The sequence below is a fragment of the Mastacembelus armatus genome, chromosome 19, assembly GCF_900324485.2.
Source record: "Mastacembelus armatus chromosome 19, fMasArm1.2, whole genome shotgun sequence".
NCBI lineage: Eukaryota > Metazoa > Chordata > Actinopteri > Synbranchiformes > Mastacembelidae > Mastacembelus > Mastacembelus armatus.
This window is the reverse complement of record NC_046651.1, coordinates 14,959,205-15,241,907: the sequence shown is the minus strand read 5'-3', so window position 1 is coordinate 15,241,907 and position 282,703 is coordinate 14,959,205. Positions and strand designations below refer to the sequence as shown.

At 41.3% G+C, this 282,703-nt stretch overlaps 20 protein-coding genes, 1 long non-coding RNA gene and 2 other non-coding genes across 70 annotated transcripts; 15 read left to right on the top strand and 8 right to left on the bottom strand.

Moving 5' to 3' along the window:
- Positions 1-2,899: 2,899 nt before the first annotated feature.
- Positions 2,900-7,060, bottom strand: arl3b (ADP ribosylation factor like GTPase 3b). The gene is made up of 7 exons (XM_026316097.1): positions 7,004-7,060; positions 6,167-6,247; positions 5,536-5,679; positions 4,925-5,041; positions 4,640-4,690; positions 4,076-4,261; positions 2,900-3,982 (listed from the first exon to the last, which is right to left on the bottom strand). Exons 1-7 carry the CDS (start codon positions 7,058-7,060, stop codon positions 3,935-3,937), a joined length of 684 nt encoding a protein of 227 aa, XP_026171882.1. The 3' UTR covers positions 2,900-3,934.
- On the top strand, positions 6,733-12,720 carry sfxn2 (sideroflexin 2). The gene is made up of 12 exons (XM_026315466.1): positions 6,733-6,880; positions 8,282-8,543; positions 8,726-8,896; positions 8,976-9,074; positions 9,377-9,452; positions 9,875-9,960; positions 10,746-10,806; positions 10,905-10,971; positions 11,059-11,108; positions 11,189-11,238; positions 11,324-11,371; positions 11,616-12,720. Exons 2-12 carry the CDS (start codon positions 8,389-8,391, stop codon positions 11,713-11,715), a joined length of 963 nt encoding a protein of 320 aa, XP_026171251.1. The 5' UTR covers positions 6,733-6,880; positions 8,282-8,388; the 3' UTR covers positions 11,716-12,720.
- An 846-nt stretch (positions 12,721-13,566) lies between these two features.
- timp2a (TIMP metallopeptidase inhibitor 2a) lies at positions 13,567-23,999 on the top strand. The gene is made up of 5 exons (XM_026315297.2): positions 13,567-13,956; positions 18,879-18,979; positions 19,062-19,170; positions 21,321-21,445; positions 21,945-23,999. Exons 1-5 carry the CDS (start codon positions 13,827-13,829, stop codon positions 22,140-22,142), a joined length of 663 nt encoding a protein of 220 aa, XP_026171082.1. The 5' UTR covers positions 13,567-13,826; the 3' UTR covers positions 22,143-23,999.
- A 3,030-nt stretch (positions 24,000-27,029) lies between these two features.
- On the top strand, positions 27,030-44,671 carry LOC113135222 (cytohesin-1-like). Of its 5 annotated transcripts, none has more exons than XM_026315029.2 (12): positions 27,030-27,274; positions 34,708-34,790; positions 38,092-38,156; positions 38,773-38,839; positions 39,288-39,406; positions 39,854-40,047; positions 40,547-40,695; positions 40,967-41,079; positions 41,673-41,751; positions 41,877-41,948; positions 43,594-43,748; positions 43,839-44,671. In XM_026315029.2, exons 1-12 carry the CDS (start codon positions 27,187-27,189, stop codon positions 43,915-43,917), a joined length of 1,263 nt encoding a protein of 420 aa, XP_026170814.1. In that variant the 5' UTR covers positions 27,030-27,186; the 3' UTR covers positions 43,918-44,671. The 5 variants fall into 5 exon arrangements, with proteins under 5 accessions (XP_026170814.1, XP_026170815.1, XP_026170817.1 ...); XM_026315030.2 differs by lacking the exon at positions 27,030-27,274 and adding an exon at positions 29,776-29,948; XM_026315032.2 differs by lacking the exon at positions 27,030-27,274 and adding an exon at positions 31,272-31,460.
- Positions 44,672-45,742: 1,071 nt separating this feature from the next.
- pgs1 (phosphatidylglycerophosphate synthase 1) lies at positions 45,743-65,678 on the bottom strand. Its single transcript, XM_026315028.1, has 11 exons — positions 65,549-65,678; positions 62,174-62,384; positions 60,638-60,715; positions 58,035-58,134; positions 57,746-57,935; positions 56,759-56,937; positions 55,024-55,220; positions 53,793-54,084; positions 52,570-52,718; positions 52,332-52,462; positions 45,743-46,292 (listed from the first exon to the last, which is right to left on the bottom strand). The coding sequence occupies exons 1-10, from the start codon at positions 65,662-65,664 to the stop codon at positions 52,343-52,345; spliced, it is 1,632 nt and encodes a 543-aa protein (XP_026170813.1). The 5' UTR covers positions 65,665-65,678; the 3' UTR covers positions 45,743-46,292; positions 52,332-52,342.
- A 2,499-nt stretch (positions 65,679-68,177) lies between these two features.
- Positions 68,178-71,335, top strand: socs3b (suppressor of cytokine signaling 3b). The gene is made up of 3 exons (XM_026315342.1): positions 68,178-68,395; positions 69,171-69,516; positions 69,601-71,335. Exons 2-3 carry the CDS (start codon positions 69,421-69,423, stop codon positions 70,156-70,158), a joined length of 654 nt encoding a protein of 217 aa, XP_026171127.1. The 5' UTR covers positions 68,178-68,395; positions 69,171-69,420; the 3' UTR covers positions 70,159-71,335.
- Positions 71,336-72,105: 770 nt separating this feature from the next.
- Positions 72,106-84,711, bottom strand: LOC113135364 (uncharacterized). 2 transcript variants are annotated; one of them, XR_003296161.2, is made up of 5 exons: positions 84,646-84,711; positions 82,443-82,626; positions 80,374-80,425; positions 78,800-79,188; positions 72,106-74,751 (listed from the first exon to the last, which is right to left on the bottom strand). It is a non-coding gene; the product is annotated as an uncharacterized LOC113135364 (long non-coding RNA). The 2 variants fall into 2 exon arrangements; XR_003296162.1 differs by lacking the exons at positions 72,106-74,751; positions 78,800-79,188; positions 80,374-80,425 and adding an exon at positions 81,440-81,545.
- Positions 81,255-83,490, top strand: tha1 (threonine aldolase 1). The gene is made up of 7 exons (XM_026315339.2): positions 81,255-81,557; positions 81,772-81,855; positions 81,934-82,022; positions 82,107-82,292; positions 82,483-82,620; positions 82,771-82,963; positions 83,067-83,490. Exons 1-7 carry the CDS (start codon positions 81,275-81,277, stop codon positions 83,363-83,365), a joined length of 1,272 nt encoding a protein of 423 aa, XP_026171124.1. The 5' UTR covers positions 81,255-81,274; the 3' UTR covers positions 83,366-83,490.
- On the bottom strand, positions 84,102-84,183 carry trnal-uag (transfer RNA leucine (anticodon UAG)). The gene has a single exon. It is a non-coding gene; the product is annotated as a tRNA-Leu (tRNA).
- Positions 84,712-85,318: 607 nt separating the features above from the next.
- Positions 85,319-96,074, top strand: eef2k (eukaryotic elongation factor 2 kinase). Of its 9 annotated transcripts, none has more exons than XM_026315429.2 (20): positions 85,319-85,556; positions 86,148-86,377; positions 86,911-86,964; positions 88,225-88,325; positions 89,937-89,997; positions 90,115-90,152; positions 90,853-91,024; positions 91,114-91,263; positions 91,352-91,484; positions 91,569-91,696; positions 92,126-92,345; positions 92,456-92,520; positions 92,924-93,001; positions 93,366-93,422; positions 93,605-93,670; positions 94,209-94,340; positions 94,524-94,712; positions 94,810-94,934; positions 95,131-95,309; positions 95,543-96,074. In XM_026315429.2, the coding sequence occupies exons 2-20, from the start codon at positions 86,153-86,155 to the stop codon at positions 95,650-95,652; spliced, it is 2,283 nt and encodes a 760-aa protein (XP_026171214.1). In that variant the 5' UTR covers positions 85,319-85,556; positions 86,148-86,152; the 3' UTR covers positions 95,653-96,074. The 9 variants fall into 9 exon arrangements, with proteins under 9 accessions (XP_026171214.1, XP_026171212.1, XP_026171216.1 ...); XM_026315427.2 differs by having other exon boundaries at positions 86,145-86,377; XM_026315431.2 differs by having other exon boundaries at positions 85,319-85,581.
- Positions 96,075-96,533: 459 nt separating this feature from the next.
- trnal-aag (transfer RNA leucine (anticodon AAG)) lies at positions 96,534-96,615 on the top strand. Its single transcript has one exon. It is a non-coding gene; the product is annotated as a tRNA-Leu (tRNA).
- A 174-nt stretch (positions 96,616-96,789) lies between these two features.
- On the top strand, positions 96,790-105,618 carry polr3e (polymerase (RNA) III (DNA directed) polypeptide E). 2 transcript variants are annotated; one of them, XM_026316143.1, is made up of 21 exons: positions 96,790-96,937; positions 97,782-97,885; positions 98,061-98,111; positions 98,258-98,335; positions 98,431-98,546; positions 98,678-98,760; positions 98,913-99,020; positions 99,319-99,368; positions 99,464-99,583; positions 99,684-99,769; positions 99,882-99,926; positions 100,022-100,113; positions 100,404-100,524; positions 100,709-100,790; positions 100,878-100,937; positions 101,124-101,281; positions 101,426-101,487; positions 101,590-102,056; positions 103,141-103,218; positions 103,958-104,080; positions 104,174-105,618. In XM_026316143.1, exons 2-21 carry the CDS (start codon positions 97,847-97,849, stop codon positions 104,228-104,230), a joined length of 2,076 nt encoding a protein of 691 aa, XP_026171928.1. In that variant the 5' UTR covers positions 96,790-96,937; positions 97,782-97,846; the 3' UTR covers positions 104,231-105,618. The 2 variants fall into 2 exon arrangements, with proteins under 2 accessions (XP_026171928.1, XP_026171926.1); XM_026316141.1 differs by having other exon boundaries at positions 97,777-97,885.
- A 1,137-nt stretch (positions 105,619-106,755) lies between these two features.
- LOC113135840 (cerebellar degeneration-related protein 2-like) lies at positions 106,756-117,852 on the bottom strand. Of its 6 annotated transcripts, none has more exons than XM_026316146.1 (8): positions 117,575-117,852; positions 111,779-111,900; positions 111,455-111,556; positions 110,924-111,036; positions 110,090-110,238; positions 109,796-109,966; positions 108,196-108,415; positions 106,756-107,679 (listed from the first exon to the last, which is right to left on the bottom strand). In XM_026316146.1, exons 1-8 carry the CDS (start codon positions 117,580-117,582, stop codon positions 107,068-107,070), a joined length of 1,497 nt encoding a protein of 498 aa, XP_026171931.1. In that variant the 5' UTR covers positions 117,583-117,852; the 3' UTR covers positions 106,756-107,067. The 6 variants fall into 6 exon arrangements, with proteins under 6 accessions (XP_026171931.1, XP_026171932.1, XP_026171933.1 ...); XM_026316147.1 differs by lacking the exon at positions 117,575-117,852 and adding an exon at positions 116,010-116,032; XM_026316148.1 differs by lacking the exon at positions 111,455-111,556 and having other exon boundaries at positions 110,924-111,039.
- LOC113135842 (neurotrypsin-like) lies at positions 116,885-135,647 on the top strand. Its single transcript, XM_026316152.1, has 14 exons — positions 116,885-117,182; positions 121,026-121,068; positions 127,402-127,644; positions 128,266-128,404; positions 128,572-128,750; positions 128,999-129,146; positions 130,202-130,380; positions 130,778-130,919; positions 131,536-131,756; positions 132,499-132,640; positions 132,732-133,010; positions 133,262-133,384; positions 133,524-133,792; positions 134,195-135,647. Exons 1-14 carry the CDS (start codon positions 117,084-117,086, stop codon positions 134,764-134,766), a joined length of 2,778 nt encoding a protein of 925 aa, XP_026171937.1. The 5' UTR covers positions 116,885-117,083; the 3' UTR covers positions 134,767-135,647.
- Positions 120,880-126,093, bottom strand: LOC113135839 (E3 ubiquitin/ISG15 ligase TRIM25-like). Of its 2 annotated transcripts, XM_026316145.1 has the most exons (3): positions 126,008-126,093; positions 123,973-125,180; positions 120,880-121,433 (listed from the first exon to the last, which is right to left on the bottom strand). In XM_026316145.1, exons 1-3 carry the CDS (start codon positions 126,012-126,014, stop codon positions 121,305-121,307), a joined length of 1,344 nt encoding a protein of 447 aa, XP_026171930.1. In that variant the 5' UTR covers positions 126,015-126,093; the 3' UTR covers positions 120,880-121,304. The 2 variants fall into 2 exon arrangements, with proteins under 2 accessions (XP_026171930.1, XP_026171929.1); XM_026316144.1 differs by lacking the exon at positions 120,880-121,433 and having other exon boundaries at positions 122,129-125,180.
- Positions 135,648-139,833: 4,186 nt separating the features above from the next.
- LOC113135776 (calcium/calmodulin-dependent protein kinase type II subunit gamma) lies at positions 139,834-168,951 on the bottom strand. Of its 23 annotated transcripts, none has more exons than XM_026316037.1 (23): positions 168,748-168,951; positions 166,667-166,761; positions 162,103-162,162; positions 159,399-159,453; positions 159,204-159,269; positions 157,657-157,729; positions 156,376-156,478; positions 155,828-155,911; positions 155,378-155,472; positions 154,745-154,867; positions 154,520-154,603; positions 153,838-153,880; positions 152,971-153,033; positions 150,273-150,313; positions 149,571-149,654; positions 148,346-148,390; positions 148,198-148,252; positions 147,930-148,010; positions 145,741-145,881; positions 144,382-144,457; positions 144,112-144,206; positions 143,450-143,706; positions 139,834-142,403 (listed from the first exon to the last, which is right to left on the bottom strand). In XM_026316037.1, exons 1-22 carry the CDS (start codon positions 168,810-168,812, stop codon positions 143,474-143,476), a joined length of 1,860 nt encoding a protein of 619 aa, XP_026171822.1. In that variant the 5' UTR covers positions 168,813-168,951; the 3' UTR covers positions 139,834-142,403; positions 143,450-143,473. The 23 variants fall into 23 exon arrangements, with proteins under 23 accessions (XP_026171822.1, XP_026171821.1, XP_026171823.1 ...); XM_026316036.1 differs by having other exon boundaries at positions 143,470-143,706; XM_026316038.1 differs by having other exon boundaries at positions 143,470-143,706; positions 147,930-148,007.
- A 3,860-nt stretch (positions 168,952-172,811) lies between these two features.
- On the top strand, positions 172,812-177,780 carry LOC113135172 (NACHT, LRR and PYD domains-containing protein 3-like). 3 transcript variants are annotated; one of them, XM_026314886.1, is made up of 10 exons: positions 172,812-172,913; positions 173,027-173,135; positions 173,315-173,443; positions 173,522-173,593; positions 173,699-175,463; positions 175,594-175,755; positions 175,855-176,028; positions 176,130-176,297; positions 176,665-176,711; positions 176,785-177,780. In XM_026314886.1, exons 2-10 carry the CDS (start codon positions 173,099-173,101, stop codon positions 177,303-177,305), a joined length of 3,075 nt encoding a protein of 1,024 aa, XP_026170671.1. In that variant the 5' UTR covers positions 172,812-172,913; positions 173,027-173,098; the 3' UTR covers positions 177,306-177,780. The 3 variants fall into 3 exon arrangements, with proteins under 3 accessions (XP_026170671.1, XP_026170672.1, XP_026170673.1); XM_026314887.1 differs by having other exon boundaries at positions 173,014-173,135; XM_026314888.1 differs by lacking the exons at positions 172,812-172,913; positions 173,027-173,135; positions 173,315-173,443; positions 173,522-173,593 and having other exon boundaries at positions 173,730-173,871; positions 173,976-175,463.
- A 7-nt stretch (positions 177,781-177,787) lies between these two features.
- On the bottom strand, positions 177,788-192,879 carry sec24c (SEC24 homolog C, COPII coat complex component). Of its 2 annotated transcripts, XM_026314884.1 has the most exons (24): positions 192,710-192,879; positions 191,035-191,213; positions 190,703-190,783; positions 189,980-190,106; positions 189,339-189,505; positions 188,485-189,201; positions 188,266-188,402; positions 185,943-186,051; positions 185,647-185,774; positions 184,797-184,935; positions 184,586-184,701; positions 184,315-184,439; positions 183,936-184,127; positions 183,740-183,833; positions 183,414-183,530; positions 183,094-183,264; positions 182,793-182,889; positions 182,537-182,682; positions 181,700-181,838; positions 181,228-181,346; positions 180,896-181,075; positions 180,575-180,760; positions 180,053-180,142; positions 177,788-179,685 (listed from the first exon to the last, which is right to left on the bottom strand). In XM_026314884.1, the coding sequence occupies exons 2-24, from the start codon at positions 191,192-191,194 to the stop codon at positions 179,545-179,547; spliced, it is 3,678 nt and encodes a 1,225-aa protein (XP_026170669.1). In that variant the 5' UTR covers positions 191,195-191,213; positions 192,710-192,879; the 3' UTR covers positions 177,788-179,544. The 2 variants fall into 2 exon arrangements, with proteins under 2 accessions (XP_026170669.1, XP_026170670.1); XM_026314885.1 differs by lacking the exon at positions 190,703-190,783 and having other exon boundaries at positions 179,545-179,685.
- A 743-nt stretch (positions 192,880-193,622) lies between these two features.
- synpo2lb (synaptopodin 2-like b) lies at positions 193,623-203,602 on the top strand. 2 transcript variants are annotated; one of them, XM_026316416.2, is made up of 5 exons: positions 193,626-193,962; positions 196,193-196,344; positions 196,426-196,677; positions 196,902-197,287; positions 200,014-203,602. In XM_026316416.2, the coding sequence occupies exons 1-5, from the start codon at positions 193,861-193,863 to the stop codon at positions 202,758-202,760; spliced, it is 3,639 nt and encodes a 1,212-aa protein (XP_026172201.1). In that variant the 5' UTR covers positions 193,626-193,860; the 3' UTR covers positions 202,761-203,602. The 2 variants fall into 2 exon arrangements, with proteins under 2 accessions (XP_026172200.1, XP_026172201.1); XM_026316415.1 differs by having other exon boundaries at positions 193,623-193,962; positions 196,193-196,677.
- A 2,461-nt stretch (positions 203,603-206,063) lies between these two features.
- Positions 206,064-213,653, top strand: myoz1b (myozenin 1b). 2 transcript variants are annotated; one of them, XM_026315916.1, is made up of 6 exons: positions 206,064-206,182; positions 208,538-208,624; positions 211,421-211,587; positions 211,663-211,729; positions 211,834-212,020; positions 213,396-213,653. In XM_026315916.1, the coding sequence occupies exons 2-6, from the start codon at positions 208,540-208,542 to the stop codon at positions 213,628-213,630; spliced, it is 741 nt and encodes a 246-aa protein (XP_026171701.1). In that variant the 5' UTR covers positions 206,064-206,182; positions 208,538-208,539; the 3' UTR covers positions 213,631-213,653. The 2 variants fall into 2 exon arrangements, with proteins under 2 accessions (XP_026171701.1, XP_026171700.1); XM_026315915.1 differs by having other exon boundaries at positions 211,660-211,729.
- A 1,520-nt stretch (positions 213,654-215,173) lies between these two features.
- Positions 215,174-254,329, top strand: LOC113135653 (inactive ubiquitin carboxyl-terminal hydrolase 54-like). Its single transcript, XM_026315854.1, has 16 exons — positions 215,174-215,289; positions 224,380-224,990; positions 231,004-231,096; positions 237,057-237,191; positions 237,925-238,038; positions 238,186-238,268; positions 239,631-239,736; positions 242,810-242,956; positions 244,433-244,582; positions 245,195-245,387; positions 245,603-245,785; positions 246,125-246,344; positions 246,865-247,251; positions 247,517-247,644; positions 247,748-247,906; positions 254,185-254,329. The coding sequence occupies exons 2-16, from the start codon at positions 224,835-224,837 to the stop codon at positions 254,214-254,216; spliced, it is 2,286 nt and encodes a 761-aa protein (XP_026171639.1). The 5' UTR covers positions 215,174-215,289; positions 224,380-224,834; the 3' UTR covers positions 254,217-254,329.
- Positions 254,330-254,417: 88 nt separating this feature from the next.
- Positions 254,418-259,721, top strand: LOC113135802 (uncharacterized). Its single transcript, XM_026316094.1, has 5 exons — positions 254,418-254,437; positions 254,482-255,008; positions 255,448-255,575; positions 255,673-255,804; positions 257,504-259,721. Exons 1-5 carry the CDS (start codon positions 254,418-254,420, stop codon positions 257,588-257,590), a joined length of 894 nt encoding a protein of 297 aa, XP_026171879.1. The 3' UTR covers positions 257,591-259,721.
- A 12,886-nt stretch (positions 259,722-272,607) lies between these two features.
- LOC113135477 (melanopsin-A-like) lies at positions 272,608-282,173 on the top strand. The gene is made up of 10 exons (XM_026315540.1): positions 272,608-272,806; positions 275,152-275,288; positions 275,503-275,636; positions 276,925-277,128; positions 277,284-277,455; positions 277,978-278,139; positions 278,742-278,849; positions 279,669-279,837; positions 279,966-280,148; positions 281,607-282,173. Exons 1-10 carry the CDS (start codon positions 272,693-272,695, stop codon positions 281,718-281,720), a joined length of 1,497 nt encoding a protein of 498 aa, XP_026171325.1. The 5' UTR covers positions 272,608-272,692; the 3' UTR covers positions 281,721-282,173.
- Positions 282,174-282,703: the final 530 nt, after the last annotated feature.

Genomic DNA, 282,703 nt, shown 5'->3' with positions numbered 1-282,703 from the left:
TTTCTGCACCCTGTCTGTGGCACCGTTGTTTAAGTCATCAAATGGCTCACAAATTCACAAAATTCATTATCTGCTTTTCTACAGAACAGCTCATTTATTTTCTAAGATTTAGCAAACATTAACCAAAGAAGAGCTCCATGTTGGGTTGTATTTTAAGCAGCAGGTTAATACACATTTGGAGACTGTTTGCAGGCTTGACTGCTCCTGTTCATGGTGATGAAGGAATATGTCATGCAGAGCAGTATGTGGATCACTGCCAGCTTATACTTTGTAATGAAAAGTTTATCCATGTTAATAGCACAGCTTTTGTCCACACTGGCATATTGGCACGTGATTGGAATGAAAATTTCTTTTCTCCAGCAACTTACAATTTTGCAGACATTTCTGCTCCTTAAAATTCTAATAATTGTTGATTGGTTTTGGTCTTTTCCCAAGATTTGTTGAAAAAAAAAAAAAAAAAAGAAAACAATAGAATAGTGGGAGCTTTATCCTTTAATGTGAAGACTGCTTCAGCGTTTTTTCCATTTCCTACAGTCATTCCTACACAGTCATCTCCTTACTCCTCATATGACTTAGAAAACATCCTCCCACTTGTACCCTAACATCACACGATCTCTGCTGTTTCTCTGTTTGACAGTTCATCTCTGTGTGTGTTTATTTAAGATAAAAGGCACATTAATAGAGGGAAAAACATTTGAACAAAACGTGAAATATCTACGTCCACCCAGCTCAAACAGGGCTCATGAGTATTTGTGGGTGGAGGCCCATGGAGAGAAAACAGGATGGAGAGAACAAGTCTTGAGATGAGTTGTCAGTCACAGTATGTGTGTGTGTGTGTGTGTGTGTGTGTGTGTGTGTGTGTGCATGTGTATGTTTCTCTCCTCAGCCTGATTAAGCTGTTGCATTACTGCCCTCCCCTACCCAGTACTTTGAGCCTCAATCCCATTCAGATAGCAGGGATGTTCCACTTGTGTATGTGCTTGAGTGAACAGGGAATGGAAATAAAAACTGTTGTAAGAGAGAAAAGCTGAGGTTTGTGGTTTTAAAGAAGATTGTGTGATATGATCAAAAACGCCAGAATAGCTGCTTAAAGGAAAACAGGTTTTTTTGTAAATGTGCTTATTTATTGTCTGGCAGAGTTGAATCTCCTGTCTGTTTGGTAAATGTAAAGCTTGGCATAAAGGCTTGGCATAAAAACTGGAAACAGCCTGGACACAAGGTAACAAAATCCAACACTTCTGGCACATAATCCCATAATGAATCACCTCTACAGTATTATATTCAAAAATGAATTAACGCTTTGTTAGCTTTGTACAGAGCCAGGCTAACTGTTCTATTTTGTATACAGACATCAAACTTCTCATATTTGCCCAGAATGTCAAACTGGAAATGTCTGGAAACCTTTGAGCAAACATGGATGTTTAGAAAAATGGAAATTTGCAACATGATCATGCGAATTGACTGAAAGCTCCACCACAGCTATTATATGCTGCTGTTTCGGTGTCAGTTTCTGAATGCCCTTTCTTTCCATCGCATGACAGTCAGTGGTTAATCTACACGTAAAAACAAACATTTTAATCATATGGCTCCACCCTCGTCCTCCTCCCACCTCTTTCCCCTTTCGAGTTGCTGGAAGCAGAGGTCTGATGTTCTGCCTTTTTTCTCACATCAGCAAACCTCAGCAGAGTCACAGGCAGCCAAGAATTGTGGGGTCAGAGGTGCAGCATAAATTACAGCTCTGCCTGTCTATCCTTTACTCTCTGACACACACACACACACACTAACAAACACCCCCCTCTCTCTCCTGACACACATTTTCTCACACTTGTGCACACAGCTGCTGAACAGCTGTCTGATCCATGAGAAGAGAGAAAGAAAGGCAGTAATCTGGTCGCCTACATCTCTGATATCTATCTCTGACAGACACACAAGCTGTCTGGGACTTTTGAAATACACACATGCATTATGAGGACAAAGACGTTTTTATTTACCGATTAAACAACCACAGAACTTTTTGTTTTCTCTTTTTTATCTTCAACAGTGACATGTAGAGAAAACACTAAAAGACAAAGAAAAAAGAAACCTGAAACTCCAGACCATTGTGGAAGTAGTTCAACATTTTACAATACATGTTTTGCTTCATGACAGAGAGTTAGATGAAAAGACTGATGCCATGCTCATATTTGCAGGGGCGTTCACAAAAAATCTGGATGCCACAGATGCCCATTCAAAAAGACTCAGGCATGCACCTCTAGGCTGTAATCTGATGACAGCCTTACTCTAATGGCTGAATCTTAAAAGGTCAGGAAAAATATGCTTAGAAAGAAGATATCTAAAAATATTTGTCTTTTCTGTTTTATCTTTTGTTGTTTCTGTGTATCCTTTATTTTGTCAAATCATAATCAATCTACAACATTTAGGAGACTGCACTTTTTATTTTATTACTTTTATTTGTTAGTTATAGTTAGTAGATAGTAAAATGCAGGTACAGGTACCATTTTCTGCATTGAATACTCTTCACAGTACACTACTGATAATACTTTAATGCTTTTACTTTAGCAGCATTTTCATATTGACCACGTGTAACTACACACTGTTACTGGTTCTCAGCATTTTTACACTGATACTTTTGAGCACAATTAATCTGACATTCATATTTAGGTAACAGTACTTCTAAATGAGTAAAGTTTCATGCTGATTTATCAATCCCCTTTCCTCCTCCCCAGTCAGTTGCTGTCTCCCACAGAGGCTCTTCCACTCAGGCTTGGTAACTGTCACGAACAGCTGACTCCACCTGCTATGACTAGAGCCTGGTTAGATTAACAAAAACATGTTCCTGCATGATCTGAATGAACTGAAGCACACGAGGCAACTTAATTCAGCAATAATAACTGCATGATTTCTGAAACATTTTTCTTCTTTTTATTCACATACAGTACCTTCAATTCTGGACAGTTTACATTCAAGAATATCAAAAGGAAATGCCTAAAGAGTGAATTTCCTCACTAACCCAAAGAGCACGGAGAAATGCATCGGGACATACAGTATACAGTAAAAATCTGCCAGCATATATTAGATATGCAAACATTATAGACTACAACGTCCAGCAGGGTAACATATACTCTATAACATGTGCATAACATAACATATGAACACAGGGATGAGTTATTTACAGTTGGTCCAAAAACTGTTGTTGCTCATAACCATTTAATTTGATCTTTTTTTATACATATTAACATGTACAGTATTATTCTTTAGTGGGGAGAGTTTCTCCAACATCCTTGAAGTCAGACACACCACACCAGTTGTTGTTTTAAAAGCACTCTACTTCACCATAAATAAAACAATTACAAAAATATACCTCACTTCAACCAGAGCCCTAGCAGGAAAAGCACTTACAGCCATTGTGGAATGATTTAATAAAAACACCACATCTGGACTTGTAAGAATCAAATGGATGAAAACATGACGGGGGGGGGGCTTGGAGTCCAGGACAGTGTGTGAAAGTTTAAACACCAAGCTGGAGTTCCAGTGAAAGACAGCAGGTTAATGGGAATGTTCGAGCTTGCAACAGGCTGTGGATGGTGGCTGGGATTGGCTGGGATGCTGACAGTGATGTGGTTGGACTGTGGATTTGTGGAGGGGGCTGATTTTCTGGCATTGGTTCCCTTTGAAAGCAACTCCCCTCTCCTTCCTCCTCCTCTTTGCAGAGGCCAATGTAAGAAGATGTGTTGAGATTAGTAAACATCAGCAATACAGGAATGCAGGGGGTTAAAAGCTCCAAGTCACTGTTGGATTAGTAGTGTGTTTACATTCACAGGTATATCCCATCAGACTAAGTCTCAGGAGGAGCAATTTGTGTCAGTGTATGTGTGTGTTGCTGCTGCTGCTGCTGCTGCTGCTCCTCCTGAATAGCAGAAAGCTAGATGTGAAGCTATTTTTTCTTGGAGTTGACGCTTTTGCAGACCCAATTCATGCCTTCCTGAAAATGAATTTAAGAGCAACAAAACCATGGTGAGAATGGAAGAATAAACAAATATAAAAATGAATGTGTCAAAGGAAGTGTTTGACTCACCTGAATCCCCTCACCAGTGAGGGCGGAACAGGACTGGATCTGCCACACGCGATCCCGAATGGTATGCAGATTGAGACCCTCTGCGATCTCAGAGGCTGGGGCGGCTGTCAGCAGGTCCTGCTTGTTTGCAAAGATCAACACAGGAACGCCGCTCAGCTTCTCTTCATCCAACAACTCAGCCAGCTCCTTCAACACACATGGACATTTGTCCGTGAGACACAGACACGCAAAAATACACCTTTAGAAAAAGAAGAGACTCCAGTGGTTCATATTAATGAACAAACTGTGCCATAGTCCTGAGATTTGAAATATAACTGACAGGCCTTGATCTCAGACAGATAAAATGAATCACCATTAACACTGTTTTTAAAGAAAATGTTTAAAATCCACCCATTTCATTCATTAACAATCAGAGACCTTAGTCTTGTGTTTAACTTAAGTTAGGTTTTCCCCAAAATTCCAAACATTAACTGGTTCCAGCTTCTCATGTGAACATTTTGTGGTTTTATTTGTTTTCATTTACTGTAAATTAAATGTTAGCACATGCTGAAACACTTTACATACCTGTCCTGTTTCTTCAAACCTCTTTCTGTCAGCACTGTCGATGACATAAATCTGAAATTACATGAACATTTTTTGGGTTCAAATATACAGCAGGTCCTCCGTAGAGCTGCAGAGATTAACTAGCTGATTAACTAGCTGATTAACTAGTATTTCAATAGAAAGGAAACTAATTGGCAAATGTGATCATTTATTGTTATTTATTAATATTAATATGTATTATTATAAATATCAAATGAGAATATAGTGCTTTTCTTTGTCATACAAGACAAAAATAAACCCACCCACCAGCACATCAGTGTTTTCAAAGTAGTTTCTCCAGTATGGTCTGATCTTCCTCTGGCCACCAATGTCCCAGACATTCAGTTTAAAACCCTGAGACTGGACGCTCTTAATGTTGAATCCCTGGACAGAAATTGTTTGAAGATTAGACAGGAAAAAAAGATGTAATTCCTTTTCTCCAAATTTCCTACATCTGCTGAAGAAGAAGAAGAAGAGTACTATATTAATCCCCAAAGGGAAATTCAACTGTTACAGCAGTTATTCTTTTGTTTTGTTTTGTTTTGTTTGTTTTTTTTTGGGGGGGGGGGGTTATTTAATTGTATTTATTGTATTATTTATTTATTTACATAGTTTTTATTTCATTGTATTGTATTTGCACTACCAACATGCAGTCCACAATACTGTGCAGAAGCTGTTTAGATTCATGCAACACCATTATGCAGGCATCTGCCAACCTACCAGCCAAGGACAGGATTTCCCAGAAGGCACATTTGATCCAATTTTTTTTCTTCTCTTTACTGCACTTTACAAATATATAGCATTATTTTGAAAGCATCTTCTGTTTATTTCTAGCACCTAAAACTTTTGCAATGTATGACTGAGCCGTTCCTCCATACCTGCGTGGGGGTGATGTGGCTGATGTCCTCAGATGCCAGCTGCTTGAGGAGCGTGGTCTTCCCTCCGTTGTCCAGGCCCAGTAGCAGTATCCTAACCTCCTGGTCTGGTGTGCTCTTTAGCTTACGGAGGATGGACAGCAATCCCTGCAACAAGGACAGAAAAACAGCCAGGTGAGGTTACTTTGCAACGGTGCACAGGGGGAGCAAAATCTCTCTTCCATCCACTCGGATCCTCACTTACAGGCCCTCCCAGTGCATTCCCGCTTCCAACAATGGCTTTTGATGCTGAGCGACTAGCTACTCCACTAACGATAACAGTGCACAAGGACAACAACAGATCCTGTGAGCAGCCGGTCACATCATATTCGCTGGTTTTCTCGAGGATTGATGGATGGTTGTTTCAAAGCGGAGGACGTAAATGGGAGCTAAACACAGCTAAACTTGCTAAGCTAATCTCCCCTGATAACTGAACGAAGGAGCAAAGCAGCTTTTTAGTTGGATGTTTTTCTCGACATGCAGAGTTAATAAATTGGATAAAAGTGGAGGTGAGCGACACTTGATGCGAACAGATGCCCATCTGGAGCGTGATGATTAAAGTTAATGGCGAATTATTAGGATAAATTACACTCACCATCTTGTTGCCTTCTCTCCTGGAGACGCCGTCGAGGGTTACTAAGGGGAGTGACGTCAGACGCAAATGTACGCATAAAAACTCGAGCGCATGATGCGTTCAGGAATTACCGTCAGTATAGGAATAACGAAATCTAGCCATTTGAAAGTGTCACTGCTCTGCACGTGTAGCCATGGTAACTGCGTACAACAAACATGGCAACAGTTGAATTCTTAAATGAGTATATATTATAATTACTATATTTTTTGTTAAAATTAAATAAAACAGCAAGCAAATTAGAACGCGATTAAATTTTAAACTAAAAAACTAAACTAAAACTATACGTTATTCTATATAAAAACACACATCAATTATTAAATCAAAATCAGGTGCTAAAATTGAAACAGGTGGGAACGAGATATCATAATGCGTGGGAACAGTTTGTATCCAGTTTCACCTGGAAACATAACACCCCAAATAAAGACTGATTAGTGTCGACTGTCTTCACTCTTCTTTGCGGAAATGGTCATAATTACGATGTAAACGGTAAGCCATGAACGCAACAACAACCCTAAATATGGCGGATGAGTTTAGTTAGCTGGTTTTCGGTTGGGAGCCGCCTCAGCCTGTGATTGGAGGACGGCATGCCACGTGCACACTTCTTTACTATGCCACACGAGCACATTTGATTACCTGGCAGGTTGTTTCGGGCGGTGGTGCAGGAGTCTCATAAAGGTATGTGTGTTCGGCTTTGGCGAGTTGTTGTTTATGTTCATGTTTATGTTTATTCCTCTATGCTGCTTGTAGAAGTCAGCCCGTAACTGGAGAGGTGTTGCATCAGTGTAAGCTCTGGCTGACATGGCCTGACGCGTCACAGCACTTCAGATGCAACACAGGCCCCCACAGGGCCAACATGTTTCTCTGTTAGAGGAACTCCATATACAACATATCACCCTTTAACCACGCACAAGCGCCGAAACTGCAAAGGTCCCTGTGTAAACTGATCGGTGCAGAGTTGTCCAGATGTTGGCTGTGCCCTGGCCTGTAGATCCAGTTGATCAAGCCTCTGTTCAGCTTAATAAACACGTTTCTGTTAACAGTGGTGGAAAGTAAAGCGTTGCATTTACTCAAGTACTGCACTTGAGTTAAGATTTTAGGGATTTGCATTGGACTTGAGTATTTTCTTTTCATACCACTTTGTACTTCTACTAGATTTCATAGGGAACTGTTGTTTTTTACTCCCACTACATTTAATTAACAGCTAGAGTTACTGGTTACTGGTTAACAGGTTATTCTGTGAATGTTGTGGAGCCTCAGTCTTTGTTGATATATAGTTTAATTTCTCGTAGGTTTGGGGTTATATTGATTTTTGTCTCAGGTTCAGTTCCCCGCAAGGTCCAACAGGTCTTTATCCTACTTTCTAAACAAACAGCTCCAGAAACAATCCAGTTCCAGCCAGACTGAACCTTTAGACAGCACTGATATACTCCTCTCCTCATGTGCCCATTATTCACAAACGATTAAACCTCATATGGTAGGTTTCTGTTGTTGTGAGGTTTTATTCTACCTGATTCCTACATTAAATCCTCAGAAATGTAGAGATGAAAATGTACACTGGGATGTTTAGATCACTGGAGAACCTGTAGTCAGCAGGTTTTGGTTTCTCTGATTGGGTAAAAGGAGGAAAAATGCTGTAGCTGCAAAAATCCAAAATGACAACCTGTGGAACCATTTACCAGGAGGTGGTCAATGATTACTAGTGGAAGTTTTGGACTTGAGAACTTTTAGGGAGGAATAAGTGGTTGTTCAGGGACATGGTGGGTTTGAACTCAAGGGCACATGTGAGCAAACAATTTCCAGCAGCTTGGGGGGGGTGATATAACTTAGTCTGGTACACATTAGATAGAACATTTTCAATAAACTCATGCCCTGGTTTACTTACCACAGTTCATTACCAACAACTTCAGGGATGTTGAGATGATGGACTTTTTAATTTAAAAAATGGCTTATATGATGACTCAATTATCTAAATAGTTGCTGATCAATTTTCTGACACAAGGCTAATTATGAACTTACTATTGGAAATTTACACACACATACACGTTCATCATATGAATTTGTTTTGTTATTTTTCAGGTTTCGACTGTAGCTGCTGTGTAACCTTAGGCAGAGTGAACAGACGTCGCCCAAATATTTGTAACTTTTTGAATGCATTAAGTTGAGACTGCTTTGTAACAGCCACAATGGCACTGAGCTCATTCGACATTGATGCACCGCGATGGGATCAGTCTACGTTTATGGGCCGACTGAAGCACTTCTTCAACGTCACTGACTTTCGAACAGTGCTCTTATCTGACTCACGTTTGGATGAGGCCAAAGCTTTAGTAGAAAGCTGCAGGTAAGAAAGTGTTTGCAAACGATAGGATATGCAAACTGCTAGTACTGTCACACACAAACTGTTACTGTCCCATGTAATTATTTACTGCGTGACAGTCCTTAGCCATTTTTTTGAAGTCAGTATTTTACTAGCATCTCGTGTTTTTGAGTGTGTCGGGTGTCTGTGTTTCTGATGCGGTGCAGGGCAGGATCAATTCCTCCTGGCACGACAGAGGAGCAGCTCCACTACGCCAAGAAGCTGTATGACTCAGCCTTCCACCCGGACACAGGAGACCGCATGAACCTCATCGGCCGCATGTCCTTCCAGGTCCCTGGAGGCATGGCCATCACTGGCTTCATGCTGCAGTTCTACAGGTAACGACAAGCTGCATTTGACCACATTTTAGAGTTTCACAGTGGAAGCTTTAGAGGTTTCATAACTGCCTGTTTCTAGGACAGTTCCTGCTGTGGTGTTCTGGCAGTGGGTCAATCAGTCCTTCAACGCTCTGGTAAACTACACAAACCGCAATGCTGCCTCCCCGATCACTCCAAAGTAAGCTCTTTTAAGGCTAAGTTTACACTGGTCACTTCAGATTCAGTCTAATTTAAACAAAATGTGCTCTACACCCTAACTGTTTTCTTGTGATCAAACATGTTGTACTTACGTTCAGTGTTTGTCACCAATCGTAGGATGAGGTTAAATAACTGTGTTAAATGTTTATATCAACAACCACATTTCCTGGACATATTGCTCAGCCCTAATGGTCAATGGGTCATTAGTGAAGCTCAGTGTTTACAAGCAGTGGATGTAGACACAACAGAATCTGAAAGCAGCTGTTGTCCTGTGTCTTTCAGGCAGATTGGGGTAGCCTACGTTACAGCAACCAGTACAGCATTAGCAACAGCAGTCGGACTCAACCTCTACACAAAGGTACACTGACTGTTCAGTCCACTGACTGTTCAGTCCACAAGGTTATGCTGTCAGTGAATATTTATCCTTTCTAAAGTTACCTGACAGATCTGAAGAAAATACCCTGTTGCTTCTTATGTTTTCAGCAAATTTCATGCATTTTGAAAGCAGGAAACTGCCTAAACCAAATCAATTGCCCTGAAGGGTCAAACAGTTTTTTTTTTTTTGTTTTTTTTTGTTTTTTTTTAACCCAGTGTTTGTCTGTGAAGATTTTTATGGGGCTACAACCTATAATTAGATTTTGACAATACAGTGCCTGTTTCAGATTGTAGATCCTCTAAACATGGTTGTTATTTTCTTTTGGTCCGACATTTTAGAGATTCTCAACATGTGACAGGTGCCCCAGACTTGAATACTGAAATTATTTTTTTCGTCCTCTGCAGAAAGCTCCTCCTCTTGTGGCTCGCTGGGTCCCCTTTGCAGCGGTGGCAGCAGCCAACTGTGTTAACATTCCTATGATGAGGCAACAGTGAGTCCTGCTGTTATTATCTTAACTCATGTGAAGGTGTGGATTACTGTATGTTGTACTGTGCAGATTTAATTGGTAGCGAGTTGAGCTGAAATCAAAGTGGCTTTCTCAGAACACGCTATTTAGAAGCACCAGTCACATTACTCTGTTATATTTCCTGTGTTTGTTGCTGAGAGACTGTCTTTATTGTGTTTATTCAACATTACTGGTCATAAAATAGTAGTGAGACTTTGTCATAACAGAGTAGAGTTTTATACTGAGTAGATCTGTGTCAAATCTTTTCTGTAGGGCTGTAATTTTGTTCGTAGAGCCACTGCATGTGTGGAGACCAAATTAAAATCAAGTTAAATGTAAATATAAGCTGAATCAATGCTGAATGCACTGTCATGACATTTAATACAGGTATTATATTTAGTGAACCTTTAGCACCATCATCAGGTCAGAATTTTTGTCCATCACCTTGGTTCAAGACCAAAAACCCATCATTTCTGTCATTTGTTCCACTTAACAAATGTTAGTCTGCTAGCAGGCGATCAGGTCATATGTTTTTCTGCAGCACTCTTCCAGTAATTAGCCTTGAGAAGGTTTTTCTAATATGCTTTTTACTTTTATTTAGTCTTTCTGTTCCACATCTGTCTTTCAGGTTTATTGTCAAGACTAAATGTTCACCCTTAAATTCTTGTGCAATTACAGTGAAGTCAAAATATTCTAGCAGCAAAGGATTGGTGAAGAGAAGAGCACAACATCTTACGTTCGGTTTTCCCTTCATTGTCTGTGTTTCTCAGGGAAATCCTGAATGGCATTGCTGTCACAGATGAAAATGGCAATAAACTGGGCCACTCTCAGGTCAGTACTCTGGACACACTTTAGGACATTGTGATTAGTGTTTTTTTTTTTTTCTGTAGAATAGATTTCCTTCAGAGATCCTCTCTTCTCTTTTATAGAAAGCAGCTGTAAAAGGAATCACACAGGTGGTCATCTCTCGGATCACAATGGCTGCACCAGGAATGAGTATGCCAAGACGTTAAAATCAACTTTAACTTTATTATACTCACGTTATCCTCTTCATCTTTTAACTTGTCTCCTTTCCTCTATCAGTTATCATGCCCATTATAATGCAGAGGCTGGAAAAATTCAAGTTCATGCAGGTTGGATCTTTACCTTCTCTACTGTTGTCCACAACATAAATGTGTTTAACCGTCACCAAGATTTTTCTGCCTTTCCACAGAGAATCACGTATCTCCACGCACCAATTCAAGTCATGATGGTGGGAGTGTTGTAAGTAGAGAAGGTCATGAATATTTTAATGTGCTCACAATGTTTTTCAAGGTGGAAAATTCATTTTTATTTGTTCTCTTTAAAGTTTGGTCTTCATGGTGCCAGCTGCCTGCTCGCTGTTCCCTCAGAGATGGTAAGAAAACAGTTTCTTTACTTTCATTTTACATTAGTTTATGTGATGCAATAATTTGGTTTGTGAAGCTAAAAATGCTTTTCAAGCGGTTGGAGAAAATATATTTGGGTGTATTATATTATTAATAATAACTTACTTCACTAACGTACTTGTAGATTTTAAGTTTTCCCGTGTCATGTCATTCAATCATATTTCTCTTTATTTTTCTTGTACACCCCTTCTCTTTCTCATCTTTCTGTAACAGCTCTATGTCAGTGTCAAAGCTGGAGCCTGAGCTGAGGGACGTCATTGTGTCTAAATATGGAGACAGCATACAACAGGTCTACTTCAACAAAGGCCTCTGAGACCAGGAGGGCAGATTAGCTATACCAATTCAACACACAAGACAAATACGTATGTGTTTACGTAGTTTGTCTTAATTTTTTTACTGTTAGTCATCAACATGGGAACTTGGATTTTTGAATCTGTCACGTTTTTATCTGACTCCATTTCTTTTTCTTTAAGGTCAAATTATGTGTGATATCTTACTTTAAACATGACAGAAAACGGGGCACTCTACTGCTGTTGAGAAACCAAATGATCTCATCTCAGGAACAGCGCTTTACTTTGCCAGATTAAATGTCCGTTAGTTTGTTCTTCATGGTGCAACTCATCTGTAGCTGTTTTCTTTGGCTGTTTAGTATCTCTGTTGGAAAATGCTCTTAAATGGCATCATGCTCCTTCTTTCTGTCAAAACTTCTCTTTAAAATCTGTGCCTTTTACGAAGAGGCAGGAGCAACTGGGCTGCTGGATTTTCTTCCTTTATTTTTTACTCCTACTGGTTTTATTGTGAAACCAGAAAATACCACTATGCATGAATTAAGTCTGAAATGGTCATTCAGGGGCAAAGAAACTGGCAGCTGTGGAAGTTAAAGTGGACGATGCTGCCCTCTTCTGCCGCAGTGAGGCAGATGTACGATTTATGAGCATGATTGACTGTATCTGAGAGGTTTGCCAGTCAGATTATTTTGCTGTGTAAACTCTGACTTACACTGCAGTTCTCAGTATACGGTGGAATAAAACAACACAATACATGTTTTTAAATTCTTTTTGTGATCAAATGTGCTGTGTTAGGTTTTGGCAACACTTAAAAGAGTTAAGAGGTTTGGGTTTAGCTTGTTTTGATTAAACTTAGATGAAGCTTGGGAAAAAAACTGAGTCATAATCTGAGCAGCTCCCAGACAGAATGAGAAAAGCTCAGCAAAACTCAGCATCTGCAGCAACAGATTTACGTGAGTCACATGAATGTCAGACCATACTGGATGTTGCTGAAACATTCATACTGCAATAATAAATTTATTGTCCTGTGATTTCTACATCAGCCTTTTGTGCTTATTAAGAGGTGTGCTTAGGCATATCCAATATAATAACCACAGGGAAGGTGCACATCCAGATGTGCATTAGCCATCTAAGATGTTTAGGTTGGCAGTGTACCAGATGTGGTGGATTATTAGTTTATCCTGTTCGGTGTGTGAAGGTCATGTTCGTGCAGTTGGATGTTGGTTAAGTGTAACTAGAGCAAGCTGTATCCACCTTACTTCAAATGTGCAGGTGAAATTAACTATATAAAACATGAACTGAGAGTAGAAGTGTTTCCGGCAAGGAAAAGTTCAGTGTTTTGAGAAAAAGTGGGTGAAACAAGGATGTCAGATCCACTTAAGTAAAACAAGCAGTACCACCGTATAAAAATACTTCAAAGTAATAGTCCTGCTTGTTATTGTAAAACTGAAATGTGTCCTGGGGTTTAATTTGGAAATTTACTCATTTTCATTTTTGGTGTAGTATATAGTATTATTACTGCAGGATGAGAGTAAAACTGTATGTGATGAGTGCAGTTCATGTACAGTACTATCTATATCTTTAATATTAATATGGATAAATCGATTTTGGGGCCAAAGTTTGATTTGCAATTGACAAAAACATCATCATTATACGCATCCAAACAAAACCCGTGTAAAAGAATCAACAGTTCATTGGGTTATTGTGAGTCAGTACTAGTTTACAACCATTCGCACCACGTTACTTTAAGACGGTGTTACCAAGAACCGGGACCTCTTGGCCCTCAGACCGGGGCGCAGAGGACGCAGCGCCCCCATCGGGTCGCGTCGTCGCCGCCGGAGGGAGGAGCCATACGTCAGCTTTATAAAACCGCCTCGATCCGAAACGAAAACACTCCTGAAAAGACCGCTGAGGCTGGGCAGGGAGCACCGAGCACACCGTGTATCATCGCCTTTAACCGGAGCTGAGCGAGCGGACCGTTCGGTGTTGTTGACGTCGCCGGGTCTGTGTCGGTAAAAAAATAATAAATAAAAGCAGAGGGGGACGCTGCAGCCTGCCGCTGGATCTACACTGCAACGTATCTGCGCAGCAAACAGCGACGAAGAGGCAGAAAAACACCGCAGCACTGTTTACCAAAATGCCGTTTTCCGTTAACGGCATCCTTTGCACGCTCGCGCTGCTGGTCCTGTGGCGGGCGGAGGAGCTCGCGGAAGCGTGCAGCTGCGCTCCGGTACATCCGCAACAGGCGTTTTGCAACGCCGACGTAGGTGAGTACAGCACCGGGGACTGTTGTTGTTGTTGTTGTTTATGTTTACCTGGCCCGTGTTGCACCAGGAGCCCGGAGCTGCAGCGGCGCTTTGCAGCCTGGTCAGTCCTGAATGGGCTCCCTGGAAACTGCTGGAAACCGCTGGAAAGCCTGGAGGTGGAGGCTGTTGCTCCTCAAGGCCATAGCCCAGACAGTTAGCATTGCAATCAGATTGCACACTTGCAGACACACGCAGACCCGATTGTCTTATTTTGTCGTGTCGTGTTGATAAAATGCCAAAGTAGCCATTTGGGAGGCTGAGGAATAAACAGGTTTATATGCTTAATGGAGGCGTGCACGGGCCACATACTCACAAACACATGTTCATTTTAATACAAAGTCTCATTAAAATGAATGTTAACCTCACACTAAAGAGAGAGAAGTAATGAGTTAATAATGACCTTCATTAACTTTATTGTGATATGTCAGTTGAGTCCTCTGAAATCCACAGTGAGAGGAGGCATATGTGCAGTATGTTTGTGAAAGTGAGTGTAATATACAGGGAGCAGTCTGGTGCCATCTTTGTACATAATATCTTGAGTGTGTGTTTACCAGGCTTCACCCTCTGCAGCTCTGGGACGAAGCAGCAGCATCTCCTGGCTTTTGCAGGGCAACGTGGCACAAGAGAGGAAAAGAGACAAGGAGGGAAAGAGCAGAGAGGAGGACAAGGGGATTGAATCTCAACCACAGAATATGTCACACCACGAGCTTTACTCCTCTTTTTTCAAATTTCCATTCCTGCCCTGTCTCTTTAGAGGGGTGGTGCTGCCAGGAATTACAGGAATGTTGCTGGGGTTTTCCCAACTTTTCTCCAGTGTAACACAGGGACACACACTTATATACACACACACACACTGTAGGTTTGCTGCCATGCATGGTGGTCTCTCACACACACTCTCATGGCATCTGGCTGTCAGTTCAGGGTGTGTTTTTAGGAGGAAATGGCAGTAAAAGTCACAGCTGGAGTTAAAATATGCATGGTATCATTGAGAACAGGAAGGTTTAAGACACTTCTTTGGCTTTCTTCACACATGCACGAGTGTTTGTGTTTGTGGCTAAGTTGCATATCTGTGTAGTTTCATATTTCAAAATGTCTCTGTTTTCAGGTGTGACTCAATCTCTCACTGAGCTGGCAGGACTTTAGAAACAGGATGTCTCACAGGCAAAGGTGTATTTGTTTCCAGTGTGCTCATGGGGTTTTTAAAGGGTGTATGAGTCAATAAAGCTTTTGTCAGCTCTCACAGAGGAGAGAGGAGGCGTGTTAAAAGGCTGTGCAGACTGCTAGACTGCAACAATGGTCACTGTCATTGTCTTCAGGGTGGATCTGAGGATGAGAAAGTGGCTTTGAATGATGTGAAATGCTTCATCTGCTGGGAGAAACACTGCAGAGGGAGCAGTAAAGGCAGGACTGTTTTGTAGACTTGCAGAGTCAGAACAGTGTTGGTTGTCTGGTTGCCCAGAATGTGCAAGTAGGCAACAATAGGGTGACATTTTCAACAGTTATGTGGTCTGACAGTTGAGATTTGTTTTGGTGAAATGGGATTTGATCCCACTCTTTGCTTGTTCACACACACTGTGCATGCAGGAACCAGTAGAGTGTGTGTGTGTGTGTGTGTGTGTGTCAGTGTCACCTTCTGGTTTTCATGCTAAATAATGCTCTAGGTCAGACCACAAGCTATTAAAATCGAGTGGTGTCATGCGTTTGCCACACAGTCACACACACACACATACATGTACAAAGACAAACATCCTCCTTTCATATAAATCTGTTGCCCACAAAGGGGAACTTCCCCACAGCCCTGCCCAGTCAGACTGGCCGGAGGCTGGGCAATGTCGAAGACCCACTGTCTGCAGGAAAACAGCAGTGGACATGCAACATCACGTGCACGACTGAACATGTCTCCATTTATGGAAATACAGACTTTAATGAAATGTACTTTATGTGTATCATAACAAACAGTTTATCAGAAGCCAAAGCATAATAGGTTTCTGTGTTAAAAATAAACATGACCTTGTCGTGGAGGATATTTGATGGCTGCTCAGCTTCTCAACACAGATTCTGTTAGTGTTTAGGTACAGGAAAGATAGGATAACTCCGTCTCAGTCGATATTTGTGTGGAAGTCACGTTTACATACACAAATCTCTCAAATATAATTTAAAGAGTTGTCATCTGTACCAAAGGAAAAATATTTAACCTTTGAATAATACACACATTTGTCAGTGATAAGAGGAGCAACATATCAGTGAATTTTGAACAGCACACCTCATGGGAATTAAAGCTGCTCCCGCTGATAATTTTGTGTACTGTTAGTCATAATGCCAAACCCACAGATAAACCAGCTGCTGTTCTTTGAAGACATCTTTCAGCTTGGTTTGTTTTTGTCTTCAAGCCTTAAAAAAAATATTATTAATATTGCCCTGCTGATATACTGATTAGACTCTAATTGAGCTTTTCATCTTGTTGTTTGCTGAGCCCCAGGATATGTATCACAAAGACCGCATAAAGGAAACCCGAGCTGTTTGTTTTTCTGCGCAGGTCTTCAGACAGATGTTGCCAGAGGTCATGAGTGCGAGCTGAATTGTGTTTAAAGGTGGTTCATCTGTTCAAATGACAGGTTAAACTAAAGGCCCACAAACGTCTGGAGCTGAACAAACAACACCATGAAAGTCGGGGATGGTTTGATGGTCACTGGAGTATGAAAAAAGAACTGTATAGTCATGCGGTGCATTGAATGGGGGGCACTTAGGATGTGGTGTGTGTGTGTGCCTGTGTTCATATGGGGTTTGCATGGAAAACATTGCGTAGTGCAACCGATACGCATGTATAAGTCATTAAGTGTCGTCCTGCTCGGGAGGGTAGGGGAGCAGGCGAAATGTGGGTCAGCTGGTGGTTTATGCTGATTGACTGCTGGTGAGCATATGACTTTAGGATCACTGTGGTGAAACCTGGCAGCCTTCAGACCCCTGGTACTGTAGTTGTTCTGTTTTAGCATCATGCTGTGTTGTCTGCTGCTGCCGCAACATGCTGTTTAGACTGCACAGGATCATCCGCTCTGGCTTTATTGCAGGGGGAAACTAAGAGGTAAACACGTCTATAACACCAAGGCAGACAGATAAGCTCCCATAATAGCAATCCGTTGTGAATAACAGGGTAATTTCGCCTCAGTATTGTGTTCTGCTGCTGATTCTCCACTCATTAGTTTGTGGCTCAGAATGAGGTCAGGAAATGAGAACGGAAAAACTGAGTGGAATGCAGGAGAGACCGCCAGCCAGGTATATTGCTGCGTGTGTGTTTATGTGTGTACTCTGGCTGGTGCTGCATGTTTGTATAAGCATCAGAGAGAAACCTAAATGCAGAGGTTTGTTTGTAAGGAACTAGGATTGGTTTCTCTGAAGCACGAGTAAGTGACCTTATGAAGACATTTATCAGTGCTGATAATGTTTTGATTTTGTATCCACCTTTATACAGGCTAAACCTTGATAAAACCTGGATTTGTTCGTCTGAGTCAACAAATCTGTCACCACATCTTTTATCTGCCCATTTTTAGCAATGGAGAAAACATTCAGGTAGTTATATTCCAAGTTGTGAATATGTAATCTGTCTGGCCAAACCTGTCGTCTTCTTATTAAAAACCATTTTTTAATGTTTTAATCAAGTTGGGCACTTTTCACCATTTTCTAAACTTCTCTTGATGAGCTAAATTAATATTTTGGGGGTTTTGCTTTTTGGTCAGAAGAAACGTGACATGAGCCTCTATGAAAATGTGTTGGCCATTTTTCACTTTTCACATTTCACAAGCTAAACGATTGATAATGAAAATAATCATTAGTTGCAGTCCCAAGAGCTGCTATAGTTCCTGTGCAGAAAAGCATGTAGAAGTGGACCATTGGGAAAAATGAAAAAACGAAATGGATGTAGTGAAGAAAGGAGCCGAAAATCTAGAGATGTTATTAAGTTTGGGAGCCCTGACGCCCATATTTGTGTCTGCTCCAAGCTATAAACTGAACCCAAGGGTGCAAGAACAGCAGCAGCCGACTCTGTGTGCGTGTTTTTATCTATGTGTACGTGTCCCCTGTTTCTGCTTATTTTTTTTATTTTTTTTTTTTTCTCAGTTGCTCATATTTTCCATTCTGAATTAATGCCCTAAGCATAGCTGAAGCTTGATGTAGTCAGTGAGGCTATTAAAAAACACACACGGTGAGAAACATGCCTCGTTCTCTGTATATCAGCTTTCACTTAGTGTTGTTGCTTAATTCTGGATTCCTGGGTTAGTTAAGATGAACCTGTATTTGTGCTGCAGGCCAACTCATTTTATGTGTGTGACTGAACATCTGTAGGTGCTAAACTCATGTTGTTGTCAATGCTGCTCCTTAATGTGCACAAGAGACTTGAGGCAGCTGTGGAGGTTGTTTTGGCTGTTGTCCATAAGTTCCTTTTGTTAGTCTGGGATGTGGTGGATAAGAATTCGAGGCGTGGGTGATGATTCAGTATTATCAGCTTTCAGTGGACTCATGTCATGACGTTATGATCATATATTTAGAGCAGAAGTGGTAAGTTGGTTAGTGCCGGTTTATAAAACATGACAATACAGAAAAATGGTGATCACATTATAGCGCAAGGTGACGCCATCAGATGTCTAGTTTTGACTTCCTGCCTTTAACTGTTTAATATTGAGCTACAATAAGTGTTTATGTAAATGTTGAGAATATTTGGGTTTTTTGACAGTTTGAAAACATAACCGTGGACACTGAGAAACTTGAATAAATTATTTTATATGTTTTGTAGACTAATTGAGCAAAGAATCAGCAGATGAAATCACATTTAAAATGTTAGTTGGTTGCAGGTGTAGGTCTGATACCATGTTTCTCTGTTTCCCAAACAGTGATTCGAGCAAAGGTGGTGGGAGAGAGAGAGGTGGATTCTGGGAATGATATCTATGGGAACCCCATCAAGAGGATTCAGTATGATATCAAACAGATCAAGGTGAGAAACTGGACTCCTTCAATTAATTAATTATTTGTAGTGAGATGCAGCAACTGTAACTCTTTGTGTGATTTTGTTCCAGATGTTCAAGGGACCTAACCAGGACATCGAGACTGTCTTCACTGCTCCTATGTCTGCTGTCTGTGGCGTTACCCTGGATGCCACTGGCAAGAAAGAGTACTTGATCTCAGGTCTGTGTAATTTATGTCAAAAAAATCTGCTTGCTAGGACTCACAAAGTATTAAAATGTTTTATCTTATTTGTTTAATCCATATCAAACAGAAATATAAATAAGACATGTTTCAGGTCTTATGGGGGGTTACTTAATGGAACTATTTCCATACTTGGTGTTCTGTAATCTTAAGCTTTTCTGCTCTATAGAAACTAACTCAACCTAACCCTACTATCACTTTAGCAGATGACGTGGGCATGTAAGTGTGAAGTTGGAGATTGAATGTTTTTAATGCTGATCAATTAAACAAACTCCTTGCTGTGTTCTTTTAAGGACATTTCTGAAATTCAGCATACAAAGAGTGAAAGAATATAGAGACAGGCAGACAGAAAAACAGCAGGAATTCACAGACAGATAATCAGATATCGACCTCCAGGTGTAAACAGCCGTGCAGACAAACATGAGGTGGGATAAAGACTAGTGGGCAGTTCAGTGCATCGGGGGAGTGGCTGTTTATGTTATTATGGGTAATGACATGTTGCTGACTAAACCCTGTGGAGACTGGGAGTGATCTTGTCTGTCGCCTCAAGCTCCATAGCGCTGTAAATGATGTACGCACTGTATATCTTGTTCTGTCTGCTCGGTGAGATGACCATGAAATGAAAATAAAATATCTCACTATACAAGATAAGACCCTGAAGGGAGCATTTCCTGGTTGGCTGGTACTGGGAGTCAGTGCTTGTCTGTCACGTTGTGTTCAGATTTACACAGATGTCATCTGAATCACCAAGGCTGTGTTTTAAATCTGCTTGGCCTCTTGCACTTCAGTGAGACTAGTTCAGGCCAGTAATCTTAAAGCAGCCATGAAAATGAGGCAGCTGAAGTTTTTATGAACAATGGATCACATGACTGTCTGTCTATGAAATGGGTCATTTCACCCTCAGCTACACAGAATATTATAACATATAGTTTTGGTTTTTGTCCACTGTGTTTTCTGAGGAGTTGGACGAGACCAAAGACAGAGCTATAAGATAATATGAAACTGAATGTTAAAGTTATTAGGTTGATACAAACACCACACAAGAACCAATAACAATGTTACTGCATGTGTAAACAAGCAGCTGTTTGTGAATGGCCTAACAGGTGCTAGTGCAGCAAAAGTTTGATACTGTAGGAAATCTTCTTATTTGCTGAGCAAAACCCTGTGTCTGCCTGTTTAATATGAAGCTTCAGCCATGGAATTGTTAGTTTGGCTTAGCAAAGAACTGGAAACAGGTGCTGTTTGTCAGATTTTGTGCCCTTTGGAAAGAGTTGGGTTAGTCGTTTCCCCCTGGCTCCTGTCTTTACGCTAAGCTAACCAGCTGCTGGTTGCTGCCTTGTATTTAATGGACATTTTGGAGAATGACATGAATTTTCTTATCCAGCCGCTCTGCCAAAATGTCAAACTGTCCTATTAAATTCAGCACACTAAATCTGGCTGCTGATTGAAAGCAGCAAAATGAGACAGTACAATGAGTAGAGAAGACACAGAGGATCATTTCCCCATCGTAGACAGAGATGCACCCGCAAACACTCGCCCCTAATTACATGGAGTTGTAAGAGGAGGAACTGCTGAAGCCAGCATTTCCTCTCTCTGACTTTTTTTTTCTCAAGCTGTGGGACTGAGCAATGGGAAAGAAAGTTAACTTTCTGCCGACCAGGGCTTTTTTAAAATGACTCATCCTTGGTTCAGTTTGAAGGGTTAACAGTTGAAGGAGTGACACGTGAGTCAGTCTCATCTGCGAGGACATTCTGTAAAGACTTGTTGAGAGTTGTTCTGCAGTCAGATAGAGAAGGGACACAGCCTCAGCAGATCTGTAAACGTATCTTGAAATATCTTTGTGTTTTGACTGGTACCACTCATGACAAACATAAACTCCAGCTTCTCATAATGACAGGTGGTCTGTTTTGATGCCTGTAGGCACCAGTCTGACAAGTAACAGATGTTATCGGTTTCACCATAAGCCTGTTATCTGATGTTCATAGTTTCTCATCTTTGGTCCAATGAGAACATTTACATTGATGCATCAGAAGCTGCATGTTGTTATTTTCCTACATGTACAATGTTGTGTCTGAGTTTTGTCTTGACAGTCAGTGTGAACATTTTATTGCTGTCTTGCTTTTTTATAGGAAAGGCTGAGGCCAGCGGGCGCATGCACGTGACCCTGTGTGATTATATCATGCCCTGGGACTCCTTGAGCACCACCCAGAAGAAGAGCCTCAGCCAGCGCTACCAGATGGGCTGTGACTGCAAGGTAAGGCAGCGAACGCCATCTGTTTGTATGGTTTATCTTCTGGAGTTAAAACAAAAAGAAGGCAGCAGCCATCCTGGAGTACATAACAAGACACAACAGACCAAACAAGACAAAACTTGAGCCAGAACAACAACCACACTTAAGTGGTGACTCCAGGAAGTCATTGTGGCCTTCCAAAGAAACATCCACAAAAACATAATTTGTGTTTTTTTTTACACTTCTGTGTTAATTAGTGAGCTGTAGAGGCTCTGTGATTTTAACTTTGGCCAGACAGGCTCCATGTCCTGGTTGCAACTTCATATTTAACCGACAAACACGAGAGTGATATCGATCTTCTCATCCAATTTTAGGCAAGAAAGCAAATAATCACATTTCTCAGATAGTTTTAACAATAACTTTTTCAATACCAAACCCTGGGATATAAAATATGTCACAATTTGACTTCAAATGACATGTGAAGATTAAGAGTACAACAAAATGAGGTTGTGTTGCTCTGCAGATTGTGCGCTGTCCCTCACTGCCCTGTGAGATCTCAGCTCCTGAGGAATGTCTGTGGACGGACCTGATGATCGAGAAGCAGGTGCACGGACGTCAGGCCAACCACTATGCCTGCGTCAAGAGGGCGGATGGCTCCTGCTCCTGGTACCGCGGCGTCGCACCGCCCAAGAAAGAGTTCCTCGATGCTGAGGACCCTTAGTCACATGGCACACCTGACAAAAATAAATGTAAATGATTCCATTGCAATTAAATATAACAACATCAGGCAACGTGATTTTTGATCAAAAAAAGGCAAATCTAATGTGAGTGAGATTAGCTGCTGGTCTGAAAACAATCTTTAGCCTCTATTTGTATTTGTTGTTCGTAAGCATTTCAGTCAGCGTCAGCAACATGAGGCTGCGTTCACCCTCAGTATTAACTGACTCTGAACAGGCTCAGAGGTTGTTCTCAGACACAGTGTCTCTGTAAAAACAAATAAAATAGCATCATGAGACATAGACTGGTCAAGTGATGATGTAACTTCCTCCTGAGGCTGGCGTCAGGAGGATATAAATTTCTGTTGAGTCAGAGCACTTCCTACCCCACAAAGCTCTTTAACAGCTCTGCTCTCCGACTCCAATCCAGTCAACCCCTGATCTACAAGTCATTTGTTAACCATTGTGTTTCTGCTTTTATTACCTCATTCTCCATTTTATTCCAAAGCCAAATTCCAAGTTGCCTTTTTTTTAAATGACTGTCTCCCTCTGTCCAGACGTTTTGAGTTTCTGCTTATCCCATCTTCTCTGCTGTTTGTCCAGTGGTGATGTCGAACATCCACAGCACACTTTACTGTTTCTTCGCCGAGAACACGATTTGTCTTGCATGACTTTTCTGGTTTGATCGGGTGAAAATCTTTTCTTGTAGTGATTTGAACAGCAGACTGTGACTGTCACAGGCCTCACTGGACCAGTCTATGCTGGGTGAAGACGAGCGCTCTAAATTTTAAACCTGCTCGTGAGGTAAAACAACACCTTCACTTCCCCACAGTCCAATCAGAAAAATCCCAAACTTCTCTTCTTCCTCTTCCGTCCTTCATATCTTCACGCTCTCTCATCATTCCCCAATATGTAGCTGTACAGTACCTATGCATATACTTTTGTTGTTACTTGACAATTATTATTTACTGCGTTAGAACTAGATTTGCACTTTTTGAGGATGAGTTCCCGTAAAGACGAGCCTAAACACTCTGATGTGACAGTTATTATAGTTTGCCCAGACCGACAGATCCACCTCAGGTGCAGATTTCCAGTGCTTTTGATGATCCATCTTCACAAACACAAGCTTATTCCTGCAGTTTTTGTCATAAATGATAATAATAGTACTTTGCAGTGGAAGAAAAACAGGAAAGTAGTGTGTAAGAGATTTAAATATAAGGGATCTTTTTGCAGAATTTATGGATGAAAGAGAAACAAAAGAGCTCAAGGGATGTTCTTTGTATTATCTGTTGATTGTAAATGCAAACAGCAGTTTCATGATTTGCCAGTATATTCTCGCAGATGGTTAATTTCATGAGTAATAACGTTTTTGCGTGCTTAATGTTGGCTTTGACTTGTCTTTCCTGCTCCTCCCAGTTATTAATGAAAGCTTTATCACTGTCCTAGAAAGCAAGTTACTCAATTGAAGTTTACAGTGCTGTTTTATACACCTCAAGCTACATTAACAAAAAATATATATATGATGGAGTATTAGAGGCATAATTTAAAAGTAAACTCTTTCCATTTTCCATTACTTTGTATTTTTTCAGTGTTATTATTATATCTGTCAGGATTTTTGTGTGTTTTCGCTGTCTTTGTCTATGATGTCTTTAGCTGTAGTGTCAACTTGAGAAGGTCCTCTTGCGCTGGAGTAACGTGAGAGTGAGAGAGATTAATCTGTGTCGGAGAGGTGTAGAGAAATGAGAACTTGGTACCTTGTGTGAATAGAGGACTGTGCATGTGTTTGATGCTTTGTGTAAGTCCAGGCGAAGGACAAACTATTCAGTATTATCAAATAAACACCACACCTTTGAAAGAATAAATGCTAATAAGCCTGTGTGAGTCATTTGGCTGGGGGTGTTTGATGATCTAATACATTTTAAAACCATTTTTAGTTATTTCATACTTTGTCTTTTTACAACCGCAGAGCTAATTGCAGGTCATTGTATCAGCTATAGAGATGTCAGTTGTCAGTGCAACACTTTCCAAACTAAAATAACTCAATTTTATATGGATTGCTGTGTAATTTTCCCCATAAGAATATTAATTCAACATTAATATAAAATATAAATATCCTAAAAACATTATAAATAATATTAAAATATTGCTCAGTATTTTGGTTTATGACAAAACACCTGCAAAACTAATGTTCATTAGCTACAAAATTACTAGAAGTCAGTGCTTTCAGATTTTCCTGCCCAAAAAGTAAATAAATTATTTTTTAATTCTATACATTGCAGGGTGACAGTGAGGGAGAAATGCATATAGAGACCGTGTTGGACTGTGAAGGACTGACAAATACGCTTAAATAGATGTGGTAATCGACTCAACTAGGAAAATATTTGAGAAATGTGCAGGCTGAGCCCAGACTGGGCGGTTTTGTCATTTCTGTTCATTCTCTCCTCTGTAATGTCAAACAGGATCATAATAATCATTTCACTGCTTCCGACACAGAGCTTTAATTTAAACACTAAGGTCAGGTCACTGTTCTTTAGGCAGGGTCTACATTCAGTTATGAGGATATTTAAATGGACTCGACTAGTGCATGGTGCATGTTACTGCTTTCTGCCACTTTTCTTAAATCTGTATTTGTTTTTTTACTTCTCCTTTCGTGCGTAAAAGCACTTGGGTAAATCTAGAGTACGTGACATTTGTGGACCGTTGCTGCAACCTTGGCTTTGCAATCCTGATTGCCCAAGACAGAGGACAGACGGGAAGAGACGCAGACGCAGAAATAATCTTGAAATAATCTCTAAACAAGCACACATAATGTGAACAAATGGAAGACTAAACCCTTCACTACATTCTGTTGATATGAGCCAGCAGGACGTCTTTTGACTCTCCCATTTATAAATATTTTAGTTTTTGCATGTTTTCAGAAATGATAACTGCGAACACACTTTCAGGATGTTACATGTGCCAGAAAAATACAGGATAAATACTAACACATTTGCATGTAAAAAAAAAAAAGTTCTTGGAAAAATATAAATATGTCTATGAATCTCTAAAAACAGTCGCTCAAGATGCTCAGTGATGCATGATGTTAAATGTTGACTCTGGTCACTGTACTGAAATTTAATACATCAGCTTCATTTCTTAACAGGTGAGTTAAAGTTATATGAATATATATGAATGCGATTGAATAAAGCTGCACTGTCATGTACCTGGTATCATTCATGCATTTCCACATTAACGCTGTCCCTTGCAGTTGTGATGCCACCCAGTGGCCACCAGAGGACTTAGCAACCTCAACTGAAAACTTCAGGTCAAGGTTAGTGAAACAACCTGACTCTCCCAGGCTTTCAGACATAAAGTAAGGGAACAATGAAGTTTGAAATGTGCTCCTTGAAGCACTCACGTCCTGTATGTGTCCACAGAGCTAAAGCAAAATGATGTAAAATATATCCTGACATTAAACTAAAGTATCATTTGGAACAAAAGTACTAAGAAGCTCTAACAGAGTCCCCACACGTCTTGTTTTGGGGACAAATCCCTACCAGGACCTATCAAATTTGTACTGTGTGTATTTTTCTCTAATTGGAGTTTAGTTATATCAGATAGAGAGAGAACAGAAGCTCTAGGAGAGGAAAAGATAAGCATACCACAGAGGGATAAGTGTGAGAAAAAGTTCAAGTGTGGATGAGGTCGACTGCAACAGAAAGAGGTCAGCTCTACAGAGAGGAGGAGAACAAAGACACAAAATGATTAAATGAGTGAAAGAGAAAAATGGTGTAATACTTTTAGGGAATGTAGTGCATGTGATGGCAAGAGACCAGTGGAGAAACTCAAAGAATAAAAAGAAAAATCATACTAAAGGGCTGCCTGCAAGTACAAGGATACTACAATCACATTCACAGTATTTCTATAATTACACTGGCCCTGTATAGCAGATGCAGCATATAAATAGTAGCAGTGGATGTATGTGAATCTTTATAGAGAAACTGTTGCAACACTTCTAGTCATAGCTGCAATAACTGCTAGGGTTTTTACACAGTTTAAAGTTGTAATATAACACATGAATGAAAGCAAACCTCTTTCATTCTGTGGTGAAGTCTTTATACAGATGATGGTGCTACTAGTAGTACTGTTAATTAAAGGGCTGCTTTTTAGTATTAGCACTCCTACCATGAATGATGTTATACTCAATCAGCTAAATGATCAGGTTTCAATGTCAACATCAATATCTCTAAAGACTTTTTATCACAGTGACACAGAATTTAATTAATCTAGATCCTACAGTATAGACTCCAGGCACCATATATACACTGTGTACAATGTACTGTATTAGTATATCTTTTTATAAAAGTATATGTTAGAGTACAAACATATTTTTGGATGCAGGACACCTGCTCACAGAGTAACAAAGTATTTTTACATAGTGCTATTATCCAATAGATCTGGATATTTCTTTCACCAGTGATATGCAACATAAAGTATGTATTTGCTCAGCTCTGACTAAACTGAACTGGACTCTGATGGACATGTGGGTGTGAAACAGGAGGATATGAGGTTATGTGCATATATATGTACATTTGTCATCACTTCCAAGAATACTTCAACAACTGTTCAAAGTCACACAGCAGTCGGCGTGGGTCTTTATACACTATGTGAGTCCTGTTATGTGTATGTTTATGAGCCTTTATATGTGGAGAATATAGATATTTTTGTTTACCTAAAAACCCATGTTCATGTATTATAAAGTGACTGGTTAGTAGTGGAAGTGTGGATTGTGTGAGACTGAATTCAAGCGTGAGGTCAACAAGAACGAAGAGGGAGGAGAGTGAGTGAGCATAGAGGGGGTGTTTCTGAGAGTCTGTCAGTCTGCTTGCAGTCAGACACGAAAACACCAAAGCCTGGTATTTTTCAAGGAGCTTTTCACTGAGACCAAAGCTTGAGTCGGCTGCTCATTTGTTCTTATTTTAAGGGGAAAATATAGAACAGAGATGCTGAGAGGCTAGTGTTAGCCTCGAACACTGTTTTGCCACAAACTCTTGAATACACAGTGTTGTGATGGGGACTGTCAGCGAGCTGTGTGCCTCCAGTTTCCAGGCATTTCTCTGTCCTACTGTGAGACCAGGGGCACCTGCTGCAACTACAGGTGAGTTATTTTCTTTTCAGTTTTCTTAATATTGTATAAAACAATTATTGTATATTTCTAATATCACCTGATAAGTAAACAACATTCACTTTTTTTTATATGTTTACTTAATATTCTATGTTTAATCCACTGGAATTATATTTACCAGTAAATGTTGATGTTGAATTTGTAACAATGTCATAAATCATGTACAAATAAGCTACAGAAACCAGTTGAAAGTGTTGATGCATCAGTGAATTATTAATATTTTTTTATTAATATTTTAATACAGCTTTATTTCTTAACATTTCTGCTATATTCATGTGTGTAAATATTCAAATATTTTCACAACTTGGGCTGTTACTTTGTGTTATGATGAAGGGTTTGTTGATCTTTATAGGCACCCATGTTAAATGTCATCTATTTTGGTTTCCTAGCACCTTGCACGTTGTTAAACTGACAACATGAGTAGTCAGCCTTATTGATGCGCTTGTGTGAAAAAAGGGAATACCAAGCAGACAAAAATAACTGCTCAGAAAGTCTGCAAAATCCATCAAAATCCACCTGTTCCAGAGGATTAAAGAAGTGCTTCATGAAATCAGCTATCTCCATTGTAAATATTGCTAATCTTTGGTGGTTTCTGTTGCTTTGTGTGACTCTTGGTTGCCTACAAATGACAAATACGGTGAGATGTAGAGAGAAAGACTGGAACAAAGTGCTATCAGTGTTCAGTTGCCGTGGTGACTTGTAGTTAGGTTATCAAGACAGAGCTCTCTGTAGTGTGTGTGCCGTGCTGTGTTTTTGACATTTCTGTGTTCATATACACACATGAGTCAGGCAAACTGTGTGTTTGTGTGTGTGTTTGCAAGAGATGGTGGGCTTGATTTGAGAACATGACGCACACTCATCATCCTCTGGTCCAGGATCCTCCTCTCCAGTGGGTGCTGGAGTGACATAATCTCCATTGCTGCCCACTGTTCTCCCTCTGTGCAGGTGCTCTTTCGAAAGCCATCTTTACACAAAGGAAGCAGCACGGTATTCAATCAGGTTATTTCCATTTTCCTTACAGCTTTTATGACTTTTCTTTAATAGCTGGACTTCCCTTTCTTTTCCCTGTCATTTCCATTGATTTGCTTTTCATCATTTTAGACCATATGTTTTAATCTGTGATGCCTTCACAGACCCTTTAGCTATGAAGCAGATTTATTCAAAAGAATATGCTTTAACCTATTTTGAGATTAATATCTTTACATTCATCATTTATCAGTCAATGGTATGAAAGAGCTTGTTCATTTCATTCATTTCTAGTGATGTGTTTTGGTTTTCTTGGTGCAGAATTAACAGTGACTGACATTTGTGCTTCTGTCTCAGTTTGGTGTTCTATTGTTCTGCTCACAACATGAAAGAATTACTTTTTAAAAACTTCAACAGCATAAACAAAAACAAAAAAAAAAACAACTTGATATTCTGCAAACTCCACAGACCACATTGTTTTCATGTAAATCTCTTTTTACCAAATAAATAGTCTCCACAAAATCTGGTCACTGGAGTTGACCCTTTAAAACTGTTGCAGCAACTCTTCCTTACCCCTCCTCAGCATATCCTGTTTTATCTGGTGTGTCCAAATTCTGAATAAAGCACTGATTCAAGCACAGCTGCAATCCTTTGCCCTCCTTTCCTCTGTCCTTCCCTACATCCTCTCCTCTCCCTTCCTCTTTCCCTCACACACACAAGCCATCCATCTCTGGTATCAAACCTACTTCCTCAGTCATTATAACCATTTAAAAAATGGGTGTCTGACGTATTCATCAGCATTTGAGAGGTTATTTAAAGTTATTTCTTTTTACATCCTGTTAAGTCCCTGTTCTCTTCCTGCTTGGAGAAAAACCTGCTTTGTGCTGGGTCTTTCATTATTTCAACATGGTGGTGTGATAAAAACTGAAATACAGACACCTTTATATATTCCCCATTTTTTAATTTTAGCTTCAGGTCAGTTTACCATATAAAAGACCTATAATTCATAAACATGATTCATTCTTATGTTTTTCTATTAAATTAACACAATTAAGAATGTATATTCAGTTGGAATGCAGAACATTTATTTATGAAGAATTTCTTTTTCAGTGATGATGCAGTATATGTGTGCGTTTGCATGTGTATGTTTATTCACCTCTGACTAAAAAAACTAGTGAGATTTTTACTTACTATGTCTTTATTTTACTATGAGAGTTTGGACTAGTTTGCTGTATACTTTGAAGCTTTGCTAATGTCTGCCTCAAAATCACAAAGTAGAATATTGGCGGTTAGTTAGTAAGTCTTGTGCCCAAATTTTTGCACACATTAAAATCTGCAGGATTTGCATTTACTTTTTTTTACTTAAAAAGACAAAATATGTAGTTCGCCCAGAGGTGCACAAACTTTTGCACGCAGCTATTGGCTGAGAGATGGACATGCAGAAGTTTGTTAAACGTTTTCTGATTGGCTGCTCCCGGTCAAGCCACGCCCACACCACCCTGCCACAACACCGGCTGTTTCTGCCGACAGTTGTCATTAACTGTCGGTGTAACGGTCACAGACAAACAAAATACGCTTTAAACCGAGTCGTAAAGTTAGCTACTTTAAAGTGAAAAACTGTTCTCCAACCCAGTGTTGTCCAACTGCACAGACATGGTTTTGAAGTCGGAAGACGGAGTTGGTAAGTTGCCTAACTCGCTTTAATTAACGACACTAAGCAGGGCTAACCTAGATGCTAATTTACAGAAGCTAACTAGTTAGCTGCTAAAGTAACCTCATGTTAACCGAAGAAAGTCCCTAATTAGTTAACTATGTATTGTCTGAATGCATACATGCATTTCCTTTCCTCTCAGCAGGACAAAAGCAACAACTTCTTATCTTCTGTTAATGCTCTTTGCCAGTCTTTATTAACTCGCACAAGGGACCCATTATAATTACTCTGGGTTGAGGCCAGACCTCATGGGGGTTTGTGCTTATTGTACTTCATAATTCATGTGCCTATAAATGCAATGAATGCAGTCATTTATTGACTAGAAATGATGAGTTGCTCTCAAAAATACTTTGTAGTTAACTTGGCTGCACGTAATTCTCTGTTTAGTTTCCCAAGTTGTGTGACCAAAGAACTGCAATACTAGGAATGTATAGTTTTTAATATAAGTTAGCTATTTTCTCCAGGAAATATTAGAATTATGAGTAATACACATGGCTTTTCATGGTTTTCTCCCACTTGAAAGGGTAAGTTTTGTCTTATTTTTAGGTAGTTTTGCGTTTTTTCTCATCTGACAGATACAGATAACTTTAAAACACTCTCAAGACGTTTCATCACTCTCTGTCTGAATATATTTTTTGCCTGTTACTGCACATTTTGTTCTTTCTTGTTCTTCCCTTGCTGTTGTTTTTGCCACCTTATTGGATTTCTAGACCTTAAGGCTGTGTGAATGTGACCAGTCACCAGAGAGTTTACCCTAACTGCAGGGTTATATCACTCAGGCTAGGGAACACTGAAACAGACAATTATGGCCTTGTGAACACTGAAATGGACAATTATTGCCTTGTGAATGGTGCCAGATGCTGAAACTCTGAATCTTACAAAATACTGGTAAATGTCTATTTGTAACCAAGCTTATTTGCCCTGGGTCCTGAGTCAGCTGCCATCTTGTTGGGGAAATAGTGCGACAAACCAATGAGGGAGATTTTGGTGCGTGTTCATTTCTATGAGCAAACACATAATGACCAGAGAAATTAGAATGGAGACTGATCTATTTCTGCCAGAACAGAGAGCTATTGTTTTAGCACCTCTGTGTCCAGGAGAGGTGAGTCAGGATCATGTCTGCTGCCTATTCATTTCTTTACAAGACATACAAAACTGCACCTCCCCATCTTCTATCTATCTTGACACCAGTGTCCACGTGGGGGAGCATGTGTTGAATCCTTGCTCATTAGGGAAGGGAGGAGTCGAGATTGACAGAGGGTGGGTGGGGAGAGAGATGAGAGTCCAAGGGTTCCCCCCGCTCAAACACACTCGTCCTCCTCTTCATTTAGCTGCAGGTCTGCTCCCCTCCTCTCCCCTCTGCTGGAATGAATGCCTGAGGATCAAAGAGGCAGGACTAGAAGACTGGGATTGGGATTGGAAAGTTCACACAGGACTGGATTATTGTTGTACTGTTGGAAACACATCACTAAACCGCAAGAAGTAGGTTGTTTTCTACTAGAATTGATGGCTAAGTTAGAGTTGTGCACGTCAAACCTTGACTACTGAAGAATATTATCAACTGTACTGGTAACTCTGGGACCACTGGGGCCGGCAGTGGAGCCACTCAGCATACATAAGCTTTCTCTGGTATGAACCTCAAGCTTAATATGACACAAATGTGTAGGTGTTAATTGCGTCATCATAACTTCTGCATTAGAGATATGTTACAGAAACTTCTCTGAATGAGTCTGTGTGTTTCATCACGTCTTCTTCTGAAACCTGATGATTAAACTGGAAATACAGCCGCAATGAAACTGATGATTAATTAATGTGGTTTGGTTACGTCTTCACAGGGTGTTTTGCACAACTTACAAAGGAAGTGGAAGTAGACAGATTGAGAGTAAACTTTAAGTCTGAATATGTTGGTTGTCCTGAGCAGCTGGTTAACAGCAGTATTACTATGAGAAGGTGTCCCATTACTTACCAGCACAGACACACACTAGGTGACCTTGAGACTATGCACAGCAGCTGGTTGAGGATCCAGAAGACACATTGTTACTAAAGTGAGAAATGTGTGAGTTTTTGTTTGTTGGCTGGAGAGAAGGATGATATTAGCTGTCACAAATCCACTTGTTATTTCCTCTCTTAATGAAAAGCCCGAGAGAGCAAGTGAGCATGCATGCCAGCTTCACTGTGTCTCTGCTCACAATGTTGCATTATTCTTGTCCTCAGGTTTATAATGAGAGACACTCCGGCCTACTTAAAAATCTTTCCCTGGGCAAGGGCTATTTGTGTGTCATGACTGAGTGCGTCACTGTCTGTGTTTGCAGTATGTAAATGATATCTGTATCCAAGGCTGCGGCACCTGTCATGCCACATTGGACTTTTCTGAATTTGTCTGGCACAGAGTCAAGGTAATCTACAGCAGCAGGAATGTAGAGGTGTCTTGTAGATATCTTTTTTCTTATTCGAAAAGGGTACTTTTGCATATACCTCTATGAAAAACTACAGTACACACACACTTGTTAACTGTTATTCATCATTTCAGGCTGGACCATATTATAAAAAATGCTAAAAATGAACAAAAAAATCTTAAATAAAAAAAAAAATTGAAGAAACCTTAAAACAGTCACCTGGACCTGAGTGATAATTCAATATGATCATTCTAGTATAATCATAATCATATAGTGATGAAATGTCTTGCCATGTTACCACTATAAATGTCTGGTTTTCCAAAATAGTGCTGATTAGTTTCTGAATTCATCAGAAGCCTCTGGTCTACAAAATGTCAGAAAATAAGGGAAATTTCACAATTTTCCAGAGCCCATGTTTAGGTCTTCGTTTTAAAAAAATCAAAAATCATGAAAAAAAAATCCAGTTATTTATCATAGAACTGAAACAAATGAAGTTTCTGCTAAAAAATAACTTGAAAAATTATCATCTAAATTGTTAACAATTTTTGAGTCTGTTTTGCGTCTTATTTTACTGTATATGTGATTTTGCACTTACTTAATTCATATTATTGAGTAGCACAATACACTGTGATAATGATTGTGGCCGTATCACCCAGCTTTTCTTGCACCTCCTCTCTAATCACTTTGATTCCCTGTGGGGTTTAGAGGTTGACTGAGGAACTTGATCATGATGGGAAAGTGAAATGTGAAATGACTTGGTCCCCTCAGCATGACTCCTGTAATGAGGCTGACAAACAGCAGCAGAACAGCTTGGGTTCTCCTCTGTGGCTCCTTGTTACTCTGCAAAAACTACATTTTTTTCATCTTTTCTTTGTTGCTTTCATCTTTTCTTGGGACAGAAAGTAGTCATCTATGAAAGTAGTCAGAGGTGGAGCTTTATTTTGAGGAACCCAGTGGAGAGCCACTGCAATTATAGTTGACAGTGCAGAGGTGTGACGCTTGAATTCTTTGAATGTGAAAAGTAAAATATGCAGATCAGGGCAGAAACTCTACAGTGCTGCGTCCCAGCTCCTGTTATCGGAATCAAGTTTTTCTTTTGCTTTTTTTTTTCGCTCTCATCTTTCATAAGAAAAACCACAAGTCAGTCACTGACTGTTCTGCATTTCCCTCCATACCTTATCATTCCTCTGCAGATATTGTATGTGTGTGTGTGGGGACATAAGCGTAAGTTCTATCAAAACACACACTTGGTTATGGGTGTGTTATATGGTCACTGGAAGACTACAAGGACATTTAACTGAAAATGTAGTTTTTATATGATGTTTATTATGGATATAGAAACCAAAGCAATTGAGTGGTTTGTTTCTGAATTTGGAGCTCTTGTGTTTATAACCCAACCTGGCAACAATCAGTCAATTTGCCTACCGACAAAAACTCATTTGATAATGAATCATTTACAATTTTTCTAGTATAAATGCCAAACATTTCAAGTTTCCAGCTTCTTAAATGTGAGAATTTGTTGCTTTTGCTGGTTTTAAAACATTTGATGACATTACTTGGGCTCTGAGAAATTATGACGGCCATAACTATTTTCTTATGGTTTACAGACTAAATGAAAAAATCAACGTGATGACTAATTATGGAAATAATGGTTACAGAGTACTGTGAAGAGAGTGCAATACTGTGTACTGTAGTGGGCATAGCCAGACTTATGTTGCATCCTTTGCATTGAAATTGTGTAATCTGGGAAACCAATGCTGAAAAAATGTGCTGTATTGTTAGAGTAAACAGCACCTTTTACTTTGAAACAGTTTTATTCCTGATGGCCGTGTAGATTCTGCAGTTTTCTCCCATTTGTCTTTGCACACAAGTGAGTCTTGCTGTGCTACACCTACAGGTTTTCTTGCCTTTTTTAATATTGCTATCAGTAGCTCAACCCAGTGAAAACCTGTTTGAGTTGTACAAAACACTAAGTGACAATTCCCTTGAAACCAGCTTTTAATCTTACAATTGTTTTTTGTTCTGGCAAATATGAAGGTTGCCTTTTCTAGTTATAAAGTGCATCTGATATGGAGATGTTCATTATTTGTATTTGTCATTGGAGTTGTTGGCAGTGGTGTTATGGCCATTTTGTTTCAGCTTCTGTGTATGCGTGCGTGTTAGACAAAGAGGTGGATGATTTGGATGTTGTGGCGTAATCTGATGGATCAAAGACTGTGTTTCCATAGTGACCCATAGTAGTGGGACTCTCAGGTCTCTCTTCTTTCTTTGTACGTGTGTGTGTGTGTGTTGATCTCTGTATTTGAGTCCTACATGTACTTCTCTCTCCTCAGTTCCTGATGACCTCAGTCCAGAGGAGAGGCAGGAGCTGGAGAGCATCCGTCGCAGAAAACAAGAGTTAATGCAGGACATACAAGTAAGAAAAACCCTCACAGTGCCTCTGCTCCCCTCCTCTGATACTCAGCATCCATATCCAAGGAGATCACAGCTTTTTAATGGGGTGGTATGAGCTAAAATAAAACCATTCATGTTTTTTTTTTTTTCTTAAAAATAAATGTTTCCTTCTTTCTTTACTGAACTTTAGTTTGTTTTGCCCAACTCAGCCTGCCAGTGTTGCTGAACTAGCTTATGTTTGTGACAAATAATGAGGGCTGAGTTTACTGGGCTACAGCTGTGCCAGATATGTATTTAATAAATGGTTAAATGTAAGTATTGGATTGGACTTAGTGTAGGCAGATATCTGATTTTAAAGCGATCGGGATCTGGACCAAACAACTTGATTGGGACATCCCTTTCCTAAACCTATATTTCTTTATTTAATGAGTGTGTGTACACAAACCTGGTCTAAATTACTCTGGATTTCAGTTTTGGCCATTTCAGTCTGTTTTCTGTCCTTGGTTATTTCTGTTTGGACAAAATGGTTTCTCAACAGTGCAGCCATGAGAGGGAGTTTGTTTTTGTCCCTGCTGTGAACCCTGTGGCTTTCTGGATCATTACAAGGCTTGTTCTTTTTTACCATTTCATTTCTTAAATGATAGGTTCACAATTTTTACACAATTTTTTTCTGAAGTTAATGTGATGTTTCAGCAGTCTAACTTAGACAAATCTAGTGGGTACTCTCCAAATTCTTTTTAGTAAAAGACTGTTTTGTTTGGTTCCTGTGCTACAGTGGAAGGATTGAAAAAAAGAAGAAGAAGGGATTTGGTGCTGAGAATTTATTTGGGAAATTTTTTACTTGATTTGTGTAACTTAATAATGAGGATACTTAATTTTATCCCACATATTTGGAATTGCAAGAAGGGGTCTTTAATGGTTTAGGTAAACAGGAGGTATAACTACCTGACTATCGTTTAAAGACTGATTTAAAAAAATAGTGAATCTGTCATTTAAACTATTTTCATTTTTTTCAAACTGGAGAAATTAGAAATAGTGGACTGACAAAATTTTTCATTCTCTTGAACATCACATTGTTCAGGTGGGTCTTCATGGTCTTCTTTTCTTTGTGTCCTTGGGTAGATTTGTTCCTCTGTGTTTAGGGGTGTGTGTCTGTATGGAGGGTAGGGGTATAGGCGTATGACCACTGGAGCATTACTGTACACAGATGATCTCTTTGTGTGGGGGTGCATGTGTTTGAGTGGGGTGGACCTCTTATATATACAGAATATGTGTGTGTTGTCTAGCTCTCAGTCTGGAGGGACAGTTTAACACCTGCCTCAGTTCTCTTCAGCCTAAAATAAAATAGCAGGACTGTCTGTGTCAGCTCTTTGACTGGGCACATGTGTTTTCCTGCATGGGAGATAAAGAAGCTAATAAGAAAATTGAAGTCAAGAGAAATAAATAATAAAATATAAGTAAAAGCTTAGAATTCTAAAAGAACCAGTATTAACACTGTACCTAACCAGCATCTCATATGTGTGTGGCTGTTTATCAAAGTTCTCATATCAAATTGTTTGTAAACTAGTATATTTGTGTTTTGCATGAGCTGGTTTATAATAATTGACCAACATAAATATTTGCCAATATATTCAGCTGATGTGGGTTTCATTCAGCATCCTATCATCTACCTCTAGTATGGTGCCATTTAGGGCTGTAATGTTCAATATTTAAGATCTTTTTCAAGCAAAATCCATGGAATTTCTTTCTTATGATTGGTCTGTTGTGAAAATGCGCTGAATATACTTTTTAAGTAAGTTTTTGACAAAACACAATTTGGTGAATAATTCTGCTCTGGGACTTGTATGTCCAGTGGAATCTTTGTGATTTAGGTATCATACTGAGTGAAATGAATAAATTAATTGATACATCAGTGGACCTAAAACTCTTGGTCCATTTCCAGTGATTGTAGGTAAATTGGCATTGGCACGTATAGCACTTGATGAGTAGCATAAAATTAAAATTAAGGTCTTTTATTGCTAGTGTTGCCATTGCGTAGTTTGTCCACCAGAGTGCATTGCAACTGCCATCACACTGTACATAGCTTAGCAAACTGCTGCAGAACAGAGTCAGGAGCAAAGTAGTTGAGGGATGTTGGCTTTAGCCCACTGACAATGGTCAGAATGGCATTTCTAGTAAGTAACTGAACAACAGTCATTTCAGTATAGCACTGACTGCAGCTGCAGTTTATCAGCTGCTAAATTAGCTATGGCAAAGCCTCAAATATGAAGGCAGCCTTAAAAAACTTGCATCAGTCAGGCTCTCAGAAACCTTTTTAAGAATACTGTATATAACCCAAAATTCTACACCAAACAAAGCTAAAAAATATAAGGGATTGTAAAGAATTTGGATTCAGCAAAATGCTTTAAAATCCAAAACAAAAAGAAAAACACAAACAGGGCAATGATGCTGTGTAAGTAGATTGATTGCATTTATTACCAAGGTTGCTGATATTTGGTATTTCTCTTCTAAGCCCCGCCCTGGCTTGCCCTGGGGACTGATGGGTAATGAGCCATGAAATATTCTAGTAATTGAGACAGAGGACGCTGTTCGCTTATAAGAGGAGGTAACCATGGAAACCCACATGGAGGGATTCAGAAAAATGTTATCTCAGGCGAGGGTGATTTAGCCTGATTTTCACACATATACACACACTTGCTGAGAGTTGTAAATGATTATAGCTCAAATCTGAGACACCAGCCCTGTCTCCTTGTTTGTTTCTATAATTATCTCAGTCCATTATCTTTTCTTTTGGGCTCTGTGTATTTCCATCTGTTTCTCTTCTCTGTTCTTGCCTTCCATAACATCAGGTCTTTGATCCTGCATATTCCCCACTCCACACCAGTGGGACTCTCAGACAGACTGAGCAGGGTGTCAGGGGGAGTAGGCTGATAAATCTGGGTCAGCACAGGGGAAGGCTGGTCAGCACTCACCCTGGAACAGGTGCTACAGCTCCCACAGAGGATTTTCTGCAGATAACTCCTGCTGGGATGCGGAATGAGTCGGACAGATAGAGTGAATCATGTCTGCTCTTGTTAGGTGCTTTACTGGGTCATCTCTTGTAAAAAAGTGCTTGTCTGGATGTGTTGGTCAGTGAGAAGTACAATAGTTAGACCAGGGAACCATGTGTAATGCATTGTACTGAGTATCTCTACAGGTTTATGTAAAGGGTCAGACATCATGTCTAAATAAGTCGGTGCTTATTTTTCTTCAAAACAAATATCAATTATTTTTCTTGTATTTTTGTTTTCTCCCTCACCATCTTTCTCTCTTTCTGCTCCCAGAGGTTGAAGGATGAAATAGCAGAGGTGACCAGTGAGATTGAAAACCTGGGGATGAGTGAGGAGAGGTAAAGTATCTCTCAACAGCCATTTCTGTGCTTGTGTGTAGGCAACTGTCTTCATCCTTTGTGCTAGTGGAAGTGCTTTCATGGGGACAGTCGGGGAAATGAACAGAACACAGCTTTCTGCATTGTAGGATTTAGGATTTTCTTTTTTTCATTACATGTATAATTTGTCCAGGAATGGCTTAATCAATAAAATGCCAGGAAACAGAGAAAGACATGCTCACTTTAGGCTGAGGGACACGTCTTTGTAGCTCTTTTTTGTTCTCACCAACAGTTCAAATCCTAAAGATATTCAGTAAATACACGAGGTCCACTTACTTAACTATTCTTGGGGCTTTCAACCAGCTCACTGTGTGAAATGTGCCACTAAAGTGGAGAATAAATTCCCCCAGAGTGTTTTAACTGGTAATTGTATAAAAGCAGTGAATCCTGAAAATATTAAACAAGAGAATATTTAGCATTTTGTTTGATAAATAGCTGATAAAAATGACTGTCCATCAGTTTTGTCAGTCAGCTAGTCAATAAATCAACTCATTTTATTAAGTGCTAGTGGGATTAAAAATTAATTAACCGCTGATAAAGTATTTTTGTATGTTTCAAAACTGTAAATCTGTTTTAGGAAAAGCATGCAGAGGAATAAACAGATGACCATGGGCCGAAAAAAGTTCAACATGGACCCTAAGAAGGTGAGAATAAATTCTTCCTTACTCTGTCCACACAGATGTGTAGGACTGCAGTTCACAATATTTTCAGTCTGAATTAATGGACTTTATAAAACAACAGAAAATGTAGCAGTTTCACAGACATTGAATTATATGCAGATATGAAAATCCAGACTTCCATTTGTAATTAAAATAAAAGATCTGGACCCTAGGGTGCTTGTAAACAATTTTACTTTCATGCTTGTGGCTCAGTGTTTTAAGACTACAGAGAAACAGTCTACAGACTCTTGGAGATTTTGTTTTGTTTTGTTGTTGTTTCAAATTAAGTCATACATATATGATGGCTTTGTTTCTAACTTTTTTTTTTTTTTAACCTGCCCTGATCTTTTGAGGAACTTAACATGTAATGTGTAAATGTGTACTTTTAATCTGATATTCAAACTAAATGTGTGTTCTGGTTTTTGTCCTACAGGGGATCAGTTTTCTGGTTGACAGCTCCTTGCTGAAAAACACCAGTGATAGCATCGCTCAGTTTCTCTACAAGGGAGAGGGGCTTAATAAGACAGCCATTGGTGACTACCTAGGGGAGAGGTAAATAATACTGATGATAATCCTCCTCAAACTAACCTTTTTAACAAGAGATATTTTGATTTGTTACAATAGGACCAGTGTCCCAGCAGGTCATGACAATGTGACATTGAGCCATCATAAACAAAACTAGCACAGCTACATGGAACTCTATTTTTTTTTTTTTTTTTTTAGCACAGCTGTGTTTTTGCTGCTGTTAAAGTATGAATGAATTGAACAATGCCTGTATTTCATCAGAAGTCATGGCCACAGACCCAGAGTTTGTTGTTAAAGCTAAAAGGTGTAATCTTTATCTGTGGTTTTTATGTGATTAGTCAGATCTCACAATTCTTTTGGCTGCCAACTCGGGGAGCTAAACAGAGCTGAGTTCAGTTCTTAATCCTGTTTTTCTCTTTTCTCTTGCCTGGGTGGGTGTGTGTGGGATTTTTTTTTTTTTTGCATGTTGTGCAGAGATGACTTCAACATCAAGGTTCTGCACGCCTTCCTGGACTTACATGAGTTCACAGACCTGAACCTGGTTCAAGCTCTCAGGCAGTTCCTGTGGAGCTTCCGACTGCCCGGCGAGGCTCAGAAGATCGACCGCATGATGGAGGCGTTCGCCCAGAGATACTGTCACTGTAACCCTGGAGTGTTCCAGAGCACAGGTTACGAGTGTGTGTGTTTGTTAGAGGGAGAACAGAAAGAGAAATATCATTTTTGCAGAATTTATTGTAGCCCCATACTGCTGAAGAAATACAGTAATAAATTTAACTTATACAGCATTTTCCAAAACAAAGCTTTGCATGGTTGAATCAAGATCAAACATTTCAGTGCTACAAGGAAACATTCAGTTAAAGAATACAAAAATAAAAATACCCAATGATAACTTAAACAGATAAGACATGCTGAAACATATGTACATCAATATGAAATATACAATTATTAAAAGGTTTTAAGTTACCGATGCTGTAAGCCTCAGATATCTGGTAAGATACACCAAGAATTTCATATGAAAAATTAGTCTAATAAAGGGAAGAAAAAATTTAAGTTTTTATAAAAGTAATGTATTAAATCAGCTTAAAGCAGATAAACAAGCATTTTAAAAATTTTTTCAGTTGTCAAATCCCAGTAAAAGTACATACGCACTTTTTCTATGTTTTACAGATACCTGTTACGTGTTATCGTTCGCTGTGATCATGTTGAACACCAGTCTACACAACCCTAATGTGAAGGACAAGCCCTCTGTTCAGAGATTCACAGCAATGAACAGAGGGATCAATGATGGAGGAGACCTACCAGAGGAGCTGCTCAAGGTGAGAGAATTTTATTTTCCTAAAACTGACTTTATAGCTCTAAAGCACAACTGACTGTGATACTTTAACCAAGAAAACAAGCAGAAATAAAATGTACAGAAACAAAAATTACTGCTGGATCAGTTTGGACAAGTTGTAGTCATCAGTTCAGATGAAGGAAATGTCTGATTTAGATAGAACATTGCATCTGATCATGCCTGTATCAATACTCATACACTACCTGAATAATACAAACATTTTTAAATCCTATACTGATCTCCCCTCGTTGCAGAACCTTTTCGACAGCATCAAAAACGAGCCCTTCAAGATCCCAGAAGATGACGGGAATGACCTCACACACACCTTCTTCAACCCTGACAGAGAAGGATGGCTACTAAAACTTGGTATGTGCATCCTGCTGGTGCAAAACAGTTCATTCAGTCTGTTGCATTAAGTCATTGGGGGCTGAAGGCCCTCTAGTGGAACAGCTCTGTAATGGCACCTTTAATATTAGGATATTCATGTTGAAATACATAAGTTTACTGAATTTTGGATCAACCACTTTTTGAAATACTTCTGACATGCTTGTTTTTTGTTTTTCATGGGTTTTGATTCCAGGAGGTACGTACCCTTACACTCTAGCTTTAATGCACTGCTTTGCTTCTCAGCTGCTCCCTCCCTTGCCTTTACACTCCCACTGGCTATGCACATTCACTTTCACATCAGAATTGTAGGCAGAATGAAGAAAGATCGCTCATTTTTATTTCCGATTTCACCCTATGCTTGATGTGAAAATCTGCCTCTAACTGCTGGACTCCCTGAAATGGCCACTGACCTAAATTTTAACCTCAGCTTTTGCAGCCAGTAGTTTTAGCTGCTGATTTGTGCCATCATTGTGCTTCAGATTGTTGCTGTTTTTGTCTGAAGTCCAGTTCTGCTCCGGTTCTTTTTTTTTTTTTACCTTTACTAAAGTCATAGCTCACCTGTTCTGTCTCCTCAGGTGGACGAGTTAAGACCTGGAAGAGACGCTGGTTTATTCTCACAGATAACTGCCTCTACTACTTTGAATACACAACGGTAAGTAAACAGAAATAGCTTCAAAATTGTAGGCTTAAGTTTTATAGCAGATTCTGGAAATACGTACCTAGATGTCATGTAATTTATTGTCTCTCTGCTGATTTTTTTTTTTTTTTTTTTTTAAGGATAAGGAACCAAGAGGAATTATTCCTCTGGAAAATTTGAGTATCCGAGAAGTTGATGACTCCAAGAAACCGGTAACCTTTTGCTATAAGATTGGAGTTTATCTCTATTTGTCAGCATGGTCTTTGAGAGCATACTATCTTGCATTTATGGGCAGCACCACAGTGGTGCGGTGGTTAGCACTGCTGCCTCAATGCAAGAAGGACCTGGGTTTAAATCCCAGTTGACCCTGGGTGTTTGTTCTATGATGGATCAGTTCAGGATGTATCCCACCTATCGCTCAGTGTCAGCAGGGATTGGCTCCAGTCCACCGTGACCCTGACTCTTCCAGGATAAGTGGTAGATAATGGATAGCTTTTATTATTTTAGAATGCTTTCTCTAAAACCCTGTCCTCTCTCTCAAATAGTCCCTGCTCACACATTTCTGCTGTAAGTGCTCTCAGACAGAAAGCTGTTTGCACAAATTTCCTGTGCTCGTGCTCCAGTCTTCCTCCCTGTACTCAGGCTGCTGCACACTTGCAAAATTTCTGCTCCCAGGTTTTTGTGTAATAACCCTGTCAAAGGCCTCCAACCAAGAGAAAGTCAAAAGGTCATGGCCATCAAGACGCTTACTTCACCTTTAATCAGGTTCATTTATTCTCTCCTGGGCTCTATTATTTCCCTTTCTTGTATGACGTTTGGAACAGTAATTAATTAGAATAGATCCCAGTACTTCTTACAGTGCAGTTACATATAGCTACATACTGTTGAGCAGCTATATGTAACTGTACTGTAAGAATAACTTTGTTTATTCCAAAAGTCCAACGAGAAAGAAAAAGGCCAGGAGAGAGTGGACGACCCTGATTAAATGTAAGAAACACCACAAGAAGTAAAGCGTCTTTGCACGGAATCATTTTACCATTGGCTTTCTATTGGCTGGGGGATTGTGACAGGACTATTATACAGAAATCAGAAGTTTTGTGAGAGTTCAGGACTTGAGCATAAGCACAGGAAATTTGAGAAAACAGCTTTTCATCTGAGAGCAGAGCAAGTCTGGCCACAGGCTGGGACTATCTGAGTAAAGACAGGGTTTTGAGAAAAAGTATTATAACATTTGAAATGAAATTAAAAAATTACATCCTAAATGGAAAGAAAAGCAAAACAATCTTGAGTAAAGAGAAATAAACCCCAATTAGTTAAAAAACTACCCTTCTCCAAAAAGGTTCAAATTCAAAAAACAGCATGAATATCTCCTAAAATTTCAAATACACTCAGTTATCAAGCTAAAACAAATGCAGTCTCATGCAACAATAAGTCTTGATGAAGGTGATAATCAGTTTTTGTTCAGACTGTGTGAAGCACCATCTTTGATTCAGCTGATCAGACTGGGAGGCTGTGGTTTGTGCTCCGGTGTTAGACGGACTACAGCCTCCAAATGACCATAACGTCGAATTGACAGAAACAAACAGGTCTGTTGTATTAGACTGCAGTAACTTTAGCTTAGTGACCTAAGAACTCAGCTTAGTCTCACCTCTAGCCCCCATTAAACATTCATCTATTAATTAAAATTCACCATGTGCGTTTTTTGTTGTGATCTTGGAAACATATCCATAACAAAAAGAGCATCTTTGCCCCACAAAGACTTAAGATTCCCTACAACCCAAAACTCACCAAATTTGTTTGCATGCATCCATTTCCTTTTGACATAAACCTTGGCTTGATCCTTCTACCTTCTCCCAGAACTGCTTCGAGCTCTTCATCCCGGACCATAAAGACCAGGTGATCAAGGCCTGTAAGACAGAGGCAGACGGCCGCGTCGTCGAGGGAAACCACACCTTTTACAGAATCTCCGCCCCAACCCCAGAGGAGAAGGATGAATGGATCAACAGCATCAAGTGAGTCACATTTTACTGTCTCTTTGTGCAGATGTTCAGTGTGGATGATTTCCTGGAAGTGTCTCAGTGTCCTCCGCCTTCCACCTGCAGAGCCGCCATCAGCAAAGACCCATTCTATGAGATGCTGGCTGCTCGGAAAAAGAAGGTATCATCTGTGAAGGGGCTGTAGATCTGCTGAGGATTAAACATCGAAACAACAAGCACATACCATACTTACCAGTGCAGCAGCCTGGACATGGACCTGAAACTCCTGCTGCAGTGGCACATGGACCCGGAACTGAAGATTCACCTTTTAAAGAGGCTCTTCCTTTGGCATCTTTTCAACTGCTGCACCTTCAGCACTGACATCCGTCTCTTTATAGATTTGACCTTATGTTGAGAGTTTCATTTCCAATCTACTGTTGGAATGATTCAATCATCATTCCTCTCATCCTCAAACAGCTTACTCTGAAAACCCTGCTTGTACTGTAAGCAGCTCTGCCCTCAGCTACTCAGACATTTCACTGAAGGGCAACACGAAAAGATCAGGACATGTTTTCATTCAGAAGGAAAATGTGGTCAATGTGTAACACAAACATATTTGACAAAACCTTTCTGTAAAGCACTTTTCAGCAGAAAGATATTAAATGCAGGACAGTTAAAGGATGATAATCTAATTCAGATACATTTTTTAAATTGTGCGTTTACAACCAGATTCTCTTTTGATCAGTTGAGGTCTGATTTCCAGATGCATATTAAACCTGGTTCTATACTAAATGCTCAGTGAAAAAACCTGCTTCACTGGAAATCAAACTTAGTTTAACTGGACTCTGGACCTCAGTGTTTGTTGCCATGAAAACTTTTTTTCTAAGCCTGTTTTCTTACTGCTGTCTTCTGTCAAAGCATCATTACTGGAAATGAAGGCAATGCTAAATATTTATTAATCCTGATTTCTTGTAATTTATTGTTTTGGTTCTGTCTTATTAAAAGTTTGCAAATCACTATTTAACTTAGTTTTTCATTTTAACTTTGTCAGAAACAAAAAGAGCAGCATCTAAACCAGGGTTAGAAAATAGTTGATTTTTTTTTTTACTTATTGCTTTACACTGATCACTGTGCTGGCATCATTGGCAGATGATTTTACGATTGTTACTTGGACAAAAATCAGCAGTACAGGATTTAAAAGAACTACTACAAATAAATGAATTACAGACAAAAATATTACAAATCGGACAAAGTGCTTAGGGCTGCAAGTACAATATTTCTCAGGTAATCTTGATTTTTTTTTTTTTTTTTTTTTCTTTTCATCTTCCACAATTTATGTGTAGTCTATAAAATCAGAAAACAAAATCCATCTGAAGTCACACCTGATGTATAATTTTGTCTGACCAGCTGTCAATAGCACGATTATTCAAATCACAAAACTGAAGAGAAAGGCCGGAAATCCTAACTTACAGACTGAAAAATGACTTCAACCTAATATTAAAATATTTTCTGATAATTTTTCTGTCATTTAACCAATCAAAATGTTGCAGCTCTAAACTCCTGTCCAACATTCAAGCATTGCTGACACTGTCAGTGTTTTCCCTCCAGTTATTTCCAGCATGACTAAGAATAAGTTAACTCCAGATTAACACAAAACTGAGGTATTACAACCCACAAAATATTTCACTGTATAAACTATTAGCATTTCGTAAAAGACTTAAACTTAAATCTTTCAATCAGCTTCTTGCTATGAGTAATTTATTTGACAACTTTTGTTTTTTTATTCTTATATACTTTTCTGGGACATAAAAGCAGCTATAGTTGATATTTTATAATGAAATAAAATGGTAATTCTCACTACAAATGACTCATTACACAGTCATGTGGTTCACTGTAAACACAAAAATATCAATGACAGCTGCTTTAAACTTTTTCAAAAGAAAATCAGTCAAGGGTAAAAAAAAAAAAAAGCAAATCACAATGGTCACACATTTAAAATCATTTGAAAAACTCGCCACATCTTCCTTTAATTTTAAGATAAGATACTGTACAGTTAACTGTCATTACTGCTGTAGGCAGAGCTGTAAACACACAGAGCTCTTTAAAACCTTATTAAGGCTCCTTGAGGCATCGTAACGCATCACCACAGCCTTCTGGTTGCCTTCATTACATCAGGGACTAACTGATAGTCTCTATTGCTTTCATATACATGCAACATGTACCTGTGTAGATGTACATACAGTAGTAGAAGCACTGTTTTTGAAATGTTTGTAGGTAGTAATACTTCAAAACCAGGAATCCACAGTGTAATGATGTCAGATGTTAAAATTCAAATGATCCAACAGATGAGCAGGTAAATCACCACAGTGTCTGGAATATAAAGAAGAGGATTTACCTCCTGAATCCACTACACACATCTGTCCCTGTGAGCAAGTGGGTGAGGAGGGCAGCAGAACCCAAAGAAGCCGAACCCCAACATGCAGGTGATACTCCAGCATGTCCAGCTGTCCTGTGTCCAGGAGTGGACTAACCTCCACCGAGACCCTTCAACCTCCAGGCTGTAGAAAACCAAATCACCTCCTGTTCAACATGAAAACACACAAGACAGAAGATGTTCAGGATTCTGTTGAGTCTATTCATGTTCCTACAATGTCTTTACTTTTCTTTTACGATTAATTATTAAAAGTTAATGAAACAGAAAGAAACACACTAAACATCTTTTCTATCAGGAGGTGGACTTAATATTTTTTAATCCAGTTTGACGGAAGGGATTTGGGAAAAACTGCAGTAGGTGGTGTTAAATTCATTTCCATTATTTCTTTGACTGACTGTTTAGTTAGGTTGACTTCACAACACATTCAGCTCCACAAACTAACTCAAACTACACCCGGACTAGTTCAATGTCTAACCACAGTGGGAAATCAGTTTCTCCACTAGAGGGCAGTCAGCGCCATCACAGCCACATCAGCCTGTTAAACCAGGACTCATCAATGATGCTGTGAGGACATTGCTGTGATTTAACCCTGCTGAACATCAGGACAGGCTGCTCAACAGGCAGTAAAATGAGTTTGGAAACAACCCAACCTGCTGTCACTAGTTTCTAACAACAAACAGCCTGCGCTACAGATAAGGACTTTAACTCGCAGAGGTATTGTTGGAGGGCCATGTTTTGTTTTTTCCTCCTAGGAAAAGAGAGATAAGCAGCAAAATACACAGATCACAATACCAAACAGAAACGAGACGAGTGAGCGTGAATAAACTGCTACTATAATAGACAAGTTACAGCCAGTATTCTTTTTTATACTGCTTGTTTTCCATGAATGTTTTTGTGCCAACAAAAACATCAGATAAACCATGTTTTTCTTTTAGAGAAAACGTGACCTCGAAGTCACAGGCATGTATAAAACACGGGACTAAAGCAGGAAATAAAACAAGCTTTATTTCTTTTGTTGTGATTGTTGCCTGTTCATTAAAGAGACCTATTTTATTGGACAACAATGGAGCTCTGCCACAGACAAATAAGCTCCAGGGTTTATTTTCAAAAGACAATACTGGGCAGGTGAATTCATTTTTTTCTAGTTTTGGTATTTTGATGGAAAAACAGGTAGAAAATCAACTGACCTGTCTTTTAAATGGCTTCAGGTTCATATTACAAAATGTCTACTACGTCTTTAAAAGGATCCACAGAAGAAAAAACTGAGCCGAGAGAGTAAATTCATAAAAATGCAGTTAGTGTACAAGAAGGGCCAAATACTGTGCAAGGCGAGTGTGACCTCATCAGAAGTACAAAGTGTTTATAGTTGTGGAACATGGAGTGAAAAGCCGCCGTCATGTAGAAGGAAAAGATGTAATACTTGTTTAAAGAGAATCTGTAAAGTTCTCACAGCTTATCTTGCATCTTTAAACTGTGCTTTAAAGAACAAACAAAAAAAGAGTAACTACAGAAAACAAAACAAACCAAAAAAAAAAAACAACAAAAAAAAAAAACAGGCAAAATCAAATCAAAACAAAAAATAAGGGGAATAAAATCTGTTAATACTGTTCTAGGTTGCTCCGGCTGGTATTAATAACTGCATTGTCTTGTCAATCCAGCTCACACCCGTCGCATCACATACACTGAAGAGGCTTTTTTAGCTATTAACTTAGTATTTTTGGAGCTAAACACGACTACTAGCCCGAGGCCACTGAGGCGTGTTTGCGTCAACCTGCTGGTAACACAAGGACTTCAAGTCTTTCAATTTCAGCAACAATAGGATGAAATGTATTCCTGCTCACAACATTGTTGGAGGTATTTTCATGCTTGATTGTGCACATAATACTTTGCTCTGAAGGGTGATCTATTTACCGTCATTTCCTTTTGGCAACAGATCAGTGAACTTTTTCCCTCGACTCTGTCCAGGTTGTGACAAGTCCATACCCATTTACCGTCATAATCCTTGTGACACTTCCTGTTCTGAGAAACAACAACAAAAAAAAAAAAAAAAAAAAAAAAACTGCTGAGTGGCTTTCCATCAGTCTTCAGCTATGACCTTAACAGATTTGGCTCACACTTGACTTTATGAAATGTTCACTGCCTCCCTGCAGTTACCTCCACTTTAAACATTTTATTTTCACAAAAACCATCACAAAATCTTAATCTCACTTTTCCAGAGAGCACAACTGACATCCTGACTGTGTTAGAGAGTTGATGAACCCTTCTGACCCCACCTCTTCATGTCTCCACAGGACTCACGGTAACACAGACCGCACTGACACATCATCACCATAACACCACGCTGACTCACTTCTTGACACGAGTGAATCAGCCGACACGCCGGCCCTGCTCTGGTGATTTAGGCTGCTGGGAAGCCGAGGACGGGTGCTGCGATTTAGGATTCACCACAGTGACTGGAGACATTTTTAAGAAGCCACAAGACCTTTACTGTGTGTGTTTTTCTGAACAGTTTGTTCAGGACTGTATTTTGTCTACTAGGCAAAAATCACAAACAAAATCTGAATGAAAACACTGATCAGTGCATGCAAAAAAAAAAAAAACAAGCCACTGATCAACGAATAATTTTTCTTACATGATTGCATTTTTCATTGCAGTCATATTGGAGATTGGGTGAATATTTCCAAATTAGAATGTAAAACAAAGAGTGGAGCTGTTACAAGATTTTAAAGACTAAATGTAGTATAAAAGTGATTTTTTAACAACTTTCCAGTTTTTCTTTTCCTTTCGGCTGCTCCCTTCAGGAGTTGCCACAGCGAATCATCTGCCTCCATTTAACCCTATCCTCTGTATCCTCCTCACCCACACCAACTATCCTCATGTCCTCATTCACTACATCCAAGAACCTCCTCTTTGGTCTTCCTCTAGGCCTCCTTCCTGGCAGCTCTAACCTCAGCATCCTTTTACCAATGTATTCACTGTCCCTCCTCTGAACATGTCCAAACCATCTCAATCTGGCTTCCCTGGCTTTTTCTCCAAAACATCTAACATGAGCTGTCCCTCTGATGTCCTCATTCCTGATCCTATCCATCCTCGTCACTCCCAGAGAGAACCTCAACATCTTCAGCTCTGCTACCTCCAGCTCTGCCTCCTGTCTTTGTCTCAGTGCCACTGTCTCTAAACCAGACAACATTGCTGGTCTCACCACTGTCTTGTCCACCTTTCCTTTCATTCTTGCTGACACTCTTTTGTCACACATCACACCTGACACTTTCCTCCACCCGTTCCAACCTGCTTGCACACGTCTCTTCACTTCTTTTCCACACTCTCCGTTGCTCTGGACTGTTGACCCTAGGTACTTAAAATCCTCCACCTTCTTCACCTCTACTCCCTGTAACCTCACCGTTCTACTTGAGTCCCTCTCATTTACACACATGTACTCTGTTTTACTGCAGCTAACCTTCATTCCTCACTGTCTTACAGCTCTCATACATGTCCTGCACCACTCGAACATACTTCTCTGCCACACCAGTACGCTTCTCCTCCATTCCTCAGGCATCCTCTCACTCTCCAAGATCTTGTTAAGTAGCCCAGTCAAAAACTCTACTGCCACCTCTCCTAAACACTTCCATACCTCCACAGGTATGTCGTCAGGACCAACTGCCTTTCCACTCTTCATCCTCTTCAATGTCTTCCTCACTTCATCCTTACTGATCTTTGCTACTTCCTGCTCCACAACAGTCACCTCTTCTACTCTGTGCTCTCTGACATTTTCCTCATTCACCAACTCTTCAAAGTTTTCCTTACATCTTTCCATCACACTTGAGGCACCTGTCAACACATTTCCATCCCTGTCCTTAATCACCCTAACCTGCTGCACATCCTTCCCATCTGTCTCTCTGCCTCGCCAACCTGTACAAATCCACCTCTCCCTCCTTAGTGTCCAACCTATCATACAAATCCTCATACACACTTTGTTTGGCCTTTGCCACCTCTACCTTCACTTTACACTGCACCTCCCTGTACTCCTGTCTGTCCTCTTCTGTCCTCAGTGTCCCACTTCTTCTTAGCTAACCTTTTCTTCTTAACACACTCCTGAACTTCCTCATTCCAACACCAAGTCTCCTTATCTGCCTTCCTCTTTCCAGATGACACACCAAGTACCCTCCTACCTGTCTCCCTGATCCTTTTAGCTGTAGCTGTCCAGTCATCTGGAAGAACCTCCTGACCTCCCAGAGCCTGTTTCAGCTCCTCCCTGAAAGCCACACAACACTCTTCCTTTTTCAACTTCCACCACTTGGTCCTCTGGTCTGCCCTTGTCCTCTTCATCTTCCTCACCACCAGAGTCATCCTACACAGCACCATCCTATGCTGTCTGGCTACACTCTCCCCAGCCACTACTTTCCAGTCACTGATCTCTTTCTGGTTGAAATGTCTGCACAAGATGTAATCAACTTGTGTGCTCCTGCCTCCACTCTTATATGTCGCCCTATGCTCCTCCCTTTTCTGGAAAAATGTGTTAACTACAGCCATTTCCATCATTTTTGCAAAGTCTACCACCATCTGTCCTTCTGCATTACTGTCCTGCATACCAAACGTACCCATCACTTCCTTGTCACCTCTGTTTCCCTCAACATGTCCGTTGAAGTCTGCCCCAATCACCTCTCACCCTGAATCTCATCCATCCCCCTCCAGAATCTCTCTTCTAACCTGTGGGGCATAACCACTGACAACATTCAACATCACACCTTCAACTTCCAGCTTCAGACTCATCACCCTATCTGACACTCTTCACCTCCAGAACAGTCCCTACATTCAAAGTCCCTACTCTAAGTCCCACACTCCTGCCCTTCCTCTTCTCTCTTTGCCCACGAACACGCCTTCCTCCTCTCCTCCTTTGACCAACAGTAGTCCAATCGCCACTGGCGCCCTGTAAGTCAACAGCACCATTGGCGGTCGTTGTTAACCCGGGCCACGACTGATCCGGTATGGAAGTCATATTTGTGATTGGCATGTTTGATTTGACTTAAATTGTATATCAGATGTCCTTCCTGACACAACCCTCTGCAATGACCTGGACTTGGGACCAGCACATGAAGACACTGGATTGTGCCCACTGTGGTTACATTTTTTTAACAACTTTCCAGTTACTATGATTAAATGTACTATTAAAATACAGTCATTAAATGTTTCTACAAATTTACACTAATCCCATCAGTCTGATTTCATTTTCTGCATCCAGCAGCAATCTGTCCCCATCAAATTACAGCTTAATAAATATATTTAACATGTAATGACACAGGATCTCAGCTTTATCATCCATTAAGGAAATTCAGGTCTACACTACACTGAATGAAATCCAACTTATCGACATTTTTCTCCACCCTGGGCTCTTTTACTGCTCCGTTTTTAAAGATAACTGCCTGCCACACATTTATATTTTCCAGTAAAATAGAGGCTCTTACCTTTATTTACCCGTGAGTCATAGTTTCAGAGCTCCATTGATGATTGTTGTGTTCATTCAACACACACACACGCACACACGCACACACACACACGCACACACACACACACACACACACACACACACACCTCTGAGTTTACTGAACTGACTTGGCAGCTTAGGTGTTATCACATAATAAATGACTGCTTGATTATCCGAACTTGTGAGCAAAGAGCTGCTTATTTACTTATCCAACAGACTGATTCTGTCCACTTGATTAATACAAACCCAGCATTCACTCTATTTTTTTAATCTCCGTTTTGATTTCCACCAACTCCTGAGGGAAATATTTGACTAACAGCCAAATGCTCCGCTGTGCTCAGCAGCAAGTTGCAAATTGTGTCTACCTGCTGTTTGCAGCTGAGCAGGTGGTGAACATCGGGTTTCTTTTTTTTGTTGCTGTTGCTGGAAATGAGGTTAATGAGAACAGTAAGACTGAACCAAAACAGTCAAGCTGTGACTGTAAAAACCAAATGCTTCTAAATACTAAGGGCAATAGCACATTCAGATGATAAATCTTGTCGAGTGACTCATTTCACATCAAAATATAAAAATAAAAATAATGGAAAAAAAAAAAAAAAAGCACATGCTGCCCACTGATTGGATTTGGATTATACTAACCTTTAATTAAATAAACTAAGTTTATTAATGTTTAGTGTATGTGTACATGTCTGGGTGTTTGCACCTGAAGTCATCTCAGAAGAAATTCTTGATGAGAGGAGTGACGAGTTTCACCCACAGCTTGACATGGCGGTCCGGCCGCTCAAACGTGGAGCTGGACACCTCAGTGGAGCGCTGGTACAACATCTCCTGCTCCTGAGAGGCACAGAGTTTAAAACTCAGGTGTGGTCTCAGAGCAGTAAAGTTACTCAGTCATTCATCATCCTTTCTGACTGTGGTTAGAGAACAAAAACACAGCCCACCTCCTGCAGCTGGCTCTGCAGCTCCTCGTTCTCTGTTACTATGGCGATTTGGGCCTCCAGGTCACGGTGAACGGAGCGGTAACCAAAATTAGGGGAGCCAATCAGAGTGAGGCAAGGCCGCTCCTGTCCTTGGAGGTAATACCACAAACCTGCAGGAGAGGAAAAGCAGAATGAGCCAGTGAAGAGGGAATGCTTCAGAGAGCAGCTTCCAACAGGGATTTCTATCAGCCCAAACCACAACTAAAAGGAAGCACATGCAGAAATCCCCAGCGTCGATCCAAAACCCTGAAGTATGAGAGAGTGTGAGTGTACATCCTTGTCCTGAGGCTATAACAGAATGACTGTACAAGTCCTCTTCTCTCACGCTACATACCACTGTGACCACAAGAACAGCAGAACAGGGATAAGAACAGAGCGTAATGTCATTTATTATTTTCACTGAGCCAAACACTGATCTGGAGAGAGCTCAGGATTTGACTGTGATATTTTGCATTGTATATGTTAATATGGGGATTAGTCTTGAAATAATAAGATGAATGATTGATCCACAGAAAGCAAAAGTTGAGCAGAGTAAGAGAATAAAATCATTGTTATATAATGTTTTGGAACCTGACAGAACATTATAGTTTATCTTACAGATGATGACACCAAATATTTTTTAACATTTACTATCAATCATTAGTAACAAGCAGCTCATCCTTTTATAAAGTTCTGTTTCATTAGGCTGTTAATAATATGTACTCACTTGGCATCAAAAATTCACACTACCTGAAGAACACAATTATCACTGTGGCCACAAAAATGTCTTCTTTTTGGTAACGACAGTTTTGACTAATAGACAAACACCACATAGACACACTGGGATTTCATTTAGCTTTACTTCAGCCTGGTTTTAGATCTCTGACTCAACCTCATATTTGTTCCGAGGTTTATACAGATGTGGTGTGCTTACTGATGACTGTTTCCACCCAGAAAAGATAACAGAGTCAGTGCCGACGTCTTTCTGCATACATGCACAAAAAGCAGAAAACTGTTCTTCTGTAACATGTATCGTGCTTTCTGCACACACACAGGAATTTAGACAAAATAAGAAACATGGAAGCATCACTTAGGTATCTTTTCTGACGTTGTATATTAAACTCTTAAAAACTCAAAAAGTAACTGATAGAAGAATAGAGCTGTTAGTTGTAGCCATACTGGACATGGGGAGTGTTTCAACCGACCTTTAGCGTGGAAGGTCCACTGTGGCCTGTGGTACTCGTGCAGGTGGACTCTCTTCTGTTGGCCCAGCTGGTACACCTGGTTGTAAAACTGTCTGGCGATGTGGATGTAAGCTGCAGGGATCGCTCCAGCGACACCCTTGGCTCCGAAGAACCCGTTGACCTCGGGGGAGGCAGTAAGGATGCGGTAACGGGCTCCGGGCCCGAGCACCAGCCTCACGTACGCCCGGGTCAGGTTGAAGTAACCTGATGTTAGAAACACAGTGGAGTCCGGCCCGGCATCTGTCAGCAGGCGCTGGCGTTTCAGTGAAGGAAAGTGAAAACAGACAAGTTACAGACATGTTTTTAATTTCTGACGTTGTGAAAATGAACTGGTTGCTATGTTATTAACTGTGGCAAACACATGGTCATTATTATTACTGCTGCATAAGTATGGCTGATGATAGGGCTGGATGATATGAACTAATATTAGGATGATTACTCACATTCATCTGGTCAATATTAAACTTTACAATACAGTTACGTGCTGTTTAACACACCAGGATATTGTGTCTCCTTCCTCATGTTTGCTCGTCTAATTTTTTTTGTCTTAATTATTTGCTGTATTAAAAGTTAATAGTGGACTTATTGACTGTAGCTTACTCTAAATGACTGGTTTAATTATATGAGGTGCAGACAACTTATTTATAGAATATAAGATAAATTGAAGTTGAGAAAAGTCTATATATACACTTTATTTACACCAAAACACAGGGGTTAGCTTTGTGCACTGGAGAGCAGATACTCATTGTGATGCAAAATCTGATAAAACTGAAAATTGTCCTGCAACCAGATCAACTAGTAAATAGCAACTATAGTTTAATGTAAATAATAAAACAGTGTTTCTCTACAGGCAAAGCAGAAAATGTTAAATAGATGCACAGAAACATTTGTGACATTTGTGCTGTTGTAATAAATTTCAGTTTATTGCACTCTGGTTATTTTATTGTGTTCATTCCCAGAATGTGTGACTAATAAACACCAAATAAATGTTCAAATATTTATCAACAGATTCTTATTCAGGTACCTGATCATTAGTCACATTATTTTATTAGTCATGAGTTCAAAACCTCCATCAAGTGATATTTGTCTAAAAGGAAAATAAGCATCATCAGCATTTAGAAGACGTGTTTTTGTCAGTTTTATCTCCAAATATGACTCAGCCGATCAGAAGTAGCCAGGTGTGGAGCCTCACCTGTGTCACCTGTTCATCCACCTGGATCCCCAGAGGTTTCATCTGAATCAGAGGGAACACCCAGGTGTCTTCATCCTCCCCCATCCCCTCATCCTCAGAGTCCTCTGACCGGCTCAGCAGCTGCTGTCTCATTTGTGCCGTGTTCACAACCTCCATGATCCGCTTCCTCGCCACTGCTGAGAAGTCCTGTCTGTTGCCTAGTTGCCATGGAGATACAAAACACGCGCATACACTTAGAGATAAGTGGGTGCAGTGGGAGACAGATGTGGTCTTTGGGTCAAAATGCCCTGGACTCTGAGTGCATGTGTACATGAGCTAGTGCTGCTATCTTTGTGAGGACCAATTTTAGTTTTATACCATCGCAGTGAGGACATTTAGGCCGGCCCTCCCTTATTTTAGAACACTTCTAATTCCTGCTACATGTCCATTGAAACAGTATAACCCATAATAGCGTACATTTACTAACTTTTGATTTAACACTAATCAATGCACCATCAGTATTAAAAGGTTTGATTAGACCAAACTGCAGTAATAAAGAAATAAGGTGTCATGTGAGCAGAACAAACTATTGTTTTTAGACTTTGTTTGCCATTGTAGTATTTCTAGCAATGGGGATAATTGAGCCTGACAAAACTTTTGCAAACAGAGTGAGAGAGGGTCAGAAGAAATCATGAGCACAAACTCAAGCTGACTAAATGTAGTGAAGTAATTGAGAAAATGCTTTAGATGTAGTGACCCTGCAGGTCTCTCACTACAAACTAAAAGTCTGTCTGACATGGAAAATTGTCATCACCCCAAATCTGGAAAGGTCTGGACATTCATTTCATGTACTTTATGTATATAATATATGTATGTACAGTAATAAGCATCCCTGGTCCCATTCTTGTTGAGCAGTGACACACTGTCACACCCTTCCTTCATCCGAGAACATGACCTTAACTTTGCTTCTACTTTCTTTCTTCTCATTGATTATCAGTTAGATATCTTTGTCATTCTTACTAATTAGATTTCATTAGAATTTAACCAGCATTTGCTTCTCTTTCTGAATTAACAGTGTGTGAGTGTGTGTGTGTGTGCGCGCGCGTGTGTCAGTTCCCACTGCATATCGTCTTCCAGCAACACTGTGACATCACAACTCTATTCCTGGTGTTCGTTCCCGCTGGTCCAGATCCTGCAGACATGATGTCATTTATCCCTCAAGCTAACATCCTGGCAGCCTGTGCTCCAGTTACAGACACACTGTACGAGTGTGTGTGTGTTTGTGCATGAAAATCCTGACAATTTCACATCCGGCTGCCTGGCTAGCCAACAGTTCTGTCCATCTTTCTGCTGTATTAACACACACACACACACACACACCCTGTCTCTCACACAGTCTGTCTCTCTGATCATCTCATCTATCTGCGTGTCTAAGCTTTCACCCTCCATTAGTGAAATCCATCGGCTCCTCCGTTCAAAACCAGGCCAGTGCCACCATAACTGAGAATGAAGTGTCAAACTGTGTCAAAACAGTTTGGAGGGTAAACATGCACGTGTGCACACACGCACGCACGCGCGCGCGCGCGCACACACACACACACACACACACACACACACACACACACACACACACACACACACACACACACACACACACACACACACACACACACACACACACACACACACACACACACACACACACACACACACACACACACACACACACACACAAAATACGTATCTGGTTTCTTGCCTTTGTACGGGTGCACCATGCCCTCGAGCATTGTGACCGAGTCATCGGGCTGAAGCTGCAGGGAAATGTCACCCACTGCCTCCACCAGGTCAGAGAAGAAGTCTGCGACCTCGCTGCAGTTCTCCAGCAGCACATATCGGTCCTGTCTGTTGGTGAAGTAGGAGTCGCTGAGGTTGGCCCTAAAATACAGAGGCATTTTTTAAGAGAGCAGAGAGACCCTGATACCTCCCTGAACTGTGGGCCTAAGAAGAGTTGTTGCTGTATGCTGGTTGTTAATCCTAAGGAAACATTGTGATTATATTTGATCTGATAGTTACTTGATTTGATAGTTACAGTGGAAGTGTGGTACAGTTCAAGAGCAGTCAGAATACAATCTGAGCTCCACCTGGAAAAAAAAATGTTACATCACAGAAGCAAGAAAACATAAAATGCATTCTGATGTATGCCAAGAGAATAACATACAGCATCGTGGTATTTTTCCTACACTTGTATATTTTTTTGCTGCTTGTACTGGTGGTTGTGCTCCTGTCAGTCTCTTTGTCCAAGGATTCACATGTGTGAGTTCATGTGGAATGATACAGTAGATGTGCCTTTTTTTTTTTTTTTTTTTACTAGCTAGTTGCTATTGCTTAGTGCACATGGTATTTTGCTTACTTTCCTCATGAGCCAGTTCAGCGTAAGCACCACGTGTCATTTTGTGTGCAGAACTGAAATGGAGTGGAAACCACACAAACTGTCACTGTGCCCACTTGGTTTGGAGCACACCCAGTGTTCTCCATTTTACATGCATACATCTAACTACGCCCTGAGAACATTTCATAGCAATGGTGGTCAACACCTGCACTTTGATCAAAAATGCCTTATGCAAACACATTAGAACAAGATTAAACACAGGTGAAAGCAGACCAGTGTGAGGATGGACAAAAGGACTAAAAGGACTTGGTGAGTGAAAACCAGGCTGAACTTTCTGTTTAAGGATCAAAATACCCGCTAATGATAATGCTGTCGTCAAACAGGTAGACTTTGATGTGCTGGACTCCGATAGTCTCGTTGAAGCGCTGAGGGACCAGCATCCGCAGCAGCCCCCTTAGGTCTGGTGTGTGGTATAGAGAGACCCGCATCTGAGATGTGAAGCGCTGCAACAACGGCAGTAGCATGGTTCTCGAGTTAATCTGCCCTGCAGGCAAAACACAACCACACACAAGCATTCAGTATGATGAGTGCGGTGCTCTGTGTGGATCAGCAACAAAGAGACAGCTTAGAATACACCAACCACCTCGTGATCCGCGTGTGTAGTCCAGTAAAATAGAGACTTTTAGGTCAGATGCATGACTGCAGTCCTGTGAGCGTTGGAGAGCTTCTTCCATGCAGTCCACCTGAACAAATACACAGAAAGCAGTGGAGGACAATTATTTATGCAGCAGAACTTTTTATGAAACAGTTTGTTAAGAAAATTCCTCTAACACAAAGCAAAGTCAAAAGCATTGCAGGAAAGTTTCTCACGACTTCTATCTGGCAGATAAGCCTCAGGGAAGTGTTTAACATGATCCACTATGCAAAGTAGGTTATAGAGAAGACACAAATACCAAAAATATCAGACCTGTTAACTTCTTAAACATGAGATTTTACTGCTTTGCTCTATTCTATATCATTCATACTTGGTTTTTCATGGCTGGTTGGTAAGAACGAGACATTTAGAAAGATGTGACCTTGGCTTCTAGAAAATTATAATAGCTATTCTTAATATTGTTTCTGTTTTTCTGTGTAAAACAATTAATTTATAGACAATTATTAGTTATTTGTTCAGGTAATTTATCATAGAAATGTCACAAACATTTATTAACCCACATTCACCAAATTCAGGTTGTGAGCTGTTGGTTAGATAAAACAGGAATACACAGGACTAGTTGAATAATTTACAGCAGATATAATTTATCAAACACGGAGGCAGCGTTTTATTATCTGTTTCCTGAGCGTGGGAAAAGAATGACTAACCACTGTTCACAGAGAGGAAAGGGCTTCTGTTCAGAGGGCACCACTGGTAGCGAGTGTCTTTATTTGTGGTGAGCTTGGCATTTGTTCCCCTCCTGATATCAAACCGATGCTTTTTTACCTCAGCTAAATTGTGCATCTGGCGCCCAAATGCATCCATTATACGTCATGTGAGAGTGCCTGTTTACATGCCAGTAAAACATTTCTCCTTTCCAGTAGAGAGCTCTTTGGGGATATCTGCACCACCACACTTCCAGCTCTGGAAGTTTCCCCCAGAGTGAATCTGACGATGAGCGGGTGCTCTGAGGAAAAACGATTTTTCCTCAAGCAGAGAAACAGCATTTGTTATTACGCTACGTAAGCTTTGCCTAAACTGTTACCAGTAACTAATTAAAAATGTTTGTGTTCTCTGTTGCTGTTAACCAACTATGGGTCTCAGGAGGAGGAGCCCCATCCGGCCTGCAAGGTAATTTCATAATGACCCCCCCCCCACTCACACACATTTATAATTAACTGTTGCATCTGGTCTTCTAGTGTTTTTATTTTTCCCTGTTTAACAATTAATTGAGCCGCACCAAACTGTTACAAATGTGTTGGAATAAGTATTTTAGCTATGGATTTTTTTCACTGGCACACAAGACACTACTTTTCAAATCCCAAAGTAATTTTTACCTGGAGAAGGGTTGGATAATTAGGTTTTGGTGGCATTTAATGAGACTGATTACTGTTTTTAAAAGGAAAGCTTTATTACAACCTACAGCTGGACCAATAAATCAGTGACATTGGTTTAGTGGCCAATATTGCACATACAAATTAAGATATATACACATCCATATGGAGTACTCTACATAGGTTTAGATTCTTATCTATTGTGCAATACCACCAGGGAGGCATCATGTCAGTCCCAAATTCATTCTACAGCAGGAGAATGACACTACACATACACCCAGGCCCATCTTCAGAGGGGAGCCCTGACAGGGGACTCATCTCAGCAGCAGGCCTGGATCACATGAAGAGACAGAGCCTAAATCCACAACCCTGACCAATACATAAAAAACTGTGCTTTATAGAATTGCCTTTGTAGGTTGTGTGCTGTACATTATTCTCCTCACCTGCACCTGCATGTAACTAAATAGAGTATGCAGGTGCAACTGTCAGTATAAGCTTAGTTTCTTTTGTGTTGAGCCTGGGATCACTGTTGTGTTTAGGATAAACTCACCTGTAGTTTGCATTTTTCTCAACCACAGACCATGCTCACATTTCAGTACTGAACTGATTTCAGTTCATTGTGTCCAATTACAGGCAAACCTGGGCCCGAGAATAAAAGCCATATGAACTCACTGCACCTTATTGACTCACATTTCTAGTAATCCATCATCCTGTGAGGTTACAGAGTTTGGCAGCAATCACAGTGGATTCAAAAGCTTTTAACTGTAATTAAGCATGTTTGACTTGTCTCTGCCTTTTTCTGTAATTCACCCTCACTGCTGCTGCTGGTACCAGTCAGAAAAAAAAACATGAAAAACAGCTGAATATGAGCAAAACAGCAGACTGTGGTTTACTCTGGGCTAATTGTTGTTATGCTGGGCTTTCCAAGCATGAAGAACAGCAGGCCATCACATGCCAACACTGGTGTCCTTACACCCATAAACCCTTGTATTATGGGGTCATTCCTTGTAGTGCATTTTCATTCTGAACAAACCATACTGTGGTTTTCTTGGAAAAGGACCGTGACTCACATTTTCTGGCATCTCTGACCAGTTTTTTGGCATCTACCTGTGTTTGGATGGAACTGTTCTCACCTGCCCAAAATTACAGAAGCAATTTCTCCAGTTAAACAAAAAAAAAAAAAAAAAAAAAGTGAACCAGAAACAAAACTTTCTTTACCAGCTCCTTCTCCAGCTGACCTGTTCCCAGATACAGTGAGGCCATCACCACTCGCCTCTTTGCAGTCTTGATACGAGCCTGAAGTAACAGAAAAAAATAAACAGTCACAACAAAGAATGAGAAAAATGTATTGTAAACTGGAATACAAATACCAGATAAGATAAAATGATGAAACTGTCATCACATGGCACATTTCCTGCTTGTCACCTGTTTTTGTATTTTGTTAAATGACAGATTTTGGCATTTAAAAGTGTTGCTCTTCGCCAATCACTTTGACCAAATTACCTAATTGTATCTAACCATGTCCTCACCCAGTGTCAGCGGGTACTGGCCCGAAACCCTGTGCAGGATAGGTGATATAGATAATGGATGTATGTGACCATGTAGATAGTTTTGGTTTTCCTTGTTCATGTTTTACAATGTCCACCTGTGCATAATGAATGTAAAGACATTAACACTCAGGTGGCCATTTATTAGACATGACTTTGCTACTATAAATCCTCACTTAAGAAAATAATAATGTTCAGTTATTGTTGAAAATGTTTCATATGTCATTATAAATAAACCCAACATAATAAAAGCAGTGATTACTCTGGTGTACATTGTCAGCTGTTTTTATATGGACTAATTCTTTAGTAGATTGCACTTACAGTAAAGTCTGTGGATTGTCAAGTATAACCAGGACACTGTTATTGAATTAAACACCATTTTTAGTGGCGTGAGCAAAGACTGCAACTCTATTATTATTTTCACAGTTGTTTTTTTAGGTAGATGAAAGCCTAAAAAAGGAAACAAACTGTGATGAACATTATTGCACATTCCAGGTCTCCAAAATCTTCAGACGTCGTTGCAGCACGGCAAAATAAATTCCACTCACCATGAGTCATGTCATGACATTTAACTGCCAAAAAGCCTGGTGACCGTCAGTCACGACTAGAGTGTGCCTGTGTGTGTCAAGTGATCTATAAATAACATATTGAAATACCTTCCAGGCAGAACCTTCCCAGCTTTCAAAGTTATGGGGAAGTGTCAATAAAACAAAAATGTTTATGTGAAGCATGCCCTTTCATACACCCCTGAAACGCACTTTAAGCCATGAAAAAAAAAAAAAAAAAAAAAAAACAGTTATACAGTTAAAACAGTTTTATGCAACTGACATTCTTACTCATTTCTGTGTAGTATATTTTTGACCTGATTCATATACTAAGATGCAAATACATCAGGGGTCAAAAAATTTTACTTATAAATTCAAAACAGTTGGAGTGAAATTTTCTTCAATTCAATTCAATCACAATTTTCTTCTTCCAAAATTCGCAACCTTGCGTCTAAGTCTAAGAAAAACAATGGTTTTGTATGATGGAGCTACCGTGCTGCCACAAAACCAACATAAAAACTGCAGCATATTCTGCTTGGTCCTGGAGAAGCTAGATAAAGATACAAAAAGTAAATTCAAACTATAAATTTAATCATTTAGATGCATGTGACTGTAGATTTTTTCCCCTTCTTTGCTGTAGAACCAGTGTATGTATCACTGACCTTCATGGCCTGGTAGAACTGCTCCGGTGATGTGAGAATGTGGATTCGGGTGCCCGGCACCCGGAAGGCAGGGACGTGTTCTGCCATCCATCTAAAGTGGGTGCAGAGGCTGTCTGTGCCCTGAGCTCCAGCTGACCCTGTGGGCCTAGAAACGCACTGAGGGGCTGGGTCGGCTTCGGCCAGCAGTGGAGCCAGTAGCAGCACGGAGGAGCTGCAGGATATGTGGAAATTGCAGATTCAGCAAAAATGTTCATTCTTAAAATATATCTGCAAATTTTCTGCTTAAAACTTCAATGTTAGTATTTGTTCTGTTATCACTGTAAACAGAGAAATCAAGACATTTGAGAATGTCAACTTGGATTCTGGAAAATTGGGATGGATTATGTTTTTGTCTTACATAATCAATTAGACATAAAAAAAAAAAGAATTGGCAGATGAACTATAATAAAAATTATTAGGTCCAACCCTAGAAGCACCTTTCAATACAATGGACTGCATTAGTTTAGCTATGTGTACCTGATAAACCAGCAACTAAGTGTACAACGTACTTAAACTGATTCATATTTAATGCAGATTTAGGTGACACCTAAGAAACATTTATTATTCAGTTTTTATGGACACAGATCTACGATTTTATAGCATGTCTGGATTTTCTTTGCCAATGTCCTAAAACTCACCCCACACCACAGCCCTCTTTTGTCTCTGCCATTCAATCTCACATTCTCATCTGACAATGTCGCCACATTTAGTAGGACAGGGTGGAGTGTTCACCTCAAACAGGACTGAGACCCACATTCGCTGATTGTCAAAGGTCATTCTTTTATATTGACTATGAGTTAAATTCATCCAGAACACACACAGACACACGGTTAACGTTTGACCCACAGAACCCATCTACAAGGAGGAAACAAAACAAAAAAACAGTCCCATTAAAACAAACACAGCTCACTTCTTTTTCCAAATCCACTGTTAGAACTTCTGCTGCAAACTCAAGAAAGGGGATTTCCCTGTTATCTGTGATTTGAGTCCTACCATAAAACACACATTTCTTCAGAAAGCCATGAAACGAATGCAGCGTGAAACTACTTCCTTCTGTCCATATAGGCAAAATATCTTTATATTTACAGTCATGCAAACTACAAACTCTATCTAAAGGAATATATCAAGCTTGTGTAAAGTGAAATTCTTCAGCTGAACATAAAGCCTTCACGGCTCTCTCAGATCAGGTTTCTAAATCCTGATGGAGTGGAGCAAATTTTGCACACCCTGTATCAATGTACTGTAATATGGTCTCTGCACAATCCTTAATAATTAAAGTTATTTTAGCAGTGTTGCACATTACAAAGAAACTGTTGCTTTGGTGACTGTTACAAAGATGACATTTACGTCAAAAGTTAATTATACAAGGCTTTAGACAGAAACTGGTATGTGACACCATCCTGATTTGACACATGTGATAGGAACTAAAGCTTCGTCTTACTTGTAATTCAAAATTCCTCAGCTGGGAACCTGTATGACAACAATAGATCCTTACAGGATTTACCTTCCTCATGCTTCTCAATGAAGCTAGAGACATTCAAAAACGGGTTTAGGCTGATTTTTCATGTTCTTTTATAGTTATACAGTTAGTGTTTATTTTAAGGACGTAGATGCAGATTTCATTCAGTGCTAGTATAGTCATATTGTAATGATACAAACATATTTTTTGAAATATTAATTCTAATATGATGAGCAGACATGCTATATAGCTAAAGGTATGAGGCCATTTTACCCATTTGTGTTTGCTGAACAACTAATTGCAACTCATATGTTGCATTTTAAATTTAACTTTGGGAAACCACGGCAAGGATTTGCTACCAATCATCCACAGGGATGAGCATGGATGCTGGGTGATGAGGTCTGGCTCAGTTCAGTACAGTACAATCCAAAGATGTTAGATGGGGCTGACATAAAGGACACCTTACGAAGCCTGAGTTTGCACACAGCTGCACTGTCATGCTAGAAAGGCCTTTCCTAAACTAATCCCTCAAAAGTGGAAGCACACTGATGTCTAAAATGTCACTGTATGCTGGAGCACTGATATTTACCTTAATCAGAAAAAGGCACCAACACATCCACATATTTTTGGCCATATAGCATACTAAACTGATAATGATATAAAGGAGTCTATAATTATTGGGATACTAATATAAATCCTACTTGTCAACAGTAGTAATAGGAAACACACATATTCCAAACTTTCCCTTGACTTATGTTACTGTTAAGGTTAAATCTGGGATGTAATAATAATGACAATGAAGGTGTGAGACAGGTAAGAAAAAAATAAGTTGATACCAGGTTCTTGTTTCAAGCTCCAACCAGTTTGCATCACTAAACCCAGTTTCTTTTACAGAAACGTGTAAAAGACCCAGGAAGTTCACTTCAAATTAATTTGCCATGATGTCTGGACTCTGTCAAGATCCCAAATAAACCCCAGACAGCGTCAGACTCTTCACAGTTATCCTAAACATTCATGTGAACACTTTTCAACAGGCCTTTTCCACAGAAGAGTTTTGATGTCGCAATAAGGCTAACAAATTTCACGATGTCTGCTGAGGTTTCAGATTTATGATTGTTTAACAGTATGTGGAGTATTTTCCTATCATAAGACAACAGAAGCTATAGTTTTAGTTCAAGTTAACATTACAAAGTCTTCTTCTGTTTTTCTGAGCTGCAGTGACACAAATAAAAGAGAAAATGCACTAACACTGCCAGGAATACCCTCAGGAATGCAAAACAACTTGAGGAATGCCTAAATACCTGGTTGGTAGAGGTGCTGGCCTAAAGTGATGCTGCTTACAGTAACACCTGGATGAAACAAAGCCTCCTTTAATTTGATTAATTTCACCTGTGCCAAAACCACGTGATCTGGCACAATGCTCTGGGCCACACCTGCTGATGTGACTGTTATATCACATACTGGAAGTGTCACATGACCGTAGTAAAAGTGAATGGACAGGCGTCACCTGTGGTTAAATGACTGTTAATGTTAGATCAAAACAAACAAACAAACAAACATTTCTGGGAACATCTACTGTCCTGTTTGCTGAAGGGACATTATAAGTTATAAGTTTAACCTACATTAAACGTTGCTATAAACATATGATTTTCACCCAAAATAGGCTACAAGTTAGTCCTTTAAGGTGGCGGAGCACCGTGAATGAATGGGTTGTTGATTTTGACAAACATAACAGCATCAAAACACGAGTGTCCGATAATGGAAGCATTAGCATTGACAGCATTAGCATCTTTAACTCCTGCGTGATGGTGCGACGTGATGGCGACAGAAAAACTCGCTTTCCTCCTCACGTTTTTTGGACGAACCGTGTCTCTTACCCTCTCCTTCTGTCCCGTGCACGAAAGAGACGGTCAGATATTCGCGTAAAAACGCCGGCAAGGGCCGGTGAGTACACGGACCACACCAGCCTCCTCCAGGACATGGACGCCGACATTGCTGCTGCAGAGACACTTTGAATAACCTTTATCGACACAGCCCCGCGCTCACAGACAAACACTGCTATACTTCAAAAGTTAGATATTTATACTCCACTTGAGTATTATCTTTTCATGCTGCTTTATACTTCTCATTCCACTGTGTTCGTTAGACAGCTTTAACGAGTAGTCACTTCACAGATCAAGATTTTTAAATAAAAAAAAACATTTACTTAAATATTTCCTCTACTACTCCCTTATTGTTTAATTAGTTATTAGTTGTTTTTACCAGTAAGATCTAATAAAAGAGTCAGACACATATAAATGTTTTTCAGCATCTGTTTTTTTTTTTTTTAGTTTTGTTTTTGTTTTTTTGGAGCAGGTTTTACATGTCTTTAAATGATGTACCATGGTCCAGCTGCAACCTACCTTACAACTTCAGTTTTGCAGTAATATCAATTTAACCTGATAATCAGGCTCTTCAGAGGCACACACCATAAAATGTGTATCGGCATTTCTGGTAACAAGTGCTTGATCTTTGCCCTCAGTAAAACCTGTCTAAGGTGTGACCTTGTCTTTCACAACAGGTTTTGAATTGTGTGAAACACTGCATGTAATGTATGTGTGTGTGTGTTTGTTCCAGCCAACTTGTGCTTTTATGTGGTTGGACTGAGACTCTGTCCTTATTATCACGTGAGGAGCTTAAACCTGCTTCACCCAGTTGATGTTCATTAATGTATTGAGAGAGTGGTGATTCTTAACACCATGGTATGAGTTAGTACTATTAATTATTACTATTATTGTTATTATAATTTTTATATTGTTTTGTTGCTGAATAGTAATTTTAGTATCCACACAGAGAGAATAACGGCAGTAATGTCTGTTATCTTTGTTTTTTTGGCTCGTCACCAGTGCTGGATGGTAACTCATAAAAAGTAGTGTATGAAGTACTTACAGAATGGTTGCACCTAGCTCACTATGGTGCTGAAATGTTTTACTCCTGGTCCTAAAATGAGTTTGTTTTGAAAAGCACTGTATAAAGTTTACTATTATTACACTCATTAGACCAGCATAGCAAGTCGTTGCTCAAGAGTACTTACAGTAAGTCAGATGTTTACTGACACAGCATAAGGGCCTGAGGGACCTTATCTTTAAACATTTGCCAGCTTGTAGTAGATCAAGTACTAATCATAAGCTAAGTTGTCAAAAAAGGGAGTGAAAAGAAAATTATTCTTTTTTCTTTTAAACTCTTCAACCTTGGCAATGGATATTTGACTTGTTTATTCATATTTGATAAGTTTAGTCTATTTCTTTTCATTCATATAATCACATTGGGTTGTGATGTGGTGACTGCAAAGGCCACAGGGTAAGAGTCACATAAATCTTACAATCATATCATAAGTCACACCAATGGCATTGAGAAAAGGTCCATCAGGATATAAATGTTGCATCATATCACTAAGAAATAACATTGATTTGCAGGGACCCTTGCTTTTAAATAAACAAGTGGACCCAAACTGTGCCAGTAAAATGCAACCTGGAAATGAGGGTCAAGCATTCAGGTTTATTCCCTTAATTTGTCACCAGTCTGCAGCCTTGTGTTTACACTGTTACATATAAATGTACTATCAACTATAACAGCAAGACTTTCATTAAAGGGCCAAATAGCCTCTTTTGTCAGATGTGGTCCTGTCACTGCTCCATAGACTAATATGTCTCTACATGTAGATGGACTTTGTCTCTATGTGGCCCTGTGATGGACTGGTGACCTGTGTACCCCTGCCTTCCACCCAAAGAGAGCTGGGATAGGCTCCAGCAGATCCCTGTTACCCTGGTTAAGGAATAAGCGGGTGTAGAAAATGGATGGATGGATGTAGATGGACGGGACTCCTGTTTATATCTGCATATAAAGTCTGTCCCATACTGGATTTTTGGTTTGGGTTATGCAGCACACAAGAAAAGTGTCCTATTGTTTACTACACAAAAAAAGGAACAAAACAAAGCTACCACACACACACATGACTTTCCTGAATTCCTCTTTGGGGATTAATAAAGTTTCTATATATATATATCTATCAGTGCTGATGTTAAAAGGAGCACAGGGTGCAGCAGGAAGGTTTTGTACAGTCAAACCAAACCGTGACAAAGTTAGCACACTTTGAATAAACCATCTGTGGAACTGGACTACAAATTTCTTCGAGGCACCAAGGAAAAGCAGGTATAAATACCCACGACAGGTAAATTATAAATGATAATTTCACAGATGTTTATTTCATATTGTGCCATATATGGAGCTTTTAACTTTTTCACCTTGTCGAGAAGGGACCCAGCAGTACCAGGAATCAGCCCGTCAAAGGTCAGGCTGATTATTTATTGGCAATCTACCAAGACAGAGCGCGCGGACGTGCGTCTGTTCTTTGCGTGCGTGCGTGCGTGTGTGCGTGCGTGCGTGCGCTCGCGTGTGTTTACTGGAAGGAGCTCTGAGCGGAGGGGGCGGAGCCTTACGGCTTAACTCACTGGAAACAACCTCCAGTAACCTTCCTCCACACACGGACTGGGGCTCTCCGGCGGCATATCACCGCCGCCGCATTCCTCCGCTCAGGAAAGAAACCCGCAGACTTTCTGGATACTTTTGTTTTTTAAATTTTAATGCCTGAGTTAAAAAATCATTTAGCACTACTCTCGGGTAGTTTGCATATTTTTTTCTTTGGCGACGCGCGGCTCCAGTGCGGGGGTGAATATATCCGCAAGGTAAGTTAAACAGACACCTAAAGCGGGTCTTTATGCATCAGAGGTGGTTTGAGTGCAGATTAAAGCATAGTGCTGGGGGATTGGTGCAGTGCAGCCGAGGGTGCTGGAAGTGTGGTTTTGGTTTTTTTTTTTTTTTTTCTTTTTTTTTTTGCAATGTTGTGAATAGTGGACCCACTTCCACACCGGCGGTTCTGGACTGTTATGGCGCCTCCAGCTTCATCCGCGGTCCCCCTGTCCCGCACCTTCCGCTGAAGACGACTTTAATTCCCCGAGCCTGCTGGGGATCAGATGGGGCACAGTTTTAGTCTCAGTGAAACCGGAGAATGGGGCCTCACTGTGCAGGGAATAAAGAGTTATTTTGTGAACGAGGGGGGCCGGGCTCTTTCACAGTGACCCCGTTTCTAAAATCCCTTGTTGCGGTACGTCCGATCGAAGACAATTGAAAGCAATCAGGATCCAGTTGCTGTCTGGCTGCACGGTGCAGCAGCAGCTGCAGGCTCAGTGAGCGAGGATTCATTTAAACTAAATATAACCTGCTTGCTGGCTGCCCCGTCTTGTCTTATACATTTTGCCAAAGTAACCGTAACTGCATTTTATGGGGGTAAACCGAGAGCTCCACTGAGGCGAAGAGGTCATTTATTTATGTCACTGCTTATGAATGAGAGTAAGGTTCAAACGAGCCTGTGTTGCTTTAGTGGAGCCTGCTTTGCATTTGTCATCAGTCTGTACATTGAATGAAATGTCTAATGTGTACTCCATCCATCCCTGTCTCCAGCTGAGCTTAGGTGTTCTCTCCCAGCCCCTCTCTGGATGCATCAGACTCCTCTGCCCCGGGGCCCTGGACCCGGTGTGTGACCCAACCACCCTCACCCCATTCCTCATCTGTTTCCTCCCCTTCAGCCCCAAACTCTCTTCCACCTGTCTGTCTCGACGCTCCTGTTCTGGGCCCCCTGCCTCTCGACCAGCGAGCAGAGGCAGGGGGCCATGGCGCCCAGGTAACATTCTGTGGACGCAACCCCCTCGCCATGAGCAGCGCGACCCCTTCGGAGGGCAGGGTTCAGGGGTCCAACTTTACCCCACATCATTACAAGCTCTTCAGTTCGCATGCACACTATCAACAGGTCAGTCACGCCTGAGTTTTATAGAGAAATCATTGCGTTATTGAAATCATCAAGGCACTAAAAAGGTTTCTCTGCCTATTTCAGGTGATGCGTGCACTGCGTAAGCTCCAGGAGAGTGGGTTTTACTGGGGGGCTGTAAGTGGCCGGGAGGCCAGCACCTTGCTTCGCGCCGAACCGCCCGGCACTTTCCTGGTCCGGGACTCCTCGGACCACCACTACTTCTTCACCCTCTCTGTGCAGACGGCTAGAGGAACCAAGAACCTACGTATCCACAGTGAGGGACGTGGCTTCTTCTTACAGCCCGACCCCCAAAACACTCAAGAACCACCACAGTTTGATTGTGTGCTGAAACTCATAGCACACTACATGGGCAAAGGGCCTGATGCTGGAAGAAGCAGAGACGGGGCATGTGGAGGAAATCCAGGAGAGGCAGAAATGAAGGGACACAACGTTTATCTGATCCACACTGGTGGAGAGAGGATCCCCCTGGAGTTGCAACGACCCCTCCCAACCTCTCTCTCATCCCTGCAGCACATGTGCAGAAGGACCCTAAACAACCGAGGCCTGGGGGGGTCAGAGCGAGTTGAGCAGCTCCCGCACACACTTAGAGACTTCCTGGAGGACTACGATGCTCCTATATGACAGACAGGAACTTCACAGGTTCCACTACATGGACCAGGTGCCTGGATAATGGCACAGACGAGTTCTCTGTACTTACACAAATATGTGTGCCATCAGAGACTGACCAGAATTAGCCTTAGATGCAGTGTAAGGTCAGTTTTTCACATTGGCCAGATTCAGCTGATCCCAGATCTTTTTCAACACTGATGGACATAACTGAATGGGGGTCTGGGATGAGGAGTGTGATTTGGGTAACCAACGATTACCTCATCTGTCCTACCCTGCAGAAACTGACCACTAGTGCAAGTGGCAGATGAAGCCAGAGGTCAAAGGTCAGTGTTTCTTATGACTGACAGACGCAGAGCAGAGTCTCGTAGAAGATTAACCTGATCGGTCGATATTAATGATGGCAGTTACAGCGTGATCAATACACCACCAGTGATCCCCGCGCTTAAGAAGAAACCTCTCGTCTTCACTGTCAGCCTGACGTTTTCAACTCTTTGGATTACTGGATGGAGAAAAAGACAATAAAGAATGGAAAGGCTTAGAGGGGGTGAAAGAAGAATGAATTACAAAGAGGCAAAGTCCAAATGGGGGGTTCAAAGCAGAGAATGTATTTGTTTTTCTGAGTGTGTGTGTCTATTTGTGTGTTCTGGTGGTGCACACACATTTCCATTGCTGCTTCCCGCAAATGTTGCCTCATGCAGGGGTTGGGGCGGGCAGGCACAGACAAACACACACACACATACACACACACACACACACACACAGGTACAGGCCCACATGTAGGTTTTGTTAGCGTGGGAACAAAACAAAAAAAAAAAAGCATTACAAAGCATCTTCTCCCTGTCCTGTTTGTTTTATTGTTTCTCCTCCATCACCCATTCCCTGCCCCCACTTTTTTTTTCAGAGTTGCATGTGCGCTTTGACAGTGACAGAAAGCAGACTGCTGCTGCACAGACAAAAGCTTGTTACTGAGACAAAAGCATTGGCACTAGACCAAACAAAACATCAACTTATTTTTATCCAGACTGGCTGGAAAAATGTCAGCGACACTGAAAAGTTCCTTTGGGAATGATGATGATGATCCTAGAGATTGGGGCAGGGTGGAGAGGGTGAGAAGAGGGATATAACGATAAAGAAAGAAGCGCAGGAAATACGATTAGAGAAGGGAAATTAAAAGGACAGAAAGCTGGGGAAGGGGCTGGGGGGGGGGGGGGGACATTACTGGTATACAGCTAAACAAAAACAATGATATGACTGATATCCAAGACGTAGAGGAAATGATACAGTTCAACAGGACGCTGTAAATATAAAACCACATTTGCCAAGGAGCCCCATTTGAAAAAGGAAGTTTTGGCTGAGTCTTAAAACTGTTTTTAACCCTCTTTCAGTAATTTCTTATTTACATTATCATCTCAAACTTACTTCTCTTTGTGAAGACATGTTGGTGTGTTTGAGTGAGTGTCTGCGTTCTTCCTCCTGGAGTCTTAGATCACCATTCATGAAGGAGATCAGAGAGGAAATGAACTGCTATGTGGATAGTCCAATCCCTTTAACTTTAGAAAGGTTTCTTACCCCATCTAACCTCCACAGTTACCTCCGAAGCAGATTGGACTGTTGTTTGTCTGAAAGTCAAGGGAACACAAGACCCTGAAGTGAGTCTTTCAAATAGCCTTTTGTAAAACGAAATGCAAGACTTGGATTTGATCAAATTTGTTTTGTCTATGTTTGACCAGTGCTCATCTTACGTGTGATCCATTTGGGAGTGGCAGCCTTTTCACATCATGACGTTTTGTGATCTCATGTGTCCACCTGAGACAAGAGCACTGAAATATACCTTTATGATAAACAGTTTTGGTCAAATCTAAGCCTTATTTTCTCACATCAACACCATGTTTTCATGTGTCTCACAGTTGGACCACACGTGTATGTGAATCATTTGTCTTTTATAAAGACTCCCTCACAAAAGGCTGGCCACTAGTCTGGCAACATTCAAGCTGTAATATCTGAAATGACAAAGCATTACAAAAAATAAATGAAAAGGAGCATTGCACATATTTATATTTCTAAAATATTTCAATAATTTATATTAAAGAGCACTATTTTTACAAAAGTCAATGCATTTGCCATGTGTGTTACTTCATTGTTCCTTTGCCTTGTTCACTGCTTCTCCTTTTTCTCTCTCTCTTCACTGAGTAAATATTGACTGGATAAGCTCTAACTTGCTGTAATGCATTGTAAGGGAGTCTGTATTCCAGCAATGCCTGGCCCCACAACCAGATTATTTATTGACAAATGGGATTTCCTAGTTAAACAAAGCAGTGTTTATTCAGTCAGCAGGCTTTTAAAGAGCCGCACCAGAGACTACACATTCATCATAGGGTTAAAATTACTGCAATAATCACTTCTCGTTTTCTCTGCGAAAGTGTAGTAGGTAAATTCCATAGGCATCAGAGAACATTTAGAAAAGGTTGAGGGCAAGGCTTTGTCAGACATGCCCTGCAGATGTACACAACACACAATAACAAAGGGATTCCCAGAAGCGCACAGTTAACGCCATTGCGCACACACACGCACACATACTTTGACACAGCAGTTACTGTGTAGAAAGCTCACTTTGGGCTGGACCTAACTGGAAAGGAATGCAGCGGGGTTTAATACATCCTGCCTGAGGGGCTGAGAGAGGATGGTGTCCTCTGGAGAATGTGTCGACATACATGTGTGTGTGTATATGTGAGGTCAAATAGGTGAAAGGGTCCACGTGGAAGAGATTTATGATGGTTTAAGCGTGCAGTCAAGGCCGAGTGTATCTGAGTACATAAGAAGTCAGTCTAGCTAAATTGCTATCGGTAAAATTAAGCAGGAGGTAAGTTTATTCATTTCTGTGTTCCCCTCTCTCTTTTTCAAACACACACACGGTTCCCATTCCCTGCATACCTAGTGTTCTGTCTGAGGCTGGCTTCCAGGAAAGAGGCACTTTAATTGAGTTGAGTTTTTACGGCTTGCCTGGTGTTAGTGTGTGTATGAGAAAGAGTGAATGAGGTGTCTTTGTGTGAGTGTGTATGTCTGCAAGTACGTGCACGCGTGTGGGTGTGTATGTCTCAGGGAGAGAGAGCGAGAGAGATCAGGGACACCATCTGGAGAAGATAGAACAAAAAAAGCGAAATGATGCAGAAATGTGACGTGAAATTAAATTTTTGAGTTTCCACATCAAGAAGTGAAGATAGATATATAGATATATATGTACATATATACAGCACATTACACAATTCATCACACATAGCTGTGAGAACAATAACTGACACTCTAGGTCCTTCACCATCACCAACTACATATGGCTAAACAAAACATTTACTTTAACCCTTAACCTTAAACTAACCTGAACTTTCATAGCCCTCCAATAGCCCCCTGAAGTTGTGAGGACTGGCTACAACATCTTTACAATGCCAAAACACACAACCACAGAAAGGTCTGTATATATATATATAATATATATACACACACACACATATCTGGATCCATGCCAGTCAAAGACCTTTGTAGCAGTGACTGTGGGATTGAGAGGACAATAATAATAACTGTTTTTACAACCTACCTTAGTTCAGGTAATTACAATGATTATACAGCTCTATAATTCATTTTTGCTATGACATTTACAGGAAAAAATGTGTGTCTAAAGTTTGCTGTTTGAATGGTTGTGTGTATTTGAGAATGTGGGTGGATGACACTATTTGTTTATAAGAGGAAGATTGAGTGGGCTCTTATAGACAAAAATGACGTAGTTGACGAGACAAACAGAAATGAGGGAGCCTTCTTCCCAAAATCCAACCAGAATAATCCAGTTTTACACACACACACACACACACGCACATTGTCCAAATAAGCCAGCTCAGCTCACTGTGACTCATTTTATGTTCCCCATAGTTGCCTGGTTAGTGGGGCTGGAATATTTTGCATGTATTCTTCACTCTTCTGTGAATCTCACACACTCATAGAAACTCTTTCCACCATGATTCATTTTTCGGGTAATGACTTGCTGTGTCCAGCTCAATAGTCGTCAACAGTGTCCTGGCCAAGCACAACACCCGGCTCTCATACAACTGTACTTGGGTAGGAGATTTTTTTTTTTTTTCAATAATCAAAACATTATACCAAAGTTTGGGCACCTCCCCACATGGCTTTACCATGATGCAGCATGAGGAAATGTGAAGCAACTTAAGTGGGAAGAGTGTTTTAACAATGACCTGGTTTGCACAAAAATATTCTTGTGGTATGATTTAAATCTAGGTGTTAATAAGAGTTTTATTTCATTTTTGAGCTCATGCCAATGTCAACTGTTTCAAGCATAGAAGGTGGAAAGAATATTAAAGAGAATACTAATATGCCCTGCAGAGAGCAATCCACAGTGATCTTCCAGGAAGGGCCTCCGGTTTGCTGATTATTTCTTCCAGGAAGGCTTTTTGTTGGCTGATCGGCGCTTATAGGAAAGACGTTGGGTTGGCCTGTCAGCTCAAGTATTGTCACAGCCGCTTCTGATAAAGCCAGACCAGCTTCCAGGAAACCAGAGATTTACCCTCTAGCATTCCATCATTCCTTCACCATCAGCGCACACTGAAAGACAGAGAGAAAGTGAGGGAGCAGAAGGGGTATAACCGGGACATGGATCAATAAAAACCATATGGGAAGCATGCAGACTGTCAAATGCACTCAAAAACACAAACGTGCATGTGCATATATGTATTTGTGTGTGTGCAAAGCCTGTAAAGACAAACACTCCTGACCTGCACTTACTAACCAGCTCACTATGACGCATGAAAAAACACAAACAGTCACTCAAACCACAGTATTTTTCTAAGCCAACTATTCCCCACCACCCCTACAAACACTCTCTCTTTGTAGCATTTAAAACTCATTGTGACTAAGTGTATTTTAAGTGTAAATCATCACTGAAATGGTTTTCCCGTAACACCTGGGCAGCCTAACGGATGAGGTGCGTCTGGAAGAACAAAGAAAACGACCTCACATGATCTGAAAACAAAACAGGTTGTAGAAGGCAGTTGTCAGGCATTGAGCAGTATACACTGTTGTATTGTTTTATCCAGGAGGTGGTTTTTTCTCTTGTTTTTGCTGTCTGTGCTCAGTTGCATGAGCATAGCGGCAGAGGAGCTTGGTTGCCAAATGGCTTACTGTAACGGCATGGACTCAGACCAAGCCCTAACACTCTCAGGTGTCACTGTGTCCCCTCAGCCAGGAAACAGCAAACTGCGTAATATTTGAATTTGAGACTATAGCAAACACAAGCACAAACACATGCACATACATATGAGTTGAGTGAGTGGTTTTTGGTCATGAATGAAAGCTCATGATTTACCTGCACTGCAGGAAAACATTTCCGCTTTTAGGAAACTGCTGCAGTGCTATAATAAGATTAACTGTGGTATAAAAGCTATTAGTTATTAACAGTAAAATATAAATAAAAGTCTACTTTCACTGTCCATGCAACTGTTGCAACAAAGGAAAATGTTGACATTTCACGAAACGTGCGAAGCACTAGATGGAAATATTGATACCACTCTCACCTACCACCTGTTGATGACTAGTTCAGCTTAGCACAAATTGGAAAACACCTAACCCGACTCTGGCCTTTTCCAAATTGTTAAGCTTCTCCTTTAAATGAAGTAGTGTATCATGTAAGTATACAATGAGTCTATAAGAGTGCTATCAGGTCTTTGATGCAGTAACAATCACACAACAATAATTTTCACATATATTAAATAAAACATATTGCACGGCATATATAACATGCACATTTTTAGCATGAAAGTAGTCTATGTAGTGTATGTGCTCTCTAACCCTGAAAAGGTCATTAGGAGTTCGAAGATTATGAACATCCATATCAAACTTTGTGCTAGTTGCTGAGATATTTCAGTGTAGAAAACTTGGTGGATCGATTTTCCTTCTGTAATAATGTAAAGTACAAGGACTGCAGCAACTGTACTTTTCTGTTTACCTGTAGCACACTCATTCTGTTGCACACACAATTCAACATTACTGCAGAGTGTAGGAACTAACAGCAGTAGGAAAAGATGTCGGGAGGATGTCTGTTCCTGGCTGCCAGTCACTGAGCTAGTAAAGAGGCAACTCCAAAGAGGCTCCACTGTCCTTGGTGTTTATCAATAATCTCCCACAATTATTAACCATCTCTTTTCCCCTCCCTGAAGTAGAAAGCTGGAATATGAGTGTCAAATAGACACCAAGACTATCCAAAAAGTTCTTCATGAGTTAAGAGCAAAACAGCATTTTGGGTTTCATTTCACTAGATTTTATGGTGTTTTCACAGCAAATCAAAATGAAAAACGCCTTCAATCCATGCTGCTGTTCACTGACCATGAACAGCAGTACTTTTCTGCCAATAACTAACAGGCTGCTCTGTTTTGTCTCAACAAGGATCCAATTGGATTAAACAAGCCCCAAAGCTGACCACTCTACATCTAGTGCATTCAGCTATTGACCTGCCACAGCACACATCCCCCAACATAAAACAAATGGCACTGCTCAGTCTAGTGTTTATGTGTGCGCATATTTAAATAATTTTCCCCTTTGAGAAGTGCTGCTCATTAAAGGCTAATCATTGTTCTATTCATTTCCTGCAAAAGGTGTCATTTTGGTATATGAACACACACGCACACACACACTCTTCATCCCCCTTCTTTCTGTTTTTTAACACATTTGCTCCTGAAAGAGAGAAACAGGGGGTCCGCTGTGTGAACGGCATCTAAATGCAAGAGCCAATCAGAGAGCTGTATAGACACTGAGCCCCCCAAGTACTGCTGGTTTATAGGGCTCAGCTTCAGAGAAGTCACATGACTTCCCAGAGAGCGAGAGAGAGAGAGCGAGAGGGAGAGAGAGAGAGGGAGAGAGAGAGGGAGGACAAGGCAATGTGGGAAAAGAGGATGAAGGGGGGCAGTAAAAAGAGGGTCAGGAGGGTGACAGGATCACTGTAAGGGGTGGACTGAAGCTCGGCTAAATTAATGGTGGAAAGGAAGGTTATAAAAAAGAGAGATGCAACGGTTCTCGGAAATAAAACGCTGGTCATGGTTTACAATTACAGCTGAATGAACAAAACGAGAAATGACTGAGCGGAGAAGTCGTCAGTGGATGAATGACGGTTAAGATGAATGGAATGCATACAAGCGATAGTGGTTGCAGTTGATTACAACAGTGGGTAATCTTGATGGTCTGGTTAACCCTACCTCATACTGTCGCGAAACAACTATCTTCACCACATTGCACCAAGGGAAAGTTCACCCAAATGGCAGAAAATTAGCTACTTTTTTCACTCATCACAGGTAGTGTCAATACATGCAGATTATTGATGTTTGGGGTTTTGAGTTATTGGCCTTTGAAAGGAAAGTGGATAAAATGTAGCTTGAGGACTCACTTTAAAATCCTTTGTGTCTTTCGAGTAGCAATTTTCTGGTTACTATAATCCACAGACTTCGCTGTTGAGTTTTCATTGGAGCTATTTATTTAATAGAAAGTAGTTCCAAGGAAAACTGTTCACAGCGAGTTCTGTGCAAACTAGTGATGCATTTACAGTTTTTCAAATGCCATTTCTCAATGCCAACAGGACCACAAACAAAATTCCATTTCTCTCCATAATTGACAGAAGAATATCTCAAATCTTTGCAAATACAACCAAAACTAAACTATGTGACCAAAAGTATGTGGATGCTCCTGTCCATGTGCTTTTAGTCTGTATTAGGGTTAAGCTCCTTAGGTCCAATAAAGAGAAATTGTAACGCTACCGCATAAGGTAATGTTTTAAATAATGTGTTTTCACTCTTGGGAAGGCACTTTGCTGTTTTAACACAGCAATGCACGAAACAATCAGTCTAATTAATTGATTAATCGATTCAATGATTTTGGCCACTAATGAATGAGTTCAGTTTGAAAATGTCATACTCGACTTGTTGTGATGAACATTTTTTGACATCTCTTATGCTAGATCAATTAATTGATAATGAAAGTCATTATTTGTTGCAGGCTTATTAAAGTGCCAGCTTCATAAAGAAATTGCTTTCTAAGATTGTTGTGGAAGAGCTCTAATGAGACACACAGAGCTCAACCCCATCCGATACCTTGGGGATCAGCTGGAACAGTGAATGTGAGCCAGGTCTTATCAGAAAACATCAGTGTTGGAGTTCACTAATGGTCTTGTGGCTGAAAGGGAGAAAGTCCCTGCAGCCTGGTTCCAAAACCTAGCGGAGAGTCTTCCCAGAATAGATAAGGCTGTTAAAGCACATGCTCTGGAAATTAAATGTCCAACAGTCACATGTGGGTCACACTCACAGTACATCTGCAGGGTGAGCTACCACTAGTGAGAGTTTAGATTTTTTCAGGCGAACTGAAGCAAAAGAATTTACTCCACTAAGCCTCCCCTGCTTATGAGGGGCAACGTGTCTGTGTGTGCGCATGTTAAAGTATGTCCACATGGCCTATGACATATAAGGGGGGGATAGTATGAAATGTGAAACAGATGTTACTCTTGTTGTGCAGGCAGTGATGTCAACACCTTTACACTGCACAGGGGAGTGTGTGTGTGTGTCTTTGTGTGTGTATGCAAAACCTCATTCCAGGGAAGGCTTCCCATAAACACCTGTTTTGTTCCGGTTAATATCTCTCGTCATGGTGAAGAAATGATGGCATCAGTGAAAGAGGAGAGAGAGAGAAGAAAAGGAGGGAGGGAAAAGACAGGGGTGGTGGTGGTGGTGGTGGTGGTGGGGGGGGGGGGGGGGTCACCTCCATTCCCCTCCATCTGTGAAAGGGAAGAGCTCATGTGGGATGAACACATTCGTTTATTCATTCGGCCCTTCTATTTTCAGCCCAGTGGGTTTATGGTTATTGGAAAGGCGTTGCCGTCTCGCTCCTTCCCAGAAGAAGTCAATATTTCTGCCTCTCCTTCATTTCTCCCTCTCTGACTCTTTTTCTCTAATTCAATATTTTCTCCAAAACACCACTCTCCTCTCCACGCACAGGCAAGGAATGCTGGAAGGCATTTGAAAGAAACAAAACACATAAGCACACAGCATGTACACACACACGTACACACACACACACACACACACACAAACAAAAGTGTGAGGTTACAGAACTCAGTGCCAACAGAGATCCCGGAAAAACTCCTTCTCAGGACGTCTTCTACTTTCTCCATCTTATCATGGTTGTCCATCACTGCCCTGTCTTGCTTACCAATGCATCTTTATCTGTCTCTGTTGACGGCTTTTGTGGGGCTCTGGAGACTGACTGTGGCCTTTTTACGATGCTGATGTTTGCTAATGACTTTTAATGATGACTTGTTATGGCTCATAAAACCTGCCTCTGTTACTAGCAAGATCAACTTTAACTACAGTATAGTGTGGCCCTGATAACGCTCACTTGGACTTTTATCAAGTAATTAAAATCAGAAAAGACAGCATAAGTATGTATGCAAGTAGGAGGTATGTGTAGGGGAGGGAGGAAAATTGTGCGATGTGCATGTAGCAGTGGGATTTGTAGGTCAGAGTGAAAAAGTGAGTATCAGCAGCAGCAGAGGAGTGCACCTCCCTCAGAGCCTACTCTCAGTCCACATTAGATAAATTCCCACAGGCCCTCTCCTCCAAATATTGACTTAGTCTGAGAGACATTAGAGAACTAAGCCATTATTGCTGATAAAAACAGGAAAAATAGGCTTAGATATAACTAGTTCAGTTTGTGCCTGAACCTACAACCCCATTGTGTCACAAGTGTATTAGCAGTATGTATGGTATGGGCATGTCTTCACCTCTACTCGCTGTCTGCTATAAGATAAATGAATGATGGCTCAGTGCCAGTCAAAATTAGCTTTGGCGCTCAGTGCGGGGATAAAGGTCATGCCAAAAGCAGGTTTTTGACCCCTGAAGAATCTAGTGGTGGCATAGTTATTTCAAAGCAACAACATGGTGTAAGCACATGATGTACATTGGCACAAGAACAGACACACACACACCCAGCTGTACAGAGACATTTATGTACATGCATGCGTTGCTAACTGCGGTGTGATTAATGCAGCACATGGTAAGTTACATGGGGACCTATATTTACATTTAAACACACTCAGCATAAAAGGGCCATGACCTATTTTAATTTTTGGCAAATTAGAGGGATTAGAGGGATATTTCCAAGAATATTGTAAGGGAAAAGCAGAATACTCACAATGTGATAGTGGCAGATGATTTGTGTCTATGATGATGTTCAGTATTCAACACTGAAAAATAAAAACAACAGACACACATGAAAAGATTGTTTACACTGTTTTCATTGCCGTTTCTGTACAAGCATCCCGGTACACCAATGCTTTAAATAAGCAACTTGAATCCAGAGGGAGTTTGCACCAGGACTGCAATGATTCATCAGTCAAACAAACAAATAAATAATCACTGGCTCTTTTAATAATATTGTTGATTTATTGTTGTTTCTCATTAATTGTTATCTTTAAAAGTTATTCTTTGAGTAAAAATGGCAAGCATTTGATGGTTTCAGATTTAGATTTGTAGATTGTTTATTTGTTGCAGCTCTGTTAGTTGAATTATCACCTGTATTATAATACAAGTAAAATTCAGTACAATAGCATAGCCATAAATATAATTTTTGTGTAACCTATGATGATCTTTTTTGCTAAGAATAAGAGATTACATTTTTGTACTATTATAATGTATTTCAGTCTAATAAAACACAACCAGCACACACTACAGCCTCACAATTTACCAGTTTCTTACAAACATGTACATTGTATATAATTAACTGTATTTTGTATGCAATTAATTCTGTTCTCTTGTGTGTATAAAGCCAATTAGCCAATCAGGCTGCAACAAAAAAACAGCAAAGATTACTGTGCCCAGTATCCAGAGAAAACTTTTACATTTTGATACTTTCCAAATCTGATATAATTATCTTTGCTGGAATAATGGCGCCACCTTCAGACCCACGATGCTCTGTGCAGCTTAATATATATATTAATACCTCTATAGGTCATCCATTAACTTTCCTTACAGTCAATGATTATCGATTGCAGATCAAAGTTCACACAAGTGAGTATGAATAAAAGAGGATCATCATGTCATTTTCCTGCAGGGTTTTGTTTAAATTGTTGAACCAAAGCGTTGTCGCTTCAAGCAAAGCAGTCCGGCCACCAAATGCAGCCATGCTGGGGCAGAGTTCCGTGCGGGGCTACTACAGTGCCCGGAGACCCAGGCTCCCCGGGCCGGGTGGAGCGGCCCCTGTCCGGGTGGTGGACCTTCGCAGCGACACGGTGACCAAGCCCGGGCGGTCGATGCGCCAGGCCATGGCGGAGGCTGAGGTCGGAGATGACGTGATGGGAGAAGACCCTACAGTTAATGGTCAGAGCCCATTTTACTTTAATAGACATTATACTGCAATAATCTAAAAGTAGTCCCTTCCTAGCTGAATTAAGAACAATAAAGTGACTGAAGTATATATTGAACTAATTGAAATTCACATGGCAAGGACTGCAATGCAAAGAGATGACTACATGCACGGCCATGTATTGTGAAATGCTCCCTAACTCTTGCAATGTTTAACTAACTTCTGCAGAGTTACAGAAAATTGCAGCTGATATGTTTGGGATGGAGGCCGCACTGTTTGTCCCCAGTGGAACCATGAGTAACCTGATTGCAGGTGAGCTGAGCTTTCATTGGCAGTTTCAGTTTTATGAAGTCAGGATGGTCATAAACACACATGCATTTCACTGTCCAGTGATGGTGCACTGCAGAGAGCGGAGCGATGAGATCATTGTGGGCGATCTGTCGCATCTACACATCTATGAGCAAGGAGGGAGTGCACAGGTGAGTTAAACCCTTGTAGCCTTGTTCCATCATCATCAGGTTTTACCTTTCACCACAACAGTCCCTATTTGTGTGTTGAAACAGCTGGCTGGTGTCCACTCCACCACCGTGACCACCCTTCCTGATGGAACATTTGACTTGCAGCAGCTGGAGTCGAAAATTCGCCACGATTACCCAGACCCCCACTACCCTCGCTCACGCCTCATATGTGTGGAGAACACACACAACATACAAGGAGGGCGAGTACTGCCTCTGAACTTCCTGCAGGAGGTGTGTGTGTGTGTGTGTGTGAGCGAGAGATTTGAAACTTAGATGTAGCTGACTCCAAATCTTGTATCAGCAAAGCTCATGCTGATAGCTAAACATTCATGTGTTTGCACATGAGAGCAGCTGTGATACTGTGAATCCAGTATGGCTTACAGGTTTGATTATCTTTACATAATCTGTTTCCATCTCCCAGGTGCGTGCTTTAGCGGACAAATATGGTTTGTCAGTTCACATGGATGGAGCCAGGGTCATGAACGCTGCTGTGGCCCAGGGGGTACCTCCATCCACCATACTGCAGCACACACACACAGTCAGTGTGTGCCTCTCCAAGGTAGAACTGATAAACACAAAAACAGATAAGGCCAAAATTAGTAATTATTGTGTGTATTTTACTAAATTCATGTGATTAGAGTCAAAGCCACCAAAAACCATCTACAGGAGACAAAATAAAATCATTCAAAAGCATTATGGTGTGTAACAGGGTTTGGGTGCCCCCGTGGGAACCATGCTGGCTGGACCCCAAGAATTCATAACCCGGGCAGAACGGTGTCGTAAAGCCCTGGGTGGGGGGATGCGGCAGGCTGGTATATTAGCAGCAGCTGGAAAAATATCTCTATTGGATATGGTGGGAAGACTGGAAGAGGATCACTGCAACGCAAAAACCTTTGCTCAAGGTGTGTATCTCATATTTCTATATTGTCTTTGAACATCTAATCATTAACTGGCTGCTTTTATGTTCCAGCTTATAACCTCTTTATGCTGTTTATTCTCACCCAGCTCTCCTTGAGTGTCATCCTCCTCTGTTCACTGTAGACATGGCAGCTGTGGAGACAAACATCCTGCGTTTCTATCTACGGGAGCCCAGTCTAAGTCCCACTGAGTTCTGTGCCTCTCTGAGTCAGGTTTGCGAGGGAGAGGAAGCTGCACTGGGACAAGGAATACAAGTTCTCATGTTCCCTCATTTTGGAAATTCAGTACGAGCTGTGTGGCATTTTGGGATATCCAGTGAAGATACACAGCTGGCCATCCAGAAAATTCAATTTGTGGCTTCTCAGTACTTGAAGAATAAACTCTAATGAAACTTGATGTTTTTCAAGATGCACAGTAATCACTAAGAGAATATTTACACAGATGTGACCAAGTGACCTTGTATTATGGACCTTTTTGTAACACTATTAAAATTCTTATGCATTAAACCTAATGTGTGTCTTCTCAAATTTCTTTCTACAAATGTTCTCTATATGTTTTATATTACTTAGAGATAATAGTTACTAAGCATAGAGAGCACCAATGCCACCACTTTAAATGCAATTCTTTCTCAATTTGAGCAGCACAATTATCTGTACAAATTACTAATGTATTTATAGGTCCTGAAAACATTTTCTTTTAATCGCAGCCTCTTACTGTGAATGATATGGTCCTACATGAAAACAATATTTTCTGTCAAAGCTACTTGTTTAGTTCAGAGTTTTCTGTTCCTTTTTGTATTTCTGGTTTGAATTGGCAGCATTTTCTTGCAAAAGGGTGTTGTCTTATATTTCCTTTACTATTTATCAGTTCTATGAACTTTGCATATTTAGTCTTGAAAACTAATTCTACAGAAACACTTTCAAAGGTTTATGGTGTAGTAGCTATACAGTCACAAGATGGCACACCAGCATTAGTCCTTGCATCACAGTGTCTTTTCAAACAGACGCTAACCAAAGGCATGTTTTTAATAGCTGTAATAATATAGCTGTGGTAATATTATATATTGTGTGATTATTGATATATATCAAACCGCCAAAACTAATGTAACAGGTAAAAACTTCTTGGCAGCGGTGGGATTCGAACCCACGCCATCGAAATGACTGGAGCCTAAATCCAGCGCCTTAGACCACTCGGCCACGCTACCATGTTATTTCATTTGGCTCTACATCATATTATTTATCTGATGACATGTTACGTCAGTTTACTATTTATGTCTGATAAATTTTCCATGTTGTAGGGAATGATAAGAGTAATGGCAAAGGTTGCATAGTACGTTAACCCACATTAATGACACACTGCTAACGGTAACGTGTTATTGCTGCTTGTGTTACACAGCTATTTATTCACTTCTGCTATTTTTGTCATCTACTTTAGCTGCCTCTCTAGCTGTGCTAGTTGACAAACACACAATTTTATATCTAGTTTTGGTCACTATGCTAATAATTTAGCTAACGTTAGCTGGTACTCACAAACAAACCCAGTTTAGTGACTAAACCTGGTACCAAAAATACAGCAACTTGTTTGTTAGACAATAACGTATATCACATGTTGACGCACTGTACCTAATATATAATGTATATAAACAGACGGAAGATTTCTGACGAACCTTTCCAAATTTTGCCACGAGGTTGACAACTCGGGTAACAGGGCATGTCTCTTGTTTACACGTTTCTGCAGTTACAGGCTGTGACTTAGCTCCACCTAACCATTTAATCCTCTAGCGTTAATGTATGTTGGTGTAAATTGCTCTTCCGTCATACTAACTAGTATTTTCTAGCGTTTCTGCAACATAGGAAACCATTAGGGAGAAAAACAAACACATGGAGACCCCTGTGCCTACATTATAGATTAATTATATCAATTAATTATTTCTTATGCGTTAATAAATAAGCAGCGTTGTACTCACTGTCGGATTGAGGAGGAGTTAATTATTAGACTTGTTTATAAAAGGTGCAGCTATCGATTGTTTGTACTGTGAATTTATCTCCTGGGTGGTTTATTGATTAATTAATTGATTGTTTAGTTTGTAAAAAAAACAAGAGTGACAATTATCTAGAGACCAGAGTTAGTCCAAGCCTCAGAATGATTAAAATGCTTAAGTGTGGTGTCAAGTAAAGCACGACTACGTCAAATTTGTACAGGAACAGTACAGTAAATATGTACTCTAACCCTAGGAGTCTTTACACCTCGATACACGCCTCTCTCTTGTTTTTGTTCCTGCGTGTATGATATTTCCGACAGTTCTGAAGGCAGCATGAGATCTGGGCGAGGCTTTCACGAGGACAGTGGTACGTGCGAACAACTCACGTCGCCGTGGTGGACGGTAACGAGAACTACATCCAGGCACGTCCCCGGACCTTTAGGATACACTGGAGAACCAGGACCGATCCAGTCCGGTTTGGTTTGGCATGGGGGGAGAGTTTAAGTACAGCTGGTCCGGTCTGTTTAACTTCTAACGTAAACTGCAAGACGGAAGAAGACCGAGGTGACTGGAAATACTGTCACAGTCTGTCAAAGGTGTGTCGCTACCTCCACTTATAAGGTCGGTTGTTTATTACTTAAGTGCGTCTGACAGCTGGGTATTGTAGATCCATCTAAGGCTGATACATATGGAGCAAATCGTAATGGACCATGCTGTAACATAATAGACCACACGCTGTGCATGGCTGTTGCTGCCTGATTTCAATGTCAGCACGATGTACCATTAGGAACTTGTTTTTTGTGTCTGCATTCCTCTCCACCAATCTGCTGTGACTTTTAAAATATGTCTACCCAACTGCCTTTGATTGCACTTGAATAGGGTGGTGCTTAGTAACATGGATGTAATAAACTCCGTTTATTTATCATGCTTATATCAAACCTAATATTACGTAAAGCGCATATTTTGACTGCCTCTAAATTTATGCGTATAATTTAGATTGGTGGTCATGGTGCAGCCACAGAAAACACAGATCTCAGTACTTTATTACATGTAAGATGCACATTTGTGCAACCACGATGTCATGTTGTTGTGTACTCGTATTGTGCTAACATGGCTGCCAGTCCAAACTGTCTCTGTGAGGCCATCCACTCACATGAGTGTCTCCTCTCTTGCTGACACACCAGCAGGCATCATGGAGGATGACCTGATGTTCAGCATGGAGGAGCTGGGCAGTGCCAAGAGACCTGCTGCCCAGCAAAGTGCCTCCAGTCAGCGGGCTTCATCCCTCACTGATGATGATGATGATGATGAGGATGACCATATTATCTGTCCCATCCTGGATGACTCTTCCCAAAAACGCTCTCTCTACTTGAAGAATCTGTCAAATTCTCTTCCTAAATCCAACTTTATCTACAGGGTGAGTTGTTGCCCAGGAAATGCAATGCAACATGACAACCAAATGTACAAAGGGAGCAGTATCAGTAAATGTTAAAATCAAAAGCTGGGGAATTGTGTAGTGATAGTGTAAAACAGAAAGATTTAGTACGATTTGAATTTAGTTTGTTGTATTCAGCATCATCATAACCACTTCACTCTGCTATTTTCTGCCGTATAAGGAAATACAGTGTGTGTGTGTCTGCAGACATGTACTGGTATGTACATACGAGGAGGGATTTTTCTACCTCATGTGGTTATGTTGTACGTAACCAGGGTTCTCACTGCTCAGACTAGTGGCTCTCTCCACGCCACCAGAGAGCTGCATAATAGCCCGATTCAGCACACACTGTTCTTTATCAGAGCCTGTGTACACCAGCCAACTGTTGGGAAGAATGGCCTTTTTAGCTGTTGTGTTGTTGTGCATCTAGGAAACTAATGTTATTTGAAATAATGATGCAAAAATGTATCTTTTTTTAATGAAAAGCCGTCCGTTTTCTTTACCTTTCTACATAGAATGACACAGTGGCAGAACCTCAGTTGCACAAGGTTTTATCTGAGCACGCACGGGTATGTTACAGATCACCTTATATCTTCCTTCTCTTCTTTTTCACCCGTGACCATCTACGCCTCCCCTTTTCTCACTTCACTCTTTAATTTACTGTCTTCCTCCTTCAACGTCTTTTATTTTTATAGCAACATGCTTTTCACCTATTTCACCTTTTCATGACTCCTCTTTATGACTTTATGTTGGTGCTAATTAATACAACCTTCCTTCCTTCAGTGTATTTCTTTTCAGAAAAGTTTATTAATCATCAGCAACATTGGACATGTTCTATTTTTGTTTAACAAAGCACTCTGCTTGAGTTTTTTTTTTTTCCAGAATGTTTTTTATTCCAAGTGCTGCTGACTTTACTGTTTGAACCCAAAAGCCTTGTGATCAGACTGTAATGTTTCTGACACGCGTCAGACCTCAGCTCATCCCTGCAGCTGAACGAGGTCTGACATGAAATGTGTTGCCTGCTCCTCCTCATAACCAGATGTGGCGCTCCCAAAAATGTCACCCTTCATAGTTGTACTCATGTTACTCCTTCACTCTAAATATAAACATGCCTAAAGCACCTGATAGACATGGACCAGTGGTGTACGTGGGCGACGTGCTGCTGTGCAGTATAGGTCAGGGCTTGATTTACTGCAGCAGGGGTGCATTACTAACTTGATTCATGGTTCCTACAAAGCAGTTATGTTTGGGAAGTAGTAAAACTGCATAAGCCCACGAGGATCACATTCATTTTGCCACAACTGTAAGCTCTTTTTTTTTTTTTTAATTGAATAGAAGATCTTTGTTGACTCACAGTTATTACACTTGTGTGCATCCTGCTCTGGAATATTATTATTTCATTATAATTTCTTTATTAATTAATATATCTATGTCATTCTAATGGTTTCATGTTTTGTTCTGGTTTGGTAGTACTAAACTTATTTTTCTTCCTTCCCCTTCAACCTTCCTTTTTTGCTGATTTCCATATTGTCACAACAGTTACAAACCAGAGACGTGTGATCTTTAGAGTGTTTTCTTGAGTTTACACTGGTGTGTCCCTTAGTGTTGTTTATAAATGATCTGCATAGTTGTTCCTTGGCTCTGGGCTGATTAATTGCTAATACTTTAAAGAATGAGGGGGAGTAGTGCACAAAAAGGCTTGGGATTGCTTTTATTGTACAAATTAAACAACTTTCCATTAACAGCTTTTCTTTATATTCTAGTAAACTAGTTTTGCATGAAAATAAAAAATGCCAGCTAATAGTATGAGCCTTTCTTCACTGTGACAGGAGACATGGAAACATGCGATTGAAAAAGCAAAAGCGCTTCCTGACCCCTGGGCACAGTTTCATCTGGAGGACATTGAGACTGAAGTGTGCATACGTTACAGGTATGAAAGTATGAATGTGCTTTGGAGACAACTGTGCTAATTGCTGTATGGCTGATGCAGTATGGTCAGCAATGTTTCTGAAGTCATGTACAGGATACTGTAATTAAAATAATACTGAGACTGAAAACAGTACTGAAACACGGCAGTTTGCCAGTGAGCTAAAAGAAGTTTAAAAAAGTAGTAAAAAGACAGAGACCAAGACACTTTGCAGAATAAAAGGATCCACAGAGTTTGGTGGTAATTCTCTGTGGGGTTTTTCGTTGTCTCCTGACTTTTTTGTTAATAAAATAATATTTATGAAAACAACTTGAACATTGTAAAATGCAGCTTGTTTTAGCTTTTGGTGAAATTGAGTGTTTCCTTCCCTGTTCTGCCATCAGGCCTCACAGTTTGCTGAAGTTTCAGTCAGTAGTACTAATCTTAACTGTCAGAAAACACTACTGCTCTTTGACTGGACACTTAAACCTTAGTGTCATTTTGGCCATCCAGTTCTTTATATTATCTGTGGGCGGGATAGTGAGTGTGCACCCTGATATTAAGGGCACTTTGGCAAGGGAAGTGCAGTTTTGAAGCATGAATGGGTGTGGGCTGCCAAGCAGGAGGAAAATAAATTCCTTTACGGTTGTGTGTGTTGGGCTTGTTACATAAGGTTTGGTCTGACTGCAGAGAGCGAGGAGTGAGTGGGAGGGGAGCTGGGATTTGCCCTGTGATCTCTTTTCATATTCTAATTTTGGCCACATGTAACCTCACTCTTCCTTGCCTCTTGTATGCCCCCTGTAGTATGGACCCAATGGAATGAAGTCATGGTACACAAAGTTCACAGGCTGAAAGGGCTTCTTGGTAGAAAGGATTAGGTTTTGGATGTGGAGCAGAGCACTATTCCTGTTTGTATATATGAGAGGAGAAGGAGAGCTCAAAGAGCTTCTGTAAAAGTTGAAAAGTGTTCAGGTTTCAGCTGTGAAGACTTGCAGCTGCTTCTACAGTTCACACAGTATTGATCAACAGAGGACACACACACACTGCCAAGCCAAACAGACACACTGACCCAGACATACAGTGTGTACACTCAAAAATGTCACCATACTGAATGCACAAGTCCTACCCAGATGAAGAAATGGACTCAGATGAAATCACCTTCTTTTTGAAAGAGGATGTAGGGAAACCTGCAGACACAACCTTTCAGTTTCCTCCTCTTCTTCTTATTCCATAGAGAGGAAACTGGATTCCTTGTGTGCTTCCATGATAACAACTGATAATGGGCTGTTGACTCACTCACAGTGGGCAAAGAGTAACTTAGCTAACATGACTGAGAATATAAAGCTTTGTGCTGTTTTACTAACTAAATACCTTTATACAAGTGTTGTGTAACTGGATGTGCTGGGATTATTGAACATGTATAATTTAGCACAGAGCAGGGTCACATGATCTGGTCTGGGATGTAAAAAACAATTGGTACACTGTCACAGAACTGCAGTAGATTAGTTGAATATATGGTTGACAGAAAGTTGATTCTGATAATGAATTAACTTTCTATTTTTTCTTGTCTTTTCTTGTTTTTGTTTTTTTTACTGCAAAAATAGCCAAAATTCATTACTTTGAACGTCTTTGCAGGTACAATGCCATCACAGGCGAATGGTCTCAAGACCAGGTCCACATCAAGGTGGCTGCCCAGGTATTTCTGATCACTAAAAGACTCTTTTGCTTATATTTTTTATAAACACACATACATTAGAGAATCTTGCAGTGTCTTTATTACTTGTCTAATTTAATTCTGTGCCTGGTTTCACAGCCGTTTGGGAAAGGGGCCATGAGAGAGTGCTTCAGAACGTAAGTAGAAATATTTTTTAATATACGTCAATTGGTATTCTGTGGTTATTGTCCTAATGTTTTAGTTACTGTGGCTGTTTTGGTCTTTGTGCAAGCAAAACAGAGTAGTAAGGCGTTTTTAAACTGTGGCCTATAACCAGAGCAGGTCAGCATTCCTGACATGTCTCGCTCTGGCTCAGGAGGATAGCTGCTGCCAGATACACCTGTTTCAAAGCTGAAGATGGTACAAAGAATATTAATTCGAACCAGTGCTATAACAACTTGTCACACTTTGCTGTTTGGTTAAAAACAATTTGAGTGCATGTTTTTACCAGTGCTTTCCTCTGTTTTGGTTTCTGCATGACCTCACATAATTAGATAGCCCAGGGATAATACTCTAATTGTTAATGTTTAATCCTTAATTATGTGGGAAATGGAAAAGAGAGGCATAAAAGAGGCCACACACACAGAAACACACACTATTCCAACTATCCCACAGAAAGATTCCTCTCTGATGGGATCCTGAGCATGGAAATACCACAGTCCCTACGTGCACAAACAAGTTAGGGCCTAAAAAAAGAAAATCTCTACATCTGAAACATGGGAAGTTGTTCCTGTTGGTTTTGTAACCCAGGGTCACTGCTCAGTTATTTGAAGATCAGTGTGATTAAATGTAACTGCAGTGCTCATTCTTAAAATCTAACTGTTCCTTTCCCTGCAGGAAGAAGTTGTCTAATTTCTCACACAGCAGCAATTGGAAGTCAGCCTCTAACTATGTGGCCAAGCGTTACATGGAGACGGTGGACAGAAACGTTTACTTTGAGGACGTTCGTCTGCAGATGGAGGCCAAGCTCTGGGGAGAGGAGTACAACCGCCACCGACCTCCCAAACAGGTACAAGAGAAATGATTGCATTCCACTGCTAGACTGACTAATAAGAAACAGATCATGTGGATAAAACCTGGCTCATGTAAAACCATCAGGTGGACATCATGCAGATGTGTGTGCTGGAGATGACAAACAGACCTGGTAAACCTCTCTTCCATCTGGAACATTACATTGAGGGCAAGTACATCAAATACAACTCCAACTCTGGCTTTGTGAGGGATGACAACATGCGACTCACCCCACAGGCGAGTGTAATCCCATTTGGTCTTTGTACATGTTCAGCAATAAACACTTAATAATTTCCATCATTTGTTTTCTTTCTGCGTCCATCAGGCCTTCAGTCACTTTACGTTTGAGCGGTCGGGGCACCAGCTGATCGTGGTGGATATCCAGGGAGTTGGAGATCTTTACACAGACCCTCAGATCCACACAGAGAAGGGAACCGACTTTGGAGATGGAAATCTTGGTACATCTCACTTTGACACTGGCAAAGAAAAATAGTTGTCATATTATTCTAGAAGCACTGATTTGATTGTGTGTGTTCCTCCAGGTGTTCGAGGCATGGCCTTGTTCTTCCACTCCCACCTGTGTAACAAGATCTGCAAAAGTATGGGCTTGACGCCTTTTGACCTCTCACCTGCAGAGAAGTCTCAGCTGGACTGCACTAACAAACTACTTGTAAGTTTAAAATGTTATAATACTAAATGAAATGTCAGCCAGCATCAGAAACCAGCAGAAAGTCAGGCTAAAAATATCCAACAAAGTTTAAAATAATAATAGATAAAATGGGAAAAATGCGAATTACTGCATTTCTCCATATTTAGACATGACTGCATGTTGTCCACTGCTTTGGGATTTCCTGTTAGAGTAATTGTGTTTGATCAGAAAATAACTAAGAGCCAATGCAAAGGAAAAGAAAGAAAAAGGCTTTGTTCTGTCAGAAAAAATGTGCTTTAACTTTAAATAAATCGTATTATTATGATCACTGCTTTGTACATACTGAACTCACTCGCCAAGTTATTGTCATAACAAGGAGATTTTAACTTTATCTATTGTATGTGCTGCTTGTGCTGCCATCTGACACAGATTCACTTTGTTTTATTCCAGAAGTCTGCCCAGACGGTGCTGAGGGGTTGCGAGGAGCTCTGTGGTTCCCCTCGTGTTCGTACGATGTCAGGAAGCCGGGCTCCTCCTCTGTTGTCCCGCCTGTCTGAGACTTCCTCTGCAGACGAGAGCATGAGCGATGTAGAATCAATCCCCTGCTCCCCTCTCATCCTCCCCTGCTCCCCGCTGGTTGCACCTGGATCTGTGGGCAAGTCGTCACTTGGTGTGTACATGAACGCCTTACTACACACCTCACATGTATAACGGTGTGCTTTATGTAGTGGAGCGTGGTCTGTGTCCACATTGTAAATAGTTCTGTCCTACATTTTCCAGGCTTATCCTTTACTGGAATGTACGAACATGAAAGACTCAACAATAACAACACAAGTGAACACAAGGTGAGAAATAACTCACTGAATGTGCTTCCAAAAACACAAAAATGATATCAGCTTTTGGAAGACATTATCCCATAGCCAGTGGAGTCAGCACTAACAGGACTGGATGCACTAACAGCAGATATGGCTCTAGTCATGAGCTGGGAAGCAGCAATTAAACATTTTATTCAAAGGTCCTTTAAACAGCAGTAAAGCCAACTCTAAAACAAAAATACTGCAGGAATCTAGATGTGATAATGTTGCTCTTGTTGTAAAAAAGTAAAGTTTGGATTTATGAGATTCTCAGCAGCAAATATGATTGGAATGATTGTATGGTGATCAAGTTCAAGTCTGGTTTGAGTTGAACGTGCCAAACAGATCATGAGTCACTACACTGATTTTTTTTTTTTTTTTTTCTCATCTGAAGGAATCTGACAGTGGTGGGGACAGCGGATACCCCAGTGAGAGGAGGAGTGAAGGCGATCCAAATGACCACATAGACGGGGTAAAGACTTTTATTGGACCTTTCTTTGGTCAGTCAGACTGATTTTACTCAGTAAACCTTTACAAAAATGACCAAGAAATTAATTTGTGAACGTGTCATTCAGCATTCAGGTAAGTATACATATCTATTCACAAAACAGAGTTTAAATATATTAGATAATTTGAACAATTATTGGCTGGTGTCCAAATTACATTTAGAATAGAAATAATTTTTCTGAGTTATTTTTTTATATTTTCAAAATTTACATAAGTACACAGTCGCATTTTATCATAAACATTTTAACAATAAGGTGTTAGTCTGTTAATATTTCCACTCCACATTAAGTTTAGATGACCTTTATATTGGATGTTGTATCATCACGTAGGCCCATCATCGCTACTTCAGACATTATTCCGAGTCGGATGAGGACAGTGTCAGACGGGTAAACAAACGTAGAGTCAACAGTGTGTAAACGTCACCCTCACCATCATAATCAAATAATCCTCCTCTGAATAATCCTTGTCCTTCTTCACCTCGTCTTTTTCCATTCCTAACAGTAACAATAAACAAAGTTCCTCACCATTCTTCTAATCCATCTCCTCCTGCTTTGTGTTCCCTCCCTAGAGGAAGATGGTAGCTCGTGCAAGAGCCTCCGCAAACTTAAATTCACACACTCCTGACAACGAAAGGGTGATTACATGCATGAATGCTTGTCAGCTGGGCATTTCCTTGTGCAGCGCTGTGCAGGCCTTTTGCTATAAAGCTTTATCTTTACCCAAAAATGCATCAAGAGTGATTCTCAACTTAAGACCAGAGCAGGCTGCCACTGTTTGTGCATCTACTGCTCTGTTAAACAATCTGAAAATGAAAAATGCAAGAAAATATAAAAATTACATTTGGATCCTAAACACCATCTACCTCTGTTTTCGCCAATTTTACCATCTTTCAAACATTTCTCAACATAACTTCTTGTGCATGCTCATCTTCCCTTGCTTCCCTTACATTCTCTGTGCGACAGACCAACAGGGGTGTACCCGTCCAGTCCTGAGCTCCAGGCTGATCAGGGTTACGTAAGCCTTTGTGGATGGGTACACCCCTGAGAGCTGAGTGTGGTTATTCAACTTGTACTTGATTTTCATTCATGAAACCATTATTTTGAATACACATGGTAACTTTTTCTTTTTTTTCCTTTATTCTTCTTGTATCTTGATTGTCTGTTTTTACTCAGCTGACAGAAGAGAAGTGGAGCTTCTACCATTCAACCCGTGCTCACGTCCACAGATCTTCCTGCGTGGCCACTGAGGTGGAGCGACTCAGCAGTCTGCTTCAGAAGAAGATTGGCCAATCGATCCTTGGAAAGGTAGGAAATACCTGCACAACATTAGGTTGACGGTTGTTGCAATGTGTGTATCACTGCCCTAAGAAAACAAATATATTCTGAACTCATGTTCTAAATTGCCCTTTGAAAACAGCTACAGCAAACTGACTTCAAATTCTGTTTTCATGTGTTAAATATATTCTGGATCTTCTTCCTCCTGTCCAGGTCCACCTGGCAATGGTGCGGTACCACGAGGCGGGTCGTTTCTGTGAGAAGGATGAGCAATGGGATCAGAACTCGGCCATGTTCCATATGGAAAGAGCTGCCATGTGTGGAGAGCTGGAGGCCATCGTTGCCCTGGGACAGTGCTATCTTCAGCTGCCTCATCACATACTGCCAGACATGGAAGCAGAGGTACACCATGGACCATGTATTTTCTCTTTTTATTCTGCAGCTGATCTGAGAGTAATTTTTCTAAAGCCCTGTATTCAGACATTTTTGTTGTTGGCAGGATAATGCAGGAAACAGGATGAAAGGTTTCAAGTATCTGCTGCAGGCTGCTGAAGCTGGTGACAGATCTTCCATGATCATAGTGGCCAGAGCCTTTGATACAGGATTCAATCTGTCAGCTGATAGGTTAGTGAAGGTTATTTTAAAACAATCAATCATCATCAATCAAAAGCTTTGAATTATAAAGAAGATGAGTCCTGGTCTTTGGTCCTGCTATGATGAAAATGCTGCCCCCTGGTGGGAATTTTTAAAATCGTAAAGGTTTTATTGTTACTGTTAATAGAAAGTGTGCTTTCTTGCTTTTTATCTTCCAATTTTGTAGAAAGCAGGACTGGAAGGAAGCCATTCACTGGTATGACAGCGTGTTGAACATGACGGACTATGACGAGGGGGGAGAGTTTGATGGGACACAGGATGAGCCTCGGTATCTGCTGCTGGCCAGAGAAGCAGAGATGTACCAAGTGGGAGGCTACAACCTCACTGCAGACCCACAGAGAGCAGGTTTGACACCACTCTGGGCTCAGTATAGCTGAATGCAAAATTTAGGGGATACTGCACTGATCTTTTTTTTTTTTTTTTTTTTGGTATCAGAAATAGCTAAATTTTTTAATGGATAAGGTTGGCTTTATTCTGTATGTTTCTTGTTGTCAGTAAATCCTGTGAATCAAGAAAATTCTTCTGTTGTAGCAAATATTGTTGCTGCCTCCATCCTTACTTCCTGTCCTTCCCTGCAGGAGAGCTGTTCACGGAAGCGGCAGAAGCTGCCATGGCAGCCATGAAAGGCAGGCTGGCTAACCAGTACTACATGAAAGCTGAAGAAGCCTGGGCGCTAATGGAGGAGTAACTCTGGGAACACACTTGCATCACAGGAGTTGATGTGTCTGACTAATAGCCAGGCTGATTTTTACACATTCAGGACACAACCTGAATGGTTTTACAGTTTACATTTTTTATGACAGAATGTTTTGCAGTTGCTGTGTTTTTATGCGTATGCGTGCTCAGCATTCTAGGATCAGGCTTACACCTCCAGTTCCTCTTTCTTTTTCTGAAGCTAGTCACTCTGACTGGTCTTTAACTTCCTAGTGTCTCTCCTTTCAACTTAGGTGACTGTTATAAGAAAGAAAAGGCATGAAGAATCAAAACAAAAAAAAGAAGACTTAGTTACATTGCCCCAAGAATTGACACACTTATGTTGGAAGAATGTATGTAAAATGCTTGGAGCATAAATCTGTATAATAAAGTTTGCTTTAATTTTTAAGAGTTAAATTTGTCATTATTCCTTTTGTGTCTTAGGACCACATGGCATTTTAAAATAGTGAATTCATGTTTAGTGACAGGTGAACTCATAATACATCTCTTTTTAATTACATGCACCTAGGCACAATAATCTAACATTCAAAATACACTAAATCAGCTAAAACACTTCATCATACATGTATTTATGTTAAGTTACTTTACTGGAGCTCTTATTTTGGTAAACCTGTAGGCTTTGGCACTGATACTGCAGTAAGTCATAAAAACATATTTTTCTGTTTTTGTTTACTACACCTACAAGTTTGTTTTGCGTCTTAGTTGGTTATATTTGTTTGTGTCCAGAAGCCTGTTTTCTGACCTTGCCCCACATAGACTGTTGTTGAAGTTACTGTGAAGAAATATTTCTAAAATCAGTATTAAACTCAACCCAACCCTTACTTTAATTTATGAAGCAGAGACTAGAATCACATCGGTAGCGTGGCCGAGCGGTCTAAGGCGCTGGATTAAGGCTCCAGTCTCTTCGGGGGCGTGGGTTCGAATCCCACCGCTGCCAAGTGCCTTTTTTTTAAAACACCATACACATCTAATGTTGTCATCGATGACTCAATGCAAATATAAACAGGCGGATCATTTATTTTAAAACCAGTGAAAATAAAAAAACACAAAAGACAACAACACGGTAGACCCGCTGTGGATTGTGGGTAAAGCCACCTCCCCACGTGTCCGTGTAGCGCACCGTCAACAGGGAGGCGACACCAGCAGACTTCAGCCTCAGTTAGCATGAGTTAGAGACCATTCCTGCACCTCTGCGCACCTTATTTCTGGACAGTCCGTACTCGGATGAGATAGCTAAAACTTTACAGTGAAGTGTGCAGGTGAGAACTGAATCATCTCTGGAGGCGTTTAGAAAAATAGACCTGGTACTAATCAGGATCCGGATTCTGAGTTTGTTATTTTGCCTGGCACGCCAAACTGGCTTGCTAATGCTAAGCTAAAATGGACTGGCTAGGCTAGTTAGCACCGGCTGGCTGGAACCATGTTAGCTACTGTTGCTGCTAATATGTTTAACGTAGAGTGAGATATTGAGGTGATTGCTCTCTCTCTTGCTTCTTTTGGCATCTTGAGACTGTATTTTCGCATTAGACTGAAAATAAACCCGCAGTGGAGTGCGGGCCTGTCACAAGTGGCTGAAGGGTTTGTTGCAAGCCTGATAATCAAGCTAATGTAGCTGGAGACTGGTAATTATTTTTTTAGGGATAATTAAGTGTACTAAGTGTTACAGTGCAGTCTGAAATCGCTCTGTGTGGCGTTAGCTATTTGTACCGTTTCTTTAAAAGAGTCTGCATGGAGAACAACCATTGATTATGGATTTCAATGTCTTACATCATGTGAGTCTTACCTGGCTGAGTCAGTGACCTAATGTTAGCCTGCCAACTGGCAAACTGCATGATCATGGTCTTTCTATGGACTAACAGGAGGGATTTCCTTTCTTGAGTGGACTAATGGATGTCAGCCTCTCTACTGCAGATGTCCTGAAGGATGACAACCTGAAACACCCTGACAAAGTTATAATAAATTCTGATGTAACGCAGACATGCAGGATCACACTGTTCTTTTGCTGCCGGTGTGGGTGTAACCACTTGGTAGCTGTGATGAGTGTGGAGACTGTGCAGACGAAATCCCATCATTTAGTGTTATTTTTCTTTGTTTCCAGGTTAGATCTCTGAGATCTGCTGCCGCTCCTTTCCAGTTTCATCTCCTCTCCCCTCCTTGCTCATACCAATATGGCCAGTGGGGATGATGATGACCCCATTATAGAAGAGGTATGTGCACAAGCTAAAAGTAAAGGGAAAGCTGATGTCCATTAACCCAGCTGTGCCAGTAACAGTGTATACAGCAGAAATCACAAACATCTCTAAGAAAGACTCTGCCATTAAAAGCATTCATGTCAGTTTGTGCATGACAGAATAACTTGGATCATCATTCCTGTTTTTTCAGATTGATGTGTACCTTGCTAAAAGCCTTGCAGATAAGCTGTATCTTTTCCAGGTAAGTTATTTTGTTGTTGTAAGTAAAGCTATTGAAGATGACTTCTTAGGTGGAGCAATTTCCTAAAATAACGCTTCTACCCTATAGACTGATGGATCTCTAATGTCCAGGGTGTCGCTAATCACATTTTTGTTATTCTGACACAGTACCCTGTCCGACCAGCCACTATGACCTATGATGATGTCAGTCATTTATCAGCTAAGATCAAGCCTAAGCAGCAAAGGGTAAAAGAGACTCATTTGGTTTATATTTTCTCTCTAGTAAATAACAACCCTTCTCTTCTAATGTTTATGAGTTTTTTGTGCTAATCATCGTACAGGTGGAAGTGGAAATGGCCATCAACACAATGAGTCCGAACTACTGTCGTAGCAAAGGAGAGCAGATAGCTCTGAACGTGGATGGCACCACTTATGATGAAACCAACACCTATTCAGTGTATGTCAGCTCGTCTGCACTCAGCCTGTCATCGTTTGTGTGTTTGACTGTGCCTTGGAGTAGTAGTTTTAACTAAGTAGTAAGTAGTTTAGTTTTAACCTGAGCATTTTTCTTTTACTTTTCTTCTCCAGGAAAATGATGGACAAACAGACCTTCTCCTCCATCCAGGCCACCACCAACACCTCCAGATACGCTGCAGCTGTGTTTCGCAAAGGTCTGATCTAATAACCAGTGGTTCTCTACTTTTACACTGAAGAAAGCCAGTACTGCTATTCAGGAGTGACTATGTCCATGATCAAAAACTTGGTGTGATATGATGGCTGAAAACCAGGATTTGGTTTCTGATTGGTTCACCTGTGTCCATAGGTGAGCTTCACATCACACCTCTGACAGGAATCCTCCAGATGAGACCGAGCTTTTCTTACCTGGACAAAGCCGACAGCAAAACCAGAGAGAGGGAGGCTGCCAATGAAGGTGTGTTGGTTTTTCCTGGTTTTTCAAAGAAATTAGTAAGATAGGGGAAAAAAAACATTTACCGCTTTTCTAAAACTGTATTGATTAGATGATTAAGCAACAATTTGGTTTGGCTTCAACCAAAATACCAACATTCTCTGTTTCCAGCTTCTCATTTCTACTTTTGTGTTTTTTGTCCTTATAAACTTAATATCTTTGGGTTATGACTATTGTTCAAAGAAATCATCAACATGGGGTCTGGAAAAACACAATAGTTTTTTTTTTTTTTGAATTTTTACTGTTTTTTTGTTGTTTGCAGGTGGAGACTCATCCCAAGATGAAGCGGAGGAGGAAGCCAAAGCCATCACGGTGAGACATTGTGCACATACTCACTTACATGCACAAACTTAATTCAACTCAAATCTATCGTTTCTTAAAAATGGTGCCTGTGTGTCCCATTCCAGGTGCGGTTTGCTCGGCCAGAGTCGGAGCAGGCCCGACAGAGGAGGATTCAGTCATACGAGTACCTTCAGAAGAAGCAAGCAGAGGAGCCCTGGGTTCACCTACACTATCACAGTGTCAAGGTGAGGGGGGAGGAGCTAAAGACATCTCATTTTAGTACTGTTGTGTTATGAGGAGCTGTTGTCATGAAGTACTAATTGTTGTCATGTTATTTGAATTCAGGACAGTCGCTCAGAGCATGAAAAGCAGTACCTGTTCTGTCAGTCTGTGGACGCCTCACAGAACTCTGAACTGGTCAAAACTCCTAAGTGAGTTTCAACATTTTAATGCATGTCATTAATTCAGTAAAGTCTTCTGTAAGTTTAAAAGTCCCTATATAACTTTGCCTCCTTCTGTACCTCACTCCCTGTGTTTTCTCAGGGAGTACCTGGCGATGCTGATGCCTCCTCTCGCAGAGGAAAAAGTGTAAGTATTTCTCTTCTAAGGAAAGATGCTTGATTTTCAACTTCTTCACAGGTCCAGAGATGAACGTTAACGTCATCTCCTCTCTTAACTCTTAGTGTGAAGCCTGTTGGTCCGAGTAATGTTCTCTCCATGGCCCAACTGCGCACTCTGCCGCTGGCAGAGCAAGTCAAGACCCTGATGAAGAATGGTAGGCCAAGACAATAACACAGTTCATATATAGAAACAAGTTTTGGTGCAGCACAGGAGTACTTGGCCTGTGTGCTTTAAGAGCAGTGATTTGTGACATATGGATTCTATAGATTTAAGTGTGTGCAGTTTTTGTTTCTGCTAGATGGAGTTAGTGTATTAGTAATTAATCCAGACGCAATAAACCGTTTAAAACATCTTCTACAAACATGCAGAGCATACGGCAACACATATACAGCATTTATTGCTAAGCTCTATTGCTCTTCTTCTGACATCTTCTGCCATCTCCAGTCAAACTGATGCCTTTTGCAAACCTGATGGGTCTTCTCGCCTCCGGCACAGACTCAACTGCAGTGCTGCGCTGCATCCAGCAGGTGGCACTGTTGGTTCAGGGGAACTGGGTGGTCAAGAGGTGAGTCCAAGCAGCTTTTATTGATCAGAACCCACCCTCTTGTACATGGAAATGAAGTATGAAGAGAGTATCTGTTCCCCCAGTGCAGTGTGATTTTATACTAACGCAGCCTACAAAGAGCACAGCTTATGAACTGATGCTGGACCAGGCAGCTGGTTGATGCTCCTGTGTTGTTTCTCCCCAGTGATGTTCTGTATCCTAAAAACACCTGCAGTGCTCACAGCGGTGTTCCTGCAGAAGTTTTGTGTCGTGGCAGAGACTTTGTGGTGAGCTTCTGAATTACCCATAAAGTTTAGAGTTTAAACCCTGATCTTTTTTGCATGGTTCTGACTCCGTTTGTTGTTCCTTTATAGATGTGGAGGTTCACTCTGGAGCGCTCTGTGATGAGAAAGGAGATTGCATCCATCATCAAAGTATGGCTCTATGAAAGAAGATACAAAATTTACCTGAGATGCTTAGTGCCAGTTCATCCTGATTGTTCAGATGCTGAGCAGCTTGTCTGGGAACACTTGCTGTAGCTTTTGTCATCTCCAGGTTACAGTTGTTTCCATTCATTCAGGTAAACAGGACTAACAAGCTCTTCCTTTTGTCTCTGTCAGCTTCCTCCAGAGGATGTGAAGGAGTTCCTGGAGCATGTGGCAGCTCCTCGGATCAACCGGGGCTGGGAGTTCCTGTTGCCTACTGATGTAGATTTCATTAAGAAACACCCAGATGTTGCCCACAGGCAACACATGCTGTGGCTCGGTATTCAGAGCAAGTAGGTTCCATGAGAAAGGTTTTAGTTTTTTTTTGTTTTTTGTTTTTTTAATCTAAAGAAGTTTTCACCATGCAAGTGTTGTTAAATGCTTTTTTTGAAGGATACTGGATCAGGAAGAATTTATACCAAAATATTTTTTTACAGGTTGGAAAAGGTCTTTAAATTCTCTAAAGACGACTTCATGCCAAAGAATTCCCCTCAGCCTGGTGTGTGTACTGACTTTTATTTGTTATATCCAACTGTTAATATATTACACATTAAATACAAAGCAGAGAAGAATTCTATTTGAGCTGACATCTGTTTTCCAGAACCTGTCCATATCAGTGGGGAGCAGCGTCTGCAGATGGCTCAGGAGCGAGCACAGGAAAAACAGCCATCCCTCCAGAAGGCCCTGGATGCCAGACGGGCAGGAGGCACCATCCAGGTCAAACAGGAGCCAATCAGTGACAGGGAAGATGAACCTATGGACACCTCCTCTTCCCCGTCCTCCTCCTCCATCCCTAACGGTGCTGTCAACGGTTACCCCTGTGCCACCTCCCCTGGCTTTGATCACACTAATGGAGGGAGTCCCGCCAACATGCCGTCCCTGGAGCTGCAGGACTTTGTGATAAAGACTTTCAGGAAACATTTTGTGCTGACACTGAATGAGTTGAAGAGGCTGTTTAACCTCCACCTGGCTTCCATGCCAGTGGGGCAGAGCGTCTTCCACTCCATCTCGGACCACATGCTACAGGACACCATACTGCTCTGCCACTGCAAACAGATAATGGTGCCTGTGAGTATTCAGGGAAAACATTCACTTTAATGGCCAAATAAGGTCTCACAAGGTTTCCAGTATAAAGCCACATTCACACTGCTCGTATTTTCATCTTCCTCAGTCTGTGTGTGTTCACGCATTTGTATTACAGTCAAATTAATTCGGATCTTCTCAGTGTTAAGACTGAGGCGCTAGACAAAACACTGCAAAGGGCTGCATTGTTTAAGTGAAATGCAAACCTGATACTGTTAATAGATCAGCAGCAGTTCGATGAGGTTGAACACATTCTGGTAAAACTGATCAACAGTTTCTGAGGCTTTGACACAGGATGATGAAATGACTCATTGTTTTTTTTTTGAGTCAGACATTGGTAGATTTAATTTCACAGGCTTGGTTTTGACAAAGGCAGCACTGCCAGTTCTTATGTGCAGAATAACGACATTAACAGCCACTTTGCTTGTGAGCACTTTACTGCTTGTAAAGGAGTAGATGATGTTCTCAGGTTCCAGCAGCCAGCTGACACCTCTGTGTGTTTACACTCTGTTGGTTTAAGATTGCTGTTTGAAGGCTTAATGTAGTTGGTTTGTTATCGCTCCACTTTATCAGCTGTGTTTTTCTTGGTGTGCTGTTCGCTCAAAGGGCAGGGAGTGGCTTGGTCTGTCCCACCGTGTCCTGGCTTAGACCTTATCCCATTTAACCTGAGAGGATTTTAACCAGCATGGGGGAGGGACTGGCCAGACACCATCTTTGTTATGCAACAGATTATCAGACTTGAAACAAAGATGATTAGAACTCAGGGAGGGGTAGCCTGGGTGCTTGTTGGTGTACACAGGCAGATCTGGAAGCAGGTGGCTTGTAGTCTTCGTCAAAGTAAACACTGTGTAGCTGTCTGACTGTTTAAGCATCAGTTTTAAGTCGGCGTGATGTCTTAAGGGTTAATCCCTGGTTTCAGGGGCTCGCTGTTAGTCCGTCTGGTTAACCTGTTCTGTTTGGCATTTTGGATAGAGGTAACATTAACAGATAATTAAAGTGTCTGTGAGGCAGATTGTTTGGCTCTGTGGTCAGGGGCCCCTCTAACTTGTCTGTTTCCCTCCAACTTTAGTTTCCTGCCCAGAGCACGGCAGCCCCCGATGAACAGAAGGTGTTTGGTCTGTGGGAGTCAGGAGAGGTTTTCGACAAGGTAAACACTCTCACATCACCCCTCTTATAACATCCTTCTGGTCTTGCTCTGCCTGCAGACATTTGCAGCTGCACCACAAAAAACATAAGTCAAAGCACTAAATTTCACACGAGCTTCAGGAAGCACATGAAGTGACTGGTTAGTTGTATTGTTGCAACATGATTCAGTTTTTTTTGGCCTGTTTCTCTTTAAATTTCAAATGGGAAAGTTATAATGATGGTTGTTGCTTTGTGGCCTCCAGTGCATTTGATCTGCAAATATCTGCAATAGACTGAGCATAAAGATGATAGTGTGTTTGTTTTTTGTCTAATAGCTGTATGCTAAACATGTTAGCTTAGCTTAGCACACAGACTGGAAAGAGAACAGCAGCCTGGCTCTGTTGGAATATGACCTGTCAACATTTCACAGCTCACCAATGTACAGTGTTTGTTGTGGTTATATTCACAGTCTATGTGCCATTTTGTGACCAGGCTCAGGGACTTATGGTTGTTACAAAAACACTGTATTTTTATCTGGATTTGAAAACAAATCTCACATATTCTTTAATGAGCTTAAGAGATGCTGAGAGGTGGAGTTTGTTTGTGATAGAATCAAGCTGCACTTTTCCTCCATTTCAGTCTTTATTCTAAGCTGAACTGCTGCTGGTTCAAGCTTTAGATTTATTCAGATGTGTTGATCCTCTAAAACTGACTTGGTAAGAAAGTGATGACACATGTCCCCATGGTCTCTCCCTCTGCAGCACCGTCGGCTGCTGTACGACGTGTTCACCAAGAACTACCGGGTCAGGAGGAACGTAATACAAGCCAGACTGGCACAGGAGCTTGGAGACATCCCTAAGTCCGACATCGACCGGCTATTAAATGTAAGAAGGCTGGTGGGACTGAACATCTGTCTTTCCCCAGCTGTCTAACCTGTTTTCTGTTGTCCAGATCTAACATGTCCTCTGTTGTTGTAGGAGTGCTGCAACAGCCAAGGGGGAATGTGGTACCTCAAGGGGACGATACAGTCCTGACACCGAGATCCTGCCCCCTGCAGTCACACTCAGCCAATCAAATCCTCTCCCAGATGTCCAGTGGGAGGGCAGTCAGAGACATGAGAGCCAGTCACAGCTCACCCAGCTCTGAAGGTAGGCGACAAGAGGACAAACATGTCAGCCCTGATGTCTGCTCTGCTCAGAACATGAAGCTTTTCTCGTTTCAACTGAAGCATTTGTGATATTAATGTGAGCACTCTGATGCAGCGCGGAGGACAGAAACTCCTCACCCTCACACCAACAGATGGAGAGTGTGGGGGGGGGGGGGGGGATTTAAAAAAAAATATTAAGAGATGTATAAATATGGTTTATCAGTAGGTTTTTGAATTGATTGATGAAGTGTTATTTTTGAATTCAGCTTTTACCACATCAGGATGGTGTTTACTGTTGACAGCAACCGGGGCTCAGAGTGCTTTCATTTTACTTCATGTTTTACTTAATTAGAAACAAAGCAAACATTGTTAAATGGCCTTTGGAGAGAATTTCTTAGAGCTGACTCAGTTAAAGAACATCTATTTAATACTCTTATTTATTCCACCCTCAGAGCTTTAAGGGTGGATGATAAAATTGCTGAGTTAAAAATATGTAAGTATGGAAAAGAAGGGGAAGAAATGATGCATTAACAATCCAAAATTCCCCAAATATCTTGACACTTACGTTGAACAGGGAAGATGAACCTATGGACACCTCCATTATGTTTTTGGCAATCATGGACCTGGAAGCTGCTACATCTGATGTGGCTTTTCCCACTTTGCTGAATTATTCAGTCGAAATACAGAAAGTTTAAGAAAACCTGGGCTAAATGGTTAATGCTGGTTTGTTTTTCTGGGTTGAATGTACAGAGATTCAAGTGGTTTTCCTTTTGAGAGAAACTTGAGTGACTGATTTTGAAAGCCAATAAAGATGCTAATGTGGATTAAAGTTTTGCTGTAAATCTGTTGGTGTTTAATCCAGTGTACAAACTCCACTACCAGTCAAAAGTGTGGACAGTTTCCCAAGCGTGCCCAAACTTTTGACTGGGCGTGTCTATGGACTGGGCCATAGTTCGGTAAGCACGCTGGACCGTCGTCTGCAGTGATGGGGGAGTTGTTGCTATGGATACGCTGATGTATCGCCATGTGCTGCTATCTTGAGCCTCCATCTAAAGTGCCTCTGCTGTTACAAGGCATTCAGGTCAAACTCCTACCATCTGTATGAGAAATAACAGGAACAATACTACTTTGATTTTCACTGAAATACTTTGACATTTAGACCTTAAAGATAAATAAAAACTACATTTACATTTTCCTACATCATCAACTAATGACAGTTGTATTTTTTCATTGGTTTGTTACTCACTGCTCAATAAAGATGATAATGTCAACTTCTATATGTTCATCTGTCATTTTTCAAAAAGAAGCAGGGTGGGGCACCCCTGGACTGACTCTACAAAAAAGACAAACCTGGTGTCTCAGCTTGCTTCATGTTTTTGTGGCTCAGAACAGTAACATGAACAATAAGGTCCAGCCATTAAAACAGGTAAATATGCATCATACATGAACTGAAAGTGTAAAACATACTTACAATAACTACATAGGACAGTGTCAGAAAAGCCCTGATAATGCCTGTGCAAACCTAAAGTGCATCTCTGGGATCCAACAGGATGTCAACAAATACGTGCTCAGCTTTAAAGCTCAATAAGGACACGAACAGGCAGCAAAAGCAACAAATGCTGCAGAAAACAGCTTCTATGTGGCTCTAATATATCAAGTGGCCATTACATTGTCAAGTACATAGAGAGTTATTATTGTGGTAAACCTTAGAGCTTACCTTTCATATAACATTCACAGTCAACTAACCTACCATACAATTATCAAGTATAATGTTAGAGGAGTACATGTGACAATTACAGCAATCTCACCAGTATAACATCTAATCCTATACTGGTCATTGTGGATTTGTTCTGTGTTCTGGACGCAGCCAAAACTATTGCTGAGACAACGTTTAATTTTTTTGTTGCACTGAATTTAAAAGTTCACATTAGATCACAGGAGCTGTAGACCAAAGGCAGCTAGATACAGCAGTGGTGCTGTTTCTATTACTAGAAAATTTAGTTTCTGTTTTAAGTAGCTGAATCAGTAGAAAATTAATAGTCAATAGTTTTGATAACTGATCAAACATTCAACTAAATTTATAGCATAAACATCCAAAAAGATCTGGTTCCAGCCTCTCGAATGCGAGGATTTGCTGGGTTTTTGTGTTTTACGATTGTAAACAGATTGTAAACTGATCGGCTACTTGTCTAATCATCAGATAAAACAAGTGATGCTCAGTTTTTAGAACTTCATATTTGCTGAAACTTTACAGCCTGACTGACAAGTTAACTGGAAATAAAAATCATATATAATTAGTTCAGCTGACTTTAAAGGTCACCAGCAATTATTAGACAGGCGCCATAGAATTAGAACCAAATTACTTCTTTACATCTAGATTTTTCCAGGAACCTTTGCTTCTCAGGTGTCAGGTACAGGAAACTACATCCTTGTCCAGAAATGATCTCCTTGTTTAAAACCCGGGTTGTGCAAAAGGAGGCAGGGTGAGTGTACAAATGGCAGCATTAGGCACTGGTGTTTCTGTGCAACATGAGCCATAACTGAGACGTGAGCTGCTGGTGTTTGGCCTTCTTGTTTTCACATCTCTCTAATCTCTTAACCCCTCTGTGTGGCGATCACCATTTCTGGGCAAAAAACAGAGTAGCATGAGCTTCATGTGCTGCTCTAAAAGTCCTCCAAGAGCTCTGTAACTGGAAGACAATAATTACTGGTGCAGCAGGTCTCTCATTTCAGTGGACGACCTATTGTAGAACAGGCAGCAGATGATGGTCTCCCCCTGTTTTCAATCAGGTCCTCTTTGGTTTTCTGAATCCGGGAGAAAATTTCCCTAAAAAGTTCCTTGTATGCTGGCTGGTGAAAGTCATCGTCATGGACCTCCATGTCCGTTACAACAGGAGAAGTGGTGGTGAAGAATGGCGTCTGGACTGACTTGTGGCTGAGCCTGTCCTGCATTTCCTCCTCTAGCCCCTGGTGGCAGCGCCGCAGCAGCTCATCGTACTTCACTTGCAGGGCGCTGTACTGGGCGTCAACCTCATTAAGCAGCGAGATCCCACGATACTTCACTACCTCGGCTCGGCGGACGCAGGAGCACTCGTGGTCAGAGATCCTGTTGGTGGAGTTGGGTGCCTCTTTCAGCCGCTCACTGTCCCAGCGCTTCAGGACATGGGGGCTTTTGGCTGCAACTGCCTCCGCTTCATTCTCCTCCTCTGGGGTGAGGAACATGGAGTCCCGCAGCAGGTTGTGGAGGAGGTCTGGCCTGCTGGATCTCGAGGAGGACTCTGACTTCCAGAACTGACGAAGCTCCTCAGCTTCATGCTCCAGCTCAGATACTCTGGCCTGAAGCAGAGAGAAAAATGATTTAGAAATGGATGAGAGCAACTAAACACTGACACATTTGATAAAAGAAGGATGGAGGGAGTGGGTGGTTATACTTAGGTTTAGAGGAGAATTATTGCCTTTTAAAATGACGTGTTCAGATAAAAACCTTAAAGAGGATCATAATTTATCTAAGTGATTTTAAAGGTTTTTATAGACCAAAGACAGTAGCTGGAAATGTTTAACTGGAAATTATTCTATAGCGACATGGCGTTTAACAAGACCAAAAGGAGATTAATACCTTGAAATCTTTCAAATAGTAATTCAGAGACTACAGCCAGGCTAGCTACTGAAAGCTGCTTAAAAGTTTAAAGTACAGAGCTCTCATGTGATGAAAATGGTGAATAATCTAACAGGATTAATGTTTTGTGCAATTCTTTCTATTCAGATATTTCCTCTTTCAAACTGAACTTTCAGACAACATGAGAGGGTTAGGGCTCATAGCTAGCAAACAGACATTTTGTGAGACAGCCATACCTGACATCCCTCCATCCCTGCCAGCTGCTGCTCCAGCGCTGCGTTCTCACCGGCGAGCAGCTCGGCCTCTCGCTCTGCCTCCTCTCTCCGAGCACGCTCGCTGGCAAAATTGGCCTGGAGGCTTTGGAGGGACTCTTGTAGTGACACCTGCTCCTCCTCACGCCACGACGTGTCTGAGAACTCAAGATTGTCTGAGGGTTCATCAGCATCATAGTCGCACCTGTACAGAAACACAGACACTTATAAGCATGTGCATCATATAAACATGAGGCCAGCAGGAGATCAGATTAACTTAGCATAATGGTGACCTGCATCTGTCCTGAGGTAAAAACAGTAAATTAATTGTTTTTGTGTAAAACTGACAGGGGCTTACGTGAAGCAGTAACTTCTTGGCAAATAAACACACGTCTAATTGTCCCTTTAAATGGACTATTCTTCATAAAAGAACAGTGGAGCTACAAAACTTACTACCTGGAAAATGTCCTAGAACCACAGAGAGCTTGAATATCTAGTACATGTGCTGATAAAGACTGTGTGATACAGTTAAAAGCTCCAGTGGAGGTTGAAGGGTCAAGATTGTTTCAACACCTGTTTATTTTAATCTTTATCTAAAAACACAAGCGGTTAATTTGTCCTTTCATGAGCCTTTATCGTTTTATGTGTCACAGGAAGAAGAAAAAGTTAAAGGTGACAGGGAAAGAAACGATGTCGAAATGCTCTAAAGGTCATGAGCAAAGTTCAGTCTTCTGACACTGAGGCAGCAAAATGTCAAGTGTGAAAAGAAAATGATAGTTTTGGCAAATGTCTAGCAAACAGTGCAGTGTTAAAATACGCAAAACCAATACACAGCTCGACGGAAAATAAGAAACACACAAAAACCAAAGTGCTGTCCAATAAGAGAAAAACACACTGAGCTGTAGACCCAAGGTGATTAGAAATCAGCTGAATAATCAGTCACAGCTTCAGAGACACATGGAGACGTGTTCACACCCGCCAGCTCAGACTTTGTCCTTTTCCTTCCAACCTCATCTGCACTGAGTTCACTTCAGACCAGCCTCATGTTTGTCTCTCATGTTTATCAATGAGATTTCCATCATCTGACCTGGATGTTTTGATGGAGCAGTCCTAACAAGATTACGCAGCACTTAGATTAAACTCAGGCAGTGAATGAACCCTGTTCGAGCCAACAGGAAGTGACCAGAGCATGAAAGGTTCAGTTTGCTGTGAGGCAGACGTTGCCGACTGCCAGTGATGAGGATTAGCACACATCGAGCACAGATAAAGGCAAGAGGTCTCAGTGGAATTTGCTGTTTCCCTTCTTGAAAAGTACAAAAAAAAAAACAAACATCTGCATCAACTGAGATTAACTTTACCAGGTTGAAGAAATTATAAATGATTATTTTGACCCTGAATATTGTCAGTATCTCAGTTTTTAGTACAGCGCATTCACCTGAGCTAGGGCTCCAAAAGCATTTGCTCTTTTCTAACTCCAGCACATCCTCATATTTGACAACCTGAAACTAATACATGTTTGGTGTTTATGCCTGATAAATGGCTCCAACACTAATAATAAATGAGTACAGTGTGTGGGTGTCGTCACCTGAGCGTGTTTTGCAGCTCTTTCAGGCAGGACACACTCTGGGTGCTGCGACCTGACCACATCCCTCTGTGTGGAGGCTTCTGAGGCTGAGAAGGACTCAGCTTCAGGTCCTCCACCTGATGCTGCAGCTCCTCCACCTGCACCTGCAGCAGGTCCACTGTTTCCATCAGCCTGCACAGATAAAAAACAAAGCTCTTTAAGGTTCCCAAAGAGTATTTTGGTCCTAAACACTATATCATTTATTAACATGGGGGAAATCTGGAACAATCAGAGAATCCACATCTCTCGTCTTACCCCTGGATCTTCTGCTGAGCCGACCTGTTGTCCTGAACCAGTTTGTGGTTGCTCTGTTCCAGCTCACGGGCCGACACGTCAAGCTGCTCGTACACTTTCGCATGCTGATCGTTAACCTGCCGCAGGAGGTCCACCTGTTTTGTCAAGTACTGGAGGACATGAAGAAGGTTGAGGACAAAAATAGACCATTTATTCTACATTGTCTGCTAAGGTGTCAATAACAACAGACATCAAGCATGAAAAACAAACAGGACTGGTTTCATAGATAAAAGACCAATACAATTACTAGTAAATGGAATGAAATTCTTTTAAAGATATTTATCAGGGTGTTCCTAATGTATCTAACACCTTTCATTCAAGTGACAGTGAACACAACACAAAGTTCATTGTAACACAGTTGACGAGCCAGAGTCAGAGCTGCAACGTCACAAGTATTGACTACAGGTCTTAAGAGATTAATTCTGTGTCAGCAGTGACATGTAGGGAAGGATTTAGTGTCACACACCTCAGACTGGAAGATCAGTAAAAGGATAAGTTAATGCTGAGTGTTCTTAATTTCTGTTTGAAATGATTTCCAACTGGAACCTGATCCCCAGTGGAAATTACACCCTTGTTCAGCAGCATATTGTGTTTTTCTTTTAGGTTAATTTAGGACCTTTGTAATCTAATATAATCGTGTGATGGTACAATTTCCTGCTGCGTTAAAGAGGAACTCATGGCCCCGTGAAACAAAGTAGGTTCTAAACTGACAGGTTCTCCATTTTTCCCAGAAGCTCCGTTTACTGTAGCTGTGGATTCTGGATGAAGACACCAACAGTTAGACATCTCTTTTACCTCGATCTCCTGCAGCTGTTCCTGGTTGGTGGAGTACATCTGCTGCAGCCCCTGCTCCAGCTCCCTGTTCCTCTCCAGGAGCGTCTTTCCCAGCTCGGCTGCCAGCTGCAGGTCTGCTGGGGAGACAGAATGAGGAACCATAACTGCTTTAGGGCTCAGAGTTGAGTCTCACTGAAGGAGACATGGGGACTTTACTGTACAAACAGCTTTGTGAGGTGATGGTGGTGTTGGCAGGAGTCCAGTCACCGTATTTTTTAAATTGATGCCACAGGGATTATCCAGTTTAGGTGCAGGGTCTGAGGGTCTGTTGGTTATTTATTATGTGCCTATTAATTCACCGGAAACAACTATCCAGCCACTGACTTTGCCTTGCCCTCTACCATCTAACACAAAAACCACCAAATAAATAGTAAAGCTGACACAACTGGTGTAGAAATGTGAGACATTAGGAGGAAATAACAAAATCTTCATTGTAAACGCAATAAAGAAAAAAGGGATGAGGTCAAAGCTACTACTTCATTTCAGATGGACCTTTTGCCGCATGCGTGTTCTGCTGACTCCTGCCTTTTTCTGCAGCCTGTCTCTGTGCTTCACTTCTTCTAAAACAGCTTGTCGACTCATTAGACATCCTTACTAAAACAACACAGATCAGAGCTTCTGAAAAATCACATGGAAATTCCCACAAATTGAGCCTCCTGTGCACCTGCGAGGCTTAATGCTGACACACAGATATATATACATTAAAAAAAACATATACAAAAAACACAGCTGCTTTTGTCTTTGGCTGTTAAATTAAATAGAGAAATGATCTTTTTCTTTAAGGCTTCGGAGACAAAGACTGAAAGGAAACTGTACCATGTTCAAGGTCTTGCTTGTCGTACCACGGTTCCTCCTCCTTAATCTCAAATTCTTCCTCCACACTCGTGTCTGTCAGCATCTTCCCGGCTCGGATCAGTCGCACAGTGTCGGGATTAGTCCTGTGTTAAAACAGGACACACGCAGAGTTTGATAAACGATGATAAACGACCCAACCCGCGTCCTTCCTGCCAGCGTCCGCTCTCCTGCAACCGGCACCGGTGTGCGCTCATCACCGGACAGACGGACCGATCATTGCTGATGCGACTCAGCTGCGTCCAACACAGGTTTCCGGATTAATTTCAGAATAAACGCGTTGTATAACTGCACATAACAAAATAGACATAAAAGAATGTAAAAACTCAGTAGGCCTATGGGATGTTTACAGGTAAGATAAATGCAATCAAAGATGGTGCTCCTAAAAAATAAATGCATACATAGAAATATTATTTCATTATAACATCAATAGTTTAACTTAACATGATATGAATATGATAAAACCACTCCACTATTTGGATTTTTGTAATTTCCTTAAGGGTGGGGTTTATTTTATTTTGAAAGTTATTAGCGCGGTTTCCGGTGTACACCTGTCTGTCTCTCGGTTTGAACACCAATTCACCTGCTCCTCCCTCCTCTGACAGGAGCAGAGTCTACGTGACCACACGGGGGCGCTGCAGCTACAAAACACTCACCACTGACAGAATATTGACATTCACAATCAAATAATCAGGAAATCAGTTTGAAACAAGTCAGAAAGTCTCTACAGATGGAAGAAGAGCTGCTTTGCTGTGGTTAATTTTAAACAACTGATATCACTTGGTTCTATAACTTCAGGATAATCCAAATCCAACCAATGAATGACTTTCACTTGCCCAAACGACGTGGACTGTGTGACTTTGTCTTGTCAGATGAACATTTTGTAAATAGTTTTGTGCTTGTTGCTTTTCTGTTTTGAGTTTGTAGTTTACTTTATCATCTGTGCTGTAAATATTTTTTAATGTTTTTAGATGTTTAACATGCAGACATGATTATCCATCAGTTGGTGGCAGTGTGAGCTCACATTTTGCCCTGACGCTGTTCAACACAACAAAGCCTAATGTCTGCCTTTTACTCTGACAAAGAACATCCACAAACACAAACTGATTCACAGTCAATTATTCTCTGGAGCACCGAAATAAATACAAATGAAACATACATGGGTTTCTGCTTGTTAAAAAAATGAACAGGATCAAATAGCTCAACACACTCTGTGGTGTGTTGAGCCTCAGGACAGATAACCTAAGGCATTTAATCAGCTGCACTGATTTTTTCCTCTGATGCCATCACCAGGTCAAAAAGTAGAAGCATTTGTTATAGAAAGTTTGTTTTTGAATTAATGTTGGTGCTGAGGTTTCATTGACCAAACATTACCACCCATGAATAAGTCAGAACACACTCTGGCTGCTGGGACAGACATCATGCTGTAACGTCTCACTACACTAGGCCATATTATTCAGACAGGTTGAGGATTGGAGGCTACAACATCATAAGCTCTCTGCTCCAGCCCTTTCATGTCCTATTTGCTTCCTCTTTTTGTGCTTCACTCTCAGTGTGTCCCCTCTTTTCCCCGCCGTCCTCCATCATCCTCCTGATTTCTCTGTCTCTGTTTTTCCACTGTCAGCGAGATGAGAGAGAAGGCAGACCAGGAAGCAGCAGCTCTCTGCGGGGATTTGGCTTCTTAGAGTGATAAAATAGCTGTGATCTTTTTTTTTGCAGAATCAACACACTGGTTGTGTTTGCCTCCTATCTGTACTTACACCCGTGGCATTTTTGCTTTTATTGATGCTATATTGCCGTTTCCTTTTGAATTTCATGGGGGGTGAAATGGCAGAATGGCCCCATGTGCTCCTTTAGCCTCCCCCGTTTTTTATCTCCCTGTCAGAAAAATGATTAGAAGTGCATCTCAAACGCAAAACATGGTTTCCAGTCACATTTGCTCTGTGGCAGTAAAGGTGTCTTCAAGCAGCACAATAATGGGTTTGCAAGCAAAAGGAAATCAGATAAACTAAGGGAGGAAATTGAAATATTACAGAGAAGAGTGCAAGCAAACAGGATGATTACCACTGTGCTACCAACCCGCTGACACGTTCCTCCCTGCAGCATTCTGGGTTAGTAATGGTGTTTCCTTAACATGAACGCAGTGCCGTTAATGTTTTGCTGCTAACAGTAATGAGTCATTAAAAGAGAGATTTGGAGCTTTACTGATCCGTCGCTCTACCAACTGTCTTAGCTGTGGGGATTGGATCGTCTCGATGTTTTGGCAGGGGGGTGAGCAGGAGCTGGGGAGTGGTGTAATGGGATTTAAGGAAGTGCTTCTGGGTACTAACTTCAACACACACATGTACAATACATATGAAAAAACCTCTGACTGCTGTGTGAGCGCTTGTTTTAAGTTAATGTTCAAAGCTCTTTCTTTTTGCAGAAATTCATCATGACAGGCAGAGAGCACTGAGCCTGCAGTGATATTAATTGGTTGGTTTTAGGATTTTTTTGTGTTGTGTTGCCTTTTGTTCTGGACATGTGCACAAACAGTCAAGGATACTGAGAGCCGCTGTGTTGCCATGACAACCAGGCGTTTGCAAAAATCAGCGTGATGCCAACTCTCATCCAGGATCACATATGGACTCGTGTGGGGGGAAAAAAAGACAAAGACGTTGGCAGAAGCAAGAAAGCACACAGGCTGAATACTGTACATACATGCATATGTATAGCAGGCATGACTGTAATGCTGCAGCGGTCTCTTCATGTTGTTTACAGGCACTGAATGCAATAAACAGAAAATTAGGAATGAGAGAACTGGGAAAAAGTGACAGAGATAAACAGAGAGAGAAAAACAGTGATGGAAATGATGATGATGAGAGAAATTGGATTTGGGTCAAAGATAGCAAACTGTTATCAACTGAGCACCGACATCAAAGGCATCATTGGCAGGGAAAATTATGAAACTTAAAAAAAAAAAAAAAAAAAAGTTTAATTTCACGAATAATCTCCCACCCTGGGGCTCATGGGTAAAACAAAACTCTGTGAAGTAGATGAGTTTAGCTAATCTCTCTCACGCAGCTTCAGGGGATCACAGAGGCCTAGTTTGGTAATTCTGGGAAACAGATACGTCTCATGCCTTCGTTTCTGTGCGTGGATGATGGTGCACTCAAAGAAAAGAAGAAATTTTTTTTTATTAGAATCCAAGAGAAAAATCAGCCTGTGAAGATGAACAGCCAGTGTAGGGAGAGGTTGAAACGACAGATGCCTGATGTTGTGTGTAGATGAAGACAAGACTAAACGACAAGGCTGAAGCTGCTGCTGATGATTTAGCTTAAAGCACCACTGTGCCAAGGTAACTCAAATATAAATGTCAAACATCCAGTTCCAGATTCTCAGACATGAGAATTTACTGCTCGTACTTTGTCTTGTAAACTGAACATCTTTGGGTTTACATGATCACATGAAATGTTTTGGACACAAAAACTGTCATTGGCATTTACACCACTGTTAATACATCTTAAACCATCAGGAAAAGTGAACTACATATGAAGAGTGGTGGTCACTGTACGAGTTGCATCCATGTTTTTCTGAGTGCACACAGCATCTTGGTGTTTACAGTATTTCTGGGGATCTGATAAGTTTAAGCACAAACACGCATGAGCAGGAAAAAGCTGAGTTGACCACTTCTCTCCAGCAGTAACATCCAACTGCTGAGTGAAGACAAAACGTCCTGGCAGCTGCCTCTGTTTTTAGCTGCACTGATCTGAAACGCATCTTACTGGATCAGCCTCAAACACAACATTTTGAAGCAAAACATTCAGGCTATTTTGTCAACAGCTACAGTCAAATCCGTATTTCTTTTTCTTTATGAAGTGTGTTTGACACTTTCAGCCAAAACTGCTGCTGTGCTGATTTTATTTCATTTGACAGTTTGCATCTTTCCTCACGAAGCGGATTATGTTTTATCAGGTCTATGAAAAGGAGCTGCAGCAATAACAAAGACAAAACAGTTTTAATTACAGATTATCTTTTACCTGGTTTACTGCAGTTTGGTCCCTTACAGCTACTTTACATCACATATATTTACAAGCTCATTGTTTTGCAGTAACTATGAGCTCCAGGTGGTAAACTTTGTTTTGAGGTTGAAATCATGATGCAATCACAAAATTACATCCAGTCTGAAGACTGGCACAGACACACCTGAGCACACCTGATAACACCCTGCTCCTGTTCCAGAGACTTGTGTGGACTAAGAGTGGAGTGTGTGGAGTTATTCTTTAATGCTTTACAGATATTAAAAAAATCATGCTGTGCATTTCGACTGGTCTAATGATGCACTCTGCTGTTAACAGTTTCTGTCACTCAGCTTGGAATGATCTTGACTAACTGATGCTCTGATTGCCTGCAGGCTCTGAGAAAAACTTTATTTTCACTGTTACTAAGAGGGACTGTGTGGAGCATCCAAGGGATTCAAAAGGCCACAGGACAGTTTGTATTATTGGCATGTGCAGATTACTGAACAGGACCATCAGGTGAAGAGACAAGAAATGGTCAAAAAGAGACAAAAGACTACGACAGAGAGACACAAGATGAACAAAGGACACAATGACTAAAAAGATGTCTTTGTGAAACTGGGACTCTTGCTCTTATGTAGGGGTGTGGGGGCTTTTACATGTCTGCACTCAGGGCCCATTGCCTCATAATCCCTCCATTATTACTGGACACTGACTTTGTTCTCCAGAAAAGAAAGACATGGTTTGGTTCAGTCTGTGAATCCTCCTGATCAGTTCATCATAAAAAATATGGAAACACAAAAGAACACAACTTGGCATCTCTTCCCCACATCATCAGATGATTTTCATGCCATGCATATATCAGCTGAAGAGATAGTTGTGTCCATACAACAGTGCAACATAAGCCAAAGTGATTAATCTCCAGAAAACAAAGTCACATTCAACGACTCATCCATAATGAATCTCCCAGTTGGCAGAGGGAGTGTGTGAGGCAGAGACAGACGCTGTGGCACCAGCTTTTTGCAGACCTCACCATTATTTCACCCAGGACTGGATCAGTGTGTGTGTGTGTGTGTGTGTGTGTGTGTGTGTGTGTCTACCATCCCGTAAACGTTTATAGTGCCGCACCCTGTCTTCTGTGCGTAAAACCTCCCACGTAGGCTGCATCATCACTCCCCACGTTTCCTCCAGCAGCGGGACAGGCGGATAGCGGTTCACCTCACGGACAGGTTGGTCACAGAGATGGGAGTGGAGCGGCGGCGTTTCTGGCTATGACACGGACACACCGGGCGGGAAGGATGGATCTAACCAGCCGGGAAATGTTGTGCTTGATCGGAACCGCCTGCCTCTGGCTGCCGTTGTTAGCGGAGGTACGTATCCACTATAGACTGTGATGATGAGGGGGATAAAAGCTTTGACGTTGCAATGTGGCCTATTTTTATGCTTTCCTTTTTATGGAGCCTGCCACGCTTTGATGACTTCTGCTGGGTTTTACAAAAAAGCCTTAATTAGATCAATAATTAAATTGATTATTAGATGAATAATCCTATACCAGACAATTTAAAGACTGCCCTGTGTATGTTTTTCGCAATAAATCTACCACACATTTATTCTGGATGCATTTCCAACAAAGCAGGCGGAGGCCGGTGCGTTAAAGGAGCATCGGACACCTCTAATCTGTTTTTTAGCCAATTAATGGGGTCATCAAAGCGCATTGTCCAATTACTGCTGCCACACACACATGCATGGTTTCAATCACAACCTCTCCATCCTTCAATCATCCTCCATGCTTCTCCTCCCTCCTCCTCCAGCCCCCTCGGCGGGATATCATGAGAGGAACCCGTCGGTGGCTCCTGTGCCCCCGCGGTGCTGTGGGATGAACCCTGCACGGGCTGTTGGAGCTTGTCACACCAAATCTAGTGAAGCAGGTGTTGTCAGGTGTGGGTCAGAGCATCCTCAGTATCAGCTGCAAGCCAGATTCAGTCATTTCGAAGATAAAATTGGTTGGAAGTTGTGTCTCTGCAAACAGCCAATAGTCAATGAATCCATTAATCATCAGATTCATTAAGTTTCTTATTCTTTACTCCAGTGTGCGCGCTGTGGAAATGTGCAGCATATGAGCTGTGTAGCCTGTGTAGAAGTCATTAGTGGAGTACAGCGATGTGCAGGATTTAATTAGACCCAGTAACACTGGGAGCAGCCGCGCATGCAGCACAAATAGCACACTGCAGATGAGTTTCAGCTTTTGTCTTTCTTATTTCGACTTCATTAAACAAATCTTCTCATCGGGAGAATCCAGAATGCAGCAGCTCTTCCTTTTGTCGGCAACATCACAACAACATGTCAGAGATGTTCCCAGGAAAACAGGGAGAAATCTACTCTGAATCACATCCAGCATCACTTCGATTTCTGAGACCAAAACGCGTCTGATAGCTCAACTGTAAAACTATAAGTTGTAGTTATAGGATTAAGTTCCCAGCATGCTCAGATCTTCCTATAATTAGACAAATACAGCATCGCACCAAAGACTGTGTGTCTTTGTATCGGCTAAATGATTTTCCATCAGTCCTGTCTCCTAAAAATGATGTTACTGTTTTATATCAACTAAATCTTGATGCTGTTTTTTCACGGTTTAGGTGATTCCAGCAGCAGGTGGAGATGAGGGAAAACTGTTTGAAAAGTAAAAAGGGGCTTGGAAATTGAGGATGTAGCCAATTTACTGACATTAAACCAAAACCAGAAGCTTTTGCTTTTCTAGAAAACACGCCGACTGACGCATGTACGAGGCAAAATAAGCAAAAGGGATAACAGGAAAAAGAAAATCACTTAATTTTGACAGAATTACCAGAATCAGAGGATGCACACAGCTTTTGAATAGAGGAAAATGTAGACTATTTTTAAACCACTAAAATGAGCTATACTGTAATTAATCAGGGGGTCTGCAGTAAGTGGTCACAATGTCACAAAGCTTTCAACACCGTCATTTAATAATGACATGTTGTGGGGCACTTACGTACAAAAAGAGTTCTGGGGTCTGAAGCTGACATTTAATGAGTGAAGGCTGGAAATGTCATCTGAAAGTGATTCAGCACTCAGAAATGATGCTTTGCATGTTTGTGGACCTTTCAGGTTAAAATCACCTACGGAGCATGAAAAAAAAAAACTAAAAGCTCAGACTAAAAACCTCACTGTGCATCTGTACACATTCTCCTCTGAGATGTGTGTGTGTGTGTGTGTGTGTTTATGCCTGTGTTTGCACGGCCACGCAGTGGACGCAGCTGGGAGCGCGTCATAACCGATTAGCTCCATAATCGAGCCGTGGGATTGATACCGATGAAAATATCAGCACCCATGTTCACTACCAGAGGTCACCTGTTCCTGCTCTAATATCATTAGGCTTGAGCAGAGCCTCCTGGGAGGAAGTGTTTGCATGTTGGTTTTACATTTGTGTGCGTGAGTGTGTGTGTGTGTGTGTGTGTGTGTTGGAGAGAAACAACCAGGGAGCAGAAGTCACCTGTGTGAAGGTGAAATGTGTTGTATTTCACTGTTCTCACTAAGGCTACTCCAGCAGTGCGTGTGTGTGTGGGCATGCATGTGTGTGTCCTCTCCTCTTCTGTCTGTCCCCTGCTGTGTTAAGGTGTGACCTGATTTCTGAAAATGAAACAAACACTCTGTCAGATATCATCTGATGCTGTCTACTACTGTTTGTGTATGTGTGCGAGTGTGTGCATGGCTGGTATTACTTATGTTGTGGGGACATAAATCTGTAACACTGTGCAGCCTCAGTGTCTTTATGGGAACAAAACGACTTAGTGTGGGGTTTATGTGATTGTGTGTGTTTGTGTACTCATGATGTACGATACACTCTCACACCTGGATGCTGATCCCTGCCTCATTTAGAAATGCGTGGAAACTGTGAAAATAATACAAAGTTTTCAATTTTACCTTTTGACGACGCAGCCTTGATTCTCTGGTTTCTGACTTTGACGTGACAATATTTCACATTCAAGAACGAGTAGAAACCACTCAGTGAGCGCACACCTTTGCCAAGGCTGGAATAAAAACATTCTTAAATTTAAACTCTGTGTGAACCTGGATCTGCAAGATGTTTGGATAAAACCTAAGTATACACGAGAGCTTTGCAGGAGAATGAGTCGGACCCAGCCAGACCTCATGGTGCAGAGAATCTCTTTGGGATTATTCTGAGTTAATACGTACCATCACTATTCAATTCAATTTACTGATACAGCAAAACAACCAGAGTTGTGATGTGCTGTACACATAATGACAAACAACATTAAACAATAAAAAGCATTACAGGAAAAAATAAATAATAATAAAAATAAAACAGAACAAATGTCGTCAAGGAGAAACACTACAGTGCAGGTTATTTTTCAAACATGGCCCTCACCTTATGTCGACCTGACGGGGACTTCTTACAGCTGTGCAAACAATCACTGACGACTCCTGACAGAAGGAGCAAAGATGGAAAAAGCAAGACAATATTATTTGTTAGAGTTTGGAAGTCACTGACAAAGAAGATGTTCATACACACATGAATATTTAAAATCTACTAACCTTTTCAATCTGGTTATCACAGAGATATGACTTGAAAATGTTTGGTGTTACTTAGCTCAGCATATAGACTGGAAACAGCTTCAGTCTCAGAGTCTGCGAACTTGGCTCTGTCCAATAGCAGTAAAATCCATCTACCAGCACTGCTAAAGCTCACTAATTAAGACATTAAATCTTGTTTAAGTTGCACAAAAATCAAAGTGTAAAAACAATTACCTGGGTACTGTGAGGGGTATTTGCTCAAATAGTTCTTGGCTTGGAATCTCCAACGAGCCTTGACAAGAAGTCGAAGTAAATGTTGCAAAAGCAAATGAATATGTGCATTTTCCAGTGTCAGACTGGGCATTCAAACACTTTACAAATTCATAACCACAAATAAAATCCAGATGTAGTCTGTGAATAAATGAAGGTGATTATATTATTGAACTGGAACATGGAGTAATATCTGTACTGTATATACTGCATATGGAAAAATTAACTTAAAGATGGCTGATGGTTTTTTATGTGGACTGGAGCATTTCAGATTACCATCAATTATTCACATTTCTTGTTTTTTTCCCTTGTATAATCATTTGTCCTTGGGCAAATGAAATTCTGCTGCTGACTAACTTGATGCCTATTTCTCCTCCTAACTGCAGGTGGTGGCTGAGGACAGTTACTTAAACGAGGTGCAGAACTCAGGTAGGTGGGAGATAATAGTCCAAACATCAGTCCACCCCTGTCTTTACACACACTTTCTCCCTCCATCCTTCCTCTCCTCATACACCCCCTCTTCCCTTCTAGTTAAACAGCATCTGACTCACACACTAGTATAAGCCCTTTGCTTCCATCACTTCTTCTGTTATTTTATCCTCCTGCATCAGCTCTGCTCCCACACCCGGCCTTACCTCTCCTCTTCTCTCTGCACCCCTCTGCATTTAATTTTCCTCTTTGCTCTTCTTTCCCACCATCCCTGAGAGGAGTGGAGGCCATGATGGTGATGATGATGGGGGGTGGGGTGAGAAACTCCTCCTTCTTAGTCTCCTTTCCAGCACGAAATATCTGCCCTGCACACATTGACAGACAAGTGAAAATTACCCAGAAACACACCTTTCATCAAACAGCAAACCCAGCGTTTATTAGCACGTGGAAATCACCACAAGGCTCTTCACATAAATAAATAATGCATAAGGGGAAAACAAGTTGATATTTTCTAACAATAATTCAACAAATAATCTGTTGCAACATTTTTCTCCTTTGTTGCAGAAAAGTGTATTAAAAGAAAATTAAATAGTTAAAATGGCAATTTCCCATATTATGTATTAATGAGAATTTGTGTGTTTTGTGTAGAAGATGCAGATGCCTCACACCCACCCCCCATACTGTGAACCTCCAAGTGTGAACCGTGTCAAATACTCATTGTAGCTGGGAAATGGATTATGGGAGCTGTGAGCCTGAATGTTCCCATGGCGATAGGCAGAGTACTGTTGTCGTGGCAATGAAGAGGGTGTTAGCGACGCGAGTGTTGTATGTGTGTGTGAATGAGTGCTGTAGGTGTTGAAATGAACTAAAAAGCTTGAATGATAATTGCAGGATAGGGATGAAAGAGGAACTGAAATTTAAAGAATTGAATTTAAAGAATTGAAAAATTAAAACATGCAGAGTGAAAATAAAAACAAAAAGAAATGTTTGTTTTAAGATTTAAAAAGCTTAAAGTGGTGATGGAAACGAGGATCAAGAAAGATACATGATGGAAATGTTGACTGATTTCATTATGTAATGCTTTCATACTTTATTCAAATTTAACTAAGGAGAATAGAAATGTTTTATTACCATTACAGATCATATACAGCTGAAACACACAGGCTGATCTGCCTCCATATGAAGGCACAATGAAGATCACATATGAGTGGCTCATAGAGGCAGGTTTGCTCTTCACTATTCATCTTTGCTGAATCTTTGCTGAGTCCTTTTCATAGTGAAAATAAAAGCCATTAAAGAATGGATAACATTTAGCGCTTCTTATTCTTTAACTCATAAATATTAAATAAGGAGCTCATAGCTCAGCTGTTCGTAAGCCGGTATAAATGTTAACTCCTGTAGGCACCATAGGTGGAAACTGCTGTATGAAGAGATAATGCACAAGATTATAAAACCCAGTTGTAAGAATATAAAATATGTTATTAACATATATATATATATGTATATTGTTTATGAAAACTAAATGTGGTACATAAAGTAAAGTGTTACCAAAGAACAAACTTGGCATGACTGTGCTACTGTTTAGGTCTGTATATAAGTGAATAATAAACCTTTAGTGTTTAATGATACGTTTTCAAGACACAAGGATGTTTTTCACAGCAGAGCCTTTGACCCCAGCACAGACGTTACTGGTGGTTCTGTTCTGTTCTGTTCAGGCGTCTGAGCCGTGACTGGGCTAGCACAGTGTCAGCTCTGAAACTAAAGTAGTCTGAGTCGGAGCTCCAAACACTGCCTGAGGAACGAAATAGTACTTCGCAAAGTCACATTAACTGGAAGCATTTATGTGGAAACTAAATTAGAAGGCTGACATTTCATAGCATAATTAATTTTGTCTGTTTGTTGTTCACTCCATGTTCAAAACAAAACAATATTACTGAATCATATAAACATATTCTGAAGTCAGCTGCCGTAAGTTAACTCTAGGGCTGCTTAGCAACGTATGTAAAACTGGAACAATATGTAAAAATTTTAATAATCATATCAATGCTTGATAGCTTGAGGCACTTTAAATGTAATCTGAGTTGGGAGCATTTTAATTTTAGTTTCTATGCAGTAATTTTGTAAGACTTCCCACTGTGTCGTTAAGGAAGCATAAAGCTGAAGATATATAAAATATAACAACTATAAATATTCACCAGTCTTTAGCTGTAGTCAGTCCAAATGTGATGACAGAACAGACTCATGATGTAAAAGATATTCACTACATATACATAAAAATAGAGCAAAACAATGTGAGATCTATGGCCAACACGATGAACAAATCAACAGTGTTATATCTTATGATTATAGAAATCTAATGTAAGGTGATTTTGTAATTAAAGGCATCAGGGCACTTGAGTGATTCGTCTGCAAAATACTGAGGCTCTAAAACCTGTTCACAGGAACAATCACCATTGGATCCAAGTTTGAACCATATTCATTATCACAAGGATTAAAGTACGGATAGAGCTTCTCATCGAAGAAACAGTCAGTAAATGAGTAAATAAGTGTTGCTGCCTGTACGTCATAGAACGATATTTGACCTTGATTATAATCCACAAACACTCCGACCCGCTCCACTTTCCCCAAGTGTACCGGCACGTCTGGAGAGCTGAAGGTTTCAAACCTATCTCCTAGGAACCAAATGGCCCAGAGTCCACAGTCAGGACTCCGAACAAGCGCCCCCCTCCTCTGAACCGACGCTTTGGCCACACCCAGACACCATTCGGTCTTTGGACCAACGAACACCTCAAAGTAAAACTTTGATGAGAAGCCTATCTGTCCTAGAACAGCAAGATGCTCAGTAAACATGTTTGGGTTCAGGTTCTGGTTTACCCACAGACCTGAACCCATACCGTATCTCACCTTCTTCCCATCATCAGACAAAATGAGCAGAGGGTGAGCTGTATCTGAATCGAGCAGAATGTTCACTTCATACGCCTGCATGTATCTCAGCGTGGCTCTGTTTGACACATCTGTGCTGTCAGAGAATTGACTTATTTCAGTCTCCATTTTATTCAGTAATGTTCGCAGTTGAGACACTGAGCTGCTCAGAGATTTTTGTATGTGCTGTATCTCCAGGTGTCGGTTAAAACTAATTGTCGACAAGTCCACGGTCTGTGGTAGTGGAGGTAGATCTGGGACATTCTGGAGGAAGCAGAGCTGGTCTTTAGTTTGTTTTAGCTCACTCAGCTTCATCATTGTCCTCTGGAGCTCTGTGATCTCCTGCTCGATACTACTGATGAAACCATCTGCCTGTACCTCTGCAGCTTTTTGCTTCTCCTCCATCACCTTCACCATCTCTGTCTGACTCTTCTGAATCTCACACACCAGAGCTGTTAGGTTCTGCACGGTGTTCTCTATCACATCTTTGGTTTGTTTCTTGCTTTGCTTTACTGATTTCCTCATGGCTTGCACCTTCTGTTGTCTTTCCTGGATCAGACTCTGCACTTTTGCCTCTGTGTCTTTCAACATATCTTTCATATCTTTGTACGCCTGCTGCACAGTGACAACATTGTGGTTCACATGCTGGGAACTTGCACAGACATCACACAGCAAAACTTTGTCTTTTCTACAGAACAGCATAAGGAGGCGGTTATGCTGCTTGCAGATCCGATCCTCCAGGCTTGTCGAGGGGTTGACCAGCGTGTGTCTCTTTAGTCCGGCAGCTCTGTGATGGGGCTCTAGATGAACGTCGCAGTAAGAAGTCAGACACTCCAGACAGGATTTGACAGCCTCTTGCTGGGTGTCAGTGCAAATATCGCACAGCACTGCACCCCCAGAGTTAGCATGCTGTTGCTCAGTGCTCCAGATGTTAGCATCTGACACTTGAAGTAACATGAACTGCGATTCGAGCTCTGAAATGAAAGTGTTGACCTTGAGATCTGGTCTCTTTTCAAACGTTTCCTTACAGAGCGGACACTGGCACACTGGTGTGTCGTTCCAGTAGGATGTGATACAGGACATGCAGAAGTTGTGTCCACATGGAGTAGAAACTGGTCGAGTAAACATGTCCAAGCAGATGGGACAAAGAAACTGCTCCTCAGATAAGAGACTGGTGTTGGAAGCCATTTCTGAATAACAAAACAATTAGATGAAGGCAAAAATAGAGTCACATGTCACCACCTTGGTAATAAAAAAGAAATACACATAAAAATAATCACTACAACTTCTACTATAATCTACAGTGTTATACAAGTTATACTACAACCACTATAATCTTCCTCAGCAGATGTTTGTCCAGTTGTCATAAATTTGTAGCTGTTAAACGTTTTATTTTATCTGAGCACAAACAAACACCAGGAAACATCTGTCACCGTCTCTCACCAAAGGGCCAGTGTGAGTCCCTGTGGCTTAACAAATGTGAATTGATTAGCTGACAGAAAATAAATCAGCAACTCTTGGTAAAACATTAGTTGTTTATGTAAAATGGTCAAATTGCATTGGGTCCACTTTCGCTGTTGTGAACTTTGTGACGCATGTCAGAGTAAAACCACATACATGGGCTGGATTTAGTTATGAGTCATTAAAATCAGACATTGTGACAGGATCATTTTAAAAGTGGACAGCAAATAGAAAGCAGCAGACTGCTGACCTCAGGAAATCTGCATAATCCTAGAATGTTAGGAGAAAGTCGTAAAACATAAGTTGTTAAAGTGTCTCCACGGAGCAAAAGGTCAACTCTCAACAACTGGACAAACCCTGATAACATGTAAATAGCTAAACACTAAATAGACCTTGTGGTTGGATAATTAACTACACAATGTATTTACAACTGTGCTTACGCAAGCAGCAGTATTTCTCAGCATAAAGCTCCAAATTAGCTGAGAGTGGGATTAAACCAAACTTCCAAACAACATAAACCTCTTGTGTCTTATAATAAAAACGTGGTTCTACTTACTCCACATACGTGTGTGTTGGTCTGTAAAGTAAAAAGAAAGAGGAGAGAGTGTTTGGTGATTTCCCAAGAAGGAACTTCACTTTTAGTTTCTTCCTGTGTCATGTTTCTTAAAGGGCCAGACACACATTTGTCTCTGTAGCTCTTTCGTTTTGACACTAGTGGGGGTTGTCTGACTCTGCTCTCTATTATTTATTATTTGAGGATATGTTTCTGCTTTAGTTCAGTACATTTCTCCATGACTGAGTTCCACTTTCTCAGACTCTCCAGTGCTTTCACTTTATACCCCTTCTGCTCTTCCTCTTATCTCCCCACAAAATGAACCCTGTGTGTGTGTGTGTGTGTGTGTGTTTCTGCTTCTCACTGTAAGGCATTTGTGTGTTTTTTTCTCCACAGTGCAGCAAAATTTGTGTGTATGTGTGTTAATGTGTGAGGTGTGCATAAGGGTCGCACCGCGTAGATAATGTACCAGGACGGCCAAGCTGTGTGTGTCGAAGAGATAAGACTGTTCCTGGTTACTGAAGCAGCCCCAACATTAATCATAATTTAGTGGCTGATTGGCCTCAGAAACTGTTAAAGCTCCAGTGTGAAAAAGTGCAAACACCACAAGGGGAAATCCTCCTATTACAGTCTTCATTCACTGTTTTTTTTCCTTTTTTGTTGTTGTCTGGTTTAGGGGATTTTCATTCTTACCGATTAGCTGAGGAAGATGATGAAGTCTTCATACTCTAACATCTAACGTTTCCCAATTCACACTAAACACAAAGAACAACTGAAGCTGGTTGCAGTGTCATTAGTGCTGCAGGTATTTGGCCATAAAACAATAAATGCAAATGTTGACCTGGTGGTGGTGCTGGAGACAAGCTCAGGAGGGAAATGATCATATTGAGGGTATCTCCTGTTCTCCTAATGGTGGACATTAATCTCTGTATAAAACTTTATGGAAATCCATCCAATAGTTATTGAGATATTGATAAAACTACTCATATCTGATTCTGTCAGTCTGTCTAAGCTTCACTCACACGGTCCCTCTCCTCTGAACAGATTACTGGAAGATCCTGGTCAAATGCTAAGTAAGGGCAGTTTAAGGTTATGGAAATTTCACCAGTTTAACATGAATCACTTGGTGTGAATGCATTAGTCTGGTTCCTACTGTGGCAGCAGAATTATCCACGTAGCCTTTTATGTTCAGATAATACAGACATGGGGATAATGTGATTTGAATAAGAGTAATTCCATCCCTCTTTCCTCTCACTTCTCCCTAACTTCCCCAATTTCATTCCCTGTTATTCACATCGTCCTCTCTGACCCAAATACTTGTCCGAAACATCTTATTCTCCCATCTCCTTCAAGATTTACTCACTCTCTTTCCACCCTACCACCCTGTCTCTGTGCAGTGCCTCTGTCCTGCTCTGAGGGCTTCACAGAACTGGGATATTACAATGGCACAGTGTCCCAGACGGACTCTGGCGCCCCCTGTCTGAAGTGGACCGAGTTCCCAGACTACGTTATGCAGTACCCGGGCCGCGGGCTGGGCGACCACAATTACTGCAGGAACCCAGACCGAGAATCCAACCCCTGGTGTTTCTTCAGACAGAACTCAGGAGCCATTGGCTGGGCCTACTGCGACTGTCACCAGGGTACGACCATAGATGATTTCTGGATGGAACGACATTTTTACATTATTTATAATAAACATGCTTCGTTTTTATAGGACTCCTAAAGGTTCTAAAATACTTTAAAATTCAACACAGATAAAAACAACAACACATATGAAGAACAATAATATACTGAAGAAACAATATAAAAACAAGGCATTAGTAACGTGGGAAGAAGAGGGGGTGCATTATTATTGATAATTTGTTGAATTATTTTTTTCACTCAATCGATCGATTGGTCGTTCAGTTCACCATCTGAGGGGCGTATAAGAATAAGAAAGAAGTAAATGTGTCTCTGCTGCACTAATGTTTTTCTAGCTTTGAACCTTGTTTGAACATGATTAAATTAAAACTTTATTATGTGAAGATATATTCATTTTTTGTAGCTTATTGTGATGGCTCCAAGTGGTTGAAGATCAGTGAATGCAGCTTTAAACTAATTTACTGATTAACTGGTTGTTATTTCATCTTTTGTCTGTGGATTAAATCATTTGACCCACACTAGTGATGCAGGTTTCTGCTTTATCACATTGTAGACAAACATCATAATAGTACTGATGAATTACACTGTATGTGTGTTCTCATCTCTGTCTGGTTTTTCAGGTGCAGCTCGTCTGGTTGGCAGCTCGTCCTCCAGCAGTGGGCGTGTTGAGGTTTACTTGAATGGTCAGTGGGGGGCGGTGTGTGACACTCATTGGACAGACAGAGATGCCAGTGTGATCTGCAGGCAGCTCGGCCTGGGGTAAAAAAACAAAAAAGAAAAAGAAAAAACACAAGTGTACTTAAAGTACTAACAGTAAAAGCACAGAATGTGAAAATGTACACCCAGTTTTGTACTGTTCCATTTTACATTTCATTGCTTGGTGGATAAATTCTTTCTGGTGATCTTTGTTGGTGTTGTTTTGACAGTGACATTGGCACAGCATTGCAGCACTCACAGTTCGGCTCGGGCTCCGGCCTCTTCCACTATGAGCGACTGGGTTGCCGTGGAGATGAGAACACCTTGAGCAAGTGCCGAAGCAGGACGTTCGTCACTGGCGACTGTAACCATGGAAACGAGGCAGCAGTGGTGTGTGCACCACCAGAAGGTCAGTGTGACTTCCAGAGTTTAATGGCAAGCAGACCTGAAGACGTTCTCCCACACACCTGAGAGAGACAGATTTAGTTTTTTACTCTTTTACTGTGCAGTAATACTTTATACACTCTGTTCTGGCAGTTATAGATGCTATTAGATGCTTATGTTCATATGTGAATTAAAAATAAATGTAAGGGAGACAGATACAATCTACAGTGCAGGATGTCATGTATGTGTATTTCTGCATCCTCTGCTTTGTAGGCAGTGGCCCTCCCCTTCGATTGGTCGGAGGAGAGGAAGACTTTGAAGGTCGTGTGGAGGTGTTTCATGCGGGAAGGTGGGGCTCTATCTGTGATGACCAGTGGGACGACAGCGATGCTGAGGTGGTGTGCAGACAGCTTGGCTTTGGGTAATTACAGCTGGGATTTTCCACACTTACACACCACAACCGCTTGTTCTCAATATTGGTCTTTAAATGTCATTTAAAAGCAGTGGATTTCTACATTTAAGTGGAATATTTTGGAAACAAATCACATAAAGAGAACAGAAGCAACTGTGTACAGAAAAACAAAATAGCTTCAGCTTTTTTAAAAAAAAAGTGACAGAATTAATGCAAATGATTTCAGGCTTCAAACATATCAAAGGTATCTAGTATGACAGTGGTAGATACATGTGAATTGAGGTTTTCTCACTTGGTTGTGAACAGAATCTGTTTAGTTCGTAGCTCAATCTGTGCAGGTGTTTCCCACTTACACACAGACTGCATAACCTGCAGACAATGTAACAGCACAGACAACTTCAGGTGTCAAACTGATCAAGTTGTAGCTGTGAAGAAACATTAGATTGTATTTCATCTCCTCACCTAGGGACACCTCACCATCTGTGTTTCTAAATAGATGTCCTGTGCGTCACACAAGTTCTTACACAGCCGCACACAGGCACTGATGTGTTTGACACTTTAAAACAAAATGAAAAACAATCATTTGGTTTTTTTTTTTCCCACCTGGGTAGTGTATTTTTCTGCAATAGGTAAGTGTGTCAAACATTTAAACTCTTTTTCCTGTTCTCTACAATCAAAACAACTCCTTCCCAGTGGGCATGGTTTAAATTCTACTGCAAATTTGACAGTAACCACCCATTTGTTCACAGCTTTCTGTTCTATAATATTTCTAAAATAAAGCATCTTTTGCTCTACAACCTCCATGTTATTAACAATAATAAAATAGACCCTACTTCTCCTGAGGAATTCTTGTTTTATTTCCTTTGTGCTCTTAACAAACTAGCTGGATGTTAAAACATGTAGAGACATGCAGGTTACTATCATGTTTCACTCACACCCAGTGGAGTCCTTCATATCCACAAAATCAGTATCAGAAACCAGGGCAGCCTCAGACATTCCAACAGAACTACCTGTCGTTTCCAATTTAGAAACACGGCCTCCTCCTCTGTGTGTGTGTGTTGCAGGGGTGTGCCGAAGGCCTGGTCATGGGCTCACTTCGGTCAGGGTTCGGGTCCGATCCTGCTGGATGGTGTGAAGTGCACAGGAAATGAGCTTTTCCTGGATCAGTGTCCCCATGGGGACTGGGAGCAGCACAACTGTGACCACATGGAGGATGCTGGGGTCTCGTGCAGCCCTTACACAGGTACAAGTACCATACACGTGTATACACACACACACACACACACACACAAAAACACAGTGCTCACTGTTAGGCTTATAAAACTGCTATTTAAAGCCCCTGAGCATCAATAAATCATTACTGCATGATGCAGCAACATCTCCTCTGTGGCAGCCAGAAACAGGATTTATGAGAACTGAGGAGTAACACGTCTACTGGCATAAACCGGCAGCTAGCATTAATCTAAGATGTACAATTAATCTGATACATAAATGTTAATATTAATGACAACTGTAGCTTCTATATCACTAAATCTTTCCTTGTGGCTGCATAAAGAACGTTTCTGTAGTCAAGTATATCTGCCTTTAATCACACTTACTTTAAAAGACTTAATATTGATCACACTTTGAAACTGTTTCAGATGGTGTGGTGCGTCTGGTGGGAGGAGACAATCCCTGGGAGGGTCGGGTTGAAGTTTTCCATAACGGTGACTGGGGGACAGTGTGTGATGACCACTGGACCCAGCAGCATGCAGAGGTGGTGTGTAGACAGCTGGGCTACAGGTACAAACAGTCTACCAACACTTATTTACAAACCTATTTTCACAGTCAGCTTCTTATTAGGAGTAAAAAGGTTTATTTATTATGAAGTGTGAAAGGTTTTGGTTGTACACCGTAAGATATTTTTATATGCGAATACTTACTACTTCCCTATTCACTTGAATGAAGTCGTACACAGTGGTTTTTATTTTTAGTTGGAATAATTTCACACCATTGTCAGAGTTTTGCTAGTTTTGTCACCAAGTTTCATTGCCGGCTGCTGTTATGTACAGTGGGCCGTTTGAACAAAAGAATGGAGTTGGGGTTGTTTTACTTTTCTTTGTGCTCTCATTGATTATATACAGTATTTTCTCAAGAAAAGTGCAGCCTGCTTATTTCCCTGGAGTGGCTGGCCTATATTAAATATCAACTCAGAGCTCCAGTAAAAAGACACATTAATAACATCTGCCTCACTTTTAATATGCTGGAGTTAGCTCAACAACTAATATTCCACTTGAAGTTTTGAGAATTTGGATAACGTTCCTCTAAAAGCTGCGTGATGAAACTAAAAGGACTGCTGTCAACAGTATGAACAATGTAATCACACTTTAAGAGAAATAATCGTATTCTCCACCTTCAGGGGTCATGCTGAGGTCGTATCGGACGGGATGTTTGGTGAAGGCGTTGGTCTGATCCTCCTGGATGATGTCCACTGTGATGGATCTGAGACGTCCCTGCTGGACTGTCAACATGGGATCTGGGGGCGAACTGACTGCTCCCACAGTGAGGACGTTGGTGTTCGCTGCAGGGGCCGATCCAGCCCAGAGACCAATGAGGTGCCAGTTATCGCACCTTCCACAGGTGAGAGAAGAGAGATGAGGTTTGTCCTCTGTGGTCATGCAGCCAGGCTCTAGCTCTAAATGTAAACATTGAGGTGAATAAATTAAAGAATTGCAGACAGTGTGTAAAAGTGTCTCACAATTTCATTGTCACATAAAAAGTGATTTACAGTCTTTAGGTTCACTTTAGAACTTCAGACGGTTACAGATCAAAATCTTAGTTTAAGTAGTTTCACTGCTGTGCAACATTTTGAGAGCAAAGAACAACAGGCTGCAGAAGTTCGGTGACCGTGCAGTGCAATTAATTTTGTACCAAAAGGGCAAAGTGTCCCTGCAGACTGCAGGAGTAATGACAGCCTGTGAGCAATTTACTTCACTTTAGTAAACTCTAGCAGAACCAGAATCCACTCTTCTGTCATATATCAATGCAAAAGATCATCTATTATTCCATGTATCTGTGCATAAATAACAGCAGTCCTGGCTCCTTTTGTGGCTACAGTACCTCAGTATGAAATGTCTGTCCAGAGAGTTTAAATGCCACATGTTGACAGCCGAGAGAAAAAAAGTGGTGTTTTCTGTCTCAGTGCTCCCGAGGCCCTTCGCCTCCTGTCGACACACACAGTCCATCACAATGAGAATAGAGGCTGAATAAAGACATGCCAGGTTGCGGATGACATTTAACACTGTTGGCGGACATTTAACTCGCTCTCAGTGAGTGTAGACTGCACAGACATGAATATCAATGGGTTTTTTTTTCCTGTCAGGTCCCCTGGTGCGTCTTGTGGGTGGCAGCGGCAGGAAGGAGGGTCGAGTCGAGGTGTATCTCCATGGTGACTGGGGGAGTATATGTGACTCAGGCTGGAATGACCTGAATGCAGTCGTGGTGTGCAGACAGCTTGGACACAGGTTAATGATTATGTGCATAAAAAAGTAGACAATGTGTTGAAAAATAAACTGCATGAAAATTCTTAATCTCTCCCACAAAATTACTTTTCAGTGGTGGAGCGGTAGCCGCCAGTGGGTTCGGTCAGGGGAAAGGACCCATCCACCTGGACCAGGTAAGGTGCACGGGGAAGGAGGAGTTCCTGGGAGAGTGTCCTTCTCTGGGCCAGAGCATCCAGGGATGCAGACGAAGGGAGGATGCAGGGGTGAAGTGTGACGTCACACCACAGGAGCCGCTGGTACAGGCTAAACCTCAAGAGCTGAGCTGTGGGCTGAGGAAGTTGGTGGAGGAAGAGAGCAAGAAGAAGAACGAAGGAGAAGAAAACATGATCAGGTAGGACTAAGGACCTAATTTGGCAGAAGTACCAACATTTTGAACACTCTAATATTTATTGCTTCAAATAATTTGTGCCAGTTTGGATTTTCTTGTTTAAAATTGCCCAGAACTGAAAGTATACTCCATTTCCTGTTATAAAGTAACAAGTAAAAAAAAAAGTCTAATTAGCAAAAGCAGTGATACTATGGTTACTTTGCTTCATTATCTGAATCTCAAACAACTTACTTTTTTTTCCTGTTGTCTGTCAGGACCACATGGCCATGGCAGGTATCAGTGTGGCTTAAATCCCAAGGAGAAGAGGGCAGTCCTCTCTGCAGCGGCACTCTGATCAGCCCCTGTTGGACCCTGACGTCAGCCCACTGTGTCAGCAGGTGAGCCCAGCTCTGAACTCAAAGTCAGCTCCTTCGCTGGAGGCATCGACTCTGCAGTATGACCTCTGCACACCAACTCCTTAACTTAACTCCTTAAATCAACCTTTAAGTTTGTTCTTTAACTCCCTCTCTCCTCCAGGTTTGGCAGTGATCCGTCCATGTATGTGGTGCGTGTCGGGGCTTCGGCGCAGACTCTCACTCCAGAGCAGGTGGTGGTTCACAGGAAGTTCAAGGGTCAGACCGGAGGTCACGATTTGGCTTTGTTGAAGCTGCCCAGCACCAAGGGTCACTGTTTGACCTTTGACCCAAATACCAACGCAGCATGCCTTCCTGATGCAGACACAACATCAGGGGGAAATACTCCATCTTCTTGTGTTGTCATGGTTACCGCCAGCTGGACTGGAACAGGTTTGTGTTTTTTCTTGGCATAATACATACAAACATTCAAAGTGCAGTCCCTTTGATCTCCTGACTTTCTCACGTCCCTGTCATGGTTTGACGTAAAATATCTCAACTAATGAATGGATTAATATGAAATTTGGTTCAGACATTCACCTTCCTCTCAGGATTTAAATGTCTTTATATACTTTGGTTTAAGACCAAATAACTGTCAAACTACACAGTCCAATGAAAACCTGCTAACCTTTCACTTAAAGCAACCCTGCACCTGAATAGGTCGGTATCTGAACAACTTCTCAGAGTGACTCAGCGTCATATTGCTTAATAAACCTTTATATCAGTTATTATAAACTTATTGTTTCAGCATTTCAGACCTGCCACAACCTTTACCGTCTTCATCCTTTTTCCCAGACTCAGTTCTTGCATCCTGGGTCCCTCTGATGTCGTCATGGCAATGTAAGAAGCGCTATGGTGATAGCTTCTCCAGCCATGGCACCCTGTGCGCTGGCAGTCCTCCTGACACCAGCCTCCTCCATGGTGACAGTTGTCAAGGCAACTCTGGGGGTGGGCTGGTGTGTCAGGTGGAGACGGGTCGGTGGTTCCTCACTGGGGTTGTTGCCGGGGGTTACGGCTGCGCTGGCCCCTCCTCACCTGCACTCTACACCCGGGTCAGCCGTTTCAGAAGTTGGATCGACGAGGTCATCAACACACGCCCAGAGGAATCACATGCGCACACACAAAACGATCTGAAACACAACGACCTAACACACACTCACGAGGAGCACACACACAGCGAGGGCAAAGATAAGTACTTCCATGTACATGGAAAGCTCAAAGACACACACGATCAAAAACATACAAATGAAATCAATGAGATTAAACAAAAACACACACACACTGGTCAGCACGTTAGCACACACACTAAAAACACACATACCCACTATGTAGGGGAATCAGACACAAACACACAAATTCTGGCCTGATTGAGGCCATGCCATTGGCTTACCATCTGTGCCATGTGACCGCCTGAGGAAGAGAAGGGTTAAAGGAAGATGAAACTTAACTTTAACAGAAAAAAAACCCAAAACAAAAAAAGAAGGATGCCCCTAACTTAAGTCAAACAGCCGTCTCTGTGCTCCTTTCAAATCTGAACTCAGTGTTGTGAAGCCCAGGTGTTGGCGGATACTAATCGTCAGATGAGTTCAGCAGTGTGGGCAGACCTTCCTGAGCTGCCACGATGACAGAGTGTGTGGGTGATTTGTGGTGTTTTACATGTGAGTTACAGCCTGTTAAGAGGCAAAACAATGACTGACTGGGTGGTGAGGTTTAGGATGAGCCTGGCAGATTTATTAGCATGGGCCTTTCACTGATACCAAGATCAAAAAAATCAGCATGGCATGTAATTTAAAGAGTGGCAGCATTAAAATACTTGAGCGATGTTTTTGAGGTGGTCACACAAGAATCTATGCTAAAATTCACCTATAAATGTGTGTGCGGTAACAAAATGAGCAAACCAACCACCAGAACATCGACTGCATATCATCACTGTCCCTGTAAGATTATCAATGTAGATAAACCTCAAACTCCTACAGTAGGTCCATCCCAAGTAAAGTTTTTATAAAAATTCAGATGTGAGTGATGTTGCTTTAACAAACAGGGCTCGTCTCTTCAGGCTGTTGTCTTAAACCTTTACTGGTAAAAGTGCTGTTGTTCATTTAGACCTATGACTAAGCTACTTAACTAGGACCATACCAGTGCTTTATCTGTGTATTTATTAGTGTTGTGTACTTTACACTACTGCTGACTGTATCTGACATCATACTGTAGTATTTCAGATGTCTGAAATTATTTCTGAATTGCCCAGCCCACCAGACTTCTATCTTTGTAATAATTAACTATTAGGACTTTCCTGTCATGAAAACCAAAAAGTACATTTATTTTTGTCACAGCTACATTATTAGAAAATTATAGTGTGATATAGTGAGCTAATTGATATCTGCCCATAAGAGAAAATAAAAAAGTAAAAAAGGGACATTACAATATGGTTTTGTCAGCAGTTATATCAAGTACATAATTTGCAGTATTTGACATTAAAATGTGCAAAAACACTGGTATGGTCCTTTAAAACTGTACAGATAATTCTTTACTTAAAAAGCCATTGGAAGCTGACTGTCGGGTCCTAAATATCTTTTTGTACTGACTCCAAGCAGATGGCTCTAGATAAATAAATCAGTAAGTAGATATAGGGATAGATAGATACTACTCCAGAGTTTAGCTAGTATGTGTAATGCGTTAATCCTTGACTGAAGTAGATAGCCGAACAGTTGAAGTTAAATGTTGTCTGTTCTGTCGTCCTCTGAGCAGATGTGAGATCTAACCAGAAGATGGCAACATTGCTCTATTTTCACGGGGCCGCCTGCTCTTGGATAACATGGCCCTGATGGTTCTTTTTATACTGTTGCTATAAGTGTATGGACTTGACTTGTGCTCTGATGTACTGTGAACCATTGTGTCGTGAAGCATCTTGTAACCTGCAACTGCTGTTTCTCCAACATGGACCCGCCCGATGCCTGTTGTCATAACCCTATACAGAAACTCAAACCCACCACTGCTCCTTGGTGTTTTACCACACAGATCTCGTTGGTTAATGTAAATACTGTATGTGGGTGAGGGAGCAGTGTAAAGTGTTTAGGATGTAGGCCTACTTTACCTGTGTTGAATCCATCAGCTGTTCCCCAGTGTAATGTGCTGTATTAAAACCTGGTGAGAACAAATCGACAGTGGTGGTGTGGCCTCTCTTCTGATTAACTCTGTTTTCCCCTGCGTCTTGGTTTGGGCGTGCTAACATGCCAAATAACAGTGATCTCTGGAGGGACACAATCAGCAATGCACCTGAAACACAAGCATCCTTTCAGTTCTTTCTCTAATGTGTATATGGAACATGTAATATCAAGTGAACAAATTCTTAAAGTTTGCCATTTCCCCACTCTGATTGCTTTATGAATTAGAAAAAATGAAAACAAAAAGATTGCTCACAAAACGTTTATTCTCTACAAGTAATTGCAATAAATCTGCTTAGCTGCTGCTCTGTGACCCATGAGTGCTGTTAATCTTTTGTTTTGTTTTTGTTTGGATGGGTTTCCCTCTATAAAAAAGGGGGATCAGAGGACACCCTTGCTGCAGTGGATTAAATACTTTATTGAAAACAGACGAAATGATTAATGGTGAGCCTAAATGAGCCTAAATCTGCTTTTGGGGTATGGCTGAATATTTATAGGTATTTATAAATCTGTTAAAATATTAAAATTCTGAATATATATATGGACAATAGTCAAAATCAGAAGTCCCAATATTGGTTCAATATTGTTTTGTTTTTTTTGTTTTTTTTTTTACACAGTTTGACATTACTACTTACATTATATTTGTGTGAGTCATAAAAACTGGTAAGTCACATCTTGATATACTAGATCTACAGCATAGCAGCATAAGGGGTGGCAGGAGTGTCATGATAGAAAGAGCAAAGTGCACACAGTTAACACAATGGCCCAAAAATAAACACTGCCTGCCTGCCATTTTAGGAGGGATAATTACTATGTCACTGCTAAATTTACACTCACAGAGCAGGTGAATCAGCTGTCGTCATACACATTCAAAATATCTGTGTGAACCAGTAAATGCTGCACACAGTCCTTGTTTGTTGACTGACATTAAGTTTGTTGTTTCACCTTTAACCCAGAGTCAGAAGTCCAATGATAGCATAGTGATTTTAAATGAATCTCCCTTTCTCTGTGTGTGTGTGTGTGTGTGTGTGAGTGAAAGAAAACACACACTCAGTGGCTTGAGATGAAAAACTAAATCTGATCATTTCTGGGACTTAACCTTGTGGTTTATGTAATGTTGCAGTCAACCAAGAAGTAGTTTCAGCGCTCAGAGCCCATGTCCATTGCATATGGCTACTACTGCAAGGATACTGGTGCATTGAGAAAGAGACCTGAGTTAAAAAACAGCATGACAATCTGAGAAGTCTCTAATCATTGTGAAGGGCTGTGAGAAAGGTGATGAACGAAAAACTATGATCCAGGTGAGCCTGCAGAGGCTGTAAGAGGTCAGACACCTGGTGGAGCTCAGCAAGGGGAACACTCCAGCAAATATCAGACAGTGTGTGGTTTTCTCTGCTCTTGCCTTGACTGAAGGGAGCCAATCGGGTTATTTGGGTGATTAAGGAGCAAAGGGCAATCAAGAGTAGACTTGAGGGATCCACTTAAGCGCTTGACCAAGAAATCAGTGCACCACAGTGAAGATGAGAAGAGCTGGAGCAGCTCTCAAACACTGACGATTGTTTCGCTGCTGTCCAGCCTTGAACAGCAAGAGTTTAACATCCAGAAGTGCCAGTACAAACATTACGGAATATAAATAATCCACTACCATTTTAGATTGCTTTACTGTGACACGCACACCACTCCAATGGAAACCCTGTGACACTCAGCCAGATGAGCATCATAGATACAGTATGTTGTAGACTGATGCTTACCTGTCTGGCACAGATGAAACGTCATCCACGGTGCCCTGATGCTGGAAGTCGCTGCCATCGTGAACTTGATAACAGAGATTTCATCACACTGAAAAACTGTGCAGACCTACATTAAAAATAGCTTCACTGATTTTTCTCTGCCATTTTTGGTATTATACTTCAGGCTATGCAGTGGTGCTTCACTGAAATATTTAAATGAATGCATGTTTTTTTTTTTTTTTTTGGAGACAAGCTGAATGAATAATCTGTTAAATCTTGACAACACAGACCAAGATCATCCAGGTTTCTTAGGTAAATTATTCATTATATGCTTACATGTTAATATAACAGCAAAGTACTTGTGACTACAGCTATTCTCTCTGCATCTGTAATGAAAAGGTTAAAAAAAAAAACATTTTCGTGATGCTTGAGGATCACATTGGTAAGGTCAAATAAACTATTTATTATGAAACGAGCCTGTCCTTCATATCCTCAGTCAAAAATGAGCTTTTCTCCAAATTTTGACATTAGAGTCAGAGGTCAGACAGAACTAACAAGACATTCCCCTCAAGGGCTTCTCTCTTTCTTGTGTCTTTGAGAAAGTAAGTGAGTGTCTAAGTTAACTAACTGCTGAGCTCTCCTCATTAATCACACAGAGAGTAGAGGAACCAGAGGGAGCTGTCCTACATCCCAGAGACACACACACAATCCTTAAAATAACTGGGACCATCATAAATAACACCATAAAACCTTTTTAAATAAGACTGCAGCATTACTCAACGCTTCACTGTGCTCAGTGCAGCTAAAATAATAGCACTGGAAGGCAGTGGTGAGACGGGACAATGCATAGCAGTGATTGTTTTATCCTATGTGTGTGTTAATGGCCTTGAAGCTATGTAGTGTTATTCAAGGGCTTAATCTGACTCTGTTATGTGATGACAGAGAAGTATGAAGGGCAAATATTATGCCAGCTGTGGTGACGGGTGGTGTTCCCACCAACCACAGGAGCATGTTTTATTTTGGAAGGATCCAGTTGGTTTATTTAACTTCAACAGGCAGCTTCTTTCCCCTAAATGTCACCTGAGAAACATGTTTCCTAAAACTGGACAAGAGACTATACAAGCAGATATTCAGCATGACTAATCAATGTGGCCCAGTTACATAACATATGTGAGTTGCATATCTCTCTTATCTCCAAATTTGGCGATTTCAGGGTGAGACTGCTGATACTCTCAAAATCCAAAATCCACACACACACAAAATGCCAAAGGTCTGTTATGATGTACTTTTGGAGATAGATTTTTCTGGACAGTAGGTTTGTGGCACCAGACAAGCGTGAGAAACCATCAGTCCAGAAGCCATGGTGCAAAAAAGCATTGAGGTGAACACAAAACTGTTCTGGCAGGTTATTTAGTCTGAGGATGGATGGAATATCATCCAGATATTTAATGGAGAAAAGACAAAAATACTTCTATATGTTAGAAATAAGATCAAACATGGCAGCAAATCTTTAGAAATAAATGGGTCAAGAGAGACAACCCAGTGCTGAAATAGTATTTTTATTAAATACTTTCAAGATCCAAGTTCAAAGAATAACAAAGCTATGATGAAGACCAACTAACACTCAGACAAACACTTGATAGTCGTCAATTCATGGTTGTATTTCATTGTACATCATGATCATGCAAAAAAACTCCAGCATCCATGTGAAGGCTGGGGGAGAAAGCGCAGCCCAATAGTATATCATTACAACGCAGGGAAAACGCTAACATCGAGGGCCTCATACCAAGCTACGGCTCCTGAATCCTTTTTTTAAAAATTTTGTTTTTTTTTTTAATATTCATGTCACCTATTCAACATTCTGGACGGAGGAAATTCTTATTTCAAAAGATGCAAATATATATTAACACTAGGCTCCATCCTTATTCAGGTAGGTACATGGTAGAAATGCGTAACTGAAACATGCATATAACTAGGTCTCCCACTCTGGTTCAACAGTGTAGGTCACAAAAACCTGCACACACCCACCAACACACTCTCTCTCTCTCCGGCTTTCATAACTACTCTCCATGAGCAGGCACGATTAAAACCACCAAGGGTAGATTACATTATTAACTGAATCCTGGTCAATCTATGATCATACAATCCATAATTTTATGTTGTCTTTACTTCCTCCATTTTTTTCCTTTTTTTTTTTTTCTGTGTGCGAGGGAGAGTGCAGAACTCCAGCTTGGCTGATTGGCAAATTACTAAACAACAAGTTAACAGCAACAGCAACGACAACAACAACAACAACAAAAAAAAAAACTCAACCCAGTAACACAGGGACAGAGAAACAACAGACAGGGGCACAAATAAATATGTGGAGCAGGGACTCGTTGGTGCGCAGGGGGAGGGTGGGGAGTTTAAGATACGACTGTTGTGGATGGATGGAGACAATTAAGCAGCACAGCGAGGGGGGCACCGTGGTCGCACAGCAGTGGTGCAGATATGTAACAAAGCCTGAACACACCAGGTGTGCATGTGTGTGATATGAAGAGATGGCTCACAGCACTGTGGGATCACCATGATGAAGGTCTTCATACTTTAAAAACTCAGTTGTTGGGCAGAGGGGGTCAAACTATTTTAAAATTGTTATTTCTTTTTTTCCCCCCCATCAACATAAAACAGTCTTGCGGCCACACGACGAGAGCTGGTAGCCTACACACGTCTGTGTTTTGGTTTCTGTGTGTGCTCATGAGCTACCAATATTTTAAGGGTGGAGAATTACAGCAAATTGAAGAGAGAGAGGGAAATTTTGCTCCTTAAACTAGAGGGTCACAGAAGTCATGGAGTGGTTCCCATAACCAGATGCACAGGATGAGTGTCTCTTAGATTGATGTACATATATTACAACTTTCTACATATATCTATACATACACTGTATTTACACAGTGATTATAAACAAATCAGGCCCTTGCAGAAAGCAGATAAAAGGAGCAGGGGGAAGGTTAAAAGAGGCAATGGTTAAAGATAGAGAAAAAAAAAGAGAGAAGGTGGGATGGGATGAATGAGGGAGAGGTGGCAGGCAAACATGCAAAATCCAAACGCCTTACCTGTCACTCTCTCCCTCCACTGCATACAGACACAACAGAACGTGTTAACACGCGCAGGGTAGCTCTAAACTTGCACAATAAAATCCCTCTTTTTAAAAACGTAGTTGCTTTTAAAAGGAGCCTCAAACATACGATCAGTCAGACCAAAAGAAAAAAAAAAAAGTTTAAAAAGGCTCCAGATATTCACAGGAATGCAAAGAGAACAGGACGCTAAAACACAACAAAACACCTAACCTCAAATCAGATGCCCACTGCCCCAATCCTACAACAACACGACTTTCCATTTTGTCAGAAAACAAGCACACAAACGAAAACACAAACACATAAAAAGCCTAAAGTTCTACACTTTGGTGCTTCTTGTTTTTGATATCAAGTTTCTCTTGTAACCATGTTCTCTGTCTTGAGTCAACTTGATTTTTCACCCCATTATATTGTTGCTGGGGAAAGTCTCCCTACATCTTAACATCAACGACCGGGTAGCGAGCACAACACTTTATACCCAGCAATCCCTAAATTTCCAAAAATATGTCAGAAATCTCAGCTGCTAGCTTCACATTCTTCTCTGTTCCTCCCTTATTAGATAGTTAATATAAATGCTTGGTTGGGTTTTGGTGGTTTCTGGTACATCTAGTCATAATTTACACAGTATATTCATAACTCATACTCATAAACTGTCACAAGTTCAACTGTAAATCCTCTCCTCCCCAGGACGACTCATCTTGCGCGGGCAGAAAAAAGATGGCTGCCAGGGGAGGGACAGAGGGCAAAGACGCGCCCTCCAATCAGGCGCCAGATGCATGCATCATCCCATGGGGGCGGTGTCTTGTGTTCAGCCGGCCCCCAGCAGGTCAAAGGAGGGACAGGATTGTTGGTATCGTGGACAGGGATGCAATCTCGCCCGGCCGGGCTCCTGGCACTAGCCAATCCACGCAGAGGACGTGCCTCTTAAACACGCTCGCTGAAAAAACACTGCCCCCCAAAACACCCACTCCAGTAGACTGGAGGCTCAGGACCACTGGGGGGAGCAGAGGAAGGAACAAATTAGTCTTCATTTTGTAGCTTCAGATGAAAAAAACAAAAAACACAAAAAACACTAATTTACTGTCAATTTTCATATCTGCGAATAAGCGGTGGAAAATAAGTATCTAAGGTAATGTCTTTATGGTAAACACAATTCTGAGGTATTTGTATTTTCCATTTTCTGCTGCTTCATACTTCAATTTCACTACATTTCATATTGTACTTTTTCTGCACTGTATTTTATTCTCTGAATCACACTGATAAAACAAAACATAGCAGAGGGAGCTATACAGCAGTATGTGAAGAACATCAAATATAGTATAAGATGTCAACATTAGCTCCACATTTACCAGATACAACATAAAAGTGATCAACACAATAATGCATCAATAATTGCAATAACATGAACTAATCCTTTATGCACAATAAGTACCCTTGGTACTTCAAATATATTTTCAAGCTAAAACCTTTGTACTTTTAAGTACAAATATGAAAGCAGAACTTTTACTTGTAACAGAGTAATTTTATACTGTGATGTTGCTTTTACTTAAGTAAAGGTTTTGAATCCTTGGTGATTCCATCCCTGCTGGGAATGCAGCTAAAAAAAAAAAGTCCAATGTGGCAAAAGACTCGAATGTGACCAGACAGGTTGTAAATAAACCCACAGATGAGCCAAACCTACTGGGAAGAAGTGAAGACAGATTTTTACTGAACCTATCAGATGTGAACATCTATCTCAGTTCACAGACCGACTCCCTGGTTGCTTTTTTACTTGCTGTAGTTATGTGAGCATCATCCTATGCAGTTAAGAATTCTGAAAGCAATTCTGATGCACTCCTTTCAGTATTACCTCGAGATCTAGTGGTCTAACCTGTCTGATCACCTGATACTTCTGTTGACTTCAAGTAATCAAAAACTTACAGATTGAGGCTTTAACATCAGTTTTAGATTTTAAACATGCGGCTGTAACACACACAAGACATCTGACGGTACAGGTGACTGTAGGCAACGAGCAGATGATTAAAACGTACTGATGTTTACCTGATTTAACTTAGAAGTACCTGATCACTGTAGTGGTGCAGCAGGCGCTCCTGAGCAGTGGAAGTGAACATTGAGCCACTTGCCATCGCGACGATGCCACACCCTGGTCTCCTCTGATTGGCTGGAACGAGGGCGGCCCGTGGAGTCCACAAACTGTGTGAGTCGGATGTAGGCGATGCATGCGGCATCCTCACCGATCAGGTGCACATGTGGGTTGAGCAGGGTGGTGTGCACGGGCTTGCTGTTTTTGCTCAGCACTGGGTAAAATAAACAGAGACAGACAGCAACAACTGGTTCAGTCAACCTTAAAATACTACACAACCTTAAATAGATTTTCTTTCCCTAAGCAAACACGGCAAAAAATGTGAAAAGCTTGATATTAATAATAACAATAAACTGAATAACTTTTAGTTTAGACCTATAGATAAAGCACTTTTCTGACATTTTACAGATAACACATAAGAGTATGGCAAATTAACAAATAATGAAAACAACAGATAATTGCAGGGTAATTTACCACAGTTGGATATTTCAGATGCTGTTGTCAAACATAAAAATGTCATATTTACCCATTGTTTCTAGTGCCCCTCATCATATCTGAGGAAACCTCAGCCAGCTGATATTCAGATTCAAATAAACAGATTAAATGTTTGTACACTCACAGTTTTCAAAGTAGAACTTGTGGAAGTCCATGCCCTCCACCAGGTTCCCCAGGGCCTCGGGTTCAAAAGAGGTGAGTCCAGGATCACAAATCCTCCTGAGAAAGAACAGTGGGTGAGAAAGTGAAAGAATCAGAAAATCAGAAAAAACAGATGCTAGAACTGAGTTGTGAGAAATAAGCACAGATAAAAATAATTTCACATCAACTCTTTTTACAAGGAAAATCCTGATAGATCCACTGCTTTTCATTCTACACATGTGGTTGAACTCACGTGTAAGCATCAAAATCTCCGTTGTTGATCGCTTCAATCAGCTGCTCTGTTATCTTGATGATCTCCTGTTTACGGGCTACAGACACAACAAGAGACAGAGAGACAGATGGTAAGTGGTGGGAAACCAGTCAGAAGTAGAGACAACAATTAACTACATGGTGGTTTAGTTTGATGACATTTCTTTTGTCACTTCAGACCCTGCTTTCCTTCAGGCTCTTCCTCTCTCTGCTACAGCTCAACACTCGTCTTTAACCTCATCACTCGGTCCAAAGCAGCTTCCTAACTGTGACTCGCCCTCGTCACTGTCTGTCGCTCTGCTTCTCACCTTCTGTACAGCACAAAAACTGACTAAACGCTACACTGCTGTGTGAGCACACAAACTGTCAGTAAAGCAAGAAAAAAATAAATAAATAAAAAAATCATCTCAACGTCTACTCAGCAGTTATTTTCCATGGCTTTCAAGCACATCTAGTTATGATATGACTGATAATTGATCACAGAGATAAGATGATGTATGAAAATTTAAACCTTTTAGGTTTTTCCTAAACTAAATCTATCCACTGAGGAAAACAATGGAGATGCAACCAGACTGTGTTATATATACAGTTCACTAATAAATGCAAGACAAAAACGATCTTTACATTCACCATTTCTCAATAATTGTGAATTTTCTGAGAAGTTTTTCTAACTCTTCCAAAATCAAATAATATTTTTAAAACACTGATGAACCCAAATAAAAAGGTTCAACAATAAAATTATCCCCAACTACAAAAAGCCATTTAAAAAATAAGTTTGGTGATATTGTTTTTCTTCTTATCAGTTAATCCTGTGAAAACATGAAAACCAACAACGACTTAACAAGTGGCCTGATATTTGATTATTTTATGTAACAGAGCTCTTTCTGCAGTGCTGTGACTAAAGCCGATGCCTTAAATACTCCACTAGAATGTGTATTTATCTGCTACTGAACACATCCATCAATTTACTCCAGTTTGAGGAAATTGAGTCTTTTTAAAAGGAAAAACATAAAATAAGATTGGCCATTTGACCAAATGTTCAGCCTTTCAAATTTGATCATTTTTATCCTTCACTGTCGCTAAAGCTGTTTTTAGAATGGAACATGTCTCAAGCAAACTGTGTGATACACAAAGGTGACCTGCATTTTAAGTTGCTTTTGTCTTGAAAAAGGACAACATGAAATGTACAAGCACCTTACTAAATAACTGAAGATGGCCATAATGTATGGCCTGCTTTCTTGATTTCCTCAGAAAACTTCCATTTCAAAGATGCAGGGTTTAAGTGTGCTGCAGTGAGTGGAGGGTGGAGAGCTGAGCTCAGTTAGATGAGGTGTGTTCTTACTCTGCTTAGTGTTGTTTTTAGCAGCGACAGTGTTGCTCCCTAGTGGAGCAGCAGGCATGGAGGACTGTGAGAGCTCAGAGTCGGGGCAGGAGCTGTTGCCTGTGCTGTTCCATGCCATGCGCTTTACGTCATGCGGTGGAACTGAAACACACAACGAATGGTCAACACACACAAACAACATGGATTTGATGGCAAGATGACAGAAATCTGTGTGATCACCCAAGCGCAGCTCATGCAGTAACAAGAAAGAAAAGTGACAAAACTGAAGATGAGGCACAGCTGATGTGGGTCAGTATTCAGTATAATTAGCAGGAAATAAACAGAGCATGGCTGTGACAGACATGCAGATGGGTAACATGAGGACAGGGTGCCCGCTGGAAGCAAGATCAGTGCAGCTCTGATCATGATGCTGTGTGATGTGGAAGTCACTTAACTGCCTGCTCTGCTCACATCTACTCTAATCTTAATGCTCATATACATTAACAAAGCCTCGTCTGATTTCTGCAGCGCTCAGCAAAGAGAGGATCGAAGCAATTGTTTATTAGCTCATGTTAAGCCTGTGGGGAAAGCTAGTATGTTCAGGAAGTAATGTGGGAATACAGGAAAAGGATGTAAAGGAGGAGAGGGAAAGAGGTCAGACCGTCCTTTAGTGCAGGTGTGTCTGACGAGAGCAGTAGAACAAGGACAGGAGGTCAAGAGATGAGAAGAAAGATCAGAGTACTGTCGGAGGATGATTTATGAGAGCAGAGATAATGAAGAGTTTTAAACAGTGGTGTATTTAAGAGAAATCAGGGATAAACTGGAGAGAAGATTAAATAACATAAAGCATTAGAGCAGAGAATGGAGGAGAAAATGTGAGAACGCTATGTTGTGCATAGTTCCAGTAAAGTCTAGTTCCAGTCTGACTGGGGGCTGGTTTAGGACAGACAGCTGCAAGGTAAGCAAGGCTTCCTGCTGTACTTTAGGAGTACAAGGGGACAGATGCAATGATCACCAAGAAACAGACAGACACAGACACACACGCACACACACACGCACACACGCACAAATTCAGGGTTCCCACAATGGCCCTGATGACAAAATTCTAGAGCTTTTTTCAATGACTTTCCATTATTAGGTCAGTGAGCCTCTGTGTCCTGAAAAATTAGCCCCTTCTGTTTTAAAAAGTTTGTTCTGAGCACAAAGACATTAAATTTAGCTGCTGAAGTAGCTGAAGTGTAGAAGTGCGCACACACACACCGTAAAGTATAATGGAAACACAGCAACAGGAAATGACCATATGCAATTAGTGTGTGAAGATGTAATGCAACTGTGATAAAGAATTATTCCAGTTATTACAACTTGACTCGTCTGGCTTTAGCCTTTAAATTATAACAACAAGGCTCTCAAAATGATTTCTTCTGTATAATACAATGAAGTCCAACATCAACATAAACTAAAATTCTTCTCTATAAATTAAACATTTTCACCTTCATGAAGTGAGAATTTCTTTCAGAACTACATTATTTTTCATTAAGGTTTACTGTGAAAATCGCAATGATTACACCAACAGATGATAACAGCTGGTGTTAATGGTTTCACAGCATCTTCTCTAAATTGTCATTTACCTAAAAATGTGTTTTGCAGGTTTCAACGTGTTGCTCAGACAAAAGCTGCAGATAAAATATTTCTGAAGAACTTAAAAAAGCAGACTTGTGCCAAAATAGTCATGAATTAAACAAAGCTAACTCAGTTACTACTGCACAGAGAACAATGACCTGGAGTTAGTTTAAAACGTGTCTGACTGCTTCTGTTTCTTGACCCAACAGACTTGTTTCTCAGATCTCAATAATTAATATGGCGTTGTTATTACCAACAGGAATAAAATCCAAACAACAAAAATATTTTCCAAGCTGTAATGAACCAGAAGTACAAATAACAATTGTTACTTCTATTATGTTTCTTGAGTTACTTTAAAAACTTTCTGTATTTTACTGATTATTAAAATTTAAAACAACAAAAACAAATCAATAGTGTTCCAAAACCAGTGGGAACCCTCAAGAAAAGCTTGGTGGATCAAAGTGAGGGAGCTCAGGGATGTAAGACGTCACTGCCAGTGATTACAAAAAGCCAGGGTGGGGATGGGGAGTAGGAAGTGGGTCCTTGCCAGGGGCAACCAGATAGCTTCTGGTTACCATGGATAAACTTACTGGCAGGTGAGCTTTGAGGTGAGGGCAGAAGTGGGGGCATCTCCTCTGTGGCACTGCTCTGACTCAGCGCCGAACTGTCCGCTAGAACACACACACAAAACGCAGCCAGACACACAATAAATAACACACACCACAGGCACACAGTCAAGACTGTGTTGTAACTCAGCACACCTGCCAGTCACTACACTCAAATACACACACTTTAGTAGATGGGGGACAGAAAGAGAGAGCGGATAAGAACAAGAAAAGGGGAATAAAAGTTTAGTACCTTTCCTACCTTTCATTTCCTCCTCATCATTGGTGGCGTTGCTCTCTGTTGATCCCTGGAGTGCAGAGATGAACACAGACATACTATTAACAAAGCCAGTGTCTAGTCCAAGAAGCCTGAGCATGACAGTCACAAAATCAAATCCTACCTTGACTCCATCAGGAGGGTTGTGCACCACTGTGCTCTGAGATTCCTGCGACACAGAGCACATCACTTAGTCCGACATTTCGTAATCCTGAGCTACCAGTGGCTCAACGACGACTGTACCAACCTAACACCGCCTTAAACTGAACACCACTAATGGCTAGGGCTGGGGATGAATTTTATTATCACTTAGGGCTGCAACTAATAATTTTCACTGAAATGATATTGGAACAATAATAAAAATGATTAGAAAATGTTAATTAAAGCAAGTTTTTGTTTCCCATGTGCGAAATATAAATGATTATTTTTATTACTGGCATATTTATCCAACCAACAATCCAAACCGTTCTTTAGATAGGAAATATTTTTTAATACATAAAATCTTTACAGCCGTATCACCCAGCCCCACCCACTGTCCACTTTGGGGTCCTGCACCACTACTTGTGAAACACCAATAGACCAGACCATATAGTCCAACTACACCTCTACAAGGCATTATATATAATGCATGCTAGTAAGGCATCTTATCACAGCAACATGCTCGTCCTACATAAGAAGACAATGATTAAGTTTGGCAGTGTGGTAAGGATCACAATGGGGATGTTAATGCCAGCAAGATAAACAAGGTATAGCAATAAAACATGACTGCTAAGGCTAAAAAAGGTGGATGATAAAGTAGGATGTTAGGAGATGTTAGAGGTTGACATTACTGAGAAAGTTAGAGGATAGCTGGAAGGGAAGGATTATATAGAGAGAATAACACGGAGGCCATTACACGATAAGGCTAAATTCTACATAGATAGCAGCAGCTGCAGCTTTCTGGACCAGGACTCTACAGTTCTCTGTGCTGCCACTTTAGAGGCATATAATCCTGAAGATAAGGGCATGCTCCTTAGAAACCTAAAGAGGTGCATATGTGGAGCCTGAGATTCAAAGTAAAAATGAGCATTTTAGTAATTTCCAAAAAGTGTTATCTGCTTGATTTACAATTCAGGAACACATGTGCACGGCTCTAGTTTTGCCCCACACACATACATGGGGGAGAAAATGGCCAGAGGATGGGTACTGCCTGGGTGGGGAATGTGACAATGCAACACCTCCTGGATGGTAGATGAAAGATGACAGGCGGCAACTATGACAATGGAGAATGATGCACAACGAGCTGTAATGCAACTGCTTGGGGGGCGGGGTTAAGAGGCATAAACCAATACTGCGGCGGCCTACTATACCATCTGGGCGTTGGTTGCCATGTTGGTGTCTTTCAGGGCATTGATGGCGCTCACTATACTGTTCTTACTGTTGTTGGTAGAAGGCTGGGACGAGAACGCAAACACTCAAAGTGAACACATGCGTTATGCGCACGCATACATACACACACAGACACACACATAGATGCATTAGAATTACATGTCTTTTAGGAAATGGGGCTAATGTTGGTCAAGGCTCCCAGGCTGTTGAGAGCTAACAGGGTAAATGAGAGGGTGAGTGTCACAGAATGGCCTCTAGATCATCCTTTTTACTGCCTCACTAACTCTCTATGCCTCCGCCACTTAACTGCACAGAGACCTCTGGGGCAGAGGAGAAAGTGAGGGAGGCAGGGATGCTTAATAGCAGCAGAGAATGATGGGAGACTGCTAGGAAAACAGTGCTTGTGGAAGGGACTACAGGAATTTTGGTATCTAAAAACAAGAAAAAGAAGTTTAAGAAACAGACATAAAGCATAATCCAGAGCCAAGATAACAACTCCACTCTGGAAAAACCACTACTGCACAAACGAGGTAATACTCAAAGGAATACAGGGAAGAAAGTGAACTTCAGAGACTGAGAGGCACAAAGAAAAGAAGGTAAAAAAGGTGGTCAGCTAATATAGGAGAAACAGGAAACAATGTAGTAAATCATAGGAGTGCAGAGAGGTCACAAAACAATCTTACCTTAGCAGAATCTGATTTCTTGTTGAGTAAACTTTTGCATGCTGTAAAGAAAAAGGGATAGAAAGGGAGAGAAACAGGTAGAAAACTGAGTTTTACTGTTGACAGCATCTATGCTAATCCACCCAGTTCTCTATAGAAACTCACAACTTAAGCAAAAATCTGCATCTACAATTCGTCTTATCTATGAAGCCCCAGTAAGTGAGGCAAAGTAAGCCTAAATGTTGCCAGAGAATAATATGCATTTAATGGATTTCATGGGTGTTTTTTTCCCTTGCTGTACAGGTTGCTACACTCTGCTAAACCCATTCACATCATAATCCATTCATTGCCATCTGGGGATAAAGTGAAACCTGAGAGCAAAGTAAACTTCCTCAGTCCATTTCCTGTCTAGAAGACCCCAGCAGATCTAGAAAGAGAGTGATGGTCAGACTCTAACTGCCGCCAGGACTGACGGCAATGAGCTAGGTTAATGTAAATCATTGATTTCTTTTAAGGGCCACACTCACTTTTCCTCTCAGGCTAAAGCTCTCAACTGTCTTTGCTTCCTTTTCTCATTTTATACTAACACACATAGGTTCCAAAATCTTATCGTGATCTTCTTACCTTCCAATGGGAAGGAAATGGGAATGGGAGAGGGAGAGTGGGGAGGGAAGGGTTGAAAGAGAGGGCTTAGTATTTCAATACAAGAGAGGGGAGATAAGGGGCACAGCATTTACAGTAGCAAACAATATCAAGACAACTCATGCTCCTGAATCTTTTGCTGTTGCGTTAATATGTGGCTTCTATTTTTGCCTGGCCATGCAGCATCCAAATGAAAAAGAACCAAAAAAAAAAAAAAACAAACAAAACAAAAAAAACCCCAAAGTTTTCATTCCACAACCAGGGAAAAGAGAGCTGACAAAATGCAAAAGTCCGTCCGTCATTCGGTGACACCTTCTACAAAAGAAAAAGCTGTTAGGGTGCTAACTGTGACAGGATGGGACTACCACGTTCATATGTTCTCTAAATACAACCTCCCCCTCTGCCATTTAAGAATGATCCTCAATGCCATATGACAGATCAGGTAGAGTCAAGATGACCCACAGCTGGAGGGCTGCAACACTTGAGCCAGCACCGCTACACCAGCTCTGTGATGATAGAGGAGGATGTGTTAGAAAGCAGCTGAAGGTGTAACTCCCGAGAACATTTCATTGGATATAACCACACAGGACACCCACATGCGAAAGGCGGCAAGGCAAATACCTTTTTAGAAACACAGAAATGCTTCAAAAGCACTCTTCTGTCACATTTTTCCATAATGTCATTAAAAGGAAACATAAGCAAACTGCCAAGCCTTCCCTTTGCCATTCTCTACAGAGAGGTGCAAGGAAGCATTTACAATTAAAAGTGAGGATTTTGTAGCGATAACCAAAAAAAAAAAAAAAAAAAAGTACAAAAAAATAGGAGAGATTAAGAGTCCAGTCTGGAGTGATGTCACACAACATTCACAAAAACTTACAACCGGGCAACTTGGTCCAGTCTGTGAGGAAGCTCTAGCTGACAAGCAAATTACCACAATCACGCCGATTCTCAGCGCACCAATCATACACCTGCCACCCCTTTCACATTTTACCTTTACCCTAGGATTTCTGTGCACTGTAGAGCAACGATTCTCTCATCTGAAGGTGACAGAGAATCCAGTCTGCTCTACACTGTTATGTACTCAATCCATGGAGCCACCATTGGAATCGCCAACCTTCACCACCCGCCCCCCACCCAGCAGGAGGAGAACTAAGCCTGATTTTAGCACTTTCAGAACAAAAGAATCTACTCTATTCCTGTTCATGGTGAATTAAGTGAGGAAATATGTCACCAAGTTTTTAACAAAGGTAGCAGCTGCTTTCCTGCCATGCTGTCTTTGTGGCATTTCTTTAAGCTTTATTGAAAGTACTAAAACAGACCTCAGGAGGGGGAGACGAGACATGGGAGGTTTTTAACCTTAAGGGATTCATGAGAAAGACTGCACAGCAGTGATGGTTTCAACAGTTGGCTCTGTTAGCAGCACTGAAGACAGCACTCACATCCTCCGTCTCAGTCTAAACCTCTCTCCCAGATGCTCAACATCCACCTCCCCCCCCTCTCCTCCCACCAAATCCAGGTCTGACGATGGCAGCACGCCAACCCAGCTCTTGCCGGCCCCCTGCAGTGTCAGTTCCCGCCCCCAGGATACATGCCCCTCCTCATCCCCTGCCCCAGTCCGCTCTGTGCCCATCCTCACAGCCACGGCTGGGGAGAGCACAGCAGTGTATGGGGTCAGCTGGAAGCCAGGATGGAACCTGCTAGAAGTGATGACTTAACTGATTTGGGAGATGAAATGGGGGTTACAAGGTCGAGTCTGAGTGATGGTGAGATGTAAATGTAAAAAGCACTTTGGAGTACAGGCTGAACTAAACCGATTACCATTATGCAAAACTGATTTACGCAACTATGTGTAATCTGTTGTCTTTTCATTACAGCAAAAACAACACACATACCTCTTAACCTAATTTAGCAAAATTTGTGCCGATTGGCATGCATGTTTGTGATTTTTGATGAGATGGCTGGCAGAGGTCGCATGCAAGAGTTTGGGGGTAGTAATGAGGGCCAACTCTCTTCAATGAGCCAAAGAAGTAGCTGTGTGTATAGAGAGGAATTGGATGGGCGTGTCTCTGGGACGTACCTTCCTGAGCCAGTGAGGCCGTGGAGGAGGCGGCAGCAGCAGAGTTGGTATGCTGCCGGCCCACTATTGGACAGAAATGCTACAGTTGGGAGGGGCTTTGCAAATCAGGCAGGCCTGTCTTACACTCTTCAATCATGGGCCTAGAAAGCTACAGGGCATGCTGGCTATAGCCTATATGCATCACGCAGTTTGACCAGAAATAGGCTAAAGCAAAGACGTGCACCCCTGTGGTTTCCTAGGCCCAGGGGTGAAATCATTAGCTATCAATTGGCCAATTACTTAGAGGCTGAGAACAAGGCTTCAACAAAAAAAAAAGTCACTCTCGGCAGAGTGAGATTAAAAAACAAAGAACACAGAATCATAGCAACCACTTTTTTTTTTTTTTTTTAACACCACACTTGTCCCTCTACATATAATCTGATAATAGTCTAGGCATCCCTTTCTCAAACATGAAAATGCTCCATGAGCAGCAAAAAGGAAGGACACACAAATACAGACACACATACACACACAAACACAGGGAGAGATACATTAGCATGGACAAGGACAAAACTGGCACCCACATATAATCAGGTACATGAGAGAATATCATTTTAGGCTGCTCACATACACAGTGCACTCAAAATAATTTGTCATTAGCAGTACATTATTTCTACATGACAAAGAAACTTCATGTTTTAAATCTAAGCAAGAAAACTGTGCACACACAAAGACATATTGTTATTTTGAGAATGAGTGGGTGAGTGTGTGAGTGTGTGTGTGTGTGGTGAGGGGGTTAAAAGAGGTGCAGAGGACTCTATCCACTCTCCTTCTTCCTCTCCCTCTGCATGTGCTGCGTGGGAGGCTAAGGGCGAAGGGCACACCCACCTGAGAAGTTTCTGGACACCAGCATGGTGGTGAGAATGGCTCCCTGGAGGGGGATAGGAAGGAGAAGAGAGAAGTGAAGGAGGTGTAATGAGTGCAGGGATTTTTGTTGTATTTACCAGTTTTTCTTCTGGACTGTTCTGAATTCATTCCTAATGGGACGGCAACATGTTTGCCTTTGCTTTTTTAAGAGCATTACAGTGCAGCTGTTTTTAAACAGCTAAATCGAGTCAATGCAAACTGTATGCACTGTATTACATGGGAGTTAAACCCTCAACTTTATGACTTCACATTTCCAAGTCCCATACTGTAGTCTTCCATGCAAATTGATTTAAATGATGACAAAACCTAACAGCTGCTACTTGATCCATTAGTTTGCATGTAGGATATGAATGCAAACTACAGCAACTAGATCTGGGTATTGCTTGGAATGCTTCAATACTGCTGAAGAGACATTTCCCAAGACTTTTTGTTGACATCTTAGAGAATTATAAATATGTTTTCTATAAAACTCGTTTTCCTCATTCTTTAAAAGAAGCCAAAGTTCTAGAAAATTGTGTCAATACAAGCAGGCATATTAAGAACTTTAAAGGAATAAAGCTTCGAGTTTGATTGACTACAAGAATATACTTATTCCCTAATGTCTCCCTGGTTTTCTATAGAGGTTAGGGCATAGGACGCGTACCTTGAGTTTTCGACGAGCGTTGAATTTGCGGAGACACTCAACAGTTTCCTGTCTGTGCATCATGGATGCCACTGTAGAACGGTGCTGTGGGAAGACAATATTAAAAACACAAATTCAACTTTGACAGGTGGTGTTGTGTTAGCATGTGTTTTATGTCCAGATTGGACAATCAATACATGTTTGTGTAATTACAGTAATTCTCTTAGATGGGTGAATAATACTTACGCAGACCCATGGATGTTTGAGGGCCTGTTCGGCAGTAATTCTCTTGGCCGGGTTGATAGTCAACATCTGGTTGATCAGGTTCTTTGCCTCTGGAGTCACTGTGTCCCACTCTGGGGATGGGAACTGAGGAAAATTGAGAAACAAACGAGCATTGGCAGGACAGAAAACGGAAAACAACATGTTTTTTGAAGGACTGGTTAGAAGTTTGCATCTTTCTGGTTAATCCACAACATATGGGAACCTGGTCTAGAGTTAATTTTTCAAAATCCAACTGACATGAAAACAAAACTGCTTCTGTTGCATGTCTGTAAACAATTATTACTAAGAGTAAATTCCCTTCAAACAGACTACTTGAGACTTCTCCAGTCAATGCAATGCAATGCAATGCAATGCAATTCAATGTGACTTAATTATCCAGAGACTGAGAGAGGAGGATACCCCTTCTCCAATTCTCTCTCTTTCTCTCTCACACATACACCTCTGCAATGCGTCAGGGAGGCCCTGATAGGATCAATAGCTTTGGAACAGCTCTCAATTGGACACTGTTAAACATTCAGAAACTGCTTAGCAAACCCCTGCACTGCACCCTTCACCAATGTTCACCCAACACCCAGAGGTATAAAGCACACTTACATCATATGCTCCGGCTTTGATCTGCTGATAAAGTTTGTGCTGATCTTCATCCCAAAATGGAGGATATCCTACTAACAAGATATAGAGAATAACACCTGACAGAAAAAAAAAAAAAAATGTTTGCATTATTTTTCATTCAAACAGCAATTTTATTTCTATAGCACATTTCATTACAAGTAAACTCACTCTGCACCACTTTAAAATGTATAACAGGTAGCATTTACAGAAAAAAGAAAAAAGACTTTAAAGCAAAATTAAGACTTTTACTTTAATATGTATTTAGAAAAGCCTGGTTCTTCCAACACTAATTTTACCATTAAATACTTACTATGGCTGTTGAACTGGTTAATTTGAGTTAAGACGAACATGGTCAGTCTGGTGTTTGTTCCCCCCAAACCAAGTAACAACTTCACTGCAACAGGTCCAAAAAATATCAGGCTCAAGACTCACCACAAGCCCATATGTCCACAGGCTTGCCATAGGGGTCCTTTCTCAGGACTTCAGGGGACAGATAACCAGGGGTGCCTGCAAACCCTGCTCAGAAGAAAAAAAAAAAAAAAACATGACAATTAACTGACGACTTTTATTAACATTCTGATGAAAGCTATTTTTGTGCAGCATGTGAATGGGTGAGATGCTAGTGACCTGCTTCACTCCAATGAAAAACCAGATTATGACAGCGTAGAGTCACAAGCAAATGGCCATTAATCATCTCGTTCCTGCAGGAGAACCAGCCAAAAGCTGGTTGCTTGGCTGTTAGCCAAGACACAATGACCTAAGCATGAATTGTAAAGTGTCTGTGAGCCTCTTAAGCAATGCTCCCACAACTGTTCTTTAGATACCTAATGGTCAGACACATGATTGACACACACCTACTGTATATAAGAGGGCTCATTCAATAATAATTTAAATGTTTAAGTACAGAAACTAAAAAGACAGACAGAGCAGATCAGGTAAGGTTCTACACATATGCTCTGTCACTGTTTGTGTTTTCTTACCAAACCAAGCCTGCTGGTCTCCCTGTACTTCAATAGCAAGGCCGAAGTCAGCCAGTTTCACTGCAGCTCCCTTCATCTTACTAGCCAACAACAGGTTCTCGGGCTGAAAGAGCAGGAGACACACATGGTGAAGCAGAATGTAGGACAAGAGATCAAGACAGTAAGAGAGACATAGTGATAGGCACTCTTCAATAAAGCTCCTTAGAAATATTTATATTTGATGTATTCAGCACAGCTCGTGTGGGGGTGGGGTAAAGGTGTGAGAAAGCAATGGAGAGAACGAGGAGGTAGGGAGCGGACGGCTGGTTGAGAAGCTCCACAACACCTTATATGGGCATGGGTTCGTAGCCATAGAAACTACTCAGGAGTTATTTAGGCAGCGCTGCAGACTGCATGCTAAATGGAAAGTGTACTCAGTGAGAGGCAGCGTGTGTGGCAGCATTCTAAATGGCCGATGTTTGGGCAGTAGGACATAAAGGGCTGCAGTAAAAGCCCACTCAGGATAAAAGGCCAACAAATCAGACAAGCAGCGCTCCAAGTAATACTGTTATTTTCTGACACAGAACACATGCACACGCATGCAAAAGCCACCCACACATCCCTTGAGATTGATTTTTCCACACTTTGTGGTCTCTGCATGAAAAGGTGCAATTCAATACAAATTATCATTGCCCTTTCTACCAGGATTATTATCATCGCCTTAAACGAGGTTAAGCAGAAAAAAAGCTCTCTTCCTCTCTCATTTGTGCCTATCAGCAATATGGGACAACTCAAGCCCCTCCCATGCTGCTCCATGGGTGGTGGGATGTCACATGGGTTGTCCTGGCAACTCCCGAGGTTCATCTTAACTACTGCTCTCATAATAGACTCCCTTCACAACAGTGCAGGGTGTGCATGTTCATGCACGTACATATCGCTCGAGTCTGTGTCTTTTCCTTGCCACAGGTGAGGGACAATCCCATCCACATAATCATGACTCACCATCTTCACGCTCAACATGAACACGCATGCATACGTGCACAGATGCACACGATGCACACAGTTGTGGCCAAGGACAAAAAAGCTGACAGATCTGAGAACAGATAGAGGAACAGAGGATAAAAACAGCAGATAGGAGAAAACCGCAAGAGAAAAATAATAGGGATGGAAGCAGAGAGGGGAAAAGAAAAAAAAAAGAAAAAAAAAAAGAGATGGAGCAACCGAGAGCCATCTGTGTGTTGCCATGGCCACGAGCAGAGGTGTGTGAGTGTGTGGTTGTCATGGAAACGGGCAGCCACTCACCTTGAGGTCTCTGTGCACAATATCATGCTGGTGGATATGATTGACACTCTCCAAGATCTGACTAATGCAGTGGCTACCAAGAGAGAAAAAGGGACAAACCGAGAGAAAGACATGTCTGTCACTAATCTTCATTAAAAAAGACATTACATATACTCCACATGATTTGTCTGTCGTGTTTTATTGAAGCCTGGGAGAACGCAGGTTATGGTCTTGAGAAAAAAAAAAAAAAAAAGATCCATTTCACTGCAACATTTTCAGCTATGGTGTGGAAGAAAAACCTGACATCACTCTGGATCACTGCAAGAATAATAACATGAAACTAGAGCTGTTGTACATTTTAATGAGCTGTTAAAAGGTTGGTGTTTCCAAATGCAGTTTATATTTTCTGAGGCTGAAATATGAACTTTAGACACCTTGTCAGGGAAAAAAAATAAACCTGTAGGGCCAAAGCAGAAAATTAAGTGGCAGAGACAATTGTTCAATCATTTAAGCCATTTTCCAAGCAAAAATGCCAAACTTATCTTCTAGCAGCTTCTTAAACATGAGGTTTGGGATTTGTGTTTTACATCATTTAAAACCAAGTATCTTTTGAACTCTGGATTGATATTTTATAATCTAAACAATTAACTGAGAAAATAATTATAGGAGTAACCAATAATGGAAAAAAACCAAAAAAAAAAACCAAAATGTGTTGAATTTAGCAGTAAGTTTCATTGCAAACATTTACTATAAAAATCATGAGTTTTCAAAGATATTATTCAGGTAGTGCCGATTAAACAATCAATACAAAGAAATGCATGTGGTAGGCCTTACACCACATAGTCAATAAACTATCCGAGTAGCAATTTTAATAATGGGGGCGTCAATTCAGCTGCTACTAACACCATTGCCATTATTTCTCAACTCTGGCTGGTGAGCATGCTTTCACACTAGCCTGGTGAGTGTCTTGGCTCATGATGGCTCTTGTAAAAAAAATTTTTCTGAGCCAGTACATGACGACCACCTTACTACTGTCCTACGCAATGTGGTGTCAGGCTTCACGACTCCACTATTTGAGGCTCATGTTCCTGTCACGTCTCTGGAAAGGTTAATGGGTCAAAGGTTGGGCCCAGCTTGAGAAAGTGTGGCTGGGACCTAATCCATATGGGCTTGGTTAGTGTCTGAGTGTGTTTGCAAAGCCCTGTATGTGCATGAAGTACATAACAACCCCTAATCCAATTGTACAACAGACTTCAAAAGGTGAACATCAGAGCCAGAAAAATAAAGGAGGGGAACAGGGAAAAAGATGAAATAATGAGAGCTTAAATGTCACAGGGTTAACAAAATATCAGAAATTGTGAAAAAATGCTTGATAAGGGAAGGGACAGATAGGTGAAAGACGCACTTTCTTGCTGATATGAACACAAACAAACCAATTATACCCACCACAGTGTGCCTGTGTAAAAAGAGGAGTTTTCATATACATATATGATGGCCTTGTGTTGCATGTCTGCAGTAGGGTATGTGTGCATGTATATGTTAAGAGCTGCTCAACATGAGGCACTCACCTGGCATCAGCCTCACTGTAGTACTCCCTAGCTACAATATCTTCAAAAAGCTCTCCTCCTGTCACTCTGGGAGGGGGAAAGAAGAAATCAAGAAAGAGAGAAAGACAGGGAGAAGAGAGAAATTGTTAGCATACACAAACCACAAGCATATGCATCTATAATATGTAGGGCTGTGTTTGTTCAAAATATACTCACAGGTCAAAGACTAGGTAATGAAAGCCTTCCTCTGAAATGCTGTCATGGAGTCTCACTGCAAGAGAGAGGGTAGGCAGTGAGAGACACAAACAGAAACATAGAAGTGAAAGAAATAAAGAGTTGCTGTAGTGTTTGGCTGTTAGAATCACCATAAACTGAGGCTAAGAAAAATGTCAAATCAAACACAGAGACGAGAATAATGATCCAAAGCGATAAATGGCTTAACTACGGCTGTAACATATTGATTTTTCTCTCCCCACAGAGATATGAAGTCACATACAGTGGTTAGGTGACTAACTACCATTTACTTAAACTCCACATACAGTACAAAGTGTGATTATTGAAACTGATCGATTTTGTTGGAGATGCATTTTTTGGGGTCCAAATATCAGCATTTTTCTAATCTTACCTTTATAATAAAGATACACCCCTCATAAACCAAATTTCTGTAGTGTTGGGACACTGGTGCTGTAGTAAACCAAACCACGAGCAGTGTGCAACATGAGTGATACTCCACAAAAGAGGAAACTGTATATCAAACCCAGGTGATGTGTTAGAGGTTCGATGTTCATTAAAACTGTAGTAAGTACCTGTGATATAAACATATTCAGCACATCAAGTTGATTGTTTCCACTCTTACCAGTATTGCCTGCAATATTTCAAGCATATTAGCTAATAAAAAAAGAAAAATGACAAAACATTAGCGTAGATTAGTTTTGGGGGAATTATTGTCTTTATTTGAATAGCTGACAGTGAGATAAATATGGAGAGGAAAGAGAGGGGATGGCAAGCAACAAAGACATACAGCTAGAAATAAATGATTTGGGTCATGTGGTCACATAGCATGTGCCCTGGGCTATTAGAATGATCCCATATAAGAGCATTTTGACCTAATTAATCACTAGTAACAGGCATATCTGTTTCATGTTTATCTTGGTAATCAAATAAATATGGATTGTTATTTTTGCAAGCTGGCTTACAACAATTTGTTTTGCTACATTTTTGCAGCAGTTTTTCCTGTCACCATTTTTTGGCTCTGGAACAGTACAGCTTAATCCCACATACAAAGCTCTGCTTGGATACTGGGAAAACAGCCGTCAAGGAGCACAACATAAGACTTGTGTGAAAAATAAATTGCAGATGTGGGTGGAGGAGGTCTGCAACCAGGCTAGGAAATGTTATGTTTACCAAAAAAAAAAAAAAAAAACCCAAGGTGCTTGTTGACAGCAATGTTTTGTTATTCCTGATGGAGATAAGTGAGCACTTGGTCAAGGTGATTACAGTAATGAGCTCATATTATCATGATACTGCAGTTATGCAGTAACTATCCCAGCTCAACTGTCAACAAAGCAGCAGCAGAATGACAAAGCAGGAACCAGGCAGCAGGAGCAAAGTTTTAAAGGATGTGTCTGAGATTTAGCTTAGGTTTAATGTCAGGGGATCCACAGTTTTATTATGTAAAATGAATATCAGTTGTATAATAAAATGAAGTAGGATGGCCCTGCAGCAAGTAACAAGTGACTGCTCTTTCCTCCTCCTCCTAACTTCTTGCTCTCTCTCCATCTGTCTCCTACTCCTCCTGCTTTGGTCTCTCCATCTGGCTGTTTTTCGTGCCCTCTTTTGTCTAAAGTTTGTTTGCAGACTATGCTAAAATATGTCAAAAAGGCGAAAGAACAAGAGAGAGACTAAAATCTATACAGACAGGAGAATAGGGAAAATAGGTGAGGGGCGAATGAGCGTCTGGGGCCAACAAAACTGGGACATGAGGAATAGAGAAATAAGGCGTGCAGTGGTAAAGGTGTCATTGATTTTGTCATTTGCTCCTTTAGTGCCCTTTAACACCCACAGCCCTTCGAACATCTTTATTAGAGCTGCACAATGTGTTTTATTTTATCATCATATGAATTTCAGTGTGCATGCAGGCAAAATGTCTTAAAACCAGAAACAAAACCTGGCATACAAAGCTTCTGTGACATCTCAGTCGATTTGTTCAACATAGCAATAGGAAGCTTTGAGCCTCACATTCTGACTGGGATCACCCATTTTATTTATTTATTCTGTGTTTGAAATAGATACTGTTGATGTCATATACTTATCTTTTTGTCACAACTGATACCAGTTCATAGGACTAATGTTAAAACACCAGCTGAAAATAGTGAAGCTAGTGTCCCCTTTGCCGTATAACACACATCCCTGTATTTTTTGTTTCAACAGTATAATCTTAGGACTACCCATACCATCCTTCATGTAAGCAGCATGACATTGTAGGACATCATATCTTTATACTGATTTTAGTACTTTGGTACTTATAGAAGCAACTGCACAGCAATCTTCTAGATAACATAAAAATCCCTAATTTGTCTCAGAATAAATCAATCAGCAAGCATATGTAGGTTCCTCATGCCAGAATATTTGGTTTATTGGTTGCTCCTGTAAAAATCTGCTCATATGTACATTAACACAGGCTCCACCACGAGCCCCCCCCCCCCCCCCCCCCCATTTTAAACGATCACCAAGCTGCTATTTACACATTAATGCTGATTAATAACACTTAGGAAATGCTGCATGTATGCACGATATTAGCATAACATTTTCCTAAAAAAAAATTTACAAATGGTGTTGCCAGCACCAGCACTGATGCACTCCAGAGCAGATGATCATCCAATAATACAGAACCACACGTCACATTTAGTCAAAAACTTACCAATGTTGGGGTGCTTCAGGAGGCGGCAGATACGAGCCTCTCTTTCAAGCTTCTGATGGTCTGGGGGGGGGGGAATAAAATTTTAAAAAAATAAAATAAAATTAATCACAGTGTTAACTTCAATCACAGAGAAAAATAACATGTTTGTATATTAGGATGTGTTTAAGCACCTAATCAAGTTAGGAAGCACAATAATAAACAGTTAATGCAGATGAAGTTTTTATGCTTTTCATTTAGTGGTTAAGATAAATGTCATAATTAACCACCATTTCATCTCCAGCAGTTTGTCAACTGTTAAATGGAACAAAATAACAGAAACAAATAATTACATATTCCTGCACTATATATAAGAAATTAATCACTACAATGTTCTTGCAGTATTCACCAGTTTATGCATTTAGCTTTTATTGTATAGAAAAAGCAGGAGAGGGTTGAAATCAAAATTAGGACATTTACCACTAGGCCAATGCGCCAGTTTAGAAATATCATATAATAATGTTTTGTTATTGAGGCTAGCAAACATGTCAATTCACTCTCTATAGTGCTTAACAGAACACCCAATAAATGTCTCAGTCAGTGAAGCTCTAACTGTGATGCACAATCAAAATCCAATCTAGAAAGCAGTAAGTATGGAATACGTCTTCATGACTCCAGAGATCTCTCCACCCCACATATAAATTTCACTGTCTGACTAACGCACAATAGTACTGAGGCAATTGCTTTGCCTTAAACACTTGCTAAGACGCTAAGCCTTTGATTAAAACATGTACATACTGCTAACTGGTATTAAATGCAGTGTGACTCACTTGTCTAGTTCCTTATGCAATACTGTTTTAATGGAGCCGCAGTCACAAGCAGAGTAAAGTAAAATTATGTATTTAAATACTTGAACTGCAAGTACTGAAATGCAAATATTTGAAGAAGGATTTGTTTCTGTGTACATGAATGCAAATACTTTAGGCTGTGGCACTAATCTATTAGTTCGAGATGAGTTGTTGCATTTGCTTCTGGAAGGTAACGGTCACAAGCAATACTGGACTAACAGAAGCTTGGTTATGACCTTACTGAAAGTGTGTGTGCAAATTATTGAGGTTCTGTGTAGCAATAGGTGCACATGCATGCACATGTGCGCATGTGTGTGTGCCTGTGTAAAGGGGTTAGAGTGAAGCTTGGGTCATTTATGGGACACTGCAGTGTTTGCATTTGTGGCTGGGAGTGGATGGTAGTAAGAACACACACAGCTCTAGCACAAATCAACATCCTGGTTTGAGGATTTTAAAGAATCCTGCAGCAGTACGTGTGCATGTGTCTTTTTATGAGAGGGTGTTGTCTAAACCACAGTACCACAATACTCCAGGACATTAGAACCACAACAGCCACACAGCTGAGATCAGGGGTCATTAGGACTAACTGCAGTAGAGATCGATACCTGGATGTATGTATGTCTGCTGTCAATGTGGGGAAGCCAACTCAACCCTGGAACTCCATGGCAATTACACCCCACACATGCAGTTTTACTGAGATTTACATTCATTTCCCCTGAACAGCTACAGCCTCAGATAAATTTAACTCTACCCAGTGGTTCCAAACTTTATGTACAGGCGAACTATAAGAGCACAGTATTATCAAAAGCAATCAATCGCTTTCTGCATCTTGCTACACCATCTCTGCCTGTTATGACTTACCTTTCTTTGCTCGATTTCATACAAGTTGTTGCCAACTTAGATGAGTTTTAAACCTGCAGTGAGGTGTTTTTGGTTTGTCTTCTGGAGCCCAGCATGGTGCTTCACACTCCACATCTACCTTTCACTACCCTCCCTGTCGCTTCCCTGAAGGTATAGATTGCCCTCACCTGAGAGAAAGCAGGTAAATAAGGAAGAGACCTGAACCTCCTAAGTACCAGTGACGCAGGACGAAGACACCGCACAGGAGGAGGATTACATGGAACGTCCATTTGCTAGAATAGAATCACAGCTCCCCTGTGTGTGTGTGTGTGTGTGTGTGTGTGTGTGTGTGTGTGTGTGTGTGTGTGTGTGTGTGTGTGTGTGTGTGTGTGTGTGTGTGTGTGTGTGTGTGTGTGTGTGGGGCTGTCTAGCCTGGTGCAGTGTCACTGCAGCAATTGCTAATTCGTTCAATCTCCTTATTTGTTGGTGTGAGTGTGTGTGGTAGAAAAAGATGGGAAAGAGAGGGCTGGAAGGTAATTACTGGCACTTCCTGCTGCTCTCTAATTGGCCATCTGCTTTGCCATGGGGCGGGCCCACAGCCATCTTACATCAACTGAGAAGGATGGAGAGTACACAACATTCACAAACTCACTCCTCTTTCTGCCACACAAAGCTGACAATCTGACTGGAGCATGAGGATCTCATTCAATCTGTTTCAGGCAAGTTTACATAGTTTTCATAAACTGTTGGGACTGTCAGACAAATTCCACTTTATAATACTAATAATGTGCCAGTATTTTGGCAGCAAATACAGATGTTTTAAGACAAATATGGCAGTATATCACATTTTATTCCACGTAAACAGCAGGGATAGCATGTTTCTGCTCCAATATCTAATAATCTGTTAAAAATGCAATCTTAATCAGTTGCCATTGTTTCACATTTTCCACCAACAAGATGCTCTCACTCAGTTGCTACAGAAGTATAGCTGTGATTATGTATAATATTTGTGTTTCAGAATGAATAAACTACTTTTTGTGTTGTCTAACATTGAGGAATATGAAAACTTCTAGTCATCCCAAACCCCCAAGTTCTCAGATAAGTGATCTATTTTGACTTCAAAGAAAACAACATTGAGGTTTGATGTCTCATTTTAGTGACACAAGTTACTTCTTTTCTCAATGACACTTGACATAGTGAGGCTATGCAAATATTAACATGCCATCTTAGGTTATATGTCAATAGTCCATATTGCTTTCACTCTATTCAATAAATCGTATCACAGCAATGCAACAATTGCTGCACTGCCATGTAAACTAACGATTTCTAATACATTACACCCCCATGCACATTTCTCTTTCTTGTTTTTCTTGAAAAAGAGTTCTTACAGATGATATGAACTCAATTTATTACACGGTTTTCCTTTACGTGAAGCTATTTCATTGGACTATCTCATTACCAGTTATCTCCATCCATTGTTGACCTCCCTCCCTCACTTCCTTCTTTCATTTCCTTCCTTCCTTTCCTTTCTTGCCTCCCTTTTCCCCCTTCCGCCTCCTCAGATTACTGCAGTGTTTACCAGAGCTTTGACAGGCTTAACCCACCAGGCCACGCGTGAGGTCACACTCGCCCCATCAGGCTAAAAAAAACCCACCCAAATCCTACTGGGCAAGCTGCCTGCTCACGCACTGGCTGCCTGTGTGTGCGGACATTGTGTTTTGTGTGCGTGTAGGTGCATGGTGCGTCAGCCAGGCGGCCTACCGCAATTCTCTCAGGACAAAATCTCTTGTTCCCTCCTTTGCTCACTCTATTGCATCTCATTCGCCATCTCATTTTGCCTTACTTTCTTGGTGTGGAGTGTCACTGATCTCACTGCAGGACTATACTAAAATCTCCTCTAGCTGGCTTCCTCCTCCCCTGGCAAACACATACATACACACAGGCCTACATTGTACTACCTGTCTATGTGAAAAGCCAACAGTTTTCTGCTGAGCCCTTATTTTTCATGGTGAGACATTAATACCAGGAGCTGCCCTACATGGATGCTTGATGGCAGACATAGAACAATAACAGCATTACAACACACTCACAGATGCCTCACAATACAGACATGCTCTATTAGCATTACTCCCTGCTCAGTCGCTTGCTTTCACACACACCATCAGACACAGACAACAGGGCAAACAGGGAGGCGCCTATGGAATCCGTGTGGTCTTAGTGTTTGATGAGATACATTTAGCATAAATGGATTAGCCTCAATACAAACCAATCCCCTTCGCAGAGAGACAAGAGAAAGGCAATGAGGGAGAGATGCTAGCAGAGAAAGGCAGACACAGACGTAATGAAAGAGAACGTACGAAAAGAGAATGTGTGTGCCAAAAAGGGGTGCAGACCTAATTTGTCAGATACAAAAAGGAGAAAGCCATTAGGTATCTTAGCCAGGGAGGTTCTGACACACTGACACGAGCTCACGTCAGCGATACAACATGGCATACCGCATCAGGTATGTGCCGTGGGCGTGGATCTATGCAGACACACAGCAATTCAAAAGCAGGAGAGGACTGTAGAGCTACATGACAACACCAAAGTAACAATTAACAAGATAACAGACAAGTAAAACGTCATGTCTTGCAAATCTTGATGTTTGATGGCCTCTCCATGCAAACCCCACAGAAATTTGGATCAATCTATTGTATAGCAATGGTCTAATAACACCACAGAGCAGTGACAGAGTTATTCAATGCAGTGAAGACAGAGGTTGCTGATAAGAACTCCCCACAGACAATGAAAGAGTTCCTCTGCTATTTGAAAACTCCAGTTTATATGCATACTTTTCAATCCAACACACAAGACGACCATGCACATATCAGTCTGTGTGAGTGTGCACGGTGTTACCATACCTCTTGCAGAGAGCTTCTTAGTGTTGATGATTTTTGCAGCATATTCCTGTCCTGATGACTTCTTTACACACCTACGCACCACTGAAAAAGCTCCCCTAAGAAGAAAGAACATAAACAACCAAAAATCAGTTCCATTTCACAGGTTTCTTCCATACACTCAATGTGACATTTGAAACTGGATCCACATGTGTGGCAGTGGTTTGTTTGTGTATGCTAACAACCTTGATCTCTTTAATTCTCTCTCTCTCTCTCTCTCTCTCTCACTCATACACAAACACAGACTTTACAGTCAATACTACAAAAGCATTAGTGTATATAACTTGAAAAGGTGAGCAACAGCAAAGTCAAAAAAACAGCACCAAAATAACAGGGTTCTCCAACATCAGGTCTTGGATTAAAAATGAATGGCCAAGTACTTTTGCTAATCTTTGAAAGGCACAATAGCACCAGCACAAAGAATGGGCTGCGTCTCACGACAATGGGTGACATTTAATATATTCACAAGACAACATTCAGTTATAAATCTGCTCAAGCAGAAAAGGAAGTGCATGACATGCTATAAACCAACTCCTATTCTGAGGGGTGTCATATTGGCCTAGATGAATGCTTCATATTTTTCATCTACTAGGTGCTGTGGTGGTTGTACAGCATTGAGGACAACAAAACAAGTAACTATGTATGATTTTCGTAGTGCCTGTTCAACCCACACTATCTGGGCATCCAGAGTTTCCTGCAAGAGGAAGGCTGCATTTTACTACTGTTGATAATACATATGGAGGGCTGCTACTTTTTGCTGCACTCTAGTCCTACCACTTTGCTCTTAGTTTCAATTATTTACCAGCAAATGAGAGGTGACAGGTAACAAAAGTACAACTCAGTGCCTTGACATTAATGAGCTATGATGGAGAGAAATGCATTAATAAGCAGGTGCAGAAACATACGCTGAGGTAAGACCCAGGAGCTCTAGAGCCCAGCTCCAGTATGGAGGATGTGTAGGTGTGTATATGTGTGTGAGTGCACTGGCTCTGCAATTAGTGCCATCGATTAATGTCAATTACAAGACAGAGAGTGGAAATGGCAGCTGGAAATTAAGGCCGGTGTATCTTTATAGAGCCAATATCGCCCTGCTGCCGCTGGTTTGGGTACAACAGGAGAAAAGGCTCCTCCGGCCAAGAACAACAGATGTTGCTGCTGATGGTGATGAAACAGATGAGGTAGTGGCCCGGTTTTCTTGCCGTCATCAAAATACCGAGAAAACACGTCACTGGCTCTTACACAGCAACACCAACAACACCAAATTACCCTTGTAACTAACCGCCAGTGCTTTACAAGGACCTGGATTTTAAGACCCACTACGCCAGCACATTTATTGATAAGATGATGATCGGACCAGCTGGTGAGCGGAGGGTACGGGCCATAGAGGACGAACATAAAGCAGCGCAGCCTGGACTTCCTCGTTAAGTGATCCAGGGGTACTTAAGGTTACTCAACACGGTTACACAAATCATCTGCAGCTGCTCGGAAAAAAAGTGGTCGGCCTAGTTAGCCAGCAACCGCAGCCCATGGTCTACCGAGCCCGCACGGAGCAGTCTGACCCGTGGGCCGGTGAAATGTCACAAGGCTACGTCTCTCGGGGCCCCGCTGGCGGCTCCAGCAGACCAGAAAACACCGGTTAGAAAGCACGGAGAGACTAACTGTACTCAACACACCAGCCTTCGTGAGGAGACTTTATCACGACTGAAAGCCAAAACGCTAGTCTGCTAACTCGGGCTGGGTTATCAATACGAGCACGGCGGCTCGGAGGCTAGTCACCGATCCACAGTGCGCTTTCCCCGGTTTCCGCGGGAGGAGCTAACGTTAGTTAGCCGATAGCAGCGGTTATTTAGCCTGGCTGCTATTTCAGACTCAATTTAGCTCAATTTTAGCTACTGTAAAACGACTAAAGGGTTCAACATGCCTGACCAGTAAAGCTATTCTGTCCCTCTACCGCCTGCTAACTGGCTAACCAGAAATAATGCGAGGCGAGGTTGCGGGGGTGGGGGACAAGACAAACAGTCGGTAACAGAAAGACCGCCGCTTACTTCCCGAGCTCCTCGTACAGCTGGTACTCGTCGGTAAACCTGGTGGAAGTAGCGGTGGTTGCCATAGCTGGAGCTGTGAAAGAGAAGCCCGAGCCTTGGGTTACGACGGCGGCTGGCTCTCGTACAGGGTCCGGGAGGACGGTAGCCTAGCCTCCAACACTGGAGTACCTTTCTGACAGGCAGGCAAGGCTGAAGAGGAGAGAGGCGAGCAGGAAAAGGAGGGGCTGAGGAGGAGGAGGAGGAGGAGTGATGTGAGTGTGTGTGTGTGCGGGCATGTGCGTGCTTGCATACGCGTGTGTGTGTGTGTGTGGTAAGAGGAGGGATTCTCGCGAGAATAGGCTCATACAGCATAAGACTAAGGCCTCTGGTTCACTGAAGTCACTGTAAATTTGGTGATATGAAGCTGAATTCTTTGAAATACTGAGATGAAATGAACTTCTTTTGCAGGATGGTAAAACATAAACAGGCTGACATGTTGTTGAAGAGTATATGGTGCATATGCCTGACAGAAAAAAATAACACTGACGTGCAGTTCCTGTCTCATCTCGTACCTTCGAAGTTTTACAGTGAACATCACAGCAGCATTTTACTGCGCTGGTTTGTATACACCCACCCTGGGTCACACCTCACTGCAGCAAAAAGCCAAACAGTGACACACACACACACACACACACGCACACACACACACACACACACATAAACATACACATATTCATATACTATATAACTACATGCACATACAAATACGCATTCAAGGAATCAATATTGATTAACATACAGTCTTGCTTTTAACACAACAGGCCGGTGTGATCTGCTGATTTTGTATGTGCACAAGAGAGGTAGGGATGGGTAGAGGGAATAGCGTGACTGCTGTATCAGGTTTCCACCGACAAACATGCACCTATGTTTTTCCACGGTGTGAGGATGGTTTGGCTTGACGGTGCTAAAAGATGGTGTCACACAGATCCAGAGTGGCTCGCTAAATGTTTAATGTGGCATGAGAAGGCCATCAGAGTACAGGTAGGTGGAGCTGGGCGAGCCACTGAGCTTGGGAGTTAGAGGTAGAGGCCTTGTACTGTGTGTGGTTGCCTGCTAAACACTGGTTTAGAGGTGGGACAGCAAAAAGCACACTGACACTGTCAGAGAAATATGAGCAAAATATTCATGCATGGTTGTCAGTGTGGGAACACATCACTGAAACACTGAAAAGTTTAAATATTATGAAGACATACCTGCAGGTGCAGCCTGCTGATTCTGTGACGGAGAACATGTGTACGTGCATGCATGGTTGTGTATTATGTGAAGACAAATCAGCACTGCAACGTAGGCTACTGGCCTTCTCATGCCCTCCTTTTCCTACGTGCTAACCCTGCTGCCTCGCCTCCTCTTCCTCCACCTCCTCAGCCTCCACAGAAGTTATATAATGGTGAACTCCTCAGCCTTTGTTATCTCACACCAACCACACACTTTGCCTCGCCTGCTTGGAGAGAGACAGAGGAGGAAGAGCACAGGAGGCAGAGAGAAGAAAAAGTAGGACGTTTCATCTGAAATCTGCATTCAGTGAAGGAAAGAAAGAAAGTCTGTGTGATATTGTAGTATTATTACTCTAGCACTGTGATAGTCTGTCCAGGGTGTACTGTGTTTCTCGTGTAATGTTAGCTGGGATTGGGTCCAACTTTGCCTTGACCCTTGATAGAAATAAGTTGTATTGTATAGATAATAGAGAGATGGATGTCTTATTGTACCATTTTTACTCAAGGTCAAGCTGACTATGAATGCACACTGACACGGAAAAGAAATCTACCCCTTCAAGCCAACTCCTCTCTTGATTTTGCAATGGAAAATGTACATAAAAATAACAGCTGACGTCACCTACTGTGCTAATTAGGAAAACTGATCACTATGGTCACAGGTTTTTAGGCATGCTTAGAAACTGAACGTAGACATTGCATTAATTGGATGAGCATGAATCACTATATTTCATGAGTTTTTGGAGCTAAAACAGTCTTATTGTTTGATCTGTGGTTTTAAAACATTCCATGTATGTTTGTGGTGGACTCCCATGGCTAACTGGAGCTTGGTGTGTATCCAGAATGGACTACTTGTGCAATCAGTGCTTCGGTACCATTTAGGCATGACTTTTTTTTGTTGTGACTAATGAGGGTGAATATGCCCTCTGTTACATCATCACAACTGAGAGGGTGGATGAGGCCAAGAGCTGAGTCATGACAGCTCTGCTATCCTCTGCTTTGGAGAAATAATCTGGCTGGAGAAAGTGAATGAGTAACGCTCTTCCTTCCTTCAGCAGATAGTGTCGTGATGCCCTGGGGCAAGAAGCTACTGATCCCGAACTGCTAGGAAGTCAGCCATCGATGGTCATGTTTGGTAGCACCTGGGGGTCAGTGTGTGTAGCTCCATGGGTGAAAAGCAGGGTGTTGGTGATGATATGTCAGTGTACTCAGCACTCAGTCAGCTTGGGCAGGATGAATAAATAAATGGTAAGTTTTTGAACATCACTGCAAAAATCAGGGGTGACATGCAGTCAGCTCCTTGTCTTGATGATTATAGAGTTTGATCATTCAAAGTGCAGAGTCTCCCTTTAATACCTTTTGCTCAGGAAAACCTAGTCATGGATACTGCTGTGTCATTATTAGAGTTCTGAGGATCTGTTTTACCACCATCAGCAACAGCACGTAAAAGTTAGTGTAGTAAACAGCAAAAGCAAGAGGTAACAAAGTGCAATGGAAACAGACTTAATGACTAGATAACAAAGTACATGACACATGATTTTAATGTCCACTGAGGAGGGTGTGGAGCATTAACGAAATAAATGTCATATTTTCATCATGTTTGCGAGATCATTTCACATTTGACCGGTGTGATTTTAATTGACTGGATGTATAAAATCTAAATACAGGTTGGATTATCTATACATGATGTACAAATCATGATTTTCACTGTAACATTGAGAGACATCCACTTGATTTGCCTAAGTCAGAGAGCTGAAGGTTAATATTGACCTCAGGAGCTTTAAATACAAAAACTGGATTTTGCCCTTTTAAGACAGACTTTTGTGAACTTCATATTATTTATATGTAACATTAAACAAATTGATGTATAATCCAATTTTCCTCATGCACAGTGGAGATGCACATTTATAATTTTTCTCTTTTATTGGAGAATATCCAAAAAACAACTTTGGTCCAGACAAGCTTGTGTCTGTCTGTAGTGTCACTACTTGCTTGTCAAAGGATGTACTGCATATAGAGGTACTAAACTTGGACTTTGCCTCCACCAGCTGTTCAAAAGGCAAAACTGCAGCACTAGCATTGGCACTGGAATAACAGCAGCTTCTCATAGAAATCTTCATTTCAGCAGAGAGATGGATCCTGACCCATCTTGAGATCATAGCTGGAGGAAGGCTACTCAAGAGGAAACTGTGGACAGACTGGTGCAGAGTTATAAGGAAGACTGCAGTGGATGTGTTCTTTAGCATAAATCATACTGACCTCACATTGAAGTTTTCCTGCCTGTATGTTATCGTAGGAATTTTATGCATCAAAGTTTTACAATTTTTTTTAATAGATAATGAATTTGTAGACAACACCAGTGTGAAATATTGTGTACTTCCTGTTCAGAGGTGTATGTGGAAGCAGAAGAAGAATTAACATTGCAGTAAAGTATTAAGTATAACAAATATTGTAACTCCCTTTGAGAAACCTTTGAATGAAGTGTTCAGAGTTTTGGATGATATCTGGCTCTTGCTCCTGTGAGGTTTGAATGCACTTATTGTACTGTAGGTCACTGTGGATGAAAACATGTACGACATTAATCTAATGTAAAAAGAAAAAACAAAACATCACAGAAATACTGAAATACTGACAAAATTTTTTATGGCCAAATAAATCTGTTTACAACATCAATGTATGGCTTTTAATAAATAATAACGAAAATCAAAATAGCTTAGTTTTAGCTGTTTTTTTAAACAGAAGCTCATTTTGTCGTAAATGAAACTGATTCATTAAGACAAGAAAAAGCAGCTTCCTGTTTTCAGCACAGGAAGGAAGCAAGACAGTTTCTTAAGTCTATGCAAATACAAGCAGCTGCTGTCAGAGTGTGAATAAGATATAAATTACAGATGATAGAATGGGCCATTAATGGAACAGGTAAGCCCTTTTTCATTTTTTGATTTGCTGCATTTGAATAACCTTGACAAAACATCATTCTGTATCTGAAAGAATGCTATTAAAGAATGGTTTAATGTAGCTCGTGTCTACAGTCTAGATGAGAACCACTGATGAGTATCAGCCGATAGAAGCCACATAGAGATGAAGGAACTGATGTGAATAAAATGGAGCAAAAGAACTTTGATGTTAAGACAGACGAAGGTAAGGTCATCAAACTAGAACAAAACTTCACATAGCAAAGAACTGGACTTCTAAGTAATTAAAAGAAAAAATGGTGCCAGTTCCAATATTGTAAATGTACAACTAACACACTAAGAAAAATAACAAACAAACCTGTTTTTATAACAAACTGCTGAAATTGAGTTTTGTGGTTGTTCCAGTTTCTTCTATTCAGGCTGTGCTTCACCATTTTCATCCAAGCATCACTGCTCAGAGCGGTAGCCAGGTGGTTGCTCCTTCTATCATTGGCTCTAACATCGGCAACCTCAACATCAATATCACCTCAACAGGTGAAGGGAGATATATTAAATACAGGTGTAAGTGGAACTGAGGTTTGGACTCTGCTCATCTTCTTTCTTCTTTTGCAGGATCTGTTGTTTCATCACAGCAAGCACTGAACCATGACACCGACGACTGCTTGAAAGTGCTGCAGCCCAAAAGTCAGTATTTCTAACCACCCTTTATTTTATCACACTTACGAATTTGACATGTACACAGAACATCTTGAAAACTTAAATAACCTTCAAATGCATTTTCTCTGTCAGATTGTAAAATCGCAGAATGTCAAGAGAAACTGAAAGCTACTCTGATGCTGAGGTTCAGTAATTTGCTTGAGAGGACAATGGTGACAAAAGCAGACAGGATACCTCTCAATAAGATCTACACAGAGCTCTACATCACTGAGGGCGCAGGTGGTGAGGTCAATAAGGAGCATGAGGTGAGACAGATTGAGATGGCATCCAAGGTGCGTGTGGCCCAGGAAAAATCAATCCACTGCAATAACCTTTTTGTTCCTCTCCCGGGGCGTGACCACCATATAAGAACTGTCATCACAAGGGGAGTTGCTGGTATTGGAAAAACAGTGTCTGTCAATAAATTTACTCTAGACTGGGTCGAGGAGAAAGCAAACACCACCCTGGATTTTGTATTTCCTCTATGTTTCCGAGAACTGAATCTAATGAGTAAGAAAACAAACCTAGTGGAGCTTGTCAATGTTTTCTTCCCTGAAACAAAAGACACAGGCATCTTCACTGATGGCAAAAACAAAATACTCTTCATCCTAGATGGGCTGGATGAGAGTCGCCTTTTTCTGGACTTCAATGAAAGTGAAATAATATCTGATGTGACAGAGCCAACCACGACTGCTGTGATTCTGACCAACCTTATCAGAGGAAGACTGCTTCCTTCGGCTCTGGTCTGGATAACATCTCGCCCTGTAGCTTCCATTCAGATCCCTATGGAGTACATTGATCTTGTTACTGAGGTGCGAGGGTTCAATAACCCACAGAAAGATGAGTACTTCAGGAGGAAAATTAGTGATGAGGGTGTAGCAAACAGAGTAATTGCACATGTAAAATCCTGCAGGAGCCTTCACATCATGTGTCACATACCAGTTTTCTGCTCTATAGCTTCAAGTGTTCTCGAGAAGAAGTTGGCAACAGCAGACAGCAAAGAGACACCAAAGAATCTCACGCAAATGTACCTAAACTTCTTGTTCATGGAGAGGCACCCTGGAAGAAGGGAGTCAAATGCTGACTGCCTGAGAGAAAATATCATGTCACTGGGTAAATTGGCATTCAAAGAGCTTGAGAAGGGCCACCTGATCTTCTATGAGAGAGACCTCATCCTGAATGGTATAAAGATCACACAGGCCTCCATCTTCACAGAGGTCTTCACAGAGATCACCAATGAGGAGCTGTGCAGGGAGAAGATGTTCTGCTTCGTGCATCTGAGCGTTCAGGAATTCTTTGCTGCTTTGTATGTCTTCCTCACATTCCACAATGACAACATCAATGTCTTGGTCAAGAAGTCGTCCGCTTCCAGACGTTTCCTATTTCGAGACTCTTCAGAGCTCATTCTCTACAAAGAAGCAGTGGAAAAGGCTTTGAGATGTGAAAATGGACATTTTGACATATTTCTGCGCTTCCTTTTGGGTCTGTCCATGGAGTCCAATCAGGCTCCATTGAAAAGTCTGATGACCTGCAAAAGAACAAACCAGAAAACAAGAACTGAGATCATTAAACACATCAAGGAGAGGATCAGGTCCAGTCCATCCCCAGACAGGTGCCTCAATCTCTTCCACTGCCTGAGGGAGCTGAATGATCATTCTCTTGTGGAGGAGATTCAGAGCTACCTCAGCTCAGGGAGCCTTGACACAACCAAGCTTTCTCCAGGCCAGTGGGCGACTCTGGTCTTTGTTTTACTGACTTCAGAAGAAGAACTGAGTGTGTTTGAATTAAGCAACTACACCAGATCAGAGGAGGGTCTTCTGAGGCTGCTGCCTGTCATCAAAACAGCCCGAGTGGCAAAGTAAGTATTTTTTTAAAAGCAAAGATATGCTCCCAACATGAAACAACGTGACATTCAGTTCTCACAGTCATTTGGGAAACTTTAGAGTTACAGATCTATATTCACTTCTCTCATGTCTTTGTTATTGCAGCTTAAGTGCATGTAATCTTACTGTGACCTGCTGTGACGTCCTGTCAAATGGAATCAGCCCATCCCAACTCAGAGAGCTGGACTTGAGTAACAACAACCTGATGGATGCAGGAGTAATACTGCTGTCAAGTGGACTGAAGAACAGCAAGCTGAAGGCACTAAGGTCTAAATCCTACATTTGATTTGTTTCCCCATAACAAATCAATACATTTTTATTTATAAGCTGTGAGCAAAAGATTTTCTTTATTTTCTGTTTGTTTAGACTGAGGGGTTGCAACCTAACAGAGCACAGCTCTGATGCTCTGGTCTCAGTTATTAGCTCAGATTCCTGTCAGCTGCAAGAACTGGACCTCACTGACAATGACTTTTATGATGAAGGAATCATGACTCTTTCTGGTGGACTGGGGAGTCCTCGTTGTATGCTGGAAATACTCATGTGAGTTTTCTGAGTGAAATTTCAAGACAGGAGTGTGATGCCAACATGCCAGCTCACTTGTTGCAGTCATTGGATGAAATATCTGCTCTTTTGTTTTGAAGTTTGGCCCTGTGCAGAGTCACAGAAAAAGGCTGCACTTTCCTAGCATCGGCCTTGAACTCATCTCGTCTGAGAACGCTCGACCTGAGATACAACCACCCAGGAGAATCAGGCCTCCAGCTGCTGAGCATTCTGCTACAAGACCCAAAATGCAGCCTACAGAATCTCAGGTAGTGATGGTGCTGAATAGAGCCTGAGTAATAAATAAATTGCCTAAAATTAGCTTATTAAACTAACTAAATACAACAGCCCAGAAATACCTGACCTGAAGTAACTTTGTGGCTATAATGTCAACAGTTAATTTCATCTTGTTTAAAAAGTTATTTCCTGATGAACAACCTAAATCTCCAAGATGTTTTGCATATTTAACTTAAACATTTATTTGCGAGATTATTATTTCATGAAAGTCTACTTATATTACTGAGTACTATATGTGAAAAAAGTTGTATAAAGCCTTTTTGTGTCTCCAGTGGGAGCTTTGTGTGGTGAAATGTTAAATGTCAAATGACAGAATACTGTGGTCTTTTGTTGTTTTAGTGTGGAACAGTGTGGAGAATCCAGGATTCAGCCAGGACCAAAGAAATGTGAGTAACCAGCACCTCTTTTATTGCTACTAAACTCATACCCCAGCCTGAAAATCTCAATATGTTTCATCAGATATCAGCAAACTCACCCTGGATCCAAACACAGCACACAAAGATCTCACATTGACCGAGGAGAACAGGAAAGCAAGACGATGGACCGAGCAGCCCTATCCCGATCACCCAGAAAGGTTTGATTCCTGGAGACAGGTGTTGTGTAGGGAGGGACTGATTGAGCGCTGCTACTGGGAGACAGAGTGGAGTGGGAGAGTTCTCATAGGTGTAGCCTACAGACAGATGTGCAGGAAGGGAGAGGGCCACGACAGCTGGTTAGGACGAAACGACTTCTCCTGGGGCCTGAACTGCACCAAAGACGGCTACAGGACCTTACACAAAGGCAAGAACACTGCATTAAGCACCACACCCAGCTCCAATAGAGTAGGAGTCTATCTGGACTGGTCAGCAGGGATATTATCCTTCTACACTGTTGCCAGTGGTGTTCCCACTCTCCTGCACACCTTCCATACCACATTCACTGAGCCTGTCTACCCAGGGTTTCACCTTGGCTGGGTGGACTCCACAGTGTGCCTGTGCTGAATAATTACCTGGACAGAGCATTCATGTTCCTCTTGACCACATAAATGAGAACATAAATTGTAATATAGTCTTTTTTTTGTCCTGCTCCTGAGCCTTCAGTTTAATTAAATGCAAAACATTTTATTTACTTTTTAACATACAATTATCCCTTAAATTTGCTGAAGCCATGTCAGCAGTGTGGCTGTAAGGGAGGCAATGTCAGTCTTTCCAACACTTTGATCCAGATTAAAATACTTTTTATTGGGTTGCCAAGTAATTTGGAACACACCGTAAATGAATGTAAAAATGTTCACTGCTCTAGTTCCACAAATGTACAATGTTTTGTAATTAGGGTAAACCAAGACAATCTATACAATGATCTAGACATGTAGAACAATATGAAAAGAATGTACTTTATTGTAAGAGTTGTAAATAATGTGCTTTATAATAAAAACCGCCCCCAGTGAAAGCACCACCAGCGAAGGAAGAAGCACAATGTGGAGTTTCACTTTTAACAATCATTTTATTAGCAGTCCCACGATGCAATGAGAAAAAATAAAAATAAAAGGGAACAGAAACTGAGATTACAGTCAAGACGGTGAGTCAATCAAAATCAGTGAACATAAAGATGGAACAGAGGGCTACACACACACCAAACAAACCCAAGTCACATTGTTAAAAAGGAACAGAAAGTGATAAATGAAGACTGAATTTTCCCAATGGGTAGTGTGTGTGTCTGTTGGCTGATCCCTCTGTTCCTCATGAGAAATTCACCAGGACCGACCCCACATTCACACACACCACACAAACTCTCATACCTCACACACTCTCCCTCTCTCACACACACACACACACACTCACACATATCAAAAAGCCAGTCTCCCCATGTCGTCCTCACTCCAGTAAAAGCCATGACTTTATATTTCATCTATTTATGACCAACCAACAATCAACAAACCACAGCTGTTTGGGCAGGTCTTTAAAATTGTTATTTTCTATTAATTCTGTACACATATTTTATTTACACACTGAATACTATCAGTGCGGAGACAGCTCAAAGTTTGCAAACATTAGCTGATGTCCATTAATCTGCATTCATCCTGTGCTCATTTCTGTCTGCTGGAAACTGATTTTTTTGTACAACTTTGGACATCGACATCTCTGATTGATATAAAGTTTGCAGCACTACATATCACCAACAGAACTATCCACAGTTAAAAGTGATCACTTCCCTCACTGTGAAGTTGAGACCAGATGTTCACACATTTCCTTTTTTTTTTCTATTTTAATCTTTTTTTATTTAATCTCCAGCTTTTTCTTCAGTGCTGCATAGGCTTTAAACTCTCATAATCACAACAGCAATTTGCCCTGCACATCTGGCACAAGTGACCAAACATCAGCACCAGATGTTTGCATGAATAAACTGAACTGAAGCTGATTTAAACAAATCTGGATTATACCAATTACTGTAATCACTGCTTAGAAGTGCACCTTTATTTTCAATATATTTGTGGCCACTGAAACCAGACTTCAGACATTAAATGGTGTCTGCAGGTGAAAACTCATCAAGCTCTAATGATCGCTTTAAATTTGGATGCTCACACCTGCAAACACACCAGGAAAATGAAAAATAGGGCATGGGATTACTAATCTTTTCACATGTATAAACACACACACTATGGATGATTTGAGCAGCATGGGAAAAGGTACTAAGGCCATGATTAAAGGGGAGGCAAAACATAAAGAACAGCATTTATTTATTTCCACCGATGTCGTGGTATGGAAATGTCCTTCAATCTACTGGGATTTATTCATATAAAAAGTGTTTGCTATCTGAGGGCCGTTTACGCACCCAAAACAGCTTTTCAGTGCTAGTAATACAGACAGTACAGCGATTACAGCCAACATCAGCCAACTCCATTACTCACTCACTCTATTGCATACATAATTGTTCACTCACGTATATACATCACCCTCCCTCGTCAGTTATTTCACTCCTGCTGTGCTGGAGCAGTAGATCTGAGGCAGAGTAAAGCTCTATTAACAGATCCTCTCTCACACACGCTCTTACACATACACAACGGGATCCGCCAGCTGGTCTCTGGTGCTCAGCTGACAGACAAGGAGAGCTTTAGTTTATTAGGTTTAACAAAAAAAAAAAAAAAAAAAGATAAAGCATGTTTTTTTTTTCCTTAAAGAAAAGTGAACCAGGTAGGAGTCAGAGGTGGGGTTTTACAGGTGATGGTGGGAGCCTGGGGGCCTAGCTGAGAAGCTGGCGGATCTCCTTGTGCATGTGACACAAGAAGTCCACGTACGAAGCTCCCCCACTGACGCTCTTGTCCTCGACCAAGAAATGCTTGAATATCAGCTCGGCTCTGTCTTCCTGTTTCACCACCATCAGCTGCAAACAAGAGGGGGAGAGGAGTGTGAGAAACAGAGCACAAGGAGTAGGGCTGTCAAATAGGGCTACAATAAAAAAAAAAAATTATTAAAAAAAAAAGTGATGGACTAATAACTTTATCTACTCAGTGGACTAATACATTTCTCTACACAAGTCAAGAAATGTGCATCACAACTGCCCAAACCCTTTGTTTTTTAAAATGGAAGTGGGCGAAATAGAAAACAGGAACTTGTAGATGTGCTACAAAAAGCATAAAATAAGCACTGTCAAGGTATTCACATTGGTCAGAGGGCAGATGAAAAAGAACCGCAGGATAAAGTGTTTGGGCTAAAAAATTTCAGAGAGGTAATGGGAAAAGAAAACCTGCCTTCATGTATCGTGATCGCTCTGCTCTGAAAGAGGCAATGATCTCTCTCAGTCTCTGAGAGAAAGGGTTGTCCAGTACTGGGAGACTTGTCTGAAACAAAGAGCAGTGATTTTCAGAAAACATAACTTTGACAAGACAAGGTTGCATGAAATCAATATTCAGGTTCAAAAAACTGTCAAGCAACTTTTTTCTCCACTGAACTGTAAATATTCAATATACCAGAGTGCAATACTTTCTATCCTTATAGCATATTATATTTCAATTATATTTTTATTGTAAATACCTTGTTGGTACAATTTATCTTGTGTCATATCCTTTCCTGTAAGATTTCCCCAATGTGGGACAAACAAATGTTCATCTTGTTTTATTTCGAAATAGGTTCAGTATCCCCAAAAACTGTTGGTTGATAAAACCTTGTATGGACTGTGCTACTTCGATGGCCTCTCCTCACTAACCACCAGCCCTGCATCAGTCAGCTAAGGTTAACAAACATGACATGGGGGCACAGCTGTTTCCTCTCACCATGCTCGGGTCGATCTGGCTGAAGCTTGCTGTGCCGAAGATGTTGAGCAGCAGCTCCTGCTGAACACTGGCTCCCACCCACAGGAAGAGGTGGAGCCCCGTCTCCAGGAGGTAGACTCCACCTTTCGACAGCCTCTCCTCTGAGTCCCTCACTGCCACCGGCAATGACCCGCTCTCCAACTTTATCTGGAGGGTTGAAGGGAAGCAGCAGTGTTAGATGAATGTGTTAGCTCTGTGAGCATTGCCATCTACTGACCAGGGCACATGAAGACAAAGAAGTGTACAGCTCGCACACACTTGCATTGCAGTGTGTGATCTCACCAGTGGCAGCAGGCGGGGGTAGAAGAAGACGTGGGTCTCTGTGACGTCCATGCAGCTGATCAGCTGTCTCAGGTAAGATCGGTCATCCAGTGAGACGTCAGCTCCCGGCAGTAGCACGTCACTCTTCAGCACACAGTTCAGATAGACTGGCAGCAGCTTCATGCACTCTGGGAGGATCAGCTGGACAGCACACATACAGGTTTAGTTAGGGCTATAAATACCTGAACACACACTTGATGTGGAAATATGATTAAGAGAGGATCCATTTGTAAGAGCATGTAAGAAACTCCAAGGTGAATAAATAAGTGCATTTGAGCTGATGTTTTCAGTACCTGACCAGCTGATGAGGGGCTTGCACAGTTCTTCCGGTAGCAGGCCAGAATCTGAGCACATTGGTTGATAAGAGTATCTCTCACTGTTTTAGTGGGGTTGTTCAGGACACCACGGAAAGCTGCAACACACAAAAACACACACACAAACAATGACAGCCATCAGGAACTCTGACAGGATCAGAGGTGCAGTCCATCATATTTTACCTTTCTTTGTCCTGTGAGTGGTCAATTAACAACAGATGCTTCAAGCTTAAAAAGCTGCACACATTCATAAAGAAGCTGGGATAACAGCCACAGCTTTCTAATTTGCAGCTCAACATACTTGGTGGTATTTTTAGAAAATGTTGCTTATTCATTTACCCACTAACACCTTATTCAGACTTGTAGAGTATAACGCTGGATGTGGAACATTATACTCTTCTCTTCCAGCCTGACAATGAGTAACAATGAAAATGTGTGAGCTGCTATTCACCATATTTGGAGAAGAAGTTGATGATCGTGTCGGTCTCACAGTTGCGGTAGAGGTCAGCCAGCTGAGAGCAGCAGTTGACAGCCATGTTGTGGATGCGGAGACGCCTCTGGCCACTGCAGCTGGTGTATAGCACAGCACACTACAGGAAAACAAATGAGACGCTACATTTTATACACATGAACTAGCTGGACTATATTATTACTTGTATTTAATCTTCTATTTTTATAAGCAGCTGCATAGTGATTCTCACAGCTATTGTCTCTGCTTTAACTAAATGCTGAGTCATGGCAACTGTACTTCTAGTTGTTTTGGTCAAAACGTTTCACTATTCATCCAAGTAGCTTCATCAGTCTGAGGGAAAGCTGGCATGGAATCTCAAATTTCTCTACCCCTAGTCTGAATAAACTCATTAGGTGAGCTATGTAAATGGGGTGAGTTGTTGGACCCACACTCCTGAGTTGGTTTCACTTCACACCTGGTCTGAATAGGCTTGTTAGGTAAACAGAAATGAGCACAGGTGAGGGTTGTTAGGATCTAATGGTAGACTCATGGTACAGTCATGTGAATCCCCTGATTGTGATGTGTTCCTTAACTTCCTGGGAAAAGTTTAAAGGGCAGCCTGGTAGATTGAACACAGGTTATGTCTGAGCTGCTACCCTTGTTGAGGGAGGGTTTTTCCACCTGAACATGTATGGCTTCTCTGACCCCTCTCTCAAACCATCTATCTTCACTGTCTTAAATATGTACATCACTGTCTTCCAATGACTGTCCTGTGTCGTTTAAATGGTCCCGGTCTTTGGAAGTGCTTGAAGTTAATAAATAAGTTAATGTGCACACCTGCATGAGCGCCCCTGTCTCCTCACTGAGCTTGTCATCGTGTTTGAACTCAACAGTGATGGCTTTGTCACAGTCCAAGCCTGCGAGCTCCACATCTGTGGTGTTACTCATGAAGAAAGAGCCGAAGAAGTCTGTCGCTCGGATACCTGAGGGCAGGGGAGGCCGTCGACAAACACAGGAGGAGGAATCATTAAAAAACGCTATGCCTCGCTTTTTCTGAGTCAGTTCTCTTGGTTTCAAGGACTGGGAGTCTCACCTGTACTGGTTCGCACCCTCATGACAGCATCAAACCCTACAGGTTTCTGAACATCTCGCCTGAGGTCATTTAGGAATCGCTCCTGGTCTGACTGAGCCTGGGATAAAGAAAACAGTTACCCACTAAAGTCAGATGTCACATAGCATTAAATGATCCAGCTGCCTACACTTTATCTGGAAGTTAGCAGCAGTTCATCATAAAATCAAATAAAAATCCCTCTGGCCACTAAATCTTGTACAAGAAAACCTGGGGCTACTTCAGAATAATTAATTAGAATAATAAGGGAGTGACTTTCTCTCACCTGGAAGTATGTGTATTTGTAGATCGAACCTCCAGTAGCGACGGGAACCACCGCTAATGTGGCAAGATCCACATACTGGTTGGGGAAGAGGAAGAGATCTACACAGCAGCCCTGGGCTACACACTCCTTAGCCAGGGTGTTGTAGAAACTCACCTGGGGCTGAAACAGAGACTGGGGATGACAGGAGGGGGGGGGGGGTCAGTCTGGATTCTCCTTGCTCTAATATACAGACTTATTATTCAGATGCTACCCATAACCACAACCTTGTGACCACACAACTGAAGGTAAAATAAAGCACAACTTGCTCCACTTGTTTTTACCTTCTCTTTATCAGTCCCAATCAGCTTCTTGTCTTCTCTGTTCTTTAGTTTTCCAGGAGCCTCTGCAATGGGCAGAGACGTGTGAAACACAAACAGCTTCCCTGCACAGTCTGCAGCCTGAGAAAGTGACACAGCAACATGAAAATTATCAGCCATGTCAGGGGATTGGTGCAGACCCTATGCCATGTATCCAGAGGGACTGAAATCCATCTTCTTGCTGACTCATTCCTAAACATTTCCCATTTAAAAATTCGAAACTTTTGTGGCTTCAGATTAAGCTTCAGCTTTTGTGTTTCAACATTTAAATACATTTGAAGCACAGATACCTTCAGTGCTTCTAGTCCTGCTTGGATAACTGGTCCAAAGACCGTCTCTGTCTCCCTGGTGTCCGCAAACATCTCTGGGATCTGGTCTAGCAAACTAGAGGACACACGCAGCATGTCATTAAAACAGGCAGTTTGTCCAACCACACACACCTCATGTATCTGTTGGTGTGTATCTGTCTGCTTAATGTGAGCTCACCTCTCGATAACTAGCCGGCTCTCGTTTACATTGACCAGGAAACCGTCCAGCAGGGGCACAAACATGTCCGACACGTCTGACACCACCAACATCTGGGGCTGGGCCAAGCTTGACTTCACATTATAGAAGTGCAAAACCTTGTTGTAGGTGACAAAGCCTACCCGCACTACAGAGTCCATTTCTGGGTTCTCCCTGGATACAGAGACAGAAGGAAATTGAAGAATGGTCAAGGACTGGAGTTGAGTTTCCAACCCAGCAAACACATTTCACCTTTTAGTCTCTCTATTCTTATTTTCTATTATTTATTCTATTTCGCCTCTCTTCTCTTTCCCCACTTATTCCCATTCATCCACTCTTCTGTGTTTATGTGCTTGAGTACCTGGGCAGGCAATCTAGGAGAGTCTTGAGTTCCTGACAGACAATGCTGACCATGCCGCTCTTCACAGCGTTGTAGGACACATCAATAAGGAAGATGAAGGCTGGAGGCTGAGGAAGCTTATTGTTCTGTTAGAGACAGAAAAAAACAAAACTTTGAATGAAGTCATGTGAATAACAGATTATGAAATGTCATTTCAGATCAGCTGGACATGGCAACAGTCTTATATTCAAAATTTACCGAGAACAAGGCTCTTCAGCGTCCTGGGTCTTACCTTGCAGTAGTCAACAGTGGCCAGGAACTCGTAGCTGCCAAGCGAGAGCTCCGGCCTGTCGTAGCAGTCCACCCTCTTACCAGTGTGGTCCAGATGCTGGAAGTAATGTGGAGGCACTATGGTATAAAGAAGGTGAAGGACAGATAAAAATAAAATCACTACAGTGAGCTCAAGTTAGAAAACACCCTACTACATTTTTTCACAAACTCACCCTCTGTGACACAGCTGCAAAACCCACACTGGAAGCGGCGACCTCCCTCTATGAACTGCATGTACGGGCACATGTAGGCCTTGCAGCGATTGCAGCGGATTGGACCACCCTCGCCATGGTCCACCAGGTATGGAGGTGTCTGGCAACAGATTTAATTTAGCATTTTAATTTAATCAATCTGGATATCTGAGGTTGACAGTATTGATTTATACAAAGTTTAGCCATGAAGGTTATGTCAAAAACCTACAAACAGAATATAAAGAGATTTATGGAGACAAGAGGTAATTTACAACCTCTTTTCCCTACAGGTGTTTTTCATGCCAAAATGATCCAGTCCAAACAAATACTGGTTACACATGTGACAAAAGAAACAAGGTCATGCATCCACTCCCTCCTCTGTAATTTTGAAACAGATTATCCCACTGACATTACAAGCATCCTGTCATAGTTGCCACACATCTGAATTGACCTGAAAACTAATCTTTTTTCAAATCAGGGTCAGGGTAACAATTTTCCCTGTTAATATCTCAGAAGATACAACTGAACTGTGGAGTAAACAGATAAAATGCAGCAGAAGTAATTTGAATATGTTCTCAACCGTTAAAGACTTGTGAAGTGAAATTCTTAGCCAGGAGCCTAAATGATAGCGTGGATCTCATTCCATTTGTGCTATGAATTTTGTTTCTTGCTTGACTTCTAATGATGATGTGTTTTCCTTCTTTTACTTTCTGACAGCTTTCCAATCAGGTTTTTCTCTTAACAGAACACTGATCATGTAACAGCTACAGATTAAAAAAAGAGGCCCATCTAAATATGGTTTACATCAGCAGAGGGGATTGGTATCACTCACCTCATCTGGTGGCAGAGTGGCGAGGGGCTTGATGACGGCGGCCAGTGGCACCTGAGACTGCTTGGCCATATCAGCCGTGCAAGGCATATTATAGGCCGTACAGCGAATAAACCTGGGGCTGGCATTTCCTACACATAGACACAATTCTTTCATTAACATCACAGCATGACTCACATACCTTTGCTGGATGGAAAGGTTTTTGGATTTGTGTTATCAGTTACTAAAAAGGAAAATTCCTCTAGAATAAAACTATAGAAATATAATCTGTGATTGTGATCTCAAGAAGTGAAACGTACCCTGGTCTTTGACCTGGAAGTTGGTAGTGACCAGGGGTGGGGCCTGACCTCTGACCCCAGTGGTGAATGGCTCAGTGCTCTTTGCTTTATCATCCTCTATTACCTGGATCTAAAAAGGAAGAAGGGGATGAAAATATCCCTGATTCATAAATGCCTACAACGTAAATACACACATGTAACATGTGCACATGACCCACTGTCCCCAAGTCTCACAAAGTCTACAAGACGTACATTTAACACTCATGCAGGAGAACACTTTCAAACAATCCCTACACACACACACGCACCCACAGCTACTCAACACTGAAAATCTGTCCACAGCTGTGGGCATGAATTTTTATAGTGAAGCCATCACTGAAGTGACATATGGTACAGATTCATGCTGAAGCTGAGTACATTCATAAATATGTTGCAAACAAGTCTAAAAGAGATCCCGTAGAAAAAGGATGGGCTTTATCAAGGCATGCCATTAATGCAACGAATTGTGGGTAAGTCAGCACATCACCGGCTAGCATGCAGAACATGGAAAGGGATTAAGAGGGGGCAGCTCTTTAAGCTCCGTGTTCAAACTCTACAAATGTTTCCCTTAAAGAATGCCATTTACACTTGCATTTGGTTTAGACTGTTTAGGGTTTAATTGGAGATTTCTGCAAGAATATGGATGCCTTTCCATTTATATTGCACAGGAAAATTTCTTTCTGGGAAAACCCATAAATTACTCAAAGACTCAATAAGATAATGTTCTAAATAATTCCATGTAGTTCTTATATCCAACAGCAACCCATCTTTCACTTTATGAAGATTGCTGACTTTGAGGGTTTAGGAGGGCAGAAGGTGCAGCAGTGGATTAGTGAAACGGAGCAGAGAAGACAGGATGAGGCAGAGGAAATGACAGGCACACAGGAAACTTACTGGGCTGGGGATAGCGTCTGGATCTATTCTATGTCTTGATTTCTGCACAGCCGGCATGTCAGACGCTTGCTTTATATTCAAAAGTTTGTCCAGCAAATTGCGCAAAACAGGACAAAATGAATAAATACAAAGAATGAAAAGGAGTGTGAGAAGAGACAACTCAGCATAACTGTGCTGAGCAGCAGGCAGCACTGCAGTTATCCAAAAACCGGTCAGCAGCATAGATTATAGAGTTTTAGCATTAATCTAGACTGTATAACAGTCAAGTGCATGAAGGTATAAACTAATATACCAGCAGGTTGCTTGACACACATGCTAAGCATCGCTACATTTAGAATAAGGTTAGAGAAAGTCACAAACATATGAAAATATTTGGGTTAGACTGTTGCAGTACTAGAGCTGGGCAATGTGAAGATCATCAGAGACATTTTCAAATATATAAAACAAATAGTGGTCATCAGTGGTGAATGTAAGGTCTTATTGAATTTTAACAGTACTAACAAATACACTAAACAACATTACCAGGCAATGATAAACAGTGTCATCTCGCACAAATCAGCACAGCACATATCCAGTCACAGATAAATGAATTTAAATGGGAATACATAATCAAGTCAGTAATAATATATGAACTAAAACTGTGATTGTTCGATGAAAATGAGATTCATGAAAAATGATCAATGATGCTAAATGTTTGCTATCATAACCTATGACGACAACAGAACTGGTTGTCATGATGCTGCACTCTGATAATAACATTATAAATCCAGTTTAATAATGGTGATGTATGATAGTATGCTAATATAATAATTACTGCCCAGCCCTAAGTGATGCATGCAAAATCAGTTACACTCGACCACTTTATTAGGTACATCTATACAACATAACTCGGTTCAGCACAACCATTCTGCCATAAACTCTCCATTCATAACGTTTAGGGTTAACTTTTGTTGACACTGTGGTAAATGTGTAAATTCAATGGTATGATTATTAATTAGTCATAGTTAAAGGTGTTGTTGTACTGGACCACATTCTACTGCCCACCACATTTCGATACACAAGAGAGGCAGAATGTACACAACAAATATGCTGTACATCAAATCTCTAACACACTGAGTGTGATGCTACATTTAATTAACACCTCCATAACAAAGTCAATAAACTTTATAGGCAACATTATACACAACATAAAAGGAGACATTATGGCAGAATAGCTGTGCTGGATTGCATTAGGCTATATGGTTGTACCTAATAATGTGGACACAAAACGCACGTTATTTTCAAACTCACTCATGCAAATGCCTCATAACCATCTTATCTAGCCTGTCTTAAAATGTGGTGTGAGAAACAAATATTAGCCAGTGAGGGTGCTGAATTTGGAATGGAACAGTATATTTGTGCATTTGCTTACCGGGCTAGGAATGGCATCTGGGTCAAGTCTTTTCTGTGTGGGGGGAGCAAGAGCTGGTGCAGGAGCTCCATAGTTTGGTTGCCCAGGATAAGGACCTGCATAGCCAGGCTGGGGGCCTCTCACCTGCCCAAATGAACCTGAAGTGAAACAGAAATAACTGAGTGATGGAGAAAACTAACAGGAATCCATGTAGCTTCTACTTAACTGCCATCTTCATACCATTCTGCTGAGGAGGGTATGCTCCCTGCATGCCAGGCTGAGATGGAGGCTGCTGTAGGGGCCCAAGTGGGCCCTGTGGTCCTGGAGGCAGGTGGTTGCTCTGGGCCATTGAAGTAGGAGGCATTTGAGTTGTGGAAGGAGGTGGACCTGAGTGATACGGGGACGGCTGCGGTGGAGGCAGCTGTTGCTGGGGGGGCATGGGGCTTGAGTACTGGCCAGTGGGTGCGGAGGTTGGAGGAGGACCAGGAGGAGGAAAAGATCCGGGCTGAGAGGAAGGAGGTGGTCCTCTAGGTGGGAAGGAGCCTTGGGTAGGGGGAGGCGGTCCAGTCGTGAAGGCAGGCTGGCTGACTGGTGGAGGTGCTGAGGAGAAGGGGGGCTGACTTGGGGGGAAAGACTGCTGTGGCTGGGACACTGGGGGTGGAGGAACTTGGCTGGGTGGAGGCATCGGACCAGAGTAGGAGGTGGGAGGAAAAGTTTGCTGAGAGGAAGGAGGTGGCGGTGCAGAGGAGGTGAATTGCTGTTGAGAGGTAGGGGGAAGAGAAGGCTGTTGAGAAGAAAGCGGTGGGCCTCTATAGTACTGCTGAGAAGCTGTAGGGCCAGTGGGAGGTGCTGGTTGGGTGGGAGCAGAGGAGGCTGGTGGAGGGGCTTGGGTGTAGGAGGGTGGAGGTGCAGCTGAGTAGGTGGTACTAACGGGAGGCTGGGAGCTGTGAGGTGGAGCTAAGGAGAATGGACAAGAGAGAGTGATTGTGAGAGTACATACTCTGACACTACACTTAAAGACTCATTCATTGCATGCCATTTAGCATTGCCATCACTATTCTATTACACCCAAGTATACACCCATCCACATTTACCATATCCTGGTCCCGCAGGGGTTGGCGGTCCAGAGGTGATCTGCATCCCAGTCATCTGGTTGGTGACCTGTTGTACCGAGGGTGGGGCCCCATAGTGTTGGGGATAAGACGGGTGTGGCCCTGATAGGTTCACAGCACCCTGGTTGTATGGCTGAGACACAGCAGACCTGGAAACAATCATTCAGTGTGTGTACATGGCTGACTTTCTAGACTGAGCAGCCCTAATCAGGTAAACAAGAAATCTGGTTTTAATAAATTGCATAAAGGATAAGAGAGGATTCACACTGCTTCTTCTGAAAAATGCACATTTCTTGGCCACATAACCAGATTTGTAATTGACATTTTGCAGGTAAGCAGTTGGACAATTACTTCACATGAAGGCAGCAGTGGCTTAATGAAATCAGGTAACTTAATCCTGCATCGAAACTATGTGGTTGAACCACAATGCAGTGGTTCAACCACAAAGAAGTTCCTAACTTTATCTAGTATTCAAATATGCAAATAAAAAGAAAAACTGGACCTGTGGCTGTTTCGTAGGTTTCTATCAGTGCTGTCTTTAATGTCTTTTGGTAGTTAGGTGCCCGCATTCACTTCTAGCTACCCCCTTGACAGTCTTTTTAAAGGAGTAAACACGTACTTACCTGGGTGGTGCTTGTGTCATGGGTGGGGGTCCATTCTGCATGTCCCCTTGGCTGTGACTGTATTGATTATAGGGCTGAGGTGCTGAAACTGGAGGGGGTGCAGAGGTGGGAGGACCCCTGACAGGACCTAAAATACAGAACAAAATTATCACATATACTATAAGGCCTAAAAAAGTAAATACCTTTTACAAATGACCCTTTTTTCTATTCTGTTATCAATCTTTCTAATGTGACAAGCTAAACATGGCTATAGGCCACTGTCGTGCCAAAACATATTTTAGGAACTATCTGATTACAGTCCCAAATTATGCTTCTAGGTTTAGAAGAGCAGGTTATATACTGAAACCACACTGCTAAATTCTGTGCTGAGGAGCAGACAGACCGGTCAGACCAATGTTCTGAATAGCTGGAATAAGGCTAGAATAAAATCATGTAAAAATCCAGTCAGAACAAATAAAAAAAGTGATCAACAAGTGCAAAGAAAGAGCGTCTCACTCATGTAATAAAAGAATTGTTTACTTTGCCAGTTAACAAAATACTTCAGCAATAAAAAGGTTAGTAACTAGTTTGCTGCTAGGTGCTATACAGACTCTTACAATCATGGTTTATTGTACTTTGAGAAAACATCATGACAGGAAGAATGCCCACAGGTACAGAGAGGATTCAATGATTGCAGAGCAACTGGAGTGTGAAATGAGCGAGAAAAAGAGAGGATGCAGTTACCTAAGTCAAGAGGAGAGGGGAGGTCAGAGACTGGGTTTGCTGCCACAGCCTTAGAGGGAAAGCTTGTGAAAGGAGAGTAACCTGAAATACAAGAAAAGGAGGGAAAAGAAGGCAAAAACAGAGAGATGTAGGGAAAGGTGTAAAGCAACATGAAGAAATGAGAGGGCAGTTAAGATTAAGGTTAGTATGCACAAGAACTTTGCTCTTCTCACACATACATGGCGGGAAGCAGGTAGGACACTCCAAGGTTATGACCTGGAAAGAGCATCACAGCTCACAGCTGACTGTTTTCCCTCTCTCAATCACACATGTGTTCAGAAGTTGTATTTTACCTTGTGGTTGAGCCCCGGGCTGATAGGATGAAGCGGGGCCATTGTAGGGTGCGTAGGGAGCAGGGTATCCCCCATCCAGTGGAGCGTAGCCAGGCTGGCCATAGCCAGGCTGAGGCTGGCCGTATGGAGAGGCCATTGGAGTGTGCTGGTTTACATTCATCCTCAGTTCATCCCTAAATCTGGATACAGTGCACCACAGTGAGAAGAGATTTATCAGCAATCAGGATTAAGGTTGATTAGCCTGTTTCCAGATAGTAAACTGAGATTTCACAGCTGAAACACTGGAGTATAAAGGCATTTGACATGGAACAGAAATCTGAATAATGATGGCCTCTCTTTCCAGAGGTTTCTCTGCCCACATGTGGACAACTGATCTTACTGATACCACTTTTTTGTGTTGTCTAGTTTAGGTTAATGTTCCTCAGCCTACAGTACAGTCTCTTATTTAGCTGAACAGATGTAGAAATATGAAGGCAGCCCTATACTTGACCCTGACTCAACAGAGTTTGTCGGCACCATGCACCTGAACTAACAAACAAGACAATTAACACATAGGTGTCGAGTCTGCATGGGTCTTCGCACTATGGTCAGACACAAATCCTACACACTAATGTCTCTGATATTTCCAGGCTCAGTGACAACACTTTTATTGGCTTTTTATATTTGTCTTGGCCACACCCACAGATTGACTCTTAGTCACTTACTAAGTCACTTAGATACACACAGAGCAAGAAGAAATGCTTTGGATAAGGCAGATACCATCCTGCACTGAAACTAACAACTCACCAAAATGTAAACCAAGCAATTAAGAGTCATTTGAGGCTAGAGAGACAAACCACTGGACTATTAGTGTCTGATATTCAAATGCCAGTTGAAAAACACTGTGAAATGTGCTGCACGTCTGAGTAAGAAGTGTATACGTCCTAAGAGTCAAGTTACGACCGACCCAAAGGCAAATCACCTTCATTAACATCTTGCATTTCACATGTCAACTTCAACTTTGCTAACAGATGTGCACGGGTGGCGATGTTTCTTCAGACTGGCCTGATCAATATGACAGAGCGATGAGTATCAGCTATCACACAAACACGGGCCAAACGAGCGCGGCCTTTGAATTATTGAGCAGTGCAGGTGCCACAACGAGAAACACAATCGCTACAGCTGCTTAGTGTGTCGGGCCTACCCAGAGACTGACACACATCTGCTTCCCTGGCGGGGTTGCACAATCCAAGTACTGGGTTCACAGTCTCCGTCAAACAGTGGAAAACGACTAAAACTCGCAAACAAACGCAGTGGTTGAGAATAAAATGCGCGTGAGAGGAAAATCAAAGGCCAACTTTGTAAAAGTAAAGTGTGACAACAGGAGAAGCTAAAGGAAACCACCTAAGTGCCGCATTACTCTTAGTTAGCAGCTAGTTAGCTAGCTGAGGCTAACAAGCTAATATGTCAAAATACAGGATCGGATCAATACAACATCAGTCAAACCAGCAGAACGGCGGTGGAAGTAATATCTGATTTAGCCATTTTCCAAGCCATGAGGGCTAGCATGCTAACACCGGGTTGAATCATGGCCGAGTCAGCTGTGACTGGATCGACACAACCGGAGCTAGCAAATGCTAAGCTAACGACAGCGTTAGCTAACGTAACAGAGCCCAGGACAGCGGGCCAAACCTACCCCCAAAGTGTTGTAAATATTAAGGCGATCGTCTGTTCGTGGCAAGCAATGAAACCCGGTGACCAACTAAGTATGAAGCAGATGTCGTCCCGGGGTGTTTCTCACTAATCCCTTCTCGGTAACGTTTTCAGAAGCGGACATTCAGCGGAACTGCCGCAGCGCTGTGCCACGTCCACATCCGGACACGGCGGAGCGACTTCCGCCGCGTTCACCTCCTTGTCCCGCCTCCTCCCCATCGGAGTTACTATAAAACCAAATATTATTCAACTATAATAATTAATATTATTGTTTTGCTTTTTGTCTTTTCAGAAGGGAATTCTGTAAGTGGATCAAAGTAAAGTTGAGACTGCATCGACATTTCAGGTTTTAAACAAAAATGTTTTTAAGGTTTTAAACAAAGATGGATTTTATTTACCAAAACGAATCAAATTAAAGGCCTGCGATGATCTGGTAACCTGTCCAGGGTGTACCCTTGCCAACAAATAACAAACTCTAATACTGACACCCCAAAATAAAACAACTTCATTCCATTTCCAAAATAAAGTTAATTTTGTCCATGTACTGATTAAAACAGTTGATATCTCTTCTATATATATTACATGATTGAAAAGAAGTAGGAAGACACTTATCTAGTCCTACCCCTCTGAAACTATTGTCTCAACCCTAACCCAACTGAGATCCCTAAAACATGTCCTAAATGCTGTGCTTGAGGTTTAGGGTGCTGTGGGTAGATGGACACATATCTGGCTGCTGTCCAGGCAGGCTGAGCTGGGGGTTGAAGAGGGGAGTGGTCCTGGTGGTTATTTCAGGAGAGTATATCAGCAGGCATTGCCTCTTGTACCAAGTGTTTGAGAATGACATGGCATGTGTTAAATACAAGTAAGGATGAACACACACATACGTACACACACACACACACACACAGACTTTTGCCCCTTCTCACCCTCCTGAGCGCCCACCCTCCACCACGGCATTCCAGTGTAAGCAGATGAAAGCCAGCCACCCCCTTGGCTCTTCATGGGTGGAGTGATTTTCCGTGAGAAGCAGGAGAGAGAAGCCTCACATTCACTCATTGATACTCACAGTGTGTGAGGAACTGAAGAAGAGAGCAGCATATAAACCATCATACCCACAGCAGGCTGTGAGCAGGGATGGTAGCTGAGGAGATTGTGGTCGCCCTCTCAGGAGGAGGCCCGTGGGGCTTCAGACTGCAGGGAGGTGCAGAACAGCAAAAACCTCTACAGGTGGCCAAGGTATAGTGGGTCCATATGTACTGTATGTTTTTGTGTGCATCTATGTGAATGTTTCAGACAAGCCTTACTGCTACGGTGGTAACATGAGTAGATTTAATTTAACTGCAGCTGTTAATTAAGACCTGAGACCTTGACAGTAAATCACACTGTTTGTATTCTCAGCTTTTTGTTAGAAGTCATAATAAAAGACTAAAAGAATAAACTGGTAACTGGTGCCACTAAGAGCTTGCACCTCTGATACTTTGAAATATTTGACAACCTAATATAAATAGTCCTGTCAGTGTAATTATGCAACTGTTTCTCAGACACAGCTAGTAATGATACTTTCATCTGCAGTTTGAGAAAGGCAAAAATGAACTTTCTTTGGGGAGCATTTCTGAATTGGAGAGGGCTTAGTCTGGGGGGTAAAGTTATATTGAAATATTGAAATGCTGCTGTACTGCTACTCACTTCATTCTCCTTTATTCACAGCGCTAGAAACTTTCTCATTTTCAGGCAGTGTCACCCTAAATTAAAGTTACCCTCTCTGTGACTGAGTTGCGTTTGTGGTTCAGAAAACCCTGTGAACACATGTTTGGGGGTGTTGAGCCAGACTCAGGTTTCATTGTCATATTATAGCAGAGATTAATCAGCCTTTCTTGAATGCGTGGGCATGTATATACATTTTGAATGACATGGATGTTGTGTTTGCATTATGACTGAAGTTGAGCACATTAATGTGTCTACTGTGAAAAAATGCAGAGCAAATGATGGACTTGTTTCACATATTCATTAGACACACTGAACAAATAATTTAAGCCCCCTATTTTTTTTTTTTTTTTTTTTTTTGCAATTTGGTTTCCCCAAAGTCTTTTTATGTCTGTGTTTATAGCCCTTTTGATGACAGCCCAGAATGTTCTCTCTAATAAGAAAAGCTATTCTGGAGAGAAGGAATGTGAACCCGCTCACACCAAGAGTACAAATTTGGCCAGTTACTTGTAAGCTGCCATAACCACTGGTTCAAAATGGAGACAGAGTAGTTTGGGCACAAAAGTCCCTTGTATATCCAGGATTTTCAAGAAGGTCACCTTTTATGATTTTTCAGTGTGTGCCCCCTCTTGTTGGTGTATGTGAATGTGGGTAACCTGTAGTTTGTGTGTGTCTGTGTGTGTGTGTGGTTGGACATACCTCAGATAAGCCCAGATGGGAAAATAGAGGATCAGAATAGCTCATCTGAGCAGAGCTGGAAGCTGAGAATGGAAAATCACCTTTTGTTCACACACAAAGATAGACAGAAATCTATACACAGAGAACCACACACACATTTCCCAAACAAGCATTGCTATGCCATAATAGTTATACTGCAATATCATTTTTCAAAAGTATTCCCATCATACTGGCTCCTGTCTTTGTTCTTCTGTCTAGGAACATGGTAGATTTTCCCTTGAGGTTTTATTTTGGGTATGTTGGGAACATATGGTGAGTAACAGGCATACCCCCTGATCCAGACTGGTGATGCAGCTGTTCAAACCCCCTCCTTAATGATGCTCACTTATGCCGTATGTGGATACATGAGTGAGTGGGAAATTGTGAGATTTGTACGCTTATCCTTTGCAAGTACTCTTGTGACAGTGGAATGAGATTTTCTGGGTCAAGAGGTAAAGGTAAAGATAAATACTGTGTTCGCTTATGCATTTAAGTAGGTGCGAGAAAACACTCAACATATTTATTTCCAGCAGTGATAACGTTAGAGGGGAGAGACTTATCTTCTTTAAGAGGAAACTGCAATCCAGTAGACAAGAATACTTGCCTTCCCATCTATCCCTTCTATCATCCTCCCCCCTACAGACATACTTCCTGAAGGATCCTATGACATCATCTCCTAGCGACCTCCAGCAACAGCTGCATGACTTCATGGGTTATTCTGATACAGGGGGGTAATTGCTGCCAGTAGGCAGGAGCTGCCTGTTCATCAGTTGTTTAACAGGTTTTCATCATTTCACCAATAAATAAGTGCTTTCATTGACTTATGCGTCAGTTTGGATGACTGCCAGTCTGTTAAAACTGGTGCAGTTTTTGTGTTACTTTCAGTCTTAGTACTATAGATCCATATTAGGGTGGTATATATTGCCATAGTCAGAATTTCAGTATAATAACTTTTGAGGCTTTAGGTTGTAAACTGTTACTGATGATAACAGACTTTACAATATCTGTGAGTATTAATGTGTTCTTAAATTTCTTCTCTCTGCAGGTACGCAGACGCAGCAAAGCGTGCAGAGCTGGGCTCAAGGAGCACGATGAACTGGTCTCCATAGGTGAACATATGTGTGCAGAGCTCAGTCATGCTCAGGCCATGAGTCTCATAGATACTCAGAGTGCTACGCTCAATCTGAGGGTGAAAAGGTTAGAACATGGACTCACAAACAAACAGTACATTATGCACCTTAATGTACAAACATCACAACTTGCTCTGTGTGTTTCCAGGGCCTCTGGACTTCATTCTGCATCGCCGTGCTCCTCCAATGAACCCTCCCATCGTTCCTCCATCCTATCCCTTACAAAACTACCCAGGAACATAATTTCCCCTCCAGACAGTGAAGCCTATTATGGAGAGACAGACAGTGACGCAGACACACAGTCTCACATATACCGCCGCCAACGCCGCACACCTCCTCACTCGCGCTCACCTGCACGCTATGACAACCAAGAAGAGGAGGAGACCTCAGAGATGAGTGGGTAAGGAGACCTGAAGTCCTAATAAAGGCAAAGAAAAATAACTTTCAATTAGCTTTCATTGTTGTCTGGCAGTGCTCACAGTACGGTTTGCTTCTCCTATTTAGGACCACATATTACAGCCACATTGTATAAAATCAACTAGACCACCATGACCTCTCAATCTTAAAAGTTTTAACATTTTTATGTAAAAATGGATCTTTGTTGCATTTTCCTTTTGTTTTAAGGTATGAGAGTGCCACAGATGGGGTTTCCATACAGGGACAGTGGGATGGTCAGTGCCTTGCTGGAGTTCCTCGCAGAGAGTTCCTCTACCAGCCCTTCCAAACCGAGCAGACCACTCCAGCAACCACCCCACTGACTTTGACACCTCACACACTCACCCCAACCCCTGATCTGGGATCAGCAGAAGCAGAGGGAGAAGGTGATAGTGGCTTCCAGGAAGCAGGAGGCTGCATTGAACTGGCCTGCCCACCCCTACGGTCTCATGAACGGGCAAAAGAGGCTCTGAAGCTTGGATTGAGCAAACAACTGGTGCCCATGGTAGGACCACAGGAGATCCCTGTTAGCGATGAGCTCTCCACCACCTACATGGACAAAGCACGGCAAGCCAGTGAGTATACATCTATATTATATTACATCTATATACATTTCAGATTGCATGCATACATAGAAATTTAAACAACAGTGTTTATGAAAAAGCAGCACAGTTCAGATAAATTAGAGGCTGCCATCTTATCATTTAAGGAAAATATATTGTTTCATCAAAATTTGTTTTTAAATTAAGGATAATACGCCAACTGCTAACCAAGAAGAGGAACATCTCTAGTTTCTCTATGGTACAGTAATGCAACCATTTCAGCCTTTAGATAGGGCTCCCCCTAGTGGTCATTTTCTAACTGGACCAATTACATTAATAGTCTTGTGGTGATGGGATGAGATATACCAGACACTTACAGAGCTATTCCACCTCCCCCTCCTTCCTGTTATGTCCCCTGAAACAGCAGTCTGTCCCTTCTGTCAGTATTCTGAGCATTTGCCTCAGTGGCTGTATTTATAGGTATTGAAGCTTGTGATTGACAGACTGGATGCAACTCTGACTTAGTGACTACACAGCTGAATATGTGGCATACGAGCGTGTGTGTCTCTGTGCATTTGTGTGTGTGTGTAAAATGTTGTGGAATATTGTTTTATATTGCATGCACAATATGAAGTAAAATGTCTACAAGGTTGGAAATGATTCATTGTTTTATTCAAATTTAGTCCAGATATATTATTTTCTCTCTTTTATGTATTTTTTATAAAAATTAAATTTGGGACTTTAACGGTTGGTCCTGGAAAATTGTGGGCAGATTAATCAAATAGTTTCTGAGAATCGAGGCCCACACAAGATGAATCTAAGGAAAACAACAACAACAATAATACTATTACTAATAATAATATGCAAATGTTTGTTTTTTTGTGAAATACTATACAGTTTTTTTTAATCTCCTTGTCAATTGTATAGTTAACTTACGATGTCAACAAGGCACTAATGACTACAACTGACCAAACTAAATAGTTATGTACTGAGGCAGTTATTGAATGACTTCATATGAGGGAATTGCAGTAATGAGGGATCTGTCCTGAGGTACAAGAGACTGAAGGTCTGAATGGGGCCGGGGGCTGGGGCTTCACTCTGGGTTAAAAGATGACTGAAGTGTCTGGGGTCCTGCCCGTTCTTACCTTACAAATACAGATGTTTCCACTTGGATATGAGAGTGTTCGCTCTGCTCCTGTAGAATTGGGCATCTTTGTGTATGGTGGGTGTTAAGTATCAGCAGGAGACAGTGGCACATCAGCAAAGAGTTAGAACTATGCTTCCCTCTACAGTGAATAATTGGCTTTATAAATTCATATGTACAAACACACACACACAATCAATAACCCTGCTTTCTAAATATCCTCTGGTAAGGGGTCTTCCCGTCCTTGAGTGTGTGTATGAAACAGAGACTAGACAGGTGTTGGATGCCTGTCAGACAGGAATAGTGGGTTGACATCATGTGTTGGTTTGGGTGGCTGGACAGAGACAAAGGTCTTTACATGGGCTGTGCCCTGAGTGATGGACTAGAAGACAGAGACTTATCGGTTCCCACTCAGACCAGAACTGGGCATGGTTAGGGTGTGTGTGGGAGGGTCTGGGGGGCACACACTCATGAACATTTGTGAGATGAGGAACATTACATCTCCTTCAGGGTTAGACATAGGTGGACACACAGTCCCAGACACGGTGAAAGCAGGTAAGACACATGAAAAGTCTTTTATGTACTTGTTAACTTCATTTAAAGATATTTTGTCACAGTTTTGCGTTTCTTTTTTAAGTTAAGACAAATTACTTTATTTCAGTTTCATGAAATGTTGAATGTTACCATCCATATTATTTGACACTGTTGGGCTCAACAGATTTGATGGATTATCCTGATGTTGATTTTTAAACCTGAGGATAATTTAGTGAATCACTCTACCTGTAACTGTGCATCTCATTTTGCAGTTTTATGCTGTAAAGGTAAATTACATATGATAATGTGTGTAGACTGTAGTGTTTATCAAGTTGACAAAGCCATTTGTGTGTCAGGAACAAAACATGAATGGAACAAAAACTAATTTGTGGTTTTCAGTGAAATGCCTCCAAAGTATTGGTAAGACTGACTACTGTATTGATTTTGTACAGACATACATTAATACAGTCTAATAGATCTGTTAGCCTAGCTGTAGATTATTTTCTAAGCTTTACAACTGAAATTCCAGTTTTATACTGGGATTGTGTGTGTTTGTTATGCTTTCCTTTATTAAGGTTATATAGAATATGAGTGTGTGTGTGCAGTGACAGCATCAGACTATAGTTATGTAGTGAGGATATTCGTGTGTGGTAAGCCAAAATACTAAAAAGACACAAATAGCCTGGACTAAGCACAGACACACTCATGCACATGCTGGCAGGCACACGTGCACGCACAGAGGCACAAACATGCATTTGTGCAAGAGATACACTATGATCTAACCTTCCCAAAGTGCCTGAGACTTAACTCTGCAGAGCAGCAGGAATCTTTTGTTCTAAATCCACAGCACACACTCCTGTCTGTCACTGGTAATCCTCATCACAGGCCATCACTGTGATGGTACTGTATAAATCACCATTACTCAGTGTGGTCAGTGCGGATTATCACACTGCTTTGTTTCCTTGTGCCTTGTTAGGTATTAATTTAAAAACACTATCACATTATCAGGAATCTTCTTTGTTTCCTCTCTTTTTCACCAAATTTATTTTGGTCTCACTCTCTTTTTGTCTCTGCCTTGCAGAATTGCAGCGTGGGGAGAGTCTGGTGGAGAAACAAGTGAAAGAAGCTCGTACTAAGTGCCGCTCCATTGCCTCTTTGCTGACTGATGCTCCCAACCCCAATTCAAAAGGGGTGCTTATGTTCAAGAAACGCCGACAGAGGGCCAAGAAGTACACACTGACCTGTTTTGGCAAAGCTGAGGGAGACAGAGGAGGGGAGACAGAAGGTGAGACAGAAGGTGAGACAGAGGAAGAAGGAGGAAGTTCCATTCTAAGTGGCTCAGAAGTTGATGAAGAGGGATTCTCAGCATCATTTGACCCTACGTGGGATACTGGTTATTTAGAGCTGCTAAACAGGAGAAGTTCAGCCTGCCCTTCAAACACACCAGTTACTCCAACAGCACCAATAACCAATCAGAGCCCAGGGCTGGACATCTCAGCCTATCAGACTCCAGGACGTGTGACACCTGTCAATCAAAGTTCAGGGTTGGAGGTCTCAGGGCTAGAGAGCTTAGATTATCAGGGTTCAAGGCTGGAGAGTTGTATCACAAAGCAGCAAATCACTAACCACCCTGCACAAATGTCTCCTCCAGCTGTGGCTCTGACCAATGGGCGATCAGTAGCTGTTAGCAAAGCTAGTGTTGTTCTGAGCCACCCATCTCAGATACCTCCACCTAATCAACATGGCAACCCTAACCCTAGTCCTGACCCACACCCTAATCCCAGCCCAGTCACAGACTCAGACTATCACCTACACACCAACCTCAGTCCTAATCCAGCTGTTCTGAACCGTACTGCACGCCCTTTTACCCCAGGCCCTTCACCTTCTCGTGCCACTGTAACCTCTGTGATGTTTCGCCCTCCCCAACCCAAATCCACAGTTGTGACCATGACAACTAAACCACTGGCAGCGGTCTCTATGGTGACAATCTCACCTACCAGCCATTCATCAGGGTCAGATGAGAGGAGAGCAATGTCTAGCACCTCTCTGTACATCCCTCCAAGACATAACAACAGCAATACCCCTGCCTCTGTTAACTCTCCCCACTCAGCTCTCTCACCTCCCTCCCCTCTGTCTTCTGCAGCTTTCTCCCAGCCTCCTGCAAATCTACACACATTTTCTGCTCAGGCTGCAGTGCCTGCTTCCCCCTCTAACCCATTCTCCCCTTCTTCAGCTCAAGCTTCCCCAGTCTGTCCAACACCTGCTCAGCCCTTCTCCCCTCCAGCTCCACAGCCTTTTGCCTCCCCTCCTGCTCCTACTTTTCCACCTCCTTCCACCTCCATTTCTGCTGCTCCATTCTCCTCACCACATGCCCCTGATCAGACCCACCTCTCCTTCCATGTCCAAACTACTCCTCATCCTCCTCCTCCCACCCAACCTCTATCTTCATCTGTTTATTCAAATAGCAACATGAGTCCTAGCATTCATGCTGCCACAGCAACTACTTCACCAGCACAGGCTCCTGTCACTGACTCGCTCGGGACACGTGAGCAACGCATCTCAGTCCCCGCGGCTCGCACTGGCATCCTGCACAATGCCCGTCGTCATGGCAACAAGAAGCCAATGTTCAATGCAGTCCAGAACAAGGATGTTTCTCCAAATCCTGCCTTACTGTCAATGGTGCAGAACATGGATGACCACACTGGGAGGACTCCAGGTTCTGAATCTGGAGCTGCACCCACTGTGGATGCTGGGCATGAGTCAGGGCCAGAAGAGGACTGGCTGAAACTGGGGGCAGAGGCCTGCAACTTCATGCAGGCCCAGCGGGGACCCAGGCCACCTCCGGTAGCTCCTAAACCACATCCAGTAGCTCCTAAACCACAGACCCCTCAAGTGCCACAGATGGCAGGGAAGGGAGGTCAGCTGTTTGCTCGTAGACAACAAAGGATGGATCGATATGTTGTGGAGCGGTCACCCTCTGTTGCTGCAGCACCTTATTCTCCTGCACAGACTAGGGAGCCCTCACCCACACCTTCCCTACCTGCCACCTGGAAGTATTCATCCAACATCCGTGCTCCACCTCCCATCAACTACAACCCCCTCCTTTCTCCCTCCTGCCCTCCTAAGGCCCAGAAGAAGCCTGAGGTAAAAAACCATGGTCCAGCTGGACCAAAAGGGCAGAAAACTGGCAGAAAGTCTGTGGATGTTATGAACCACCAGCCATACCAGCTCAACTCCTCTCTGTTCAGCTATGGAGGTGGGGTTCCCCAGAACACCTCTACCTATCAGCAACAGCAAGAATTGTCAGGTGGTCCACTAAAGACAGCACCAGTATCTGAGGTGAAACGTTTCTCCACACCCCCTCCAACAGCCAGAGGGCCCGCCCTCAAAGTTATTGCCCCTCGATCAGCTACGACACTTGGGGTACCATTTGGGAACTCTGATGTCTCATCTCCTCTACCTACAGCTGGGCCTGCACCTTATCAAGCCTATCAGCCGGAGTCCCCACCCTACCAACAGTGGACCAGCTCCCCTCTGTGTCAACCACTACCTCCTGCACCTAATGCCCAACTTCCTCTGCTCCCCACATTCTCCTCTGCTCCAAAGCCAGTCCAGTCCCCTACTTTGTCCTACCTTCAGTGCTCCAACACTCCCCAGGCCAACAGGCAGTTTAAGAGTGCCCCAGATCTAAGTCCCCTGGAGCCAACTGGTTTTTCTTTGCCAGCATCCAGCAGCATTCAACCTACCACTGTACCGAGGCCCAGATTCAGCACTTCCAGCCTGGGTCTTCAGCCTTGTGTGTGGCGCCCTGAATCCACTACACACTGAGCAGATCTCATTTGGGTGTAATAAACCAGCACACTATGTGTTATTCCATGCGTTAAGGCTGCAGCTTTGGGTTGTATCTGCCATATTTTAACACAAGATCTGTTTGGATTGCCCATGCATGTAGCACATTTCACCATCTTCATTTAATCTTCTTGGCTTATTTATGTCATGTATTTGATTCTATTTAAAAGGAGCACCTGTGTTTTGCAAAGGAAATGTCATGTTGAAATCTGAGAAAAGTTGAAAAAGCAAAATGATAAGATGGAAAAAAAATGCTTGGAAAAACTGAACTAAAGTTCTGTATATATTGCAATAACTGAAGGATTAAGTTTAAATATAAAAAAGAAGAACAGAGGAAGTGAAGGAAGAAGACATGAGAGAAAGGTAGTTGAGGGTGGAAAAAAGATGAAAAGGGAAGCACATGAGGCACTGATGAGGTGACTTAAAAGAAAAAACATTTGACGAGGTGTAACAGGTACAGCTTTACACTGTAACATCTAAAAACCTCCTACAGTACCTGTTGCCATCGAATAATATCAGAAAAATACTTTACAGGTAAATTTGAAGTAGCTACTATGACTGATGATTCCTCTCTGTTATATATATATGAGGATTTATGTTTGATGAGTGTCTTTTTGTAGTTGCACTCAGCAGCATTGTGTGCTTTGTTTTCTGTAGTTTTTCACAGGGTGAGGAGCACAGCTGTCATGAAGAAGGGAAACCTTTTACAGTAGACTTGATTTCTGATCTGTTGATATGAAACAAGAGAGGTATAACATGTCTGTTTAGCTGGGATTTTTTTCCACAGAGACATGCGGCTGAATAAAAATAGACATGACACACCTCAGCTGTCACTCTGTTTCTTCCTGTGTCACCCACGTCACCACCCTATCCCATATCGGGCTCCTCCTATGGGTTTTGACTGTTTTTGTCTTTTTCAGGTATTTACTAACTATTCTACTAGTTTAATTGTTCTCTTGGGATTTGGGCCATTTTGAGATTAAATACACCAGTCTTTAAAAGCAATGTTTCTTTTTTATGTTGTTCACCACATGGAGGCACTGTAGGATTTCTCATATCTGGGCATGGTCTCCCTCATCTTTTGCATTTCATATTCTATTCTTTATGTTAAAATTTTAGAATTTTAATGGTAAACACACAGTATTTTTGGTAATCCATCTTAATAAAATGAGATTTTAATATTTTCAAACACATATATACATATATTCTTTTGCTATTTCTTTAATTCAATATCCAGTGACTGTAGTTGAAAAGGTCCTTGTTAGCCCACATATCAGAGCAGTTTATTGATGCCCTTGAAGCTATGAATCCCAACTATGGCAACAGAAAGGGATCTAACCTCTGAACCTTGACTGGGATCAGGTGACAGACAGGCCTAACTTTAGCAGCTAACTTTAGTCCTGTTCAGGTTCACTGGTAATCATAGCTGCTATGTTAGCGGGAGGTACAACACACACAAAAATCCCCTCAGTGTGCAAAATATTCATTATTCTACAAACTAGGTCAGTAGCTGTAACTGCACTTAAAGTAATGAATGGGCCATTAATTTCCAGCAATGTGGCCCAGTGCTACACTTTTAATTCTAATGTTATTTTATAATGTGATTGAGAGGGAAGCGGATGTACCACCTTGAACATCCTGTCTTCTCTCACTGCTCTACCAATGAGGCTGTGCTCAAGAGTCAAGTGTCAAAGGTCAGTGTTTAGGGGCAGGTTAGATCATGATTAAAAATGGTCAGTGTCAGTTTAATGTGGATTAATCATTTTAGGATTAATATTCTGGGAAAGAAGAATTCCTTTATCGTTTTCTGTACACATCAGTCTAAGCAGTAGCTTACTTTATGTTTAGTGCTTATTAGCAAATCTTAGCATGGTTACACACTAAAATATGATGACTGCGATAAACATTATACCCGCTAAACATCAAAATGTCAGTGAGCACGTTAGCATGCATGTTGTTGACTACAGCCTCACAGGGCTACAAATACTGAAAAATAAGAAAAGCGTATAGGAAAAAAACATTTCCTGACAGTGTTGCTGGATTCATCACAGATCTAGGGCTCATCCAACCCACTGTAGAAACTTTTGCTACTTGACATGATCAGTACTTCTTAGCTGGTCAAACAAAACCTTTGGTTTATTCCCTGACAAGAACTCAGAATGGTGCAGCAGTAAAATGTGAAGCCTTTATAGTTTTGGCCAACACTGTGCAGAAAAGTTAACAAACAACAAACTTTGTTGGTGACTTACACAAACTACTGGCAAAATGAAGCCAACAACTGATGAGGAAGTGACTGATTGGGTGATACAGGTATAACTGCTGCCAGACATGATGTTGCTAATCCTATCCTAAGATTTGCCAGGCGCAGGAGGATGTCCAAAGAAACTGTGAGAGGGGGAGGAAAACACATAATCAAAAGCAAAAATACTCCGAGGCACACTGAGTGACAGAGAGACTGTGACTCTTGGAAAAATACTGGATCTTCTATTGTCTTGTGCTGTTTGCCATGCTTTGCAAAAGGCCCTGATTCCCTGCAACCAGAAGGGGTGGGACAAGTGATTCTGGGGTTTACATGTTGTATGAATTCATTACAGTCATTAGGCCATGATTTTCACTGCATGACTTTCAGGAAATAGGTTTAGAACTGCCCAGTGCTCTGTGTGTTGGTGATACAAGCATCATGTGTGCACCGAAGTTTGGGTTTGTTTTCCTTAATAGGGAAAGAGCACATGAAGATATTATTAAATTGTTCCTTGTGTTATTTTATAACCATTCACATTATAGTTGATGACCATGGCCTGTGTCAGAAAGGTTAGTGACATGATTCCACTTAAGTAAAACCTAAGTCAAGTTTGTATTGGTCTTGTCTGTGTCATTTGGTGGTTGTAAGGTTATTGTAAGCCCACAGCTGTCTGCTTCACTGAAACCTTCCCAGATTTGATTGATTAGTGACATTTTTGTTGTGTATTGAGCTATCATTATCAACAAACACATCGTAAATCTTGAGTACAACAATTACCATAATTATTCATTTTTAAACTCCCGTTATTGTGAAAATGAAAAATCAAAACAAAAACAAAAAGTCAGTTTCACGTTGAGTTTTTGCTGATAAAGTTCATAGACAACAAACTTCGGAGCTCAAGACACCACTCCCATATCCCTCTTTACCACCTACTCATTTCACCCCCCCCCCACCGCACCCCTCGTTTCAAGCCCCCAGGCCCTCTCCAAAGCACTGGACCAGCCCTGCTTATAGGGTTTCACTCTCTCCGGGGCGAAGAGGAGGGCAGGCAGTACAATACAAACTGAGGAACACAAATCTACCTGGGAATCTATATTGATCTTCCTCTGGCACGCATCTATTCTGGGATTGTGTCTTTCCGTGGATACCTGGGTCTTAGGTAAGCCATCCATGAGCTTAAAGTGTGTGACAGCATTAATAAAACCAAAGACGTCTCTGTCACACGTGCATTGAGTGTTTGTGGATTATTGGGCACTGTCAAATAATTCTGGATCACCTTCAAGTGAAAGGAGGCACTTATACTGAAAATGATTCACTGCAGGAGTGGCCCCTGTATGTGACCTGTGGAACCAAAAGCAAATACCGAACAGTATATTGCAGAACGGAGTGTTGAGTTGTTTAAAAAGTCTCTAAATTGACACCCCATTATATTTCATTTTATAATTACATTGCTGATTGACAATATCTCGAGAAATTTGTTAAATAGATGTTAAATAACAGTTGAAACAAATCTATATCATGAGAACCAGCTAGTGAACAACTTTCCTCGTCTTTCACCACTTCTTACCTAACACCATGGCAGGTGAGGAATGTGGCCTTCTGCAGTGGAGTTTTTAGTCTGCTAGGATGGATGTATGTGTGTATGTGGGAATGTGCTGACTGATGGCCTTCCTCCCCAGCTGTCCCCTCAAGATTTATCTGGAGCTAAAACTGGGTGGTTGTGAGGGACAGGAGCACCTCTTCTCTCATAGAAGCAGTAACAGGACCCAGGGCCTTGCCACACAGCTCCTATGAGCACAGCAGTTTGCCTCCATTTTTCTCAGAGGATCCAAAAACATCTCTAATCTCCAGATTTTAATGCAATAGCCACTGATTCATGATAATCACAAAAGGAAAGCTATTTGAGTGCAAATCTGTAAGCACGTGTCTGTGTGTGTGTATGTGTGTGTGTGTGTGTGTGTGTGCATTTGTATGTATGTCTCATGCTGATGACAGCTCCACTCACGAACATAGGGACATAGTGCTATTGAACATAGGTTCATAAAAATAGCTTGCACAGAACTGAATCCCTGGCTAGGAAATGAGCCTCAATTACAGTGGATGAAAAGCAATTACATTAACTGTCTCCCTGTAGATGGGTCCTCCAGCTTTTTCTCTTGTACAGGGACTCACCTCCAGCCTTACATAATTGCTTTCAGCCTGTGCAATAGACAGCAACATACTGCCAGCCCCCATCTGAGTGGTTAGTCAAGAGAGACATGAGCTGCCACTGGGAATTAGTGTCCTTGAGGGCACGCGGGGGCTTTATACTACGCTAAAAGTGTGCTTAACTTAATTAGGGAGCCCAGTGAGGTACTGCTGGAGCTCGCTGGCATTTGGGACCTCATGTACAATTTTGTCATTAACAAATAGCGTATATGTTGGAAATCAATTTATAACTTCTTCTAAAAATATTATGAAGAAGTTGAACATTTTTCTTGTATCACATTTCACGGCGTGTCAGTGTCGCGTTGCTAATTCTGCTGCGCTCTGTGCTAGACACCCGACAGACCAAACACAATTTAACATATGGGCAATAATTCCTAACATCTGATTAAAGAGCTTTTGGAGTGTGAGATCAATTTAGGTCAAGTCAGTTTACTGATAGAGCAAATCTAAAGACAAGTACTGAACAAAGTGTTAAAAACTTAAAACAAAGATAATTCAATTGAAATAAATAGGAAGTGCAGTAAAAACGTAAAAGCATTTATGTAATGATGATAATAATAAGATTGTTTGCAATGTGTGCTATAAATCCAGCTAATGATGCCATTTATGTTCCAAATACAGTTAGCCTTGTCTATTCTATACTGAAAATTTGGTACAGGCTGTTTTTTGTTTTTTGTTGTTGTTGCTGCTTATTGTACCACAGGACTTTAAAAGGCCTTACAGTGAAGGCTTCTATTAATCCCCTCTGGATTTCAGAACATTAACCACATGGAATCACTAGTGAAATATTACTAGTTTTCTACTGATTTATTATGTCTACAGCTGCTGTTTCTAACTGGCATTCATCTATTTTTGGCCACTTAGGGGCAGTGCAACAAGCTGTAAACCCACCTCTGCATTAAACAACAGGATGTGTTGTATGTACCTGCCCTCAGAGCAGCCTTTTCTGATGGGACACTTCCACTGGCAGGATACAAATCATATGTGTCACAAAAGCTCTAAAAACCATTGTTAAAACAGCTAATAAATAAAAGTTATTAAAGCATTTCCAGCTTTGATGAAGCAGGAAAGTGAATTTTTGATCTTGCAAGTAGTAGCTTGGCAAACTATATCCAAGTCAAAGATAGGAAACACCATCTGCTGATAAGGATCATGAGATTGGCTTTTAAGCACTGCAAAAAGCCATGAAGTGGATCTTGAGTTAGGATCATTTTTGTTCTTGTCTTTTTCAGATTTTACCAATGTATTTCCCTTCAGTTCTAGTATGAAGGGTAGAATGACACCATTTCTCTATTCTGTCCTTCAGCCATGCCTTTCACAGCTCCTGTCCATTCTAATAAGAGGAAGAAGGCCAACAAGATCATCACTGATCTGTCCAACCTTAGCCAGAATGGTAAAACACACACACACACTCACACACTCACACACACACACACACACACACACACACACACACACACACAGACACACACACACAAACATTAAACAGAGAGCACGTATTCACATACAGCATGAAAACAAAAGACTTTGTGGGTCATTCACATCCTCATTCCTTGAAGAGCTTCCCCAAGTGATCATATTATTCATCCCAGTAAATATCAGATCAATTTATAGGTTTCTGTCTCTGGTGTCTGCTGTCCACCCAGACTGTGCGTGTAAATAGAAGTGTATGGGTGTAAAGTGTTGCATGTGATGCAATTACATAAAAATACATTTGTTACCAGCAGTAATAAAATATCTAACATGCATGTGGAATCTCTTGGAAGGATGTGGACCATTGTTAGACGGCAGAACAACTATAAATCTGTCACCGTCAGAGGCAGCGAGATGGTGATTCTGCTCCTATTGTGTTTGTTTGTGCTGTGTTTAAGTTAAGTTGTGACAGAACTACAATCAATGCAGCAAATACTTTATATTGTGCTGTTTAAGCCACAACTGCAACAATGAATTTATATAGTTAACTGAACAAACTATTTCAGAAAAGAAGTAATTATCTTACAGTTTGTTTTAGTGCTCTGATGTGCGAATTCATTTCGTATTGATTTTTTTATTTTCTATTGTTTATCTATTTGTATTACTTAAATCTTTATTTAGCTACACTGGCTGTGGGTTCTTGTGCTAAACACCAGATTCTTCATTTATTTATTTATTTATTTTCGAAAATAACTCCCTCTGTGCCAGAGTCTTTACTTATAAGAAAATACCCACCACCCTACTGCATTTCTCTCTGCCAGGCCCACCAGTGGGTCCATCTGTTCAAACTCTCGCTGTGCAGCTGAACATTGTTCAAACTCACAGAATGTTATTTTTAATTTTAGTGGAGATTCCATCGTTTCCAAAAATACCAGACGTGTCAGACTGAATTTTATGGAAATGTGAATAAAATCTATCAATCTAGATTAGTTTGATTAAAAGAGATGCCATTAAAGGGATAATCAGTTTGTAATAACTTTGTACATTTACTCAACTATGCATTTTTAAAGACGCTTCCCTTAAATATTTTCTTCTTTTCCATTACATTTCAGATGAAAACAGTGCATCTTTTACTCCATGTTTGTTAGCATTCTGATTGTGCAGCATTTAGCTCAAACAGACTCAGAGAGCTGCTACAGAATGGCATAGGTGAACTTCAAGTCTTGTTTAAATGCTCTATGTTGTGCTTTTCTATCAAAACTCATATGTAATTTTAAACAGAACATCTATATATTCTCTCTGAATCTAAGCATGTATCTGCTCAGTGTCTGCACATGCTTGTCTGTCGTTCAACCATCAGTTGACATCTTTCCTCCTTTGTGTCCTTTACTCTTTTCTCTACCTGTCCTTCTGCTGTCACATCTGCAGCCACATCTGTATCTTTCCACCAGTTTGTTTTCAGTTAGTAATTCAGGAGCTTATCCCTGTTTATCCCTTATTTTGCTGCAGTTAATGCCTACTCATCTAGCCATCATCCCTGCTGCTGTGTCGTTCTGACTGTTTCTGACTTTGTCCCATGCATCTGTTCAGCTTTATACTGTCTGTCTATCCATCCGGTGCTTCTGTCAGTCTGTCCAATTTCCTCCCAGTCAGCAGCCAGCTCCAGTTTCACATTGTTCCGCATTAACACTCTAATCAATATCCCCATGGGGAGAGTTCGCTCTACACACACGCACACACACACACACACACACACACACACACACACACACACACACACACACACACACACACACACACACGACACACATAACACACCCACTTGCACATGTCTGATTTATGAGGTACCACTAACAGCTCTCCATAGCATTGCAATGCCAACTCCCCACTTTATAGATGTGTTCGTGCAAGCGTGTGTGTGTGTGTTGGTTTATGGCTGGACTCCAGGTGTTATGAGTGATATCAGAGTGTATGTGGTGGATGAGAAGAGTGTTTTATGAGAAGCTCTGTGGAGCAGTAAAATCCATGAGATCTCTCCATCACTGAAAGCAAAGAGAGAGCAGGAAAGGGAGTGTGTTATAAGGATTTCCCTCCATAAACAGTTCTACCAGAAATCCTGCTCTGACATTCCCCAGTGGCCTTTTCTTCCATAATGCTTTGGCCTAGTAAACCTCACTACCCCCCCAGGTTTCATATGTACATCCTCTGACAAAACACAAGAGGTTTCAACTGTAATTCATCACAAGTATGGTTTGGAACAAAAGAATAAATAGACATCCTTCAATATAATGCATATAGTAAAATGTAAATCCACTTCGTGATGCCAGAAGGTTTTGGCTGACCAAAGAAAGCCCAGAGAACGTATTTATACCAAGGGTAGGCAATCCTCTCTGCACAATCTGTTGCTTAAATAAAAAAAGATAGAAAATATTAGTCTGCAAAGTAATAGATTATCTTTGTATACATGAGGCAGGTTTTATTTTTTTTATTATGTGCAATAGATAATGAGAAAATGCTAAAATTCTCACTGTTTTTACAATTTTTAAAGGAACCTGTAGTTGAGCATAGGAGCATATTGCAATATTGTTTGTGTGGCTTGATGGTCTAATTGCACATAACATTCAAATATCAATTCATCATTTATTAGAGTGTATGACCCTGTAGCATTGCATTTTTCTCATCACATAGTTAAAGCCTGATAATTTTCTTTCTTTTCATAAACTCACCTGCTGTTCTGGTCTCTTCATTATGTCCTCCTCTTCATCTTTCCTGTCAGAGGATGAGTCAGACCCAGAGGCCACAGAACTCGACCTCGGCACCAAGATCAAGACACCAAAGGATGTGATGCTGGAGGAGCTCTCCCTGCTCAAGAACAAGGGCTCCAAGATGTTCAGGATGAGGCAGCAGAGAGTCGACAAGTTCATTGTAACCAACGCGAACCTGGTGAGAGTGAAGAAGACAAAATAAAAGTGTGTATTCACATATCAGACTATATCTTCCTTTTTTCTCTTCCAGCAGAACCTCCAGAACCTGCTCATGTCCCCTCCTCCTATACCACCAAAGCCTGAGATGCCAAAGGAAGAAGGTAGGGTCCCCAAATGTACTTTTTGGATTTTCTTTTTTTCTTTTACGATTTTGCACTTAATGGTTCTGGTCTCCTCATCTTTCCTCCCTGTCCCTGTGTCTCAGTGGTGGAGGAGACCGTGAATGAGGAGGTGGAGAAGGAGAAGAGGAGGAAGGAATATGTGCGCACCTATGTATCACCATGGGAACGGGCCATGAAGGGTAATGAGGAGCTGACAGCCACCATGAAGGCCTACATGCCAGGGCCCATCCAGACCCACCCAGAACTGCCTCAGTACAAGAGCTTCAACAAGTAAGCAGAAAAATGTTTGAATGTTTCCTTGTAGGGAAACGTCTGAAGATGACATTTCTGTAACTTTTTGAAAAGGACAGGTTGACAATCATGCTTGCTTTTTGCTGGCTCAGTGTGGAGAAGTGAAAAAATAGGCAGGGTTTATATTTGTCTCTCAAGCTCTTTACCAACAGCATGTACTACCAAGCACAAGCTATAAACACCTCTCTGAACATGTGTAGTGTTATTCCAATAGTTAAACTAGATCATGTCTCCCCTTTATGATGGGAAGTTGTTCAGCTCATCTCTGAGTGTGGTTGTTCAGAATAGCTAAAAACATTAGAGGATGGATAGAGCATGACAGGGATATTATACCTATAACTATTGTTAAATAAAAAATGTAGTTATAGTGTTAGAACTGCAGCATCAGCCGCAGATGTTCTGATAAAAACGTTGCTATGACAACCAGCAGTTTGCTATTTCATCAGCAGCAAAAAGAGACTTTCTTCACAGCTGCGTTTCCATGGCATTCCTCAGATGTGAATATACATACTGTACCACATTGCTGACATTTAGAAGTATACTGATGCACTTACTACTGACGCAACATTTTACCCCTGATGTAATTATCTTAATCCCATTTGAACCCTAGATCTTTGTCTGTTGTAATACTGTTAATGGTTGTTACAGATCCTGGTAAGAGCAGCTGTATCCTTGGTTATTACTAATGGGTCTAAATAAGCAATAATACAACCAGCCATAGATGGATTATGAGACAACAGGCCCCTAGCCACTAATATTTAGAAGCCCCCCCAACCACTCTTACATAGGAGCAAACATCAAGACTGAATGAGACATCACTGATTTTTTGCGACTGAACGAGAAAAAAACCTCAAAGATATTGTTTGTAGTCATTTCTTGTCTCATTGTAGTTGTTTAGCATCTCTTCAGAGTCATTTTTCATTTCTCTGTGGTCTTTTTGTGTCTCTTTGTGCTCAATTTGAGCCTCTTTGTGGTTATTTTGTGTCTCTTTGTGGTCATTTTGTGTCTCTTTATGGTCACTGAGTGTCTCATGGTTGTTTTATGTCTCTTTCACTCTTTTTTAGTGTCTCTTTGCGGTAGTTCTGTAGTTATTTTGTGTCTACTTGTGGTTGATTTGTGTTAACAAGAAACGTTAACTGTCACATCCCTAGGTTTTATCTGGGAGGCCTGTTCATATAGCCAGCAATGCTGAACATGGGAAATTTGAAGAATATATTAGATTTAATTTTCTGGCAATTGGTAGATAATGAAATTGTGTTGATGTTTTCATAGAAAAATCAGAAAGCTACATTGCACAGTACCAGAGATGATCGTATCAGTGTTACCTTGTTTCTTCTTCCTCTTTTTTTCCCAGGACAGCGCTGCCCTACGGTGGCTACGACAAGGCATCCAAGCTGATGACCTTCGAGCTCCCTGAGCTCAACGTGGCCACCGAAGAGCCAGAGACTCTGCCCACCCTGCAGACCGACATCCGCTCACGCCCCTCATTCAACCGCACGCCTATCGGCTGGGTTGGTGGTGAGGACAACTCACATATTCACTTGGAAGTGGACAACATCCCCTTTGATGGAGAAACAGATGATCTGTGAACATGCATGCAGACACAAGCAAGCGTATAGTACACGTAGCCTGAATCACACACACACACAAATACTGTACATATGAAAAATAACCCCCTACAGCTGATCAGAATTTACACCATATACACTGACAACATAAGCAGTGATAAAACTGTTGAATCTTCCACATGTCGAAATGTAATTTACACAAACACAAAATATTTTCAAAACCACTTGGTAAATGGAAAAGGACAAAGTATCTCCTGTGGTCTCCTGCATGTTTTCTTACCTTTTCACCCCAACTCTAAGTGAATCTGAATATATAATTGTTCATCCTGTGAGCTAATGTGAGACCTGTGTGAATATGAATAGATAAGCACTCTGCACTCCTAAAAATGTGTTTATGCAATAAAGTTCCCCTTTACAGAATGTATGTCCTCTTGTCATGGTAACACTTTATGTGCTGCAGAAGAAATGTTACGCCAAAAGACAATGTCTGATACAAAGAATGTACTTCTTTTGGACAAAATACTCTCAGCTCAAGGTCCAGTGACTAGCTTGTGGAAATTTCAACCATTCTTCAGTAGATATATTTGTGAACTACTAACCTTAAACAAAAGTTAGAATATCCCTCTTATATGCAACCACCTGCAGACCAAAGCTTCATATGAGAGCAAAAAGTAACCATAGAAACCATAAGATGTGTCTGAAAGCTCCAGAGAAAGCTGCTTATTTAGTCTACTATTTTTTCCAAAGTCAAGAATTAACTAAGCAGCTGCCTACAACCACCAAAGGGGGAGGGTGGAGGTAAATAAGCATCACTCTAAATAAACTGGGTAAGTGTAACATCTAACTGCAAAGCTGAAAAACCTAATTACATACATTTAGAGAGTTGAATATAATCCTTTTTTCACCTTTTACGCACCTTCACTGCCAAACTAAATTGTGTCCCCATGATCTCTCACCTGTTCTATGAATAGTCAGTGCCTTCAGGCTGTAGCTGTGAACTGGTGCTGGCAGGTCTCCAATATCAGCAATTGAAACAGATGGCCCCTGCATGCACTGCTGGTATTCAGATCTCTGTTACAGGTAAATTCTTGAAAACTTTACTAAAACTACATAAGTAGAATCTGTGCAGGTATAATCATGATGTTATAGTTTAAACTTTAGTAAAATAAATAAACAAAAGAACCCTGTGAGTGTTATATTATTATATATTGGAAGATTATGGGTATTCATTCATTAATCTGCATATTCTAGATGCCACTGATTAACCCACTTGATATTAAAGGTGCACTGAAATACGCTAGTTCTTGATTAATTGTGTTTAATGTGTCTGCTTGTTGCGGACTGCAGGTTACATGTGACAGTGTAGGTGTTTGTGTGTGTGTGTGTGTGTGTGTTCCAACAGGTAAGGCCACTGGATGACGTCATCGCCCTCCTCCTTTCGCCTCGTGCCCAGGAGGCGGCGGCATCGGGCTGAACAAACCGCTTGATCACACCGGCAACGTCACACACACACAAACGGAGAGCTGGAAGATGGCACGGTATCGCGAGAGCGGCGTACCGCGACCGCAGCGCTGGATGGCGCCGGTGGGGGCCGAAAGCGCTCACGGCTCGCCTTCTCTCCCGTTAAATCACACGGTAGGACACGCGATCGGACGGAGACTGGCGGCGACAACGCCTGGGGTGAGTAAAGCTGCACTTTACGCACTATATGAGCTCCATCACTGCTGGAGGGGGGACCGGGGGACGCGCATGTGGCTGCACAGAAGACAACATCAGTAGGTGTGTGTGTGTGGAGTGTCTCTATCTTTCTGTGTGTGGTCATGGAGTAGGGGGGCAGTCAGCGTGTCGGCCAGATGTCACCTCTCCAGATGTGACAGTCTCCGAGGATGGCTGTCATCTTCTCCATCTTCATCATATCCTTCACCATCATCATCTTTACTCTCGGCAGCACGAGCGGTGTTGATTCCTCGTGCTGCGCTCTCCTTCTGTTGCTCTGCGTCTTGTCGGGTTTATTATTTTATCAGGTGGTCTTGGCTCTTGGCTCTTGGCTCTCGGTAATTCCCCTCTACGCAGTCTCTCTCCCTCGTGATGTGCGGTTAGTGGTCTCTTAAACGTAGATCAGAGTCCCTCTCCACAACTTCACCCTGTTCGCATCAGAGTCCGGGCTCGTTTTCAGTTACAGGTGTTATTATTGTTCCGGCCGTCCCATCCGGACACTCTGCTGCGCTTGTCCTGTAGCTTTTTGCGGGTTTGCGCTGTGCGGTGTTTGAAGAGCCGTACGCCGTGAGGACTTGTTGATAGATGTTGGAGAGACCGCAGTGTTTTACCGAGGCGGATTCACGCTCTGCTCTTATCTCTCCCGGGGGCCACTATTGATTTAACGCTGCGGTTTCAATCTGCGTGATTTATGACTTTGGCCCCTTACCGGGCCCGCATCACTGCCAGTCGTACAGTAAAGCGACGGTGACACAGCCCTCTGCTGCGCGCCTCACACGCTCGCACACACGTGAATGCTGAGAAATAAAGGGGAAATAGAGAAGCAGACATTCCCGACACTATTAAGCAGGAGCGAGCTGAGTGTTGCATTAATTTACATTGACTCCTGAAGGTGTATAATAAACTTAACCAGCCTAAACTCTTGTTCAGAGTCTAACCTTCACCCCAACCAAGTCTTAACCCCAAAATATGTTTTAACCTCTCTATACGGGAGGTAAAGGCGCGCCTGGTTAACAGGTTCATGTCCCTACAATATGCTAAATACAAAGCAGATGCCCATGAGGACGCACTGAGCTACAGCAGCACACCTCCACCCTCCAAACTGACCTGAAATGTCGCCTTGACATTTAAGTTGGACTTACCATGTGTATGTGTGTGTTTATCGGCTGCATGGTCAGTGCTCACTAATCCTGTTAGAGCTTAAAAACACCAGCTCAAAGCACATTTTGCATTTTGTATAATATGATACATCCTTCCATACACTGCTGGTTCCGTATTTTATGACCTGTCACTGCAGCTTTAAGGCTGTTTTCTTGTCTGGAGTTGTTTTATACTAGAGATGACCTGAAAGTCTAACTTGTTTTACATTTATCTTTAAAATGTTTTGTCCTCAGCCTCAATCCAGTTGAATAAACTGCCTGAAAAGCCCGACTTTCCTCTTCCCTCTCAAAGCGATTTTACTTGAGGGTGTTTGGCCCAGGATTACTGAAATACTCAAACTAATAAAGTTTATGTGTTGGCAGAAAAACTCACATGTGACAAGGACATCCTCAGAGCTGAGGATGAAATCATGCTCATGATTCTTGAATCTATTTTTAGATTAGTTATTTGTTGAATATAATAACTCAAGAACCCAAACAGCCACCAGAGACTTAGCAAATCATCGGCAGAGAGTTGGCAAGAGTTCATCAGGTTTTATTGAGGTAGGTCGTGTATTTGACAAACCATCAATTTAGAACATAAATCAAGTCTTCACTTAAATTCTGCTCTTTAATTGGTTTAAACCCTCTTGAGTATTTTGTTCTAGGCGAGGTCATGTGTGGCTGATCTCGGTTTGTGTCTCACCTTCCCAGGGGCTTCATCTTTTGTTGCCATTTCAGTCAAAGCGTTCCTGCTCCACTGGTCAGGTTGCATTCACGTGTATGGGATTGTAAGAGGGTTGCTGTATAGGGAAGAGCAGATTAAGTCATTGCAGAAGATGGAGAAGGGGGAGAGGAAAAGAAAGGCATGCTCATGCTGTATGTCTCCTTTGACCTTTACCATCCACTCTTTCTTTTTTCCATAACAGTTCCTCTTTGACAAGTCCCCATTATTCCTCTCCTCCTTCTCCTCACTGCCCTGTTCTTCTCCAGTCTTTGTTCCTTTTCTTCCTCTCTTCTTGTTTCCCCATTTTCTTTTCTTTCCCCCTTTCTTCTGTCTGATTGCCACTCTATCCTCATTCTTCTCCTTATCTTTTTCCTCTCCTCTAATCCCTTATCCTCCTTTCCTTTTCTCTTTCCTCTCATTTGGTTTCCTTGCAACTCCTCATATCTTACCTTTTCACTATTCCCTCTTCCCCCTGCCCTGTTCTCCTCTTGTTTTTGCTCCTCTCTGTTCCTATCCTCTATTTTCTCCTATTTCTTTTGTCCCCTTTCTATTTCTTTCCTTTTGTCTTTCTCCTCTCTGAGTGCCCTCTTCTGCTCTTTTATCTTTCACCTCATCACCCCAAAACTATGTTTCTCCTCCTCTTCCTCTTAAACTGTAAAAGCCTCACATAATTTCAAGCATGGATTGAAAATAAGGATGGTTATGTAACAGCCTAAATATTAGGTAAAATATTCAGCCCGCTTTATATTTACTACTAACAGGATTGGATGTGCACATGTGCCATGGTGATAATAGGCTTGAGTGAGTTTATAACGAATGTGTGTTTGAGTGCATGCATGTGTTCTCACATGTGTACTGTATGTTACAGAGTCTGAATAGGGAAATGACCTTGTAGCCTGCAAAAAAAAAAAAAAAAGATCTCAGTCTCGGTCATATGCTCACACATGCAGCTGCATGTGCAGCTACTCTATGCTCACAGACAAACATACTTATAGCATGTATAACTTCTCTTTAGATTCAAAGTGAAAGAAAGGGGGAGGAAGAGAAGCATATAGGGGAGGATGAACTCTGGGCTCTCCCTATTGTCGACTAGGGCTATTTGAAGTTACACATAACCCAGTTACAGGGAAACCACTTTGTGTGTGTGTGTGTCTGTGTGTCTGTGTGTGAGTGTGTGTGTGAGCACACATGAATGTGAAGTTTTTTGGAAATGGAAAGGAAGGAGACAGAGATGAATGAGGGAAGAGGTGAAGAAAGTGAATGAGAATGGAAAATAGAGGTCAGTGGAAGAAAGTGAGAGACAGAGAGCAGGAATGAAGTGAATGGGAGGGAGAGAGGAAAGTGCAGCCAAAGGAAAAACAAAGAGCGAGCACAGCTTGTGAAAGAAAAAGTCAGGACTTCTTTCTTTTAAAGGGATATAAAAATATACTTCTCGCCTTTATGTTTGCTTGAGTGGGAGGGAGAGGGTGTGAAAGACAGGCTATTGTCCTCAGGGACAATATCAGCTCTTTGTTCAGGTTGCTTGACACTGGTGTCACTGTCAACAAGCCACATTAACCCACAGCCGAGAGAGAAACTGTAAATTCATTCAAAACTGTTTCATTAGCAACGTTTTGCTCAGGAGGCTGAACTCTGAAGGGAATAAAACAGGATCATAAAACAGAACAAAACCTCATCAACAAGAAAATATAATGACGAGTGGCGATATGTCAATCCTTTGTATCACTGTCAGTAATGGCCAGACTGGGCCTGAAGATAAAAACTAAGAAATATGTGACCTTTTAGGCAGGCCAATAACTGTATGGCCAAAAGTACATGGACAACCCCTTCAAATACTTTGGTGGGTTTTTAGTCTGGACCTCAGATTCAGTTAAGGGAAATGTAATATTACATAATGCCACAATAATCTGAGCTCAAAGTTCATTGCTAAGTGGAAACAGCAGTCCCACTGTAAGGTCCATTTAGTAGCTGTTCTTTAGCTTTTAACTGTGTCATGCTGTCAGCCTCAGCAGAAAATGTTTGCCCAGTTTTAACATTAAAAATTTAATTCTTCTGTGCATTTTAAGGACTTCTCAAGCCCAAGATGAAGATCGGTGACTAGTGGACCTGGTGGTGGGATTGTTTTATTAACCCATAACGCTGAACTAGTCCAACATTGGAAGCATGGAAATTTAAACATTTATTAATTGGTGACTCTATCTGCGGAGGAAGATCCTGTGATGGGATCAAAACGAGCTACTGAACAGACCTTTCGGTGAGATTGTGTTGTCAATATACATTGAGATTTGAGAAAATTACTCTTTCCTCTTTTAGCATGACACTGGTCTTTTGCGCAAAATTAGATTCATAAAGAAAGTTTCCTCAGTTTGGTGTGGTAGAACGTGAGTGGCCTGCACAAATCGCAACCCCATCCAACGCCTCCAAGATGGCTGTGATCCAGGCCTTACTGCCTAACGTCACTGGGCACCCTCACTCAGGCTCTTGTGGCTGGCTGGGAACAAATCCCTGCAGCCAGGTTCCCAAATCTGGCAGAAACCCAAAGCAGGGGAGGGAGTTAGAACAACATGCTGATGCTCATGGTTTTGAAATAAGATGTTCAATAATCACCTATGGGTGTAAAGGGTGAGGTTCATGTGTCTTTTGGTCATACAGTATATTTTACTCCAGATGTCCCCAACTTGGAGCTTAGGTACCAAAGAGGTAGCAAGATAAATCAATAAAACACCTGGTACCTCACTATTCACATCCTGACCTACTGAATAATTTGTATTCTCAGTTTAAAATATTTCATAGTGGAGAAATTGGAAATGTGATTTCTATTTAGCTTTTTCAATTTGATACATGGTACTTTGGGAATCCAGCAGTTACAAAAGACACCACAGTGAAACAAAGCCTCAAGTTAAATCCAATCCCAAGGAGAAATAAATGACCTGTATCATGTGTATGTGGTAGGTGGTGGAAGAAAAAGAGGGAATGACTGTAAAAAATAAGAGGTGAAACAAATTAGGAGAGAAAAATTGAAAGAATACTTGGACTGTGTGTCATATGTCGTGCCACTGTTGAACGTTGCTCTAATGGAGCAGCACAATGACAGACACGTGTTGGGATGTTTATAGAAAATGTTTCCATTAATCCCAGAGATGTAGATGACAGAGCAAGAATCAGTGCATCTGAAAGATGAAGTCCTTGGATAAATGTCTGCAAAGACCTGAAGTTCAGTATGTCAGGTGAACCCAGGAAAAGTTGAGAACTCAAAGGAAGTTGTAAGCATAGTAGGGAAAGCAGCATCACTGGGGGGAATAGATGAAAAAGGAAACTGAGAGGGGACTGTTTTTTAAAGTCAGTTGAAATAATAATGTAGTATATGTATATGTGTTATGTGTAAACGTCACAACAGCCACAGTAAGATTAGTCACAGAAGATGGAATATTACAGGAGTACGAGTAGTAAGAGCAGTGGTGACAGTACAGTAGAAAGATAAAAACAGCTGTCTGTCCTTAGTGCTGCCAGCTGTGCCCTCGTTGGCTTCTATTGATCCAGACGTAATAATCTGCTGTCATACTGACATATTCATTTATATACTGAGCCACCCTTTGGCCTCTATTGAAGTTCAGTATTAAACTTATGCCACACCTACAGTAACTCCTGGTCATTAACTTATACGATTTAGTCTCAATCGTAATATGTTTCCTTAAGTAGTTTAGGAGTCAGATAAAACATTTTTCCACACCATTTGGCATTACATATACCATCTGTATCTGCTTGTTGAAAGTAATAGCGTGTAAAGTACTGTAACTGGCCAGAGAAAAAGCAACTTGTATAGATACAACACAACACTCCCGTAACAAGTGCTACTGGAGAACATAGAACATATTACTTCTAGTAAAAGATAAAGATGAAATTCCACAAAAAGTACATCCATCCATTTTCTGTACCCGCTTATTCCTTAACCAGGGTCACGGGGATCTGGTGGAGCCTATCCCAGCTCTCTTTCAGTTGGAAGGCAGGGGTACACCCTGGACAGGTCACCAGTAAAAGTACTTCGCTACACTGTTTATGTCTTTGTCCCACTGGGTCGTAGTGCAAACACATTTAAAATAAAGGGCATGCTAATTTCCTGAAATAACCGAGTGTGGTTGTTTTTAGTAATTGTTAATACAAATTGATTAATTTGTTCATTTTTATATGTCAAAATTCAGTGTACAATTTTTAAGGGCTGCACCATTATATAAAATAAATGTATAGAGTATATGTCCTTATAATTCAAACTCACATTTAAATCATGAGCAAAATATAAATAAAATCTAAAATAAAGTTCTGTGGGTTTGAATAATGCTGGCAATAAGTGATGAACCAACCAAACCAACCAAATGTCTGTGGAGTTGAAAAGGTTAAAGGGTCAGTTCACCAAAATTACTAAAAAGTGTATTTTCCCACTTTTTCAAAAGTATCTAACCTTGCAAATAGATTTGGTTTTATTTGCCCACATTTTGACATACCTGTGGCAGCCTTTTGTGCTCACATTTTTAAAACCTGGATAAAAAGACTACTAAGTAGTTTCGATGAAAACATTTGACAAAAAGGTCTGTGGTTAATCCTCAGAAGCCGGGACATTGTTTCTGAAAAGACGTGCTGCTGCTGAGACTTTCAAAACAAGTTCTACTGTAATGTCTGTGTCTGTTTCTGGACACATAACCAGTGTCCTCACCTCAAAGTCACATCTGGTAAATGTCTTCCATGTGTTGGTGCTGCAACCACAGGTCCTGGTTTCTTTTTGTCTGCCAGCACGGGGTCAGAGAGTTTGATTGACTTGTGCCTTGACTCACTCTGGCTTCCAGGAACTCTCTACCACCAACACACATCATCATATCTTGCCAGGCCTGTGTCTGCGTGAATATGTCTCTGTTTGTGTGTCTTTGAGAGTATGTCTGTGCGTGCTGTCTGTATGTGCTTTCTCAACCAGTGCAGCACAGTGTGTTAAATCACATGGTTCGGCTTTTCCGCCACGTGCCTGCTGCTTGGCCTATTTCCATGGTAACTAGCCGAAGTCGTGGGGACACACACACAAACACACAGGCATGTATGCATGCACACAAACATACGCACATATACAGGCCACATACACAGTTCTTGTGCGAGGGCTTGCCAGAGTGATCTCGGTGGTGAGTGGCTGTAGGGTGCAGTGAGAGAGAGGATGTACGATCACACACTCCACACAGGCTCAGCGGGAGACACACTCACACACACACTGTATGCTGAGGCAGAACCTCAGGATGCTGCGCTGTAGAGGAAAAATGGCACACAGGAGCATGCCAGCCAAATCTCTTTATAAATCCTCTGGCAATTTTGGGTTTGTTTGTATATGGATAAATAAATTAAATGCAAATTTATGTTTTTTTTTTCATGCAGATACATATAGATAGACAGATAGATAAATAGATAGATAGATAGATAGATAGATAAGATAGATAGACACATAGACATATAGACAGACAGACAGATAGACAGACTCTATGATAAGTATATGAGCAGACATCGTAATGTTTTCTTCCACACTCTCTCTGATGCATTTCACTTGCCATCCTTGTCACGACGTCCCCCCACCGCCATTCCACCTCCTCATCACCCCCCCACTCGCCACCCCAGTCCCATGTGTCCATTGCCATAGCGACAGCCCACGCTGCTTGCGTCCTCGCCGCAGCATCCCTGCGCCCTTTGGCCTTTTGCCAAGGGGGTGCTGTGGCAGCAATACAACCTGGCAACTAGGCGAGGGAGCTTTGCCAAAAGTGGGGAAGCTATAGGGGAAGAAGGGGGGGGGGGGGGGGGGCACTGCGGCTCTACTGTTAGTTACTGCCCTTTGTGTGTTATGCAACTTCGTGTACACTCATACTGTAGGTTGACAAACACACACAGACTGGCTTTTCATCTCAGACACACACATTCAGAAGCTGTGCAGAGCAATGCTTGAACCAGCATAAGCTCTACATAATGTCCCTAAGTGCTGATTATAAAATGACTTAACAGATTTTTCCACACAGTCTCTGTGCCATATCACTGATGACTAACTGTGTTCTGCTCATGTGCTGAGTTTCATGAAATACAATTAACTGATAATCATGTTTAAATTAATTGATTTTTGGCCACAAGAGGGCAGAAGAGCATCTCAACAAGCTGGCAAATACACAGCCACTTCCTTAGCTTTTACAGCTGCCATGGCTAACATGTTAGCCGGTAGTTGTTTGCTGAAATATGAAGCAGACAAGAATGAAAATTAGTGTTGTGTTTGTCTTTCACCAAGAGAGAGTTAACTGTTCACTCTTCTTCTCAGAAAACAAATGAATAAATACTGTACCCTTAGTTTGCTGTTCTATGTTCAGCTATTGTTGCTAGCTAAGTGCTAACGTTGTGGTTGGAGCCAGGCAGCTACAAAGAGTAATGATGTTTACATTTATGTTTTAGTGTCATAAAGCTTTGAAACTCAATTAACCTTTTTGGGTTAGGCTAGTTAGCTAACATCATGAAGCTATTACCTATAGTCAGTTAAGTTTATTCTAAAATACTAATTATCAACAAATAATTACACTAAATAATCAATAATTACTGATAATTAACCACTAATTACACATAAATAATCACAAATTACATGAAATATTCACTAATTACACTAAAAAACCACTAATTACAGTGAATAACCACAAATTACTGCTAAATAACTACTAATTACCAGTAAATAACCACTAATTACCGCTAAATTACCACTAATTACCACTAAATAACCACTAATTACACTAAATAACCACTAATTACTGCTAAATCACCATTAATGACTACTTAATAACCACTAATTACACTAAATAATTAGTGTAATTACACTAATTACACTAAATAACCACTAATTACCACTAAATAACAATTAATTACCACTAAAAACCATCACAAAAACAGTATATCATCATCAGGACTGGTATATTTTTAAACTAGCATAACTCCAGTTTTAACCCCCTGAAAATAACGTTTAGGATTTTTATCCAAATAGCTAATGATGTTTATTCTACTGTACATAATTTGTTTGTTTATACAGTTTATAAATGTAACTGTTAAAAAGTAAGTGTGTTTTGTTTATTTTGTTCTCAGTACTATTGTTGCATGCATGAGGAGTCCTAACAGCTTGGTCTTTGTGTCTTACAGGCAAAGTGAAAGAGAAAAAAGCAATGAAGGAACCCACACTTGGGAACAGCAGTGCTGCCTAATCAACATTTATCTGACAGAATCTGCCAAAGGAAGCTTTGGATAAGTTCTCATGTTCTCAAGCACAAGCTGCTAAATCCAAGGAACTAAAAAAAAGGAAGACGAAAACAAAAAGCCCACCACTGGCCTCAGCAAGTGGACAGATTTTAAAGTACAAACACGGCTGGAGAGGGGGAGGGTTGTATGGGTGCCAAATTCCCAACCAAGACTCACCACATCTCCTCGAACTACCACCACCACCTTATTCTTCTTCCTCTCTTAATTTTCTCCTCCTCCTCCACTTTTCTCTCATTCTCCCTCTTTCTGTCTCATGGGAGTGACATAGACGCCATCGCTTGGTCTGCTGCCCCGCCTCTTCCCCGCCTCACTGTGGCAACAGGGGCATCCAGGTAGTGATGTCGTGGAAGAGGAACTACTTTGCGTCGGGTGGCGGCGCGGTAGGTGGGGTGCAGGGGCTGGTGACCCCGAGAACCATGACATCTATTGCACCAAGCAAAGGCCTGAGCAACGAACCCGGACAGAACAGCTGCTTCCTCAACAGTGCTCTGCAGGTAAGTTGCATAAAAACATACATGCTGGATGCACTGAGACAGTAACATGGTTTTCTTGGAGATATTTAGAGCCATGTATGAGATCATTCCTGACTGGTCAAGTCATTCCTTTATGAATCTACTGGCTCATGTCAGTTATTTTAGTCTGTTGTTTCAAAAGCTCTAAAACGTTTGGACATATTCTATTAGTAATATTATTTGGAGCGTTTGGGACACTGGAATGAGTGTAATGTTTGTCTGAACTTGCCGAAAACCAGTATGAAGCCAAAAAGTCCCGAGAAACAGTGAGAAACCAAGAATCTGGTGAAGCCTGTAGGTTGGAATCTGTCACTGAAAAAAACAAGATGACTTTGTCAGATTCTGTGTTTCTTTCTTGATAAATGTGGTTAAAAAAATTCTAGACTGATTATCAAGAGCATTTTAATCTCATGGTGATTGCTTCATTTCAAATCCACTGTGCTGGTGTACAGAGCCAGTGCTGTGTCCTCACACTTGCTGTGTGCACTTTAAAAACAGACCTTTTCATACTAAAAATATATAAAATGCAGGCTGTTACAGATAGTAATGCATTATTTAAGTGTGGCACCAGAAATACTGTACTACATTATTGTGACAATAGTGTTTGCTATGAAAAGGGGTTTAAGGGCTGGATTTGTTTCTCTGATCCTCTTCAAATATTTTGCACTTTATTAATTTTTTTATGTGTCTGTTCATTACTACAGTAAAAATGACCCCCTACTTTCTAATCAGCTGTATTTTATAAAGGTTTTAAGGTGCCCTGTGTCTGCATTCTAGTGATTTGTACGAACTGCTCCATACCAACACACACATTCATAGATGCACAGCTCACATGCCCCCTCCCACCTGCCATGCTGCAGTAAATTGATATTTAAGCACGACAGGGATGAGATTAGTGCCATATTAACGGGTGTTCGCGTGTTTCAGGGGGTTTTGGCACTGTTGCTGGTCTGGCCTCAAAGTAGACATCAGTCTGTGTGTAGATGCTTACACTGCGCTGCTACTGCTGCATCTCGTCTCTGTCTTTAAACACACACGAACACACTCTTCCCTCCTCCCAAGACTTCCAGCTGGCACAACTTTTCCTCCACACACACACACACACACACACACACACACACACACACACACACACACACACATATACAGTAAATGCCTCTTGACTACTGGCTTGAAAAAGAGAGAGAGAAGGGAAGCAAAAGGGAGAGGTTGGAGTAAGCTGAAGAGGGAGGGGGGTGATGAGGCAGAAGCTTAGGGAGAGCTGAAGAGAGCAGAGGGATAGATGAGAGGAAGAAAAGTTAGTGAGGGAGGAGAAGAGAAGAAAGAGGGATGAGGAGTATACAGTATGAAAACACTGAGGAGAACGCTGCAGGGGATACTGCTGGGAGAAAGAGTGGAATTAAAGAGTCATATAAGGTAAGAGGAAAATAATGAGTGTTTGTGGGGAGAGGAAGCAAGAGAGAGAACGAATCCAGAGATGGACTAATGACGTGAGGGACATGAAGTTTAGTTGTGAAATGAAGAAAATTCCTGAACAAGGGCATGAAAAACAGTTTCAAATGGGGAGAGAAATGGGCCACTTCACCTGTATACACACATGCACACACAGAGGAGAGGATTGTTAGCAGGACACAGATGATTGAGGATAAACTCAGGAAATGGCTGTTATACAGTGTGTTTCTTTGTGTGTGTTCTTATGTTCATTCAGTTCCAGACAAGCAGTAAGGGGTTAAAGTTCAGCTTAGGACAGACTATATTAGTAATATGCCTGCAACATTTTTTTTTATTATTTTGGACAGTCCAAAGTCCAAAGATATAAAATTTTCTATAATACAGAATGAAAAACTGTTAATGTTCACTTGTGACGTGCAGAAATCAGTAAATCTTTCTGCACTTTTCCTTAAAAACTTTTTGTTGATTAATCAGTTATCAACATTGTTGTCAGCTGATTGTTTTAGCACTGCAGAGGCAGGCTGCATTTAAAGTAAGTGAAATACTCTCTCCTCCTTCTTCGCCTGTAAGGGCCCCTTGAGCAAGGCAGTTAACCCCCTGCTGCAGTGGAGCTGCTGGGTGGCAGCAGCAGCAGCAGTAGCAGCAGCAGAAGCAGTGGTAGCTCTGTGTGGGTCTGTGTAATTTAATGAGAGTGTATGTGCATGCTCAGGAACATTTCACTGTGTACACACAGGTAAAGATTAAATAGCTAAAGGAGTTATAGAGTACACTGGCTTTGATTAAGCTGAAATACATGGGTTCACTTGTCGGGCAGCAGCATGTGTGTGCGTCTGTGCTGGATATGTGTGATGCAGCTGAAAATAGAAAATGAGCATGGAAATCAGAGAGAATATCTTTCATACATACATTTTGGCCATTAAGAGTAAATCTAAAACTAAGTGTAAATATTTCTAATATTTTGTGCAGTTTTGTCTGATCAACAGTGAAATGCAGATTCATCAGCCAGTTCACCTGATGTGTGCTTTCAGGTGTTTTGTCATATGTGAGAAAGGTTTCCAACAGGAATACTGATAGACTCAAAGGGCATTATAAATGAGACATCCTGTTACTGAATATGTGTTGGATTGACTCAGGTGCAGTGTCACAGTATGCTATGAAATCACTTATACAGAGCTACAATCTGCTGCAGTAACTTTAAGATTCAGTGTGACTTCAATGCTCAAATGCCATAAATTTGTTTAGAAATCATTAAAAATAGAATCTTAAAATTTCTTACACCTCCAGAACCTTTTTGTTTGCCTGAAGTTTCCTCAGTACAGATTATTGTCTGTACATTGTCTGGTATGTTGCACACAGGAATCAGTAATAGCTACTTTGGCACATCAGCATGGCAGTTTGTCAAAATGAAAACAAATGAAGGCTAAAACATTGGGGCTAATTTTGTAGCCAGCTAACTCACTATCCTTGGTGTTTACATCCCCAAAGCATTATGGGAACTGTAGTTCTCAAATTTATAGCTTGCCTATTCCACAAACAGAATTTAGAAGAAGACAAACAAATGATATTACACAGAGTCTCAGTGTTCTGATGTTTCTCCAACACCATCTCCTTGTTAAATCCATATGCAGATGTTTGCAGTGTGTTGTGGACATAGACACAGTTACACTGTGGGGTTTGAGAGATGCAGCTGTTTTGATTTTGTTTGATAGTGTAGGTACATTGTGTTGTTGTAGTTTTACACTTTTATTATACAGAATAGGATTTTACCTCAAATTGATCCCAAGGAGCAGCAAGAATAATAAAACCAGCTACAGAACCAAACAAAACACACATTTGTTTTCTAATAAATCCGGTTAAATGAAGGGAAAGGGGAATAAACTCAGGAGTTGTTGAAAGGACTGGGAGAAGGTACAAAGGTCAATGTCGAGGTCAGTTGATGACAAGAGGAAGAAAATGCTGTGGGGCAGGGACAGAATAGAAAAATCACCAGCAAATTTTTTAAAGTTTTACACTGAAGGCTTGTCATGGTAAGAAAAGCACATCTGTAAATAATAATACAACTACAATGGTTATTGTTATTAGTGATACCTTTCTGTATCCAACCACGGTAAAATGTCTGCTATGAAAGGACTATAGACAGACTCGCAGACAGATAACTGAGGTCAAAAGTGCAGAAAAATTAAGATCCAACTGTTGCCATGACAACAGCATCATGTGGTACACAATACACACAGAGAAATGTCATGGCCATGTGTGATAATAGGAATGGGAGGAGTTCGGGTCATGCAGGGTAGAAATCAACCAACACGGGGCAGTAACAGCGAGGAGCACATAGAGCACATTATGACTGAGAGTGAGAACATGTCAGATTAGATTCAATGATGATTCGTGGCTTGTTTGAATGTGACTGGTGTTTTTAAGAGCAATGTGATGCTGATCATTAATGACAGCCGCCTTGTGTACTGAAAGAATTCTACCTTTTTATATTTTTGTAGTTGGATTTGTGCACACATATTGTTTTTGCAACAGAACCTAAAGAAACATTAGGTACCAGTTTATAATAAGGCTATATAATAAGGAGTTTATAAGTCATAACTAACAGCTTTACGTGTAATAACTTCTTTATTTATGCTAACAGTGTTAAACCACAAATTAAAATCAAATAAATGTTAACCTTGCTTTAATCAGGGTGACCCATTTATTTAACCAACAAGACTTACAGAGCATCAGGACCAAAATCAATTTATTGACAAATTATTGACATCTACAGCTTCAGACCATTAAAAAAGCCAATAGCTGACCCCGTAAACTCTGTGTAATGAATGCATTGTCTTGCAAAAGCAATGATTTACAACTATAAATCTGTCATACAATTGAACAACACTCAGCCTGCCTTTAGTTATTCACCCTATATATTCACCCTTATAACCCTAAAACAACTCACATATATTCTTTATAACAAGACAATTCTGTCACATAAAGCAGTCATGACATTAAACATTAACAGTGTTATTACTATAAATATCATTATGTAGAAACACTGTCAATTTTGAAACACTGAATATCCCTCATCCTTCAAGAAAAAGGTAAAAGCAGAGGGAAGGAGAAACAAATGCTAAGAAGATTTGATAGATAGATAGATAGATAGATAGATAGATAGAATGATAGGATAAAGACAGATGGGCATGGAGAAAGTGTGCCCTCCTTGTGGCTGCTGCAGTGCTTTGCAGGGGAGCCAATTCATCACTACCAAATAAACTACAGGGAGAGGAGGGGAAACAGAGGGGGAGAAAGATAGAACGCATACACTGGCGTCAGCATGCAGTCTGTCATCCTCCACCCCCTCTTTTCTCCACCTATCATTCTCTTCTTAACACACATATATATTAGCTTTGTTTCTGTGTGAGTGTGTGTGTGGTCCTAGGCATGAATGATGCAGATCTCAGTCAATGTCTTTTTCAGGGACAGTGCTGTGTCAATATTATCTTTCAGCATGCTGAATAAATGTACTAAACTGAGAGCTCTTTCCTGTAATTATGCACTAGAGAGCGAGAGCTGGAAGGACACAGAGAACTCTGCTTCATAGACAACAACCCTCTACTAGTTTTCATCTGTTCTTGTTCATTTCTTAAGGCTGGTTTGTGCTGGTTGTTTTCTGTCTCTCTGCCCCACTGAATCTCTGCCTCTAAGTCTGTTTTGCTGCTGAAAATACAGAAAGCAGAGAGCACATTCAGTGGGAGCAGTTGGGGAAAACAATTAGCTGAAAATGGCTGAATGCCACGCAGAGATGCAGAGTGGGGTGTTGATTCTCACTTTCACGATACAGAAAGTAATTTGATTTTAGTAAATAATGCTTAATTTTTGAACACTACAGGACACCTTACTGAGCATCACGTTTTTTTTCCCTAATTCCTATTTGACACACGTTAGTCAGGTAATGAATCTAGGTCAGCAGTTCTAAAACTTTCTTCAAACCACAGCACCTCATCAGAATAACTTTTCCTTCCAAATGGTGTTATATCTTGTACTGCCAGTCACTATTTCTGACTGCTGTAACCCTGGAAAATTTGCCAGAAAGCGTTACTTTGACAACTTGCAGTGGAGAGCTGTCATGTCTCTAATCTTAGCTGAGGCAAAGCTGCATATTTAACAAGGTTTTTAATGTGGTGCTTCCCATGTTTCTTGTTTATTTTATCTCTGTGATATATATATTCTGTTTAAATACAGAATATATATATCACAGGTATATATATTCTAGTGTGTACAGTAAATTGTCAGTTGGATCAGTGTATTCATATCCCTATGTAGTGTACAAGGAAGATCTAAGTAAAAAGCAATTTACAATTTTGTAAAAATTCTGTGAAATACACAACTCCTCCACAGGACTGAAAGATCCAGCAACTTTAAGAAACAAGACAAAGAGAAAGTATGGTAAGAAATGGGTTCAAACAGAGAGGGAACAACAGCCTCAGTTCCAGTGGGATCTGTGCTTAAACTCATTTTTCTTGTTTTCCATAAAAAATCATTGTGTTGCATCTCTCAGGTCCTGTGGCATCTTGACATCTTCCGCAGAAGCTTTCGGCAGCTGACCACACACAAGTGCATGGAGGACTCGTGTATCTTCTGCGCTTTAAAGGTAAAAACTCTCTCGTCGTCTGTGATGGCCTTAGTGCAAACCAGAAGCAGCGCTCGTTACTTGTTTTTCTGTGCTGCATTTCTGACACGTTACTTCTCTTCCAACAGCACAGTGACACTTTTTTAAAAAGATTTTCTGCAGAGCATTTACTGAAATGGTGTACTTACATGAGGCAGTAGTACTTTATTTGAGTGTTTCCCTTTTGGGAGATATTTCCTCCACCACATGTCATAAGGCAGTCTATTTTTTACCTGGCTATATTTATCTGACAGTTAGAGTAACACAAAATTTAAAGGCTTTAGACACAAAACCTGAGATACACTCACCTGATATATTTTTCCTTCTTTTCTTTTTTTTTTCTCTGTCATTTTTTTATTCATGTTTCTTTTTTATTAAAGTTTAATCAAGATTTAAAGGTGCTAATGCACAAGAACACAATAGAAACCAACTTAAAAACACACAAATGAAATATATTGAACTGTAATGACAGCAATGTCTAGTGACAGTAGTAGTCTGTAGTAGTAATTTTAGATGCATTAATATCTTTATTATTAGTTGTTGCAATCAAAAGTGTCAGTGTTAGTTGTTCAGCAAAAACAGGCTTTGTCTTTGACTCTTCTAGTGGTGCAGCATCCAAAGTGCCAATAAAGCCTGAAGCCCAGGCAAGTCCAAATTTTTTGTCTGGATATACCCAACGGTATATTAAAGAGACCTAATAAAGCAGCAGGGGAGATTCTTGTGGTGGATGATGACGGCTCTCTTCCATACCTTTGACTGCTCACTTTAGAAAAGGAGAAACAAGCGAGTATTCCCACACAGAGTGAAGAAAGAGTACTGTACCTGCTTTATTTATACTTCCAACAGTAAAACTAAAATATAGAATAAAGGTTAATGTATAGTATGATGATACCTGCGTATCATTTTGTGATGTGTTAACTTCCCCCCTGTCTCTAACTGACCACCTGTCATTAATCAGCTTTGTCTCTCTGTCTTTATTGTTCCTGCCCCTTGTTGCTTTTTTTCTTTCCCCTTGTCATTTGGTCTAAATCCACATAATGTGGAGTTGCAAAATTTCACTTCACTCAAACACTAACTCTATCCTTGCTCACAATTAATATTTTTGATGTAATTACTTGTTTACCTTTAACCACTTAAGTGCAGGACTTTTTCTTGTAACAAGGTATTTTTGTCTCTGTGGTGTTGCTCACTCTTCTTTCACCTTTGTGCAGAATGTAGCAGAAACTATTTCCCTGTAAAGATCTGCCTTACAGTGCGTGTTCAGAAACAACGCATGTAAAAACTTTTACCACATAGTTACAGGTTGAATCACTGTTGTGCTCCAGCTGCTGCTGCTGAGAGAAAGTAGCCAAACAGAAGATGCAGATCATCATGAAACCCTCATAATGAACAAGTCTTATGCAGCTCTGCTCCAGCCATTTGTTGCATCAATGATGACAAATCTGTGTCTGAGTGAAGGGAAGTGTGTGTAATGTGATGTGGTGTAGCAGTGTGTGTAGATGTGTGTGTCTGTGTGTAGCAGTGTCGATGTGTGTGTTCTACACGCTGCTCTGTCTCCAGCGCTTCTCTGTAATTAATTGGCTGACTGAAAGCGCTGAGCTAGCAGAGCCCACGCTGGGATGCTACACACACACATAAACACGCACACACACCTACGCATACACGCAAGTCTTACTTGCAATGCTGCACACGTTAGGCTGCTCCACACATGCACTTTGTGATGCTCACAAATCACCATGCCTGGAAGCTACACACACACACACACACACAAAAGCTTGTGGGCACGTTGTGTGTGAGTCAGCTGTGGGTGTACGAATCAAAGGTATTGTCCCTGTGTTAAGTGTTCACATTTTCCCGTCAGTTTCCATTAAGCGTCCTGCCACTGTCTCTCCTTTGTCTGAAATGAACAGATATAGTGTTGTTCTTACAGTCTGGTTGTAGCTGTAGCCCCCTTGGCAGCACAGATAAAAGTCTTTTTGAATAACTGGCTTAGACACACACTAAATGAACTTTAATGCTGTTTTAAATTTTCAAACATCCATTTTAAAGAACCAAAGAGATAAATGTTGATTATGGATTCTTTAATTTTGGAGGGATTTTGTATGAATTTCAGTTTATCTGCAGCTGATAAAGACGCCCGGTGTTGTAGTAAACATAAGTTCAGAGGCTGCCTGTGGCTATCCCTCTAGAAAATCACTGCAACACTTTATCTCTCTCAACAACAAAACAGTCACACACACTTAGATGCAGATACCTGAACACACACACTGCAGGGAACGTGAAGAGAGAAGAGAAGGATGGATAAGGAAGGAGAAAGATGAATGAATATGGGAGTTGGTGTAGATTGCTCCTGTCCTCACACTTAGAGCGCTGCACACATGCATGGATACACACACACACACACCTTCCTCTCTTACTCACTCTGCCTCATCACTCCCTGTTCTTGTCCCCCCACCCTCCCCCTCTCCTCCCTCCCTCCATCTCTCTGTAGGGTATATTCCCCCTCCATTCTCCTTGGCGCATTGCTGCAGTCAGCACAGCCACCATAACACACACACAGACACACACCCTATTGCTCACACATTTCCCTTTTCCTCTTCTCTTTCTCTGGTTCCCTTTCTCTCTCTCTCTCTCTCTCTCCCACACACACACACACACACACACACCCACACACACACACACACACTGCTCCCTGTCAGCATGACTGCATTACATTTCCCACTGCCAACCCTCAGCCTCAGCCTGCACACACTCAGCCACACTCACAGCCTGAAGCTTCATCTTTTAAAACATTTTCACTCCATATGATCACAACCATCTTGGTACTAATCAAATCAAAAATGACAAATAAAATGAAATATGACGATGGCCTGTCAACAACTCCAGGAAGTTTTATACAGATTAATTAAGTGTGAAGATCTCGCTTTAGTTTGACACGTCATTAACTCATTGTGAACTTCACCTTTTGTGTTTGGAAAGTTAGACAATCCAATAACAAAGAGGGAGTTGTGGTTAAAGTAAAATAAACTAAGTTCTGGTAACGTTTAGGTTTTATATGGAGAGGTGAAGTTGTCACAAGAGTTACTTCAAACCTGTCTGCTGCCATAACTGATAACAACTCTCTGGTTGTACAAATTATTTGTGTACAAGTGTAATTTTTAAGTGACAGAGTTGGCTACTTTACAGTGGTCTCCTTCCAAAGTACTGACTTTTCTTATCACAGCTCCACTGTGCTACAGTAACTACTGAAATCCAGCAGTCACCAGAAGTGACTGAGCTGTAATTTTCCATCATCTGACTTAGCTCAGTCACAATGCAGCCTCTGATCGGCTTTTTTGTTTTAAAGACTATTTTAAACCACTAGTTTTGTAATTTTTAAAAACCTTTTCAGTTAGTTTTTCCTCTGTTAGCCACACAAAGATGAGCAATTCTGTGCAAGATCCATCCATTTTCTATACCCACTTATTCCTTAACAAGGGTCCCAGGGATCAGCTGGAGCCTATCCCAGCTCTCTTTGGGTGAAAGGCAGGGGTACACCCTGGACAGGTCAGCAGTCCATCACAAGGCCACATAGAGACAAACAACCTCACACACTCACACTCACTCCTATGGGCAATTTAGACCTGACATGCATGTTTTTGGACTGTGGGAGGAAACCGGAGTACCTGGAGAAAACCCACAGGGAGAACATGCAAACTCCACACAGAAAGGCCGGGTTGTGAACCCACGACCTTCTTGCTGTGAGGCAACAGTGTTTCTGTGCAAGATAATGTCTGTAATTCTTGCAGTTTGCAGTCAAATATATGTTTATCAGAAACATATAATCATTAGTGTATATTAGTGTTACATGTATGATTTGTGAGTTTCCACAGGGATTAACAGAGTCTTATGAAGGCTTATCTCTTATTAAGTGCTGCAACTAATAATAATAATAATTATTATAATTTATTAGCATTTGATCTGTCATTATTGTCTCCATTAGTCAGTTGATTGGTAGATAAAACTGAAAAATCCTATTTTCCCAGTGACAGTTTCCTACATTCTAAGGTGATGTCTTCAGGTTTCATGTTTGTCCAAACAAAGGCTTAGACTCAAAGATTTTCAGTTTACTGCCACGAAACATAGAAAAGTACCAACTCCTCACAGTTTAACAGCTTGATCTAATAAATCTATTAATCATTTGATCAAACAGTATATCAAAGCTGTATTCTCTGCTGAGGTTATGGTCTTGATTTCACACTCATGCACAAGTAAAAGGAAGCAGTGTGGATACAAACAGATGATTCATGTGAACTGTGACTGTTAGAATATCTTTGCGTCACTTAATTGAGTGTTTCTCAGTCCTCAGGACATAGAGCATGTGCTGGTTTTCAGTGCAGTCATCTAATCAGTGATTGAATTACCGCTGGGACAGAAAACCAGCAGCACTCTCAGTCGACAGTCCACTGGCCACTGCTCCGAGACTTCGCACTGACTTGTGTTTACTTCACTTTTGAGTTGTTTTAGTTTGGGTCAACAATAGTTCCTTGGTTTAGCTTTTTCCAGCTGAAAATTCTTACCAACAAAGAATTAGGTCATTTGTATCCGTTGGCAATTTGGAGAAAGTCATCCATGCTTTTATCTCTCCCACTTAAGATGTTTGCAGCACTCTTCAGCCCAGCCTCAGTCAAAAGTTCCTCCCCCTTTCTCTGCTTGAACTGCATGTTTAGTTTGTTTAGACTGCATATGGCGTTCAGAGTTACCTGGACTAACCTGTATTTTTTAAAGAATCATTTCCAAAGCTGGTTCGTCTGGTACTGCACTACTTGTACTAAATTACTAAAGCTATTGCTGCTACTGCTATTTTTACAACCAGAAATAGTTTGCAACCAGCAAAGCAGAAAGTACTCAGACAGCACTTCCAAGTTTGCACTACACTCTAAAAGTGTAATTTGAAGAACAGTGTTTGTTCTGCGTCTGGATCCAGATCAGAGTACACATAATGAAAGTCCTGCTGGTTGACTTATGATATCCAAGATTTTTGAATCATGCAGGGCTTTGTACATGGAAAAATTATGCAGAATTTCAGAAATGCAATATCAATGAACAAATTAGAATAAGTTTTTTTCAGGTCACCCAAATAATTTGTGTAACAAATTTGTTGAAAATTGTGTAATATTTGACAAATTTGTATTTGAATTTCCCAATGATCATAAAAACCTGTTAGATCTAAATATGTGTTATTGAACAATCCAGGGAAAGATAAAAAGAGAAAAAAAGGAAGAGTTTTGCTCTTTCTAAAATCCCTTTATAAATGAACACATCATGTAACTAAAGGGGTCAAACTAGTAACCACTTTGTCAGAGGGGACAAAAATAATGCGTCCTCTTCCATATGGAAATGAAACAACATAATTAGGGCAGAACAAAAAACAACGAAGGCTTATTAATGAGGTTATAGTCCTGGTCTGGCACTTGTTTGGACCTGCATAAATGTAACCAGTGTAAAAAAAAAAACTTTGTCAGCCTCTATCAAACTGACACGTCCTCCTCTGAATGCTGCCCTCGAAACACACTTCAGTGGCCTAGCTTCCTCTCTGAGCCCCCTGCAACACTTTGATTTGGTTTCTATTTTACTGCTACAAAGCACTCTGAGAGCTGTTTTTGTCAGAGAAAAGTGCACTACAAATACTATTTATTATTGATATGGTCTGATATTAAGGCCAGTTGTGCTGCGAAGGATTTGTTTTGGTCCATTCTGGGTTTTGTTGTGCGGAAGTTTTGTCTTGATTTACTAAACAAATGTATTTAGAGAGTTTTGTGTATATCTGAGAGAAATAGAGTAAATGCACAAACACATGGATATGGCATATGGTACATAATATACGTGGCAAAGATGCACTCCAATAATACATACATACATTATCCGTATTTGTGTGTATGTGTGTGTGTGTGTATTTGCAGAGTATCTTTGCTCAGTTTCAATTCAGCAGTGAGCGAGTGCTGCCATCAGATGCACTGCGGAGCGCTCTGGCCAAGACTTTTCAAGACGAACAACGCTTTCAGCTGGGCATCATGGACGATGCTGCCGAATGCTTTGTGAGTCTGCAAGACACACACACACACACACACACACACACACACACACACACACACACACACACACACACAGTAGTTGCCTAATATTTTTGTTGTTCTGAGATCATAATAACTAGGTTTTATGGGTAACTGGTGTAAAATCCTGACTTTTTTCATGATATAATGTTGATTTTCTAATAGTTTCTAACATGAAAATAGAATTTCTTATAAAACAGACACCAGTGCAGCCAATTCACAAATCACCATTAAAAAATTTTATCTGGGTCCTTCGTCTCATGCAAACAATCAACAGGGAACGGGGCCTAGTATTTTACACACTGTGGGTGTCTTATTTTGGAACGGACTGTATCATGTTTGAAAACTTTTAGACGTTGTCATTAGTCACAGGTTCTGTTATTGTAATGTCTTTAGACCTTCTTGCTTTTCTTTCTTCCATTTCAGTCACTTTTCATACCTCTTTCTCTCTGCCTTAGTGTGTCTGTGTGTGTGTCTTATGTGTGTGCCTGTGAGGCGCTGTCTGATCGATTGGTAGTAAATGTGTTCAGTCAGGGAAACCGCTTCTTATAAAATATAGACGCTGCGCCCACGGTCCGATTAACAAGATCACCAACAGAGAGAAAGAATCAAAACACACATACTGTACATATATGGATAATATAAGCAAACACATATGTCAACTTAACACACGATACGCACATTATTTGATTTCAGTGTCGACTTATGTGTTTCTCAGGAGAATCTCCTGATGCGTATCCACTTTCACATCAGCGCAGAGAGTAGAGAGGACATCTGCACAGCCAAACACTGTATACCACACCAGAAGTTTGCCATGACTCTGTTCGAACAGGTAGGAGATTGCTCAGTTACACTTTAACGCACCGCTACATGTTTTAGTTTTGAGGTTTTAATTTAAAAATAATTACCCACACAAACTTTTCTCAGAACATGATGTCCCGTCATCAATATCAATCTGAGGATCTATTTGTGTTTGCAGTGTGTGTGTAACAGCTGTGGAGCCACATCAGACCCCCTGCCCTTCATTCAGATGGTTCATTACATCTCCACTACATCCCTCTGGTAAGACCAGACACACACCTACACACACACACACACACACACACACGCTCACTGCACGCACACTGCAGTAAATCTGGCAGCAAGCTGAGGCTGTGTGGTAGTAAGGGAAGGTACAGTGCATTCTCTTCTTCCTTCACGGGTCCCTTCTGAACATTGAAATATAAGCTCATACACATGAATGCACACACAGTAGGTTCATGCATATGCAAGAGCAGGTGAGCTTTTGCATAATGTCTATAATGTTAACCTTTACATCCACACATAGGCAAATCTACACAGAGGAGAAGAGTATGCGCCTCCTCAGAGCTGTTAAAAAAAAAAAAAAAAAAAATCACGCACGCTTTGAGTCAATGAAATAAGGAATAGGGGAAGTAATCAATCAGCTGTTTGATTCAGCAGACCCAGGGGCGACATAAATCTATAAGTGGAACAGTGGGTCGGAAAGACTGCGAGCGAGAAGGAAATAAGAGGATATATCACTCTATATCCTTTTTGGAAATGGAACACAGTAGAGGAAATAGAGGGATGAATGGGGGGCAAAGGTACAAATAAACACTCTGTGTCAAGGTAGTTGTGGGGCACAGCAGTGTTTGTTCGTGTTAGCACTGCTAAGCTATTTTTACCTTTAGTTGACCCTGTTGTTTACAGTTGAGATAGCCAAATATGCAAAAGTCAACATGAGTAAAATAATCAGAGGGCTTTGTGAGCCTCACATCTGCCTGAAATGGGGAGGTTCATTTAAGGCTTGTAGAAAGAGAAAGAGGAGGAGAGGAGAGGATGGGGGGGCAGAGAGATTTGGATGGGTTTTAAAATCGTTATTCTTAACGGAATACTTCACTAGAAAAAACAATGCTGATTCATTGCACACATAATCCTGTACATGGTTCCAAGCTGCAGACAAGCTCTCACAAGTTCATTTGGTATTCACAGATAACAATAACATAGATCTGAGTTTGCCCTTCAGAGGACAATTGTTCTTAAAAGGGGTAAATGCGGCTTAGCATTAAAGTGTCATTGTCTTAAGACTTGCTGAAGGAGATTTTAAAAACAGCTTTCTTCCACAAGTGTAAAGCTTTTTAATCAATTATTTTACCGTAGTTGTAACCATAACAATAATAATAGTTCTGTGCTGTTATCGCTCCCTGTTGTCTTTTAGCTCAAAGATCATGTCAGTCAAGCCTGAGTTAGAAACCTGCTCAGAATACAGCCACAATTTATGACTGTTAAATTCTTGCTTCTGCTTCTTTTCTTCTTTTGATTTTAAGCCCAAACAATATTCAGGCTTCGTAATCGGTCTCAATCGGGGAAACAGTCATTCCCTGAGTGTGTTTTTTTATTGTTGTTTTTTGTGTATTGCCGCAGTAACCAGGCAGTAAGGATGCTGGAGTGCAGAGAGAAACCCACACCAGACATGTTTGGAGAACTGCTCCGAAACGCCAGCAACATGGGAGACCTGCGCAACTGCCCTGTGAGAGTACACACACACACATTCACACAACATATGGACACACATTTCAGTCTGCACACTGTGCACTCTGCAGCTTGAGACTGGTGTCTTCAGTGCAGGGAACGTGCACATGCAAGAATGTATCAAACGAAAACTTTGATTAAAAATTTTTACTGGAGTTTTTTCCCAGAAAAAATGTAAAAGAAAATCATATTTCAGCAATAGAATTTTCAGTGTAACAAATTTCATGGTTTCATCATATGCTGTTTCTTTTTTCCCCTTTTTATTGTGTTGCATAATCGTTTGCATCAATCTCATTTGCATGTTCTTCTCATTTGCTCTTCACTTTCCATTACTGGAAACATTTTCTGAGTTGTCCTCATCGACCTCCTTTACAGTAAACCTTGGTGATCGTCATGTTCGTGCAGCAGGAAACAATAGAACATCTGGGCATGCAGGGAGAAAGCTATTTAAACCAATGTGTTCCTTTTAAAAGTGGGTGTTATTAGGTGAAAATTGGTGAAGAAAAAAATTAAAATAAAGAAGCAGAAAATACACAGAATGTAGCATCAAAGCAAGATCCCCTTGAATGAAAGAAAGAAAGGACAAGACTAAAAAAGAGAGAAAGAGAAGTGTAGGCAGTGATGGAGGTGGACATAGGGATGTTTATAGCTGCTTTGTTCTGCAGCTTTGTGCGTTGTTTTGCCACACACAAAGTGCCACTGCTGACTGGATCCAGCTTGGCCCCAGTCATCCACCCTTCTCTGCCAAAGTGTCCGTTCAAAGAGCCTCCTCGCTGTGCATAGTCAAGCGGCTCCCCCCTCTCTCCACACAGCAGCACCCCCACCACGTCCACTGATGCAGCCACGCTAAAACACACCAAGAGCTTATTGGAGGTTCAAACTCTGCACAGTCCTGCGGGAGACACACAATCTGCTTCTGTTTATCTTCTATCACTTGCAGCGCTGATCTTTTGTTAATACCACCTTGGGCTTTGCTCAAACACAGTGATGGTATTTAGATGGGAGTGAGGCTGTTAGAAGATGCTGTAGGTGCCAGATTGAAGATAGGAGACAGAGTTTTTGGTGCCAGAGTTAACAGAGGGAATTGAAACTCTGGATAGATTATTTTTAGTTATTTTAAATATGTTTAGGGAAGAGCTTTTCAGATCTTGTACTACTTATGAATTGAATAAAATTTGTATTATTCTTATTGGATGTGGTAAGATCCTACAGGAACACAATTGGCTTTGTTGGAGGTCAAGTCATAGTATTTCTAGTATTAATCACAATGTAACAATAACGGGACCAGGATGTAGTGACTCTGACTACGAAAGTGTTACCAGCAAAATGTATTTAAAGTATCAAATGTATTGGAGTATTACTGTTGCAGCAATGTGGAATTATACCTTTACTACTTTACTACAAGCTTGATTTACTGTGTTTGAATTACTTTTTATATTTCTGGGTAGTTTAGTCTGCACAACACTGCATTATATTTCATAGTGACCATTTATATGTATAGGGTAGCTAATAACTGTCACTTTCAAATAAATGATATGTAGTAAAAAGTAGGATTTATCTCTTAAATGTAGTCTCTCAAAGTAGTACACAAACATTGTACTCACTAAGTCATACCTATTGCTGAGGTCTGAGGAATCACTAAATAGAAATCTGAGCAGTAAGGTAAGTATTTGGAAGCGAAAACATAGGTGAACAGGAAAATTATTACCCGGACTTTGTGTTGGACCTGATTGTTGTTGCACAGTATTGACAGAATATTACCAACATGTCAGGTATGCTCATTTTTGGTTTCGCCTCCAAACAAAGTGGGTTAGAAACTAAGTCCAATCAACTGACTGTTTGCGTTCGTTTCACAGTCGACTTTAGTTGTAACAATGTTGTCACTCTCCCAGCAATAACTGTCGTGAGTGCAGTGTTATCATTACTGGCCCAAACTACCAAACTAAGATCCAAGCTGTAATAAGCATCATCCGTTAAGTATGTTAATGTATTACCACCTCTTTATTGAAGTGTGGGTGTTTTCAGGTTCACCAGTCCTACCTCAGATTCCATCTCACTGATTAAAGTGGCATTGTCTTTATTTCTGTGCTGTATGAGTCATGAAGAAGCAGAAGCACAAACATTTTGCTAAAGTTGTTTCATTTTGCTGTGAAGAATGCCAGACTCAGCATTCTGCAAACCTACAGTATGCTTTGACCAGCAGCACTATTATATAACCCACACTCTCTTAGAAAGGGCTGTATAACCACAGCAGAAAAAAATGAAATCTTTGCATATAAGATTCTGAGACGAGACTGCGCCGATCAATGTTGTATTATGAAGCCGAGCAAATCTGTTTGTACAATCGTTTGATGAACGACGTTGTCAGCGGCTGTTCTCAGCAGTGAGACAGCACAGAGACCTAACTGAGGATATGTGTCTGAAACTAACAGATAGCCTGTGTCTCAGTGGTGTGCTGTTTGGCTGCTGGTCCCAGGCTTGTGTTTGTGTCCCTTTCTGAGAATTGAGAAGCAGACCCTGGCAAAATACCTTCCTGCCATCTCTGGTGCCAGAGCAAGACAGCCCGCCGCCCACAAAGGGAGAGTTCTGTGTGTGTTCGTGCATATGCGTGTGAGTGTTTGGCAAAGTGTGGGGTTGCCAGGGTGTTCTCAGGCTGTTTCCGAGCCTGTTCTGCCAGCACTGCGTGCATGCGTGTGTGTGCGCATGTGTGTAGGCCGCTGTGTGTGTGTGTTTCAGCTCTGCGGTGGGTCATGACTCAAAGGAAGGATTCAGAACACACGGTTCTGAACTCAACAGAGGGCCCAAGGGACAAAACAACTCAGCACACTACTTCTTCCTTCGGTTGTCCTTTGCTCTTACAGTCCTTTCATCATCTTTTTTCTCTGGATTTTTATCTCTGCCCCTCATTCTAATACTGTTCACTTCATGTGTGTGTATCTGCATACAAACACGTATTCATCGCTGCCATATGAAGGGATAATTTGCACCACCTGTCACACTTGTGCCTCATAACACAGGGTAAATACACCTGTTTGATGACACTGATCGTTCTTGACCTCCTTCTATCACAGAGCAACTGTGGGGAGGTTTTACGTATCCGCCGGGTGCTGATGAACTCACCGGAGATTGTGTCCATCGGGCTGGTGTGGGATTCAGACCACTCTGACCTGGCGGAGGACGTCATACACAGCCTAGGGACCTGCCTGCGTCTGGGAGATGTAAGAGAATCACACGCACATTCTGCACACACATTATACAGATTATATGCTCCTTAAAACACATTAACATACGTTATGTATGCCTTCCCCAGCAGCCATGCCTGTACGCCCAAATACACCGAGAGAAGACACTAAATGTGTTAGTAAAAAGACAAAAGTGATTTATGTTAGTGGCTAATGGTATAAATCTGCAGAACCACAGTACTTTGTGTTTAGTGCTAATGAGTGTTAGCATGTTAACATTACATCCAGGTCAGAAGTTCAAATACCTGTTTGCACACGTGCAAGGATGGAGATGCACTTTATAAATGCAAACACGTTCACAAGGACGCACTTTATAGTTAATTGTAAATACAGAACATAAATATATCTATGCTTCCAAATTCCATCAATGCAGTTCCAGCACAGTGTGAAAATTAACACAGAAGTGACCTGGCTCCCTACAGTATCTCCTGCTGCGCCTCACACAAGTGTTGAACTCCTGATACTTTGTGTCCTGACTGGGCAACGTTCATGCATTTTAATGCAAATGTGTGTATGTGCATCTGTAGCCTCATGCTGAAGTGAATCAGTGAATAGGAATATGTTAAAGTGAGTTAAGTTCTTCATTCTATCTTTTCTCTGCCTGTTTTTCATGTTTTCATTTGTGACATGAAGTTGGTTGTTAGATATCATCTATTGAATTTTCTGCTTTTGTGTAGTTGTGTGGATTAGAAAAACTGAATCCATTTGCCTGTCTCTCTCTTCTCTTCTTTCTCTTTCTCTTTTTGTCTATTATTGTTGATCTTCTTTCCTTCCTTAGATTAGCTTATTTTTGTGAAGAAATAATTCCTTTATCACAATAAATAACCATTTTAAATATCTGAATTATGTATCTTTACAATATTTGCTTTTTATCATTTATATTAATGTTAATTGAGCATATTTGAGTTTGGGGGTGTTTTTCAGACAAAAGAGGCAATGTGAAGATGTCACATTAGCCCTGACATTTTGAGACTAATGAGTAATTGACAAAAAAAAGTAATCAGTAATTACAGGTTTACATAATTTGTCATTTACTGTATTAAACTCTGTGCGTCTTTGTAACAGCATGCAAAGATAAGGTACATCAAAATGCAATAAAGTAGGAAAGAATTCATTTCATCATTTATGGTCTATGTATAAAATGTGTGCAGCAGTATTATCTGCAGCAGGTAACATTACTGAGGTGTCAGTCTGAGATGTGTGCATTATTTCTGCATGAGCAGCATATATGCAGCACCGTACAGTGTGCAGTATACAGTATAAGGAATTTGAGAAACTGCGGTGTGTGAAGGTTTACTGCATTTAGCATATATACTAGGTGAGCAAAGATATACATGTATTCACATTAACTCGTGTGTCTTTGTCCCCTCCTCCTGCACACCTCTCCCTGCATCTCTCCCTCGTGCCCTGTCTCCTCCTCCCCTCCCTCTTCCCTCCTCTCTCTCTCTGTAGTTGTTCTACCGTGTGACAGAGGAGAGGGCTCGCCAGGCGGAGCTCTACTTGGTGGGCATGGTGTGCTACTACGGCAAGCACTACTCCACCTTCTTCTTCCAGACCAAGATACGCAAGTGGATGTACTTCGACGACGCCCACGTCAAAGAGGTGAGACACAGTTTGGAGTCTGCATGCTGCAACATGGGGAGGGTTTGCTGTACAGTATCTGCTGCATCTCCAGTTGTGCCTGTGAGAGCAAGAATGACTGGAACTAGGCTGTGTGTTACTTTAAGTGCTGCATGGTCAGTTCTTTTGCAGTGGGAGCAGCTTGAGACTGATTATGTGTTTAAGGTTTAATCCTTTGTTTAAACCACAGCACAGGTTTTACTGTTCAGACTGGTCTTGTGATGTAATACAGCATGACAGCATGAGTTATGTTCTGTAAGGCTGGAAAATGTTTTGTGGTGAATGAAAGAAGGGAAGATGGGTTTGTTTGTTGTGTCAGAATTTGATATAAAGTGAATCTATATGTCCTTGACTCTGTCAGTAACAGTGCACACTGTGGGTCATATTAGATTATTGAGCTAATGAAAAAGGGCACACAGCAGCACAATGTGTGTTTGACCTTCTACTTTTGGTGGAATATGCGTAATGTTATATCTTAATACAGATAGATTTACTTTCTCTTCGTGTGTGTGTGTGTGGGGGGGGGTTTATATATATATATATATATATATATATATATATGTTTATGTGTGTGTTCCCTTGCTGCACATTCAGATTGGCCCTAAGTGGAAGGACGTGGTGTCTCGCTGTATCAAAGGCCACTATCAGCCCTTGTTGTTGCTCTATGCTGACCCCCGTGGGACGCCGGTGATACTGCAGGAGAGCCCCAACCCCTGTACTAGCTCCAACCCGCAGCTGGAGCTCCAGCACTGCAGCAGCAAAGCTGGTTACGACAGCGAAGACTCTGGTACAGCAAAGATGACACAGTCTTCTACAGATCAGATGTTTTGTGCATACTGTCCAGGGCAGCATAGGAAGATAAAGCCTTAAAGTTTTGACCTTCTACCTTACAATCCAACCTCTTCTTCTGTATACTGCAGAACTCATTTGCCTGTGTTTGACTGTAAAAATGAAGAGGCACAATTAAGTAAAGGTCATCTCACTTTCTCTTTTTGCACTCAGGTCGGGAGCCATCCATATCCAGTGATACCCGTACTGACTCTTCAACGGACAGTTCGAGCCATCGCACCTCTCGCAGTCGATCTCTCCACCAGTCCACAGGAAGCCACCTCTCCAGCGAATCCCAGACCACAGTGGTCTGTAATTACGACATCAGCACCCCGCCGCACAGGGCTGACGCTGGAGGTAATACTGCAAAGCCAGAAGAAAAGTTATCTGTACTCACAAAGTGCAGCTGCACCTTCAGTCAGCTCACCTTGACAGCACCAAACAACTGCAAGTACACCAGTGGCCACTGTGTTTTCAGGGAGTAAAAGAAAGTGATAAACTGCGGTACTTGTGGAAATGACATGAGTTCTTTGTGCCCTTGTTTCATCAGTGCACAGTCTTCAGGTTATGCGCCTCATTAGTGGTTATGCTTATATTTACTTGCACTGCTGCCCACATAATTGCCCCCTGTGGGATAAATAAAAATCTTACTTGATTTATGTTCTCTGTCTTTCTTCCCTCTTCTCCCACCTTTAGAGTCAGCAGTGGAGGGTCCTGCCCACCCTCCTTCTCCTCCACTGCAGGAGTACAAGGAGACAGCCGTCTTCCTCCTCTCATCCCGCCGGCCACTCACCTCCTCCTCTTCCTCCTCTCGTCCTCTGTCCTCCTCCTCTTCGTCAGGAGTTGGGGGCTGTGAGGGCGGGGTTGGGGGCCCCCACTGGGAGGATGAAAGCACCAGCAGTGAGAGCAAGTCCAGGTATTGCACCAGTGGCACACATTGACTTTAGACATCCTGCCTTTGAGTTCACATTTTATTATGGAAACATGCATATTACTTTATTAACACTGATACATAATCCCTATTATAGTTTAGCTAGTTTTAGATACTTTAGCCTGATGAAGGTTTTGTAGTAGATGTATAGTCACACCGTCCATTTGACCGCAGCCATGAGCTCGAAATCTAAACATTTACCATCTGCAAATATACAGTATCATATGTTGAGAGCCATATTGCCACACTAAAACAATGTTTGTTGTCATAAAAATGGTCAAAAGATTTATGTGGTATCCTGACTGACTAGTAGTTTTGTAGGTCATGTATTTTTACTCTTTCACTTCCCTCTAAAATGAGTTATTCTCCTTTCTTTGAAGAAGGTTTTACTCAGAGATACATTTACATCTTTTGAGTACTTCTCAATGGCCACTGAGCTTTTATTTTGATAGGACATTGCAGTATTCCTACCACTCCTTAAATCAGGTAACATCTTGGTTTCTAGTTCTTCTGGAAGCCGCTACAGGCCAACCTGGAGGCCCCGGAGAGAGGCGCTGAACATCGACAGCATCTTTACCCGGCAGAGAGGCTCCTCTCTGGGCTACAGCACCCAGCCTGGTCCCTCTCTCCCCCCAGAGCCCCAAGACTTCCACCCTCTAGTGGGACCCCCTCCACCAACAAAGTCAGGGCTGCAAGAGGTGGTGGGGAGGGGGATCGGGGAATTGGAGGCAGGGTTTGGGCTGGTTGGGCAGCCCAGGTCTCTGGGCAGAGGGCGGACGATGGGTCCCCCTGCCCCTCCACCTCTGAGAGGGGTGGAGCACCAACCACGTCTGATTCAGAGGATGGAGAGTGGCTACGAGAGCAGTGAAAGGAACAGTAGCAGCCCTGATAGGTAGGAGACAAATAAGTTACTTTCCTTTTCTGTCACTCACTGTACTTCTCTCTCTTGGCTTTTCTGTCACTCTTGTTTTTCTGCTCAGTTTGACTTTATCACCATTAAATACAAATATGACAACAACAACAACAAATGTCATACTGGAGTGGTTCATAACAGCAAATCAATCAAGAACACATTTGTCTGTATTGCCTGTCTTCTCAACACTTTCTGCACTTTGTCTCTTTCTTGCTCTCTCTCTCAATGTCCTTTGCCCCAACAGGGAGGTGGGGCAGCAGAAACGAGTGCTGATGTCAGGACCTTCATGGCGTTCAGTGCCGAAGTCAAAGAGCAGCGGTGCCATCCTGCAGGAGCTGCCATCACCCAGCTGGGTTAGCAGCACCAACACAGGTGTGTATGTGCATATGTGTTTGCATTTACCTCCAACACCCTGATCCAATTGATTCACACATTACCTTCCATGTCCTATTGGTATGTGTGTGTGTGTCTTTAGGCTCAGGGCGCAGTGAGCTGGATGAGCTGCAGGAGGAGGTGACAAGAAGAGCCCGTCAGCAGGAGCAGCAGAAGCGGAAGGAGGCAGAGCGGGAGGCTGCCATGGGATTTAATCCCAAACCCAGCAAATTCATGGACCTGGACCAGCTCCAACACCAGGGTATGGATTGAAGAGAAAAACAGAAAGTGAAACAAGGGTGGGAAGGTTAGAGGAGCAGAAAAATATATGTGGGTGATTCAGTGTTTATTGTGAAGGAGTTTAAAGGGTCAGTTCACCCAAATTCAAACATATTTCCCCATTAACCTCTAGTTGTATCTAGCAATGCAGACAGTCTAGATTTCATGTCCTCAGGTTTTACGATGTACACCTCTGAGTTTGCTGTGTCCACTTCCACACTTTTAGTGTGAATGTAATTCCATTTTTGATCATCAGAGCAGTTTGTAGAAATGTTACTATCTGAGGTCTAAGCCACATTATCTGCATAGCTAAATGCCAGAATCACATTAAAGGAGAAAATGTGTTTTTATAAATTTGTGTGAACTGAACTTCTAAAAAGAAGGTCAAAGGACAACTTTATTTAAAGCTACACTGGGGCAACATTATGCTTTGATACCCTAGACAGCAGCCATTGTGCACTTTTTTGGATTTTAATCTCAGTCTTCACTTAAAATGCTAAAATCAGCTCAAAATGTAGAGTCATTTTCTGATGCGTGTGTATTTTTATGCTAGGACCTTGTGAAGCTTTGAGGTCAAATTATCACCTGTTGTCTAGTTTAGCAGCCACTGTGAGTTGTATGTTCATGCTTCTGTCTGACCTCTTGTGTGTCCTCATTCCCATCTGTTCGTCTGTCTCTCCATCTGTCTCCCTCCGTCTGAATTTTTTATTTAGATGTTAGTTCGGTGTGTGTTGCTCTAACTCATACTTTATAGATTGGCTTTCTGTGTGTCATTCATGAGTAATTTATATAGGGTAAGTGTGCATGGTCTGTGTGTGTGTGTCTGTGTCAGGTCCAGCTGAGTGGGAAAGTCTTTGAGTGATTTCCATTCAAAAAACACAATCCCAGTCCCAGCTCAGAGCTCTGATGTTCTGGCCAAACTCCAGCGAGATCAGTTTGTGTGTGTGTGTGCTTTTTCTTCACAAAAGGAATTGGAGTGTATGTGTCTTCTTCTCATAATAGTATAGTATAAGGTGTGTTTGCACATGCTGGTGTGTAAATTCATTTGCATAAAAATAAAACGTCATGTATGTATCTGTGTAGCATGTTTTCATGTGTGTGTGTGTGTGTGTGTGTGTGTGTGTGTGTGTGAGAGAGAGAGTGTGTGCTCCAGAGCTGTACATGTGGGACTTCATACTTAAAAGGATGTGCCACCAATTTATTATGTTAAAGTCAAGTTACTGGTCATAGGCAGACTTGAATGTCTGCTTTAACTCTGGAAGAGCTCTGTCAATTCTGGCTATTTCTCAGCTGACATCATCTGAGTAATATCATAATCTCATTTTAGGCTGGGGGACTCCAAATATACCTTACAACAACTGGGCCCATGGTGTTTAACAAATTTGGTGTTTTTAGTCATGGTAGATCTATGGCTCTGTAGATGGATGTCAGTGTATACTAACTGTTAAAACAATGTAATAAGACAATGAGTAAATATTGTACACTGTACAGTAGTATGATTCTGGATACAAATTTATTCTAGTTTGATTCTTTATGGATTTGCAGCATTAAATGACTTTAATCATGACTTACAAAATGACTTACAAAAGTCTCAAAAAACAAAAACTAAATTTTAAACTAAACTACTATTGAAGTCATTTATACCACTAACAGCTTTAATTAGATATAAACAATATTCTTTACTTGTGTCAGACAAAAGACTTGCATATTGACTGTCGCTTGGCAGATATGATTTGACATGGACATAACATAATGACTTGGGACTTGATTTCAGACTTGTCAAGTGACTTGAACACCTTTGACATGTACTGGAAACTTCCATATTCTGGTGTTTGTGTGTGTGTTTTCATGAGTATTTGATCCATGCATCTGCAAATAAGATTTTTCTCTGTGAGGTCTTGTATTCAGGAAATTTGTGTATTTGTGTGTGTGTGTGTGTGTGTGTGTGTGTGTGTGTGTGCGCGTGTCTTTCTGTGATTGTGTGGACACATTTTATTTAGATACCATCATGAGGACATTTTAGCTGGTCCTCACAACTTCAAAGGGTGTTGTGAGGGTTAAGACTTGGTTTTAGGGTTGTGATTAGCTTTTAGTTTAGGTTAGAGTGTAAGGGTTGGGGTTAGAAATTTAGTTGTAATGGTTAAGGTTAGGGTAAAGGACTACATCATGCATTACACCAGCAAGCATCCTCACAACTAGAGAAAAGCAAACATGTGCATGTGAGACAGAGACGTGTTTGCACTGCAGGTGTGCAGTTTTCCCTTCCAGCTCAGCACTAACATTATCTATATCAGGGATTATTATGTTGTGTCCTGTCTGTCCTACTGTGTGTGCTTCAGTGTGTTCAGCCTCATGTACCTGACACACACACACACACACACACACAAATACAGATACAGACTCCCCCCACCCAGTGAGCACACTCAACCTTGATGAAGTGAAAGGACGACTTGCGAATGAACAGATGGCCTCACTATCAGTACAATTATGTAACAGAATTTGGGTTCCGACATCCAAATCAGTGGTTTCAGGCAGACTCCAGACAATCTGCCTCAGTGTTTTAGAGGATGTTACAGCCAAAACTAACAACAGAGCTGCCATCAACCTTCCCTTATTCTATCTCTATCAATCAAAAGTGTGTAAACTCAAGCCAAGATGGATGATGCTGCTCTTTTGTTGTCCTCTTTTGCCTCTTTTTTTTTTTTTATAACCAACTAACACTTTTCAGCGTGCATTCACAAGACTACACACCAGGAGAAAGCTTGTCTGAAAAAACAAATCTTTTGTCTTTTTGCCCTCTCTGGTGTATGTAGCTTAATGAACATAGCCTCAACCTCGCTCTTCACTTAACTAATCTTTTTGTCTTTGACTACATGACAAGTTTGTCTAACTGACTACTTTGCAACTTTACATATTGATGCTTTTAAAATAGAGTTGAAAAGTGGGAAGAGATACTGGGTCTGGAAGTATTTTTCACCACTGTGTAATTTAAAAGTTTTCTTTAAATCATACCCCAAGTGTTTATCAACATAAAAATGGGAATGCCCCCAAGACGATTAAACTTTTGCTGAACATTATTGCTAGAGGTGGAAATCACAGGATAATGAGTGCTGATTAGACATACTGTAACAGTACAATTAGAGACAAATGTTTAACAGAGAACTGACTGTGCCAACATTAGCCAACTGAAGCACAAACCCCTTGAATATATTGAAAAGAGAAAGGGCATATTTTGTTACCTAGATACTACATTTATTCATTTGTACGAATATTAATGTGCTGTTTCTTTTATTTCTTCTTTTAATAGTTAGCATCATATAGGTTTAATGATAAAATAAGTTGATGATTGTTTATAATTTGTCCAGTCCTGAGATGTGCCCCAGCTGTCAGATTCATAATGTCATCAATGCTGTCTAAAGCAAATCCTCCCACTTTACAGCTCTATACATGTGAAATACACACACATTGACTTAAAGTAATAGACGTAATGCATGCTGGAACACACATAACCACTCCTTCTGCTCTGCTTCTCTTTTCTCTTTCCCTCCCTGTCTCACCTGTTCTTTCATCCTCATATTTTCTCTCTGTCTTAACATTTAAACTCATTCCTTCTCGTATTCATCTTTGTTGTTTTCATATCCGTTCCTTCACTCTCTCTTTCTCTGCCACTCTGTCATTATATCTTTCTGTCTTTTCTCCTTTTTATCTCTCACTTTGTTGTTAACATCCTCAGCTGTGCTCAGACCCCTGCATGAGGCTAACGCTCATAGCGGATTGGCTGTAGCTGCGTGCATGAGGAGCACTGGGGGCCCAATCAAACGCAGGCAAGAACAGGAAATGGAACGGGAGACAGGAAACGCCCGCCCACAGGGGCCTCGCAGGTACCACCACTGTCCCACCCTTATGTGTTCACAATGGTGCCTGCCTCAAAACCACCTCAGACCCCCTTCCTCCCTTTTTTCCTCCCTCACTTCATGTGTGTCCTAAGCGCAAGCTGTCCTCAAACCCACCTCTGCGTGTGTCCTCTGGGTGCTGGCTGTCTAGAAACACCTCAACACCCTCATGTGTGTCTTGAGCTCTGGCTGTCCAAAATCTCAGAACCCCATATTGTGTAACCCCAAGCACTGCACTCTTGCATCCTGCTGTATGTGTGCCTGAATGTGTGTGTGTGTGTGTGTGTGTGTGTGTGTGTGTGTGTGTGTGTGTGTGTTCTCAAACACACATTTGATTATATCTTGTGTTTGTGTGTGAATTTGTTGCAGTGCAGTAAACCCTGCTTTGCTGGGCTCTGTGTTGCCATCAACAATAAAAAGAGAGACAGAGCTGCACTCTGCTTTTCTCTGCTTCACTGCTTCCCTTCTTTGTTGTGCTCCTTTGTAGCTGTGTGCTGCCAAGGCTCCTCTCTGCTCTTTGTGTGCTGCTGATCTGTCCCTCTGTGCACTGTAAAGCTGCAGTCCATCACTGTGTTTCTGTCCTGTGTGCTGCCGTGCGATTGCAGTCATAGATCTTGTGCTGTGGTTTGTTTTTTGCACTTCGGTGAGTGTTTGTGTATTGCAGTAAGTCACTCTGTTTCCCGTCCTGATGTGTTACTTCTGTTATGTGAGAAAGGCAAAGTGAGTTTTATTAGATTTAGTGCTGAGTTAAAAAACTGTATTTAAAAAGAGTGAGTCAATATGTCCAGAATCTGAGCTAAAATACTTATAATATTTAATATAGTCAAATATTAATAGCAACACTTTCAATTTTAGAACCAAAGGCTCACTGATCTGAGGTTAACTGATTTGTTTAATGTCCAGAAAGCAAAAGTCCAAAAATTCTCAGTTAATCATAATCATAATTGCAAATACTCCAAGTTGTAGATTCTTAGTTTTAATAGTAAACCAAATGTTATCAGGGTTCTTGATGTTTTATGCACTAAAACGATTGATCAAACAAATACTATAAAAGTAATATAAAATACAGAGAAACTGTATTTTAGAGGCTAAACTGTTTTAGGGGCCCTGGTTGCAGAGGACTTGTCTTTTTAGTCCTGAGTTGTTAAATGCAAACAAAGACTTCTCTGAGGATGCATTTTAATCTCAATCTTATATGGACAAAGTTAGAAATAGTCATGAGCTAGTCTCATAATCACCTTAAAGCTGGTCATTAAAATCTTAAAATGCACTCTAATACATTCTACTATTAGAGTTTATAAGTCTGACTGCAGCACTCGGAACCAGCTGAATTTATGGTAATTACATAGTGAGAGACAATGATCGGATGTGTTAACTCAGTCATGCTAATGTTGTGTTTTGTCCGTTTTATTGCAACTCAGCATAAAATGGAACAACATTGGTTAAAAATTAATAAACTGTAAATCTAAACTGTTAACAGCAGGACTGAAGAGAAGGAGGAGAAGGAGGTAAAGCTCAGTGCTCAGCCTCTTTTATTACCTTCCTTCTCTCCTCTATTGATCAACACCAGCCTCTGATTTATAACTTGCTGCTGCAAAGCCTGCTGGGTAATTACTAAGGCTGAAAAGCGATGGGAGAGTTAATGTGGGAGATGTGGGCTGGCACGCACATAGACACTTACTGTACAGGTCTGCTCACACTTCCAAAAAATAGACACACACATTTACAGATTTGCTGTTAACACATACCAACACACACTCACTATTTTGCTACATGTACACACTTTGCTGCACTAATAAAGTGCAGAATATATACTATGTCGCTGCAGAGAGGATCCACTAATGTTCAACATATATCATATTCTCCACATTTCAATGTATGTGAATCAATAAAGAAATATAGTGGCCCAGTGAGACTGAATTACTCCATACTGTAGAAGCCACATTTATTTTCAGTTTTGATATACTGCACCAGTTCTCAGTGCAGTAGAGGGGAGAATATTGTTTTGAAAATCAGATTAAAGTCAATTCTTTGGTTGTTTGAGTTGGATATGTTTGGATTAGAAAGTTAAGTTTGTGATCTGTCAGTGGAGCTGAGCTTGTGCCTGAGTCATACGCAGCATGGCTGTGAAATCCCATACACAAAGCGATGCTTGCACAAGACTGCATCATTGTGTATTTGTAGCTGTTTGTTCTGTATGTAAATGAGCTTTTGTGTGTGTGTGTCTGTTTCTGCTTGTTTATCCTGGTATGCCATCGTGACCTTCCCTCTATGCAGTAACTCACCTGACGTCAGAACAGCACTGTTTTTTTTATTTCATTTTCATGCTTCTTGGTGACTGACATCCTCCCTCTGCTGTATCCTCCAGTGAACAGCCTGGCCCGGTCCAAGTACTGCTGACACCCAATCAGGAAGAGGAAGAGGACCAGGCAACGCCCAACCAGGACGCTGCTGTGGGCCCAAACCCACCCCCTCCACCCTATCGGCCCGCTCCGCCTCGACCCCCGCTCACCCTCAGCATCACTCACCCTTGTGCTCCTTCCAGCCAAGGTGAGGAGGAGGAGGGTGGATGCGTGGGCAGGAGAGGGGAGGAAGATGAGGATGGGAGGGAGGGGACAGGGGTGAGGCTGTGTGAGTTGCTGCAGGCAGGGGGGGTGAGCGTCAGACCTCTGGGGAAGCACTTAGCCATCTCTCTGCCCTCGCTTCCTCTGCGTCTCTGGGATTCACACATCACACAAACTGCACACTCCACACACCTAGAACCCCCACACACACATCCTCCCCCACCACCCTCTACTCCTCCCCCATCTTCCCCTCTGGAAGCCTCTGGGCAAAGAAACCCTCTCACGCCTGTGTGGCAGCCCCCCCAACCCCATTCCCCTTCTGGCACTGCTCAGCATTGCCCAAGTCACAGCTCCACCACTGACAGCAGCACACGTCATTGGTCCTCCTGGAGTTTGGACCGACCTGACGCTGTGGTGACGCCATACAGCACGCCCCCAGACCGCTGTGTTCCAATCAGGCCACAGGCATCTAACCAGAACTATAGCTACAGTTGCCAGTCTTCTCCAGGGCACTACAGCTTCCAGCATGCCCCAGGGCAACAAGGTGATCCCTGCTGTGACCACGAAGAGGCTGAGTTGTCTGAGCTTGACTCCCTTTACCAGGCCAGTCTGCAGGCTGGAAAGACAGGTACACACACACACACACACACACACACACACACACACACACACAGAGGCATGAATGTGCACGCTCATGCATGAACTGGTGAAAGTTTTATAGAATTGGCAAAAGATTGTGTAAACACAACAATTTTGACAGTTGGTTAATTGTGAAAGTAATTTACAAAGTCTGAAGTTCTAAAGGCTTTCACAGATAATTCACTGGACAATAAAATAATCAGTGTCTTAGCAGTTTGCTCGCTGAGTGTGAACTAAAGCTTCAGTGAAAGACTGAAACTGAATGTATATTGAATAGATATAACTATGTAGGACAATCTGTTACCTAAGCTATATAAAGCCAGATTAAATAATACACTAGAATATGCTAAAAAGATTCTATTATGGCCCATGACATGTTTTGCAGAGCCTGCTGTGTTCATATTTAAACCTGCTGTGTGTGTTTTCAGGCTGCAGTCCATCAGAGAGGCTCATATCCAGGGTGGGAGGGCAGGCTCGCTCCAAGACCCCCAACGCAGACATGGAGAGGAGTGTTTACGGGGCAGACTGCACCAGCACCCCCACCTACCTCAACAAGGTAACACCTACATACTTTTTCCAGTAGAATCCACTCTTATGTTGAATGTGGGTGGATCCATGTTACTGCACGTGACAGACATTGTCTTCCTCTGCAGCCAATGATGTTGCGGGATCTGCATTTTGGGGTGGAGCCTGACGATGGGGAAAATCTGAGGCAAATTGGACGCAGCCTGAGTGGCACAGTAGTGACCTCGCGCCGCAGCCGCCTGACTGCAACCCGCAGCTTTGTAAGTGTGACATCCTGTGCTCTGCTGCCTCCTTGTGGCCTTGCTGTTGAACTGCATCTGCCTGATGTCCCGCTGTGGCACTTTATGCATTGCTTTTCCCTGTGCTCTTCTCCCCTGCTGTTTGTCTCGTTTCTTCCTTTCGTCCTGCTTTTCGATTTCCTGTCTGTCCTCCTGCTTTCTGCTTCTCTTCCTTCTCTTTCCTCTGTCTCTCTCAAAGGTGAAGCAGGCTGATGTCAGTGCCTCTCCTTGCTTACTTCCTCTCTTCTGAGTCCCTGTTGCTATTCCACCACTATCATCTCCTTCATCCTCCTCATCACCAACACCTTCTCATCACCACCTCCCTCCACTGCTTCACAGGTAAACACTGTGCTGCGCTCACATGATGTTGCACTTACAATCTTTGAAGCAAAATACACCTACTAAGGAAAGCTGACTTTATACTTACTGGATTTCCTTGATTGAGCTACTTTGAGGACCAGATGAGTGTGTGTCAGAGCAAGTTTTAAATCAGGCCAGAATAACAAAATAAAAGTTCTTTTCTGGTGTTTTATACATTTTGATGTGAAAAATTTACTTTCTGACAAAGCAGACTCACCTGGCCCAATAGTAGACTAAGCACCTGTTTTATTTATTATGTCCCATAAAATTGCATATTTTCCTCTTATCCAATAAGACAACCAAATATTTCAAATGAAATCTAAACACACTTGACACCTATCATTTTTCAGAACATGATAACAAACAAAGTGGGCACAATGTAATTTTTTATCAGGCACCCCATTAGAAACAGTGCAAATTATTTCCAATGTTTGAAGATCCATTCTCTGCTAAAATGACTTAGACTGTAGACCTGCCTGTTTGTCTGTGGTATTTACTGTAAGATCTCTCTTTTTTAAATTTTAAAGGTGGCAAATAGTATGACAAGCTGAGGTGTCAGCTCAGACTTGCAAAAATCGCACTTCACTCTGGTAGCTGAGGCTAATGTGCATCGATCTGAAATGTTTTATAAGATGTTTTCTATGTTATATGCCTATATTGTCACTAGCAGATAAATTATGAAATATCTTTAATGAGTAACTGCTGATATATCAACATATCATTAAACATATTAGTTTTCCTCAGCTCTTTTAACTTTATGAACTTCGGGGCCCAGGTGTAAATACCAATAAATAAGAAGAAAGCTGGGAAACAAGGAAATAACACCACTGACAGCGGCATGGTCGCTAATAAACAAGAGAAAATATATAAAAAAGTCTCAGTCCACTGTGTAAATAGCATGTCCTTGTCTCAGAAACCTGGATATGTAGCTGCACTACTGGTCATTCACTGGAATCACACACTGTGATTCAGTACACACAGATGGAGATCTTAACCTGAAACCACTGCTAATAGTGTCCTGTGAGAGCTCAAAATAGGAAATTTGCTATCTGCTTTAAAGCTATTTGTGCATAGCTTAAACTGATTTCTAAGTGAATGACATATTTAACCTCAAAACTACCCTTCAGTGAAATTCAGATTTGTAATCTACTACAATTTAAGTGCAAAAACAAGCCTCTTTCATCATGACAGAAGCATGCTGACATGCAATAGCATGGCATGTTATTGACTGTAAATCATCAGTATGTATGTGTTTTGACCTTTGTGTACTTTCATGCTAATTCGACCTGTTGTTCATTCTCTCCTCTGTCATCCTGTCCAGGAGCTGTCGGGTGGTGCAGGGAGTTTCTGGCTGTGTCTGACTGGTGTCAAGCTGTCTTCTGACCAGAGTCCTGCTCTGCTTCACTAATGTCTCACCACGTCCACATCCACATGGGGCAGCAGCACCAGGGTCCTCGGCAGCCTCACCCTTGACGGACCTTGATTGGCTCAGGAGGATCAAACTCAGCTCCTATCCTGTTACTGCTCCTTCTCCCTCGATGACATGCACATGCAAACACATGCACGCACACATGCACATCTGCACTGACGTAGAACCTCCCTCAGCGCCTGCAGCACCCAGCTTAGCCCCTCTTTGCCTTCTCCCCTTTGACCCTAATATTCTGTCTATGCAGTCACTCTGACCCCCAACTACAACCTCAACCTGCCCCCCACTTCCCAGGACAGTCTCCCCCTGGATTTCTCGAGGGTTTCCCTGTGCAGTCAGCCTGGCGAGCATGCCGCTATCAGTGGTGTTGTCAGTTTGGCGTCGGTCGCTCACTAGCTGGGATTGACTCAGACCTGAGCTCTTGACATGACTCGTCCTCCACCTCACAGGGCCCTCAACTCAGGGGGAGGCTCCTAACAAGTAGCCACGCCTCTTCCTCTTTCTTCACAGGGCATTTCCTGTTGGACGCACACATAACCGAACTGGGTCTGTTTCAAATGAACAGCCATATTTTTTTTCTCTCTTTGTTTTTGGGTTTGTTTGTTTTTGTCGTCCTGTGTGCGTGCACAGTAAACTCGCCTGAGACCGAACTCTAATAACTAAAAGTCATGTACAGACAAACTCATGTATGAAACCTGTATGTTAATTAATAAGACCTTATGGAATGTTGATAATGATAATTAACGAATATTGATAAACTTAAAGTGGTACTTCCTCATGTCTGCATTTCAAATAGGAGTGGAGTGCACTTCACAAGTGTCTAGCTGGAGTTTCCGCCCCCAAACTGCTCGCTGACCTAATGACAGCTCTCCCATTTCTATCGGGAGATTAAACAAGAAAAGCGCTTCCTTTTTCTCTGCTTCTTTCCTTTCCTTTCTTGCTCTCTGTTATTCTTGCTTGCTTTCTTTCTTTTGAAAAGGAAACAGTAGCAGCAGAAATAGGCCAGCAGGGGAAGAAAGTCGAGAAGGAATGAGAGAATGTAGGTTAGGAAACCCTTCTCTTAGGCTTTATGAAACTGGAGATGACTAAAGTGCACTTTGCAAGGTTACTTGGCAGAAGTGCACTTCCTAAAGGATTTGCGACTGAGAAGCAGCTGGAGAAAAGTCGAAGGTGTTTGTTTTACATAAAGGCCTCAGGTGATCTTCAGTGGCACTTATGAATTTACACTTGATATTTTCTCCCTTCCCACTGAAACTGGTTTTGAGACCTCAGATGTTAAAAAAAACACTAATCTCAGCCTGAGACAGTGACATGTCTAATATGAATATGCTTTATATGATATAAATGTATTAGAGGTATTATATTTTCAGCCAGTGAGCTATCTTCTTCAGAGATGTCAGCCATTCCTCAGTTGTGTAAACAATTATACAGTAATGAACGTTATAACTTAATTCACTCCCTGTTTACTGAGTAGCATTCTGACATGTGTAGACTACATTTATTATATGCTTTATTCTATGAAACATCATAAAAACAACAAGTCCTTATAAAACACCTGGCCAATGTAAGAATTCAGTGATGTTGATCGATCGTTGTAACTAAACCAAAGGTTGGCACTTAACTCAGAGAGCGTATTTAACATTGCTGTTTTTATTTTTCTTTTAGGTTCACTTTTTGTTCTTTGTGTGTTTGTTTGTTGTTTTTTTTTTTTGGGTTTCCGGATGTGTGAGAATGTAGCCAATTGTAGCGCATGAGTCCGCTATGCAAATCAACCTTCCCTCATGATCCTGAATCAGACAGTCAGGAGGCAGACACACCCACCCAGGGGCGCTCTCATGGACTCTGGCAGACACACGGACAGGAGGAGCTCATGTTCAATGCTGCTGGTGAACTTTGTTGTTCTGCATCTACTTCTACGTTTCAAGCAACGGAATGCAAAGAGAGAGCAACGAGGACAGAGAGAGGAAGAGAATGAATGTAAACTAAAGGATGAAAGTGTGTGTTTGTGAATGATGGTCAGAGACAGGAATGAGTGGAGAGTGGAGCCTTAACCACTGAAGATGGTTCATTGTTTGTGGGTGTGTGTCAGTTCTGGGGTGGTGTTGCTCGGGGAAAGAGGGAACCTGTATTTTTGCAATAAAGTTATTACCAATGCACTCCCACAGGGGGCGTAACCACCGTAACACGTCTGTGTCATCATTTGTGGAAATAACAGAAGAAGTGAAATCTGTAGATATACAGGTATAGTCAATATTAACTCGTGCCACACATTAACTATCAAGTCCCATGCATTATTATCTGGAGGCCACGTTACTATTACGCTTGACCCTTAAACACAACACATTCTTTTTATTTGTTGTATCATTAACTGTTTTACCATTTTGTTACTTTGCATTAGACTTGTTTCTAAACTGTGCGGGGGTGTGTCTGTGTATGAGGGAAATGACGCAGTGAGAGCAGGTGAACCTGGGCGGCAGAGACGGGACACTAACATTAGACTGGCTCACAGAGGAGGTGCGACATATCTTACAATTTGGGTTCAACTGGATAAAAACTACAACTCCTGTGGATTAAATGTGTTCCGGGTGCGGAGAAGAGGCTCGTGGCAACACCTAAGGTGGTTTCTGTGTTTGTGGAGTAAAAATTGAAGTTAAAATAGAAGTTTACAAACTTTCTGGTTTGAAAAAAACGCAACACGCTGAAAACGGAATATCCGGATCCTCCAAACCTGCATCAAGTCAAGGCAAGGCAAGTTTATTTATATAGCACAATTCATACACAGAGTCATTTAAAATGCTTTACAGAAATAAGTTAAAGTTAAAAGTACATACGCAAAAATCGAAATAAGAACCAGCAAATAGTAGAAAATGACCTTGAAATAAAATGAAAGGTAAATTAGTGCAGATAAAACACTTTCAGTGTCAAGCAGGAAATGTCCAGGATGTTGCAGGATCCCACCGTCCCTGGCCTGGAGTAGGAAAGTGAGCAAAGGTCAAATGCAAAAGCAGCAGATTCTTAGACTGTGGAAATAAGTTTGAAAACCTATGGTTGTTCAAACATTACCGGTGATCTTTGTGCGCTCACGTTCATGTGATGCTTTGCATCATCGATGAGAATTGATTGACATGGACAAAAAAGCTCAAAAATTAAAAAACGCTATAAAATGTATGTGTTGCATGTGGAAGTGCAGTTTCTCAAGATGCCTTTCATGGTGTGGAAAACATGTTTGTCTCTGGATTCATGTGTGACCTTATCTGAACCTGTCTGACATATAAGTGTCTGTGAATGCAGTGATGCCCATATCTGACCACAGCCTGTCTGCAGTTTGTCCCTGTTCCACTAGATGTAAGCAGTGATACACTGTTCTGCCATCTGTGTTCACACACTCCTTCCTGTCAGTACTGACACACAGATAGACACACAAACACTCACCCAAACACCTTTTTTCCTTTAAGTCCAAGTGACAGCTACAGCTTAGCTTTGGCTCATTTCTTGAAACATCACTGGCATCCTCAGAACTCAATATGCATTTGTCAGAACAGTTTTATACCTCAGCCCAAAATTGTTTTGTCAGCAGGATATTGAAGTGTCAAAGATGGAGAGTGTGGTTGTTGGAACACTCGTCTGATACTGGACCCTTCCCCTAAACCCTTTCACTCTTTGCACATTTTACTGCACTGATTTTACGTGTGAAGTGGTGTGAATACTTTCTAAAGCGACTGTATCTGCGCATGTGGAATCCACAACAGCAAAAGGCTTGATGTATTTTGACAACTACATGAACTATTGAATATGTGATGTGGTATTTTGATCAAAAAGACGTATTGCACTGATAACTGTAGACATCTGTACATAATGATTTGAACATTTGGAAGGAAAAGAATGAGAAATGCTGTTGTGTTGCACAGAAGAAACAAATTGTTGAAAGTGTCAATATTTTTTAGAAAACTTTGTCATTTAACAACTATGAAAAAAGCTATGGAGAAAACTGCCAAAGTTGCTCTTGCAGAGTGATGGATCAATAACCATTACCTGTTACATACACCTGTCTTGTACAGGGAGAGTGCATTTGATAGTGCTTTTATTATCAACTGGATGTGTTTGACCAGTTATCCTTTAGGGGAGATGTGACCTGAATTTGGGGCTCTTTGTTAAGAGCATGTATTTTAGCAGTCCTCTCACCTCGCTTCTTTAAAGGCTAGAATTTACTTCAGCGGTTAAGATTCAAATGGATTTATCTTTCTCTTTAACCCCACATGACCTGTCAAATGTATGTTGGATGAGAGGGACTCGTGAGCAGACTTGAAAAGTTATTTAATGTTCTTTCAATCTCTTCTAACCTGGTGTCAGCCGTGGTCTGATTGCAGTGAAATGATATATGTTAAAATGCAACCACCCTGTTGCCTTTAAGTTGGGAAGTGTTTCAGAAAATCGCGAGAGATTCCTGTAGAGGCTGTAGACCACTGGGGCAACACGATAAATTGAGAGCCAACACAAATAACAAATAACAACACAGATGATTGATTCACTTTCACAATATAATAGTGCCTTTCAGGGCTTGGGTTGCCTGGAAGGAAGTCAACCACACTGGAAGAAAAGCATTACCAGAAGTTCACAGTTTGAGAAAATTACTGCCTGACCAAGGGATAATCCTGCAGGTTGCACTGATTGGAGGCAAAACTGAAGATTGAGTCCAAAACTCAACAGTTCAAACACCCGAAGTCTCATAATTTGTTTTTGTTCACAAAATTCAACAAAAATGTGGACACAGTCAGATTCCAACTGTAATGTAATTAGCACATGATTGGAAGATGATCATCTGTGCACATTTCTTATCCCATTTGGAGGCTCTTGATTCTGATGGTTTCCATTGGGTTAACCACATATGTATCATTAATGGTTATTATTAAACATTTCCTATACTGTCTCAGTACATCTTAGAACAGCCAATGAAAATTCATACAGTACGTTAATATGTCACTTTCCCTTTCAACATAACAAAGGTCCCTTAACCCTCAATGTAAGGAAGTTTGATGCTTTGGAAATGTTTCATCCATTGCTCACAGCGTTTCCTTCCTGTAGTCACAAAGCTCCTAATCCACTCTTGAATGCATCCACTGGCAATTTCACAGGACGGTGTCTCGGGTGATACAGTGAGTAATGTTTTCATTTCAACCACATTCAGTGCCACATCACCCCTTCTTATCTCAGCTCTTAGAGCAGTGCTGCAGGTTCAGATAAAATAGGAATAGAGTTTAGAAAGTGAAGACATTTTCATGAGCTTCACCTTGTCTGGTTTCAGACTATGTTTTTCCAGATTGTCAGATTGTGGTGTATTTTGCACCACTGTTGCTTCTTCATGTGCCATCAGCACGTTTCTACATTTTCCAAGCCTGGAAAATTGCAGATGTTTAAAATGCACTGATGATGTGTCTGTCATCTTCCTTCTTACTGTCTTTCTTATCTCTTCCCTCCCCTGGTCTTGGCTCTGGTGGTGGCCGTGATTGTGTCTGATGCCTGAGCTTCCTGTCGCTGAAAGTAGTGCACGTGTGGAGGACTCACGTGCAGTACGACGGCAAACAGACACTCACACTGTCTTTAGGAGCATCATTGTGGGCTAAAAATAGTGCAGTGATAGAGGAGGGAGAGGAGCAGGAGGAGACAAATAAAAACTTCAGGGTTATTTTTACTGTTTGCATGTAGCTTTCCTCACTAACACACCCACTCATCCGCATTTCCACACAGGTAATGTAGGAGTTGCAACTTTTTCAGGCAAATGCATGTCCAAACATGCCGACTTTCAGCAATCACCAGAATTTATACATCCCATAGTATCATTACCACAACAACCATGACATTAGTCTGCACGTGCAGAGTCATTCATGCTGTGCTTCATTCATGCATTCGTTACCCATTTCAGTCATTCATGTCAGAGACATTCAGTGTTCTGCTGTATCTTTTTGTCTCTCTGTCACACACTGATTGAAAATTGAAAATGATCACCTTTTGCAAGAGGAAGGTTTATTATAGGACTGTTGTAGCTAAAGATACCTAGTCATCTGAAACACTCTCACACGCTACTATCAAACTGGAATTAATTTCTACAGAAAAAAACGTCTTCTGTGCATCCACAGAATGTAATTCATTCATTTTAGAGTGACAGCTTGATTTAGGGTTGGGATAAGGTTAGGGTTAGGTTAAGGTCAGAGTGCATCTGCAGGAAATCAATAGAAGTCATTGTGATGTCTCCTAAAGTGATGGAAACAGCACTATATGTGTGCAAGTGTGCATGGTGGGACTATTAAGAACACCCAGCTGGAGATTAACCCTTAATTTGTCAGAGTAATGCTTGATACCAAGGCTATCCACTCTCTGGATAATGGATTTCTCCCTTTGCCTATTTTGTACCTTCTAGGTCTTTTACGGCTTTTTTTTACGCTCACCTCTGTTTGTTATATTATATCCTGCTCTAATATGTTTCCACCTCCACCATCTCTATCCTGACCTTCGATCCACATTGCTTTCAGTGGAAAACACAGTTTCATCCGACTGCTGTCACCTTGGATGATCCGAGGTGACAGCAGTAACCAAGTAGCTGTTAATCAGTATCTCACCTCTGAAAGGCTTTTTTGTTATGATTTATTTCAGGAATTTATTTTACATTTACAGTCTCATTTGTCCATCATGGACACTGTGCCCTTTGAGTCATTCTTTATCTTAGTCCCTCTGGCTCTTTGACACATTCCTGCAAATTTACAGTCCTCCCAGTGTGTCTCCATCTGCCGCTCATGTTCTGCTCCCTTTCAATCGTCTTCTCTGTTTCTCTCCTCAAACATCTCATATCTTCCTGCTTCATCGCCCCAGATCTGGTGGCTTAACTGTTCCCTGACACTCATGGAGCAGCTGCAGCTACAGGACACATTATTAATAATGAAACAATTGATTGAAATGTTGTCAGGAGGAAGAAAAATAGAAACGTGTTTAGATGCAAACTGTCGACAGTGTTCATATTCATTCCATCTGTGATTAGTTACTGTGCCACAGTTCTGCAGGTCACAGCTCATTTATGTGATATTTACTTTGTGCAGCCTGTTTGGTCTGACCACTTCTTTTTTCTTTACTGTACTTAAATAATGCACGACTTACAGCAGTCATACTGAGTTGGCACTAAATATAAGCTGTGTCCAACAGAATCATCCAACATCAGTGGGATTCCTGTTGATACTGGGCTGCAATCTAAGGTGCTGCTTTGTCGTAGTTTTCTCAAAGGGTGACATAAGTTTGTGTTTTGATGCCTGTGGTCAGTTTGGCTCTTGCTCACCAAACTAACCAACAGTGTCGCCTCTTTAAGTCCTCACACCTTAGTTGGCTTTTTTTTTTTTTTAAAGAGAGAGAAATTCATCTCCTTAGTGCCTCCATCTAGCATGCTTGCTACATATCCTGGGCCAATTTCATGTGGTCTTAGTTCATTTAAAATATCTTTGTTTACATGAGGCCATCAAAGCAGCATCCTGTAACCCATCAGTCTTCCATCTTCCCTTTCTCTCTTTCTCATCGTTAGCCAAAGCCTATATTGTCTTTTGGTGTTTTCAGCTGACTTGTTGGTTTAACCAAGTTAAACAAGCTGTTGAGATCCTGTGATCCTGTAGCAGCACAAAATGTTTTGCATGCCTCATGCCTCTCAGTATTGGAGGTAGTTCTGTAACAATTGCATGGAAAACTGTTTCAGGTTTGACACTTATCAATTCTTTTTGACTTCAAAAGTAATTTCTGTGTGTTTTGGGCTATTAGTCTTCCCAAACCTTTGGGGCTTGTGGGATTTGGATTCATGCATTTAAATATAGATTATGCCAGGCAGCACTGTACATGCTTTACATACAGTACATGTGCCAAAATCTTCAGTATTACTCATGTATCTGTGTCTAAAAATAACATTTAGATGTAGCTGTGCTGTCCAGCCTCTGTTATGCTTCCTATCTAAAACACCATGGCTGAGTTTACTTCCCCTGAATGCATCGCTTCAAAGATCAGCCTTTAGGAGCTGAAAGGCTGATCCTCTGAGCCTCTTTGACATAGAATCATTTGGCCTATTTGAAGTCAATTTTTTCTGCTCAGTTTTCTTTGTCATGCTAAATTTAAAATCTACTCCCTTCCCTTTCACGCAATTGTTACCTCACTCTGTCCTTTCCTCAGAACTGTTGATTTATTTTATTTTCTCTTGCTCATTCAGTCTCTCTCATCTAAGCTCTTTTGCTGTTTTTCAGTTTTACATGTGCTCATGCATCGGATCTGTATGAAATCACTTCCCTGCTGTTCCCTTTTAATCCAATGTATGCTGTTTTATTCTAATCCGTTTGCCGAGATCACAGGGCAGTGGTAACTCTAGGAAATAAACACAATGTCATGTTGTTATTTAGTGATGTTCTTTTATTCACTACCATCCTCCAAGTCAGTATCATGTAGCACTTAATGTCTTCACAGAAGACATCATCTCAAACACACCCACACACAAGCTTAATTCTGTGCACTGTCGGTGTCTAATGCCCAAATCGTCATCTTTGCACCAAAACTAATATTTTTTGGCAAACGCTCTTGTATGTACTTAATACTCTTAACCAACCAAATGTTTGTTTTGCATTATCTCTCTGATTGCACTCTCAGCAATCTCTGCCATGTTGATCATGTTTTCCAGTACATACCTGCAGAGGTCACAGTCAGAGAGGACTTCTTCTTTTTAGGATCTGCAATGTTACATCCCTCTGCTCACATCTTAAAGTTTCCAATGGAGCAAATCAATCATCTGCTAAAGCATCAACTCTGCAGCAATTGATTTAATGAACTAGATTCAAATGTGGCAGAATCTTGTTGTCTTCAGTCATAATTCAACATTTTATTTAGGAGGAATTGATTGATTCATGCACATATTTCATACCTTTTAAGAAGCAACCTGCTCAGGTTAAAAGGTTGCACAGAGGCAATCACAGAAATTGATCTCACCACCACTGGAGCTTGTCATTGGAAGCGATTTGTTATCAATGTAAGGTTTAAGATTTTGGTTTATTTTATTCTCAGTCGTTCGGTGCGTGAGTATGTACAGTAAATCAAGACTGTGCTCTCCATACAAATAGCAACATTACTGATTTATTGACAATTACTTTCCCTACACTCAACAGAGTTTTATGGTCTCTCAGCTCATTGGTTAGATTTCCAGTCTGCAGCTTTACTGTTGGATCCTGCTGTGATCATGGGACAATATAACAGCTTTTATTTTGGCTGCTGAGGCGAAGGTGCTTCATGTGAAGAAACATGATTTTAATTCGTCTGAGGGTGAGGTCAGTCTTCATTACTATGACTATGCTCAGCTTCTGTGAGACAGTTTTCCAACACATAACTCCGACTGAACTGGGTTTCTCCTTGAACTGCCTTTTTTCTTTTCTCACCTCTAGGTCTTCCTTTGTCTTATGTTGTTAGAGAGTTAGTCTGTGGCATGTGGCTGTTGGGAGGCCTGTAAAGCTCTTTGAGACATTATTTGTGGTATTTGGGATTTAATATTTGATTTGTTTAAAACTGTGGAGGAGGATGACAAACTCATCAGAAAGAAGGATTACTGATCCTGACTGAGAACAAAGAATGCTTTCTTTTTGGTCTTTGCCCATCTTTCTCCACCAGCTACACAAACATGTGCTGTCTTGTGGGAATCAAATGCTTTTGGTAAACAGTAACAGAAAACAATGACATGTCAGTTTGTTCACTATTGAATGAATATTATATGTGAGATAATAAAAGCTACTGTGTGTAGAGACAGTGCCACAAACAACCAGTGTATCAGCTGATAGTTCTAGCAGCCTGACAAATGTGCCTGAATAAAACACTGGCTCCTAGAAATAACATTTACAGTTATGCTACCTAGAGCGAGTCTGTGTTTGTGTCCACCTTTATATTTCCACTCAGTCACAATGTATTTTAGACTCACTTTGTGTGCAGTGTGAACACATACACACAAAGTTTTTGCCCCCTTCCTGATTTTTAACTTTTTTTTTTTTTTTAATGTGAAGAAATAAATAGGGACACACACACACACACACACACAGGACAGTTGTTTTATTTACCTAATTATACCCTTATACTGCCCTAATCAACAATATGTGGACAGGGTTCATCTTTTAATAGCTGGTTTAGCTAATATCAATATGCCAGAAGGGGCTCTCAGAAATCTTGTCAGAATGACCAGTGAAGCCCAGTAATTAATTCATGTTACTTCAGGTCCCTGCAGGCAAACAGTGGTGTGTTTACTTTACATTAGACATCCACAGTGGTTGCTTTATAAAAATCCTCCCTAATGCTGATTTGAAAATGAATAGTTTTTGTAATTGTACAAAATAACTTAAATAATTTAAAATGACAGACCTGGTAGTTTAAGTGTTAAATGCTGGATAGTTGGATTCTCTGCCAGTTCAGAACGTCTTACTGGTCCTGGCTTTTTTTTTCCTCCATGTCAGTTCATTGTGCACAGTTCAGTTCATTTTGTTTTTGCCTGATTAGTTTCAATACGTGAACAATAAGTTTTAATTGATGAGAAAGTGCAGTTCAGTGTCAAGAAGGTTAATGAAGCGCAGGAAGTCAGTGCTGAGTTTGAGTAATACAGTTACCATATAACAATGAGTATAAGATTGAGCTTTTCAGCATAGTGTTTCTTCTCATACTGGGCTGTTGTAACAAACCTATCTTAGCTAATGACATTTTTGAAAGATGTTTTTTACCTTGAGAAGAGAATAATAGGTCCTGGATGAGAATAAATTAGGTTTAGCATCATAAAACTAAAAGAACCCCCCATAGTCAAATTCCTCTGTATTTCCTGGAAGTTGCTATTGTTTTTCAATAGAAGCTACTGTGTTTCCTGCTTGAGTGGTTACTGGGGAATTATTGTGCTTTCAAATGTGTTTGTTTGAACATTGGCAGCCACTAATGTGGGTCTGTGAGCAGTTTTGGTTACTCACAGGTTTTTCTTTTTTTTGGAACAGCAGGTAGAGGAAAGGTAAAAATCAGAACAAGAAAAGGAGGAATCAAGTGTAGTGACTTTAATCAGCAGTGCCTGCAGCTGATTTCACAGCCACTGTTGGATGGATGGATGAACTGATTGTTGTGATCACGTTTCATCCAGCATCATTATCATACTTTTTTTAAAATCAGAACATATTTTTAATAATTTTGTTTATGACCTAATACAGGCACAACCAATGACATTTCCATCAGCTGCAGCTTTGTGTTTAAGGCTGAAAGGCCTTTTTTTATAGAAGATATTTTGACATGTCACAATAGCAGTAGAAAGCATTTGTGTCTAAGGAATTTGTAGCTTGCTTACTTCTACTCACTATAATCCATTATCTGCAGTACTAGCCCCAGATATGGTTTCTGAGAAATCTAAGACATAGTCTGACCTGCTGTCTCACACCCAGACAGACTTAATGTTGGTTTGCTTAGGTGTCTTATCTGAAATGGCACTTACCTCAGTTGTCACATAAAAAAAACTTTTATCACACTGACTGCAGTTCACTGTGTATTAGTTGAAAACAAGGTCAGTTTCTGAGCTGTCTCTACTTTACTGAACCACCACTGCTGATGTAAAGAGAGCATTTTGTCAACAGAAACTATTGCTCAAGGGGGTGATTTAATAATTCTTACAAGAGAACCAGGAAAAAGGCTCCGTTCTTGTTATTTCCTGGAAATTAAAGGCATAAAACCAGAGATGAGTCATGTCTCAAACCTTCATGTCTTCTACTCACGCAGGGCCCGTATAACTCTTTGGATGCATACAATAAAAAAGCTAGTGGATCTGGTGCAGCTGGGACACTGGTCTACAACAACAGATCTGCAGGATGCTTAATTTAACCTTGTCAGTTTGTGGAGGTTAAAACAGCGATAGTTTCCCCCAACAGCTGCATGCATCTGCTGAGTGTCAAGGATGTTCTGGTGAGGATCCACAGCCAGATGGTGGAATTTCAAATCAATGGAAAAAGAACCCGTTCCCTAGGAAGGAATTGAACAAGAGCATCCACCAATCATTAGTTTGGCATCCTGCTGCACCAGAGCCTGATCATACGCAACCACAGGTCTGTGTTTTGGTGATGGACATGTATATGGCTGCAGGCTTCCCAGGCTAACAGTAAATAGCCTTCATTGTCTATACCTATTAGTCAGGGACAAAAATAACAGCAGTCAGTGGATTTGTTGCTATGGGCTGATGTTCATGGTTTAACACAACAACATACAACAACTTGACAACATACAAACACACCTACAGTCAGCCTGAAATTGGGTCACTGGATTTGAAGCTAATGTTCATTATTTTCATTATCCTCTGAGCCGTTGCATGGACGACGCACGACCCTGGGCGGAAATATAACCTTGTTTAACCTGAATGGGAATCAGAAAGATGGAGCGAGGAAGGACAAGGGGGATCATGCCACACAAAGTGGTATTGTTTTAGCCTTCATATTGGTTGTGTTGTTTGTATAATACTCCTGTTGTGTAAGTCCAGACCCAGATTCTGATCCTCTTAATATCAGCCAGAACTCTCCATCATGGGACCAGTTATTTTGTGAGTCCTGCAGCTGCTGGAGGGCTGGGTTCCTTGCAAACACACACACACTGTACTAATGAAATCAAAATACACAGCACCCATGTAGGACAAATGTATGATTGTTAGAGAGTTTAGTGAGAAGGGAAGAGGATTGTAGTCTGTGTCTTGTGTCAGGGCATTTCTGTGTATTCAGTGGTGGAGAAATTACTGAAAGTAAAATAATCACTTAGTATGGAGACTTCAGTAGTGCAGTGTTCAGGCATGAACAAGGCAGTACATATCTTCATACACATCGTGCTGTCATTACCCATCGGTCACATCTTCCAATGTCAGAATTTCCTTATATCAACACTTTGCATTCCAGAGGTGGATTAACCTGATTGAGTTAAGGGAGCTGAAGAGGCAGTAATGCTGTATTATGGAGCATTAAACAGCATTAGAGCGCATTAGCAACTAATAATTGTTGAACGGGGAAGACTATGGAATAAGGAGTTATATAAACAGTAAAATGGGGGCAGGGGTTAGTGCAAAAACCAAAATTCATGCCCAAGGGCAAACAGTGATGACGTAAGAAGAACGAATTGGGGTTAGGGAATCAAAGATGTTATATTATACATGAGAAAGGCATCATAAGACTGCACTTCCCTCTAGACTGACCTGAAACTGAAAGATGGTCATGCTTAAATTCCCAAAGATTCCTCTCCTCTGGCTGACAATCAGCCATTATTCCCAACAGTCAGTCAGTCAGCCTCTGCTGTTCTCTCCATCCAGTGCTCTCAACTAAATGTCATCTTGGATCTGTAGAGGTGAAGGGATGATTGTTTACACAGGGTGATCAGAGTAACAAACAAATATGTTCCTGTTTCAGATCTCTCTTTCTCTTTATTGTGACATATACAGTTCATGACACGGAAGAATAAGTGCAGGTATTAAAGAATTAATAGTTACTTTGTTCTGGGAATAAACACTCTATGAAGCTGTGCATGCATTGATTTGCACAGGTGTGATTTTCTTATATCACACTTGTACAGAGAGAAATTAGGTTTTGAGGTAAGCAGTGGATCATATGGCTTCTCAAGCACAGAGCATTATCTGCTGACTGCAGCTCCTTTCAGCTTCACTTGAACTTTTTTAGCATCTTTAAGCTCTTTGTTTTGGTTTTTTCCAACCAGCACCTGTGCTCTTGGGATTCGCTGTCACTGCCCTCATGGCCTTGTGTTTATCTGCAGCAGGCAGCTCTGGAGTATTTAGCAACTAAAGAGCCAGATCCTTTTGTCATGGGGTTAATTAAAGACAAAACAGGTGTGTGTGGGTGTGTGGGTGTGCGTGCGTGCGTGCGTGCGTGCGTGCGTGCATGTAATTGAATGGGAATCTTGTTCTCTGTCTGCTGCAAACTTGTTCACCTTATGAGGGTGATCTTTTTCCACTGGATGCTTATGTTGCGTGACCAAAACATCATTTATTGAAGGTCTAAATCAATTTTTATTTTGTGCGACAGCTGTAACACTTTTCAGTGGGTTGTCATCTCATAATTTGGTCATTCTGCTTTGCACTTTCCACCTCTTTCTAATAAACAATTTTTGTCAGTTTAATGGGGGATCCTATTTGTGGAGCAGCCAGCTGGCTAACCCTGCTGTGTGTATCGAAGGTTAGGAAACTATTAGTAGCCCTGTAACAAATCATCTGCAGTATAAATGAACAATAGTCAGGATGAGAAGACAAATATGCAATTTCCCGTCAACTCTTGATATTGCAGTTAATAGCTCTCCTCATTTTGCCTGTATTCTTGCTTCCTCACTCACCTTCTGCTCCTCCTTTGTAGGATTAAACAAATACATACACAGTGAAAATCAGACCAGATCAACCCCAGAACATAAACATTTTAATCCTTCCATTATCTGCCCATTTCTTCTATCCTTCTTTAGTTTCTGCAGAGCAGCAGCATGTTCTGTTGTGAACTTTAGATAAAATCCCTGCACACATCGAACACACTTTCTTTGACTCATGTCTTTGCAATATGTTAAATATCGATTTGATTGGTAAAAGAAGACCACGGACACGGAATTTCTCCAAGATTAAACTTCTGACAAGTCTCCCAAGACAAGAAAGATGATAAATGGAAAACACAAACAATGTGGGTTTTTGTATGATAATGTTTTCATTTCATCAAGTGGCGAAAATGAAAACAAATGGATGAGAGGACGCAAAAGGTGCAAAGGGTCCATTGATTTCTTGAAACTCAATAACTGATTGAAGATCAATCTTATCCACACACGCACGGACCCAGTGACACACATCCCTGAAGCAGAAATTGGATGAGAGAGAGAGAGAGAGAGATCACGTCTTTCCCACCCCTTCACAGCTGTATCAGCGGTAGTGCTGTCAGAGTGATGTGAGAGCAGTACTGAGATGGTGACTGGCCACTCGGACTCCTAGACCACATGATATAGACTACACACCTCTCAGGTCCACTTCTCTCACACAAAATCCTTTCATCAACAGCAATGGAGCCTAGGCTGCTGGTAGCCACACCGGAGCCGTCAGCCCGGGCACCCTGGAACATCAGCTCCATCAGTCCGGTCAGTGCGTTCATGGAGCTGTCTCCTGGCTCTACAGCTGTGAGTATCCTGCTCTCACTCCGTTGTTTGTTTTCTTGTGGCTACTGGAAGGACGATCCCCCAATCGGGAGAGCTTCTGTGCGTCGTAGCGACGCGTAACCGCCACATACCAACTGGCAAAACAGGCAAAGAAGCGATAATGTTCCTGGTTTCAGTATCACTCTTCCACACGGTCATTCATAAATTGAAGGAACACAGGCCGAGAGGGGTGTGAATATGCGGGATGTTGTGAATGAATGAGTCACACCGTAAAAACGCACGTAAAAGATACAATATTGTGTTTGCAGCCCCACAGGATAAAAACAACAAACTTAGTCTGCCAGCAGCGTAGGTTATACTTTTATATGTAAAGGTGCCAGCTCTAACATTAGTGTCACGTTTGTGCGCTTTACTGCTGGAATGTTTACGACGCGCGATTTGCAACAGGAGCCTCCCTCTGTCTGAGTGGGCTTTATTAGTGTATTCAGGGGAATCAGCACTGTTTCCACCTGTGTGCTGCATAAAGAATATAAAGCATAAAACAGTCCAGTGACCCCAAGGTGTCCAGGAGAGAAACAGCTGTTAGAAATGCAAAGTGAGAAACACCTGGGCACCAGTGTGCTAAACATCAACAGGTGTGAATGGCTCAGATCTTGACTTTGGAGCAAAGACCTGCAGGGTTCTGTTTTTGTAGGTTTCGTGGCCTGGTCTTCATGGTGGGAGCACTGGGGGAGTTGATCCTGCAGTACTTTCAGTATGTGTGTGCATGCACATACAGTTGGGCATGTCACAGTATGTGTGTCTGCATGTGGACAGCCTTGTGTGATCGTTGCTGTCCAGCTGATCAGACTGTATTAGTGACTTCAGTTTGCAAATAACCATTTATCAGCCAACGTACTGAGAGGCTGATTAATGACTTGATAATGCACATTCAGTCAGAAAAGATGTTGCTTATGAATACAAAAAAAAATATGAATACTAAATGCATAAAAGTCAATTCACCCATTTCAAGCTAGTTGAACTTACAGTAGAAATGTCAGTTCTCCTCCTGCCTTTTTATTTGCAAGTGAAGGTCTTCATAGACTGTTATAGCTCAATCATAGTCACAGTGAGTCCATGGCAGTGATGCGTAGATGATTCATTTTTGTGTATCCATGTTTCCTATTCATTCAGGTTATGGCTCTATAGTGGATGTCTAACTGTCTTCCTCTCCTTTACTATTACTCTCTGTATGAGCTTAGTCTTCTCTCTCAATAATCTCGGCCTGTACTGAAATCCTTCGCCACCAAACAGCCACCAGATAATTTCCATTTATATATTTCTTGTTTTCCACTAACGAAGATAAAAATGAAGAAACGCTTGGCTTCAGTGTGTACTCATAAACTCAGAGAAGACTCCCATGCCACACTGCTCACTGTGCCTCTCTTTTCTCCTCGCCGTGTGATCGGCATTAATCTCGCCCCGAGCTGTTCAGGCCAGGAGACAGACAGCACCGGCCGAAGCAGAGGGAAGGAAATAAACGTTTGAGAGATTTAGGGAACAATTTGTGAAGGAGGGAATTAATAGGGATCAGGACTGAGCATTGACAGCAGAGATCAGAAAGATATTCACATACACATGAGTTGCATACGACTTTTTCTGCATATGTCCCCTCATTCAGTAATAAGTCTTACATTGTCTGTCCCCACCTTACAGTGTGACCCATAGGACCCAGAACTTTGTTGTTGTGGTAACAATCATACACTCCATCTCACAAGTGTACAGACCTTTGTTGTCATGGAAACAATCATGAATATGCCATTATGATGAATACCATTACTGTATGTCACAGTGTCATTAGGTTTACACACAAAAGCATTTTGGTTAGGTTTAGGAAAAGATCACAGTTTGGGGTAGAATAACCTTTGCCATCATGGTTGCATTTTTTAAAAAACGTGATTAAAGCTACACACAGGATTCAAACACTGGTTTTCTGTGGGAAAGGCCTGTTTTTTTTTTTTTTATGGCTCATTAAAAAGGGTTCCATAAACGGCATCCACGTTTTTCTCATTTGTGTCTTTTTCTTGCAATTTAGTCTCGCTAATGTTAGGTTTCATGGAAAAGGCTGCAAGGACAGAGAAGGACAAGGACAGAGGGAAACAAGTTTTCAGAGAGACATGAGATGTCCTTTCCTCTGACCCTTAATATGAAGTGTCCATTCAAAAACGGATTTCCAATAAAGGCCGGTGTCAGTCTGAAACAGACTGAAGGATAAACTCGTCTAGTACAGCTCCCACATGCAGCTTCCTTTGTGCTACTTTCTGCACCAGCATTACTTTAGAACAACACCAATCCTGACATAATCCTTCCTGTTTTCTTGCTACTAGGGTTCCACATTTTCAAGTCATCCATTTCCAACGGTCGACGTCCCAGATCATGCTCACTACACCATCGGTGTCATCATCCTGGCTGTGGGTATCACAGGCATAGTGGGAAACAGCTTGGTCATCTATGCTTTCTGCAGGTACTTTTTGCACTCAGGCTTTGGGTTTTATAATTTGCCTTCAATGAACTAACTCAGCACCACGTTTTTGTATGGCAATAATATACCGGACATGATAATTAGATGTCTGGTTATTCATAGTGCACTATTAATGACAATATTTCAAACACTGTGTGTGTGTGCGTGTCTGTGTGTGTGTGTGTGTGTGTGTGTGTGTGTGTGTGTGTGCGTGCAGAAGCAGAAGTTTGCGGACGCCATCCAACATTTTCATCATTAACTTGGCAATCACAGACTTCTTCATGTGTCTCACGCAGACACCCATCTTCTTCATCACCAGCATGCACAAGAGATGGATCTTTGGAAAGAAAGGTAACACACGCACATTCACAGGGTAACATTTCAACAATATTATTATTATTTATTTATAAATAATGCATTCTTTATAACCCTGACCCTCACCTTAACCTAAACCCAAGTCTAACTTTAGCCCTAAAATTATAAATTTCACAAATGTAAAATAATAAAACAGCTCTCTAACAGCCTGAGTCAATATGTCTAGACACTTCTGCACTATACTTCTCTAACTCTTCACTTTGGGTATTGGACTTCAAAGTTCTTGACAGGGGATGTCAAACACACCCTGACAGTAAGGACGACAGATGTGCAGGTGTTTAACTGCCAGAGTGGTGTTTGTTTGAGTTTCCTCACACTGCACATTTTCTCTTGTATGTGGATGCGATGACTTTTCACTGTGTTTACATGATGTGTGATGAGTTGATAGTGGAAATCACACATTCAGGGCCTGAAGGGACTGCAGCCGATAAAGTGATGATTGACTGTAATTTGTTATTGTGTAGTGTGTCTTTGTGTGTATATATATCTGCATAAATGCTAGTATATTGATGACACAGATCCCTTCACCAACCGATGTAATAAATACATTGATTACCAGTAAATAAAAATAAAACATAATTTTCCTTCTCTTGTCTCCTTCAGCAAATTAATTCAAACAGACTTTGTTGTAATACAATTCAAGATTACCTTTGAACAAAGAACAACATATAATTAAAAATAACTTTATCAGTCATAACATTATTAATGAAAAGCAATTCAATTTGGAGATGCTTGACAAGTCTCAACACAACCTAGGTTCATATGCATGCATGTAGGAAGTGTGCCAGGAAAAGGCTGTATGTCACAACGAAATCGAAACCACAAAATCACCTTGGTTGTTTTATCATTTTCACTGCATGGGTAAAAACTGTAAACTTTGAGCAGAGGATGGTACTAGGGAAACGGTCACATTGTGTTAATGATGCTCACATGATATTGATTTTACTCTAAGCACCATACTTGTTTCTCCATGTTTATAGGAGGGCTTACAGCTGATAATCATTTCTCTCTTGCAATACATAAGACTTTGATACTATAAATTAAGTATGATTCAGTAATACAGTAACAGGTATTGACATTTAGCATGGTATGTTAACATACAGATAGAATTGAGGGGGACAAGAAGTCACAGCTCCTTCTGTTGTTGGTGGCACTAGGTGAAAATTTGGGAATGATAGTGTCTTAACGTTAAGGAGCATGTGCAACAGATGTTCTCCATTTGATATTAGCAAAATATAGAATAGATCTGATCTGGTTTCTGCAGGTTGTGAGTTGTATGCCTTCTGCGGAGCACTGTTTGGTATCTGCAGTATGATGACTCTGATGGTGATTGCGGTGGACCGGTACATGGTAATCACCAGGCCTCTGGCCTCCCTGGGGGCAATGTCTCGCAGGAAAGCCCTGAGCATTGCAGCTGTTACCTGGGTTTACTCCATGGGCTGGAGCCTGCCCCCCTTCTTTGGCTGGAGTGAGTACAACTGCACACAGCTGGAGATTCTTTTGTGTGGTTATTGTGTGATTATATATAACACAACCAAGTAACACAGTATGTGTCACAATTTAGTTTGTGCAATTTGTGCAGAATGTTGATCATTTAGCCAGCATTGCATGGCTCTCTCCCAGGTGCCTACGTTCCAGAGGGTCTGATGACTTCGTGTTCCTGGGACTACATGACGTTCAGCCCTTCTGTCCGTTCCTACACCATGCTGCTTTTTACCTTCGTCTTCTTCATCCCCCTCTCCATCATTATCTTCTGCTACTGCTGTATCTTCAGGGCCATCCGACACACAACATAGTTAGTACATGCACACACACACCTTAATGTCATGGGGTTAATTAACATTAACCATGTTACAGCAGTATTGTTCAGTCTTGCAGCCCACATTCCCACATGCACTAACAAATACAAGGGGGTTCAATACAGCAAAGTGTGTGGTTTGATTGTGCTGTTCTTTAATGCCGCGTCTGGGTTTTCTCTATCGACTGGCAACAACAGCTCGCTCTACTAACACTAATACACTGTGTGTGCGTGCGTGTGCGTGTGTGTGTAACTGCAATATACAGTATGTAAGTGAATTAAATTAGCCTTCCGAATGAATTAACTAATACCAAAAGTACAATAAACATCATCTTGAGGAAAAAAGGTTAAATGAAATAAACCCAGATAGGAATGAGTGATATAGATAGTGGATAGATGAAATTAAATCCAATTAAAAATGAAATGATAAAGTATATTTTTATCTAAAATTGTAAATTAATGTTGACACGAAGGCAAAAAGGTTATCATGACTATGGCCACTGTGTCTGTACTTGACAGTGCAGTAACTAAGATGAACTGTGAGGGCTCCAGAGACTCTGCGAAGAGGTTTCATAAGATGAAGAGCGAATGGAAGATGGCCAAGATTGCACTCATCGTCATCCTGCTGTTTGTCATCTCCTGGGCCCCATACTCCTGCATAGCCCTCACTGCATTCGCTGGGTAAGTGTGTATATGTATGCACTTTGCCAATCACTGCAAAAGAGATATCTGGTTGAGGAGCCAACTGTCCTGGGATAAATGCAGAGTGAAGCTGGTAACCAGTCAGCTGATGAATGACTGGTTTTCAGTGGTTTAATGAGACAGGGACAGGTGTGTGCTGGTGATTAAACAACTGTGGCACACAACTTATTTAGGTGATTAAGGTACTTTAAAACACTTAGCACCTGATTGCTGCAATTTGTGTCAAAGCTTGTGCTCTTACTCTAGTGAATCACAACAGATACATTTGAACACATATGATGCACACATCTGTAAGTCTACTGTAAGCCAATGAGCTATTATTTATGGTGGGACAGGTAGAAAGGCCGTTAGTGACTTTACTGATACACATTACATATACTGCTGCAATGTAAAGTCATTGTTTCAGAAAGCTTAAGTTACTCATTTCTGAGATATTTAAGTAAAACCATGAATCCAGCAGTGGCCGTAGTCCCTCTCCTGTGTAGCACTCCCACCACTGCCCCTATGACATGAGTGTGCCTCATTTCCTTCTCTCATTTTTCTTTTTATGGACATCTAGCTCTCCTCTCTCTCTCTCTCAGGTACGCTGACCTATTGACTCCTTATATGAACTCTGTTCCTGCTGTGATTGCTAAAGCATCTGCTATCCACAACCCCATCATATATGCTATTACACATCCAAAATACAGGTAGGATGCACACTGAGGTGTTGAGTTTCATTAGCAGTATCTTAAATTAATGATATGGAAAGGACGACTTTGAAGTAGCTCAGTAATGTTTTATGTGTTGATATATTTTGCTGGTTCCCTTGCAATATTAGTTTCCTCCCCCAAGTAAACAAGGTTGTCAGGTTGTTCTGTTTCCACCAGTTTTGATATCCAGGGTGTGGACAGTAGCTAGTAAATATTTTTCTTCCTTTCTAGTAACTAAGAAAATCTGCCACTGAGCAATGTTACTTGTTGATCCTGGTTGTGTGTGGTTAAGATGGACTCCTTCGTGACACCAGGGGTTACTGAGAGTCCATAAAAATGAGGTATTATATGGGATTAGATTGGGTCATGCTTATTGCGTTTACATGCTTTCATTGATTTAATGAGAGTGTCACACGGGGCAGCTGGGACCATTGCTACAGATTCTTTTATTCACTTTGTGACTGAGAACGACACTTTGGCTTGGAGCAGATGATTGTTCCTGAAAGGCAGCCGATAACTTATTGTTGTCACTGTCACCAGTGTCACTCAGCACTGGAAATTTGTAGGAGTAAAGACAGGACACCGTATAGTATGTCTGTAGTTGCTGATGTTCACATTTTATGAAGATCCTGGTTTTTTTATGGTTTCATTTTTATAAATACTACAATCTGGGCTGTGTGTTTGCATGTACACTTCTTGACGACACATCTTTGTATTATCAGAGCTGGGATCACTGACTTTGTCTTAATAGATTTTCATTGCTCGCTTCTTGATTAAAAGTGGAAGTTGACATTCTGCTCTGTATGTCTGCATCAGGTCGGCACTCAGCAGATATGTTCCTTACCTCGGGGTGCTGCTGTGTGTTGCTGGCAGAGAGCGTTTCAGCAGCAGCTTCCAGTCCACCCAGCGATCCACCCTCACCAACCAGTCAGAGGTTAAAGGCCCCAGAACGCTTGGCCACTCATCCCAGTCTGAGAGTGAATCAGTGAGTGTACCTCATATCTAATATGGTATGTCTCTGTCTTACACTTTATATGACGAATGCTTCGGATTTCAAGTTGCTGACTTTAGTTTGTTTTTTTTTTCTCTCATGTTACCTGTGCATGGTGTCAGGCCCACTTCTCAGACACAGAGGATGACCTCTCATCTCAGGTACCTGTTAGTCATCAGCGGTCTAGTGATGTCAAACAAGGGTGCCAAACCAGCCAGAGGTTAAAGGTGAGAGGTCACAACATGGGAGACTTTGAGAGAACAGCCCCCCACAACCTCCCTGATCCGGTCATATATCACCTCACTGTGAGTATGAAGTCAAAGCCTATGTCAAGTACTTTTACATACTATAGATACTTTAATATACAGTATTTGACAGAGTATACAGAACTGAAGATTTATGCAGTTAGAAAGCCTTAGATTTCAGAAGGGTCAGGTGTCATTAGAGTGAGTGTCAGTGAGGGCTACAATTAAAGGCATATTGCACAGGCCAGTTGAGCATTTCTGTCTCTTTGTAATCATCTTATTTCGCAGAAAAACACAAGCAACCCACATGTACACACATACACAAATAACCTTACAGGCATATTGCCATGCAGGTCAGGTTCATTAAGGACTCCATTACAGTCCAAAGACTAATCCAGTAATCTGAGAGTTTGGGATTTAATCCTCAGCCTGCATGGCACAGCCCCATGATTCAATGTGCTGCACTTGTTGGCAGATGAAGATGGCAGATTCTCTAGGAGACCCTGACCTCAATCTGCTTCCATCTCTGCACAGACCAGAAACATATACTTTTGCTTTTATCTGTAATCGCCTTTTACCTACTTACACTGTTGAAAACAATAGAATTTTCAGTCATTGGTCTAAAAAGACTGGAAGCAAGGAAACATTGAGCCTGGCTCTGTCCAACGGTTAAGAAATCTGCCTTAAATTAATTAGCACACCTACGGCTCACTATCTGATATCTTGTTTATTTAAAAGGTACAATTTACAAGCAAATGTAATCATCTCAGGAAAGTGAATAATAAGCAAAATACTGACCTTTTTTTTTCAGTATGAATTTGATTTCTGTGGCAAAAACACTTGGAGGCAAATCTCAGGTTAAAGGATGGCAAATTTAATAGGCTGAACAACAGAGTCACAACAGAGCATATGGTCTGCAGAACGGGTCAATACCAATTGACCCCGAACACAGAAAATGATCAGCTTTTATAACAGCTGAACAGCATTAATTTACACCACAGTCACTTCACATGTAAATCATGCCGGCAGGATGGCATACGTAATATAATTAGCGTGTTTGTGACTTTTCGTCACTAATGAATACAAAGCCATGTCAAAAGTCTTTGTTGAATTAACACCGGTCACTCAGGGAGGTAGCAGACATATCGTCTATTACCTCCACGCAGACATGATGTCTGTCAAGGTGTAAATTTCCCTCAGTTTCTTTGTTATATTGCATTATATAAAGCACTTTAAATTGCCTTTGTGTATGCAAATGTGTTAATATCTTGCATTGCCTTACTTTTACCACATCGCTAGAAACGTAAATAATCTGTAAAGATTTCACAGTAGGGGGGCCCTCATTCTCAGTGCTAATGCTAATCATGTTGCTGTTGCACATGATGGAGGAAGCAGTATACATACTTGTAGAGAGATGGACTGCTATCTGAAAGGTTGCTGTGATTTGGACAAATTGGACAAAAGAGCTTTTGAGTGTAACTAATACTAAATGGATGTGTTCATGTGCATACTGTTCAGACTCTAACGGTGCCTGAAGACATCTCCATGTCGGACATCAGTCTGCAGCCAACCAGTCATCTGCCTGCTACTGTAAGAGTCCACCGACCGGCAGTCTCACACGCTGTGCAGTAGGGGTGGCATGTATTTCTTGTAACAGGAAAAACATTGAACTCCATGAAAAAATTCACAATAACAACAAAAACATCCCACTAACAACTATCATCTGTGTAGAAAAGGCCTTTTAGCAAATAGATCTGTGCCACAGAAAACTCCACTGTTGTTCAAAAGCTATTGAAACTGATGATACTTGTTAGTGGGATAAATGCCCTGTTTTGGTCTTTTCAAGGGATTTGTCAGTGATAATATAGACTTAAACCTGCTCTACTCTCATCCTTTATTTATTGTATCCATTCTGTCCAGGTGTTCATACACTGCTTAAAGAGGCATGACTCCCATTCAGCATTTACTACATCTAAAAAAGTCCACTGAAAATAAATCTGAACTCTGACTGTACAGCCGAACAAGCTGTAGGTGTAAAGTGATGTGAAGTGGTTGGCATATCTCTTTTTCCCTCCTTATTCTTATCAGTCCAGTCAACCTTGTTTTTCTCTACTGTGCAGTTTCATCCATTTCCTGCTGCTCTTCTATCAGTTCTAATCAAATCTTTTGCACAGTCACACAAACCCCATGTTTGTGCAGTCAAGAGATTATGTTAGCTGTTTGGATTCTTCTGATATCAATACAGTCTGACAGGTTATAAACAAATAAATAGTTTATCCTGATTAAAATTGAATATCAACACACCCAAAACATGTGTCTGACATTGCACAAGAAACCCACAGCGGACGATCTGGGTCTAACTGCTGTGTTTCACTTCATTTTAACAGTTTCTTTAGATTCTGAGATCACAGTATCAGTATTCTTGGATATACACTTTCTTTTCCATGATGAAAGCTGGGTACCTTAGCTTAGCGTTGAGAATGGATGCAGGTGAACGTAGTCCCATCCAGGGACAACAACATTCCTCGAAAGCTCATTCATAAACATTCAGACAAAGCAAGAAGTTGTGGTTTTAGGTGGGTTATATGTGTGACTATTTCTTAGCTGACCTCCTG

Excerpts from the sequence above, each read along its gene's own strand:
- timp2a (XM_026315297.2), top strand. The coding sequence starts at position 13,827 with ATGCCGTTTTCCGTTAACGGCATCCTTTGCACGCTCGCGCTGCTGGTC. Across the intron at positions 19,171-21,320 it reads GAAAGAGTACTTGATCTCAG|GAAAGGCTGAGGCCAGCGGG; the intron begins GTCTGTGTAATT and ends GCTTTTTTATAG. Across the intron at positions 21,446-21,944 it reads AGATGGGCTGTGACTGCAAG|ATTGTGCGCTGTCCCTCACT; the intron begins GTAAGGCAGCGA and ends GTTGCTCTGCAG.
- LOC113135653 (XM_026315854.1), top strand. The coding sequence starts at position 224,835 with ATGTCGTGGAAGAGGAACTACTTTGCGTCGGGTGGCGGCGCGGTAGGT. Across the intron at positions 238,039-238,185 it reads CCATGACTCTGTTCGAACAG|TGTGTGTGTAACAGCTGTGG; the intron begins GTAGGAGATTGC and ends TTGTGTTTGCAG. Across the intron at positions 246,345-246,864 it reads AGCAGTGAGAGCAAGTCCAG|TTCTTCTGGAAGCCGCTACA; the intron begins GTATTGCACCAG and ends CTTGGTTTCTAG.
- tha1 (XM_026315339.2), top strand. The coding sequence starts at position 81,275 with ATGTCATTTTCCTGCAGGGTTTTGTTTAAATTGTTGAACCAAAGCGTT. Across the intron at positions 81,558-81,771 it reads AGAAGACCCTACAGTTAATG|AGTTACAGAAAATTGCAGCT; the intron begins GTCAGAGCCCAT and ends TAACTTCTGCAG. Across the intron at positions 81,856-81,933 it reads CATGAGTAACCTGATTGCAG|TGATGGTGCACTGCAGAGAG; the intron begins GTGAGCTGAGCT and ends TTCACTGTCCAG.
- pgs1 (XM_026315028.1), bottom strand. The coding sequence starts at position 65,664 with ATGTCGGCGTCCATGTCCTGGAGGAGGCTGGTGTGGTCCGTGTACTCA. Across the intron at positions 55,221-56,758 it reads CATGGTGCACCCGTACAAAG|GCAACAGACAGGACTTCTCA; the intron begins GCAAGAAACCAG and ends CATGGCAACTAG. Across the intron at positions 52,719-53,792 it reads GTGGACCTTCCACGCTAAAG|GTTTGTGGTATTACCTCCAA; the intron begins GTCGGTTGAAAC and ends CCTCTCCTGCAG.
- LOC113135776 (XM_026316037.1), bottom strand. The coding sequence starts at position 168,812 with ATGGCAACCACCGCTACTTCCACCAGGTTTACCGACGAGTACCAGCTG. Across the intron at positions 166,762-168,747 it reads CTGTACGAGGAGCTCGGGAA|GGGAGCTTTTTCAGTGGTGC; the intron begins GTAAGCGGCGGT and ends CTTTCTTCTTAG. Across the intron at positions 159,454-162,102 it reads CCTGAAGCACCCCAACATTG|TGAGACTCCATGACAGCATT; the intron begins GTAAGTTTTTGA and ends TCTCTCTTGCAG.
- myoz1b (XM_026315915.1), top strand. The coding sequence starts at position 208,540 with ATGCCTTTCACAGCTCCTGTCCATTCTAATAAGAGGAAGAAGGCCAAC. Across the intron at positions 208,625-211,420 it reads GTCCAACCTTAGCCAGAATG|AGGATGAGTCAGACCCAGAG; the intron begins GTAAAACACACA and ends CTTTCCTGTCAG. Across the intron at positions 212,021-213,395 it reads CAGTACAAGAGCTTCAACAA|GACAGCGCTGCCCTACGGTG; the intron begins GTAAGCAGAAAA and ends TTTTTTTCCCAG.
- sec24c (XM_026314884.1), bottom strand. The coding sequence starts at position 191,194 with ATGAATGTAAACCAGCACACTCCAATGGCCTCTCCATACGGCCAGCCT. Across the intron at positions 181,076-181,227 it reads GCCCCTCATCAGCTGGTCAG|CTGATCCTCCCAGAGTGCAT; the intron begins GTACTGAAAACA and ends TGTGCTGTCCAG. Across the intron at positions 180,761-180,895 it reads ACCCCCGCCTGCTGCCACTG|ATAAAGTTGGAGAGCGGGTC; the intron begins GTGAGATCACAC and ends TCAACCCTCCAG.
- LOC113135222 (XM_026315029.2), top strand. The coding sequence starts at position 27,187 with ATGGGGACTGTCAGCGAGCTGTGTGCCTCCAGTTTCCAGGCATTTCTC. Across the intron at positions 38,157-38,772 it reads CTGGGGATGAGTGAGGAGAG|GAAAAGCATGCAGAGGAATA; the intron begins GTAAAGTATCTC and ends AATCTGTTTTAG. Across the intron at positions 40,696-40,966 it reads TACCAGAGGAGCTGCTCAAG|AACCTTTTCGACAGCATCAA; the intron begins GTGAGAGAATTT and ends CCCTCGTTGCAG.
- LOC113135842 (XM_026316152.1), top strand. The coding sequence starts at position 117,084 with ATGACACGGACACACCGGGCGGGAAGGATGGATCTAACCAGCCGGGAA. Across the intron at positions 127,645-128,265 it reads CTACTGCGACTGTCACCAGG|GTGCAGCTCGTCTGGTTGGC; the intron begins GTACGACCATAG and ends CTGGTTTTTCAG. Across the intron at positions 133,011-133,261 it reads GGAGAAGAAAACATGATCAG|GACCACATGGCCATGGCAGG; the intron begins GTAGGACTAAGG and ends GTTGTCTGTCAG.
- LOC113135172 (XM_026314886.1), top strand. The coding sequence starts at position 173,099 with ATGGAGCAAAAGAACTTTGATGTTAAGACAGACGAAG. Across the intron at positions 173,444-173,521 it reads CATCAATATCACCTCAACAG|GATCTGTTGTTTCATCACAG; the intron begins GTGAAGGGAGAT and ends CTTCTTTTGCAG. Across the intron at positions 173,594-173,698 it reads GAAAGTGCTGCAGCCCAAAA|ATTGTAAAATCGCAGAATGT; the intron begins GTCAGTATTTCT and ends TTTCTCTGTCAG.
- eef2k (XM_026315429.2), top strand. The coding sequence starts at position 86,153 with ATGGAGGATGACCTGATGTTCAGCATGGAGGAGCTGGGCAGTGCCAAG. Across the intron at positions 86,965-88,224 it reads TTTTATCTGAGCACGCACGG|GAGACATGGAAACATGCGAT; the intron begins GTATGTTACAGA and ends TCACTGTGACAG. Across the intron at positions 94,341-94,523 it reads GCCAATCGATCCTTGGAAAG|GTCCACCTGGCAATGGTGCG; the intron begins GTAGGAAATACC and ends CCTCCTGTCCAG.
- LOC113135477 (XM_026315540.1), top strand. The coding sequence starts at position 272,693 with ATGGAGCCTAGGCTGCTGGTAGCCACACCGGAGCCGTCAGCCCGGGCA. Across the intron at positions 275,637-276,924 it reads ATGGATCTTTGGAAAGAAAG|GTTGTGAGTTGTATGCCTTC; the intron begins GTAACACACGCA and ends TGGTTTCTGCAG. Across the intron at positions 277,129-277,283 it reads GCCCCCCTTCTTTGGCTGGA|GTGCCTACGTTCCAGAGGGT; the intron begins GTGAGTACAACT and ends GCTCTCTCCCAG.
- arl3b (XM_026316097.1), bottom strand. The coding sequence starts at position 7,060 with ATGTTGGCCCTGTGGGGGCCTGTGTTGCATCTGAAGTGCTGTGACGCG. Across the intron at positions 5,042-5,535 it reads GCCACATCACCCCCACGCAG|GGATTCAACATTAAGAGCGT; the intron begins GTATGGAGGAAC and ends ATTTCTGTCCAG. Across the intron at positions 4,691-4,924 it reads TTGAAAACACTGATGTGCTG|ATTTATGTCATCGACAGTGC; the intron begins GTGGGTGGGTTT and ends ATGTAATTTCAG.
- LOC113135840 (XM_026316146.1), bottom strand. Across the intron at positions 111,557-111,778 it reads CAAGCAAGACCTTGAACATG|TAAGGATGTCTAATGAGTCG; the intron begins GTACAGTTTCCT and ends GTGTTGTTTTAG. Across the intron at positions 108,416-109,795 it reads GAGCTGCAAAACACGCTCAG|GTGCGACTATGATGCTGATG; the intron begins GTGACGACACCC and ends GTTTCTGTACAG.
- socs3b (XM_026315342.1), top strand. The coding sequence starts at position 69,421 with ATGAGCAGCGCGACCCCTTCGGAGGGCAGGGTTCAGGGGTCCAACTTT. Across the intron at positions 69,517-69,600 it reads CGCATGCACACTATCAACAG|GTGATGCGTGCACTGCGTAA; the intron begins GTCAGTCACGCC and ends TGCCTATTTCAG.
- sfxn2 (XM_026315466.1), top strand. The coding sequence starts at position 8,389 with ATGGCACTGAGCTCATTCGACATTGATGCACCGCGATGGGATCAGTCT. Across the intron at positions 11,239-11,323 it reads GTCATGATGGTGGGAGTGTT|TTTGGTCTTCATGGTGCCAG; the intron begins GTAAGTAGAGAA and ends TTCTCTTTAAAG. Across the intron at positions 11,372-11,615 it reads TCGCTGTTCCCTCAGAGATG|CTCTATGTCAGTGTCAAAGC; the intron begins GTAAGAAAACAG and ends TTTCTGTAACAG.
- LOC113135802 (XM_026316094.1), top strand. The coding sequence starts at position 254,418 with ATGGGAGGGAGGGGACAGGG. Across the intron at positions 255,009-255,447 it reads TCTGCAGGCTGGAAAGACAG|GCTGCAGTCCATCAGAGAGG; the intron begins GTACACACACAC and ends GTGTGTTTTCAG. Across the intron at positions 255,576-255,672 it reads CCCCCACCTACCTCAACAAG|CCAATGATGTTGCGGGATCT; the intron begins GTAACACCTACA and ends CTTCCTCTGCAG.
- synpo2lb (XM_026316415.1), top strand. The coding sequence starts at position 193,861 with ATGGTAGCTGAGGAGATTGTGGTCGCCCTCTCAGGAGGAGGCCCGTGG. Across the intron at positions 193,963-196,192 it reads AACCTCTACAGGTGGCCAAG|GTACGCAGACGCAGCAAAGC; the intron begins GTATAGTGGGTC and ends TTCTCTCTGCAG. Across the intron at positions 197,288-200,013 it reads GGACAAAGCACGGCAAGCCA|AATTGCAGCGTGGGGAGAGT; the intron begins GTGAGTATACAT and ends TCTGCCTTGCAG.
- polr3e (XM_026316143.1), top strand. The coding sequence starts at position 97,847 with ATGGCCAGTGGGGATGATGATGACCCCATTATAGAAGAG. Across the intron at positions 103,219-103,957 it reads CAGGAGAGGTTTTCGACAAG|CACCGTCGGCTGCTGTACGA; the intron begins GTAAACACTCTC and ends CTCCCTCTGCAG. Across the intron at positions 104,081-104,173 it reads ACATCGACCGGCTATTAAAT|GAGTGCTGCAACAGCCAAGG; the intron begins GTAAGAAGGCTG and ends CTGTTGTTGTAG.